The sequence below is a fragment of the Anolis sagrei genome, chromosome 1 (assembly GCF_037176765.1).
Source record: "Anolis sagrei isolate rAnoSag1 chromosome 1, rAnoSag1.mat, whole genome shotgun sequence".
NCBI lineage: Eukaryota > Metazoa > Chordata > Lepidosauria > Squamata > Dactyloidae > Anolis > Anolis sagrei.
Window position 1 is genome coordinate 61759484 of NC_090021.1, and position 253919 is coordinate 62013402.

Sequence of the window (253919 nt, forward strand, 5' to 3'; positions counted from 1 at the left end):
CTGTCTCCAAAAGTCTTTCCAGATATGCTTCTTGCAAGATTTATGCAACAATGATGCTTACACTGTTCTGCCCAGTACAAAAGACATCACACCTCTGGAGTTTAAATAAAGAGTCATCGATTCCACAGTGGAGAAGAATAGCTAAAGGCAACAAACAAATTAAAAGCCTTGTGCCATGCAGTTGTCCACAAATAAGGAGTGTCTAGAGAAAGAGAAATGCACCTTATGTAACCATTGAACTGGAATCTGTGTTGGTGGAGAAAAACAGACAGGCAGTTCTGTCAGGGATGAACAGATACACCACTAACGTCATGGGATAAATGGGATGCATTCTATGTAATCCCTACTGGTGTGTGTGTTTCAATAGATCATTCATACACAGAGAGAGATTGGCAGTGAGGAAATAGCAGTGGCGGACTGGCAATGGTGTCAGCTTGCCTGATGGGCCCCTTAAATATTATTATATTTACATTTAATATCTACTGTATGTTGCCAATAATATCTGCAACATATATACACTATAATTACTAAAATATAAAATTATTTCATAATAATTTTAATTACACATTTTTCTCCACTTACATATATTTTTTACAAAGAATGTATTATTTATAAATATTGACAGATTCATAATTGTAGATGCCCCCCACCCACTTTGTCTCCTGGCAACCAATATTTTTAGACAGGTCCAACATTGGGAAATAGTATATTGTTTGGAAGGTTTAGAGATATCGGAAGCAAAGATGCATCAACACTTGCATAACATGATCAATGGCAAAGGGGGCAATTGGGACCTGGGGCTCTTTCACACTAATCAAGTGTAACATTATTATTCCACTTTGGCTACATCCTATGGTTTTAGAGGCAAAGACTTTCCTAACATTAGTTAGAGCAAAGGAACAACCTATGGATGCAGGTGCCAGGAGACAAAATTCCTTCTAAATATCTTCCCTTCTGACTTCAAAGCCGTGTTTCCCACATGGTCAGGGCATGGAAACGTCATTTATTGGATCACAGCTCCTAAACACTCCTTTAAGCAGGTATGTGGGGGACCAAGAACTATAGACAAAAAAGAACTTGTCCATGCTCAGCACACAGTCAATCCCACTGTTATCTGAAAGCATGGTGCCTGAGATAACAGTGAAGGCCATTAGCTTCTCTATGTGGAACTTGGGAAGGAGATATGTTCTGTCCTTCTGCTCAAGCAGCAAAATGCCCCAGGCCTTCAGAAGAAATAAATGACTCAGGACATTTTCTTGTATCTTCTTTGACCCAAGGCAGTCCGGAAAGTATCTTTGATGCTGAATTTTAGGATAGAGAAGAAGCAATGTTTGTGTTATCCTTTAATATTGTGTGGCAATTCTCAGCACCACCTTTACATTTTATTACCACCATCATGTGAATTTGTTTTAAAGATATACCAGGAGAAAAAAAAAGGTTATTCTTCTTTATAAAAATATTTTTTAACATCTCAGTGCTACAATGCAGCAGTGGATAGCAGGGTTGTTTTAGGGTTTTTGGGCTGTATGGCCATGGTCTAGAAGCATTCTCTCCTGACGTTTCACCTGCATCTATGGCAGGCATGCTCAGAGGCATCCTCAGAGGTTGACCTAACAACCTCAGAGGATGCCTGCTATAGATGCAGTCAAAATGCCAGGAAAGAATGCTTCTAGTACATAGTCATACAGCCCGAAAAATCTACAACAACCCAGTGATTAGAGCCGCGAAAGCCTTCGACAATATAGTGGAATTGTACTTTTGTACCATAATGCTGTGTGTAGGGCATGTATGCACCTGCAAGTAACTTTTTGACATATGGAAACCCCATCAATTTCACAGAATTTTCTTAAACAAGGAATCTTGCATGTGGCACCAACAGTTCCTTTCTCTGAAATTTTGGCCCTATCTGAACTGCCATATAATCCAGTTCAACACAGATAATCTGGGATCCGATACTGGATAATATGGCAGTGTAGATCCAGCTATAAACTACAGTGCCTGGTATTCATTGAGTTCTCTCACAAGTACTAACTAGAACCAACCCTGCTTAGTTGTCTTTTGGGGGCTGTTGAGTCTGCTCTAGACTTCCTTCAAAGTACTCTGTTTCCTTGACTTGCAAAGCAATTTTTCTATTCCCTGTTTCCCCCCCCCCCCCTAAAATTCTTGGAGATGCAGGCAATATTTTCCCCCTTTCAAGAGCAACACTGTATCAGAGGCACTCTGACTGAATCTGGGGAGTCCTGGCCATCAGCTGCTATGGGGAGTTCTGCTGTCCTTGTTATAAATGTTAAACCAGAGATATGGGGAGGTGCATTTTTGGATTGTATCCTCCACTAGCAATGGTGAGCAATTTGAACAACATTTCTTTAAAAAGTATGTTACCTGCATTCAACAAGAGCCTTCCTATGCATCTTGCCAACTTCATGAACTTTTGCACAGTTTTTACTCACTTTCTGAAAAATCACAGAAATGACCTTCAACTTGCTATTATTAAATGGGGAAATGCATGGAATTAGGGTAGGAAGCTGTGATTTTTGATATAGAGCTAAAATCAACACTTCACCCTTGCACACAAGAAGCCATACTGCACCAAACCATTTTGGCCTCTTGTGACTGCTTCTAAAGGACTGGAAAAAATCAGGAGATGCATTCTCACAGATCATATGGGTAGCTTAACCACAAAGTGCATGTCTCCATGAAGCTCTGATTAAGCCTAACATGATGTCCTCCAGACATGTCAGTTTAGACGTACCATGGATGACACAATGACACAAAGCTGGGAGATGGCTGCACTGTGAGGATAATAGCCACTGTCTCCATTGAGGAAGCTTTCATTTTCTACACCACTGACTGCCCAGCAATTGGCAAAACATCTTTGCAGTCACCCGTTTCAAAATATCTTGCAATCATTTATTGTTCTAGGACAAGGAGTCATCATTCCTGTTTCTTTCAGCTGTAGCCGACAGCAATTCTACTTCAAAGAAGATGAAATTGCAGCCCAGTTCATCCACAATGTTTGACTCAACTTTGTTTTTGCTTGACTTGCTATATTAGACTTGTAGACTTGACCAATTTATTTAAATCACTTGCTTCAATAACCTCAGAAATATCTTTGTGGTGAAATTCAGAAATGCTAGAAATTTAGTCCTTGGTCTAGGAACATGTTAAAACTTGCATTATATTTTATTGCGGGTAGGTGAAACCAATTAATTGACATTGCTCATTACAATGGTTTTTATAGTTGCTTGTTACATTACTTTTTGTGCTTTCATTAGAAAGTTTAGAAAACTACTCTCCAAGCATGTGTTTTTAAGGAAAGAGGATAAGAAAACATTAATAGTCCAAGCAGTAAAGTCAATTCCTTTCCACATGTTACTTTTGAAATATAACTTTGTTCCTCACTTATTTTTTAAAAAGGGGGATAACTGGTTACAACTTCATTTATAAGGAGTCCCTGTTGGCACAATGGGTTAAAGCGCTGAGATGCTGAACTAGTTGACCAAAAGGTCACAGGTTTTAATTTGGGGACTGGCGTGAGCTACCACTGTTAGCCCCAGTTTCTGCCAACCTAGCAGTTCAAAAACATGCAAATGTGAGTGTACAGAAGTGTTTATAATAATATGCTTATAACTGTATTTATGTTTGAATTGGTTGCCCTAAGGCTGGAGCGGCCTAGCTGTGAGAAATGTGTTACCATGGAAACGAGGCAGAAGAGGAGGTGGGAGGAGCTTAGAGAGTAAAGGTTTTAAAAAGTGACAGTTAGAGTCAGTCAGGGGGGAAGACTCTGAGAGAGCAGCAGAGTCAGGAAAAAAGACTCTGAGAGAGCAGCAGAGTCAGTTTTAGACTCTGAGGAGTGAAGAGGTGAAGAGTCAGGTTTTAGTGTTCGTGAATAGTAGAGATTTCTTCAGCTAGGAAGCTGAAGGGGAAAACCTTGTTAGTTGCTTTAGTTAGAAAGAACTAACAGAGGCTTGCTAGGATCGCTAGTCGGAGGAAGACTGGAGATCTGAGATTTGATCAAGTATAGATCAAACAGAAAGACTATTCATTGCAGGGAACACTGGTTAATAAAGCGCTTCACCACAGCAGGAGTTCATAAGTTGTAACATCGAAAGTCTGAATTGTATCGCAACCAAGTTACATGTAACCATCAAGTATTTGCCAAGCTTAACATCTTCATACTGCAACCATACGCTTTGTTTAAAAATAAACTTGTTCTCTTTGGTTTTTAAAACTGCCTCATCTCCATTAATTTTACGTTCTGCGCACCCACTCTACCAAAATTACCTCACAACACAAACAGAGCCTTTAATACCAGAGCCTTTTACAAATCAGTGGCTCCTCTCTCCTAAACCTAGGCGCTTCCTCACTAGTTGGTAGCGTCTCTCTACAATTGGGTGGCAGCTTCATTACCAGTGGCGGAGGTTCTTTACAGTGAGACCAAGGGTACCGCTCCGGCAGGAAGGTAACAGCGCTCCATGAAGTCATGCTGGCCACATGACCTTGGAGGTGTCTATGGACAATGGCTTAGAAATGGAGATGAGCACCAACCTCCAGAGTCGGACATGACTGAACTTAATGTCAGGAGAAAGCCTTTACCTTTACCCTACTTCATTTATAAGGTTAAATTCCAAATTCTGGAAACATTTAATTCAAATATCTGACGTAGGGAAAAGAGAAGGTAGATTTTCCCTCATAGGCTGGTTCTACACTAGGCATGGCCAAACTCTGGCCCTTACACAATTCTTTAAAAAATTTTTTTATTAATAACACATGGTTAATTATACATTTCAATAAAATCAAAGATGTGGGAAAGAAGGGGTCAGGGAGTATAAGAAAAAAGATGAGAAAAAGAAAGAAAAAAAAGAAACCACTAAGGATATATTCAACTTCCATCTACTCTTTGGCAGTCATTCTATATATTTGTCATTGTATTGAAGTACAAGACTCAGTCCTGTCTTTTCTTTATCTTCTTCACTTCCCTTTTCTTTCAGTCTCTATTCTGTGAACATCTGCTTTCTTCTAAAAAAAAATTCCGCTAGATTATTGTGGATGTGAGTAGCCTATGGATGTGAGAGCTGGACCACAAAGAAGGCTGAGCGAAGGAAGATAGATGCTTTTGAACTGTGGTGCTGGAGGAAAATTCTGAAAGTGCCTTGGATCATGATAAGATCCAACCAGTCCATACTTCAGGAAATAACACCCGACTGCTCACTGGAGGGAAGGACATTAGAGGCAAAGATGAAGTACTTTGGCCTCATCATGAGAAGACAGGAAAGCTTAGAGAAGACAATGATGCTGGGGAAAATGGAAGGGAAAAGGAAGAGGGGCCGGCCAAGGGCAAGATGGTATCCTTGAAATGACTGGCTTGACCTTGAAGGAGCTGGGGGAGGTGATGGCCAACAGGGAGCTCTGGCATGGGCTGGTCCATGAGGTCACGAAGAGTCGGAGGCAACTGAATGAACAACAACTAGATTATTAGTTCCATCTTCAGTAGTTTGAAATAGTCTTTGACTGGTTGCCAGTTTCCTTCTTTTTCCATCCCAATCTCCTAACTGATCTTAAAATGGCTGCTGTGTTCTTTCTTTGGCTCTGGATTCATCTATCCCCAACTATTGAGCTTTTCCCTCCAATTTTATCAGCCACTCAGACTGCACTTCTGCCTTAGAGACTGCCTAGTTGCTCTATCCCTCAGCTTTTGCTTAACTTCAGTAAGCTGGACTTGGCTTCGGCCTTTATACCTGTCATGATGCCAGGGCACTGCCATTATTCAGGCAGAGGTGAATCGAACAATCACCCGATTTGTATCAATTTAATTAAAACAGCACTTTCTGGCTGTTTTAATAATCCAAAATGTAAAACATAAAGATTGCACTCATCCACAGAATATAAAACAAAAACAGCAAACACTGTTGCAGGTTCAAGATAACTCCATAGTCAAAAGGTCCAGTCCAGTGGTCAAACACCGAGAGTTCAATAAACCAAGTCCAAGGATCAAGAGTCTACACCGTAATCAAAAGCCAGTCCAAATATTCAAGATTCCAAAGGTTCAGGAGACAGGTCAGGACACCAAAAATCCACAAACCTGGGGGGGGGGGGGGGGGGGGACCAGCAGCATCTACCACCAAATTAACACAAATACTTTTCTCCCAAAGATCAGTCCCAAGGCTAGCTCCTTATATCCAGAAACACCCAGCGGCAGCCTATCTCTTGCATACCTCCACCCCTAATTGCTTTCACCCATGAACTCTTACTTACAGATTACTCAACCCTTTAGAACTAAGACTTACATTAACCCTTCCATCACCAACTGCTAGGCAGCCACCACCAACCACCATCAATTGCAGAACTTGATACATGACAACACTAACCCTTTACATGCCAATCCATTACACCTGTCAGTTTGTTTTTTTGGTAATCCTTGGTTTGGTCTTATCAAGTATGAAAGTTTGTCCGTGTTCATTATTTCCATTATCTTGTTCTGCCAGTCTTCAATCAAAGGTAGTTCTTTAAGCCTCCAATTCCTTGCATATACTATCATAGCTGGGGGTTTTTTCCTGTCAGGAGGGATTTGAGAAACTCCAAGTCGCTTCTGGTGTGAGAGAATTGGCTATCTGCAAGGACATTGCCTTGGGGACACTCAGATGTTTTGATGTTTTACCATCCTTGTGGGAGGCTTCTCTCATGTCCCCGCATGGGGAGCTGGAGCTGACAGAGGGAGCTCATCTGCTGTCTCCCTGGATTCGAACCTCCAACCTGTCAGTCTTTAGTCCTGTTGGCACAAGGCTTTAACCCATTGCATCACCAGGGGCTTCAGTGTAGCTGCTGTAAATAAGTAGTTAAACAGGATCTCTTTATTTATTTCCTTTTTCAAATCTAACATTCCTAGTAGGAAGAATTCAGATTCCATTTTGATATTTTTTTTGTATTTTTTCATGTATTTCCTTCTAGTATTTTTTTTTCCATTTTTTCACAGGTCCACCATGTATAGAAGAAGATGCCTATCTGATTGCTGCATTTCCAACATTTGTTTGAAATATATTTTATATGCATTTAGAAATTTTTTGTGTACCAGCTGTTAAGAATTGTGGGAGTTGAAGTCCAAAAGACCTGGAGGGCTGGAGTTTGCCTATGTCTGGTCTACACTGTAGAATTGATGCAGTTTCATTGACTTTAACTGCCATGGCTCACTGCTATGAATGGTTGAATTTGTGCTTTTGTGGGTCAGAAGCACTCTTTGGGAAAGAAGCCTGCAGACTTGTAAAATAGCAACTCTCATGAGTCTACAGCACTGATCCATGGCAGTTCAAATGGTGTCAACTGCATTAATTCTACAGATGCGCCCATAGAAGAGCACTTATATGATAATCCATAAAAAGCAATGTGCTCTTATCTCCCTAACAAATCAAGCTCAAAGAATGATATGTATAGGAAATTGCATCAGCTTGTTTCTTTATTCCACAGTGACCAGGGCCAACTAAAATAGAAATCTCCTATCAGGCAAGACTTATATTAATTTCCCTTGGCACTAAAACAGCCCTGGCAGTTCTAGAGCACATCCGCTTCCTTTACTCCATAGACCAAAAAATAAAATAAAAATAAAACCACAAGCCAAGGAGTCCTAGATGGAAATGCCAACAGGCCCATTGCCAAGCATTTTGTGAAGTAGATGATTTCAAGTTACAGCTAAACTGGAAATGCAAATCATCGGGCACACATTTTATTAATGTAAGGGGGGGAGAGAGAAAAGGGGAAAGAAAACTATAATTTTTAAACCAGGTTTCAAACATTTTTTTTACACTGCCATATAATGCAATTTCTGAATGCAGAAAGACTAGCTATATTTAGTCAGCCATTTTATTTATTTATTTATTTACTATCCCGCCTTTCTCAAGCCCGAAGGCGACTCAAGGCGGCTTACAAATTGGCAGCAATTTGATGCCATAACAATCCACAATATACAATTAAAACATTTAAAACAGCCTTATAAAATTTATATGAAATTAATACAATACAAAAACCATTAAAATGTATAATAACCAATGTCTTCCTGTTAATATCACTTTCCAATAGCCGTTCCATTTTCCCAGTTTTTTGTGGTAAAATTAGGTGCCGCAGCTTATATTTGGGTCGGCTTATACTTGAGTATATACGGTACATTTTCAGGGCCCGTCTAGCATGTTACTTCTGAAGCATTAGACAGGAATAATGTTAAAATATACATTGCATATTATAAACAGCTACAGTTTACATATCCAAACCTCTAAATAAATGTTTAAACCATTTCATGATGAGGGCATAATAACAGGATTCTGTAACATTAACTGACATCTCAAAAGCAATTTAATTTCCTTTATTAGCACAATAGATAAATATTTCTAGGGTCTGTTAAAAGGAATTGTTAGGAATTTTAGAGGCATTTCATCAAGTAGTTTTTTGCCATGATCTTATCAATTCAAATTGTTTTTAAAGCAATAAATAGTAAAAAGGAGAAACAACATAACAATTAGTACAGTGTGTTCTGCTTTGAAATGTTGTGAATAACAATGAATTGATTTAAATACTTGCAGTAATAACAAACAAGAATGATTTACTTTCAAAAGAGACGTGTCAAGTTCCAATTCAAGGCATGACAGATTATTGAAATGTTTTAGTGCAGAACGATTCCCTCTATGAAGCCAGCAATATATACTTTTCAGAATCAGTCATGTGACTCACAGTTGTCACTAAAACACAACAGCAAATTAGGTATGAAAGAAGCAGCAAATATTTTCCCCATCTTAGATTTGCTCACTGTGTTGATGAAGATTCTGTTACGAGGATTCAGAAATCTACATGCAAAAGCTGATACTCGGATAAGTGCTACTATATCCAAATGTTACTATGGCACCATCTACACTGTCATATAAAATCCACATTATCTGCTTTGGACTGGATTATATGGCAGTGTGGACTCATGTAATCCAGTTCAAATCAAATAATCTGGATTATCTGTTTTGATAATTCGGAGTATATGGCAGTGGAGATCCAGCCTAGGGCCCCTTCTACTTTCCCATAAAATTCTGATTATCAAATCAGATAATCCACATTATCTGTTTTGAATCAAATTATACCCGTCTACATTGCCATATAATCCAGTTCAAAGTAGATAATATAGATTTTATACGGCTATATAGAAGGATCCTAAGGCCCCTTCCACACTGCTCCTATATTGCAGGATCTGATCCCAGATTATCTTATCTCAGATTATCTGACAGTGGAGACTCATATAATCCAGTTTAAAGCAGATAATATGGAATCAGATCCTGGGATACTGGGCAGTGTAGAAGGAGCCTAATTCCCAGAATAATTACATCCTTAAGATATAATTGTTTATTTTATTTACATCCCATCTTTCTCCCAATATGAGACCCAAAGTGGCAAAATACAACTTGGAACAGACAAACAGATTGACATCTCCACAATAATTTTCCCCATCTCTGCTAGTTGAAAGACACACAGATAAACCTGCATGTACACACACACAATTTTTCAATGCAGGTTAGCAGTATCGTGAAGCTATCTTCTAGGGCTGGGCGGTTTCGTTTCGTTAATTCGTAATTCGTTAATAATTCGTTAATTTTTTCAATTACAAAACGATAACGAACCATTCTGGAGCAATTATTTAAAAAAACGAATTTTCAAAAACGTTTTGTAAATGCTTCGTATTTCGATATTGTATTTGTTTCGTTATTGTTTTGAGGTCGTTTCGTTATTATTTCCGCATGTCTGGGCCAGTTTTATGGTTTAATTAGTGAAAAAAAATTATAATATCACACCAACAGTCAACAACAGAGGGAGAGGGAAGCTTCAGAAGGTTTTGGAGGTTTTTTAGCGTATTTCGCGGTCGCGTCCGCCATTAACGAATCGATTCGTTATTGTTTCGGAAATCGATTCGTTAATTTTTTACCATTTACGAAATTTCGTAAATATCGAACTTTTTAAAAGGAAAATTTTGTAATTATTTTAAATATCGAAACAAAAAAAACCCCTAAATACAAATCGATTTTGGAAACAAATTTTTCCGTTGTTACCCAGGCCTACTATCTTCATCAAGAGTATTAAAATCTCAGCTGCTCCAACCACAAATACATCAAGAATGACACCATTCTCAGTGGCCAAGAGTTATTTAAAGATCTGAATCTGGTGGAAATTGGTTCCAGATATTGTGAACATCGGAGAGAAACAAAGACACTTGACAGGCAGCCATTTAAAAATTGGCATTTTGCTCAAATGTTCCTGTTGCTGGGTACTCACTGTTCTCTCATAAGGAAGCTTTCAGCATATGAAATTATACTAACAAGTGCAACTGCACATTTCTACTTGGCTAATTATCAAAAGAGATGAAAAGCCGCACTCCCAAAAAAAATACAACGGAGGTCATAGATCAGTAGGACATTTACATACGCTAGACTTCGTGTATGGATGCAATTAGAATTATTATTATTTCTAACCCGCATCTCTCTCCCCAAAGGGACTCAGGGCAGCTTCCAAACATAATACAAATACGGCAAACATTCAGTGCCATAATAATAATAATAATAATAATAATAATAATAATTTATTTGTACCCCGCTACCATCTCCCCAAGGAGATGGTACACCTCGCTGGAACACCTCAGCAAGCGAGAGTCCAAAAGTGGCAGGCTCAAACCCAGAACCACAACCAATGGCTGATACCAAATGAGAGGCTCCCTCCTGGGCACACAAAAGACTGGGCGAATTGGAAGGCGCTGAACAGACTGTGCTCTGGCACCACGAGATGCAGAGCCAACCTCAAGAAATGGGGGCACAAAGTGGAATCCACGACATGCGAGTGTGGAGAAGAGCAAACCACTGGTCACCTGCTGCAATGCATCCTGAGCCCTGCCAGATGCACAATGGAGGACCTTCTTGCAGCAACACCAGAAGCACTCCAAGTGGCCAGCTACTGGTCAAAGGACATTTAATCAACTACCAAACTCACAAATTTTGTATTTTGTCTGTTTGTTTGGTTTGTTCTGTTATAAATGTAATACAATTGACTGGTTGCCCTGACACGACAAATAAATAAATAAATCTCCCCAAGGGACTCAGTGCGGCTTACATGAGGCCGAGTCCACAATACATCAGCAAAAACAACAACAACAGTAATACAAAACAATAAAATAAAAGTCATAAACAAAAAAAATAGGCAATAAACATCAAAAATAACATAATAACATTTAATAACCTATGGCTGGGCCAAATGTAGTAATTAAAAATTTAAAAATAATGCTGAGCAAATATAAACATTTTTCTATAATCTACAAAAAGGTATCTGAATGTTTTCTGACTGGTAGATTGGCAGGATCCAGGACTAACAGCATGAGCTCACCGTGTCCCATGGATTCGAACTGCCAACTTTCAGGTCAGCAGTTCAGCAGCACAAGAGTTTAACCCATTACATCACCATGGCCCCTTTAACATCTCCACATTTCCCTTTGATTTCCAGAGTCTCAAATTTTGAAATACTCCTTCCATAATCCATTATCCAGCATGGTGTAATGATTTGAGCACTGGACTACAGCTCTGGAGATCAGGATCTGAAACTTGACTCAGCCTCAGAAAAAAGCAAAGGTAAACCCTCTGAAAAAAATCTTTCCAAGAAAATCCTATGAGAGGTTTGACTTGGAGTAGTCATAAGTCAGAGATGACTCGAAGACACACAACAACAGTCCTGTTATCATTTGCAGGCCTGTAGCGAGGGGGTGGTTTTAGGGGTTCAACCCCCCCCCGAAATGTTTTAGATTTTAGATTTTTTTTTTAAAAAACTGGTTTACTCATGAATTTTAACCAAATCCTCATGTTAAGTCTATGAGATGCAAAAAATCAAGAGTCCCTCCAGAACTGCAAGCACTATCTCAGGCAAATATTGACAATTTATTCACACTGTCATTACTTGCAGCAATAGCCGATGTAGTTGTGTGTGTGTGTGTGGGGGGGGGGGGGGTGTTGAATGCTCTCATTAAGGAGGCCAGACTTGGTGGAGGTGGTTGTCAGGGGCGGAGCTGCAGGCTATGGAAGGCTGCTCTGCCCCCTCCTGTGCTCTTTGCTTCAGCGTGACCTAGGAGACAGGTTTCAACCCCCCCCCCCCGCAAAAATTTCAACCCCCCCCCCCAAAAAAAATTTCCCGAATTTTTTTTCTGGCTACGGCCCTGATCATTTGCAATGTTGGATGGCTTCAAATGGCATCGCAGAATCAAAACATCTGTATGATGAAAGATTCCTCTTCCCTAAAGTAAGGCTTTGCTTAGATGATTAGTCTCTGTGATTGCTGTACAACAAAATAACACAGAGTTAATAGACAACATTTTATCGAGTGATTTCATGACATCCACATTTAGCTTTTGCTAGAATTCAATACTAGAAGCAACCACTGCATAAAAGCAAACAAAATAACAGAGGATTCTTATCAAAATGAAACAGCCTAATATACTATCAGATTAATAAAGGCTTTCGAGTGATATTTTATTGAATCAGGCCTAACGTGACCTATATTGGAAACTGAAGGAATTATGGTGATTATACTGAGATTATGCCGGAAAGCAGCTTGGCTGCATTATTAAAACTGGAAGGAATCTCCTTAGCAAGAAAATGCTCACATAAGTAGCAAAGGACAAAAGCAAATTATTTTAAGGAAAAGAAAAGGAGGGAAGAAGGACCTCTTGGTCAGCATGCTGTTCAGTTACAGTATATTTAACTGAAGTGATTGTAGCAAAACAGTAAAAATGTTTTGATAGTTTTTTAAAATAAATAAATACACTTTGAAAGAAGTGAGAAGCGAAGAGACATTCTCAAATTCAATAGAAATGCAATATATAAATGCAAGAAGAGGATCAATATAGTTAAGAGGAAATTAAGATAAGACTGGATAGACAAGTTTCAGATAGATGAAGATATGCAGTCCTTCGCTTCTTGTGCATGTCTCTGTGTGTGCTTTCAAGTTGCCCATTGACGAAGCATGAAAGAGACCACAAAAACCATCCAGTCCAACCCCATGCCAAGAAGCAGGACAATTGTGTTCCATAAAAGCACCCCTGACAGATGGCCATCCAGCCATGGCTTGAAGCTCTCCAGAAAGGGAGACTACATCACTATCCAAGGCAACATATTCCACTAATAAACAGCTCTGGCTGGATCTGCACTGCCTTATAATACACCTGGTATTAATTAACAATCATCTTATCTAAATACTGACCTGGACTAATCCTGCTCAGCTTCCAAGATAAGACAGGATTTGGTGCCATTAGGATATTTCAGCCTCCCAGCTGGAGAACGTGCAAGCATCTACACTACATTTAAGCTGTTTTGCCTTTCAAGCTTAAATGTGGTGGACATTTCATATTCTCTTGGTGGAATTAAAGGATAGATGCTATAGTTAGTAATCTGAAGCAGTGGGTGTGGGTGGAAAGGTGGGAAAAGCACATCAAGTCAGTTCTTCACATTTTCTGGGATGAGGACACAGAATTCCTGCAAAAGTAAACAACCATGAATTTAAGAAATCTGCTGGTTTGTCTGAGAGAACACCTTTCTAGTTTCCCCAGTGCAACTCTATGGTCATCTTTTGCTGGAAGCTGACGCTATGATCAACTTCTGACAGATATCGACTACAGGGTTGCATTGCAGGACCTAGCAGAAATATCAAGTGTATGTACATCTGGCCCGCCACATTTGCAGATTTGGCTTTTGCAGAACTGATTATTTGTGGATTTATTTAAAATTGTTCTCATTAGGAATCTATAGGAGTGCATCTACACTAAAATCGTCCTTGGTTGTACAATGATAAAAGAAAAACATTGAAATTATCCAATCATATAAGGTATGCAAGGTTTTTGTTTTATCAACAATGAGAGCAAAATAACTTACTGGAATATAAAGATAAAAGTTAGAGGAGCATGCCACTAATGGAGATCTGGGGTATTTTCACAGACCAGACAGACAATATGTGGTTGCTGGAAATTGCAAATCTTGATCCAGAAGGTTCACCATAGCTGCAGTCCAAAGATGTAATGCTTCTAAGCGATGGAGAAAGGACCTCTCCTGAAAACACTCCAAAGAGATTGGAGAGTTCCTGATTAAAAATAATTCATTCTTATGACCCATTACAATGTTTGCAAAGTAATCCATTGTTGTTTTGCATTCCCATGTTGGAAAAATACCCATTGCTTCTGGCACGGCTCAGGACTTTTCCTTTCCTGAGGCAGCTGGTTGGGGGGGGGGGGGGTAGATTGACAAGTGAAGGGTGTAAAACCTGAAAAACCCCACTGAAGTACTTGCAAAAAGGGTTGTTTACAGTTCCCTTTGGAAGTAGCCAGAAACTATGCACAGCACATCAAGACGGGCATCATGTTGCAACACTACAATTTCAACATTTCATTAATTTTTTCCCCTGGATGCATAGCATAGTAGTGACTCAATGCATTGATTATGCAATCTGACTATAAAAATCCATTTATTCTACACCTTTCCTCTACATTTCCTACTTTAAGCATTTTATTTATTTATTTATTTATTTATTTATTTATATTAAAATAGCTATACCTTCAGGTATATTTAAAAATCTACAGGTTGCATTCAATAAAATAATTTAAAACAGTAAGGTAAAGGTTTCCCCTTGACATTAAGCCTAGTCATCTCCAACTCTACGGGGTGGTGCTCATCTCTATTTCTAAACCAAAGAGCCAATGTTGTCTGTAGATGCCTCCTAGGTCATGTAGCCAGCATGACTGTATGGCGCACCACTGCCTTCCCAACAGACAGGTACCTATTGATCTATTCACAGTTGCATGTTTTTGAACTGCTAGGTTGACAGAAGCTGGGGCTAACAGCAGGAGCTCACCCCGCTACCCAAATTTGAACCACTGCCCTTTCGGTCAGCAAGTTCAGCAGCTCAGCGGTTCAAAAAAGATCAAATAAGCAAAACTCATTTTAATGTAATATGTTAAAGAAAAATGATTTCAATCAGATTAAGCTGTTTAAAACAGTTTTAAAACCATGCAGGTTGGTATGTTGGTTTTAATAAAATCAGGTCCAAACATCTAGGAAAGGGTAGCTTGCCGGCTCAATGAGTTTATAGTGTTTTAATGCTTGAAGCCATCATCTTGCTACATTACCTGTTTGCTCAAATAGATTGGATCAGGCTGTTCCTGTTAGGATGCTGGAGGATATAATGCCGAATGAGGTGAGGAGAGCAAAGAGAAACAAAAATGGAAGGAGAGACCCATAAGTAGTTTGTTGTCACCACTCAAGACATCAGAAGCAACCCTGCTTAAAGCTATATTTTGCAAGTGGAGAAAGCCCTCAAGGAAATGATATCATATCAACCCATTTCGTTTTGAACTGAAATTTAAATTTGGGTTTCTTGTCCATGATGATGTATGAAAACAAGGCTGAACAAATCAGGACAAGGAGCCTTCCAGTTAGGGTTGCCAGAAATAACAGACAAGGGACCCTTCCACACAGCCCTATATCCCAGAATATCAAAGCAGAAAATCCCACATTATCTGAGTGTTGATTCAGATAACCCAGTTCAAAGCAGATATTGTGGGATTACCTGCCTTGATATTCTGAAATATAGGGCTGTGTGGAAGGGCCCAGTATCTCCCTGCAGCCAGGGTAGCCAATTATGAGCCCTTCCACACAGCCCTATATTTCAGAATATCAAGGCAGGTAATCCCACATTATCTGCTTTGAACTGGAATATATGGCAGTGTGGACACAGATAACCCAGTTCAAAGCCGATATTGTGGGATTTCTGGGATATAGGGCTGTGTGGAAGGGCCCTAGTGAAGTGGGAGGCCCCAGCTCTCACAGCCGCCTGCATCCTCTCAACAAACAATATACTTCTAACTTCTTCTGCTATTTTAAGATGAACTGAAAAGAAAAATTAAAGTGTTGAGGGTTATTATAGAGTCTAAATTACTTGTGGGGATAGATATTCATGTTTACATGTTTGGAAGGGGACTCTCTGTGTGCTTTTGATTTTATAATTGATGCCAAACCATATTAACTTTTAAATGAAGGGTTGAGGGCCCATTGGGTATCACAAAGGTTAGGGTCCAACCTAGGGAACCCATAATGTTAATCTCTACCCCAGAGGCAATATACCTCTCTCATTCAAGTGTGCACGTTACTCTAATAGACTTGCCATGGCCCTTAGCAAAGTGTCTTGGGCTGTCTCTGCGAAATTCTTATATTCTGTGAAGAGAACATACATATGGCCAATTGCCAACATTATCTGCTTTTTGACAAGCTGCAGTGTTTCCTTTATACATTACATGGTTTCTTACTACCTCTGTAGGAGTCCCCAAAGTAATTTCACTGATTGGAAAGAGCTTTCAGAAAACAACTAGTGCTTTATGTGAGCAATCCCCTCTGCTGAGCCAGTTGTTTCTGCTTCCAACAGGGTACTATGCACATCAGGATTGAGACACACATTTCCCTAGAGATAAGGTAGATTTCCTACTGTGAACACAAAACACTAGGAGTATTTCCTTGAAAGGAGCGAGATATGCAAAGCCCAATGGAAGCAACTCTCCAGGGAAGTTTTAAGATTTGGAACTGTTAACTGTGTTGGCTTGGGGATTGTGGATGTTGGTACTCCTAAAAATAACATTTCTAAGTTCTCTCTGGAACCAATATTGTGTGAGTATGAAACAGCTCTTGGGTTTAATGATAGCTGAAACGTTTTAGCTAGCTCTTTTAGAGGACAGGGGCAGTGAAATATTATTTAAACCACATGATATCTGTTTTACATTTCACATAAACAGTTGCCCCGTAGTGAGTACTCACTGTGCTAACAGAAAAGTATATCGCATGGACCACTGTCAAAACATTAGCTTCTTATTAGCTATTAGGCAAGTTCACCAGGCTATTTGGTAGACTGCCTTGGTCTATGCTTGCTTAATTGATTGCATAGGCCTTGTTAGTTATTCTGCAACTATCAGAGTACCCTTAGATAATATTATGAAGATGATATTGCCAGATCTATGTTTCTGTTTCCACGAGATATCTCCAGGCAATAAATGAAGATGCAAATTCTCCAGTTTGGGGAGGTTCGGCACTGGGAAAGGACTGTGTGCAAATCTCCAGCTCAGCTAGTAGAACTATAGCTTGCTGTATGTGAAAGGCTTCATTTTATTTCTGCACTTTGCAAGGACTTTTCAGGGAGTTTAGGTACAGTCTGAGTGCTAATTCCAATGGAAAACCATCACTTCCAGTCATGCCAGGAGCAACACTTTAGCTGTGAGTTTCATTAGGGGTTGTGGTAGGTGATGGAAATGTCAATTACTCCTTCATGGTTGCCTATCTTTGCTTTAAACAAATGCATTCATTCATGCATAGGCTTCCATCCAGCAGTACTTTCAGCAGTAAAATTCTGTACTGTGTGCACTGCCAAAAAGATGGAATGTAAACAAGCCTGAGATGATCTAATTATATATTCTCTAACACAAAGCACTTTCTCCGTGTAAAGGTTTCAGCTGCAAGAATGCTTAACATTTTCAAAAATAAAGTGCTGCATCTTAAGACAAGAATGGGATAATCTCATCCAGAGAGTGTGGTTTAAGTGTTGGACTACCACTCTGGAGAGTAGGTTTCAATGTCCTGCTCAGCCATGGATGACAAGACCCCCAATACTCTATGATAGGGTTGTATCAGGGTTGCCAAAAGTCAGAAATGACTTCAAGCTACATAAAACCAAGTTCATCCACACACTACATTTAAGAACATAAGATGGATCACTCAAAGAATCTACCTGTGAAAAGATATGGCAAATTTTATTGGTAAAAGTAGTATTAGAAGCAAAAAGATGAGTTTGAACGATGCCAGCAAGAACTGGAAGCACTGGTAGATGAATTACTTTTTTTTTTCAATGTTAAGATTGAACATTACTCAGATCCATAGTAAAGTGACTGCTTATATGTTGTTACAAAGGAGAAAATGTATCACAGGAAAGGAGGAATATGATTCGCACAGATTTTACATGTTCCAGATACCTTGAGTTAAGAGTTTGATGTCTGAACTCTTAACTCAAATCACTCTTATCTCAAAGTGAATTTTCCCACTGACATGCTATTAATCTGTTCACCCCCCTTGAACCTCCCCCCAATTTTCATTACATGTTTTAAGTTAGAAAATGTACTTTGTGGTTTGATATATTTTTATTTATATTCACATGGAACAAGAAAAAAAAGAAACCCCAACTTTAAAGTGACAGAAGCACAAAGGTACTGCAAGCAAGCACATTTGAGGCAACAAAATGTGTGTTGGCCAATGTAACAGCAAGGCAAAAACTGCACATTCACACAGAACAATAAAAGAAAAAAAGATCAACCTTAAAATTGTAGAAGCACAAAGTTGTGGCAAAGAAGCACAAAATGAAGAGGCAGAAGCATCATTTTCTTAATGCTGTACTCATTTCAGCCTCCCTCCCTCTTGCTCTCCCTCCCTCCTTCTCTTCATGAAGCCAAACATGCCAGGAATAAAAACCACACAAAATAAACAAACTCAAAGTTCTTCAAAGTGGACAAGAGCAAAGTGGACAGCAATCTCCCAAAGCGGACAAGAGCACGAGGCACAGAGGCCGCTCCCTTGACTCCCTCAGGTGCTAGCTCTTAACCCAAAATGCTGTTCTTATGTCAAAGCAAAACCTGGGCTGAGTGACGGCTCTTAACACAAAATGCTCTTAAGTTGGGATGCTCATAAGTTGAGATTCCACTGTACTTCTCTATATATATAGGGGAAGAACCATGTAATCCCCAGAACCATTCCTGTAGCCCAAAGAACTACCCCCCCCCCCAATTTATGAATGCAGAATAATGCCCCCAGGTGTCTTCACAGGGAATAATTTCCTTCTAAATCAAAGAATGATTCCCACATTTTGTTTTAACCCAGTTTTTAAAAATCAGGATTTTACTTCAAAATTTGCCAGAAAATTTAACATGCTGTGATTCAAGGATTGTGAAAATCATCCTTCTTGCCATGTCTGGTATGCCCTGGTACAGATGCATACTTAGAAGTAATTGCCATACTGTAATTTAAATAGAAAGACAAGAAAATTTACTTTAAAAAAAGAAAGAAAGTGAGAATTGGACTTATGCACTTGCCTTTTCAGTCTTTTACCTATGTAAAAATAAGGCAGGAACACATTCGTGTGGAGGTACAGCTGCTGCAGCCAACCACAGCCTCCCTTACATCTTGACAGTGGGAGAATGTGATGGAAAATGAAGCATGATATGAGAAGTTTCTTCTCACAGTATGGGACTAATAGCATAAAATCTGCCACACGACTTGGCCAACTGGTTCATCAACAAGCCCAAGGCTCAAAGGGAGAGATAAAATGTTATATTTTGCTTTTATGCCAACCAAAGAGGAACACCATATGATTTTATGCCAAGCAAAGACAAATTGATAAGTTCACCTCTATTATGAATGAAATAGAAGTTTATCTAAATTACAGTTCCTTGAAGGAGCAAAACTCTTCCCACCTCCCAATTATAATGAACTACTAAAAAAAAACCTCAAAAATTATAACAAGTAAATAAAAAAGAAACCTCAAACACAGGGAAACTCCTGATAAGAAATAATCAGGAACAAATAAACACCTCTCAACAAAGGATTTCCCCGGGCAGGAACAATTCACACCTAAAAACTGTCAGGCCATTGAATGCTAACCAAAGTGGCCAATTGAAACATTCACACCTAGCTCCAACAGACAAGAGTTCTTTCTCCCACCCTGGACCTTCCACAGATATATAAACCCAACTTTCCTAGTTTCCAACAAACCTCACAACTCTGAGGATGTTTGCCACAGATGCAGGTGAAACGTCAGGAGAGAATGCTTCTGGAACATGGCCATACAGCCCGAAAAACCTACAACAACCCATGGAGCATCTTCCTTTTTCTCAAAAGGCAGAACAACAGGGGCGTATGCTAGAAACCATCCTGATGCGACAATGTCATTTGGTATTCTTGTTGTGTGGCTTCAAGTCATTTTCAATTTATGATGACCCTAAAGCAATTTTATCATGGGGCTTTCTGGGCAGAATTTGTCTGGAGGGGAGTTGCCCTTGCCATTCTCTGAGGTGGAGAGTGTGACTTGCCCAAGATCACCCAATGGGTTTCCATGGCCAAACAGGAATTCAGATCCCTATATTTTCCTCTCTTTCTTCCTTTCTCATACACAAGACATACATCTAACCATAAGAACCCACGAAGGAAATACAAACACTCATTCTGGTCTAAATATATAAATAGCAGTCTCCTAATAAAGGAATGATTATTCAGGAATCTGTAACTATACTTTACACATCAGAATGGTGCATCATAATATCCATCAATATGTGTGGATATGGGTGGTGAATATTACCAAGTATAAAACAAGTTACCATATACACTTGAGTATAAGCTGAGCTTTTCAGCCCCTTTTTAGGGCTGAAAAAGTCTCCCTCGGCTTTTACTCGAGTGAGGGTCCTTGTTAGTTTATATTTGGGTCGAGTATATAGGTATTCAGAGTTGGACAGTCTTATCTTAAATTACAGTTTTAATATCCAGCTATTAAATATTCAAAAACATTTAACCTACTGATGCCGCAATTAATGTACTTTTATTGATATCTATTTTTATTTTTGAAATTTACCAGTAGCTAACCATTTCTCACCCTCAGATTATACTCAATATGTTTTCCCAATTTTTTTGTGGTAAAATTAGGTGTCTTGGCTTATAGGTAGGTGCCTTTGGGTTGGCTTTTACTTGAGTATATACGGTAACAAATTGTTCTCATTTGGCCCTTTGTGAGATAACTGTAATCACTTTCTTATTCCGCTTTGATTGTGTTGAGTAACCTGCTTCTTTAAGAACATTTGCAGGAGCCACATCAACCCTTCCCTTTAATGAACTGGCATAGCTTCTAAACATAAGATTTTGTTTGGGTTTTTTCCAAAGCCAAGTCTCATATATGGAAATCTCCATCCAATAAGGCCAAGAACAACATAACTTTTTAATGAGGTAGAAATTAAGAGGATGAGGACAGTGTATATTATGAAGGAAGATAGAAAGAGAGTGGAAAATTTTTAAACTATCTTCCATGATCAAATATCCCATGCTAAAACGATGAGCTGATGTTCATTTCAGAGGAGCTATAAATAAAACTGAAGCACTTTAAATATATGATTATCACATGGTTGTGATGAAAGCTGGCTGTTTTGTAGGGAGAGCTAGGAAATATGAAGGCATAAATACTGTATAAATTTTAATGTAAATAGAAATGATATTCTTGAATGTAAAGAGAAGAGGAAGCTTTCTCATTTCCATTCAAACCCCTATCATTGGAATTCAGCTTGGAAGATCCAGGTTTTGTTCTTAATTGTAGATGTTTGGTTTGATGTGGATGCATCACAACTTCACTATGTTGATTTCTTTTTTATGTTAATTTTTAAAAGAAAAAAACTATAATACAACTATAATAAAATGAGTTACACAATTATGAACTACTGATCTACTTTCTAAATAGTACTTCTACAATATAACTAAATACTACTAATGGTGTTGTTGAAGGCTTTCATGGCCAGAATCACTGGGTTGCTGTGAGTTTTCCAGGCTATATGGCCATGTTCCAGAAGCATTCTCTCCTGACATTTCACCCACATCTATGGCAGGCATCCTCAGAAGTTGTGAGGTATGTTGGAAACTAGACAAGTGGGGTTTATATATCTGTGGAATGGGCAGAGTGGGAGAAAGAACTCTTATCTGCTAGAGGTAAATGTTGCAATCGGCCACCTTCATTAGCATTGAATAGCCTTGCAGCTTCAAAGCCTTGCTGCTTCCTGCCTGGGGGAATCATTTGTTGGGAGATGTTAGCTGGCCCATTTGCCTAGTTTGCACTGGTTCTCCTTTTGCTCTGTTCCTGCCAATAGACTCTACTGCAGCATGGTCCTGGTTTCTATGTTGTGGCCTCATCCACCCTTTCTGTGTGATGGTTGAAGAACATCATGGAAAATGAAGCATTATATGAGATGTGTTTTCACTCTGCGTGAGCAGAACTGCATGACCTCTGCTGCACTGAATGACTCTTTGAGTCAACAGCACACCCAGGCATTTACAGGCTCAGAGGGGAAGAGACATTAACGAATTGTGATTATGCCAAGCAAATAAGCATGTTACACATCAATTCTATAGAAATGATGAGAAACCACTTCTGCATTTGAGTGCTTTCATCCAGTTTCCTGAAGAAGCAAATTAGTAGCAGTAGCTCTTTTTTCATGCACATTAAAGAGTGGCTTGATGTGATGCTAATATAAGAGCTTAATCTATTTCTCCCTGTATGGGTGTATTCATCAATTTCTGGCCAATAGACAGTCAGCCTGAAGTGATTTCAGCTAGGACCACAGATAAGGATGTCTGTGCCTGTTGAGCTTAAACTACATCAGATTGACCAGAACAGAAAACAAGTACTCTGGGTAAAAGGCAAACTACAGAGTTTTCTTACAGTTTGGCCAAGAGGGATGCCAGTACCAGCCAACACTCAAAACATACAAGTACAATTCCCTAGGAGAGAAAAAACAAGACATTCTATGCAGTTCTGACAGCTATTCAGACTTCCTGTGTCTCCTCCTGATTGGCTGAGAACGAGGCCAGCTATGATCCACACAGAGATTGGCCAGAGGTTTCCCTGATGTCACTGACAGGAGGAGGAGATCCCCATAGCAGGAAGAAGAACATCTGATCATTGGTCAGTTTAAAGGTCCAGTCTGTTGCAGAGACACCTCCTGGGAGGTGCAAAACTAAAGAGGAGGATGACATGTGTATGCAGATGATTCCTTGATTGACTTAAGTGTTCCGTTTCATGGTGAAAAAGGTGCAAGACCCAGAAAACAAAAGGTGACAACCCTGGATAACCAAAGGCTTGGCTGCCTATTCAGAGGACTAATGTATTCATATTTGTTTTAGCCTTTTCTTCTGTGGGAATGCTGAGCCTCCAGTCTCAGACAAACAGGTAAACATCCTAAGCCATCTTGGTGACAAAGGGATCATCTGTCTCATATACATACACAAAAGGATCTGATATTATCAGGCCTGGGAGATTGCTGGAGGGACCTTTCTTAGTTATGTAGCGACCTCTGTTCTCAGGAACCTATGTAAATAGCAGGCATTGGGGAAGCAGATGCCTTCAGGATACATTTCACATAAGTTTATATATTTATAAATTGATACAATACACAAGCAATATAAGTTACACGAGAAATATAATTTTTATACATTTATTAAAGAGTTTAGCTTTGATATAGTTTGGGGTACGGTTGCTCCTGGGACTTCCCGGAGCCTCCAATGGCTTCAACATTGTGAAACTTGGAAAGAGAGGAAATGTTTTTAAAAATAAAGGAAAAATAATATCTCTTACTTGAAGTCTTATTGAAATCCATAAATGATTGGGGGGGGGGGGGGGGGTGCCGTGGCTCAACAACAAGCCCTTCTGCTTTAAGTCACTTTCATGCCCGGGCTTTGGTGACTTCCTGTTGATTTTGCCATACTCCTTTTCTGCCTATCTTACTCTTTTAATTTCCATCCCTCTTTTTTCTTTTAATTATCTATCTTTTCTGTTATAACGTATACCACAATAATTCTGCTAGCCTTTAAGATGCTATGGGACTCTTGTGGATTCTATAATATTTTCAAAGATGCTAGAGGATCACAAATAGATAAATTCACAATAAGACATATTGGTTAAAAGAAGAGAGCGCTGCTTTGTCCATTTCTCTTAAAGAAAGACAAGAAGTAGAAGAAATTGGTATAATGGGCATCATTCCAGTTTTCAATCAACACCTATAGAACACATGACTAACCTTTTGGCATTATAGAGTTCTTTGTAGAAATCACAAAGGTATTAAAAGTATGGAGAAAAAAGAACTGCAACCGGTTTCATTAGGAGCAAAAGCCAAATGGCTTTCAGATAACATTTCCCAGTGCAATTATTTTTCTCTTCTTCATTCTTTCTTTTGCAGAACTCATCAGTTCAAGACATATTTTTCTGTCTGCTGAAAAAAGAAATATGCTCTTTCCTTGCCTTTGTCTCACAAAAAAGTTCCCTATCTATTATAAGGAAAACCAAAGTTTTAAAAAATAAAAACTTTCTCTTTGCCCTAAAGGGGCATTTTAAACATTTCTTGGGATGCCAGACCATTTTAAGTCAAGGAAAAACCTTTTTTCCATCAGGAAATTATAGAATCATAGACTTGGAAGAGACCTTGTAGGCCATCCAGTCCAACCCCCTGCCAAGAAGCAGGAAAATTGCAAACACCCCTGACAGATGGCCATCCAGCCTCTGTTTAAAAGCCTCCAAAGAAGGAGCCTCCACAACACTCTGGGGCAGAGAGTTCCATTGCTGAAAATCCAAGTCATCTGAGCTGTCCCTGTCATCAGTCCTATTCCTATTCACTTCTTTTAAAAAAAACTTTGTAAGGAATTTTGGGGATTTTTTGTTGAAAAAATGTCTTTTTCAACATAAATTGATCCAGGGGAGGGGGGAAGGCTTTGGGGGTGGGAAACATATTACCCACTCTTTCTTATTGCTTCTCAAATAAGCATTCACTTGAAAGAAGGCAGAAGGGTTGGCTGGCAGTAGTGTTTCTTCCCAATATAAGCTGCAAAATCATATATTTGTCATGTTACTATTTAATTCTTGTTAATTTGTGGTTGCTTTTGATGTAGATGTGGCTTGTTTTGTGTTAGGGTTGGGTGGATTTATATATTTGTCGTGTCAGAGCAACCAGTCCATTATATTACATTTCAAACAGAAAGCAAACAAACAGACAAATACAAAACTTGTGAGTTTGGTAGATGGTTAAATGTCCTTTGACCAGTATCTGGCCACTTGGAGTGCTTCCGGTGTTGCTGCAAGAAGGTCCTCCATTGTGCATGTAGCAGGGCTCAGGTTGCATTGCAGCAGGTGGTCAGTGGTTTGCTCTTCTCAGGGTTGGGTGGGTTATTATGTCTCAGTCTAGTTTTTATGGCATTGAATATTTGCCAATACTTGTTAACCGCCCTGAGCCCCCTTGGGGAGATAGGGTGGGACATAAATAAATTATTATTATTATTATTATTATTATTATTATTATTATATAAGGTTTCAGGTTACTCTTCATTTCAAAATGGTATAGTTTCTGCACCTACCAATAGTCATTCTATGTGATTAATTGAATTGAGATACAACCTGTATAGCCCACTGCAACACGCTCTATGTGAGGTTGCCTTTGAAAACTGTTTGGAAGCTTGTAGATCTTCTGAATACGCACAGACAACGTTGTCATCAGCATACTGGAGTTCTATAACAGATGTTATTGTAACTTTGGTTTTGGCTTTCAGTCCGCTGAGGTTAAACAGCTTGCCATCTGTCCGATAGATGATTTCCACTCCAAGCCCCCAGGAACGAACACACAGGCTGGATCTATACTGCCATATAATGCATTGCATGGCAGTATAGGTAGAGAGAAATAGGCAGAAAGAGGGACACACCATTGCCAGGTCAGGTGTTAGTTGGTTCCCCGGCGCTTGCAGTACTCTAGGAGGCCGCGAGGGGCCGCCCGCGAGCGCAGGAGGCGCCCGCTTCCCGATCTCTTCGCAGTGGCGGACGTTGGAGGTGCTGGCGGAAGCGTGCGGCCTCGGCGCGTCCCTTTTGCGTCATCGGAGGCGCCGGGCCCGAGGCAGAGCTGGGCGCAGACGTGGCCGGAGCTGGGCGCTCTCCCTGCTTGGCAGCCATGGAGGCGCGGAGTATGAACCTGCCTCGGGGGCCCGGGCACCTCTGCTTCGATAAGGACGAGTTCCTGAAGGTGAGGAGGGGGAGGGCAGAGCCAGGAGGTGCCTCTTAGGCCCAGCCCCATGACAGGCAGCTGACACTTTGAGGGAGAGGGGGGCAGGCCTGGGCAAACTTGGGCCTTCCCTCCAGCAGTTTTGGACTTCAACTCCCACCATTCCTCACAGCCTCAGGCCCTTTCCCTTTTGCCCCTCAGCCGCGGCTGAGGGGCAAAAGGGAAAGGCCTGAGGCTGTGAGGAATAGTGGGAGTTGAAGTCCAAAACACCTGGAGGGAAGGCCCAAGTTTGCCTATGCCTGATCTCTATCATGGAATCCATTCAAGGAAACTGTTGATATATGAAATGACATCACTCTAGCTGTTCAGTATGCCATAGCTGTGTGTGTATCTATGCTTGACATACCTATACACTTTTCTGGGTGTGTGTGTTTGGTTTGCAAAATATTCCTGTGTTGCAGCTTGCTGGTTAGCTCTTCACGTTTTTCTTGCCCCGCCATGCGCCTGTCAAACGTCAAATTGGGATTTTATAGCTTAGCCCCTTGCTTGTCATATTTCCCCTCCCACACAGTGCTGTCTATCAAACCTGAAAATGGGATTTTGCAATCAGCGCTTGTTGTTCACCGCTGTCAAACTGAGTTCAACTGTGAATTAGAGATCTCCAAGTAACTCCATCCTCAAGGTTTTGCAGACTCGGAGCCATGGCTTCATTGATTGAGGACTCATCTGCACTGTAGAATTAATTCAGTTTGTTGCCACTTTAACTGCTGTGGCCCAATGCTATGGAAACGTAAGAACTGTTTGGTGTCCAAAGGCAGGGATCCTTAAACTTTTTAAACAGAGGGCCAGGCCACAGTCCCTCAAACTGTTGGAGGGCCGGATTATAATTTCAAAAAGCATGAATGAATTCCTATGCACACTGCACATATCTTACTTGTAGTGCAAAAAACACTTAAAAACAATACAATAATTAACCATAAGAAGCATTTCAAGGTCCTGGAGTGGCCCATTTCAAGGTCCTGGAGGAGCCTAGCCAGTCTCCAGATCTCAACCCTATAAAAACCTTTGGAGGGAGTTGAAAGTCCATGTTGCTTAGCGATAACCCTAAAACATCACTGCTCTTGAGATCTGCATGGAGGAATGGGCCAACATATCAGCAACAGTGTGTGCCAACCTTGTGAGGACTTACAGAAAACGTTTGACCTTTGTCATTGCCAATATATATATAATATATATAACAAAGTATTGAGATGAGTTTTTGTAATGGACCAAATACTTATTTTCCACCATAATTTGCAAATAAATTCGATAAAAATCAGACAGTGTGATTTTCTGGATGTGTTTTCTCATGTTGTCTCTCATAGTTGTGGTCTACCTATGATGTCAATTACAGGCCTCTCTCATCTTTTTAAGTGGGAGAACTTGTACAATTGGTATCTGACTAAATACTCCCCCCCCCCCCCCCCACTGTATCTGATTATGTGTGTGTATGTATATATGACGATATAACAAAATAAAAAAAATATTTCTGGAGCCAAGAATTTTGGATAAGGGATACTCAAACTGTACTGGAAATAGGTTAATATCAGGATTGTGATGCAAGTAATGCTCAATTGCAAAATCAGTCTTGCCAAGGTTAAAAAAAGAGCTTTATTTAAAGAACTAGGCAATAAAAAGGGCAATTTACACAATTGCAACAAGTCAGCATGTTGTACTTACTTTTGGAAACACAAGCTGAAGTGGTGGGAAAGTAGCTAAACAAACTGGGAAGCTGTTCTGATGTCAAAATGTACTCATTATGTAAGACTTTTGAAAAGCAGGTGTTCTTAGTCCTCATGCACCAGGAGAGGGCATTTTAGTCCACAACAGTCCAATGTTGTGAAAAATTCACACAGAACTAGATACACAATGTAAGAGTTCTATAGTATTGATACTTGAAGCTTTGTAAACAATGTCCCCAAGATTCAAAGACAACAAAAACAACAGTGAGAAAAAATTCTTAGAAATCTGTTGATTTTTGCCATTAGAGTACTTTTTGTACCTGCCAATATAAAGCCTTGGAACAAAAAGGACCCCTTGTCATCTGGGATCAATATGCTAAGAATAAGTTGTTACATACTCAGTTTGTGCATAGGCTTTCTGCATTTGTGAGCAGAGGATTCATGAAATTACCTATTAAATCTTAACCATAAGACCTAACCACTGTATTATCTCTTAGGAGAAGATGGGTGGGGCAGGGAGATGCAGTAGGTAAAAAGGAAAGCAACAGTCTTTTCATTTAATGTTGAATATGACTCTTTGAATTTATTTCTAGGAGTGCTGGGACTGTATACTGAAACTGCAGGTGTTTATTTGGTATTATTTGGTATTTAGCAATGCAAGTGTTTTAGGCCTTGCTCAAAAACAGTGCAATCCTAACCTCCTTGGATTTTCCACCATGAGGCAAATGTGCCATTTCATCAATAGGGAATATTTATATTGATGGGTAATGGGTAGGAGCACTGTAGAGGATACTAGTGCACTCATGGATAACTCAGTAAGTAAGAATATAAACAATATCAGACTTGGCCCCATTCCCCTGTGAGACTCAGGATTAGGACCTTTGCTTGAGATAATCTCAGGTTGATGTTTGTAGATACTTTGGCACCAATTAAAGGGAGAACTTTTCTTAAGTTATAGAAGGCAGATGGGAAAAAAATTTCAAGGTGGAAAGACTTTCAGAAGGTGGTCCTCCATTTCCCTCCCCTATTAATCCCATTCAGGATTGATCTACTCAGAAGTTACTTTTCATGTGGTACTTAGAATGCAAGCATTTCTGGCCAATGGGCATTGTTTGTATTTTACCACCCATCACTTTTATTCTTTGACTTCAGATACATTTGAACATTAGTTAAAGGTTTTCCCTTGACATTAAGCCCAGTCGTGTCCCACTCTGGAGATTGATGCTCATCTCCATTTCTTAGCCGAAGAGCCGCCGTTCTCCGTAGACACCTCTAAGGTCATGTGGCCGGCATGACTGCATGGAGCACCGTTACCATGCAGCTAACATTATTTGAATGTTAGATAAGCATATAACTAGTTTACTCAGAATTACAATTTAGGAGTTTGATTATTTCTTAAACCATTGTTTCTTTCATCTGTTTTTTATGCAGCCAAATTTTGATGTCGATCATTTTGTGTCGGAATGCAGAAAACGTGTTCAATTGGAAGAACTTCGCGATGATCTTGAGCTCTACTATAAGCTACTAAAAACTGCCATGGTAGAGCTCATAAACAAGGATTATGCAGACTTTGTTAATCTTTCCACCAATCTGGTAAGTTTTCAAAATGGATGCTTTATCTGTGCTTAAGCTACAGCTTTATTATCCTGTATATTGTATCTATTCCAGTATGTCCTCTATGTGCTGCAAGATTCTAAAGGGAGCACTTGATACCATACAGAAGGTTTTAGACAAGGATATGATTGGTTGCAGACTCATTTGAGCATATAAATAAACCAAATGAAATAAATGTGATGTGATAAATAAATAAAAAAAAACCTGAGCTGCTTTTTAATCCTGGTCTTTTAAAGAACCCACCAATGATCAGTAATATATTTTGCTTCCATATGATGAATTTGATTCCAACTGGGTGCTCCTTTTCTATTCTCTACTGTTCAGGATGCTCTGAAAATGTTTGCATGACACAGTAAGCCAGAGATCCATGGGAACTCTGGTCTACTCATCCTGCTTTCCAACTTAGAAAACTGACAAACCACAGAGTATGTTTTGTTGTATGAAAGCAAGTACAACTTCTACTCTTCTCTGTTTTTCTTCCAACAAACTAGAGAGAATCTACAGTGCATTTTTAGAAAGTTCATTCTTTTATTGTTCTAAATTGTTAGTGCTCTAATATTACATTGTTTAAACCCAGATTTCTTACGTAGGATATGAGATATATATTTTATATAAGAACGTTTTTAGTTGCTTAGCAACAAAATTTACACAGAAATCTAAAAGAACCTGTGATCAACTACATTAATTGTGGCTTCCCATTGGGCTTTCTGTGACAAGTAGATATAACCAGTGAATTCCTCTGACCCAATGAATTTGGTCTCCTTGGTTTAGATCCAGTTCTCTCTCTCATTAAAAGTCTAGAAATATGGTTCAATATAAATGCAAAAACAAAAAATAGTTGGTGTTTACGAAGCCTTATTCACGCATATTTTCAGGCAGGATTGTAGTCAGTTCTTGGACATTGCATGTTAGTATCTTTTGATTGCCTTTCCTATAGTTTTAGCTATGGTAGCCAATTTCTGCAAAACTTTAATATGCAAGTACAATTCCACAAATAATGATTTATCTTAGTTGTCTATTAAATATATATGTATATATTTGTGTGTGTTGGTAATTTCTTCAGGTTGGCATGGACAAGGCCCTTAATCAGCTTTCGGTACCCTTGGGACAGCTGCGAGAGGAAGTTATGGTATGTTCTGAAATAAGCTGCCTTCTAAACGTCCTACAAAATTGCTGCTGTTTACTCAATGGGTTTTGCAAAAAGGTTTATTATTCAAGCCAAAGGCTGTTGTTCAGCCTTTGGCTTAAATAATATCAGTTGGCTTCTAAAGCTGTTTACTAAATTATTCTTTTCTAGAAGAGCAAATAGCTTGTTTTTCAATAGTTTATTTATTTAATGCAGCCTGTAAACCTGTCCACATTACCAGGGAACATGGCCATGTAAATTGAGTGGTACCTTCTTTTAAATACTGCTTTTCAAGCAGATGGCTTCTCTAAAAGCTAAGCTGGAGTTTGAATAGCATCTTAGAGATTATTCTATTCAAATAGATTTTAATTTAACAGCAAAACAATAGTCCAGAAAATTGGAATGTGATAGGCAGACCAAACAGAAATTTCCTAGGCTAAAGATTTTGTAATGAGACTTCACGCCAGAAATTTGACTTTCTTATGCTTTGTCTTTTTAATTAACTATAGTATTGATTGAATGCAGTAGTATCTGTAGTATGTCTAGTTCTTGTTTTTGTTTTGAATTTTGCTTTTTTATTTGCTAATGGGTAAAAAAAAATATCCAAAAGGCGTCCATGATGTATGTATGAATGAATTGTTTATTGTACCAGCCATAGGCCATGACATCAAATAATATACAACCTTTAAAAGTACAATAAACACTTTCCAATATAAACATTAAATCTTATTACATATACTGGCTCTTTAAAGTTATAGTAGCAGTGACATAATAACTATAACAAATGTCTGATTTGTATCATCCCAAACTATCTAAATTTCCATTTCTAGCCTCCACTGTGCAGAGTTCATGATGTAGTAGTTTGGGTGTTAGACAAGGATGCTTAAAGATCAAGGTTTAAGTCCATACTTAGACATGGAATCCTTCAGAGTGGTCTTGTTCAAGTCACACACTCTTTTTCTGAGAAAAGAGGAAACATCCTCTGAATAAATCTTGCAAAGAAAATCCTAAAAGATGGTCATGATAGAGAGTCAGGCTAAATGCAAATAACAACAATTATATTAAAAATGCCAGGCATAAAGAAATATCCCTGTGGGAATACTAAATGGGCCATGAAGTTTTGCCCCATGATTTGTTTACTGTGTTGTCTTCTAGTGCACAACTTCCTTTCATTTGTTTGTTTCCTCTCAATGAATCAGCCCTGGATACTTTCTATGGCTATTGAAGGGAACAATCCAGAAAATGAAAGCTGCCACTGCCAAATAACACAATAAATTAGCCATAGAACAAAATGTCAATTTGTTGTTCATTAATGACAAATATGCCTGCTCCTGTTCATCATGGTGTGCCAATGCACTTAGATTACCTGGTCTGTATGTAGTGAGTTGTGAAACAACAATATTTTTGTTTCATCCTTCATCTGAGCAGACACCTCCATGGGGTGTTAGTGCGGATGTGTGTCTTGCTAGAAATGGATGTGTTGTTTCTACATATGTTCATAATATATGCTATACTGATGAGGAAGGCTTTTAAAAACTAAAATATCTTAAGTATTCTGAATTTTATTCTTAGGTGTGAAAAGTAATTGCTTTGCTTTTTGAGAAAGTAACTTGAAGGATACAAGAAGAACGAGCTCAAAATAAACTTTTTAATGCTTTAGGAAGAGATTAATTAAGATGATACTAAAATAGGAAGTACTATTAAGTAGTGAAAAGTCCAATATGAGGTGGATCACTTCATGAACTTGAAGTAATAAAATATGGAATTATATTCAAATAAATATGCATATTCATGCATGGAAATAACTAATGTAATTTCTAGATGTTAGGACATTTCTGACTTTGGGAAGACTCTCTAGATTACATTTGAACAGTGCATTGAAAGCTTCCTTTTTACTCATCTTTGAACTGAACTTTCTTGTATTTAATTTTTCTACAGTTTGTCACTACCTCTCTTTTCTAGTTGGTTTTTCCTAGATCTTTTATTACCAATGTACTTAGTATCCTAGGAACTAGTACTCTCTTTTCATCAGTTACATTTTGGAAATTTATAAGGGTATTTGTGCAGGTTAAATTCTGCATAACTCATGCTTTCAAGCAAAATGGCAGAGTGCACCTGCTGCCTAAAATGTCTAAAGCCTATCACTGTGCAACACACATTTTGGTGCCTCAAATATTAGATCTGTTTCTGGGTTTTATTTTATTTATTTATCGTGTCAGTATCAACCAGACAATTGTATTATTTCTGGGTATATTTTTTTCCTGCTGATTCAAAATATGACATCAGTTTTCTCTTATCAAATCTAGTTTTTGAGATACAGAACATATGTCATATACTAGTCTTCATCTGCTCGTCCATAGAAAACCATAATAGCCATATGTAAGAAACAAAAGTTGATGCAATCTCTCCAATGCAATTTTCTGAATCAGGTCCCCAAATAACCCCAGGAACAGGCCTAAAAACCAAGACATGGAGAAAAAAATGTATGCTTTTTAAAAATTAGGTTTTATATTAGGTTAGTTGTGTTGGATTATCACTATAGGACACATCAAACCCAGAGTGACATGGTAGACCATAGTATAGTTCCATCCTCTCTTTGCTATTGGCCAGCATTCTGAAATGGGTAACTTTGCATTACTTTTTTTATTTGACATAAAACATTAAGTTTTTCTGTAATGTCACTTCAGGATATATTCAGCATCTATATTGCTAAATTAATTATTGAAAAGAGCCATTGATAAATCTCATAGGCAAATAGATGTGCCAGCAGTTGATACTATCAGTTGGCCAGAGTACTCCTGACTTTGTCATCTTGAAATGGCTGGCCTCCTAGCTCTGCTCTGAAACTTCTTTTCATCTGTTCTACATTTTCGTGTATTCTTCTTTCCAATACAATCTAGGATAGATTGGATTTGCAGTTACTATGACACAACCTGCAGCTATTTGTGTAGAGGACAGAGTTTCAGCTGAGATCATACAGATGGTGTCTTCCACATTAGATTTGGCTTTAAAAATATAATTAAATACCATTGTTTTTACCCTAATTTTGGTTTTTGAAGTGATACGCAAAGACTGCATTTTATTCTCCTTGGGAAGTTTACGCTTTCAATCTTTTCCAGAGTCTTAAGTCCTGTGTCAGTGAAGGAATTAATGCAATTGATGAACGTTTGTCTAAACAGGAAGATATCAGAAGGAAAAAGGTACTAAGGACAAATGCATTACTGTTTGCATTTTCTGTACAATGAGGACAAAGGGGGCAATAAAAGTTTAATATGTATATCCTATTAAAATAAACAGTTTCAGGGTGGTGGGTGGATACCTTGGCCATTCTTTCTAGCAAAGCAAATGGAAAAGTTAGGTAGCTAATGTTCTTACTATTTGTATATTTTTTCAAGTGAGGCTTGCTTTAAACGTGGAATATATTTCAGGGTGTGTGCCATACCACACATTTTTAAACATATATACACATTCATGTATGTCTAAAATGTTTAGTAAAACTTAGCCATAAATACTGTACATTAATTCTTATCTATCTAAAAAAAAGCATTTTCTAAGTAGAGTGATAAAAGGCAAGATCTTGGCCCCTCCTGTGAAACATTGACCCCTTCCGCCTTCTACACTTTACACTGTGGCATTGCTTCTGGCCTTTTTGAATTCCCATACCAGGGGTCCTCAAACTTTTTAGACAGAGGACCAGGTCACAGTCCCTCGAACTATTGGAGGGCCAGATTATAATTTGAAAAAAACATTAATGAATTCCTATGCATACTGTACATATCTTATTTGTAGTGCAAAAACACTTTAAAACAATAATTAAGATGAATAACAATTTTAACAAATATAAACTTATTAGTATTTCAATGGGACATGTGGCCTACTTTTGGCTGATGAGCTAGGGTTGTAGTTGTGTGCTTTCAAGTCATTTCGGACTTAGGTTGACCCTGAGCGAGGGCAGGGTAAATGACCTTGAAGCGCCATATGCAGCCCCCAGACCTTAGTTTGGGGATATTCAAACACCAAGGAAGTACAGCAAGGGTCCATTTTTGATAAGAGTTAATACTTGACTTACCCACAGGTCATATGAAAATTCTTAATTTTGTCCCCCAACCTATCATTGACTTACACATGAAGTCGGGTTATGCACACTTATATATCGTCATTGTGTTGAATGGTTTCCCAAATTACCTGCAGTTGAAAATTGTTCAGGTTCAATTTTAGAAATTTTTATTTGTTTTTAAAAACAGATGTGTGTCCTGAGACTTATTCAAGTTATTAAATCAGTTGAGAAGATTGAGAAAATTCTACATTCACAAAATTCAAAAGAGTCGTCGTCACCATCATCATCATCAGAAGTAAGCAGGTATGGCACTGGAAAGTGATAATCCTGTTGAAATTGGGGTGTTTGTTGTTGTTGTTGTTGTGGCTTTTCATTTATTTATTTGTATGTTTTTTTCCCTTGGAGATTGATTCAATCAACCTGGTTAAAATAGAGACATATTGCATAATCCATGGGTCCCCTATTATAAGTATTTTAGTTGCCCTTTCTGCATCTAAAATACTGTGCTTGAGTACATTTTTGATGTCTTTGAATGTATTTGGGGGGGGGGGGGTCATTTGTTTACATCTAAAAAAAGGAGAGGCACCTGAAGGGAACACAATAACAGCATGGTCCAAATGTCTTCCATGCCATGATAACGTCAATCATTAAAATTCAAAACATACCCTTTCTAATAGCTTAGCCTTATTGTAGATTGAATTTGATGTGCATGTTCAAGTGCTAAAGGTTATGAAGTAGAATATTGGGAATGGCTTAGAGGGAGGCTGTGGAGAGATTTAGATTGACTGATGTCACTGAATATTAAAACTATATCCTCATGTTTCAATTCTTCTGCAAGTCCTCTTCTGACTGGACAAGTTTTAGAGAGAGTTGCTACAGAATTCAATCAATTACAATTTCATGCGGTACAGAGCAAAGGAATGCCACTTTTAGACAAGCTTAAACCAGTAAGTATGTTGCTTTGTTTTATTTTTATTTTGTAAACTTGCAATAATAATGTTTTCTGTTTTAGGTGGATCTTACAGTGAATTAATGTATTTAAACATGGTTTAATGGTACCAGCTGATGGTTCTCTTGAGTAAATAGTAAACAACTCTGAAACCAATTGCAGTTTGGGGATCTCTTTTGATCCAGTATGGCATTAAGCGTGCTTTCTGTTCCTAGAAATGTTTTCTATCAGCTTTGGATGATACATTACTGAAACCTTGATATCTTCCTACTTAGACTACCAAAACATAGTTTTATGTTTCTGCCTTCAAAATAGTACACAAATTGCAGCTAGTTCATAATTATGTTAGCGAGAAGATTATAAACTTGGAACCAGGAACCCAATTACCTGGACAATCTGCATCTTCTATATAGCTGGACCCTAAGAAATTTGGAGCATCAGAAGAAATTATTTGTTCCCTACCCAGGCATCTTAATTGACTTGAATTTTATATAAGCCTTGGATGATCGGTTTGATTTGGTTGCTTTATTCTAAGATGGTAATTCGTCCTGTCTCTGTATCTTTATTATTTTGGCCTAAACAACATTGTTAGCCCTACTTGAGAATAAACCTCTTTAATTGATGAGAATTTACTAAGTCAGTATTTATGTAAAATCCATTAACTCAGTGGTTCTACTCTAGTTGGAATCCATGCATTTAGACCAGGTATGGGAAAACTAAGGCCCACAGGCTGGATATATCCTCACGGGTCTTCTCCTACAGCATTCATATTTACTGTTATTTTCCAAACCAGACTGACAAATAATCCATTTTATTGAGGGTACAATTGACAGTCAAGTTTTAAACTATTCAAAATTGTTGGAATAAGCACTCCTGTTTCCATCAATATATTTCCCCCCCCCCCCCCCCGCTGTTGGTAAATGTAATAGTAACTCAGAACTATTCAATGAAGTTCAGTTACTTTAAATGCTCAAGGAATGTGATTATTTGTATAGTTATACAGTGATAGCCCATCTGGATTGATTTTGGCTATTTTTATGTTAGAATCTAACCTAACGTTGGTTATTGTGGCAAGTATTGTCATGCAGCTCTTATATAACAAATTAGTAGGCCTTCCTGACTGTAGTTCAACTAAAAATATCTTTGCTTTTTTTAAAAAAATCTATAGCGTATAGTTGGAATAACGGCAATGCTGCAGCAATCCTTAGAAGGGCTGCTTTTAGAAGGTCTTCAGAGTTCTAACATTGATATAATACGTCACTGTTTGCGGACCTATGCAACAATAGACAAAACACGGGATGCTGAGGCATTAGTTGGTGAAGTGCTTGTGAAACCTTATGTAGATGAGGTAAGTGAAACTGGTTGTAACTGATTCGAGAAAGTACATTATGCTCTGTGTTGCTTTTTCTGACTCCTCAGAAATAACTATCACAGGTAAATTAGAATAGAAACGAGGTCAGTTGATATTTACCACTAGATCTAAAGTGGCCTCTGCTTAATAATCTTTGAAGAGTGTTTATTGCACATACATTTAATATTGCATGTAAAATAATTGTAAGATTTGTGAATACAGTAATTATTGACTGGGTTGTCGATGCAAGATGGGTTTATTATTATTATTTTGCATTTCAGTTCTGTTCTTGCCTGGTGTTCTACTCTGATACTAAATTCTTTTGACAGGTGATTGTAGAACAATATGTTCAGTCTCATCCTAATGGTCTTCAGACCATGTACAATAGATTGCTGGAGTTTGTTCCTCTCCATTGCCGTCTCTTGCGTGAAGTAACAGGCGGAAGTATTCCAAGGTAACACAGCCTCCCCCACCCCAATTAAATGTTGTGAATGGTTGTTCTAGGGATGTGCTAATAACTTGAGAATGTTTCTGTTTACCATCAAAGAAGAATAGAATAGCCAGGCTTTGAAGTTGCAAGGCTATTAAATGTTTATCAAAGTGGCCAACTGCAACATTCACACTTGCCTCAAACAGTCAAGAGTTCTTTCTCCCATCCGGGCTATTCCACAGATATATAAACCTCACTTGCCTAGTTTTCAACAGGCCTCACAACCTCTGAGGATGCCTGACATAGATGTGGTCAAAACATCAGGAGATAATGCTTCTGCAACATGGTCATACACCCAGGAAAACTCACAGCAATGCAGAAAAAAATAGTCTAAATATTTCTAAATCCATTGGAACCTTGATGCCATATTTGTGCTACAACTTGTTTTGAAAAATTCTGTTGGTATTCTTGCTTGCTTCTATTAATACAAAGGAAAAAACAGCCCCAAATCTTTTATCTAAGGAATATAAAATCCACAGCTGTTCTTCTTATACATATTTGTATAGCAAATATAGCGAGTCTTCCAAGATACCCAGCTGTTGCCATAAAGGCTATCATCAGGAAAGGAAAAGTTGGAGAGGATTTAAGGAGCTATAAAGCCAATCTGAAGTTAAGATAGTAAATGTTATGGAACTCCTAGAAAGCTGTAAGCTTGACTGTGGTGCAAATAACTGTTGGATATTTTTTAGTTTATTACTATGGGGACAAAACCACATCAAAAATAGTGCACAGAAGGTTGTGGTTTCTTCCTCCCTTTTATGAACATCAAAAGTACCCAGCTTTAAGTATCAAAAGTACCCAGCTTTGTCCATATTAAATGCCAGTTACTCTTATTTACTGTTGAGGTGCTGGTGACTGATAACCCTAGTGGCAAATCTGTTGTAAGTGCCACAGACTACCAGAAGTTATAATTAATTACAATTGGTTACTCCATTAAAAATGACTCTGATATATGCACCCTCTGAGTCCCCTTAGGATCCATTTCTTTATTTATTTACCATATTTGTGTCCTGCACTTCTCAACCCTGAGCTGGACTCAGAGTGGCCTCATATATCGACAACAATTCAGTGCCTTAAAATAACATACAATTAATTAATATGTACATTAAAAACAGAGAATTAAAACATCTAAAATCATTACATCAGTTCTTAAAATCACATAATCGTCCTGATTCTAAGTATCTGTGTTCATGGTTTTAGAGCAGCGTTTCTCAACCTGAGGGTTGGGACCCCTGAGTAGGGTCATGAGGGAGTGTCAGAGGGGTCACCAAAGACCATCAGAAAACACAGTATTTTCTATTGGTCATACGGGTTCTGTGTGGGAAGTTTGGCTCAGTTCTATAGTTGGTGAGGTTCAGAATACTCTTTGATTGTAGGTGATTGATAAATCCCAGCAACTACAACTCTCAAATGTCAAGGTCTGTTTTCTTCAAATTCTGCCAGTGTTCACATTTGGGCATATTGAGTATTCGTGCCAAGTTAGGTCTAGATCCATCATTGTTTGAATCCACAGTGCTCTCTGGATGTAGGTGAACTACAACTCCAAAACTCAAGGTCAATGCCCACCAATCCCTTCCAATATTTTCTGTTGATCATGGGAGTTCTGTGTGCCAAGTTTGGTTCAATTCCATCATTGGTGGAGTTCAGAATGCTCTTTGATTGTAGGTGAACAATAAATCCCAGCAACTACAACTCCCAAATGATAAAATCAAACCCCCCCCCCCCCCAACCTCACCAGTATTCAAATTTGGGCATGTTGGGTACTTGTGCCAAATTTGGTCCAGTGAATGAAAATACATCCTGCATATCAGATACATTACAATTCATAACAGTAGCAAAATTACAGTAATGAAGTAGCAATGAAAATAATTGTATGGTTGGGGGGTCACCACAACATGAGGAACTGTATTAAGGGGTCACGGCATTAGGAAGGTTGAGAACCACTCTTTTAGAGCAAGCATAGAGAACTCCTATTTATTTTAGTTGAGAACTAAATCCGCAAAAACAGGCCCCAAATGCTAGCTGTTAGAAAATATCGTTTCCTAATTTATCTTTAAAAAAAGGAATTCTCATAAGAGATTACTGTCTCATTGAACTGTATGTCTGATTAATGCACACTTTATTTTATATTACTGTCTTCTTAAACATGTGCTTAATGCATATTGCAATAAAATTTATTCAGGCCAACTAAATTTAATTAACTGCTTTCAACTGGGTTATTAATGCTATTGCCTACTGCAAGTATTAGCATTTAGGATGTAGCTCTAGAGATTACAGAAATACTTTTCTAGTTAACCAGGAATTGTGGTGCTCTTCAACTGGCTTCATGTTTCACTAACATTTCAGTTCCCTTAATCCCTAAATGTTTATCTTTCATATTATACTGGTAAATGGGTTTCTTGTCATGTAAACTTGTCCTATCAAGGATTTCCTTTGTCATCTCTGTTTCTAAACTAACAAAAACAAAGCCTATCTATTTCTGATTCTGTTCTCTTTGTTCAAAGCATTTCTAAGAAAAATCTCCACTTAATCTTGCAGTGAAAAGGGGAATACTGTTCCTGGATATGATTTTTTGGTAAATTCTGTGTGGCCAGAGTTTGTTCGTGGTTTAGAAGTTAAATTGCCATCCCTGTTTAATCCTGGAAACCCAGATGCCTTTCATGAGGTAAGTTTTGATTAATCACATCTTTGGTATTCTAAAGCAATTGGGGCAGTTCTTTACATAAAAGATATACAGTGTTCCCTCACTTATCGCGGGTGTTATGTTCCAGGACTACCTGTGAAAATTGAAAATCTGCAAAGTAGGGATGCTATAGATGTATATTGTGTTCCAAGGGTGAGGCAGAAGTGAGGAGAGATTTATAGGCACTGCGCACCTTTTTTTTTTTTTTTTTTTTTTTGCTAGCTATCTCTGCTTTGCTTTGCAATCTCTCTTGATTGGCTGTCCCTCACCCTATGGGGAGGGTAAAACCCCCTTCCACACTCCATCATTGCCAGGAGACGGAATTAGAACGCCGCTCTGGGCAACGGCAGCCATTCATAAACTGGGAGGCAAAAACCCGCGAAACAGCAAGTCTGCGAAAAGCTAACCACTAAGTAGCGAGGGAACACTGTATTGGGAAAAGCAGGTTTAATATCAGATTCTCAACTTTAGCCACTGGCAACCTTGTCATAGTTTGCAATGTCAACAGAAAGTACAAATGAAATAAAAGTAAATATACAGGGTTAGTCAAAATGCATAGGCCAATAAGCCATTCAATTGAATGGCTTATTGGCCTATGCATTTTGACTAACCCTGTATTTAGTAACATTTAGGTTATCCTGAATAAGCATCATTTGGTCTGCCTCAAAACCAGGGTTTTTGCCTTCTAGCTAATGGAAAATCTTTACTATGACTATGTGAAAGGTTCTATAAAATTTACAAAGAGATAAACAAAAATTAAAAAGATACCCTGAAGAAAAATAATTAAAGTAGTTGAGTGAGTTAGACTAATAGTGGAAACAGAGTTACGTGCAGGTCTTTTGTCATCACTCAGTTGTCTTTGTAAACCAACATACTGATCTTAGTTAACTCCCTGGAGTTTATAGTAAAAAGGATTAATACTGGAAATAATATTTTTGGTTTTTCACTAGGAACAATGAGTTCTGGCCCAACTTACCTGTCCGAACGTATCTCCCCTGAGGACTTTAAGATCATCTGGGGAGGCCCTGCTCTCGGTCCCACCTTTGTCACAAGCACGTTTGGCGGGGACGAGAGACAGGGCCTTCTCAGTGGTGGCCCCTCGGCTATGGAACACCCTCCCTAGGGAGATTAGATGTGCTCCCTCCCTCTTGACATTTCGGAGGCAAGTTAAAACGTGGCTATTCGAGCAAGCGTTTACAAATACAGAGTAGCTAATATAGGAAATCAAATGACCTGACAATGGAATTGGACAATGCTTGAGAATAATGAGACGCTGATGATGTTGTTTTTATTGCTTTTGTGATGTCTTATACTGTTTAATGTTTCTTGTCTATATTATGTTTTATGTATACTGATTTGTTGGAATCTGCCTTGAGTCGCCAATTGGCTGAGAAAGGCGGTATACAAATACAGTAAATAAATAAAATAATAAATAACAAATGAGTTGAATGATACCAGCTCCCATTATTGTAAAGGAAGATACTAGGCAGATAGCACCGTGCTGTGCTAGTATTCTTCTTTTAATGAAATTTCTCATGTAACTTAATTTTCAGAAATACACTATAAGCATGGATTTTGTACGAAAATTTGAGCGGCAATGTGGTTCACAAGCCAGCGTGAAAAGATTGAGGTTGCATCCATCATACCAGAGTTTTAATGATAAGTGGAACTTGCCTGTTTATTTCCAAATAAGGTTGGTATTTTGAGCATAAAGTGCATATTTTATGACAATTGGAATACTTAAGAGGTGTGAGTTAAAATATTTTATTGTTTTGGAAAATACATTTTTTTTTCTGACTTCTTGCCAAAAATGGAAATGAATAAGAGGATAAATACCCATTGGGTTTATATATATATATATATATATATAGAGAGAGAGAGAGAGAGAGAGAGAGAGAGAGAACCCATTCAGATAGTTTGCCCTAAATTGGGACGATCAGAGAAGCAGACTGAGGTTTTCGGAGTTAGGGGAACGAACTTGGATTTTGCGGTCTCCGTAGATCAATCTCATATCTTGTACAGGCAGTCCCCAGGTTACAAATATCTGACTTACAAATGACTCATAGTTACAAATGGCACTGAGACATCAGGAAGGGAGAGAAATCTACCCTGGAAGATTTTTCATAAGGAAAAAATGTCTCCCCTGGAACTTCCTCACCAATCCTTGTTTCCACAACAAACCAAATTTTTCAAAATCCAATTATTACAGGGACAGAAAGTGAAGGGAAATCTCCTGAACAGGGGCACAAATAGCAAAACAAACATAACGGGGTGTTCATTCTTCCCTATGTTATCAAAAGCATGCTTGCATGAATATATCTCTATCTATATATCTCTATCTATCTTTCTATCTATCTATCTGTTGATCTATCTATATCTGGCTGGAGTTACACTTTTAAATGTATCTGTTCCAACTCACAAACAACTTAAGAATAAACTTACAGAACCTATCTTGTTCGTGACTTGGGGACTGCCTGTATATAGTTTTCTATTATGTCTGTTTTTTAATGATGGGGAATGTGGATTGAACAGAAATTGTTTCTCATAATTGGTTGCTTAATAATTTAATAGAATGAGCTGTGTTAGTCTCTTGCAACCATAAAAAGGAGGAGTAAAATGTGGTAGCCGATTTTATTTTTGCATGAGATTTCATGGCTATGAACACACTTCTTTGGGTGCAGTACCACTCCCCCTTCCTTCTTCCGTTTAATAATTTAGCAGTAATGCCATTTTATTCCTATGATACATGCTTTGAGAAAGTTGCAAACTGGTACAACCCTGGTTTTATTTTTTAATGTGACTAGTAATGCACTTTACTTAGGGTTTTCTTCCCTAGTCCTCATTAAATTATACATTTACATCCTGCCAACCTTCCATTATTGAACTCAAGTTGTCCCACATCACTTTCCAACATCACTCCCAGTCAGTCCTTTGTTGCATATTTAAAATGCCCAGGACAATAAGCACTGTTTTTTCTCTATTCTTTTTCATCTTTAGTTTTACTAAGACTACATTTCATGTTCATTGAACCTTCAGGGAAAAGAAGATTTTTTATGTACAAAAGCTTTGTGGCTATTACAGATAAAACTGTGCACTATACATTCATACCACCAACATCAAAGCACTCAGTCTATGTAGTATTTAATTTGTTTAGTAAAAGTAATCATTCAAGTTAATGTAATTTTCAGATAAGTAAAGGTAAAGGTTTCCCCTGACATTAAGTCTAGTTGTGTCTGACTCTGGGGGGGTGGTGCTCATCTAAATTTCAAAGTTGAAGAGCTGGTGTTGTCTATAGACATCTCCAAGGTCATGTAGCCAGCATGACTGCATGGAACACCATTCCCTTCCCGCCAAGGATTGATGTACTCACACTGGCATGTTTTTGAACTGCTAGGTTGGCAGAAGCTGGGGCTAACAGTGGGAGCTCACCCTGCTCCCCGGATTCAAACCACCAACCTTTCAGTCAACAAGTTCAGCAACTCAGCAGTTTAACCCACCATGCCACCAGGGGCCCCAAATCAGATACAGGTTCTTATAAAGATAGGTGGGAATTAGAAATTATAGTGTTCAGATGATGAAACATATAAAATAGATGAAGTGTTATCTTTTATCAGCAACATAAATCTTTTAACCAAATGCCAACTGGGTTGGATCACTACACAACTAGCTTGTTCTTATGTTCTTTGTTTTTAAACTGAATAAAATATTAAATAATTACAAACCAAAGCTAAATCATGAAATGCTGTGGAACAAGAGTGTGCAATGTTACCTAGAGCAGGGCTCCTTAATTTTTTCCACTCACTGCTCCCTTCTGCCTGAGAAATTTTTACGTGATTCCAGGTATATAGTTATATAAAATAGGAATACAAATCAAACATTTATTGATAATAAATCGGCATTTGCAAGGCTTGTTAATGCTGATTTATTTTCAATAAATGTTTGTAAGGCTTGTTAAACAGGCTGATTTGCCTTTTTATGGAGTATAGTAGAAGCATTTTTGAAGAGTTGTCTGTAAACTGCACTATGGATTCATGTGAATGTCTAAGTTGTGTTCGGAACCCTTTTACTGTTGTCAAATTTTCCATGATCCCAACATTTGGGCTCAGGACCCAAATTATACTGGTAAATGGATTTCTTGTCATGTAAACTTTAAGAAGCCTTGACCTAGAGCATTAAAATATAACTTTGCAACATTTATTAATATAATGTCCTCTTCAGCAATTACTTGTAAGTTCTCTTGATGGTAATGAACCATGTCAGTAAAATCACAACAGCAAAGAATATCCTAACAGCTGGGGTTTCTAGGAGCTGAAGTCCAAAACACCTGGAGGAGCAGAGTTTGAGAAACACTGTTCGAGAGAAAGGATTATATTATTCCAGTCAGAAAATACATTACAGGAAGAAGCCTGGATTATATTCCACCATGGAGCAACTGACAACATGCATCTTTGCTAAACGGAAATTATGCAGAAAAGTTCCATGTTGGGCCTGTGCTTTAAATAAGATAGCACACACTCTCACCTTTTCTCCCTAAAGTAGGCAACCATCTGGCTTGCCTTGCAACACTCTATTTTTTCCTCTGATTTACCCGATAACATATCTGTGTATCTGAAAAACAGTCTGGGCTACCTCAGCAATCTTAACTCTTCCATCATCAGTGTTTCAATCCATTACTAAATTTGAGCAAACAATATTTTACTGCTGTAAAATATTGTGTTAAATAAGTGAGCCATATTTACTATCCATTTTTGTATCCACAAAGCCCAACAAAGAACAGTTCTGTTAACATTGCAGTTGCAAAGCTTATCTTTTTTTAAACAAAAAGTTCAAGGAATCAGAAAGAACTATTGATTTATTTCCCCTAGAACTGTTTGCAGAACCTGGTGCCAAAGTACATTAGCAAACACGTTGAAACTGGTGGGTGCCACCGTCATAGGTCCCAGCCGTGGGTCATCTAAAGCAAATCTAAGAACTCAGCAGCACCTCTCCATTTCTCTTCAGTGTAAATGATAGCTTATTTGTTCAGGCAAAGAAATGCTTTAAAATGCAGTTCCTCAAATTAGTCCTTTCCATTTTCGGTGTAATATTCTATCATTATGTATTTTTACTTCAGCATTAAATTTGGTTCTGGCTCACTATTTCATCTGAAACTCACCTACTTCATCCACCCCCCGAAACTAGAGTTATTAGGAAAACCTGGCAGAACTTTTCAGGGGGTTAATAAAGGGAGAAATCCTTGTTGGGTCTTCTCTACCAGGCACATGCTGTCAACTGAGCCTAAACTTGATTCCTCAAGCCTTGCAGTCTACCAACCTCCTTTATAATCTGAGCAGGAAGAATTAACATGAACAGCCAGGATGTACAATTATGATGCACTGAATAAATGAATATGGGCCTCATAATAAAGGAAACATGACAGTTTCCTTGAGAGCTCCCAGGAAGCTGCTTTGCTATGGTTTTTTTCAGACATCCCTGCAAGTCTCTCCAAGTGACAGATTTGTTCAGCAATGAGTGACATGAGTGGTGGCTCATATCTTCTTTTTCCATTTCTCTGTTTCCTGATCTCTGCTTAAAAACTTACTGGACCCGCTATTTGGCAGAAACTTTGTTTATTTATTCATACTATTCATGTACCACCTATATCAGATTTACAAATGACTCATAGTTAAGAATTGAGTTTTGTTTTGTTTTGTTTTTTTCATGTCAGGAGTGACTTGAGAAACTGCAAGTCGCTTCTGATGTGAGAGAATTGGCCATCTGCAAGGATGTTGCCCAGGTGACACCCAGATGTTTTACCATCCTGTGCGAGGCTTCTCTCATGTCCCCTCATGAGGAACTGGAGCTGACAGACAGGAGTTCACTCCACTCCCCAGATTCGAACCTCCGACTTTTCAGTCAGCAGTCCTGCCGACAGAAGAGTTTTACCCATTACGCCAGTGGGGGCTCAGAATGAACTACAGGCAGTGCTTGAAATACAAATATCGGACTTACAAACAACTCATAGTTAAGAACAGAGGTGAGACAACAGGAAGTGAGAGGAATCTACCCCTTGGAAGGGAAATTCACTCCTGAAAGAGTTATCATGGGGGGAAAGGGTCTCCCCTGAAGCTTTCTCACCAATCCTTGTTTCCACAACAAGCCATTTAAAAAAAATAATCCATCCAGTTATCAAAGAGATAAAAAGTGAGGTGAAATCTTCTGAACAGGGGCACAGACAGCAAAACAGACAACACGGGGGTGTTAACCCTTCCCTATGCTATGTAAAGCTATGTTTGTCTGGAATTACACATTAAAACATTGCCATTCCAGCTTAAAAGCAAATTCAACTTAAGAACAAATCTACAGAATCTAACAAGTTTGTAACTTGGGTACTGCCTGTAAGGTAAAGGTAAAGGTAGCGGGGAGCGGCGTGAGCTTCCGCTGTCAGCCCTAGCTTCTGCCAACCTAGCAGTTCGAAAACATGCAAATGTGAGTAGATCAATAGGTACCGCTCCGGCGGGAAGGTAACAGTGCTCCATGCAGTCATGCCGGCCACATGACCTTGGAGGTGTCTACGGACAACGCTGGCTCTTCGGCTTAGAAATGGAGATGAGCACCACACCCCAGAGTCAGACATGACTGGACTTAATGTCAGGGGGACTACCTTTACCTTTACCTATACTACAATGAGTGGGAAGGGATCATTGATACAACTAAAGTAAAGACATTAAAATTAAAAACACTTGGGAGGATAAAAAGGTGTTCATATTTTTCTCAGTTCATCTTTGAGAACACAGTGGTGACTTTTCTCTCAGAGGATGGTGATTCACCACTGGGTTACAGTCACCAAAAAGGCCTCTTATTTGAGATGTATTACAGGTAATTTTAGCTAAAGATTTTAAGGTTAAGCTGCAAAATACAAATTTCATTGATATTTTTACTGTAGCCTTACATAATGTCATTCTGTTGACAGGTTTAGAGAAATTGCAGGAGCCTTAGAATCTGCCCTTTCTGAAGAATTAAAAGAGGCTCCAGGTAAAGCTGTTCTCTACCATTTGTGTTTTGGTTTAGACAAAGAACGAAAAGTATTTGTTTTTCATTACAATAATGGGAAAGGTTTTCATAATTATTTCTGTCATATTTATAGCAGTGGCATCTTGCTTACTTCACTTATTCCTTAAAAATGAAAGCAGCATCTTTGCTTGGACAACCTCCAAAAAGCAATGCAAGAGATTTTTTTCTCTTTTCCATCAATGAAATAAAAGTATGACAGAAATTTTGGCTGTTGTTCCAGCCAGAGGTTGGATAGTATTGATGAATTCATGTGGAACAAGAATTACTGACTTGGAACAAAGAAAACTGAGTTGTGATGGAAGTGCAGAAGACTTCCAGTGCCTTTTGGGCATAAACCTTGATGTTGGAGTAGTGTTTCTGTTAATGGAGCATGAGTTAAGAGACCATTGTCCCTTTCTGTCTCCTGTGCCTGTTTCTAATGTGCACATATAAGACTGGATAGAAAGGGTTGCTATTTGCTTTTTGTCAGGACTGAAATTTGCATAGTCAGTTTTGTTGAAATATAGAGGTTATACAAATGCTATAGATGATGGACTGGAAAGAAGAAAATAAAAGAAAACATGTTGGTTATACATATTGTCTAATATCTAGTTAATCTTGAAAACAGCATATTACATGTAGAAATGTGTATTTCCATTAGAAATCTGGATTGCGGCTAATAATGGCGGGATCGAGAGGCCCTGCTCTCGATCCCGCCTGCATCACAGGCATGGCTGGCGGGGACGAGGGACGGGGCCTTTTCTGTGGTGGCCCCTCGGCTGTGGAACGCCCTTCCCATGGACATTAGATCAGCCCCTTCGTTAATGGTGTTTCGAAGAAAACTAAAAACCTGGCTGTTCGAACAGGCGTTCGGTTAAACAATGCAATGTACACGATGAATATAGGAAACGGAATTATGGAAGACGAATTGGATCACAATTCTAGTTACGAGACGTTAATGTGTTGTTATTGATGTGTCATTTTGTATATTATGCTGTTAATGGTTTTTAAATTTTGTATGCTGTTGGATTGACTTTTGCTCTTGTTGTAAACCGCGTTGAGTCGCCTACAAGGCTGAGAAATTGCGGTATACAAGCAAAGTAAATAAATAAATAAGTAAATAAATAAATAATGCAATTATCTTTAAATGTTCTGTTTTAGGTGGCAGCCCGTATCACCTCTTGGCTACGCATATGGTGTGGGAAAGTCTACAGAAATGTTGGTCAGCTCAGATATTTTTGCCATTGCTAGCCCCTCGCCTCTGGAAGCTTTCACTGCAAATTGTAGCACGCTATTCCGTTTTTGTTAACGAAGTAAGGAAAACTACAGCCACCCCTCACTTTTGTATAGTTCTGCTTTTCTCGTACTCTTATAATGGGATGTTAGAAAAATTGCCTGGAATGACCAGATTAATGATTATGGTAATTGTTTAATTATAGGTTTGTTCAGTTGACCCATTTGAAGCAGGCATGATCTCCCATAACTACCTTTTTAGATTGAGCAAATTGAGGATTCTTGCCAATAAACAAAATGTGGCTTTTTTCTTTGCCTCCATTATCAGTTTCTAACCACCCCAAATGCTCGATTAATAATAATGGTTAAAACTGGACAAGCAGACTAACATGAATACATAATTCAAGCTTTCTTAAGTGTTGGGATAACAGCATATTTACACAGAACAATGAGTCTCTTTGGTCAACCTTTATGCTATTATAAGAGAAAAGCACACACATGTCCATGTCTGAACATTAAACTTGCATCACAAATTGCATCACATCACACATTCAGTACATTACATCATATGACCAGTAAGATGTTACAGTTTCATAAAGACTGCGTCTCGTCAACGGGTTTTTTAGTTAATGTGTAGGGGAACATCATGATCTTAAATGGAGCTCCTTGTATCATATCCATAACCACTTAACGTTGCCAATCAAGAAATTCAATTTCATCTGTTGAGGCATTACTCACCTCCAAACAGACTTGTGTAAACACACAGACATGGAAGTGTTAATTCCTTGAGCTTTGTTAAATCTTAATAGCAATTGTCACATCAATAATGCCTAATGTTCATTCATTATGTTCATAAAGGTAAAGGTTTCCCCTTGACATTGTCTAATTGTATCTGACTCTGCATGTGGTGCTCATCTCAATTTCTAAGCCGAAGAGCCAGCATTGTCCGTAGGTGCCTCCAAGGTCATGTGGCTAGCATGACAGCCTGGACCACCGTTACCTTCCCAGCAAAACGGTACCTATTGTTCTACTCACATTTACATGTTTTTGAACTGCTGGTTTGGCAGAAGCTGGGGCTAACAGCGGGAGATCACCCCGCTCCCCGGATTTGAACTGCCGACCTTTCAGTCAGCAAGTTCAGCAATTTAGCGGTTTAACCCGCTGTGCCAGTGGGGGCTCCATTTATCTTCATAATGGGACATATTTCTATTTAAGCATAGCCTAGTAAATATTTTCTCTCTTACCATCATGAACCATCTTTCAATATATTTGGGCCAAAATATCTCTGTCTATCTGGAATAGCACAGCTAGGAGGAAAGGGTTTTTCATATCTTACAGACTACAAAAGGCAGTCTACTTGGTTTATTCTGTCTTGACTTATTTTATTCTCCCTATAGCAATCAAGATAAGTACTGACAGTTCCTATGTTTATGATATCCATTCAAAACAGGGATCCTTAACCATGACTACACAAAGTGGCAGAATCCAAAGACATTGTTGTGTTAGTCTGGATTCAGTATACAAAAAGATATTACAGCATTTTTGCATTTCTACTTTTATTCATGCATATCATTTGTACAATTTGTAGCTTCCCTCCTACATCTGATGAAGTAGACTTATTTCTCTAAGTTAATCTCAAAGGTGCTTCAAAGATTCCTTTTTATCCATATCCTACCAACCTAGCAGTTGGAAATTATGCAAATGTGAGTAGCTCAATAGGTACTGCTTTGGTGGGAAGGTAATGGTGCTCCATGCAGTCATGCCGGCCACATGACCTTGGAGGTGTCTACGGACAAAGCCAGCTCTTCGAATTAGAAATAGAGATGAGCACCACCTCCCAGAGTCAGACTCGACTAAATCTTTACCTTTACATTTTTACATATGTTTCACTTTGTTTAGCAGACTGAGAGAGATATCTAGATGCTTTTCTCTTTGTCACTATATTTTAATGTTGTTTTGATGGAACAGCTATTACTCAGGCCCATCTCTAATGAAAGTACAAAGGATCATAGGAAAACATTGGCAGGCAGCACCAAGGAAACTCCATTGAACTTAGGCTCAGTTGAGGACCAAGGAAATGAATCTGCTCCAGATACCCAGCCATTGCCTTCCATATCCACCACTCAACTTGTTCTTGTCGCTGCAGATTTGGATCACCTTCAGGACTGGGTTTGTACATTTCATGTATTTGTCTGTCAACTGAAAACATGGATGTTTGAGCAAGCATTCGGCTAATCCGATGCGATGAAGTTTTTGATCAAGGACTGGCAATCATAGACAACGAAATTGGATTATGATTTTAATTAAGAGATGCATTGGTCTGTATTGATGGCCCAATACTGTGTATTGTATATGTATGTGTTTTATATTTTTAATCGGAATTATTGTTGTTTTTAAATGTTGTAAACCGCAATGAGTCGCCGTTTTAGGCTGAGATATTAGCGGTATACAAGTGTACTAAATAAATAAATAAATAAATAAATAGGGCCCCAGGTCTCTTGAGCATATGATGCACTCTTTGAGACTGGTCTTATTCAGGAAGTTTTGAAATTTAAAACTTTGTCAACCTCGGTGAGATTTAATATGTTTGTATTCCTATTTGAAACACAAACCTTCTTTAGTGTGCTGTACAATCTGTTTTGAATGGACTTTTTGATCTCTTCTCTTTAAGATTGATGCAAAGATATAGAATGGGGGATGTCTGGCTCGAGAGCAGTACATGTGAAAAAGATCTTGGAGTCCTCGTGGACAACAAGTTAAACATGAGCCAACAATGTGATGTGGCGGCAAAAAAAGCCAATGGGATTTTGGCCTGCATTAATAGGAGCATAGTGTCTAGATCTAGGGAAGTAATGCTACCCCTCTATTCTGCTCTGGTTAGACCACACTTGGAATATTGTGTCCAATTCTGAGCACCACAATTCAAGAGAGATATTGACAAGCTGGAATGTGTCCAGAGGAGGGCGACTAAAATGATCAGGAGTCTGGAGAACAAGCCCTATGAGGAGCGGCTTAAGGAGCTGGGCATGTTTAGCCTGAAGAAGAGAAGGCTGAGAGGAGATATGATAGCCATGTATAAATATGTGAGAGGAAGCCACAGGGAGGAGGGAGCAAGCTTGTTTTCTGCTTCTTTGGAGACTAGGATGCGGAACAATGGCTTCAAACTACAAGAAAGAAGATTCCATCTGAACATGAGGAAGAACTTCCTGACTGTGAGAGCTGTTCAGCAGTGAAACTCTCTGCCCCGGAGTGTGGTGGAGGCTCCTTCTTTGGAAGCTTTTAAACAGGGGCTGGATAGCCATCTGTCAGGGGTGATTTGAATGCAATATTCCTGCTTCTTGGCAGGGGGTTGGACTGGATGGCCCATGAGGTCTCTTCCAACTCTTTGATTCTATGATTCTATGATTAATTAATGACATGCTTCAAGGAGCAAATGGACTGTTTTGAATAAAGTTGTTACGTGTTTTCTTGATGTTTTGCCTGGAGCACTGTAATGGTTTTCAGTGTGAATTTGTTTTCTCTATATGGGTACTTTGGGCAGGAAGAATACAATTATATACTATACAATAAAAGACATTCTCTTTAGTATTTTGGATGTGAAAATGACAAGAAAATGGATTTAAATGTACCCTTAATTTTTCTATTCTTTCAAACAGCTGCCTGAACTGTTGGAAATTATCAAACCAAAATTTGAATCTGTTGGCTTCAAAGACATAGCCTGCATCTCAGGTAAAATGTAGGACACACACACACACACACACATGTATATTCAAAGTGAGTTCAATTTCCAGTGAACATGATCAAGCAATCTAGATTCAAGAAAATAATCGGCATTTGGTGTGTCATGTTTGCATCCTTTCCAAATTGCACTGTATTTCATTTGTGCTACCTGCTTCTGGTTTTTAACATACAACAGTTAAAAGACTGGAGATATTCATGAGCTTGCTCTTCCCTGTCCTGTTATCTTTGTCCTTTTTGTAGAGGAATGCCACCCTCCTCCAGCTTTCTTTTCAGGAACAAATTATGATGTAGTATTTTACCTACACATATTATGTTCTCACTGTCAGAGAGTTTGTGTATCTCTTTGTGGTCATGGTTTTGATGAAGAGCAGAAATGCCAAAGCAAGCATCATACTTTGGTTAATTTTATAAATGAAAAGCGGGCGGGGGGGGGGGGGAGTAGAAAGCGCTATAACACCACTGGACACTCCTGAGTGACTGACCAGTTAGGAAATCAGATAGTATTTTAAGATTGCACAGAGTGTTTTGGTATGCAACGTAGGTAATACTGTCATATAAGAACATTGCAAATGACTAAGTATAGCATAGCATCATAAGCAATACCCCTCCACCATATTTTTTTTCTGATATGTTCTGAAATGGCAAGGTTGAAAAATATGTGTAGATCTTGCAAACTCAGATTTTACCACCTTTCCCCCCTTTTACAGGAGCATTGGAAGATTCAAAAGATTCTTTATTGGGTTGCTGGCCAACTTTAAACAATAAGATAATTCAGGATTTAAGTGATTCTTGCTTCAGTTGCCTGAAAAGTGCCCTAGAAATCCCAAGACTGTATAGAAGAACCAATAAGGTAGGGAGCTTCTCATTTTAAAAGAATTGTATTATCTGTATGAACTGTCGTCTAATGGAATATAGTAGCTTCATTATCCATTTGTTCCTCACCTTTTAGTAGGACAGAAGGAGCCCCCGGTGGCGCAGTGGGTTAAACCCCTGTGCCAGCAGGACTGAAGACCGACAGGTCGCAGGTTCAAATCTGGGGAGAGCGTGGATGAGCTCCCTCTATCAGCTCCAGCTCCTCACATAGGGACATCAGAGAAGCCTCCCACAAGGATGCTAAATCACAACATCCAGGCGTCCTCTGGGCAATGTCCTTCCAGACGGCCAATTCTCTCACACCAGAAGCGACTTGCAGTTTCTCAAATCGCTCCTGCCACAACCAAAAAAAAAAAAAAGGACAGAACAAGCTGTCCACTTTTCTTTCACCTGCTATGTATTTGTTTACTAAATTTTTCTTCCGCCATCAGCGATGCTGTTAGTGAAGCTAACAATAGCATTTCAAATTTCTTTGATTTGTTGATTCTTGGAGAAAAATGTGGAGATACAGAATTCTTTTCTGTCATTATAGCTCTCTTTACCTAAAAGTAAAGTCTGTTTGAGATACCTCAAAGAAACCAAATATTGTGTTTGTTTCTCAGGAAAAGAGTCTTCATTTTTGTAGCCTCTCTTCTGAAATGTTAGGTAGCCCCTAACATGAGGAAAATCTTACTGATTTATTACAGTGTAGAGTAGTGCTGCCTTCAGAGATATAGTTCAGATCACTTATATGCTAGAAAACAAACTTTCCATCACAAATATATGTCTGTGCAACCCTGGAAATTATCCCATTAGTAGCTCATTCTTACTTGCTTTATGTTGAACAGAACTCTGCCATCTCTGTTGCTGCATTCAGCCTGCATGACTTGAGTTTGAAACATGTGCTCTAGATGCCAAAATAACACCCTTTCTGTTCTCATTTCTTAACCAGGAGGTGCCAACCAAGGCATTGCCTTATGTTGACAGTGCCCTTAAACCTTTCTATCAGCTTAAGAATGAGTACAGAGACACTTTAAAACCAGCTATAATTGACCAGTGGCTTGAAGGAGCCCTCAGTGGAAGTACACAGAAGTAAGTAAAACCTTGATGCAAGGTTACAGAACAAAGTCAACATTAAAAACTGACCCAACATTTGTTTGAGGGTTTTTACATTGTTCAATAGTGAAATAGAGGTAATGTAATGGGCTTCCTTTCACTCTTAAGAGGTGAAGAAATAAAGTTTGACTTGTAGTTACTATATCTCAGTATTGAAAGAAGCACCTTGTTTACAAAAGGTTCCAGTTTCACTCTTACAGTAGAATCCAGATACAACTGCTCAAAATTTTGACTAGCCACTGTCAATCATTGATTGATCGAATTATTAATTTATATGTATCCTATCTTTTCCTCATCCCTGGGATTCAGCATTGTAGACAATAAGTATCAATGGTGTAAATAGTTGTAAGTCAGCTTTCCCTGTCATTAACTCATTTTGGCTTTTTCACACCTTCCCAGTAGATTTTTGTGATGTTGCTTTGCTGCTCCTGTTTTCCAGTATGCATTATTTCCAAAGAACTTGATTTTGTCATTCTGTGTTGGGGATTGGAAGTCAGGGAATCATGTTGCCTTAAGGGAAACACACATCATAACTCCAATTTATTTTCAGTGTATTTTTAGTCTAATTGCAAAATTGATTAAAATCAGTACTGCCGATATCAAGGAAATGTATATTGATCATGTGCAGAAATGAATTTATATCGATTCCTATCCCTAATCTTCAAAAGTAAATTAACAAGGTGAAACATGGATCTGGCCCTGAATAAATTGCTGGGGATTTTTTTCACTGTGGACTTGTGGTCTCATCTGTAAAATCACAGTTTTGTAACAGATATTGAAAGCTGATGTCTTCTCTCTTATTTTTCAAGTTAGATGAAGGATGGGTGCAATTATAACAGTTGAATAATCTCTAGCCAGCCCCTTTATTTTCCATTGAACTTAACTGAAGAGAGGAGGGTATTGTTGCATTCATTTCGATACCTTTCATGTCTGTATGCTCACATCAGATTACAGCAGGGTATTTCTCTCTCTCTCTGCAATTAATTATTTTGTTTGCATAAGGTCCATGTTCTAATCAATTTATTAATGTCTATATTCAGATACTTTGAGACAATATCAGATATTCTGAATTCTGTAAAGAAGATGGAAGAAAGTTTGAAAAGGCTTAAACAGGCCAGAAAAACGGTGACTTCTAATAGTGCATCTCTAAATGGAGGCATGAGTGATGACAATAAAATCCGCCTGCAGTTGGCTCTGGATGTGGAGTACTACGGTACACAGGTAATCTGGATGCAAACAAAAATAGTGTTGTTGGATGGGCTAAGTTTTGTTGGATGGCCCTCCATTTCTTGATCTGTTCTTTAGGGAACAGTTTGTCTTGCCTTGATCAAGTAGATGTCTGATGGTGTCCCTCTGTAGACCAATTATTTTTTTGGATGGAAGCTTGTATGTGTGCCTTTTGACTTATGGAGACCCCATGGATTTCTTAGGTTTTTCTTAGGCAAGGAAAGCCTAAGGTCATTAACATGTTGATGACAAACAACATATCCAAACATATCTCCCTCTATAAACCACCTCGGAGGCTAAGATCTTCTGTGGAGGCCCTGCTCTCGGTCCCATCTCCTTCATAGGTGCAACTGGTGGGGACGAGGGACAGGGCCTTCTAGTGGTGGCCCTCAGCTGTGGAACTCCCCAATGAAATTAGATCAGCTCCCTCCCTCCTGAACTTTAGAAAGAAACTAAAAACCAAGCTTTCGGAGAATGGCACAGTGCATTAGGCAGCCATGAAGTGGTTGTAACACAATTGGAATGGCTCCTGGTTGGATCTTGTGTTGTTTTAACATCTTATTTTAATGTATTGATATGTCATGATTTTTTATGATTTTTTACTTATTTTAATGTATGGTATATATGGTACTTATATGTTTATGTTTGTTGTGGCATTGAATAATTGCCAACCTGGAAGCTGCTCTGAGTCCCCTTTGGGGTGAGATAGAGTGGGGTAAAAATATAGTAAATAAATAAATAGAGTGTAATTTCCTTAAATAAATTTATATATTACTTAATCAAAGGTGATACAAACAGCATTAACATTTATTCCTTCTTCCAACAGCAGTTAGATAAGAAATCTAAATCAATCATACAGGAAGCTTTAATATTTTTCTGTAGTAACTCATAAATGTTAAACTCTGTTTTTTGAGGTAATCTAAAATGAATGCCTTTTGCAAATGAAATTGTTTGTTTTGTTTAATCTGTAAAAAATGTCAAAATGCTTGTGTGTAATGAATTCCATAGAAGCTTTCTGGCTAAGGTCATCATTTTGAATTGGATTCCGCTAAATATCAAATAGAGGCATGGATTAATGTTGTTGGCATGATTAAAAGTTTGAGCGAATCCATAGATATTTATTTATTACAGGAATTATGATCTTGTTCATTCACAAAAATTCTGAGTGGGTAATAATCACAACAGCAATCAAAATCAATATGAAATTATTAGAACCAAGAGCATGAAAAACACACTTAGAACAAGTAAAATCAATCTGTTTTTAATAGCTGAAGCCCTAAAACGCCTGGAAAGAGCTAAAGAGTCATTGGACTGGCACCAGAAACACCTAGAGGTGGGAATATGCTCCATTTTCTCATTTTTCCATGTTAAATTAATTCTTGCCTCAGACTAGGAATCATTCTTATATATATGCCGCAGGACCCAACAGATGTCCCGTCTATTATCTCAATTCACTACTGTATTTATGTCCTGTTTACAAAAAGGCAGAGAATACATTAAAACAGATAAAATAAAAAAACATGGTAAATTAAGATTAAAATAGAAACAATATTAAATAGCAACATTTAAACCAATTAAAATCTCACATTGAAACAGACTAAAAACAGTACAGCACCATAAAAGCCTCTTCCCTCCCAATTTCCCAAGTTAGGAGGAATCAGAAAATGGCTCCTAAAAAATATCAGAATGCTTTGCATATTGTCATGCGGGAGAAAGTCAGCAATCTGCCATTGCTGATGAATATTATGAACTCTGTCAAAGCCACTTAGGTTTTCTAAAGCAAGGCCAGATCCAAATGGACGCCCATGCTGCTTCCTTTGGGAGGAATGCAACGTCCATTTTGTAATGTTGTGGTTGTATTCACCAATCTGAGTGCTTCTAGCATTGCTTCAGGAGTAGAATTCTTCAACATATTTATTTGAAAAGATGCAATTTTGTAACTAGTTGTTATGCAATACGACATCCATATCTATAGGGGATATGTTATTGAACTTACTGTGAAAACAGGAAATTAAAAATAGTAGTAAACCTTAGTGAAATGAATGACTTGTGTCAGGATTATCATAGAGTCACCCTGGAAGACCTAGACAATTCTTACAGAAGTGTCATGTGGTAAACTTCAGCAGGAGCATACCATAGAATCGCTTAAAGGATCTCAAAAATTCCTAGAAAGGACATATTTTGCTGGATACAAGTAGGTAAAACCACAGGTATCAGTCCAGCGGGAACTGGAATACCGTTCTTCATCTAGCACCATTTCATGCTCAGTAGAGATGTTTAATCCACTAGTAAAAATAATTATTTCTGATTTTTTACATGCCATTGGATTATACAAGCCTGAAACTAGTTTGTGAAATGGACTGAAACCAGTTGTGAGCATATGACAAAACCTTATAGATATTTGCCTTATAGATATTTTGTTTATAAAGCAATTGAGAGATTCTGGTTTTGGCTAGAAAATTTAAAAAAAACACCGTAATGTCTTTTTTTAGATGCAGAAGATGGGTCTGCAGTTGAACAACATCAAAAGTTTTTCGGGTCTTTCAGAACTCGTTCAAGCCGCCAGGGACCAGATATCAGCAGAACAAACAACATGATTTCCAGCTGCGTGATGGGCTTCCAAAGAGAACAGGGTTTACTCTTACTTTTCTCGCACCAAATAATATGTAGCAGTGAAATGCTTCCTAATGCAGCTTCAGCAGCGCTATGTCTGAAGATACAGACAAACTTGTTTCACCCAGAAGGAGAACCTTACATGAAGAAATCAATCATTCTAGTTTTCCATTATATGGAAGACCCTTTGTATATTTCTAAAACTCTACTACAGAGATGTGGAAATCTTTTTTTATTTTTATTGTAAATTTTTATCATGTAGGACTAATATGATTAAAATATATTGGGAAAAACTTGATTCATTTGTGGGCTTATTTATTCATAGTATGTTGAAAATGTTACAATATGTGCCCGGGACCACTAATTCTGTAAGCATAACAATTATCGTTTATACTGGATAGACGAAAGAAAAGGAAGCAAGTCCTTTAATATTAAAACAAAATCATCATTTTGAAACTTTTCCTTTAAGAGGCAACATGTGTTTGTTATTATTTTTTTCAAATTCATGAGTTAAGGCTGGGAAGCGGGGGGGGGGGGGGGGGGCAAGCTAATTTTGATAATGGAAATCTGTGTTTGTTGTCTTCCTCAACCACACAGGCTAGAAATATCTCCACAACAGAAACAGTGCCAGGAGTTCAGATTTTGCAATCAGTGTAAATGTGTGCAGATCTTATAACTGAGGTACAGTGGCACTCCAAACAGGTCAAGGAATATTAGCTAGGGAGACACAAAACCCACTGGAAGAATTTCTTCATTGATCTGTTTTCCTCAGCACTTTTTTTGTGTCAGGAGCGACTTGAGAAACTGCAAGCTGCTTCTGGTGTGAGAGAATTGGCTGTCTGCAAGGACGTTGCCCAGGGACACCCAGATGTTTGATGTTTTACCATTTTGTGGGATAATTCTCTCATGTCCCTGTATGGGAGGCTAGAGCTGACAAAGGGAGCTCATCCACGCTCTCCCCAGATTCGAACCTCCGAGCTGCTGGTCTTCAGTCCTGCTGGCGCAAGGGTTTAACCCATTGCACCACTGGGGGCTCCTCAGCACTTGACCCTCTAATTATATTTGGAACCCAATCCTGATATATATTGATTCGTTTTGCACAGTGAGGAGATCTCTGGTTCAGACTTCTGTCATTTGAAGGACTTCAAGTAGTTTGATCTGTTAGTCCTTGTTACCAGTCTGAGTAAAAAAGTTCTATAACTTTTGGACTCTTTGAGCAGAATAGGGTAGAAAACTATAAACAAGAGCTTTTAAAACTTTCCCACTCACAACCCCTTTTGTCCCAAGAAATGTTTAGGTGACCCTGGATGTATAGGTATCTAAAATAGGTATGAAAATGATGGACTGCTAACAAATCAGCATTTGCAAGGCTTGCTAAACAGGCTAAACAGCCTGATGTACACAAATCTGTTAGCAACAACATGCAGCGTTTTCAGTGGACTCTGCGGAAGATGGGGTCCCCTTAGCTCAATGTTGGGGTCATGGAAAATTTGACAACAGTAAAAGGTTTCTGAACCCCACTTAGACATTTACATGAATCCATAGTGCAGTTTACAGAGAACCCATCAGAAAATGCTTCTGCTGTACTCCATAAAAATGGAAATCAAGCTGTTCAGTAAAGTTTGAAAATGCTGATTTGTTATCAGTAAATGTTTAATTCTTATATCTATTTTATATACCTATATACCTGGGCTGTGTAAAAATTTCTCAGGTTGAGAGGGGTTGTGAGTGGAAAAGTTTAAGAAACTCTGTTCTAGAGAATATGTAGAGATTGTAAACGTTCCTCCCCTAAATCCTGTGTTACCAAATTGCTGCCAGTGTGCTATATTCCATAGACAGAAGAAGAGATCTGCCGTTTTCAATATTGCCTGGTAAGGCAAGGTGGAAGGGGCTGGGCCGGGAGATGCTACTTAGGTATGTATACATAAATAATTAGCTAATCTACAACATTAGCCAAGACATTTGTTTATAGTGCTGTTCTCAAACTGGGTCAGCTCAGTGTTGTGATTCCAAAAAAATTAACAAAAATTGAGAGCCCCCGGTGGTGCAGTGGGTTAAATTGCTGAGCTGCTGAACTTACTGACCAAAAGGTTGGCAGTTCATATCCGGGAAACAGAGTGAGCTCCCACTGTTAGCCCCAGCTTCTGCCAGCCTAGCAGTTCAAAAACATGCAAATGTGAGTAGATCAATAGGTACCCGGTGCTTCATGCAATCATGCCGGCCACATGACCTTGGACGCATCTACGGACAACGCTGGCTCTTCAGTTTAGAAACTGAGATGAGCACCACCCCCAGAGTCAAACATGACTAGACTTAATGTCAAGGTGAAACTTTTCCCTTTACCTAAAAAGTTTTTTGAATGTCACCTAGTGGCTGTTGTAACATTTACGCAAATCTGTTGTGCAGTGTTTACAGTGGAGTTTGCAAAAGATGCTTCAGTTGTAACCCACAAAAAGGAAAATGTGTAGGTGGCATTCAGAAACCTTTTATTGTAGCCTGATATTACGCAACCCTAATATTGAACTAAGAGGACTCTTATTTGGGGTTGGGACCAGGCCCGTAGCCAGGATTTTGTTTCGGGGGGGGGGGGGGGCTGAATTTTTTTCAGGGGGGGTTGGGGGGGGGCTGCGTCTGAGTGAAAGAGGGTCTAGCCTAGCAAACCTTTTGTATCATTACCCCAATACCCCCATGCATATGGGATATATTGAGTATGGTGATCAGATCATGATATGAATAAACATGTTTAAATAATGCACCAGTAAGGCCTTTTCGCGAACCACCATGAGAATTTCGGGGGGGGGGGGGCTGAAGCCCCTCAAGCCCCCCCCCCCCCGGCTACATGCCTGGGCGTGGCCAAGATCAATAGGTCAGCAAGCTGGAAGGCAGGACTCGCCCAGGGAGGGAAGGAGGGGGCGGGCCCTAAGGGCTTAGGGACAACAGCACAGGCCATCCAAGTCTGAACCTGGGCCGTCCCCCCTTAGCGCCAGCGGCAGTCTCCCATTCAAATCCGAGCCTGGGCCGGTCCTGCTTAGCGTCCATTCACATACTCCCATTCAAATCTGAACCTGGGATGGCCCCGCTTAGTGCCTGTGGGCTTACGGCCCTTGTTCAGAACGGATAGGAGAGCGCTCAAGACCGATAAGCAGGGACGGCCACGCTTCGGACTTGTACAGACTTGCCCATGGGTCCCAGGCTGTGTTTCCGAGAGCAAAAGCAATCCTAATTAACTGGACCCTCCGGCTCTTTTTCACATATTGTTATTGCTCTTCATGGACGGGAATGAGACATGCCGCATTATCACAGGGTGTCTGCGCCCCACACCACTGGAGAAATTACACTGTTTAGCCAGTATTGCACCACCTGACATCTGCCAGGAAGTAGCAGCCAATAGTGAAAGGACCAAGGCAGAGACATCTCCAGCTCATCCCCTGTTTGGGTATCAGCCAGCATGTCAACCACTTAAATCAAGGCATAGTTTTCTTAAATCTACAGAGACACTCGCTGGAACCCCTCAGCAAGCGAGAGTCCAAAAGTGGCAGGCCCAAACCCAGCACCTCAATTCATGGCTGATACCAGATGATAAAGACTCCCCCTGGGCACACAGATGACTGGGCGACTTGGAAGGCACTGAACAGACTGCGCTCTGGCACCACAAGATGCAGAGCCAATCTTAAGAAATGGGGCTACAGGGTGGAATCCACGGCATGCGAGTGCGGAGAAGAACAAACCACTGACAACCTGCTGCAATGCACCCTGAGCCCTGCCACATGCACAATGGAGGACCTTCTTGCGGCAACACCAGAGGCACTCCAAGTGGCCAGATACTGGTCAAAGGACATTTAACCAACTACCAAGTTTGCAAAATCTGTGTTTTTTTTTAAATCTGTGTGTTTGTTTCGTTCTGTTGGAAATGTAATACAATGGTATGGTTACTGATGACACGATAAATAAATGGACGGGAAGCTCCTGTCCAGATCGATTCCCAAAATATTATTTCTGTATTTCGTTGTTTATTTACTGTATATACTCGAGTATCAGCCAACCCGAATCTAAGCCTAGGCTCCTAATTTTTCACAAAAATCTGGGAATACTTCTTGACTCGAGTGTAAGCCAATGGTGGGAAACGCAGCAGCTACTGGTCAATTTGAAAAAGGAAAACAGATACATTCTTATTAAAATTACATTAATAGAGGGGTCGATAGGTTAAATTAATATTCATGTGAATAATATTAGTAATGATTATATTAACAACAACAACAACAACAACAATGAGAGTTGGAAGGGAGTTCTAAAGGCTCTCTAGTTCAACGCTCTTCATTCTGCCTTCATGCAGGGAAAGCAAAGTGAAGGGCCGCCTGACATATGGCCAACCAGCCTTAAATTTAATAATAATAATAATAATAATAATAATAATAATAATAATAATAAGAAGAAGAAGAAGAAGAAGAAGAAGCAGCAGCAGCAGCAGCAGCAGCAGCAGCTTTGGAAGGGAGCTGTAAAGGCTCTGTAGTCCAACTGTCTTCCTTCTGCCTTCATGCAGGGAAAGCACAGTCAAAGCACCTCCGAAAGATGGCCATTCAGCCTTGTTATTAATATTATTATTAATAACGATAGATTTGGAAGGGAGTTCATTTAGTCCAACCCCCTGCTCTCTTCATTCAGCACAAGCCAGTTCAAAGTACAGCACCTCCTGGTCCCGGAAGCCAGGCAGGCAGGCCGTTGCAAGAAGAGGTCAGCGCAGGCCTCCGTAGCATACCACAATATTCACAGGATGTGTCACTATATTGTACTCTTCCACTATACCAGAACGTTATTAGTAATTTGACATGAAATATAGAATATGTAACCAATACTCTGATTCTTAAATATTTTTCAGAATTCTTCCTTAATTCAAGGGCCATATTGCTGGCAATCTTTTTTAATAAATCAAAAGTACAGCACAACTGCAAGTCTTTGATTCAGGAAATGTTTCTTGACCATATTTGAGGTGGATATCTATCCTCATGTTTAGACAATCTTCCCATTTTGGGAAAAATCCAGAAGATGGTCCTTCTGGGGTCATTCTTTCTCAGCCTTGGTTCACCTCCTCCCTAGAAAAACCATCCAAAAGATGGTTTTTCCACACCGGAGAACGGTGCTTTCCATCCATATTTCCAATCCAGTTCTTCTTCCTAAAGGACAGGCAGCTCCTGTGAAGATCAGCTCCCAAGGCACCGTGATTTTGGAACACGATTCCCAGCGTGACATGAATGGAAGCACCTTTGTACAAGGCGACGGAGAAAGGAACCTTGTGAATATTGCAAGCACATGATGAATTGAGAAGGTGGTCAAAATGGAAATCATCAGAAATATTGGTGGTCTCAGAGAAAGCAGAGGGAACTACGAGCGGCATGGATGTTTAATTAATTGGAAAAAGAACACAATTCAATAAAATTCAAAATAAAACCAAAATTGGTTTGACATGGGTCATATTCCTATTGGTAATCTAAAAAACATGCTTTCAAGCCATTATGCGCCATCATAAAAAAGAAACAACAGACAAAAGTAGAAGGAATCATCATTATTTTTATTATCCAATAAAAACCAAAAATTCTGAGGGGACCGTCCAGTGACCGCGTCGTCCTGAGCCGGATTCGAACTCCTACCATTGAGGGCTCAATCCAGACGCTCAGCGCATGTCGCCACCTAGGCACGCCTCGAGATTCCGCCTGGAAAACAGCCTCAAGAAGCCGACAGTTAGAATGTGAAAGAGGGAGGGGGGAACTCCTAGTGATGTCATCACGCCACTCACTCACCTGGGATAGAAGGCGGGACTAGCTGCAGGAATGGGCGTGGGCCGGACGTACAATTTAAGAAACAATGTCCTACACTCAATTCTTGTGGGTTTTTTCGGGCTATATGGCCATGTTCTAGAGGCATCTAGAACATGGCCATATAGCCCGAAAAAAACCACAAGAACTGAGTGATTCCAGCCATGAAAGCCTTCGACAATACAATGTCCTACACTATTGCCGCAATTGTGAATACATCGGGCTCATTTATACACATTTTTAGAACTCTGAGGTTGCACGCTTGTGGCTGTGATTATGAATTCAGGACTTTAATGTTATACAGACTTTTGTTCTCAAATGCAATAATTTTCAATAATAGCGTATTCCCTTAATTTCTCAAGATTTGTCATTGTTGCTGTTACTGACTATCAGGAAGAGATTTTTTTGACAAATACATCTTGCTTATTTTAAAATGACTTAGTGCAATTAGCATAAAACAACTTTTTAAAAACGACCACCCTTTAAATAGTTAATTACGTGGAGTTTTTCAGTTCAATGTTTCTTGATAATGAATTTTTCTTGACTATGGCTTGTGAAATGCACTGTGCAAATTATTCTTGTATTATAATATAAATCATAATATGGTATTTATATGAATTGAAGGGATTTATGACAAATATAATAAAAAGTAAGACCCCCCCCCCCCAATCTTATTATACAATTAGATTAAATAGAGTCTATAGGAAAGGCTAAATCTTGATAAGCAGACAGGAAATTAGAAAAGGGGATAGTGAAAGAAGTCAAAGAAACCTCCTTTTCTGTACGTTCCCCTTTGATAGAAATAGTTTTATTTGGAATAAATTGATCCTACGCTGTTTTTATTAAGATAAAAGTCTTTGCTTCTCAGTCTGAGCTCAAGAAGTGCACCAGGTAATTTGCAATAGATCTACTTATTTGTTTCTATTTAACACCCAGTGGAGGGCCCAGAGCAGCAATCTGCTAAATTACTGTGTTATCAGAGCCTGGGTGCAAACAATTTTCCCCTCACAAGTACTGGATCTGACTGCTGTCTATCTGTTTAAGAAGGGGATTTTCATGGCCCATGAAATAGCCAGAAGGTTAAGTAATTCTATATTTTAATGGCCCTTCTTATTCCCCATGCCATTAGCAGACAGTTGTCCTTCTAGAGCAGGCATAGGCAAACTTTATATTTCTAGGTGCAAAGATTACTGCAGATGCAGACTGCAGCCAGGAAATCAGAAGACATTTACTTCTTGGGAGGAGGGCAATGACCAATCTCGATAAGATAGTGAAGAGTAGAGACATCACACTGGCACCAAAGATCTGCATAGTTAAAGCAATGGTATTCCCCATAGTAACCTAGTGATGTGAGAGCTGGACCATAAGGAAGGCTGAGCGAAGGAAGATAGATGTTTTTGAACTGTGGGATTGGAGGAACATTCTGAGAGTGCCTTGGACTGCAAGAAGATTCAAGTCTATACTTCAGGAAATAAAGCCTGATTGTTCATTGCAGGGAAGGATAGTAGAGGCAAAGATTAAGTACTTTGGCCACATCATGAGAAGACAGGAAAGCTTAGAGAAGACAATGATGCTGAGGAAAATGGAAGGAAAAAGGAAGAGGGGCGACCAAGGGCAAGATGGATGGATGTCATCCTTGAAGTGACTGACTTGATTCTGTGGGTGGTGACGGCCAACAGGGAGCTCTGGCGTGGGCTGGTCCATGAGGTCACGAAGAGTCGGAAGCGACTGAACGAATAAACAACAGCAGGCAAACTTAGGCCCTCCTGTTGTTTTGGACTTCAACTCCCACAATTCTAACAGCCTACCAGGCTACCAGCTATTAGGAATTGTTGGAGTTGAAGTATAAAACACCTGGAGGGCCAAAGTTTGCCTATGCCTGTACTAGAGTCAAGCTGAAATTGTAAAGCAGGGTGAATACAGACAACAGCCCGTCAAGCTGTTTTCTTCGTTGCAGAGCATCCCTACCATTACATGGCAGGCACTATATGCTCCAGAGACACCTCTTTCCTCTTTTGTTGTTGGACAGAGCAGATTGCATGCCATGTAGCCAGGTTTCTGAACTCAAGAGAGCTGCTTTCCTCACCTCTGGTGGAGAATGCTATCCTGTTTGCAACATTAAAATAAAGGTCAAGTACACCTATTTTCTATACTGAAAGGGAACTGACACCGTCCCAGCCTTAGCCACAGAAGGCAAAATGACTTGAGTCAATCCTACTTAGGCCATTTGGAAAATCAGTTAATACTGTTAAATTGTCAAGTAAAGTGCCACCCTTGGTCTTTGTGATGATAAGAGAAACTACAAGTAATAGTAAACTCTATTGAAATAAAGGGCTTCTGTCCAAGAATACAGTCGCATAGGAAAACCTTGAAAAGGCCTTGAGAGGGTGTATTTTGTTGAATGTGGATAAACGAAACTGCAGATACAAGTAGCAAGAACAACACATCATTCCCCTGATCTGATGCCAAAGTGTGGTAGAATGTTTTCATTACATATGACACTGCCAGCTTTTTGAGCTCTCTTTATCAAGCAGTTATACAGGAATTGACATGTTATGTCATAATAAAAAATAATGTGTACACAACTTATTCTACTGTAGATTCAGTGGGCTAAGTCAAGCATACTTTGAAGTTCTTTGTGTGGTGCCATTGTTGACCAGAGGTGGTGGCATAAACAGCTCTATTCCTACAACACCCACTGAATGGAACATGGTGATTTTAAGTTTTCTTAATTCTCAAAGATTTTCATGGCCAAAATCACTGGGTTATTGTGAGTTTTCGGGCCATATGGCTATGTTCCAGAAACATTCTCTCCTGATGTTTTGCCTGCATCTCAGAACCTCTGAGGATACCTGCCACAGATGCAGGCAAAACGTTAGGGGAGAATGCTTCTGGAACATGGCCATACAGCCCAAAAAACTTACAACAACCCAGTTTCTTGATTCTTCTCATCACTTTCAAATTTGAAAGCCATATCTATTTGCATTTCACAATATATAATAACAACTTGAGACCATAAAAACTTGCTAAGTCAAGGGCAGGGAAGAGGAAATCTAGGAATGCCTCTTTCTTTTCTTTTTTGTGATCTTTTATGTCCCTCTCAGAGGATTCATTACTCTGCCAAAATAAAGCAATACATCTGACTCCTTTTCATACACTGCCAAGAGGAATGGCTTGTCCAGGGTCATTTTGAGGGTCTCTGTGGCTTCATTTTCTTCAGGGGGAGCTTCGGCTTCATCAGCTCCACTGGGACTCAGCTCAAAATGTTGCTGATTTGTTACCTGCAAGCAAAGATGCATACAGTCACCCATAGTTTCGAGGCTGGCAAGAAGTCATGATATAGCAACAATGAAGGGAAAATTCAAGTAGATGAAAAAGATACAGTGATGCTAAATAATATTACTATGAAGTTGGATCCCGCTCTGAGCATTTTGGGAGAAGAGCATAAGCTAAATGGACTAAATTTGTTGCGAACTGTGTAATGGAGAGATTGCAGGGAGGGAACATGGATGGGAGTGGCTGTGAATTTGACCAGAATGACTGATGGGAAATGAAAACCACAGTCTTTTGTTGCTATTTTTTTTTTGTATTGTTGAAGGCTTTCATGGCCGGAATCACTGGGTTGCTGTAAGTTTTTCAGACAGTATGGCCATGTTCCAGAAGCATTCTCTTCTGACATTTCGACTGCATCTATGGCAGGCATCCTCAGAGGTTGTGAGGTCTCACAACCTCTGAGGATGCCTGCCATAGATGCAGGTGAAACATCAGGAGAGAATGCTTCTGAAACCTGGCAATACTGCCTGAAAAACTTACAGCAACCTTGCTATTTTTTCTTTTTTGAAACTGCTTTTTTCATTAATGTTGTTATTTCCATAATGTTATGATTCATCTAACCCCTACATATTTCCTTGTAAGGTTTGTTCACGCATTCCCCATCTTGCTGATGCATCCTTCAACTGCTCATCTCTCACACTGCAGACATTATAGTTTGCAACATTTAACTTGGTCTCCTTATTCTAGCTTACATAGAATCATAGAGCTGGAAGAGACCTCGTGGGCCATCCAGTCCAACCCCCTGCCAAAAAGCAGGCAAATCACATTCAAAGCACCCCTGACAGATGGCCATCCAGCCTCTGTTTAAAATCCTCCAAAGAAGCCCCCGCTACACTCCAGGGCAGAGAGTTCCACTGCTGAACAGCTCTCACAGTTAGGAAGTTCTTCCTCATGTTCAGGTGGAATCTCCTTTCTTGTAGTTTGAAGTCCTTGCTCCTGCTCCATAGAGACTGCTCCCTTTTCCCTATGATTTCCCCTCATATATTTATACATGGCCATCATGTCTCCTCTCAGCCTTCTCTTCTTCAGGCTAAACATGCCCAGCTCTTTAAGAAGCTTCTCATAGGGCTTGTTCTCCAGACTCTTGATGATTTTAGTCACCCTCCTCTGGATACATTCCAGCTTGGCAATTATCTCTCTTAAATTGCAGTGCCCAGGAAGAAAGAATGTGTGCACAGCTAGGAAAGAGAAAGATTAAGAAATAGTGTGCTACTGTGTACAAATTGTACCTTGCCAATTGTCATATCAGTGTTGCTTAGTAGTCTGAAAGTGGCATTCTTTCCAAGCAGATCACCCATATTCTGCTTCACAAGAAGTTCCTGAAGATTATAAATAGTTTTCAAGGATATCTGTGGCAAAGTCAGCTGGATTTGTCTGAAGAAGATGCAAGAAGAAAGAAATCATTAGGAATGATTGCTTGTAAATAAACTACATCACGTTGATTCCAGGAGCGCTTCCATATCATGAAGTTTTTAATCATGGAGTTGCCCAGCCCTTTCTCATTCACACAGTGTTGTAAATGTTTCCTTATCCTCCATTAGCAACACACTGTTTTCACACGTTTTTTATGTGCCACAAAAAATCTGCAAAGGAAGAGGAAATGGAATAGCTTCGTATATCTTTTGATTTAGTAATGCTGAGAGTCCTAGGTCTAGGAGAACTTTGGGTTTCCTTGGAGTTTTGGATGAAACACCTGAAAGGTGAAGATTGGCAAAAAAAAAGGTAAAAGGTAAAGGATTTTCCCTGCTCAACTCTGGGGGTTGGTGCTCATCCCCATTTCTAAGCTGAAGAGCTGGCATTGTCTGTAGACACCTCCAAGGTCATGTGGCCAGCATGACTACATGGAGCCTCGTTATCTTCCCGCTGGAGTGGTACCTATTTATCTACTCACATTTGCATATTTTCGAATTACTAGGTTAGCATAAGCTGAGACTGACAGCGGGTGCTTACGCTGTTTACAGATTCGAATCTGTGACCTTTCGGTCAACAAGTTCAGCAGCTCAACGGTTTAACCCACTGTGCCACCGGGGACAAGAAAACAGGTGCTCATCTACTCTTTAGGAAGCATCTACTGAGGATGCAGCCATTCCTCTTGGTTGCCCGAAGAAAAATATGTAGCAGTTATCTTGGTGGCAAATAGCTTTTCTATGTGCTTTGGGTATTTTTTTATCCAGTGTTGTTCAACTTGTAGTCATACCTGTGTGTCTTTCAAAATGTTATTACAGCCTCCACCTCAGGTGCTCCCCTTTTCCCTTTTGCCCCAATCCGCTCCATCTTATTGTCATTTTTCATGACTACTCTTTTAATATAGAAAGGCAGGAAAGCACAGTTCCACGCATGACATAGTCTAGAAGTAGTAATCTGATTGTTGTTGATTTTCATTGATGGAGAGTAGCATCAATTAAATACCATGAGGTGTATTTTTATATTGTATTTCATTTCTATTCTGTCTTTTTCCCAATTCAGAACTCACAGCTGCTAACAAGCAATTAAAATATATAGTTACAAGTTTACAGGATACAAAATTCAAAAACTGAACAATAAAAAATTACAACATAAATAGTTAAGCAAGCACACATACACCAGCAAAATGAGTAGCAAGATCAAGCACATGATTTTTGTGGGATGGACTTTTAAAGTTATTCTTAGTGAAATGTAACATCTCCCTTCTACTTAAGATAACTATTCAAAACATACCGCCTAAGGACAGTACTACCTGGCAAATGCTCCCTTTAGTCAAATTAGACATTAAAAGAAATGAATATTCCCAAGCATTAACACATTATCCTACCACAATGAGATTTCCTCAAGATACATGCCTCAACAATCAACCTTGCACAATAACCCTGTGTCAATTCTCTATGTGTGATATGCTGTTCAACACAATCACATCCCATGGGAAGTGCATCCTTTGTTATTTAAGCAAGATGATGGCAAAATCATATTGTCTTGTTTGATTACCTCTGGTCAAATATTTATCTTCGCTGCTGTGAGGATTGCAGCTAAGCTCAGATAGCTCTGGAAACACTGGGAAAGGATGGTTGACAGATAGTCTCATTATCCCTGCTAAGTCCCAGAGCTTTGGGATTTCAGGTTTCACTACAACTCTCCCTCGATCATGACATTGGTTTCATTAGAATGTCCGATCACCATCTCCCAAAGCAGTTACTATACTCCCAACTCAAGAATGGGAAATGTAATGTTGGTGGACAGGAAAAGGGATTTAAAGATGGGCTTAAAGCCAACCATAAAAACTGTGGCATAGACACCCAAAACTGGGAAGCCCTGGCCCTTGAGCACTCTAACTGGAGGTCAGCTGTGACCAGCTGTGCTGCAGAATTCGAAGAGGTATGAATGGAGGGCGAAAGGGAGGAACATGCCAAGAGGAAGGTGCATCAAACCAACCCTGACTGGGACCGCCTTCCACCTGGAAAACGATGTCCTCACTGTGGGAGACCATGCGGATCAAGAATAGGACTCTACAGTCACCTACAAACCCACCACCAAGACACTACACTTGGAGGACCATCATCCTTGGGCTATGAGGGATCGTCTAAGTAAGTAAGTAAGGTTTCATGAGATTATTATATTGTTGCAGTGATGAATAATGTATCCATTATTAATGCCTGAACCGAAATGCCACAGTTTATGTTGTAAAACTGTCTCCCACTATCTATTACCTAAAAAACAAACAAACCCAGATGCATCCAATTAGATACTATCAATCTAAATGGATTTCTACAGAGGTAGTTCCATACATATGATCTGTAATGATAAATAAATAAAGTGTACCTTGCTGATAGTTTTTGCATCCAGGTTACAGATGGTGTCAAGGAATATTGCTTTTCAACTTTGCCCAGGTCACTGCTGTTGACTGGTTGCAAAAGCAGCAGAAATATACTCTTGCTGACAGGAATCCTGACCACAGAAAGCCTGGGGTCACCATCACATTTATGTTCAAAGGTTCCAGTAATTCTCATCATAGGGACAGAGACCGCTGTGTCCGAATTCAGCCAGAAGTCTTGTGGCTCCTTCAACAGGGTGGCTCCCTTTAAAATAGCTTGGAGAGAGAAAATGCAGGAGTTGTAAGTTTAATGGTTTGACCAAGTTCATTTGGTTAGCATATGAAGCAACTTGCCAGCATCTAAATATATGACATGCATTTTAAATACTAATCTGCTGATTTTCTTAGCAGAGATCAAGGTGGCTAGCAATGACACAGTTTTGAAACAGAAATATAAAATACAGAATAAGTATGAACAAATGCAAAAAAGACCAGTAGCAGACAAAGAATGGTAAAGGTAAAGGTTTCCCTGACATTAAGTCTGATTCTGGTGCTCATCTCCCATTTCTAAGCCAAAGAGCCTGCATTGTCCGTAGACACTTCCAAGGTCATGTGGCCAGCATGACTGCATGAAGCACTGTTACCTTCCCTCCCAAGCAGTACCTATCGATCTACTCACATTTGCATGTTTTCGAACTGCTAGGTTGGCAGAAGCTGGGTCTAACAGTGAGAGCTTAGCCCACTTCCCGGATTCAAACCTGCGACCTTTTAGTTAACAAGTTCAGCAGCTTAGCAGTTTAACCTACTGCGCCACCGAGATCTGAGGCAAAGAATAAGAACAGCCCGCTTATAACTGACATTTTAGTGATCAAAATCAATGTCTCTAATTAAAAGTAGGATTTCTGCGTTCCATTTTTCCAAATCCGGGTAGCAATTAGTTCCATATTATGCACACCTGTAGAATGTGCAAAAGAAATACATTTTGCACATTTAAATATTATACAAATGAATGACATGTATTGGTATGCTGTTTCTATAGCATCCATGTTTACAGCAAGCACTGACCTGAGAGCATCAGTACAGCTTAACAGTTAAAAAATGTTCTTGTGGGTTTTTTCGGGCTATGTTTCGGGCTCAGTTAAAAAATGGTTTGTAGTAGGTTTTTTCAGGCTATATGGCCATGTTCTAGAAGCATTCTGTCCTGACATTTCACCTGCAGCTATGGCAAGCATCCTCAGAGGTAATGAGGTCTGAGGATGCTCGCCATAGATGCAGGCAAAACGTCAGGAGAGAATGCCTCTAGAACATGGCCATATAGCCTGAAAAAACCTACAACAACCAGTGATTCCAGCCATGAAAGCCTTCGACAGTTCATAGTTAAAGAATGCTAGACTTAGGACTCCTGCTGGGTCACAAAGCTGACAGCAGGAAACCCCTTGAAGATCAGAAACAGAAAACCAATCTTAGATCTGTCTTCCCATCCATGCAAAAGGATAGTTACTTTTACAATAAGAACTTTACAACATGTCCCACATTGGACCTCTAATATTGGGGAAAGAGGAGGCTCAGATTCATACAGTCTAAAGCCCTCCCAGCAATTGATCTTTGCATAAACCAAGCAGAAAAGTCAGACCAGCCCTGAAGCTATTTTAAATTTATTTTATTTTGTTGCTTAATAGAAAATGGGAGAAAATGCTTTTAAAAAACAAAGGGGAATGCAGAAACACTGTTTTCTTCTATCCTTTCCCAGAGGAGCCCAACTGGAGGTTGAGTGTGTAGATCACTCCAGAATTGGACTGGTACATCACCATCTATATCATTGCTTTCTAAAGATTTGCAGATTTTGGCAAAGTTTTTAGTGTGAAGACAAAGGACCATCAATTCGTAATTCCATAAAATAATTCAAGTAGAAATTGCTAACAGCTGGAACAATCAATAGATTAAAAGGCCAGTTTGGTGCTAAACACAACTTAAATGAATTTTGGCTTTCACTTTGGATTTAACAAACTTAACACATTGTAAGTGGTTTACAACCTTTGGAGAGGAGCCAGAACTTTTTAAAAATGGCATCAAGCCAAATGCAAGTAAAGCCTCACCTATCTCTTCTGCATTGTAAACCATAGCATTAGAGCTGAAAGGAAAACTTGAAATGATCACATCTCAGTTTTTACAATGGCCACAATAAGAGTGAAGGATCTCCCCCAATTCCCTAATCCAATTTGGATTATTTAGAAGCCACTTCCTCCACAACTAATCTTCAAAATCACACTGGATATTATAAGAATCTCAAATGGGTTCTCTGAAAGTCAGGAATCCTGTGATGGTAGCTGTTCTCCAGAAAGGTTATATTTTGGTTCAAACAAGGAGCTTTTCTGGTTTTTACTTAGATTATTTCTTATACTATTTTGGAAATATTTTGATACTAGTGATTGCATTCTGTCTGTGGGATTCTGAGATTTGTAGTCCCAAAGGGAAATCCATTATTTTGCAGGGCAATGAACTTTAAAGAGTATCCTTTCTGTCCCTAGTCGGAATTACCGTCTACCTAGAGATGGGGTCACCAAACTGGACAAACACCAGACAACTATCAAATGCATGAATTGCACCCTAGAGAATGCAGATACAGATTTATAAACACTCATTGGAAGGTGACCCTAGAATCATAGAGTTGGAAGAGACCTCGTGGGCCATCCAGTCCAATCCCTTGCCTTGAAGTAGGAAAACCTCATTCAAAGCACCTCTAACAGATGGCCATCCAGCCTCTGTTTAAAAGCTTCCAAAGAAGGAGCCTCCACCACCCTTGAAATGGACTCTCTCCCCATCCTACTGCCCAATTACCTCTGAACTGAGTGTAGGTTGCAAACAGCAGCGTGGTTTCTGGATCAATGTCTGAAAGCAAACTCTTGCTTCTGGGTGTGCTTTTATCTTCCACAAAGGCTCCAATGTATTTGGCTGCTTGAGCAGGGTTTGAAAAATCGACTGCCCTCACATGAAAGTTAGCATCAGAAAAGGCCAACTGGTGGACAAAGGACTCTGATAAACGAATGTCAGGGGCTGAGAAAAGACAGGAAACCCTGGAGAAGATTAATCCATCTGTATCCTTTGAATGGAAGGGGCAATTGATTATGAACCTCAGAGCCGTAAGGACTTTGTACCCATCAATTTTGAAGGTGCAGTTTGGGTCAATGGAAGGGGAGCTGAATTCCAACAATGTCTGCAGATAGTTAGCTGTGGTTCCAGAGGCCCCTAAGTAGAAAGCCAACAAAGACTCATATATATAAATGGGAGAAAGTAAAATATTGTCTTCTTGGTAGATTTCCCTCAACTTTTGGTAGAAGCGGGCTCCAACTGTATGAATGGGATCCCTCAAGAACTTCACTCCTAAACGTCTTTTTTCTTCCTCGCTTCGGTTCCTTAGACTCTCTTCAGATTCTGACATGAGGTGAGACTCAATTGAGATGGGAATGAAAGTCTTCATCAGCTGTTCTCTGACTTCTAGCTCTTTGCAATTGTGGCCTTTTGTGTTGTTGAAGGAAAACAGGTAGAAGGGGTGGACATACACCCGATCACAGCCAACAGTGAGAATGCATACAAAGAAACACAGGAAAACCACTTCTGGATTCATGGCTAATGGCAGCTTCAGCAATGCCTAAGTATGAAAGAAATAAGAATAAACAGAAGTTATAAGAGTTTTCTAGGCCCTTCATTTCTATATAATAATCAAGATATGCTACATCCACAGCATTCCCTGTATCTACCAAACTTTTAAGTAACAAAAAAGAGAAAAGATTAATCTGGCATGACTTGTTTTTGAGAAATCCATCCTGACTTTTAGGGATCACCTAAGTCACCTGCATCACCGTGGCATACAAACAGCCAAAAGATAAAAACCCAAACCCTAGGATCCCTCTGTATGCAGTGCAGAAGAAGCAACCTGTGGAGGTTATTGTATTATATTCTCTCCCTCATTAAAACATCTCTAAACATGGGATGCATCTTAGCATTATAGGTACTCTATCTATCTGTCTGTCTGTCTGTCTATCTGTCTATGTATCTATCCATCTATCTATCTTTTTTCTATTGGTAATACTGAAATTAGTGTGCATTTTACAATCAATGGGGAAAATGAGAAGGATGAGCAATGTATGTCTGCCAACAGTAGTTACCTAGAAGGACAAGAAGAAGAAGTGATACCTGGGTCCAGCTTTCTTTCTCCCTTTTCCCAACAACAGTTTAGGCTACTTGCTACAAGCATGCATCCCGCACAGTTTGTTTTCTATGTAAATCAAGCATATACAATTTTTGTGCAGAATAATTGTGAATAGCCTTTGGAAATTGTGGATGTCAACTACTTTCTCACAATAGGAATAAAATTGTCATAATAAAATCAATTGTTTCTTTTGAGAAGAAATTTAGCAAAGAATTACATCCCTATCAAAACAATAGTTGCCCATTTCTGTCTTCATTGCATCATATTCAGTTTTAGCTTTTTTGGTGGGAATACTATTCCAATCATCTCTTAGCCAAGGGCTGGAGGATTCTAAAAGTTACTGGTCTAAGAAAGGTTTTTTTCAAGCTCTGTGTTTAACTGATGGTGATGTTTTTGGTGGCCTTTGAAAATAGAAGCTCCTTTTCAATAAATTCCTCATAATCCAAAGATCAGGATGGGTAGAGCAAGCTATACGATGTATATGGCTTACTAGGGACCTGATTGCCACTCAGCATACAACCTTTAGCCAGGTGCAGTGAGTTGGCATAGGTTTCCTTTACACTTTCTCCCCCTTTACATGTGAACTGCCTGAAAGACCATCATGTGATTTGGGGCCCATGCCTAACACTCACATTTTAAATATTTGGCTTGAAGTAGATCCTGCCTTCCACCTTTGTCCTCTGACTACAAACATCTCCTGTTTTTGACAACTTGCTTTGGACACTCCTCTGTTTCGACAGATCTAAGTTATAGCCATTTCCTTATTCTCAACCCCTAATCTGCTCTTTTGACCATTGCTGCTGCTTCTTTGGTGCATAGGTTTTTTTTTTACCAGTTAACTTGACACCTTGTAGTGTTTAGTCTTAGATTTGAAAGCTAAAAATAAATGGTTGCCACTTTTCAATCAATCCCATTTTCTGACAGTGGCCCAGTCCTTAACTCATAAGACATGCAGGGGTTTCCTGAACTTTTAATGATCAGAAACTCAACTTGTCTCTATAGTGCCATAGCCATATACTCACCATAGCAATTTCATTACTATTCAAATACCTCCCCTACCATCAGGGGTGGCTCAACCCATTACGCAAAGTAAGCATTTGCAGAGTATAGTTGATTTTGCCCAGGGGCGCTCTTGAGGCACTCTTGAGGGAAAATAGACCTTGACATATGCGAGTTGTAGTTAGAGAGATGTATAGTTCACCTACAATCAAAGAGAATTCTGAACTCCACCAATGATGGAATTGAACCAAATATGGCACACAGAACTCCCACAATGAACAGAATATATATATCAGTGATTGGTGGGGGGACCAAAATACGGTTTGCTCACTGTTGAAAATTACCTAGGGCCGCCTCTGCCTACCATCCATCAGTATATGGGCAGTCCCTGAGTTATGAACATGATATGTTCTGTATGTTTGTTCTTAATCTGAATTTGCATGTAAAGTCTTCATCAAATGGTCTTCAGGCTGTTTCCATGTACTTAGGAAATAGCCCCATGGGAGTCCCATGGAGGGCACTTCTGGTGGGACTCTGCGGGTTTCCATTTCCTAAGCACATGGACATGGAGCCTAGCAGCCATCTTCAGGACTATAAGCTGCAGATTGTGGGAGAAAGCAGGGGAAAGGCACAGCAAGTACACAGGATGGCTGGTCATGCCAGAAGATGGGGAAAGATAAAAAGATATGGAATAAGTTGGTTCCCTCTGCTTGAGATCCTAAGTTGGAGCATGTGCATTTTAAGTGTATTTTAAAGTTTTGGATAGCTTAGGAGAGGGTTAACACCCCTGTAATGTCTGTTTTGCTGTCAGCTAAAGCTTCACCTCACCTTTTGTCCCTTTGACAACTGGATTTTGAGATGTTTGGTTTGTCCTGGAAACAAGGATTGTTGAGAAAGTGTCAGTGGAGGCACGTTTTTCTAAATGATAACTCTTCCAGGAGTGAATTTCTCTTCCTAGGGGTAGATTTCCACTCACTTCCTGTAGTCTCACACCTGTTTGCAACTAGGAGTCTTAGGTAAGACAGATGTTTGCAACTTGAGGATTGCCTGTAAATGTATATCCATAGAAGCTTCATTCCATGCAGCTGATGAGGTTGTCTGAGTTGACAAAAGCTTGTGCTACAAGCTGCTTTCTAGTTAGTTTCAAAAGTGCTACAGGAATCCTTTGTCTCTTTTCAAGTTGATACAGACCAACAACACAGATTGTTGTGTGCTACATACTTGCTACATCTCTAGGGAAAAGCCTGTTCATGTTGATTTTCCAAGCACTCTGGATAGTGCTGGATTTTAAAGCATGTGGCAATCTAATGCACATGGTTTCCTGACCAGATATCTGTGTATCCACTGGGAAGGAGCTGTGTAAGTAAATATTTCAGTTTACCAAACCATTACATCAGGCTTGATGAAAAAGAGCATATACACTTAGAGGAGCCTATGTTTTCAGGTGGCATGATGTAACTATATTAACAAAAGTGGCAATAGTCAAACAGGAGCATATGATGTTCACTTGCCTGAATTCACTGTTCCAGAAAAGCAACACAGCAAGAAAAGGAGTCTGTTAAAAGAGCCAAAACTGTGCTGTCAGTTTTATCTATCACCCCTACCCACCCATCATAATAATAATAATAATAATAATAATAATAATAATAATAATAATACAAAGTATGGATTGTCGATGTTGCAATCCCAGGTGACAGCAGGATTGAAAAGAAACAACTGGAAAAGCTGACACGATATGAGAATTTAAAGATCGAACTGCAAAGACTCTGGCGCAAACTAGTAAAGGTGGTCCCAGTGGTGATCGGCACACTGGGTGCAGTGCCTAAAGACCTTGGCCTGCACTTAAACACAATCGGCACTGACAAAATTACCATCTGCCAGCTGCAAAAGGCTACCTTACTGGGATCTGCATGCATTATTCGCCAATTCATCACACAGTCCTAGACACTTGGGAAGGATTTTTAGATGTGATCCAATGCAACAGCCAGCAGAGTGCCTGCTGTGGACTGATCTTGTTGTGTTAATAATAATAATAATAATAACAACAACAACAACAACTTTATTTTTGTATTCCATCTCCCCAAAGGGGAGGGATACAAATGCAGCTTACATGGGAACAAGCCCGAGATTCAACATAGTTAAGATATAACAACAAAATTCATAAAAACATTTCAAACAATATAAAACAACCACAGAATACAATACACAGTGAATATCTAGCAACCTTCAATAGTCTGAATAGTGCACAGTACTGAGTTTGAGCGGGTGACTGGTGCAAAAACTGCATTACACAAACACTGAACTCAATTGAGCATTCTGGACTGAGTTAAGCAAGTGTAGAACTGCACTCTTAATCTTTGTAATAATCATAATCATCATCATCATCATCATCATCTTTATTTATATCCCGCCCCTTCTCCGAAAGGACTTGGCGTGGCTTACAACAAATAAATATAAAATCAAGCAAGAATAAATACATAATACATAACATCAAAATTTTTAAAAAATCACTAACTAAACTAACAATATCATAATGACATACACATATTACATTTAACAGGATTGAAAACATATTGTGCACCAGGGCAAAACCAGTTCAGACCAGTTGATGTTTGTACAGCCTTTCCCATTCCATTTTGAAACAATGACTTGCCAAAGATTCAGGTTGACCCTGCTTCCCCGTTAGTACCCCCATTCCACCTTCTCCGCATTGGGCTTAATAATTTCACAGAAAGTGTTTATGATCCTTTCAAATTAAACAAGAATAATAATCTGGGTCCAGATTATTATTCTTGTTTAATTACCTCCTCCTCGCATATATTCACAAATGATGCAACCCAAGCACCGTTAGAACAAAACTAGGGGAATCCTTGGATAGAGTTGATTTTTTCCCCATGTATGTGTATGTTGTCAAGTCACCTGCCAACTTACAGCCACTCCATGAACTTCATAGGATTTTCTTAGTCAAGGAATACCCAAACGTTGTTTTGTCAGTTCCTTCCACTGAAATAAAGCCTACCACACTTCGTATTAATTGTGACTTTTGCAAAATGTGGATTGTACAAATGATTGTAACCGTAAATGTTGACGATTAGCACATTGCACAAAAGTACCTTCACATTTCATTACATTTTTCATTTCCAAGCAAGCTAACTAATTAACTTTGTGTCTAGATGCTGAAGATACAAAATAAATCCATGTAGAAAATGGTCACTCACCTCTCAGAGACTTAATCTTTTGAGAAGAGGATCTTGCCTTGTTTCATGTGCTCAGGAACTGATCCCAAAAGAAAATTTGGATTCCTACTTATTTGTTTCCCCTTGATTGCCAAACCCAAGTTACACATTAGCTGTCCCCTCTGCTCTCTGACTTGGGTGCACAGTGTTCTGGGCTATGTGTTTTTCCATGTATTGGCAATCATTGCTGTTTCTTTTCCCAATGAGAAAAGCAAACACTGGTCTGGGAGATCATTTCATCAGTGTTTTCTTTGCTATCTCATCCAAGCCCTTGTTCCTTCTATGTTCTCACTCCCCTAAAATGGAGTTGGAGACCTCATCTTGCAATGTAAACAGCAAATTATATACAACATCAGTACAACATATCCATTATTTCCAGTACACCATTTGTGAATGGTAAACAGCTAACTGGAGAGATGGTAGTGAAAGAGGTTAGAAAGCTTGTGTTTCCAGATTATGTGGTTCTTCAAAAATTAGCATAGTCAATTTGCCCATCTTGGCTAATTCACAGATCTTCATTGGCTGTTAGATATGATGTGTGGGATCCATTTCAGGAACAACTTTTAGTTGGAATAAGCAGTTTCTTTCTATAAAGGTGCCCGATATATTCAAAACATAAATTTTGACTGATCAAATTCTGGCTCTAGATTTTAGATATTGAGACTAGGGTAGTTTTCATGCACAGGGACAGGAAACAGGAAAATGCATAGGATTTTTTTTTGTTCCAATCAGTAGTAACATCAAATGTTGCCCACCCACCCCCACCCCTAGTAAACATAAATTAGACTTATTAGGCTCAGTTTCCCTGAAGTTATGAATTGTGGTAAATCAATGAATATAATATGCAGTGCTGAATTTGGTATATTGTATGGAGAAAAGGTGAACACATCAAACACTTTATTAAAATTAAATACTGCAAGACTGTGCTGCATGTTGGATTTTGCAAAGGGATTTCAGGCTGCAAATAAAATAGAAAGATGGGGAAGTGAGTGAAATCCCTTCCAAATACATTGAAGTAGGCTTCCAAGACTTTAGGCATCAGCAGGATTTTTAGAGAATTGCTGCACTCTGTCTTTCCAGGCAGGGAGCCAAATTTCAGGTTGATCAACATGGGAGGCAAGAAAGATTGCACATAAGGTGGCCTCAAGGACTAAACACCAACTTCCACATATTTCTAACTGAGACCAGAGCTGATTGGTTCAGGATTGTGGTGATTATGTGTGTATTGTGTTTCTACAATATCCACTCATTGAAAAGCCAGGAGCAAGAGAAGGGGACAGTGGAGAGAATTGTTGGATACATGCATTTCATCCCATCATATCATTTGAACCAAGGAAGGGGCCAGAATACCAGTACTGCACAAATGGACAGCTTTCTGAAAGCTTGATAAGAGTAATTAAACAGAAAAGTAAAAGCTATCCTACTATCCTGCGGTGGCGCAATGGTTAAACTGTTTAGTTGCTGAACTTATTTATGTATTTATTTCGGTTTCTTCTACCCCGCCCTTCTCACCCCAAAGGGGACTCAACTTGCTGACCAGGTTGGTGGTTCACATCCACAGGACAGGGTGAGCTCCCATTGTTAGCCCCAGCTTCTGCCAATCTAGCAATTTGAAAACATGCAAATGTGAGTAGATCAATAGGTACCGCCTCGGCGGGAAGGTAAACAGCACTCCATGCAGTCATGCCAGCCACATGACCTAGGAGGAATCTACAGACAACACATGCTCTTTGGCTTAGAAATGGAGATGTGCACCATCCTCCGAGCCTTTACCCTCAGATGAGCACCATCCTCAGAGCCTGAAGGGGATGCCTTTACCTTTATCTGTGTATTTGTGTTTCATTGTTTTGAGGCATTGAATGTTTGCTTTGTGTCTGTATATGCTGGAATCCGCCCTGAGTACCCTCGGGGAGATATGGCAGAATAAATATACAGTGGTCCCTTGCTCCTTCATGGTCTGCTTATCACAGACTTGCTGTTTTGTATTTTTAAAATAATAATAATAATAATAATAATAATAATTTTGCCCTCCTTACCATCTTCCTCCTCCTCCTCCTCTTCACCACCTGGGGCCTCCTGCTGCCACTTGGGTCCCATGTGGCGTCACGGCAAGAGGCCTAGGCAATGAAGAGGAGGAGGATGGTAAGGAGGACAAGGGGGGAAGGAGAGGGGGCATCCCTACATCGTGGAATTTCACTTATTACGGGTGGTCCAGAAATGTAACACCCGTGATAAGTGAGGGACCACTGCAGTGCTGTTGTTGTTGTTGTTATTATTATTATTATTATTAACATCATAATTATCATTTTCAAATGCAACTGTCAATGTTCTTCAAGAAGTGGAGGGCTAATGGGTTTTTTTAATGTTGAAAAAAAAACCCCAACAGAAATAAGACATTACATAAAGAGGAATGTGAAAACAGATGTATACAGTCTTAACAGAACTCTAGACAAAGAGACCCTGGATCATATGAAGAATGAAGTTGGCATACATACACACACACATATTGATTGATTTATTTAGAAAACAAATTTCTGTAGCTGTAGCTTCTTCCTCCTTTTCTGCCTCTTTCTGTGTGGAGCCACAAGGGATCGGAATCTTCTTCAGAAGTCAAGTTTCCTCTTCTTAGATGAGCCTGCCCTCTTGTGAAACTGAAGGGTAAAAACTGCAAATGGTTTTCTAGGTAATATTGTACCCTGCATAAAATTGGCACATGCAGGTGTCATACATTCTTTATCTGCAGCATGTTGAATGAGAGCATTTTAAAATATTTATATGGTTTCATATGGTGTTAAAATATTACTCATCTAGGTGCTATGTGATATGTAGCATATTGTATTGTCGAAGGATTTCATGGCCGGAATCACTGGGTTGCTATAAGTTTTTCAGGCTGTATGGCCATGTTCCAGAAGTATTCTGTCCTGACATTTTGCCTGCATCTATGGCAAGCATCCTCAGAGGTTGTGAGGTCTGTTGAAAACTAGGAAAATGGGGTTTATATATATATGTAATATCCAGGGTGGGACATTTAATCAAGATGCTAATCAAGGTGGCCAATTGAAACATTCACAACTACCTCCAACAGACAAGAGTTCTTTCTCCCACTCTGGACATTCCACAGATATATAAACCCAATTTTCCTAGTTTCCAACATGAGGAGCGGTCCGACGTCAGCACAGGAGACAGGCAGAAGCGTAGAATAGTCAAGACGGTCCAAGGGTTAGGGCAGGAGACGAGACTCACGGTTCCAAGCCAGGCAAAGTCGTCAGCACGATCATGGAAACACGGTTCTGGATGCAAGGACTCAAGGCAAGAGTTAACAGCAGGATACACAGGTACACGACACTTTGAACTCTGCAACATGATGGACCCAAGGCTCCTCCTTAAATCCCATCAGAATCACTAGATTCGCCTCCAGGTGCATCTAGTTCCACAGGTGAACTGCATTCTCTCCATTGTGGCCAGTCTGCACTCCGGGCTGCATCCTGAGAAGCAGTATCCGAAACCCATGGGTCTGTGAACCCTTGGAACTCATCCTGGAGGATGGAGCATTAATCACATCCAAAACCTCCTGGACCCTGGTCCAGTCCAGCTCTTCATCATCACTTTCAGACCCGTCGCTATCTGCTATCTCTTTAAGACGCTTGGAAATGGATTCCTCATCACTGTCTGAACTGCGTGCTACTCGCTTTACACCACGGTAATCCTCCACCTCCATCTCCTCACGAGTAAACCCCTGAAACTCTTCCTCATCACTAGATTCTAGGAACAAGTCCCTAATGCGCTTCAGCTGCCGTTGAGCGTCTTCCTCTTCCAAGCCTCGTTTCCTCCTACTAGCACTAGTAGATACATGAGGCACACGCTGAGTTACAACACCACCACTATCTCCTCGAAGGGACTCGGGGTGGCTTACATGGGGAAATTCATGCTAATTATAGAAGCAGTATTATTTTTTCTTACAGCAAAATAGCTTGAACCCTGCATGTTATAGTGCAGTAGGAGTGTAGATAACCCAAAGATGATGATGATGATGATGATGATGATGATGATGATGATGATAGTAGTAGTAGTAGTAGTAGTAGTAGTAATCTTTATTTATATTCCGCTTTATCTCCCTTGAGGGACTTGGAGCGGATTATAGTACACATAAAGGCAAATGTTGAATGCCTTTTTACATGAACAACGACATACAATACACAGATAAGGTAAAGGCCTTCCCCTCTTTTCTATCTCTAGCGTCTGGAGGTGATGCTCAACTTCCAGCCATGGGGAGATGCTCTTGTTCCATTTTCCATGCCAGAGCCTTGCTGCCTGTAGACATCTCCAATGTTTTTGCCAGCATGTGGGGCACCCTTTTACCTTCCCGCTGAGGTGGTACTTACTGATCTACTCGCATTGCATGCTTGCGAACTACCAAGTTGACAGAAGCCAGGACTGACAATTGGGAGCTCACCCCGACTCATGCTTTTGAATTGTTGACCCTCCGGTCAGCAGCCTTTCCGCAGCTGGCAGCTTAAATCACTGTGGTACCGCAGCCCCACCTAAAGATAGCTGTGGAGCAGAACACCTATGGTGTCCAGCATGCTTCAGAGTACACTTACACTATAGAATTAATGCAGTTTGATACCACTTTAACTGCCATAGCTCAGTGCTATGGAATCATGGAGTTGAATTTTGTTGAGGCACCAGCACTTTTGGGCAGGGAAGGCTAAAGAGCTTGTAAAACTGCAGCTGCCATGATTCCATAGTATTGAGCCACTGCAGTTAAATTGGTGTCAAACTGCATTAATTTTAGAGTGTCAACACACCCTTTGTAAAGGATTTGAGAGTGAGCGTACTATCATATTGTTACTATTTTGACCAAAAAAGACTGATAAGGTGTCTATCACACCAGAGAGTTGTTCTAGGCTCTTTTGCTTGAAAAGTGTGTTTCCTGTACTTGGAAATGTAGCGAAATGGCAAATTTGCACCAACATTGCATTTTCACTTCAGTGGTGTTAGTTCTCAAGTTTGTTTTCTTACACTTGAAATATGACAATGCCACTCACTCCTCCTTGTTTATACCACATTGTTTACTCTTTCTCTTTCTCATTTCACACCGTTGTGAAATGATGTTATTATAGACACTTTACCATTCAAAAAGATGAACAAAAATGTCCCACTTCCAGCATTGCTTCTTGTCATGAAGCAACGGTTATCCAGTTCTGCTTTTGCATATAACTCTTTAAACTTTGCTTATTTGTATTTTAAATTTTCCCTGAACTCTGTGATTTCTTTGGGCATTAATCCTTAATATATCCAAATTGCTCAACTGTGCTGCTGTAGAATGTAAAAAAAAATGAAGGGGAGCAGAGAACATATATACATATATACCATAGTTTTCTTGGGAATTTTGGGAATCCTGGGGTCCTTTTGGCTCAGCCATCAGAAATAGCTTGGGGTTTCCCCTGCTAGAGATCCCCATTAAAGAAAGGTTGTAACCACACTCATTTTGCACACACTATGTTCCCAAAATAATAATGAAACCGAATGAGACATTTGTATGCAAAGTGGGAGGAGGACATTAATAGATTATTTCCAATCAGAAAAGAATTGGTTTCTAACAACAAAACAGCTTTATTGCATAGTGCAGCCCCGGGGGAATCATCTTTCTCTTTAGCACACAATCTTTCTCTTTATTTCCAGCCCAGTATTATTGACCCTGGCAGTGATTTTTTGGAGTTTCATTAAGGATCCTCACCTATCCTTTCTCAGAGATTCCTGAGACTGAACTAAATGTTCAATCTACATGTATTAAATTACAGCTGCCTCTCCTTCCTCCTCCTCTCTCTCTCTCTCCTCTCTCTCTCTCTCTGCATGGTTTCTACATGGGAAGAGAGGCAGCTTGGCTTTTACTCAAAAAGCCTGCCCCAAGTTTTACTCCAAGCATTAAAGGTGTTATTCAAGGTATTGAATTCTATTCCCAGCTCCCCTCAATAGGTTCAGCATCTTCAACCAATGCCCCACTGACATCAAAGTTAGAAGGAACTAGTGGTGCCTGACAAAGAAAATTAAAAGTAACACAAATGTTTTCAGGTTGCAACTAAAGCTTTGCTACCACCACAGCACTCACTCCAATTGGTTCAAGTGACCAAGCAGCCAGGGAAATAATGGGAACTGTAGCAACTTTTCTTGACATGTTTTACTGTATTCTAGCAAACAATAAAAAAAAGCCAGGCCAACAACAACAAGCAAAACAAACACAAATCTAGCCTACCACAACTACCACAAAAATAAACATTTTAGTTGTTGATTTCCTATCCTCCAAACCAAAGACAAAGGTATACAAATATCTTTCACTTCCTTGTTTCATCTTAACCAGCATTCAAACTTCTGCCTTATAGTCATACAGAAAGACTCAATATTCAAAATGTGCAAGTGTTATCTTTCCTTCTTTCTTCTGTATGAAAATTAAAAACAGTTCTCAATCTTTTAACAAGTGATCCAAAGACTTCTTGCTAAGCAAATTGTAACCATAGTAAATTCTCTAAGGTCTACCCTAGATTTTAAAGTTGGCAACATAGACTTTTCCTTGTCCAAGAGAGTACATCCTCTTCCACAGAGGAACCTGTCACTCTGAGCCAGCTTTGTCTGTGTAAGACTGAGCAAGCCTGCTGTGAAATAACGTGAAAAGCAACCATAAAGTGACTCAGCAGCACACTTTACACTCAATTAAGTTTTATTGCTATGCCTCTCTCATATTTGCTTTTGGTAGGATAAGAGGTAAAGCTTCTAGCTGAAGCTATTCTGTAATACCTGGCTTAGCTATAGCTATATTGTCTAAGTTATTAGTGTAGCTGCCACAAGAATGTCCTTGTCCACCTTAGAAAACGACAAGGGATATGGGGAGTGGTGGAATTAACAGGAGGGACTGATGGTGACTCATTCTCCCTAATTCTTGGCTAGTGTATTGCACTGTAATGAATGTGTTACACCCAGATCTGAAGTGAGAAAAAAAGAAAAGAAAACAGCTCACACAGTTAATCTGGCCCCATTCCAGTCATGCCTGATAAGTAGCAAATATATGTGGCCTCCAGTATCACAACAGTTCTGATGTCTGTCTTTCAACAGGCATCTGTGGTCATAGGTTATGCCTGGCATAGTTTACACATGATAATGGCATAGGTCACACATATGGGATCGTTGCACATGCATTAAAGTGTGTGAATTTGCATTGCTTTGTGTGCATTGCAAGTGCAGACTGGGTTGTCACCCATGCTCTTCAACCATTGGGTGCTACACTGACTGGCATTCAGTATAGGCATTGCATAGCATAAACTCTGTTGGTGGATATTTATATTCTTCTTCTTAGTTGTTGTCTGAGTGTGTTGTTGTCCGAGTGTGTTGGCCTTCCAAGTGTAGTGTCTTGGCAGTGGATACGTAGGTGACTGTGGACCTCTATTCTTGACCCTCATGTTCATCCACAGTGAGAGCATTGGTTTCCAGATAGAAGGTGGTCAGGGTTGGCTTGACGCACCTTCCTCTTGGCACGTTTCTCCCTTTTGCCCACCATTTGTGACTCTTCAAATTCCACAGCACTGCTGGTCACTGCTGACCTCCAGTTAAAGTGCTTGAGGGCCAGGGCTTCCCAGCACTCAGTGTCTATGGCACAGTCTTAAGGATAACTTTAAGCCCATCTTTAAATTTCTTTTCCTGCTCACCAACATTCTGTTTTCCATTCTTGAGTTGGGATAATAAGTGCTTTGGGAGATGGAATTGTGATTGAGCATTCGGACAACATGGCCAGTCCAGAGGAGTTTATGGCATAGGAGCATCACTTCAATGCTGGTGGTCTTTGCTTCTTCCAGCACGCTGACATTTGCCTGCCTGTCTTCCCAAGAAATTTGAAGGGTTTTTTGGGGGGCAACACTTATGGAATCATTCCAGTAATTGAGTGTGACTTCTATTGACAGTCCACGTTTCACAAGTGTATAACAGGGTTGGGAGGACATGGTGATGTAGTATCTTGAACATTGATAGTCATGCATGTCTTGTTTTAAAAACAGAATGAAAGTTCTAAAAGCCACCTGGAAAAATAATTCTGCTTTAAGCTAATGCAGCAGGACAGCAGCAGAAAGTCCTCTGTTTTCTGTTGCTGTCCTGCTGATAAAATGCACACCAGCATATTTAGTAGTCACATGATGGACAGATGTGCTTCCCTATGAATTAGAAGAATAATGCTAACTCACAGCAATTTAGAAAATACCAAGCCCTGATCTATAGCCACCAGAATTAAAGAATACACAGCACTCCAGGCACTCTTGGGTTGCACCTCCTATTGATTTTAGCTAGCAAAGCCAATGGTTAGGATGATTACCATTACAGTCTAACATCTGAAGGTCTGCATGTTCTCCATTCCTGACACAGACCACATTGCTCATTTGTACATCTGACAAAAAATGTCAATCCTGATGTCTACATACACCTGAAAGCTGGGATTTTCATGTTTTGTTACATTTTTAGAGTCAACCATCAAGCAAAGGCAAGGCCACCACTCCCTCCCCTTATCACTTGACCCTGAAGGTGGAGCCATGGGAGTGCCCCTTTTCTGGGTTTGAGCATGGTGAATGCACACTACGTGGTCAAGAGTGGAGTTATCTCTCTGCCATGCACTGTGGTTTCTGAGTTAACCTGCCAGAGGGCAGGCACCCAGCAGCTGAACAAGTTTCCTTTTCTGTTTGTTCTCAGGGTGTTCCTTTCTTGTATTGTTTCCTGTGGGTGAGACTGTCCTCATGCCATTCAGTCAGGTGCAGGGAGGGCTACCTGCATAGAGGTTTGTGTTTTTTCTGCCTCCCTACTTCCCTGACGGTCTAGATCTTCTTGCTTGCTGCCTGGGGGCAATTTGATCCTATCTCTTGGTCTTTGGTTCTAGTTATTTTTGAAGGTTGGCACCTTCAGCTTTTTTCCTCTCAATTCTCCATTCCCCGCCTTCTTAGTGACTTGCTTCTAGGACAGCAATGCCATACACCTACCGGGACTCCAGCCCGCGGCCTCCTCCAGTGCCCCAAAGCGCTCGTGCCACACACTCCACTGGCCAAACATACAAAGAGCTGAAAGCTGAATGCCTTCAGAAAGGAATACTCTTTGAGGATTGTGATTTTCCAGCCAACGATGCTTCCCTTTTCTTCAGTGAGAAGCCTCCTGTCCCCTTCGTATGGAAAAGGCCTGGGGTGAGTACAAAGATTACTTTCTTTGTATCTTATCCTGTAGAATTTGATTCAGAAACAGACTTTTATTTATTGAACTGTTCAGATCCTCACACACAATATCATAGGGAGACAGTTTGGTTGTGTTCAGAAGGAGGGGAGGTGGTAATGGTTGGGATCCTGTTAGTTAGTCTGAGTTAGAATAGACCCATTCAATAAATTGTTACATGTAATTTAATTACTCAATTTCTGTTTTACATACCTTTTTCTGTTCGTTTTCATTATATATATATATGGAGCCCCCGGTGGCGCCGCGGGTTAAACCCAGCTGAGCTTCTGAACTTACTGACCAAAAGGTCAGCAGTTTGATTCCTGAGAGCCCGGTGAGCTCCTGCTGTAAGTCCAAGCTTCTGCCAACCTAGCAGTTTGAAAACATGCAAATGTGAGTAGATCAATAGGTACTGCTCCAGTGGGAAGGTAGCAGTGCTCCATGCAGTCATGCTGGCCACATGGCCTTGGAGGCATCTATGGACAATGCCAGTTCTTCAGCTTAGAAATGGAGATGAGCACCACCATCCCTCTAGAATCGGACACAACTAGACGTAATGCCAAGGGGAAACATACACAGAGACACATACATATATGTAAAATCCACTTAACTCAATGATTCTATTCCTAAATGGCAAATCACTGGATTACACAGCTGTTGCATTCTCTGCCTGTTGTATGATTTTTCTCTAGTCATTTAGGCCAATGTTCCCAATGTGACCAGTTCTTTCACTATAGGGTTCAAGTCACTTTTCCTTACCTTTCACTTTTTTACCCTTTGTCTTGGAAACATATTGGCCCTTGTCTTGTTGGTAAATGCCCCAAATTCTATATTAATATGATTGTCTTCCATAGTTATAGTGCAGAAATGATAGAAGATATATATTGTGGATGGCAAAATATAGCCTACTTAACTGGCCCGTGAGATCTCTTCCAACTCTTTGATTCTATGATTCTATAACTATGCCCCCAAATTTCTCAAAAAATGTCATTCATTTATCTATTTATTTATTTGCTGAAATATTTATTCATTGCCTGTAAGCCTTTCACTGATGCCCAGAAGATAAAAAGAGATAGAATTGTATTTTAAAATTAATCAACACAATACATTAAAAAAATAAAGCGCACAGAATTTAAAAAGCTCCCAAACTAAACTGATTTTAGGGACTCAAGTCCATACAAAAAATATAATCCTGGCTACGTAATGGGAGCTCACAAGGTATACAGCCAGTCTGACTTTTCTTGCAAGAGGCTTCCACTCTCCTGTTAGAGAAAATGGATGGCAGGAGGTGGTTGGACTAGATGGCCTCTGGGGTTTTCCATTTGAATACGGTTAAGTTTAAGTTGGTTAAAACTAGTCTTCATTTTGAATATTCTATTGTTCTTTATTTCTTTTTTGCACTACAAACAAGGTATGTGTAGCCTGCATATGAATTTGTTCAGGTTTTTTCCCCCAATTAGTTCACACAAACATTCTCCAACCATCTGCCACTGGCTCACCCTGTCAAATTTTAAAAAGCAATTTGGCCCCTGTGTCCAAAAGTTTGCCATGCCTGGTTGATACAGATAATATAGATACAGATACAATAATATAATATAATATAATATAATATAATATAATATAACATAAACATTTATTGGGGCTCCACAAGAAACTTTTCCTTCAAAAAGGGCTCTGTGACTGACATAAATTGAGAACTACTGCTCTAGACCATTCCAGAATCCATTTGCCAGCATGGTCACTGGCAGCAAGTATTTACATTGGCATTTTTGGATTTAATTCGAATTAGTACTCTTCAATATTTCAACTATGTAAATAACTTACTATTACATTAGATATTCTAGTACTCCAAGTATGCTTACATTGTGTGTCTCTGTGTGTATACACACACACTCATATGTATGTGATTAATTTTGTTATGCAAATAACTCTGGTTGTTTTTCAAAAGCTAGCCAAGAGAAGAAAAGAGGAACTCATAACACAACAACTATTCCCATCATATCCCCCTCTATCTGACCCATAACTAATTGAGGTGTGAAGGCTGAAAGACAGGCTAGCATTCTGCAGTGGATATACTGGGAATGCATAGATTTGGTTGTAGATTAAAACAGTTGGCATCTCAAGAACTTCAGCTTTCAGTTCAGTTCAAAGGTTTTCCCCCTGCATAGATTTTGTTATTCTTCTGGTGCATAGTTTTAACAACTTTTTCTCCTACCTGACTGTGAGAGCCGTTCAACAGTCAGTGTGGTGGAGGCTCCTTCTTTGGAAGCTTTTAAACAGAGGCTAGATGGCCATCTGTCAGGGGTGCTTTGAATGCAATATTCCTGCTTCTTGGCAGGGGGTTGGACTGGATGGCGCATGAGGTCTCTTCCAACTCTTTGATTCTATGATTCTATACATCTTTTAAGAGATTGCGTATGGATCCAACTTGGAGATGCAGGGCTTATTTTTGTTCCTCATACATATCGATAAAGAATTACCAAACTTAATGATCCCAAGATGACATGCAGATCTTTTGGACAGAAACCTCCATGACCACTGTCTGGAATGGTTTGTAAAGAAATATGGTTAGGTTCAGAGGTCAAGATACCTTTGGCTGAGTGGCACAACTTTCTAGTGATGGGTTATGGGAATTGTGGATCACAACTACTGGTAGGCACCAGGTTGTGGGAGGCTGTTGCAGGAATGCAAAGCACCACTGCTAATAAAATCAATTCTTTATTACAATCTTCCCACCTGACGATATCCTCAAAGCAAGCAAACAAGCACTGCCTTTACTTTGTTCAGCTTAGTTACAAGCTCCACATGACCAGTTTGTTGAACAAGCAGGTGGTGCCAATGATGCGGATGGGGTTGGCTCGCCTTGCCTTTTGTTTTCTCTCTAATCATGACATGCCCAGCATGGTCATGTTCTCCGCCAGAAAAGGCCCTGAGCAGCAGGAATGCAGCCGCTCAACCAGCTCACCTGTTCTCTGACATTTCCTTTGAAGCAGTCAAAGCTATCTGAGTCTCTTAAGATTGGGGACAGAAAATGCCAGGCATTGCCCTGTAGTCATTTCTTAGCTACCCATAGCTAATCCAGGTTCTGCAGCCTCCATTAATTGTCTTGGCTGACAGCAAACATTTCTGTTTTTTGCTGCACAGACTCAATTTCTCTCCCATTTCCAGCACAGTGAGGAAGGTGCAATGCTGTATATAGGTTCCTGCTCTACTGTTTCTTTAGGATGTAAAAGACAGATGGATGGCCATCTGTCAGGGATATTTTGATTGTACTTTTCCTGCATAGCAGAATGTTAAACTTTTTATTATTTATTTAATTTATATACTGCTTTTCTCACCCCTGCGGGGGACTCAAAGTGGTGCACAGCAAAGTAAACGGCAAAATTCAATGCCTCATATAAAATATAAAATACATCACATAATTAAAACAGCATATAACAATAGATCAAAACCAGTAAACAATAAAACATCGAAAATAGACAAACCTTAAAACATAGAACATTAGACATTGCATCAATCCCGAGGTTATCTTGACTACTTCATCTCATTCCCCAAATACTTGCTTTAAAAGCCATGTTTTAAGTTGTTTCCTAAATGCCAGGAGGGGTAGGGCCTATCTAATTTCACTGGGGAGAGAATTCCACAGCTGAGGGGCCACCAATGAGAAGGCCCTGTCTCTCATCCCCACCAGTCGCACCTGCGAGGGTAGTGGGACTGAGAGCAGGACTTCCTCAGCCGAACTTAATGCTCTAACTGGATCATGAAGGGAGATGCATTTGGATAGGTAAGCTGGATCACAATTGTTTAGGGATGTATACTCCAAAGCCAGCATTTTGAATTGTGCTCTATAGCAAACTGGCAGCCAGTAGAGCTGACTCAAGAGAGGGGTTGTATGTTCCCTGTGCACTGCCCCAGTTAGAAACCTGGTTGCAACCCACTGAACTGCTTGAAGCTTCCGAACAGTCTTCAAAGGCAATTCCACGTAGAGCACATTGCAGAAGTCTATTCAAGATGTAACAAGAGTGTGGACCACTGTGGCCTAGATGACCCATGTGGCCTCTTCCAACTCTATAATTCTATGATTCTCTCAATTTTGATATTGTGGCAATTATTCAAATGCCCACTGCAGTTTTGTCGAAGTCTTGATTCATATTAGATTGTGGGGCCTGAGAAGGCTCTCCCTCTCTCTCTCATGCTCTCACCACACAAGCCTGTATTGGCAGAGGGGCTGAGAGAAAGCCTCCCTTTGAAGATCTAAACGTTCTGGCAGGTTTGTATCAGGAGATGTGATCTTTCAAATAAAACCAAACCATATAGGGCTTTGTAGGTTCTGACCAGCACTTTGAACTGTGCCTGGGAATAAACCTGTATTAATCAGGGATATAGATGACCCTATCACTGGCCCTCTTCACATCCTGGCTGTAGCATTTTGATCCCCCCAAAGTTTCCAAAGGCAGCCTCACAAAGAATTCATTATAGTACCTCAGTGTAACCAGATAAACACAATACTGTGAAATTATGAACACGGATCGGTTAAAATGATGTAAATGAATAAGGAGTTGAACTGGAAGACATTGTTTTTTTTTTTTTATAGTTTTAATGGTTTTTATATGGATTTTATGATGTGACTTAATTTGTTTTTGAACTGATATATGTATGTATGCTGTGGTATCTAATTGTTGCCTGTCTGTACACCGCCCTGAGTCGCCTTCGGACTGAAAAGGGCGGGATAAAAGTGATGTAAATAAATAAATAGTCCAAATGGGATATAAAACGTGGGAACTGTTTTCCAGTTGCTTGTGTAAATCAGCAGCTGCATCTAGTATTTGTCAAGATACATTTTGCAGGGACGTATGCACTCAATAGGGGCCCCTGGTTGTGCAGTGGGTTAAACCACTGAGCGGCTGAACTTGCTGATGGAAAGGTCGATGGTTCGAATCCAGGAAGCAAAGTGAGCTCCTGCTGTTAGCCCAGCTTCTGCTAACCTAGCAGTTTGAAAACATGGAAATGTGAGTAGATCAATACATACTGCTTCTGTGGGAAGGTAATGGCACTCCACACAGTCATGCTGACCTAGGAGATGTCTACGGACAACGCCGGCTCATTGGCTTAGAAATAGAAATGAGCACCACCACCCATCAGAGTCGGATACAATATCTCCTCACACAATATTTTTAAAATCTTCTAGTATAAGTGATATAACTTACTAAGATTGTTTTCACCATCACCGCAATCCCCATTGCCTCCCAGTGGATCAGTGGATTTAAAAGCAAGGAGCTAGCTCCAGATTTAGATGCATACCTCTGGATATTAATAATGTAATGCTTCTATAGTATGTACAAGTGTATATTGCAAAAGAGATTCTCTGGTGTTTCCTGTTTCTATTAAAGACACATGCAAACATATAGGGATTATTTTACTGTTTGTTTTTATATGAAAAATAAGGCTTAAAACTTCAAACTACTGTTGACTCAGCTGAACAACAAGAAGAAAAAAGGGGTTCTTCATCCCACATTGCTTCTGGGTGGCAGATAGCTCATTTTACAAGTATTAACACTACATTTGCCATTGTAGAACTAAATGCACTTTGGCATTTTCAGTGGAAAATCCTGTAATTCAGAACCAGTAATTTTCCATAAGCTTTCTGAGCAGTGCCGACAACCTAAGATCTTTGTATGTCTTGGCACTATGATCACTTCAGAGTAAGAATTTGAGATGGAAAGATTATTTGGAAGTACTCAAAGAAATGTGTTTCTTGAGTACTTTCAAGTAATCTTTCCATCTCTTATTCTTACTTTGTAATGATGGGATTGCCAAGGTAAACAAAGATCTTAGGATATGTTTCTTGAGTTTCAGAAAACCTTGATGCAAAGAATTCTATCTGATACTTCTTTTTGTGCAGGAAAAAATAATAGAAAATAGGATTCTTTGTGCAGAAAACAGTATCCCCATATGCAGAAAATGCTGTCTCTTGCTCAGAAAGTGCTGTTTTCATTGCAAAAAAATACCTCCTGTGAATTTTGTACAGAAGAAATCCTGAAATGCACAGTTTCAATACTTTTCATATAAATATATACAATTTCTACTATGAAGAAAAAAATCATGAAGAATTTCATTTGTAGTATGAATGGTTTTGTAAATTGCATCATAGACAAGTTAATAAAAGATAGAGCTTTCTAGAATTGAATGTTTATTAGTGCTTACCAATCATGTCTGCCTTGGAACAGAATCAATATTAAGTTCTGTGTCACATTAAAAAAATATTCTGTTGGGATGCCTGATTTTTCCATCTGTTATATCCTTCAAGGAAATAGTTAAAGACCCAGAGTTTATTACTGGCGGCGCCACAAGGACTGACATTTGTCAAGGAGATCTTGGTGAGTGTTTTCTGTTGAAATTATCCTTGTCCTCTGCAGGGAAAGGAAACTCATAGCCTCTGAAGATAATGTTGTTCCTCATTGTGTTTATCTCTGATATTACAAATGGCTCTACTCAACTAAGCTGTCCCTAAGAACCAGGCAAAATAAAAACAGACATCAAACATAATCACAAGGCTAAAATCAGCAGCTAGTCTGTTAAATCAGTGGGAACTTGGGAAGCTGACTGCTATGCAAGTTTCATTGATTTGATGTGTCTCCTGTAAGTGGGACTGGAAATTAGATTTTTGAGTTGGGAAGTACCTTAAAAGTAATCTGGCCCAGTGCAAACACTGCTCAATGCAAGCACTGTTCAACTCCAACCTCCCTGGCATTTATTCATCTAGGAGTTTATCACACGAGACAGGCAAATTGTGAATACAGCAGGACAACAATATCTTTATCTTATTACATGATATTGTTCCTTTTCCACCGCTGTCCCCATGGTACACTGTTGGAAGATATTTTTTCTACAAAAGGATGATGTGATAATAACAGAAGAGCCCATAGAGATGATACCTAAAATAGTGGAAATTATTGAGGATTTTGGGAAAGTGGCTGGACTCACAGTTAGTAAACAAAAAACAAAAATAATGATTGGATTTGCTTTCCTATTATTGTGGTCATCACTTCCTTTTTATGAAGTACAACCGAAGCATTTTCTGCAGAGTCCACTGTAAAGACTGCACAATAGATTTGTGTAAATGTCTAATCAACTACTAGGTGATGTTCACAAAACTTTTATGGTTGCCAAATATTTCGGGACCTCAGCATTGGGGGTGTGACTCACAGTGGCAGTCATTGTGCAAATATATACATGAAAGTATGTGAGTGCCTCTGGCATAAGACCACAGAGCTTGGAAAATAAATTTCTATGGTTCTAAGTTGGCATTTGAAATGGAGTCTGAGTAGAGTACCTCCTCTTATCAATACAAAAAGCTAGAAAAGTGGCACAGTCCTATCCGGCTTTAGCACAGCAGATTAATCACCAGCTGTAGCTGCAGTAAATCTTGCCAACCGAAAGGTTGACAGTTCGAAGCCAGGTCAGGGTGAGTTCTTGACCTTCAGCCCAGCTCCCTGCCCACCTAGTGGATCAAAAATGGCAATTTGAGTAGATGAATAAGTATCACATTAAGCAGGGAGGTATTTTAGGCATGGTGTTCTGATCAGAAAAAGGAGGAAAAATTATGAACAAAGAAATTTCTTTGGCAAGGAGTTGAAGCGACAGCACCTCCCTGTGGCCAGAACCAAGCACAGCCTCCAAAGATGCCGAAAGATGGGGAAACGCCTATATAAATGCCTCTATCTGTTGTCTGTATTCTCGTTGTATAATTGGCATTGAATGCTTGCTGTATATGTGTTCTGTGATCCACCCTGAGTCCCTTTGGGGTGAGAAGGGCAGAATATAAATACTGTAAACAAATCAATAAAATAAGTTCAATTGAGTTCAACAGAACATATTCTGAGGTGAGTGAGTGGAGGGTTACAGCCTAAACCTCTCTAATAAGTCATGAATTGGCTTTTCCTTTTAAACCAGTCTGCTTCTATGTGCTTAATACACTTTTATTTTATTTTGGCAAAATGAGCTTTTAATTTGGCATGTGATTTGTTAAAATTGATATTGATTTGCAGGCAAAAGAAGAAGCATGGTCACATGGAATAACCATGAGGTTCAAACAATAAGCGTTGCCTGGAAATTAGTTGATGTGGGGTTTAATGGGAAGCTCTGGTCTGTATTTTGTACATATGAACTGGATATGGGGGGAAATAAACCTTCGATTAGCTATCTAATAAGAGTGATTTTCATAGCTCTATTTGATTTCCAGGTGATTGTTGGTTATTAGCAGCCATAGCATCACTTACGCTTAATGAAAAGACATTAGGCAGAGTTGTGCCACAGGATCAAGATTTTGGACCTGGTTATGCTGGTATATTTCATTTTCAGGTAAAAATGTCTATATCTCCTTATGATCTAGATGCAATGGTTAATTTATAATGTATAATCATTTCATAATGATCTTTCATGAAATCCTATGGCTATTTCATGCTTTATAGTGTGTTTTAACTACCAAGGCTGGGATTTGTAATTTGGTAACATTTCTAGAAGTTTCTGGTTCAGAATTCAAAACTCCTTTCCCTAAACTGCAAACCCCAGGATTTCATAGGATGAAACCATGGCAGGTAAAATGAATCCATATTGCTATAATTGTATAGAGTGCAAGGACCCTTTATCCCCCTGGGATTTCCAGCAATTAAATAGTTTGCCTCAAGCAACATATCACAAATAAAAACTGTGTTATTCCCAATGTGTCTTGAATAGTTCTGGCAACACAATGAGTGGCTGGATGTTGTTATTGATGACCGACTGCCCACTTTCAAAGACCGTCTGGTTTTTCTCCACTCTGCTGACCATAATGAGTTCTGGAGCGCCTTGCTGGAAAAAGCCTATGCCAAGTAAGCCATGCAAACCATGTGATTGACATATTGTCCTTTTCCCCCATCAACTATCATAACTTTTTCTTGGTTGCTATCTAAACTCTTCAGTCCCATGGTGATCTGTGTGGTTTTTGAAAGGCTTCTGTAAGGAGCTGAATCAAGAATAAATTAAAACCTGGTGAGGCATTTGCTGTTGGACACCAGTGGAGGGAGCTGAGGATGTGCAGAAAAACCGAACAAGTCTTTATAGATGTTTGCTGGAAAGTACTAAATATGATGTTCATAACATTAGATTCGAAAGGGGAGAAATGCAGAGTTCAAGCATACATTAAAATCAACTAATGCACATGTGTCAAACTCAACACCCGCTGGCCAAATCCAGTCTGCCATGTCATTTTATGTGACCCTCCAGATGATGGATGGTAATTCCTGTATTCATCATCACTAAACATCATAGCTCAAGCTGATTTGAGTTGTGATACAGTAACATCTGGAAGGCTGCGGTTTGTTGGCGCTCTGTATCCGTCCACTGATTCAACGGCCCTTTGAAAGCAACCATAAGGTTGATGTGGCCCTCAATTAAAAATTGACACCTTTAAATTAATGGAAAGCTCACCATACTTCCATATCTAAAATTTCTTTAAATTTAAAACTTCACTTGGTTTGGCCAAAACTGATATTTTGGGTATCTCAGACACCATTTCCTCTTCAACCAAAGGTTAGCCACCTAATCTAGGCAGTTGACAAGTTACGAACAAGATAGGTTTTGTCACTTTGTTCTTAAGTTGAATTTGTGTGTGTGCGTGCATGTCTATCTATCTATCTATCTATCTATCTATCTATCATCTATCATCTGTCTGTCTATCTATCTATCTATCTATCTATCTATCTATCAACACTCCTGTGGTGTTTGTTTTGCGGTCTGTTCCCCTGTTCAGAAGATTTCACCTCATTTTCTGTCCCTGTGATAATTGGATATTTTTTTAAATGACTTGTTTTGTTATGTTGTGGAAACAACGATTGATGATAAAGCTCCAGTTGAGACACCTTTTCCCCATGATAACTCTTCCAGGAGTTAATTTCCCTTCCGAGGGGTAGATTTCTCTCATTTCCTGTCATCTCACTCTCTAACTATGAATCATTTGTAATCAGATATTTGTAACTCAGAGACTACCTGTACTGATAATGCTACCTAGTGTCATATAAAGTGGCATGTTGAATGTTTTTGGCTGCATAAATCAGCTTTTTTATTAGAAAAATATTTAATATTTTTAGATATTTTGTTCTTTTAAATTATATCCCAAAGACTTGGGATTTTACAAATGGCCAACATAGTTGGATCATATGTGCTATTATTGTTGCATAAGGACTCCATGGCTAGAAAGATATATATTCTCTGTCTATCATTGTTCAGAAGATCTCACTTTTTTAACTATTGATAAACATGTGTTTTGCAAACACCAACTTCAAGACAATGTGCTTTTGTAAATATGGTGAGCTTATATGTTTAGACTATTTCCCATATCCTATGTATTTTCCTTCTTCCTCCTCCTTTTCATTTCTTTGTAATTATACTTTTTATAAATCTAATAAAAGAAGAATGATGTCGGATACCTCTGCAACAATTTTTTTTTTCAAAATGACTGAAGTATGTATGCTTTTGGAAACAATTCATAATTTCTCCAACAATGATAGCTAGCAGCTACCTATTCCATCAGCTATGCACTGAATTGGTGAAAAAATTGTTATTGTCACTACTCTTTTCCATGAGTTCAATAAACCATGTTTTGTGTAGATATGTGAATGCATTTTTTAAAAAACCATTCATGTTTACTGTAGGTTAAATGGAAGTTATGAAGCTCTAAAAGGTGGAAGCACAATTGAAGCCATGGAGGATTTTACAGGAGGTGTCGGAGAAATGTATGAAGTTAAAAAGGCACCAGAAAACTTCTATGAAATCTTGGAAAAAGCTCTTAACAGAGGGTCAATGGTGGGCTGTTCTATTGATGTAAGTAAAAGAATATGGCCGGGTTTCAGTTTTGGTTTTTATTTATAATATTTTTTCAAAAATGTTTGCTACATTACATTAGTGCAGAACTTGGAAAATATATGAGACAAGCCATATTGATGGGAGGATTCTAGGGAAGATAGTCCAAAAAGGAACTTTTTTGAGTTCTAGAATATATTGTGAAGGGATGATACTTTGTCAAAAAGTGTCATAAACTATTGGTGTCATAAACTTAAGTCTGTCTGCCTATCATGAAATAGGCAGACAGACTTTCAGACTTCTTGAACTTCAGGCACCTTACAAATAAATATAAAGCTAGCCTATAAAATGATCAGTTATAAAACTTAATTTTGACAGACACCTTAAATGCCTCTCCTCTTTTATCATAGATCATTTTTGCATCTTAAAGCTCACATGAATATTTCACAGTACGTAGTAGTGAGTGATGCCTCGCTTATTACTATAAATTAAAGGGAAACTGTCAGCTGTAATGATTGGTAGTCTTTTCTATGTGTTTGGGTTTCATTGTCAAGAGAACATTCAACATTTTAAGTCCACGAGACAAGGTGAGCTCTTGTCTGTCAGCTCCAGCTTCCCATGCAGGGACATTTATTTATTTATTTACAACATTTCTACCCCGCCCTTCTCAACCCCCTGAGGGGGGACTCAGAGCAGCTAACAATAGCAACAATTTGATGCCGCAAATATCACAGTAAACAACAATATAAAACCATAAATACACAATAGCTTAAAAACAATAACATTAGTTATACAATCATATAGCTTCTTTTTTTCCTTCCTCCTTTCCCCCTGGGGGATGTTTAGGGTTAGGGACAAGTTTAGGGTTAGGGACATGAGAGAAGCCTCCCACAGGATGGTAACACATCCGGGAGTCCCCTGTGCAATGTCCCTGCAGACAGCCAATTCTCTCACACCAGAAGATACTTGCAGTTTCTCAAGTCTCTTCTGACACGATAAAAAAAAATAACTTGGAATTCATTTCCTTTCCCCTCCATCCCTGAAAAAGTGGAATGGATTTTGTTGCTAGGATGTATCCACAGTACACAGTTTTAATTTTCCATGTTAGCTTATGATATGTTCTGTTATAAAATTATGGCCTAATTCTTGCTGTTAGTATGAAATTGGATAGAACCCTTGAATCCATTGGATTTACAGTTCAGTGGGCTTGCTCTAGTAGTTGGAACTAATACATTCTTATCTGGAGTATCCATCACTTAATTAAACAAGTTATTCAAGAGTTGCAATAAGGTCAAATATGTTTCCTTATTTTAGACCAGGAGTGCCGCTGAGACTGAAGCTCGAACCCCATATGGACTCATAAAGGGTCATGCATATTCAGTAACAGGTATTAACGAAGTAAGTGGGTTTTTATGGTGATTTTCCTCCCTGGGAAGAAGGGAATAAATAAATAAATGAATGAATGTGCATTTTAAAGAGAAGGGAACAAATATTGGGGGTGGAATGGGGGGACACGATGATGTCAGCGACTGAGATTTTGCTACTGTAGCTCACAACTCAAATTCCTTGATGTCTCTAATTTCTGTTATATAACCAGAGAAATCATAATATCTCATGCTTTAAAATGCTGAGGTAGAGAAGCAAGTTTTATTAAATAACTCTCAGCATATGCAATTTCTGTAAAGTGGGAGCTCAGGTCTCTTTTGCTGTAATTCTGTCAGTGCACTAAGGTAGCAATTGTACCTTTTTTCCAGATTGCTTAATGGCACCAAGGAGAGACAGATAATATCTGTCGCCTCCAAGCAGACTATTTTCCTTCAATTCTGCGGTACTCACAGGTTTTTCATTCTGCCACAAAGTGCCTCAGCCATGAACCATGGAATCAGAGTTTGAAAGAAGGGCTTTCTAGTTCAAACGCTCTGCCACGCAGAAATATACAACTAAGGTTCTATCTACACGGTCATATAATGTAGTTTGAAACTGCATTGTTGTGTCAGTGTAGGCTAATATAAGGTATTTTAACTGCATTGAATTGCATTATATGAGCGTACACTGACTCTATAATGCAGTTTCAAACTGCAATGTATGGCAGTGTAGATGGGGCCCAAATCAGTCCTGAGAGACACCATTCAACTTCTGCTTAAAAACTTTCAAAAAAGGAGATATAACTAGCCTCCAAGGATACCCATTTCTCTTTGATCTTATGGCAAAGAGGTTCATCTTATGTTTAGATGAAATCTCCTTTATGTTCATTTGAATCTGTTGTCTGTGCAGAAGAAAACAAGCTGGTTCCAAATGACTGATATTGCCTCAGACACTTAAAAATGACTATTATATTATCTCTCAGGCCTCTTCTACACTGCCATATAATACAGTTTACCAAATCATAAAATCCACATTATCTGGTTTGAACTGGATTATCTGAGTTTATACTGCCATACAATCCAGTTCAAAGCAGATAATCTGGATTTTATATGTCAGTGTAGAAGGGGTGTCAGCCTTCTGTTCTCCAAACTAAGCATATCCAGATCACTAGACCATCCCACATAAGTCTTGGTTTCCTGACCTCTTACCACCCTGGGTACCCTGCTCATTCCAGTTTGTCAATTCCCTGCTTAATCTGTGGCATTCAGGATCACTCTTTAAATCCATCTGTAAAATGCAAGGGATTGGGGTGAGCATCTGCAGATGGTCTTGTACTGTTTTTCAGCTCTGGCCAGTACAGGCAATCATGGAAATGTTGCTGGGCTGCACCTTTGTGACATCTGGACAACCACGTATTTCTCACCTCTGCAGTATATGTTGAAATTGTCGGATATGCTTCTCCACTGAGTAATTCTGCTGACTGTAATAAAAGTTCTTTAGCTGTTTGAGGAATGTAAATGTTGTCATATTCTAAAGCCATTTTCACTTTCATTCCTAGGTCAACTACCAAGGACGGAAGGTGAAGCTCATTCGTATTAGGAATCCATGGGGTCAAGTGGAGTGGAATGGTCCTTGGAGTGACAAGTTAGTATTTTAAGTGGGGTAATTAATCAATATAAGCTCTGTCTGAAATAGTCCCATTATATTGGACACAGTAGATTCTAAATTTGGCTGGGAATAATAATGGGTAGATAACCAAACCTAGGACACCTAAAATGTAATCACTAACTATAAAAAACATAATTTAATTTACCTTCAGAGGAGTAATTGTGTTAGTTGTTTGCAGAAAAAGCAACAAGCAGTCTTATAGCACCCCAAAGCCTAGCAAGTTTATCTAGTATAATTTTTGCCTCACTTAGGGAAAATGCGGGAAGAATGCAAAAGATATCAGAAAGTAATAACCTTTATGCTTCTGTTGAATAGTCATTGTGATGAAAAGGCACATCAAGCTATGTCAGTCTGGTGGGAAAAAATATGACCGCTTACAACAGTGGTTCCCAACCTATGGTCTGTGGACCACCAGTGGTCCCCAAGAACTAAAATATGGTCTGCGGCCTCACCATTACTACACCATTGCAACAAGAGCAACTGGTTTTGCGAAACCCTCTTATAGTGCTGAGGGAACAAGGATTTCAGTAGGGTAGAGGCTGACTACCCAAAAATCGCGCGACAACAAGCCTTCTGACTGATGCTTCTCCTCCCCCTCCTTCCCCTTGAGCGGAGCAGTTCTATGTAGCGCCTGGAAGTGGGAGCTCCTTGGAGTCTTTGTTTTTAGGACTGTTCCTGGGGTTATTTGGGGTGCTGATTCAGAAAATTGCATTGATAGACCAAATCTGCTCTAGATTATTGAATATGGTTTTCTGTGGGCGAGCAGATAGCAACTACGGAATGGCATATGTTCTGTATCAGAAACTAGAGCTGACGTGGTCCAGCCAAAGCAGTTTTCTGAATCAGCAACCCAAATAACCAAACCAAATCTAAAGTTGACCAAAAACTTATTCATAACCCTTTTGGTACTAATGTTGGAGAGTGGTCCCTGGTCAAAGTGGTCCTTGATCAAGTGGTACCTTGTCAAAAAAAGGTTGGGAATCACTGGTTTACAAAAGAGCTCCTTGGGTTTTGCTGGTTTCACCTTTGCATCCACTCATTTTATTTCTGGGGAATTGGATGTTTGTGGCAATATATTGGATCTGCATTACAGCGAAACTGAATGGGCATATGAGTGGACATATATAAAACTAATACAGAAATTAAATAGACTCATCTATCCATTATTAAGGTTAGTGGGCCTTCAAAATGAGATGTCCATCAACTACTGTGTCCAAATAATATGAAGTCTCCAAATTTGAGATATTACAAGTTCTGTGCAAAATGACATTTAAGTATATTTTTATTTATTTCAGTTCACATAAATGATAAATCAAGTTTGCCAAGAGAGTCTATGGCAAAGATAACTTTTATTACTAATTAATGAAAATTGTCTCTTTCTCTTTAAGTTCCCCAGAATGGAATTCTATCAGTCCATCTGAGAAAAAGCGTTTGTATCAGACAGCACTAGATGATGGAGAATTCTGGTAAATGAATATGCTGATTAAAATTATACACACATCAAAGCAAAAGCTCTCTTTTGGATCATTACTGTTTAGTTGGATCAGAGGCATGCAGAAGACATATTGAAATACTTCATTGCATTTATTACAACAAGTCACTTTAAGATCAAATCTTTGACTGACGTGGTTTTTAGTTTTGAAATATGTTTTTATGGATTTTAACTGAATTTTTAGTACCAATATATTTAATTCTTTTAAACTAATCTACAGAATCGCCTCTCTTTCCATTTTGCATAGGATGAAGTTTGAGGATTTCCTGGCACATTTTGATAAAGTTGAAATTTGCAACCTCACACCTGATGCCCTTGAGGACAACGTTGCGCACAAATGGGCAGTAACGGTCCACCAAGGCAGTTGGGTTAGAGGTGCCACTGCTGGAGGGTGCAGGAACTTTATTGGTATGCATTCAAATATTACTATGTACTTGAAATCATCGTTAAGGATCTACATGAGATCCTGGATTGGGGGATTGAGGGAAGCAGTGGTCCATATAAAAGGCAGGAGGGCTGAGGCACTCTTACAGTCCAGATGATGTTCCAGGGCAGGGATGAAGAAAATGACTGTATTTTTACATATGAGCCTGCCTTTATTTCTGTGGTTCTCAGCATCTTATGGGACTATGAAGTCCCATAAGATGCTGAGAAGGACAAGGAGAAGGAAAAGGATCTGAGATCATATTCTACCAAGTCCTATTAACAATTCTGTCAATCGGTGATTTTGAATCTTTTCAAGAATCAATGACATATTGTCAGGTAATGTGAATTGTCTCAAATGGTGACAATTTGAAATTGTGCCATTGTGATCCTAAATATTGTGATTTACTTCAGGTATTTGGTCAATATGTTTTGAATTGTTCTCATAGCAGCAATCACCACTGGAAACACAATACTTCAGGAGCAATTCCAAACAAAATGCCTAAATGCAATCACATTGCACATTTACAATTCCCATATGAGTTTATTTAAGATAATAATAAAATAATAATAGAACTTTATTTATACCCCATCTCCATCCCCCCAGGGGCACTCAGGGCGGCTAACATGAGGCCAAGGCCAACAGTTGCAACAAGGCAAAATGAATACAACATACAATCATAAAATAATACATAAAATAAAATACAATAAAAGAAATGAAATGAAAAGAAATTGATACAAAATAGACACAGGGTATAACATAAATAACAAAAACATTGAGCCGAGTAGGCAGGGCCAAGTACAACAAATAGGATTTTAAAAACCCTGGGTAAGATGGATAAGTAGGGTAGTGTATCTGGTGGGAGGTTTGGATGGGATGACCAATGGGGTTTAATTTCAACTGAAGGGTGAGATAAAGTGCATCAAAGGGCATTTTGTACTGAGTTGGTCAAGGTAAGGGAATTTGCTGTTATTTTTTCCTATGTATGGAGACTTTTGGAACCCCTTGTACATGTGGAAATCCAAGGGGGTAGTAGAATTGAAAACGAAGTGAAAGGAAAAATGGTCCAAAGTGCTATGTACACTGATGGCATTATATAAATAAATGATGATCATGATGATGATGGCTGCAATCCTGTTGGGGAGTTACAAAGGCATAAGTATCATAAATACAGTGAATTCCATCCTTACAACCCCCCCCCCCCCATCCCCATTTACTAGGCAACAGCTACTGTGATCAATTGGGGGTCTATTCCCATTCTATGAGAGATCCGATCTCTGGTGTGATAGGCAGAAGCAAGGTCTCTGTTGCAATAGTAATAATAATATATCAAGACCTGCAACTTGAGATTCAGAATCACTGAAAAAGAAAACAACTGCTGTTCCAGTGTTGGTAGGTGCTCAGAGAGCAATTCCAGATACCAAACAAATTCTTTTTTGTTGTCTTGATTCCAGAAACATTTTGGACAAATCCACAATTCAAGATCCAACTATCAGAAAAAGATGATGGAAAAGATGGCTGCACATTTCTGGCGGCTCTAATGCAAAAAGACCGCCGCAAACTAAAGAAACTTGGAGCAGAAATGCTAACAATAGGATATGCTATTTATGAGGTATTTCTTACTGTGTGAGGATCGCTTCTGCAATACTTTGGTGGAAAAAACTGTCAGGACTCTGGCAGATACCTGTCAAGCCATGGCCTTGCTGTAATGGTAGGCTCTGAGCCCCTGCCCCGAGGTCAGTGCAAGGCATTTTGCTGCCTGAGGAAAATATAGTGCTCCCACCCCTATTTTCATAGATAGAAACACTCTAGTTTGCCATTGCTTCTCCACCAATATCTGTGTCTTCAGACATGTGTTTCAGTCTGTGACAGGGCCAGCACACTTCTTCCCTTTCAGTGGGGCTTGGAGATGAGTTGTTTTATTGTGGTTTATAGCAGGCATGAACAAACTTTGGCCCTCCAGGTGTTTGGATTTCAACTCCCACAATTCCTAACAGAAGTTGAAGTCCAAAACACCTGGAGGGCCAAAGTTTGCCCATGCCTGGTTGATAGTCTCAAGTGGTACTTTTGTCATGAATTGCTTAAACTGGGTTCCTACTGAAACACTAAAGAATGGCATGCAGGACCCAAGAGGTACTGCCTCTAACTGCTTTTTACTGATAGGCAAAGTACTCTCCCAGTTTTTATAAGTAAGCCTATAAGACTCATTTGGAAGCTCTCTGGCAGAAACTCTGCAATGTCTCATGAAACTTTTAATCCCTGCATTCCTTAGGATGGAACCATGGCAATGAAAATGCTGTAATTGTGTACTATGAAACAGATATTATTTATTATCACTGAATGATTTATTTAAAAAGCTGTGTTGTCAAAAATAATATTAGCAATGAATGTTTAAAAATTGAGTTTTTATATATATCACTTTCCTACATAACGTCGAAATAGATATTTGCTATTTCTTATGCTACACTTAAAGTCAGTGTATGAGAATATAATATTCTACAGGGCAATATGTATGACCTTTTCAGGGGGAGCTTGGAGAGCATCTTTGGGAGCTGTGGCCACAGTGCGTTCTGTGGGGCGGCATGCAGTTCATAGGTTGCACCTTGCCCATCTATTGGATTACAAGAAAAAAAAAATGCCTGAAATTGGAATTTGCTTTCCAGAGCATAATAGTCAATCCTTCATAAAACAGAAGACGTAATCAACTATGTTTGCCAAGCTAACTAATGGATCTGAACATCCGATTTCAGAGCCCGGATGAAGATGAACAGTTGACAAAAGACTTTTTCCGCTACCATGCGTCCAAAGCCAGGAGCAAAACATATATAAATGTGAGAGAAGTCTCTGACCGATTTACACTACCACCTGGTGATTACATTATCATCCCTACCACATTTGAGCCACATCAAGAGGCTGATTTCTGCCTAAGAATTTTTTCTGAGAATAAAGCACTTACTAAGTAAGTATTACTAGCTCTTTTATCCAGCTACAAGAGATTTTTTTGTGTCAGGAGCAACTTGAGAAACTGCAAGTCGCTACTGGTGTGAGAGAATTGGCTGTCTGCAAGGATGTTGCCCAGGGGACGCCCGGATGTTTTACCATTCTGTGGGAGGTTCCTTTCATGTCCCTGCATGAGAAGCTAGCGCTGACAGGCGGGAGCTCACTCCACTCCCGGAATTTAAACCGCTGACCTTTTGGTCAGCAGTCCTGCCAGCACATTGAGCTACCAGGGGCTCCTAGCTACAAGATATGTTAACATACAAGTATGCATTTTGAAATTCTCCTCACTGGCAGTCTATGATTGAAATAGACACTGAAAAAGATTATTTTTTTTTACTTGTAAACATTACATGTCTAGTAGACTCCCCTTCCCCATTGTTTTTGGCCAAAAGTGATGAGCAGAATTTATATGACTTCATATATGATTTATGTGATAATTGTTTTTAATTGCCCTATACTTGTGTTGTGATATCTTGTACTGATGTTGTTCACTGCTTTGAGTCGCCTGAGGGCTGAGAAAAGTGGTATAGAAATAAAATAAAGTAAATAAATATATAGTGCTTGTACACTGGAATGTGCTGGTACAACATCTAAGGGCATTAACATTGGTCTCTGCCCTTCAGATAGTTGCTTTGTCCCCCTTAAATGTAAGAACTGGGTCTGGGGCACACTTAAATTAATCCATTTTCTATACAGTGTACATGATTCTCTCTTTTTCTCTTTCCTTCTCTCTCTCTCTTGTTGATCATCTATCTATCTCTTAGTAAGTTCAGAATACTGACCAGTAGAAAGTTTGGTTTATTTATGTATATTTTCTTAGAATCATGTTTTTTTTTTTAAATCACAGGGAAATGGATGGAAAAGTTGACATCAACCTGCCAGAGGTAGGTCATGAAACTCAAAAGAATGACTGGACAAAGAATCACAATCAAATTCACTCTTTTTTATACTGGGATGATTTGATTTCATCTGCATATGACAACCCCAATTGAAAACAAGGATTGAATCTATCACCTAATATTTTAACAATGGAAATCTTTCTGCATAATCAGTAATACTTTAATTTTGCTTAAAACATCACCTTGCTTAAAACATCACCTTGTTCTAGCTTCCAGAACCAACACCCCAAGAAGAAGAAACAGAAGAAGAGAAGCAGTTCCGAACATTATTCACACAGATTTCAGGAGAGGTAAAAATATACTAATAAAATAGAAATAAAGTCATAACCCAGGGAGGAAAACAACAATCACTGGATGACTTTCAGTGCCCAGTGGCTAGTACATGACATTCCTAATAAGACCAAGAAAAATTAAAAATCTGGAAAGCCACTCTCAGTACAAAACGAAACGAAACAAAACTGGACGCAAATGCAGGCTACTCAGTGTTCTAAAATGAGACTGCCTGGGCCCTGGATTTTAAAATGGGATATCATGAGCATGGCCACCCTTTAAGTCGGCTGAGACTGCTATGTGCTTTGCTGGAGGAGTTTTGTGACTTCAGAGAAAAATGGGCTGTTTGGTGGGCTTGGGGGAAAATCGCACCTACTGCTCATGGAGTTGTCCACCTTGAAATTGGAAAGTCCCTTGCACATCATCCAAAAAAAAAAGAAGACATATGTGTGGAGGCAGCAACACAATTGTAAGCTCTCTATCTCCTTGTATGTGTTATCAGTGAATCTCATTAACCATTTTTTCATCCCCAAAATATGGCTGGGTCTTCTTAAATGGGGAAATTCCAAGTTGTTCATTGGCAAGAGACTCTTGTGTGATGTAGCATGTGTACAATTTATTAAGGTATGTGAGACTCTTGGAGAAAAAAAATCTGATTGGGTGTCCAAACAATATGTTCTTGTCCAGGAGCCAAGATGAAAGGTTGACTTCAATGTGATTAGTTAATGGAATGTTAACTTTTGGTAATATATTAGTCTAGCCTTAGATGTTGTGACATTTGTGTCTCTACAGTTAGATACAGCTGTTCCTGACCAATAAAAGGTATTAAGCAGATCCTTGAGTTTTTGAATTGTGCAGTTCAAATGATGTCATGTTGGTCTGTGATGTTATGGGAAGAACTTTGGTTACATAATTTGCCCCAAAATTCAGATATGCTACTTTTTAGAACTATATGCCAGATCCCAAAATGTGAATGCTGCCTGCCTTTCTTCAACTGCAGGACATGGAGATCAGCCCAGAGGAACTTGAATATGTTCTGAATGCTGTATTGAAAAAAAGTAAGTCCCATCAACTACTTTTTCCCAATTGACAAGCAATTTGTTATCCCACATCATGATGCAACTCTGCTAATCCAGGAGATAATATGTTAAGCAGTAAATTACATTCAAGATGAATTACAGTTCCATCAAATTAGTTTTATTATTTGGAAATAAGTTTGGTTGAGTACATTTACTATGCTCACATGTGATCTGAAAACAATTTCCCCTACCTTGTAATGCAGTGATGCAAGCCAATCAACTTAGGACCTCATCACATTGAGGTCCTTGATGCAGGGGATAGCGGGGGGGGGGGGGGGGGAGCATAAGGAAGCGGGGCAAATCATGAGCCAGATCTGTTGCCCAATGCCTCACATCGCCTACACCAACTACATTGTCCCCGTAATTCTCCCATGGGTAGTCTCCCATGTTCAGGTTTCTCTCTCCTACCACGCTTCCTCAATGCAGCTGGCATGGAGCTCACCAGAAGTAGTTGCACCTCATGAGATGAGATCTGGCAGGCTCCATGCTGCCTACGTAGAGGAACTGTCATAGGATGCGGCATTTATTGAATGTGATGAGATTCTTTAACTCTTACCTGAAGCCTTGAGACTGAACCATAGAAAGATGAATGCAACAAAGAGTGATGCTTTTTGCTTTGGGATGCATTTCCTTTTATCTGTTATGATCATGATTCTCTTGCAGCAAACAACATCAAATTCAAGAAAATAAGTCTTCTTTCATGTAAAAATATAATTTCCCTAATGGATGTATCCTTTTGTGCTTTTGTGCTTGTGCTTTTGTATTTGTTGTCTCAAATACAAAAGAAATGAGGATTATTGGTATGCTTTAGCAGAAAATCTAAGCAAGAAGTGACATAAAGACCTAGAAAAGCTTTCTGGGGAAAAATGTTTGTGTTTGTTATGCCTCCAAAACTGAAACTTTAGATCCATTCAGATTAATTAAAAAGATGTAAAAGTCCCAGAATCGGTTCTGTTCTTTCTGATTTTATCTAGGAGAAATGCTGTTTACCTCAGAACATTTTCTCTTGGCTCCCAGTACAACTCTATATAACATATCCCGAGTCAGTTTGTTTTAACCAAGTACATAAGATAAGAAAAAAAATCAACAAAATCCAGTATTTTGAAAATCAATCTGGATGTGCCCCTAAATGCCTGCACTTTGATGCATGCACTTTGGGAGTTCTGAAGGCATGAATCCTATTTTGATGTAAAATTGGTTAATGCATCTGAAATAATTTAAAACTCTTTGTAGCCTACATTAAGTGTGCCAGTAGATGGTCTCTTGGATATTCCACAAGTATAAAGATTTCCTTAAAAGCAGGGAATCGCAACAACTTTTCCAAACATTTGGACCTAGAGCCAGAATACTTAAAATTTGCGCTCAGCATTTGATATCTCAATGTATGGTATTCCAAGTGCTGCCAGAGCCAAGGTATTATCTGTATGTAACCCAGTTAGCTACTGAAACCTTTCTATTCTTGCCTCCATGAGTGTGTGAAAGTCAGAATTTTTAATATTTATTTGTTGGGCAGCTCCTAAAATCCCCCATGGCCAGATTCCAGGTTTCTGGAGAGATCATTCAAGAAGTACTGTTTTTAAATTTGGGGTATAGCTTCCTGGATTTGAGCTTTAATCTGCTTAACACAGAAATGTGGCTACCTGTATTTGAGGAATTAGAATACTGCACCTCAGGGAGATAAATGGAGGAGATGAGAAATCAACTGTACCCTAAATACAGGCAGTTCCCAAGTTATGAACAAGATAGGTTCTGTAGGCTTGTTCTTAAGCTAAATTTGTATGTAAGTTTTTAACAGGTATATCTTTCAAATGTAACTCCAGCCCCAAATATGTCTCTCTGTGTGCGTGTGTGTGTGTGTTGGATAGCATAGGGGAGGGTTAACACCCCTTTGGTGATTGTTTTGCTGTCTGTGTCCCTGTTTAGATGATTTCACCTCACTTTCTGTCCCTGTGAGAATTGGATTTTGAAAAATCTGGCTCGTTGTGGAAACAAGGATTGGTGGTAAAGCTTCAGTGGAGCCACCTTTTCCTCATGATAACTCTTTCAGGAGTGGGTTTCCCTTCTGAGGGGTAGATTTCCCTCACTTCTTGTTGTCTCAACCACATTTCTATGAGTTGTTTGTAAGTCAGATGTTTTTAACTTGGTAACATTCTGCATATAGCAAAGGGTTTGGAAATGGAAAGGCAGGGTAAAGACCAGGGCTGATAGGGAAGGAAAACCACACACAAAAAGGTGGAGGTGAGGAGAAAAAGAAATGTCTCATCTCTTCATTATTTTTCAAGAAATAGCATGAGCAAACTTTAGCAGCAGGATGACACATGATACTGTTAGTATAGAGTACAGTAGAAGAATTGTGCAATTGTTGATGCCAATTGCACATGTTTCTGAACATCTAGTTCTGGCCTATGACCTGCTATGCTCTCTCAAGCAGTGGAGAAATAACTTTTTAGGACCACATTTCTCAAAATTCACAAATTGCAATGGCTTGGAGTCATAGCCTTAAAAGTAACTGCCAACTTCTGGCTATGGTGCTCTGTTATGTGATAGAGTTGCAGCACCACAACCATTCCTTATTCTCAAGGTTGATTACTTATGGGACAGCATCCCTATCAGAGTGGTGCAAGAGGCACTAAGAGGATTTGGATAAAAAAGAGCTGTAACAGGAATATCCCAAATGGCCTTTACTGTCAGAGCATCCTCTTATTTTGTGACACTATTCTGCTCCACAAAGATACCGATTTTTGCCAAATGGGGTGGAGTAAGATTATCCTACCTAACCAGGGACAGCGTGTGGTCCTTCCAGAGGCCAACCCTCTCCAGCATTTTGGGATTTCAATCACAGGTTATCACAGTACCTAGATCTATATAGAATATGACTTTTTGTAGGAGCAATCAACATTAATCAATAGGAGTCACCAATGTAAACTGTAATGTAAGTTGGACATGTCATTTTACATATGCAATGCCTGTTTTTCTTAATATGAACTACATCAGTCCAGTGGAAATGGAAAACTGGATTTCAGTGAGTTCAAAATTTTCTGGGATAAACTGAAAAAGTGGATTGTAAGTATATTCATTTTTTCTTAGTAGAATTCTGAGAATAATTGTTAAACTGAGAATAAAACAGAAAGAGTTTGTATTTATTTTAGCTTTGCCTTTCGTCAGCCCTTCTAGGGCCTATCCAGACAGTACCTTTATTGCAGTAACTCCCGCAATAAAGGAGGGGCTGTCCAAACAACGTTCTGGACAGTCCCAAATTAATTTGCTACAAACCAGGAAAACCCTGGTTTGTAGCGAATTAATTTGATAATGGATTTATTCCACGTCTTCTTGGAAGGCACTGGATAAATCCACTATTTCCAGTGTCTGGACTGCAGTCCAGACACCATTCCCACAGTTTCCCAGATTAAATTAGTCCAGAAAACTGTGGGAATACCCATCCCTCCCCCACAGCCCCCAAACCCCTTCGAAAAGTAAAATAAACTTACCTGGCCTCCAGTGCACTCTCGATGCAGCTCCCCCAGTGCATAGAAATGATGCGCCAGGAGAGGGGGGGAAGAAAATCGCTCCCCCCCCACACACACACATACACACCGCTCTCCTGGCATGTCATTTCTACTTTTCTAAGAGGTCTGGAGGCTTTGGGGAGTGGTGTAGGGCCTCTAGATGTTCTTGTGGGCCAGTCCTGCAAGAGCATCTGGACACCCGCCCGAGAAAGCGCACGCTTTCTGGGGTGGGTGTGGACAGGCCCACAGGAAAATCTGCGTTTTTAAAATGTGGACCCTCCTGGGATAAAGACCTGACTGGATCTGCCCCTAGAAGCAGTTATAGTGCAGACTTTTTTTGAGGCTTACCATTTTGATTCAACGTGAATACTGTTAAAAGTTATTCCTAGGAAACATGCTTGGTTTTCTATACTGCAAATTGTAATAGTGTACAGGAAACATTAACAGTACTTTCATTCTATTTTTTTTTTTAAAAAAAAGCATTATTGAGATAATTAATGTCAGAAATGTTCCTTAGGATAAAGCCAAGTAAAATAAATTGTGAATATAATACATTACTATTGGTACAACCAAGAAGAAATTGCTGATTCACGATTAGAAGAAAACATACTTAAATCCTTGAGGAGTGGCTAAGTTTCCATTCCTTATTTCTGTTTCAAAGAGAAAGCCATGTTAAATTGCTTCCATATAAAAAAGAAAAGGTAGTTATGGTGCACTTTTAAGGCAATTAATTTCAGCATGAGTTTTTTGTGGAATACATCCCAAATTAATTACTCTTAAAGATGCCAATATGATTTTTTTTTCCTTTGGAAATCTGAAATGGACTGTTAGAATACACATTGGGCAGACAATAAATAATCCTCATGTTTCAACTACATGATAGTCATGGTGTTCCACTAATACTGAAGGAACTACAATGTCAACAGTGTTTACAATGGACCCATTATTTTATGGTAGTCAACATTTCAGGGCACCCTGAGTCCAGTGAAAACCCTTTATGAAGCCATGGTGGTGCAATGGGTTAAACCCTTGTGCTGCTGAACTGCTGACCTGAAGGTTGGCTGAACTGCTGACCTGAAGGCCGGGAGTTCAAATCCATGAGATAGGGTGAGCTCTCATTTGTCAGCTATAGCTCTTGCCAACCTAGCAATTTGAAGTCATGCAAATGTGAGTAGATAAATAGGTACCACTTTGGCGGGAAAAGGCAAAGAGACACTCCAAACAATCTTGCTGGCCGCACGTCCAGGAGGTTACAACATAGGCTCCTCACCTTGAAAATGGAGGAAAGCACCTCCCCAGAGCAAGAGATGAGCTCCAGAAGCTGAAAATGAAAGGAGAACCCTCAGCCTTTGTATGTGTTTGTGTGTCTCATTGTATATGATTGGAAAGGCATTGAATGTTTGCCTATGTAAATGCTGTAATCCGCTCTGAGTCTCCTAGCGGAGAAGGGCATAATATAAATAAAGACTATTATTATTATTATTATTATTATTATTATTATTATTATTGGGCAGGGAAGTTCTTAACTCAGATGAAATAGACAGTGGTTGACTTTTTTCATCCATTCTATACAGGGCTGTTGGATTTAAAGAATGCTTTAACTGTATACTTGAAAATGCAACATTTGATCAATATGTAAGTAAAGGTAAAGTTTTCCCCTGACATTAAGTCTAGTCGTGTCTGACTCTGGGAGGTGATGCTCGTCTCCATTTCTAAGCCAAAGAGCTGGCGTTGTCTGTAGCCACCTCCAAGGTCATATGGCCAGCATGACTACATGGAGCATTGTTAACTTCCCGCAGAAGCGGTACCTATTGATATATTCACATTTGCATGTTTTCGAACTGCTAGGTTGGCGGAAGCTGGGGCTAACAGCAGGAGCTCACCCCGCTTTCTGAATCCAAACCGCCAACCTTTCGGTTGGCAAGTTCAGCAGCTCAGCAGTTTAACCTGCTGCACCACCATGGGTTCCTGATCAATATGTAGGGACAACCATTCTGTTAATATCATTAGCTCCCTGTTAAGTATATGCTCAAAAGCAGAATTGGCATGGCATATAATGCATAATGCTTCCAGATATAGAGATAAAGAAATGGTTTGTCTATCTGCTGTCCTTTACACAAACAAGACAATTCCCAACTTGGACTTAGTGAGTGGTTTTCCCGTTCTAATCCAGCATTAACCTAGTAAAAGGTAGAACTTGGGTTGTCACATTTTGTAATGCTCAGCCTGATGAATTTACAAGTCTGTTACCCCTGAAAAGGTAGATGATGTGAAAATGCTACAACTGAAAAAAAATCACCCAGAAAATAAAAATGTCTTTTTTCTTCTTCTCACTAACATGCTTACATTTGCAGCAATGTGTTCTTTCTCTCTCTCTCTTTTTTTGTTTTTGTTTAGGGTATCTACCTCCATTTTGATGCAGATCACTCCGGCACCATGTCTGCCTATGAACTTCGTCTTGCTTTAAAAGCAGCAGGTAACATTTTTGTTAAAATGTGGTCATGGCAGGATGTAAACCCCCCTGTCCAGTCAGGTGTGGGAACCATCTACTTTTGAATATGTTAATTCCTGTAATACTAGCCAGTGGTGAGGAAAGGTCATATGACCCTAGGCTACTGTTGTTGGTGGCGTATTGTAGAAGGCAAGGGAAGAGTAGGAAGAACAGGTACACTAGCTTGGAATTCTGGAGACCCAATGATAAATCTGTAGGTAGCTTTTTCAAAATGGCCCACACTAAAAGATGAGCTCTATATATGATCTAAGAAATCGATCAATTGCTCATCCATGCCTTTCACTTCTAAATTGAGAAGAGTTTATGCCACCAGGGGTAGGGGTTAATCTTTTCCCCTTGCTACTTCCATCATGGAATATTAACCATGGAAAAGTTGAATAAAATACAAAGGGTCATCAGGATGTGGACAAATCATCAGGAGAGAAGGCTTCTGGAACATGGCCATACAGCCTGGAAAACTCACAGCAACCCGGTCTTCAGTATGTGTTGTAGTTTGGTTCCAGGATCCTCTTTAGATACCAAAAATACATGGAAGTTCAAGTCTCATTATATGCAATGGCATAGTAAAATGGTATCCCTTGTTTAAAATGGTGGAACACTCATATGAGTTGTCGAAGACTTTCATGGCTGGAATCACTGAGTTGTTGTAGGTTTTTTGGACTATATGGCCATGTTCTAGAAGCATTCTCTCCTGAGGTTTCACCTGCATCTATGGCAGGCATCTTCAGAGGTTGTGAGATCTAGAGGAAGTCCAGACCTCACAACCTCATAACCTCAGAGGTTGTGAGGTCAAATGAGGACTGGAAAGAAGCCAAGGATCTGTGAAATGGTGGGAAACAATATCAAAGTATGCCTATACTTATATCAAGGTATGCATGATAGGATGTTGGACTAGATAGACCATATAGTCTCTTCCAACTCGATTTTATAAGTAAAGGACATTAAGTCCAGTCATGCCTGACTCTGGGGGTTGGTGCTCATCTCCATTTCTAAGCTGAAGAGCCATTGTTGTCCGTAGGCACCTCCAAGGTCATGCAGCCAGCATGACTGCATGGAGCGTAGTTACCTTCCCGCTGGAACGGTACCTATTGATCTATTGACATTTGCATGTTTTCAAACTGCTAGGTTGGCAGAAGCTGGGGCTAACAGCAGGAGCTCAACCTGCTCCCCGAATTTGAACCAGAGACCTTTTGGTCAGCAAGTTCAGCAGCTCAGCGGTTTAACCCACTGTGCCACCGGGCAGTGATTCTATACATCAAAGTAATATTCATCACATGGCAAAATAAAGGTTTGCCTTTCCCCCAAAATATTATTGGGCTGTGATTGGCTAAATCCACAGGTACAGAACTTCATGGGCATAAGAGAGCTTGTTTTAGGAGGTAAAGGTACACAGGAGAAAATCTTAAGCATCCTTCATTCTTGAAATCAGAGCTTGAAAGACAAAGCTTGGAATGGCTTTTTAAATCACAGTTTCCCTTATCCTGCAGCCAACATGCCCTCCGGTCTGCTCTCTGTGGTTCTTCTTACGTTCCTACACAGCAGCATAAGCACGTTTCTCATGAAACAGACTTATTTTCAGAACGAGAACCAAGGTTATTGGGATGCTGGATGGTGCATTGATAGCAGACCCAAAATTTAACTGGGAATATGTTAAAACTGCTTCCTGGGAGAGTGGCAGTTGCAGTAGCTTGTTAAAGAAACCTGAATTTCTCTTTCTTTAAGGGTTTCAGCTTAATAATTATCTGCTTCAGCTCATTGTTCTCCGATATGCTGATGATCAGTACCAGATTGAATTTGATGATTTCTTAAACTGCCTAATTCGCCTAGAAAATGCCAGCAGTGAGTATTCTTTAATGTTATCTTTATTAGTTCCTTTGAAAGCCTTTTAATTTTCATTAATATGTGTTGCATGATGAGCAATAGAGGTCATTCTAACTCCCTTGGTTTTTGTAGGACTTCATCACCTACTAAATATTCTTAAATTATGGGCAATGAGTTTTGCCGTGTTTACCTTTGACATTCTGATTCTATGATCTTTATCTTTCAGTGTCATTGTTTCTTCAACATTATTGTCTTTTAATACTTATATTTAAACTGAACAGCTATATATGGAGTCACTGCAGATAAAACATTTGACAAATGCTGACGTTTGTGTAATTCTTAAGATTTAAAGTCTCAGCAGCAAGTGCTAGGAAAGTGTTGATATTCGCAAGCTCAAAGTAATGCTCAAAGCCAAATAGGCACTTTCAGAAAGTGTCCAAATGTCTCCTTCATTCAGTCATTTATTGGGGCAGAACATTCTTTATGTCATGAATACATATCATCAACAAACCTCCATGGCACAAATATTTCTGACATATTCCCCTAGGAGTCCTGAACTCTCCCTGGTAAATATTAACATTCACCATGTTTGTCGCAATTATGGAAACAAGAGTTCAACAAAAACGGTATTATGTAGTAATACTGATTACTATCTAGATAAATAAAAATGTAGTGTTTGTTTGTGGGATTAACATAACTCAAAAACCACTGGACAAAATGACACCAAATTTGGACACAATACACTTATCAAACCAACGAGAGACCATCACTCATAAAAACACTGAAAAACACAGCAGAAGGGACTTAAAAGCCAAAAAAAGCAAAAAGATGCTATAGCGCATGCACAAAATGATTCCCCTGGCAAACAAAACACACAGTAGCATATACACTCTCTCTTCTGGACTACAGCTCCCAGCTTCCCCTAGACCAGGCCCTTTAGGAGAGGAGGATGATCCAAATGCACTACTTCCAAAATGCAAGCTTTCTTCTCCTTGGATTTCTTTGAGAGCATCCCAATCCCTGCATATTTCCATTTTCCTATTCCTGGACTGCAACTCCCAGCAATCCTCCAGATAAATAAGTTAGAGATAAGTAGGTAGATAGATAGATCAATAAGGAGGACTGCTGGGAGTTGCAGTCCAAGAATAGGTAGAGAAGAACGGGGAGAAAGAGGAAGGGAAAGAAAAGGTTGGGGGGGAAGAAAAGGAAGGAAGGAGAGAAGGAAAGAGAAAAAAAAGGGAAGGAGAGAAAGAAAGGAGAGAAGGAAGGTTGGCCACAGCAATGCATGGTGGGTACAGATAGTATTGAATAATATACTGAATAATATCTACTTTCACATTCTCATTATTATTTTAGGAGTGTTCCAGGCATTAAGTGTGAAAAATAGAGACTTCATTAACCTGAATATAGGCGAGGTAAGCATCTTAAAGTGTAAAATACTTTGATTTTTTTGGAGTATATTATTTTCACTTTGATGCTTTGCTTTTTCAGTTCCCTTTTCCCTCTTCTACTTCTCCCATTTCACTTTTTTATGGGATCATTTTGCTGTCAACACAAATGATCGTAACCAATAGTAGTAGGATCCAGGACCAATGACTTGACTTGTGGGCGAAGCTTCTTACACTATTTTTGCTAAACAACTTAGAGGAGATAAGGAAGGCTTATGATTTAACATCTTTTTTCTTCTACTACTAAAACCAAGGTATATTCTATAATTATAATGTCTCCTTGCACTTCCAAACCATCCCATATTAAGGCAGAACATGTAGAAGCCAAAATCTTTGCACCAAAACTGTGAAAAATTGACACCATCACTTTAACAGTTGTCCTGTCTCTTTCTTTTTTTAGTTTATCAACTTGACAATGAACATTTGAAGACCTCCAAACTGTTTTTCAGCCAAACAACAAGGAGCCTCTCAAATTAAATCTGGAATTTTTCCAAGAACTCTTGAAGATGACTTTGAACTTTTTATTTTCATATCGTCCACCCTTTCTTATATTCACCTTGTTCCCGCTGCTATTTAAATTATGCTTATGTTAAAAATATATATGGATAAGTACTTAATTGGGAGATAATGTTTACTACACAGTGATATATATTAAAATGTATTGCACCTATAGTTCCAATCACACAGAATGAGAACAATTACTGCCATTTTACAAAATACAATTATCTCAGTTCCCAGTAAAATTGCCAGACAGATGAATGATTTTGTGTCATCCTTTCATTTCTCCTTTTTGTGCAGGTGTTGAACAGAAAAGTGAAATACAATAGGTGGGGGCGGTCCCATGAGGAGTATTACATTGACCTTGTCACTAGGGGCTAGTGGATTTTAATGCCAATAAGGAAAATGACCAGAGATGCAACAATATGATTTTAGGGTGCACCCAGTCACTCAAATGTAATGCATTTTGGTCTCTTTAGGCAAGCCCTTAAAAAAAAATGGAAATTCCCAATCCATTTGGTCAATGTTCTCATGACATATGTTATATAAAACCTGTGGGCAACTTGTTGCCCTCCAGATAGGGTTGGTTGGGCTGCAATCCTCATAATCCTTAGTCTTTGGTTTGCTGGCATGCCAACATCTGGAAGTTCTGTGCACTTTTTGTTGTTGTTTATTCGTTCAGTTGTTTCCAACTCTTCATGATCTCATGGACCAGCCCACGCCAGTGGTCCCTGTCGGCCATCACCAACCCCAGCTCCTTCAAGGTCAATCCAGTCACTTCAAGGATAACATCCATCCATCTTGCCCTTGGTCAGCCCCTCTTCCAATTTCCTTCCATTTTCCCCAGCATCATTATCTTCTCCCAGCTTTCCTGTCTTCTCATTGTGTGACTAAAGTACTTCATCTTTGCCTTTAATATCCTTCCCTCCAGTGAGCAGTTGGGTATTATTTCCTGGAGTATGGATTGGTTTGATCTTCTTGTGGTCCAAGGTGCTCTGTTATAGAGATACAAGTATTAAGTGGGCCTTAACCCCTTAATACCATATCAGAAAGCACTTATTTACATGCAGCTAAAACATTTCAGCTCTTCTATTCTTCCTTGTGACCTCATGTCCTACATGTTCTGCATATTCTCTTGTTCCTCTTCCTAATGTGCTTAACAGTTTCCAGCTGACTTCATTAATTGCATTGTACTTTTCCACAGACAGGACCAGCAGAGCAGCCAAACACAACTTTTCTAACTTTCCTAGGTGGGTGGCAGGAGCACTGGAAGCTTAGCACTATCATTTGGCATGCCACAACACCTGTCAAGCTATGGAGGAAGAGATCACTTGCACATTAAAAACATGTAAGGAATGAATGACCTCCCATCATTTTCTAGATTCCAGCTGCTTATCCTTGCCAACATCCTGTTGTTACTGTTCTAGTTGCCCAACGTCTTTGTATTTGTGGGTCCAGAGAGGATTTAACACACTTATATTGCACACACTTTCTGGGTGGATGTCCAGATGTTCTCCCAGAACTTACTGGGAGAACACTGGAACCCCCTCCCCAAGAAAGTGAAAATTAAATTTTCTCATAATCAAAATCTGTGCCAAGTCTTACTCAAGAGGGGTCTCAAGGTGCTAGTTCAGAATTTAGTAATGTATGATTAGCTGACAAATATGGATCCCTTTTTGTTAAAAAATATTAGAGGTGTTGGCCATCCAATCTACATCACTATGGAGAAGGAAAAGAGAGTTCTTCTTCATGTATTAGAGTTCTTATCTCAGGCAGAGGCCTTTGTTAATTCTTTGAATGAAAAGAAGAAGGCAATGCTTCTAGCTATGTTTTTAATGTCAAGTTTTGCCATCAGTTTGAAGATTATTGCAATCTGCATTTTTAGTTTATTTGTCCCAGTAGCAATATAAAGTAAAGGTAAAGTTTTCCCCTTGTCATTAAGTCTAGTCATTTCCGACTCTTGGGAGTGGTGCTCATCTCTATTTCTAAACCAAAGAGCCAGTGTTGTCCATAGATGCCTCCAAGGTCAGGTGGATGGCATGACTGCATGGAGTGCTGTTACCTTCCTGCAGAAGTAGTACCTATTGATCTACTCACATTTGCATGTTTTTGAACTGCTAGGTTGGCTGAAGCTGGGGCTAACAGTGGGAACTTACCCCGCTCTCCGGATTCGAACCACTGATCTTTCTGTCAGCAAGTTCAGCGGTTTAACCCGCTGCACCACTGGGGGCTCCTAGTAGCAACATATGAACTCCATAATTAGGGATGCAATGGTCTTCTAGGTTGGTTATAAAATTAAATTCCAAAGTTCAACGACAATATCTCACTAGTTCTTTGTGCTTTGAGTAATGGACTTTCAAATAGAGATTACAAAAATATATCCAGGTTGAAAACAGATTGCCTTGTGTCCTAAATATGTGGATTTGTAACACTGATCTGATTCATTTCCTAGAGAACACATGTGACTGAAGGGCAGATTAACAGGTCATGTCAGAAACATAACTTTCTTGTGTTGATATTCCTGGAGGGCAGGAGCACATATTTTTCCAGGGAAAAAAAATGACTGAAAGTTACAGAGAACATGTGAAATGTGGCAAAAACATATCTGTGTGTCGTTTGAGCATTAACATTTGTTAAAAAGAACTGTTTCTAGCTTTGTCAAGATTTCATCAGAATTATTAACTACATGTAATCCCAGCAGGCAAATTCAGACTGGCTTTAACTGTATCATACTCTCTCATTTACCTGTCCCAGTACCACATTTACAGGTTTTGTGCTGGATGAAAGTGTAGCATCATTGAATGCTGACTTTTGTGCTATGCATTCTCAGCTCAGGCATTTGGCCAATCTATTTAAGAAACAAATGGTACATAATATGGAAGGAGAACTCATTTATGGCACGAATGGTCAATTTCCTAGAATAGAAGTCTCATGGACTGACCAACCTGGGACTACACCACTGCCAATATCATTTAGCAGTTTCTGCTGCCAAAATTGCAAAAAACAATGACATCTACAATTTCCAGTTCTGGATTGTCCCAGGCTCTGAGATTTCAAGGGCAAAATCCAAGATGCCCCTGAAGATGCACTAAATATGAACCAGTTTGACTTATAGCTTGTCATTCAAACTCACAACATATTGATTCCATTTCAGAAATTAAAATAGAAATCTTACCTAATGGGTTTGTTCCCAGATCAAGGTGAAATGATAAGGTTATTCCTTCTCATTACTTAGGGAGTTGGGATAGAGAATATTTCATCTAGTCAGCTTCCTTCTTTCTAGACAGTTAATAGATGCAGAGTGGAGGGTGAAGCTTGGCATCATAACAACTGAGAGGGAAGGAAGAAGCTAAGTAGTTATATTTATATAAAACAACAAACAAACAAACAAACAACAAAACTTTATTTATATCCCACCACCTCTCCCTAAGGGGACTCAAGGCGGCTCACAGACATAATAAGACAAATATTCAATGCCATGTATTGTAATAAATAATACAATTTAAATAAAATACAATTTAAATAGTATAAAACAAATAGTTATAAAAGCAATAATAACCATCCTAAGAAACACATTCAAACAACATTAGTAAAGGGAAAATTTAAAAGCCCTGGAGTGACTTTGCAAGTTGGGGCAAGAAATCTATTAAGCTTTGTGAACTTGTAGCAAGCTTTTGCTCTACTAGCTGAGCTGGAGATTTGTGCATAGCCCTTTCTTCTGGAGATTTTCACCATATCCCACCTGGAGATGAGGGTGCAAATTCCCACCTGGAGATGACCCATGAAAATTCCAGGGCAATGCAATTGGTAACAGCAGCAGTTCTTTATACCACAAGGGCTTCCTTCTGAAAGGGAAGAGGGAATTTCCAGCCCTTGAATGCTACTAGAACTGATTTTCAACTGTGTTCATACAAAGGCAACCTGGGAGTCAGTAAGTGTTTCAAAAGGAGGTGAAAGCACAGCTTTGTATTGCCCATTCCTGATGCCTTCCACACAGCACAACTAGAACTGTATGATTTCACTTTAACTGCCAGTAGCAACATCTTATGGAAACTTGGGATTTGCATAGGGAGGATGACTTTGAATCCTCATGCCTCACCAAACCACAGGATTTCATAGGATGCATTCATGACAGTTAATGTGGAATTCACTGTGCTATAATTGTGCAGAGTGAAGGGTCCCTGATTAAGAAGGGTTGTGGCCAAAGCCAGAACATCAACAGTTTCTGCTCACAGTGGTCCTTTGCCACAGAGGTAAACAAGTTACAGGCGTAGCAGCTGATTTCATCCACAGTAAGTGCTTAGACTCTTCCCTTGAAGGCTCTGCACAATAGGAGCATCAATCCATGCAAGATATGAGATGTTATCCAAAATACACAATATTCCTAACGTAAGTATTTTAAAATAAATGTTTTCCATTTACAGTCCTACTAGTATCATCTGGCTCCTCCCATTTAAAATATCAATATAAAACTGCATTTGCATTTCTTTGTCATATGTCTACACTTCTCCACCCCCTTCCAAGGGTTTATCCAAAGTAGACTGTGACTCATTTGTTAAGGGAAGTGGGTTTTACACCTGTTTTTGATGAAGCAGTTTAAATTCAGCTCCCTTTGGCTCAGAAAGAAGCATTTTGATGTGTTTGAAATGTCCTATATCTGGAAGACATAAAAATTGTCCTACATCTGGAAGACATAAAAACTGGGGAGGATAACTGTGTTTGCCCTCACAGAAAGACCATTTGAGATGGCAAGAATTCATTTAAAACACTTTTGGATACAATTTCTGGTAATAGTATCTTGCAGGTATGGGAATTACTGGCTTCCTGGACTGCAACTACCACCAGCCCTTGCTAACATGACTTATAGTGAGGTATTATAGGAGGCATATCCCAACAGCATCTGGAAGGCTGGATTATGCCATCCCCAGGCTGCAAAATAATCTTTGTCCCATTGTTTGACATAATAAAATTTGGTGGCAGGATTCATTGCAGACCCAAAACATCCAATGCTTCATTAAGTGACCATATTTTTGCTTCTTTTCATATAACACAAGCACCAAAGATCCCCTCATACTTTTTTTTCAATTGGATTCCCAAAAACATCTGTAATGAAAATAACCCTATGAATATGGGAGCTGTGGAAAGTTTGAAGATTTTTATGTAGGGACTGCAAGGAAATGGGCAACTACTACAGAGACAAGAGGAGATGCTTCCAAACGAACCCGAGATTTTAATGTGAATTTATCCGAGGCATTAAACCCTATTCCCAAAATGGGTTTATTACTTCATCACACACAATAAAATCAGCATTTCTACACATTTCAGAAATTGCAACCCCCCGTGCCCTTCCTATGAAGCAAGCTTCAACTGTGGGGTGAGATATTTTGCCATTTCTAAAGTGTTGGTTTTTCCAACTATTCCTGAGTTGATTGGAAGTGCCTGATTCAGCGGATATTCTTAAAATCCTATTACTATTCAAAGATAAATAAATTTAAGACTTGGCAGAAATACTTGTTTATAAGTAGCATTTGTTCTGCTCTAAATGACTAGAAACATCTGGGTGCAGGTGGAAGACAAATCTGGTTAGTGCTTGGATGGAGGACCACCAGAAGACCTATGATGGACCTTCAAATAGGACAAAAGAAACAATCCTAATTGAGAGCTCACAAAGTTCCTGCCATAGACCCACAGTCAGATTCAGTATGAGTTGGCTGCTTATGTTCATTTACTAATCACTAGATCTGGTCTGATGTCTGATAACGTATTTTCTAGAGCAGAATGAAACTGCTGAGCTATTTAGTCCTTTCTCGTGATCTTTCCAGTCTGGTACTTGTTTTACCATGAATTTCTTTTCTTCATTTCAGTAGGTTTTTTTAAAAAGCGGACATAACAATAACAAAATCAACTGAACATTAGATCATCAAATAAAACCTTGCAAAAAAACCACCCCATTTATCTTGCATTGTCTCTGAATTGTTGGCACTGAATATGAACAACTAACTCTGCATAAGGATGGCTCCTCATCTATAATTCATTTGCTATGACTCTTGATGGCTGGATTTCTCATAGTGAAAAAAAATCCTTAGATCAAACCCGCATTTTGGACTTTAGGAGAGCTGATTTCCAAAAAATGAAGGAAACACTGAGCAGCATTCCGTGGACACAGATACTAAAAGACAAGGGAGTTACGGATGGATGGGAGTTTCTCAAGAGTGAAATACTCAAGGCGCAGTTGCAAACCGTGTCAACAAAAAGAAAAAATAGGAAAAGTGCAAAGAAGCCAGAATGGATGTCCAAAGAACTTCTAGCTGTGCTGAGACACAAAAGAGACATGCACAAGAACTGGAAAAAGGAAGAAATCACCAAAGAAAAATTCAAACAAATAGCCAACACCTGCAGGGAAAAGGTCCGCAAGGCTAAAGCACAAAATGAGCTCAGGCTTGCCAGGGACATTAAAAACAATAAAAAGGGATTCTTTTCTTATGTCAGTAGAAAAAAAAAAACAAGGAGGCGATAGGGCCTCTTCGAGGAGATGATGGGGCAATGCTGACAGGGGATAGGGAAAAGGCAGAACTACTAAATACCTTCTTTGCCTCAATCTTCTCACAAAAAGAAAATCATCTTCAACCTCAGCAAGACGGAGTGGATGAGGGATTTGAGGACATCCAACTCCAAATTGGGAAACAAGTCGTACAGGAATACCTGGCCGCTCTAAATGAGTTCAAGTTCCCAGGGCCAGATCAACTACACCCAAGAGTATTGAAGGAACTAGCGGAAGTCATTTTGGAACCATTAGCAACCATCTTTGAGAGTTCTTGGAGAACAGAAGAAGTTCCAGCAGATTGGAGGAGGGCCAATGTGGTCCCAATCTTCAAGAAGGGAAAAAAGGATGACCCAAACAACTACCGTCCGGTCAGCCTCACGTCGATACCAGGCAAGATTCTGGAAAGAGATTGTTAAGGAAGTGGTCTGCAAACACTTAGAAACAAATGCGGTCATTGCTAATAGTCAACATGGATTTATCAAAAACAAGTCATGGCAGACTAATCTGATCTCTTTTTTCGATAGAGTTACAAGCTGGGTAGATGCGGAGAATGCCATGGATGTAGCGTACCTGGATTTCAGTAAGGCCTTCGACAAGGTCCCCCATGACCTTCTGGCAAGGAAACTAGTCCAATGTGGGCGAGGCAAAACTACGGTGAGGTGGATCTGTAATTGGTTAAGTGGACGAACCCAGAGGGTTCTCACCAATGCTTCCTCTTCATCCTGGAAAGAAGTGACGAGCGGAGTGCCGCAGGGTTCCGTCCTGGGCCCGGTCCTGTTCAACATCTTTATTAATGACTTAGATGAAGGGTTAGAAGGCAGGATCATCAAGTTTGCAGACGACACCAAATTGGGAGGGATAGCCAATACTCCAGAGGACAGGAGCAGGATTCAAAACGATCTTGACAGATTAGAGAGATGGGCCAAAATTAACAAAATGAAGTTCAGCGGTGACAAATGCAAGCTACTCCACTTTGGCAGGAAAAACGAAATGCAAAGATACAGAATGGGGGACGCCTGGCTCGAGAGCAGTACGTGTGAAAAAGATCTTGGAGTTCTCGTGGACAACAAGTTAAACATGAGCCAACAATGTGATGTGGCGGCAAAAAAAGCCAATGGGATTTTGGCCTGCATCAATAGGAGCATAGTGTCTAGATCTAGGGAAGTCATGCTACCCCTCTATTCTGCTTTGGTTAGACCACACCTGGAATATTGTGTCCAATTCTGGGCACCACAATTCAAGAGAGATATTGACAAGCTGGAATGTGTCCAGAGGAGAGCGACTAAAATGATAAAAGGTCTGGAGAATAAGCCCCATGAGGAGTGGCTAAAGGAGCTGGGCATGTTTAGCCTGAAGAAGAGAAGGCTGAGAGGGGATATGATAGCCATGTATAAATATGTGAGAGGAAGCCACAGGGAGGAGGGAGCAAGCTTGTTTTCTGCTTCCCTGGAGACTAGGACGCGGAACAACGGCTTCAAACTACAAGAGAGGAGATTCCATCTGAACATGAGGAAGAACTTCCTGACTGTGAGAGCCGTTCAGCAGTGGAACTCTCTGCCCCGGAGTGTGGTGGAGGCTCCTTCTTTGGAAGCTTTTAAACAGAGGCTGGATGGCCATCTGTCAGGGGTGATTTGAATGCAATATTCCTGCTTCTTGGCAGGGGGTTGGACTGGATGGCCCATGAGGTCTCTTCCAACTCTTTGATTCTATGATTCTGTGATTCTATGATCTCCCAGCTGAGTTTGAATATTAAAGGACACTGACTAAAAACTGTGCTGAAGTGAATGCTACATAGCATACATACTCAAGAATATTTAAATAAAATTCAAAACCATTCAGCAGTCTCCTTGGATAAGGAGATGGCAGATGAACCACTATAATCTCTCAAAGTCCTTCTATAAGTGTAATAGGCATTATTTATATTGTATTAAGTGTTGATAAAAACAGAATGCCTTTTTCCATTTTAAATTCAGCTTTTCTAGATCCTTTCCTTTTTCTTTCATTAAAAAAATATTTTAGGGTTGGTGCTTGCCTTCCCTGAAAGCTGATGCAAATGTGTTTGATTTGGAAAAAAGCTTCTAAATTTGTATGCTGTAGGCTAGTCAGGACTTAAATTATCCCTTCTGTGCTGTAATTTATTATTATTAAAATAGCGAACTGGAATTGAAAGTTCAACATCAGTTATAATTTAAATCTGCCAAAAGAGCAAGTTGTCAGAAAGTGAGATGTTGAAAGGCAAGGAAAGCCTGTAAACATGCGCACATTCAGAAATCTAGAGATTGGGCACCCAAACATGTGAGATGGAATCATGATAGACCACTGCAACTTCATCTCCCCAGGTGAAAAAAACTGTGAACAGGTCTCAGTTAAACATCCAAGTTGCTTGTTTATGGAAAATAAATACTGAATAGTATTTATTTTCCATTCACCAACCCACCATTCAACAGCAGCATTTTCAACTCAGGTGGACTGTCACCAAACCTATCCAGGCTATTTGACATTGGGCGTAATGAGCACCTTACTTCTCATTTTTCATACTATATTTAAGTCCCCTCTCTGTATCTCACTGTGGCTTGTAGGATTCCAATGGCTGCTTACTGAATTTGTGTATTCTTTTCTTCTTCTAGAAAACACATCCTCTCTGCATCAGAAGACAAAGCAGGAACTACTAAAAACAACCTTTTGGTGCCATCCCATTTAGCAGCAGCCTCAGCAGCAGCCGGTCCACCTGTGCATGTTTCTTGCTTTTATGCCTCAGATGGTTAAGGTAGTTGTAATGAATGCTGCACATTACTTGCTGTGCCAGGGCCTCAGTCCTGCAAACAGGGGTCCAAGCCAGGGGTCCAAGCCAGAAGCAAATAGACCACATCCTGACTTCGTCCTCCAGATGGTTTCTGCTATTGAATAGGAGTAATGCTTGACCTTTAGCATAATGGTTCCATTAGGTAATTAAGTTTTTTTAATTGTATCAGAAGCGACTTGAGAACGTACTGCAAGTCACTTCTGGTGTGAGAGGATTAGCTGTCTATAGAGGTTGCCCAGGGGATACCCAGATGTGTTACAATCCTGCTGGGAGGCTTCTCTCGTGTCCCCCGCAAGCTAGAGCTGACAAACGGGAGGCCAACCCATCTCATGGATTTGAACCAGCAACCTTCAGGTCAGCAACCCGACCTTCAGGTCAGCAGACCAGCTGGCTCAAGGGTTTAACCCATTGTGCCACTGCGGCTCAGGTAATTAAGTAACAATAACAAAAACTGGAGAAACGCAGTGTGGATGGGGTGCCGTTGGATATAGTATTTTCTTCATCCAAAGAATCAGAGTAATTAAACGCAGGCTCAGCATTGAGTTGCTTTTTTGACTACAGTATTGTCCTATGATATTCTGGAAGTTGCCATCCAAAAGGCAACATTTCCAAGGTCAAATCCCATGTCAGACTATTTTCCTACATAGTATCATACTTTTATTCTGACTGACGTTGGTTATCTGTGGTTTCAAGATTGTTCTGTAGTTAAAGCAGCTGTATTAAATCTAAATGCTTTGGAGATTCTGTTCTTATGATCATTACACTATAAAATGCCAGCAAATTTAAACTGACAAATAAAACTCTGCACTGTCTCCTCCTAATGTAAGCAGACCACTGTCTGTGTTTCGTTTCCTAAAATTTATAGAGTAGTTTGATAATTTTGGCCAGGGATGTTATTGTTGCTGGAAAGAAAGGAGATTGATGAAGAGATGTGCATTTGTTCAACCATCTAGGAAAATGACCCTTTTCTATTTATAGAGATTTAAAAAAATCATGCTTGCTTTAAAATTCGCCTATTCCATTAAACTTACGTGGCCTTTTAAAAAAACCATTCAAAGGATTGGCCTTATTTGTTCAGATGAGCATTTTTTGTGACAATCTACTGCCGAACCTTCTGGTGCAACATATGGTATGTCCAAATGTGGTTTGGTTAAATAATACAATAAAGCAATGGTTCTGGCATCTATAGTGACTATTAACTTCTGGATGCAATTCAGTCTTGAAAATGTTTCATTTGCAGTGCTTTACATAACTTAGTCTTCCCCTTTTCAGAGACTGCCTTATTTTCTCATAGGCTTTAAATTCAGCTAAAGCACTCTCTTGATTGTATCTTCTATGTAACAAGCCCAATGAGAAAGCAATGGTTTGAAGGCTAGAAAGAAAAAGACCATGGGACTACAGTTTTTCTTTTTTTTTTCATCAGGAGCAATTTGAGAAACTGCAAGTCACTTCTGGTGTGAGAGAATTGGCCGTCTGCAAGGACGTTGCCCAGGGGACGCCCGGATGTTTAATGTTTTACCATCCTTGTGGGAGGCTTCTTTCATGTCCCCGCATGGGGAGCTGGAGCTGACAGAGGGAGCTCATCCGCACTCTCTCTGGATTTGAACCTCCAACCTTTCAGTCTTCAGTCCTGCCGGCACAAGAGTTTAACCCATTGTGCCACCGGGGGCTTCTAGAGACTACAGCTGGGATAAAATTAAACAAATAATTGCTGTAGTCACAGGTGATTTGCTAAATTTAAGACCCAAGATGATAAATAATAGGCTCAGTAGATATAAAAAAATATAAGCAGAAAGCTGTATTTGATACAAATAGATACAAAGCGGAAAGCTCTATTTGAGGATGTGTATGCATGTTATTGAGAGTGTAGCAACTGAATGCTGAAACAAGCATAAACAAGATATGGAAATATAAACAATGCCTGACCAATACTGAATTCAAATTAGGTGCAACGACAGCTGACGCAACCAGCTAAGAGCTCGTTGAATCTGGTGTGTTAATGTTATATCCAAGAATCTAATTAGAGGAAGAACAATGTTATGTCACCTTCAGGGAGGAGACTGATTGCTCTATAAATAACAAAGTCATTCATTTCAATCGGCTCTCCAGTTAGTCGCTCTTTTTTTCTCTCAGCAAGTTTAGGACCATAACCCTGCAGGGAGTATGTTCAACTAAACCCAGTAGGGATTACTCCTGGGTAAATTATGCCAACACACTGCAGTTCCAATAGTAACAGTTTGAACAAATATTAAAGCTATGGCCTTCTAGAAGTTACTGAACACCAAAACCTCCAGAAATAGCACCCCATGAGAGGATACTGGGAATTGTAGTTCAATAGCTTTTATAGGGACACAGCTTCCCCACTGCTGATCTAAAGGTTTATTCTGGATACTCTTAAGTGCATGCATGTCCTTGGCAGCTCTGCATCTTAGGACCACAAACTTATTTTGTAGTGTCCGAATAACAGTATTTCCAGCCCTCATTCATCCTTATTTCTCAATGGTTGGAAATATGCTGCATTTGGTAGAACTGATCAAATACTTTGCATAGCATTACAGATTTGTCACATAGCAAGAAATCAGAAGTTGCAATGTTTACTTTGAATTTACTTCCTGCTTCTTCTAAAACAGACAATCCCAGCTGGTCCTGCCAAATCATTTGTCATCTTTCTCTTCCTGATCCCATGCAAGGAAGATCTAGGAATCCTTTTATCATAGTGCATGTTACAGAACTTTAGTGTCCCTGCATAGCAGAGACAATAAAACACCCCATTAATGAATTGAAAAGATGCATGACATAGTATCTAGATCAGTGGTTCCCAAACTTTTTTTTAACCAGGGACCACTTTGACCAGGGACCACTCTCCAACGTCAGTACCAAAAGGGTTACGAATCAAGTTTTTGGTCAAATTTACATTCGATTTGGTTGTTTAGGGTGCCGATTCAGAAAATAGCACTGGATAGACCACATCAGGACTAGTTTCTGATACAGAACATATGCAATCCAGTAATCATCATCAGCTTGTCCACAGAAAACCGTATTTAATAAGCGTTGGCATGATAAGAGGGTTTCGCGACAGTAGTCACTCTCATTGCAACAGTGTAATAATGGTGAGGCCAAGGACCATATTTTAGTTCCACAGACCACAGGTTGGGAACCACTGATCTAGATCAAGGGAAGTAATGATGCCTCTCTGCTCCGCTTTGGTCAGATCTCACCTGAAATCCTGTGTCCCAATTCCAGGCACTACAATTCAAGAGAGAAATTGAGAAACTGGAACATGTCCAGAGGGCAACTAAAATGATTAAATGTCTGGAGACTATGCCCTATGAGCAGCAGCATAAAGAGCTGGATATGTTTAGCCTCTAGAGGAAAGTTGAGACATGATAGATAGCCATGTATAAATATTTGAAAAAATGTTGTAAGGAAGAGGAGCAGACTTGTTTTTTACTGCCCTGGAAACTAGGACTCAGAGCAATGGGTTCACATTACAGAAAAGGAGATTCCACCTGAACATTAGGAAGAACTTCCTGATTTTAAGAGCTGTTCAGCAGTGGAACCCTTTGCCTCAGAGTTGGATGAAAGCTTCTTCCTTGGAGGCTTTTAAACAGAGTCTGGATGACAATCTGGCAGGGGTACCTTGATTGTGCTTTTCCTGCATGGCAGGGGCTTGGGCTAGATGGTCCATGTGGTCTTTTCCAACTCTATGATTCTGTAATAGGTGCACATTTCCCTATTGTTGGAATGCGCATTGGCCCTATTATGTACCTGTCCTTTTGCTAGCTTCCCTATGTGGTAATGGTAATGTAACAGCAGTCTTTTGGTGGATACAGATATTAGGAAACTGTCCAATTTCTACAGACATAAGTCTACTTATAAAGATACAAGTCCTCAAAAATTCTGACCCTTATATCTGAACTATTTACCCATCATAAACATAAGAAGAGTTATATTGGATCAGAATAAAAAGTAATCTTGTCCAGCGTTCTCTTTACTCAGTGACCAATCTGTTGCCCAAAGAACCTTCACAAGCTTCTTAACTCTACTAGTTTGATAATATTCTGGAACCAGAGGGAATATATAGTCATCATGCCTGGCAGATCTTATTTTCAGTCTTATGCCCATGAATCTGACAGTTAAAAATAAGATAAAATTCAATCTTCATCTGGAATTTGCTATGGGTAACTGGTAAACAAACAACATCCAAAAGTCCACAGGACAATGAATAATAAGGCAGCAGAGACAACGCGAGACAGACAGTGACATTGGTCTATGTCAGTTGACTTTAATTAAGAATCATATATAAAATGTGACCAAGTACAAGTAAGAATAAGAACAACAGTAAAAACACATTAAAGAAAGGGAGAAGCATCAGATTTTAAGTTGAAGCAGAGTAAGGGCTAGAATGAGCGCAGGTTCTGTAGCATACAGCTGGCTTCTTTCAATGCATACAATCCACCAAGACATTCTCCTGTACAGCCTCATTTTAATGCAGAGGACTACATACAGACATAATAGCAACAGGAAGATGTTCTAACCATATAAGATGAAATACAGAGAGCAAATACTGATACCATCCATTGATCAATTTTCCATGTGTAAAGTAAAGAACTTTAAGACGCTCCTCTTAACCTTAGGACATTCTTTTCTGTAAGTAAACAAATATAGACAGTTTACTGTAGTGTTTGTCAAAACTGCAACTATCTCATTCTTGCATTTGTCCACACAGAAAAGAGTACCCGAGGTGGAGCATTTATGCTTTTATATTTCTGAACTTTTGATAAGTTTGTTTAAAAAATGCTTCCTTCCATACTCTAAAAGTGCTTTCCATAAGAATTTGTGCTCAACTTCAACTTTTTAAAAAAGACAGATTTGTTGCTTTTTTAAAAAACAGTATTTATATATTTAAAAACCTGTTTTAATGTCTACAGTGACTTGGAAATAAAACCCTGTAGCATTAAACTATGTTATCCAAGTTCCACTGACTCTACAGGTTTCCTCGTGATTAAAATTGCTTCAAACTTTTGCTGTTTGGAACAGTCATTTATACATGTCAGGTAACCTTGAAAATGTGACACTGTCACGGTACTTGCAACCACTTCATATTTACACACCCCCCCCCCCCCCAAGTTGTGTGGCATTGGAGATGTCACTATAGAATTCACAGGATGGACTGAAAAGTAAACACACTTAGATAAAAACCCAATGAAAACAACGGGACTTCAATCAAGGTGGATTAACAACAACACAAAACCTGTGTAATCATACCCAAGAAGGAAAAAAGTTTAGAAATGATTTCATGCTGGATCCAATAGCAAGATGAAGGTTTACATCTGGACTTAAGTTCAATTGATTTCAAGATGTTTACACTAAGTGTGATTAAAAGTGCATCTACACTGCAGAATTAGTACAGGTTGGACTGCACTTGAACTGCCATGGGGCAATGATTTGAAATCCTGAAAGTTGTAGTTTTGCAGGATTTTAAGTGTTCTCTGCCAAAGAGTGCTGGTGTCTCACCAAACTACAATTCCCAGGATCCCAATCCACTGAAACATGGCAGTCCAAGAGGTGTCAAACTGCTTTCATTCTACAATATAGATGCGTTATAAGTTTTGGTCCATTCCACTGTGAGAGTGAGCTCCATCTTCAAACATGCCACATGGGGCTTTAGTTCCAAACTAAGTGTCCACCATAGATAGGAAAGGTTGGAAGGGGCACACAAATCCCACCCTTCCCTTCTACTACAGTCACTTCAGTGTGCACATGAGTGAGAGAGACAACATATAAAAATATGATTCAGTCTTGAAAACCATATTTGTTCATGTTTGTGTTGTTCCCACACTTATCTTCTGTTAAAACAGAAGGAATAAAGTTAACTCTTAATTCACTGGGGATACTTGAAGAACATACCATATATTGCTTGACTACAAAATACAATAAAGGGAGTAGCAGTCAGAATAGCAAGTGGACTGAAATGAGAAAGAACACCAAATTTATGCAGATGTAACCTGAATCTTCAGGATTTGGTTGCACTAGTCAACGGTCTAGGAAATGGAAACCTTTTAAGATTACTATGGCCTTATCTCATCATAGCTATTGTGGAGATAACCAGTAATTAACTTTAGGAAGAGAAGGTGCTTTGCTTTTTGACATACAGCACCATTCTTCAACTATGTACCCTCCAGCTATGTTGAACCCCAACTCCCATCATCATTCTAAACCGGATGTTGACATCTGCATCCCAATGCAAACATTGGAAGATCTCCATATGGCATCGGAAATCATGCACAAGGAGCCACCACAGCTGGTCACTGCACTGGAAACTGCATTCTGAAGATTAAAAGTTCAGAAGGCTAGTCACCTTTGGCGTTGGATAGGACAGAATAACATTTGTGCGTAAAGGGAAATTAAGGCGTGAAGGTGTGGGGGATCGGGTCAGGATGGAAGGCTACAGGGCGCTTCTCAAGATACACTTTCAACTGACATAGCTGTTCTACTTGTATATATCTTAAAACATTAGACAAGAAAGAAGCCTGGCCTACAATGCAGCAGAAAGAAGGTGGTAGTAACCTGAGTGGTAGGTTGGTAGTTTTTTTTTCAAGCTACAGCTGGGAGGCACCATTTTTGCATGTTCCCCCTCATGTAAAGAGCGCCCTATATGTAACATCAATAACAAAAACAGCACACCAAGGCGCATGTGACAAGCTGGAGTTCTGCTCCTAGAAATAGCACCAGAAATTACTCATTTCTTTAAAAGATGCCATTTAAAAACATTTAAAAGCAATAAACAAACCATCTCACAATGCTTTGCAATAGGGTGGATGACAATATATATTCTTGAAAGGGAGAAGAGGAACAAAACAATCCACTCCCTTAAGGGATTATGGTACACTTTTCTAATGGCACTTTTATAGGAATGCCAACAAGCACCAAGACTATCAGTTGCCCTCTGAGACTACATTCCTCACTGCACGGTTTTGTTTTGCAGTGGTCTTCTAAATCTATACAAAGAAAGGAGCTTCTTTGTTCTATATATTTTATTTTATTATATTTTAATTTTTCATATCCTGATTCTTTTTGCCATCCATTACTTTATTTCTGGCAAATTATTGTCTCAAATACACATATGCCTATTTTAAACATTCCCCCTTAGTTATGCCATATCCACATCAAAATTATTTCTCAATACAGTATCAGGTAACTCTGCTCAGTTGTGTTTTGCATACCACTAAACACCAACAGAAATAAGCCAGGTCAAACTATATAAAGGTAAAGGTTTGTCCTTGACATGAAGTTTAGTCGTGTTCGATTCTGGGGTGGGGGTGGGGGGTGGGGTGTTGCTCATCTCCATTTCTAAGCTGAAGAGTCAGCGTTGTCTGTAGATGCCTCCAAGGTTATGTGGCCACCATGACTGCATGGAATGCCGTTATCGTCCCACCGACATAGTAACTATTGATCTACTCACATTTGCATGTTTTCGAACTGCTAGGTTGGCAAAACCTGGGGCGAACAGTGAGAGCTCCCCCCTTTCCCCCGATTCAAACTGCCAACTTTTTGGTCAGCAACTTCAGCAGCTCAGCAATTTAACCTGCTGCACCTATAAATGCCTATAGCATTTTTAATAAGTAAAAAGATGTAGTGCCTTATTTACTGTATAATTTATTTTAAACAGACATAATATATTTTGGTTTTTAAGCATTGTGCTTTAATAAATCTAATTCCCCATCCCACCAATATTTATGGTTCTTCTCTTCATTGCACTTTGTTAGCATTTCCCATGAGTGTGCAGAACAAAACTGTGTGCCCCTGTAAGGCACCTTCACACTTTCTCTGTTTCCTCACCTTGCTGTTAATAGACATATACCAGTAAAGAAATACATCCAGGCCATCCTCATCATGGCTAGTCATTGAATAGAGTAATAATAATAATAATAATAATAATAATAATAATAATAATATAATTAAAAACACTTCTAACACTTCACCATTCCAAAATACAAATACCATCTGGTTTTACAAAAAAGTGTTAGTACAAAGGCAACATTTAAAAAGAGCTGGAAAAAAATACTATTTTTAAAAGAAAAATTTAAAAAGCCAAGAACAAAACAATGAGAGAGAATAGAAACAGAAAAGATGCTCCTCTTCTTTCTCCAAAAGTGAGCAGATGCTACTTCAGTGTCTCTTTACCAGTTGTCCAGAAAATCAAATCCCGTCTTCAAGATAACATTACTTGAATTGCTCTGCAGGGACACAAAATTTGGACAAATTGAATACATAAAAGTCAGAAAAGATTATGGTAAACTGAAAAATAACCAGTGTAATAGACACTCCAATATCTGTATACATTGTCAAAATATGCAGCTCCCATATCCAGAGAGCACTGTGAATCCAACAGACAATGGATCTGGACCAAACTTTATATACATACCTAACATGACCAACTTTAAATACTAGCAGGGCTGTGAAGGAAATATTTATGGGCTTTGGGGGATTGACCCAGGATGATGTGGGTTTAGTCCACCGAGATCCAGAGAGAACTGTTAAGCACACCAATGATAGATCTGGCCAGACTTGCTACACAAACCCATCACGACCAACTTAAAAATATTGGAGGGTTGGGGGTGGGTGTTGACAGAGTATGATGGGAGTTGTAGTCCACCCACAAACGAATAGGAGTGGGAATCCCACCAACACTGATCTGAACAAAATTTGGCACAGATACCCATCCGGAACAACTTAAAATACTTTTAGGGATTCTGTGGGAGGACAAAGGATGATGGGAGCTGTAGTCCACCCACACCCAAAGTTCCATGTATCCTACATCCAAAGAGTCACGTGGATTTCTAATGGGACCATTCATAATGGTCCCATAATGGAAAGTGAAGCTCAGAGGGAGAAAACACTTTCTGATACTTCTTGCAGGAAGAAATAAACAACATATGTGCTTCTATTGCTAAGAAGAACTAAATATTGATTTAGATAGTATTGATATAACTATTCTACATTTCAATAAAACAAGAAAAAATAGAAACAAGAGTATCTGTATAAGTATACAATTGCATTTGCTGACAGTTAAAAAGCTTTTGACTTAACAGAATGGAGCTTTATGTTGTAATCTCTGAAAGAATTTGCCTTCAACTTATAGTTCCCTCTTATCTGGCACAGTTCATATATGCAACCCTGGTTAGTCAAAATCTCAATTCTGATATAATCTATGATTTGGCTGAAAAGGAGAGTTTGATAAAAGGCTGCACTATCCCTGTTGTTGTTTCACCTATATTTTGAAACTTCCACCTAAAGCACAAGGATACAGACATGAGTATGGGGCGGGGTCAACATAATATGCCGCATGCCCTTAATACCCTCCTTGTTCAGAATCTATTAACATGAAATGTTGGTGGTATTCAGCAGAGCTTCAGAGTAAAAATAACCTGCAATAATGCTGAAAGCTGGTAAAAGGTTGACAGTCCGAAAACCACGAGTAATCTAATAGGAAAGAAAACTACAGACAACTATGTTTATGAAAATAATCATTTGTTGAATAGTTAATTAATTCAACATGTGGTTTCTTAAGCATTTTTAAAATTAATTCACAAACTTGGGTATCATCATCCAAAACGTATAGTCCAGTATCCAATTTTTAAAAGTCATCCAGGATTGTCACACAAAGTATGGGTTCCATTTTTAAAATGAGTGGGTGAGAGCTTTGAATACCACAGCAACAGGCTGCAGTCCTACAGAGAACACTTCTACAGGCATTGCTAGGTCCTCCAGAGTGATTCAAGTCCCCTGCTTTAATCCGAAAGACATTAGTTGAAGTCATGTTCATATAACAGGTTAAAGAATATCATGCAATCCAAATGTCAGCAAATTCATGGATGTAGCCAAGTATTTATTTATACAGCAGGTGGGAATGGTATCCTTTCAGATGTTGTTGGCCTGTCACTTTGAGCATTCCTCGCCATTAACTGCAACATCCTAGAGGTGAAACAAAAGCATCTTTGCCTGCCCTGATCTATAACTGTATATATAAATAGATATCTCACCCCCACACTCTGGAAATGACAGTACATTAATAATAATGCTAGAATTACAGGTTGGGTATTTCTAATCCAGATTCTAAAATCCAAAATACTCCAAAAGTGTCCAGGGTCCCCAATACAAAATATCTCATTTCCCATAATAAAACGAAAAAAGTAATCCATAATTTAAAAAAATCCAAAATCTGGAACACCTCTGTTCCTAAGTAGTATGGATAAGGGATACCCAAACAGTACTTTGCTTTTCTAATCTATGGGCAAAAAAGAGAGAAAGAAAAAGAGAGAGAAGGAAGGAAGCTGTTTGGAAAGAAAAACAAGATCAGATAGTTTATAATGTCAAAGAATACCTAATCTCTTTGAGCATTTGGGAACGGATGTGTTTTTGTTGGTTGTTTTACAAAGCACTCTAATAAATAAGACAAGGGATTAAATATTTACCTGACCAAGCGTATGCAGATCTGAAAGAAAGCCACTATCACTGTCTTCACTTTTGGTCCCAGTAGCTGGTGACTCTTCTAATGATTCAGGAGGATTAAGGGCATTAAACGAAGGTGGAGCAGGCTGATTTTTTTCCCATTCTATTGATGTTGCAGCAAGAACTGGGGTGACCTCCTTCTCAGGCTTAGCACTACTCAGCTTCTCTGTTTTAGTTGCCTCTTTTGGACCAGATTCTTGCCTGTAGTAGGGCTGAAGGACCTTCTCGCCTTTCTCCATGGATTTGATCTGGCTTGGGGTAAGAGAATAGAACGGAGACTGTTCACCCTCACACTTGGAGCGCTCCGCATTTATCTTCCAGAAAGAGGCTTCCTCTTCTTTCCTGGGTGGTATAAGCCCATCTGAGCCAGGCGTTTTGCCAACTTGTGAAGATTTTGGGGGTGGAGGGGCTGGAGCAGTTTTGACAGGTTGTTTCTGTTCATTCTGTGCTGTCACTCCATTTGGTTCTTGTATGGATAGAGAAGCAATGCTGAATTCCATCTGACTCTGTTTGGAGATTAAAACAAATCAGTAATGAATTTCCAAATCGTTTTATGTGACAAAAACACTTGGGAGGATAAGATCTGAAAGGTCAAGTGAGGGAATTGTGGGGGTCACGGAGAAGGGGAATACATCTGTTCGACTGAGGCTTGGTGCCTGATATAGGACAGCCGTGGGCAGAATTCAAAATCTGACAAATATTACAGTTTTTAAGGTAAGCGGAAATTGAACATTGAATATAAAGAAGCACACACACACTTTTAAACATAAGATGCTAATAACACAGATGTGCGCAGCACATTTGAGTACTAATATGATGATTTTTCATGCTTCTTTTATGGACATGACGTGGGAAACCAAACAAAACTTAATCAGAGAAGAGGTATAAAATCCTAGTTAACATTGATGTATCATCCAAACAAACATTCTTTATAAAACACTAATTTACTAGAAGCAAATACACTACAATGGGAAACGGGTATATCCCACATAAAACATATACTTTTTTCCAGTAGTGAAGTTCTTTACTCTCAAGCCTAACTGATCAAATGTCCCCATGTTCAATCAAACCCTTAGACTAATTGAACATCTAGACACACTTCACAAGGCCTGCAGCTATGACAATTCCCTGTACAAACTTTCATATGGGATCCTATCTTGCCTCCTTTGACACCTCCATGAAAACTGCTGAATTTGTTAATCAAGGAATTTGGGGTATGGTGTACACTCAATCATGAAAACTCATCAGGTGACCTTGGGAAAATCGGACACTCTTAGCCTCGGAAAATCCCATGATAGGGTCACCGGAAGCACCTTGAAGGCACACCCCTAATAATAACAACCCATCAAAATGCTCCTGAAACCTAGTACTCTTTTCTCTCTTGAGTCTTATTCCCATCTTCAGAATCCCAGCCTACATTTTTATTCTTATTCTTCATTTATGGAGCAGAACCAAAAGGCTCATTGGACCAACTCACTTGGACTGAAGTAGTTCAAAGCTATAGAAGAAGCCCTTAGGCTTTGGAGCTATTATGGAAAAGCTAAGTGACTTCTGCCATTGAGAAAACTAGGGTGAACCTTTCTGTCTATTAGGACAGATTGAATCCTTCTATGTGGAATACTGTACACATTCATCCATCTCCAAGTGTTACTGCTAATGATTTATATGGTGTGGGATTTAGTTGGGGTATGAATTAGGATGTTTTATATGAATTTACATAAAATGAAACTGAATCAGAATTTAATTCTGTAAAATATTTCAAAAATTAACAAAATTAAAATATTTCACAAAGTGGGAAAAAATGAAGTGCACTTAATGTGGCTCAAGACATACTCAAAACATATTGCTCAGACTCAAAATCTATAATGAGAGGCTAAATACTTGGAGAATATCTAAAGACACACACAAAAAAACCTCAACAGCAAAAACCTCTTGACATTGGAATAGGCAATTAAGACTGTCACTGTGTTGGTGGCCAAAGCAATGGCCATATTGACTAAGAACACAAAGGAAGGTCACTTCTATCCATCTTGGCTTTGTTGTTGCTGTAAGACTTCAAATTATTTTCAACCCTACAGTGAATCTATCATGGGGCTTTCTGGGTCCAGAAGTGTATGGCTTGCCCAAAGTCACCCAGTGAGTTTCCATGGCCAAGTGAGGAATCGAACCCTGGTCTCCAGAATCATAGTGCAACACTCAGTTCATTGCACCAGCTGCCTCTCCTGGCTTACATGGTATAAAAAATAGGAAGATTGAACACATATCTGTTTTGAACACACGGTTCTTTGGAAATGGTAAAACTTGTGCTTCTAGGAACAGTCACCTAAAGGCTTTACATGATAATTTTAAAACTGCTGCACTGAAGTAGTGTGCTCTCCTGAAGTAAGTGCCAGTATTTTCTGCAGAAACATATATCAATGAAAAAAAAATAAAGTTAACGTAATGTCAGTGAGTAAAGCCCAGACAGAGTTGAGCTGGGACAAGTTGACTTTGGACATGTTAGAATGGGATAGATTGCCAGGAACTGCCTTAGACACAGAGAGAAATGGCTACCAGTAGCTTTCTGGGAGAGTGGGAGCCAGTCATCCAGGGGTCATCCATATCTTCGGAGAAAGGACACTGAGAAAACATTCCTGAGGCAAGGTAAAGCGGCCAACGAAGCCCTTAAGAGTGCTCTTCCAGACAAAAGTGTACTGAAACTAATGAGGGGAGAGTGGTTGAATGCTTTCAGCCTAGAATACCTGGAAGCGGTTTGTGTTTCAAGCAAATTGCATGCCCTGTTTTTCTCTGTATGTTTAGGCAGTAGGCGGTAATGTACCACTTAAGACATGAACCTTCCGACCTACTAAGGATTTTTTCAAAATAAAGTTACTGGTAAAAATGGAATTCTGTCATACAGTGATAACCTGGGTTTTTGCCCAGACTGGGAACTAAAGATAGGACACACCATCTAACCCAGAATTATGAGATTTAAGCTCATTGGCTGGAATCCAATGCGGGTTTTCACAGATGTCCCAGTTTAAGAAGTGGAATAGGAAGGGAATATATGTCATTTCTGCTTTCCTTCAGCATCCTCAAACATTGCTTCAGATAACTGTGGGGGAGGCCACAGTTCTGAGGGGCTTCAGTGGGGAGGAGAGGAGAAAAAAAGGCTGCTGGGAGTGGAAATGTTTACTTAGTCAACCTCAGGTTGCAACCACTGTTCTGCTCTTCCTCAAAAAAAAAATCTGCCTGAAACATTTCTTTTTCATTCAGGATGTAATTGCTTCCTCTTATATTTTAGGTTATGACTTTTTCAATGTAAACACATTCTGTCTTATCACAACCCTACTTCGAATGTTACACAGACAACTTTCACAATCACATTCACTAACTCTAGGCCAGGTATGGGCACAATTCCTACTGGCTGTTAGGAATTGTGGAAGTTAAAGTCCAAAACACCTGGAGGGTCTAAGTCTATCCATGCCTGTTTTAGGCCCTCTCAGTCCTGTGCACTAGCTGCCTGGGACAGTTCAGCTCTATATAGTACATCCTCCGTTTTTTAAAAAGCTTCTTATTTCTGGCCAGATATATAGCAGAAGAACTTGTTGGGCACATGAGGTCACCTGACAGCATACATTTGTCCCCCAGCTATAGATTTCCCATCCCTGTTTTTAGGATTTACTCAAGAAGTAGGCATGAAAGTCCTGGCTTTCCCAAAAGTGCCCCTTGAGGGTGATGTGCCCTGCTTCTGCCACCACAGTCAAGAGGTGGCAAAAGCCATATGAAACCAGGCAAGTATTAAACTGACGTGGCTCAGTCCCCACATCACAAGGAAACCAACTAAATCTGAACGGACAAATACTTGACTCTGCACTAAAAACAGACAGGACCTTAAGAATTTGCTGAGTTATTTTTGTATCTTATTCACTTGTTGGGAATGCGGAGTATGTTGTTAAGCAGATAGCACACATAGCCAAAACAAACTGTTTGGCTTGGCAGTCGCAAAACCCAGAAAAGTGGGGAGAGGGGTTTAAATAAAGAAGTAGGGCTTCTAGGATTCATTTACCAGAGAGAAATGGAAGACAAGAAAAACAGAATATAAATGGCTAAATTCGACTAAAACTAAGTGTTTCAAGAAGCAAAAGCCTTAGTTAATTCAAACCAGAATTAATAGCTAGGTGCTAGCAGACCATGGAACAATCACTGAGGTCTAAGAAAGGTAAAGAAAATGCTAAAGCAGAGTCTCTTTGACTTTTTAAAACAAATCCTTAAAAGGGAAAAACAACCGAAACCAATCCTGCAATCTTAGAAGTTCACAAGAAATCAAGTTTTCAAACATCATTAAAACAGGACTTGTGCTTGGATTTCCTTTTATACACATGGCTTGTCACAGCAATTAAGAACAGCATATCCCAACTTTACACAATCAGGCGCCCTACAAATGTATTGGCCATACTTGTGGAATGATGGGCGGTACAGTCAAATCAAGGAATATATAGATTCCTTGCAGAAATTAGACTTCCGGAATGATGAGAATGAAGCTCCAGAAACTGCTTGCATTTAGATCTCCAGATATCAGAGTCCTATACTCTACCTGTGCAAATGCAAGCTTGGAGATTATGCAATGAAATGAGACCAGGATTTGGGTCCACAGCTATGGAACCTTATATGCACATAAAACCAAGAACTACTTCTGACAATGTAGTGGGCTACTGAGACCACATCAAACCACTTCTAGAGACGGTGAATTGATTTCATATTTCACTTCATTAGATTGGATACTACCATGTAGTTAGTCTCCATATTGCAACTTTCAAACTGATTAGAAAAGTCTGAGCAAAATTCAAATTTCATGACAAATATTGAAAAGAGAGATGGTTTCCATACACAGCTGTATATAAATTCATCTCATTCCTTAAATCTCCAGAGTTGCTGTCAGGGGTTTTTCTCATTACCAGCTTCAATGCCCTTTTAACTGGAGACAACAGAAACCGAACCTTCTCCAAGAATAGGTGCCGTCACTGAGCTACAGCCAAAAAAAGGTCCCAATGATTCTATTTTATACCCAACATGGCAGTCACCTCCTCTTTTAAAACCCTCTATTACTGCCATACAGTCCACCCAAACTGTCAATGTCACAATGTCATCTATAACATTTATAGACACTTCCTATCAATCAGGCAGGTCAAGCATTGTATTTTGAGATCAGTGGTTAAGAAAAGCACAACTGCCTAAAAGCAGAATGTTTTCTTAGCCATTGAATAAAAAATTCTATCTTAAGCCAAACCCTATTTTGAAAATGTTGGTTTGTCAACATGACTATGTTCCAAAAATATGAACTGCTAGAAGTATGGTAATTATGGTTTTGGGTTCATGACTTTGTTACCTCCCGAGTATGCTCCAGAATAAAGGTAAATCTGGCCTTCCCTCTTGTTGCTTCTCTGTTGCCAATCTCAGTTGCTGCTTCACAAAGAACTGTCACCTCATAAGAAAAGCAATAAGCAGCTGTTTGCAGTATTCAGCTCAGATCTAGAATTTCAGATATTGCATGTCATTCTCCTATTCAAGCAAACTTCATTCAGGTTAAGAAAATTCAAAAAGGGACCGCTATAAGTACAAAAGTACATATACACACATTGAGGAGTAGAAAAAAAGAGAAGAGAAGAATCATAGAGTTGGAAGTGACCACCAGAGCCATCCAATTCAACCCCTGCTATGAAGGGGGACAGAATCATAGCACTCTCCACAGTAGGTCACCCGGCCTCTATTTGAAAGCTTCCAAAAAAAATAGGACTCCACCACACTTTGAAGCAGCATATTTAGTTGTCAAACAATGCATATCATCAAAAGTTTCTTCCTAATGCTTAGGTGAGAAATGAAATATGACAGGAAAAGTGAGACACAAAAAGCCCAGATGCTCAAAGACCATACAAAGATGAGAGATGAGTCAAGAGTGAAAAAAGAATTAAAATCTCACTGAAATACAGAGCATACAGGTTTTCACACTGAGTGGCCTTTTAGGTTTTTCTAAGACCATAATTATTACAATACTGCATAAAATGTTCAAACAACATGGGTTGGGACAGGGCAACTGCAGCGTTAACACATCCCAATGTGGTAGGGAAAGGGGTGAACATGGCTCATCCCATTTTTTCTTCTCCCAAGATCATTTCCTCCATCACGATTATCTTGTCCAGGTGAAGTGCTGCTCTTATAGCAAGTTGACTCTCTCTCTCTCTCTCTCTCTCTCTGGACTAAAAATGATCCAGGGAAGGAGGTACAGCAGAGAGAGGAAGTGGCCCAACCCCTTCTCTTGCAGGAAAGTCAAAGCCCTTCAACAAAGGTTAATAACTTCAAAACATTTAGAAATTTAGATTGGACATATTTTCTAATCAATGCACCCATTTCCTGCCAGAATTAAACCCACTGGAGTGAGTTGCTGACTAGACCACTGACATTCTAGACACTGTGTTTCCAAATTGGTTCCAGATCCTTCTTGCAACTGGAAGAAAATGTCATAGAAAAGACTAGCACTAGAGCTATTCAGTTTGTCCACTTTTAAAACCTCACCACTACAATACTATTATCACACTTTTGATTACTGGGAAAATAATGAAACATGTTTATAATCATGAGCTACAACTTCCTCAAAACCCTGGCCATGATGGCTGAGGGATTTTGGAAAATATAGACAAAACTTGTAATATGAGTCTTTTTTTTATAGAGAAATAATGAGTGGAATAATAATATTCTTGATCTGCAATTATATTTAGGTAATCCTGTTAAAGAGAACTTTTTTAAAAGACGCAACATTTTCCCCCCACACCCTCAGCTCTAAACTGCTGTGACTGAGAACAGGTGTTATATTAAAATAATCAACTTTGCATTTATATAATGTTTTGTCCTCTTTATAGCCTTTACAAAAGTCCTGTATCGCACAGCAGCATTACTGTAAATGAGGAGATTATGCTGCAAAAGGTGGAGAGATGACAAATTGGGCACGGCAGGTTGCCTCTGTTACAGTTTGAATCAGGGACTTGTTGACTCAAGAGCTCACAGCTTTAACTGCTATGCTACACCAGCTTTAGCTGCAAATAAGGGGAGGATAGTCACTGATTATTCATTGGAGCTACATGTAGCTGGAGCATGTTTTGAGTGTGCATTCGGGAAGGGATACAGGGTGACCCTGAACCAGTCATTGCCATCATTTCACCTAATCTAGTTTTAAGTGTGGCTGGGAGGCTCATGAAGCAATGGATCTCTGTGCTTCCCTGATCCTTCAAGGACAAAGCAATGATAAAAAAGCAACACTAAATTTCAATAATTATTACACTGGCCAACACTTTGGTGCCTCACATTTCAGCCCTGTGCTGGGGTATATTTGACCTGCTGAGTCCAATAATGGCACTTATTTCCCCCCACTGGCTCTAGATTTTGAGATATAAAACATATGGGCATCTACTAGTCGCCATCTGCTTGTCCATAGAAAACTGAAAGTAAAAATAAAAATAACATACCCTAACAATTTTTTTCTGGATGTCTTGTTTTTTAGGCTTGTTCCTGGGGTTATTTGGGGTGCTGGTTCATCTAAAACTCATACAGCCTATCCAATGCAACTTTCTGAACCAGCACCCCAAATAACCCCAGGAACAAGCCTAAAAAACAAGACACCAAGAAAAAAAATCTTTTTCTTGGACGATGTTATTTTTATTCACACTCATTTCAAGAACACAATGTCCATTTTATACAGTGTTGGCAGAAGATATATTCAGTGAAGTCATGTGCAATGACCTGTACCCTATCTGTTAAAAACCAAATCCGCATTCATTTTGAACAACTGATCCAACCAGACCATGGTGTCAAAAGCACTTAAGACTGCTAGAAGGTGAAGCAAATTCATAGAGGTAGAAAACAGCTTAGCAAACTTACTTTCGTTTCCCATGAGAAAGGAGCTGAATGCTCATCTTGCCAGGTGATATCCTGAAATAAAAATAAAGTATCATTATGCACTAACAAGCACAATGTTGTAAAGACCAGAGGGAACTGTACAATGGCCTGAAAGACAGAAGGATTTTTCCAGAACAAAGCATGTTTTGCATAACGCCCAGAGTCGGAAAACACAAAATGGAATAAAATTCTGTAGTGCAGAGTATTTCTTGATCCCAATGAACCCCCAAATCCACTCAATAAAAAGTCCTGTAAATGGGGAACTTATTGGCAGAATATGTGAGGTATTTTTGCTCCAATATATAAAATAGGCTAGAATAAAAAAGTACTCCAATGGCACCGTGCAACAGATTTTCCTGTCCCAGTCACCTTTTGTTTGTAGAAAAAAAAAGAAATACATGTACAGTACATACAGCTTTAATTTGTAACAGTTCACATTAAAAAAGCTTCAGAATGCTAAAATGATTAAGTCTACTCCTGTGTGTATGCTGAAATATAATTTCATGCTTGCCTTGTCTTAGTGGACAAAATTTAATTAATTAAGATGGAGCTTCTCAAACCAGAAGATCCCCTTAACCGGCAAAATTTAGGACTTGGCTACTACCTTGATAAATAAATCCAGAATTTGATGTGGCCTGAAATCCCTGAAATACCTCTGTTTTAGAACAGTATATCCACTTTGTTCTGATTTTTTTTTTTTTTTGGTCGTGTCAGGAGTGAGAGAATTGGCCGTCTGCAAGGACGTTGCCCAGGGGACGCCCGGATGATGTTTTTATCACCCTTGTGGGAGGCTTCTCTCATGTCCCTGCATGAGGAGCTGGAGCCAATAGAGGGAGCTCACCCGCCTCTCCCCGGATTTGAACCTGTGACCTGTCGGTCTTCAGTCCTGCCGGCACAGGGGTTTAACCCACTGCGCCACCGGGGGCTCATGTTCTGATGCTGATGATATAGAAGAAGACAGTTGCCATCTCATTCTATATCAAATAACCAATATACTGTCAAAGTATAGGATTTATAGACATGGACATTAGTGTGGTCATCAGTTATTATTTCGTATGCCTTTCAGAGTTTGCTCAGTAAGTGAAAAGGTTCTTTGCTTTTGGCCTCTTCAAGCCGCATCCTTCAGAGGTCAGCCACAGGTGAGCTAAGTCAGAACTGCTGCTGATAAATGAAAACAGACTGAATCCTCTCCTGCTCTGTGCAAAAGGATGAAAGCCATTTCAGATTTATGTTTCGACTGCTTGAAATGTTGGAATGCTCTGGGTCGTGCAAACTCTGTCTCTTGTGTTAACATGCAGAAACTTGCTAGTTGTCACAGAACTACAGTACATGGTTGTGAAAAACTAGAATTGCTAAAGAACACTTTCATTGGGTCCAATACACAGCAGGATTTCTCTGTTGGATATTGTGAAGTCTGTTTTTCTCCATTCCACCGCATTATATGATAGTTAAGGTATCTAAGGCTGCATCTACAATGCCATATAATGCAGTTTCAGGATGCAGTTCACTGCATTGAACTTGATTGTTGTTGTTGTTTATTTGTTTAGTTGTTTCTGAGTCTTCATGACCTCATAGACCAGCCCATGCCAGAACTTCCTGTCGGCTGTTGCCACCCTAAGCTCCTTCAAGGTCAAGCCAGTGAATTTGATTACTTGAGTCTATAATGTCATATAATGCACTCTAATGCAGTTAAACTGCATTATTTGGCAATGTAGATGGGATCCAAGTGACACTTTTGAAATATATGAACAATTGCATTTATATAGGAGATATAGGCCACAATAAAAGGCTAAAACCTTTCCTCTGAAGCAGGCTTTGAAAGAAGAGAGTTTTAAAGACCAAGCCAGGAGGTGCTGTGTTTTATGTACCATAGTTTAAAATATTTTTAAATAGTTTTATTGGTTTAAACTATGTATTTTTAAATAACTCCTGTGTTTAATTCTATCCTAACATTTGTATGCTTTAGGTTTTAACTTACATATTGTATGATTTTTAGTGTTAGCTGCTTTGAGTCTCCTTTTGGAGAGAAGAAGCAGGATATCTATTTTCTATCTGCATAATAAAAGTGAAAATACATATGTGTGTATGTGGCAGCGTGTCCACTTACACAAACAGCTATAGCTCACACTATGCAGGAGACGGCAATGGCCCTCCCTCCAGTGACATTGCAGGTTATAGTGAACGCCATATCCCAGTGTTCCTTTCTCTCTCCATTGGTATGGAATTTGCATGACACTGCCCACTGCCTATCCCTTAACTCTTTCCTACTCTTTTCAACTCTGTCTGCATAACAAACAGAGCAGAACTAAGCAGCAACTGAACATACGGAAGGGGTTTGGGGGACTGACTCTACATCACAAAAGTTGTAGCTCACCCTGCATCAAGACACAGCACTGTGACCGCCTCCGACAATGGACCTGGACCACATTTGGCACACAGAACCTTCATGACCAATGAACCCACTGAAGGGGTTTGAGGGAAACTAACCTTCATTTCAGGGAGTTCTAGTTCACCTACATCCATAGACACAGTGACCACCACCAACAATAGACCAGGACCAAACCTAGCATATAGAACCACCATGACCAATTGAACCTACTGGAGGGGGTTGAGGAAAACTGACCTACCATGATGGGAGCTACAGTTCATACTGCAGCCACAGAGCACACTGCACCCCACCAATGATGCATCTATAGAGCAAACTTGCCCAACATGACAAACTTTAACCACTGATGGAGTTTCAGGGGGGTTAACCTGGCATGATGCGAGTTTTAGTTCACCCCAATCTTATGCATTTTGTAAAATAAATAAATGATTTTTTTCAAATAACCTGGGCAATGCCAGGTACCCAAGCCAACAAGTAAGTATAATAACAACAAGTGAATGCTCATTTCCTTGGAGGGCAATTTCATGAGGTACGTCTCTCTGCTGGACCCCAATTTCACCAAAAACAAAAATATAAAGAGGAAAGAGAAGGAAGAACAGAGTATGAATAGAGAGAGGTACCCAAACAAGGTAAGAAAAACCAGAGAAAAAGTGCATCACTCAAAAAAAAAATGGAAGGAGAAAAAGCAAAAAGAAAGAAGAGCACCAGGATTGAGGACCATGGGGTTTCTAACCCTTCTTGAAGCTGTGCACTTTAGAATAAATCCCTTAGGATATTTAAATCATAAAAATGGGTTTTTCTCTCATCCCCAACAAACCAGACATGGAGCCAAGGAATTTGGCTTTTGTTCCCCAAGTAGTGTATTTAAAGAGCTGGAGCCTCTCTGTTGGCTTCTGTGCGTTTGAGTTCATGACAAAAATCCCATACACAAACAAGAATTTGGTCACAGTGCTAACCTCAGCAGCCAGCTGCAAAACATCAAAATACAGAGAAGTATGCAATTTAGCAGTAACATCCAGGCAGCTTTGGGAGGGGGGAGGCACTGGAATTTTAAGCTGAGGGAAGACACTGGTATCTTTCTTTCTTGATAGCAGATGACATAAACTAAAATCGGATCATCCATCACCGTGCCGAAGAGCCAAATAACTGCACTGTTATCCAAGTCGGCACAAAAGATTTCTCTGTTGGAAACGCCACAAATCTTACAGTAGCAGAGCTATCATGAAACGGGATTTTGGATATTGGAGAAACACAAAGAAAAGCCAAAAGTTTAGGGGGGGGAAGCTCTTCAGTATCTCCCTCTTCCTGTGTGTGTGTGTGGAAGCACCTTCAATATTTACTTCAAAATGTTGAAATGAACTTGGATCTTTCCTAAAAAGAAGAATGGAAGAAGAATACAAAATAAAGACATGTAGCAGCCTCTTTAAGACTGTTTTTTTTAAATTTTTGTATGAGTTTCTGTGGCTATAAGCCCACTTCTTTGGATAGTGTATCAAGTGTCTGCATTTAAAAGAGTAGGTTTATAGCAAGCCAGAGCAAACTTAATCCCTCCAGGTGTTTTGGACTCCAACTCCCACAATTCCTAACAGCCTCAGGTCCCTTCCTTTTCCCCCTCAGCCGCTTAAGCGGCTGAGGGGGAAAAGGAAAGGGCCTGAGGCTGTTAGGAATTGTGGGAGTTGGAGTCCAAAACACCTGGAGGGACGAAGTTTGCCAATGCCTGATTTATATTGACGAAAGCTCATACAAACATAAAACCCAGTTAGTCTTAAAGATGCTGCTACATTTTTTTCTCCTCCTTCTTTCCTTTTATTGTTGCAAAAGACAAAGAGGCTCCTTCTGTGAAAATTGCCTCAATGTTTCTCTTATTAATTAGGGATTGTTACATATGCAATTTTTAATACAAATGGAAAGTGAAAAAACATAGCTCATGCATGATTTATGTAACATGTTATGCAAGTGCTTATTGGCCAGGAATATGCCTATTAGAGGATAATGTGCGGTAAACATGCTAGCCTGCCTTGTCCCTTCCATTTATCTTTCCCTAGCAGTCCCACACATGTTGGAAGACAAATGTACAAAGCAAATTCAGATTGCTGAATATGCAGAGGAGACAACCACCCACTGAGAGCTCCCTGCTGCGAGTGTCTGCCTTCCAACACATGGGGCATGGCACATAGAAGACACAGAAATAAGTGCCAAGTTGCCCAAGATGAGTAAGAGGTTTTAATTAGTGCTTGGTTATTAGATCCTCCCAAAAAGTATATTGATACTCTCCTTGCAACAGCGTGATCTTCAATCTGTGTATGTAAGCTTTAGAGCAGAGCTTTCCAAACTTCTCATATTGTTGACTCGCTTTTTAGACATGCATCGTTTCGCAACACAGTAATTCAGTTTTACTGGCACACCGGAGGTTAAACCAATCTCTTATAAGAGTTTCATACTCTCTCTATATATATGAGTGTGTGTGTGTGTGTGTGTGTAAAGGTAAAGGCTTTCCCCTGACATGAAGTCCAGTCGTGTCTGACTCTGGGGTGTGGTGTTCATCTCCATTTCTAAGCCGAAGAGCTGGCGTTGTCCGTAGACACCTCCAAGGTCATGTGGCCAGCATGACTGCATGGAGTGCCGTTACCTTCCCGCTGGAGCAGTACCTATTGATCCACTCAAATTTGCATGTTGTGGAACTGCTAGGTTGGCAGAAGCTGGGGTTAACAGCAGAAGCTCACGCCGCTCCCAGGATTCGAATCTGCGACCTTTCAGTCCACAAGCTCAGCAGCTCAGCGCTTTAATCCACTGTGCCACCAGGGGCTCTTATATATATACATACATACATACATACATACAACCTGCCCTGAGTCGTCATGTCTCATATGTATGTGTATTTATGTATGTATGTATATATATGTGTATATGTATGTATGTATGTGTGTGTGTGTGTGTGTGTGTGTATATATATATATATATATAAGTTCTATATAAACCTTTAATGTATCAATGTTGTTTGGATTTTCTTTCTTTATACTTATATACTACAGTTTAGTCTTTTTCTACTTTCATCTACGGCTGCTCCACGTGGTTCATCACAAAAATCATTATCAACAGATTTTCTTTTCTTTAATTAGAAACTTTTGCTGCAAGTCAATTAACAAATTTCATACTTCTCTATATTTTTTCACGCAACACACCTAGGGATTACAGGCAATACACCAGTGTGTCCTGACACACAGTTTGGAAAGCTCTTCCTTAGAGTATTCCATCCATCTTGGTCAAGAGTTACCCTATATACTTATGCATAAGTCTAGAAATTTTAGTCAGAAAAATTAATCCCAAAACCTGAGTTGTCTTATCCAAGGATCAACGAGAGTACTGTACCCCAACTCTTGTAAAACACAACAAATCATCTCTTTATACAAAAAGAATAGTGAAAGATGAATCTAAAAGAAGCACCAATCCCCTTTACTCTCTCCACCATGGTTGCCACTTTTGGCTTTTTGAATGTCTATTGAGGAAGCAGCAGCACTGGCAACTGGCCTTTGAAGGTGGCACTGATTCATCGTCCTCTCTGTGGAATGACCTTCAACTTATCCATAGGTCATATCAGCATGCCTAACTTTGACCCCAAAACTTGTTCTCAAAGTATACATGAGTATGCACTGTATTCTTAATCAGAATAACCACATGAGCAGCAGTACTAGGCACTTCTCGTATTCCAAAATGCACCCCTTCAAGTCCCCTGTCAACATATGGCCCTTGTGGTCTCTTCCAACTTTGTAATTCTATTATTTGGTTTTCTAAGAATACTCAAATATTTGTAGAATCAGAAGGATACTCCTAAAAAACCGCATTGAGTCGCCTGTTTGGGCTGAAAAATGCAGTATAGAAATAAAGCAAATAAATAAATAAAAAAAAGTAACAGTAAACAGGAATATCATTCAACATATTGACAGCATGGGAAAGGGAAGATACAACCTGACCTTACCATATGGATCAGAAGCGGCACTTCCTATATGCTTAAATCTATCTAGAGATAATTCAATGTCCCACTTCTTTCAAATTGAATGCAATTCAATTTGAGTCTCCGGTCACCGTGTGACTGGAGACTCAGGAAAGCTGCTTTGACAGTCATTGCCTTAGAGGAGTGAAAACCCATCACAACAATGCTGCATAACATTAGTTTAATCACACATGAACTTTCCTCCCAAGCTCTGCTTAAATGTAATTTTTAAGCAGGGTTTGTCAATCTCACTTGCCTGTTTCATGAAAAAGTGGCCAAACTATGAGAGAGATGAGCCCAAAGTTTTCTCCCAATACTTGGAATTACAGAGGATTGTGGGAAGAGCTGCTCTGGAAAGACTACAATTCCCAGAATCCTGCTTCCAAGCTCTGAGAAGTGACCCCCCCCCCCCCGGCTTCCTCAGCCTTGTGATTGGCCTTAGGTCTCTGTCTGCTGGATACTAACAGTGCCAAATCACAGCTCTACTTTCTTTTTCTGGCTCCAGCAATGAGGGGCAGGCATAGACTTGTTTCAGCACCTGCCAAGCAGGTGGAGTTCAGACTGCTGTGACAAAGGCAAGGTTTTGTGCCTCAGTCATTCTGCATTGGCTCTGAACTGGAGGTGATAAAGGTGGCTTGGCTTGTTCTTCCACCTGTCAGGTTCTTGGAACTTCAACCACCTGGTGAAGGCAGACGCACCGCCATCCACCTCATAGCTCAGATGGAATGGAAAGATTAGAACACATGCACCTGTTTCCAACCTCCTGGTATGAGGCAGCTGTGTGTCCTGGGGCCCTTTCACACTATACAATTCTTACACTATGGTTCTACTTCAACTGTCATGGCAACATCACAGGGAATCTAAGAGTTTGAAGGTTGATGAGGCACTACAGCTCTCTGAGAAATGCAAGTATGTCTATGTGTGTGTCTTCAAGTCATCTGTCAACTTATGGTGACCCCATGAATTTTATAAGACCTTTTAAACAAGAAATACTCAGAGGTGTTTTTCTCAGCTCCTTCCTCTGAAAATATAGCATACAGCATTTTTTATGTATTGGTGTACTGGAAGCTAACCAGGGCTGACCGTGGTTAGCGTCCAAGATCAGGTGGAATCTGGTGCCTTTAGGGTATTTTATCAGATGAGAATTGCAAGCAATTCTTCCTAAACTGCAAATCCCAATATTCCTTAGAATGTCCCCTTGATAGTTAAATGGAATCACAGCACTACATAGTTTGGGTCCAGGCTTAGCATTACAGGCAGTCCCCAAGCTATAAACATCCGACTTACATACTACTCATAGTTAAGAACGGGGGTGATACAACAGGAAGTGAGAGAAATTTACCCATTGGAAGGGAAATTCACTCCTGAAAGAGTGAATTATCATGGGGAAAAGAGTTCTAGACTGAAGCTTTATCACTAATCCTTATTTCCACAAGAAGCCAATTTTTCAAAATCCAATTATGACAGGGACAGAAAGGGATGAGAAATCTTCCAACAGGGACATAGATAGTAAAACAAGCACCACAGGGATGTTAAGCCTATCTATTTATCTATCTATTTGACTGGAGTTTCACTTTAAAACGTATTTGTTCCAACTTACATAAAAATTCAACTTAAGAACAAATCCACAGAACTTATCTTGTTCATTACTTGGGGGCATGGTTTGGGCCCAGGTTCCCTGCAGGATCACTTCTTCCTGTACAGTTTGCCCCATATATTGTGGTCATTCAAGGGATGTTTACTTTAACCTTCCAGGACAAGACTAGTAATTGTCACCTAGAGGAACTTTTCATCAGTCACCCCTATACTGTGGAATGACCTGGCAGAAGAGATTTGACAGCTAAACATGCCATTTGAATTTTCAAAAAGTATTAAACACATATCTCTTCGGGCAGCCTCACCCAGTCAATTTTAAATTGACATGTTAATGTTTATATATGATTTTAATGTGCAATAGATTGTGTTTTAATCTTATATGTTGTTGAAGACTTTCATGGCGGGAATCACTGGGTTGCTGTGAGTTTCCCTAGCTGTATAGCCATGTTCCAGAAGCATTCTCTCCTGATGTTTCACCCACATCTATGGCAGGCATCCTCAGAGGTTGTGAGGTCTGTTGGAAACTAGGCAAGTGGGGTTTATATATCTGTGGAATGTCCAGAGTGGGAGAAAGAACTCTTGTCTGTTGGAGGCAATTGTGAATGTTGCAAATTAGGAAGAACTTCCTGACTGTGAGAGCCGTTCAGCAGTGGAACTCTCTGCCCCGGAGTGTGGTGGAGGCTCCTTCTTTGGAAGCTTTTAAGCAGAGGCTGGATGGCCATCTGTCAGGGGTGATTTGAATGCAATATTCCTGCTTCTTGGCAGGGGGTTGGACTGGATGGCCCATGAGGTCTCTTCCAACTCTTTGATTCTATGATTCTATGAAATGGCCACCTTGATTAGCACTGATTAGCCTTGCAGCTATTCCTATTCTTATGTTTATGTGTTTTAAGTGGATTTTAGGTGTATGTAGTTATATATGTTATTTTAATCTATGTAACCCACCTTGAGTCTAATAACAACTGTGTACTGTGAAAGGGCCCCAAAACAGTAGTCTTAAAAAAAGCCAAAATCTGGTCTGACGAATACAGTAATGACAGGAATACTACACACTCCATTCTGAAATACAATAACGCGAATGCAGTAATTAAACAGTGAAGACAAATCTTATTTCTAGCCACTATTACATGCCATGTACTGTTTTGCTCATCTTTTAATCCCTGCTTTCAAAATTGTGCTCTTTTTTAGGGAAGCAAATATTTCATTCTGCTCCAATACCAAATTTTGTTAATCAGGAGCATGGTTTTGAATCATTTCATTATTCACTTGGCAGAGAAAGGATTACAAAAGCATGGCAGAAGTAATTACGAAAATTCCCTCCATCCAGCTGTTTTACAGGGATTGTGAGGAGATTCTTACCACCCAGCCTCATAATAATAGGCTTTAAGATAAGGTTGAGGATCTAAAGTCAGGATGTTTATAGCTTAGTGAATATGGAAAAGTGCACAATTCCAATTTTATTTCCAAATCCCTACAAACCTAGAACAGATTCATTTTAGTTTTATTCGGCAGAGAGGGTTTTATTTGTGTAACACCCACACTCTGTGGCAGAAGAAGCAAGCATGATTAAATCATAGCATAGTACTATTCCCTAAATTACAAGGTCATTTGCAGAGCATGACAGACAGAGAAAAAGCAAGACATTAACAACAAATGCCCAGTGTGCATAGATCATGTTAAAGGTGCTGCGATGCTCCCAGTAAGAAGTATTGGACTTCTAGTTTACAGAAAGCACATCACACATGTAGAGAAGCATATTAATATTTCTAAAATTCTGGAGAAAACGGCAAGAGAGAACACATGCTGAGCATATGTAAGTTCATATTGTGAAATCTAGAGGATTGCACACTTTCAGCCATAGACAACTCTATGACCGCTTCACCTTTGGGTGGTCATAGGTTGGAAATGACTTAAAGGAACAGATCAACACAAAGCACCAAAGTAAAAAAGTTATGCTGCAAGATATACAGCTTCTTTTACAAAAGAAGTGGACAAGAAGTGGAGCAATTAAATTAAGTAGCCAACTGTGGGAAACTGCATGGTTTTTCATGGTGGTGGAAATGCAATATGAAAAGTATTTCTAAACAGGTGCATGACACTGTCTGCTTATTCCCTGAGATGAGAAATATTTCCCAAATTTTCCAGCACTAACTCAAAAATTCTTTTCAACGTTTGAAAATGCAGTTTAGACATCCAAAGAAAAAGACTAGGTAAAATTACCAAGGAAAGGTGAACCCAGATAAATATAAAAGTCCGAGATGTCTGTGATTTTTAACATTTCATCTCAGCAATGTAAGAAATCTGAAGAATTAACCAAAGTTTTGTTTGGAGAAAGGGAATTTCTATTTGAGGGGCAAATTCTTCTCTCTGTGTAGCTAGAATCCTGAATCTTTCAATCTACCATCTCCCCTAAGAGCCAGAATGGGGATACACAAGATCTGGAGGGCTATTTTTATTATCTAGACTCTAGACCTTAGCAGACCACAATCGTACCCAGAAGTGATATTTCAAAGCAGACAAAAATCCCATTTGTTGTTGTTTATTCGTTCAGCTTCCAACTCTTTGTGACCTCATGGACCATATTTAGAGCTTTTTAAAATGCGGAGGAGATAGTTTCAAGGAGTGAGCAACCTCCTCGGTCCATGTCCAGCTGAACGCTGGCTTTCCTTGAGTCAAGGAGCCCCTGTGGCAAAAAAATGTACAGACTCTATGACAAAACGTTGTCATATATGTGACCTATAGGCTCACATCTTTAAGATCTGGAATAAAAGATTCTGTGTATGACACAGCTTGAGTATCCCTTATTCAATGTGCTTCAGACCGTTTTGGAATACAAGCAGTTCCCAAGTTACGAACAAGATAGGTTATGTAGGGTTGTTCTTAAGTTGAATTTGTATGTATTAAACACATATCCCTTCTGGCAGCCTCACAACAGGTGCATTTTAATGTAACTCCTGGCAAATATATATATATATATATATATATATAGAGAGAGAGAGAGAGAGAGAGAGAGAGAGCGCTTTGGATAGCATAGGGAAGGGCCAACACCCCTGTGGTGTTTATTTTACTATCAGTGCCCCTGTTCAGAAAATTTCGCCTCACTTTCTGTTCTGGATTTTGAAAAATGTGGCTTGTTTTGGAAATAAGGATTTGTGAGAAAGCTTCAGTGGAGATCCCTTCCCCCCAATAACTTGTAGTGAATTTCCCTTCCTAGGGTAGATTTTTCTCCCTTTCTGTTGTCTTACCTGTTCTTAACTAGGAGTCATTTGTAAGTTGGATGTTTGTAACTCAAGGACTGCCTGTACCTATGTGAATATACATAATAGAATGAATTTTCTTTTTGGTTTCATATAAACTGAAAGTAATTGTATAAGTATTGTAAATAATTTTATAAATGAAACCAAGTTTGCATACTCCAAACCAGGATAAAGCATGGTTCACTATCGCAGCTTTCCATGCGAACAATTTCAGATTTGGGAGTAATTCGGATTATGAAATTCCACATAAGCAATTCTCAACCTGGACCACATCACAGTCTATGGTGCAACAGCATCCATGATCTATTATTACTTCCAGAGTTAGAAAGACTACTCCAAGTGTAACATTTTGTTACATCAGATCTTATACTCTGAATAAGACTAGCCAGTCTAAAACACACATGCCAAAGGCAAGGCCCACAGGCCCACGAAGCTTTCAATGCCAGGGCAACATAGTTACATTCATGCAGTCTTACAACTGCAAACAGTCCTTTGAATGTAACCATAAGGCTGATGTGGCCCTCGGTGAAAATGGGTTTGACACCCCTGGTCTAAAACATTCACTTTATGCAGCCAGAGCTGGGATTGAGGAGGACACACAACTGGTTTCTCATACCTAGCAAGCCTTCATCCCTGCATTTCTCAAGGAGTTCCTCAGCTCCTTTGCTGCCATGCTATACAGCAAACTACCTTTGTGGCCAAAGCAGCTTATGATGTAACATAGCAAGTCTTCCATTCAGTCCTCAAAACTGAAAATCCCTCTAGAAATCTTGCCCCACTTTCTAGATCTGCCTGGATCTTAGCCAAGGTTTTGACATTTAGGCCACAACGAAGATAAACGTGTACTCAGGGGATCTAATGAAAAACACCATAGCAATGAACTTTTTTTTTTCACACACTTAGCAGCAAAGCTTAGCAATTCAATGTAAGTCAGACTGTTTAAAAAGTGGCCACCCAAAGAAACAGATACAGAGTTTAATACAAGAGATTTTAAAATCCAAAATGTAACTTTATTTTTATTGGGGCTTTCAAATGAACAAAGAATTTTAAATTATTATACAATATGATTCTATATAATGTTGATATATTGTATTTTATATGTTGTGTGGCACAATTGTGTGCAATTTGTAAGTCGCCCGAGTCCCTATGGGAGATGGTGGTGGAGTATAAATTATTATTATTATTATTATTATTATTATTTGCCAGAATACTCTATGTGCAAAAATGGTGTAACAAAGAATTGGATTATGACAATTCTAGAAATGACAGAGATGGGTATACTATCCTGCCTAATAATAGAGAAGTCAATAGACAGGGGGTTTTTTGGGGGGTTTTTTTTAAAGAAAAGAACGGGAACTATTTGTGCTATTCATAAAAGAAAAAAATGCAAAAATGCAAAGATTAGGTATACACAATTATATGATAGGTGTTTAAGGTAAGAAGTTAAGGGGATGAAAATATATTCATCATATTGTCAAAGTAAGGAACTGGAAAGTCTATCTTAATTGGGGGGGGGGTTCAGCTTTTGGTGTTATATGGGGTATACTTGGGCTATAAGCAATGTTTAACACAACAACTGATATTATACATTCTTTCGAGTTCTTATATCACTGGAATAAAAAAATAATTTTGGGGAAAAGAGGCCACCAGTCCATTCTCAAGCTCCAGTTCAGTTCCCATAAGATGTGCATTTAAACTACACAAGCTACATGGGTAGCATCCATCATGAGAGCACAAGGAGTTGTTATGTAAATATAGTTGTTACACCAATACCATCAAAACACCTAACCTAGTAAAGTTATCATAAGTTGTGTAACAGCTTATAAACAGAACTGAAGTCCTAGACATGAGACCTGCACAAAAATGAAAACGGGGGTTCTGCATGCACTAAAACTGAAATGACGCCAGCGAGATGTTATAATATTTACAAAGGATACAAAACGCAACACAAAACACAAGGCCCAATTAAACGTTAAGGGAGAGGAAACAGGCCCACTGGCAGTCATTTTACATGAAAGCCACCAATCTAGTACATTTTCAGCAAGAGCCATGTGCTCCATTTTCTAATGGTTTTGCCATAAGAGCACAGGAAAACATTTTTGAAAAACCACTTACATATAGGTCTGTTACATTTCACTTTCCATGCTCTTGTTTTTCCTGGCTCCGGAACATCAGTGGAAAATGTGACTTATTTTTTTTTCTTTAGAAAGTGTCTTAAAAAACATCGGAACCTGGAATGCTCACCCTGATTAAGCCACCAGGCTTTGGTGGAGAAACACAGAAAAGGGATGCCAGATTTCTTCAGGGAAATGTAAACATTTCCTCAAATCTAAATTTAGCAATAATTTCCTCCTGCCTGCTAAATAGGTTTACTGCCAACAAACCCTCTTTATTAGTTGCTCTTGTAGGCAAATGATTTGGATAATTAGACTGGGGGTAAATCTACACTGTATAATTAACACAGTTTGACCCCGCTTGAATTGTCAGACTTCGCTACTATGGGACCATGGGATTTGTAGTTTGGTAAGGCGGAGCAGGCTAAAACAGTTGTTCCCAATCTTTGGTCCTCTAGGTGCTTTGGACTTTAGTTCCCACAATTTATAACAAGCTGGCAAACTGGTGTGGATTTCTGGGAGTTGAAGTCCAAAAAACCTGAAGGACCAAAGGTTGGGAACTACTGATGTAAAACGACAACTGCCAAGATTACACAGTATTGAGCCATGGCAGTTCAAGTGGATCAATTCAACAGTGTAGATCAGTGTGTCTCAGCCTGGGGGTTGCAAGGGGGGCTTCAGAGGGTCTCCAAAGACCATCAGAAAACACATATGTCTGATGGTCTTAGGAACCCGTTTGGCAGAGAAGGCTGAAAATGTCTTATCTTCCTTTAATGTCATTCAAATCATTGAATCTGAAACCACATAGGTTGTCTTTCAGAGGACCTCTGGCTTCTCTGTGTAGTCCGACATTGAATGACGTTAAAACAGCTTTAAAATCAAGGGTCACAAAGCAAAACTCTGAATTTTTCCAAAGTGGTTTTGATGTCTGGGTTAAACAATGGTGAAATTTGTACAAATTGATGGTGACTATGTTGAACGGTAGTTTTGTATAGAGGATTGTTCAGGCTATGATTGGTGGCAACTTCTGTTGTTATATGCTTGTTTATAATGTTTTTATAAATAAAAATATAAATAATAATACAAATATAAAAATATAATATAATAATAAATATAAAATATATAAATAATAAAAAGAATATAAATGTTCATTTCTAACATTTTTAAAAAGTACAACAGGAGGCAAAACTTTTTGACCCACCCTCGTACATCCTTTAAATCAGATATTTACATTACGATTCATAACAGTAGCAAAATTACAGTTATAGGGTAGCAACAAAAATAATTTTATGGTTGGGGGTCACCACAACATGAGAAACCCCCCAGTAATTCACACAGGCCAGATTATTTTACATTAAGCACACTGTAACTGGGCCACCAATTTTAGAACTGGTAGTGCTGACTTAAAATTATATATTCTATACCAGAGGTCCTCAAACCTTTTGAACAGAGGGCCAGGTCATCGTCCCACAAACTGTTGGAGGGCTGTATTATAATTTGGGGGGGGGGGGGGGGGAGACATGAATGAATTCCTATGCACACTGCATATATCTTATTTGTAGTGCAAAAAAAAAACCCCACTTAAGAACAAAACAATAATTAAAATGAAGAACAATTTTAACAAATATAAACTTATTAGTATTTCAATGGGAAATGTGGGCCTGCTTTTGGCTGATGAAATAGGATTGTTGTTGTTGTTGTTGTTGTGTACTTTCAAGTAGTTTCAGACTTAGGTTGACCCTGAGGGAGGGGTGGGTAAACGACCTTGGAGGGCCGTATCCCACCCTCGGGCCTTAGATTGAGGACCCCTGCTCTATACCACAATAGAAGAATATCTTATTAAATCAGCTGTTTCAAACAGTGGTGTTCATTGGAGATGTATCAGCAACAAGATCCATTTGATGGTGTGGACCCAATTCCTCAAAAGGTAGCTTGCTCCAGCAGCCCACATTCAAGGCAGAGCACTGGAGGTGTTTATTTCATGCTCATCCAAAAAAGTAAGTCAAACCAGACAGCCAACATTGTAAAGAGACTGACTGTAACAGTGTCAACATACTGGGAAATTTGAACTATGCGGTACTGGGCAATTAGAAGTGTTAAGAGGTTACTCATGCACACAATGCAGGTGGCTATATTTACATTTACATTTCTAAATTGTTTTTATCTGCCTTACCTGGACTTAAAAGCTAGGGTTTTAAAAAATTAAGGGCGGAGGACAGGTGTCTTTACATCCAAAGGAAAGAGCATTACAATGTTTATATCCCATCTCCTATTAGCCATGTCTTTCTATAGTCCAAAGCACATGGTTTTACTTGGGGTGCATAAAAGTTTAGGGAAATTATTTGGAAAAATGAGAGTGGGTGTGACAATTTTTATGTATATATTTTGTTTTATTAATCGTATGGTTATGCTGTTTTTTACTTTGTATGTTTTGTGATGTTACCTGGGATCCGCTCTGAGTCCTCTCGGCGAGATGGAGCGGTATATAAATAAAGTATTATTATTATTATTATTATTATTATGCCCCTTTTCAGAAAGTAAACATATGCACAATGTCTCTGCATTATATGTCATTTGCTCCCTCTGTTCTCATCATGACCTCCTTCAAACACAGCTCTTTTGTACAAATGAGTAAAAAAATAACTTTCACAGAAGTTTATCAGCAGGAACAGTCAAAGCAACAGCTGAAAAGAGATTCCATGAGAAAAAAGCAAGTAGATCACAACAACAATAAAGAAAGAAAACAGTACAGTAAAACGTAAAACGTGTCAGAAATATTAAAAATTAATTTGAAATTTTTGATTGTGTGAGCCAAGCACTGAGTGAGTAGACCAAAGCCTGTTAAGAGTCAGTGGGCCAAAGCTAGTGTCGTTCTGAGGAGTGTGAGGTAAACCTCTGTGTGAGAGAAGCCTCGTGTGAGAAAGCTCCAGTGTATGAAGGCTGCTGTGTGTAAAGCTACTGTATATTTGTTTATTTGTGTTGTGGAAACCTTGTTATTGTAAATAGTGCAATTATATATCATTTTACTACAAAGAAAAGCCTCCTATGGAAGAGATAACATTGGTCTGCGTGTTTTTGTTCTTATTACTTTGGGCTACTGATGTTGGGTCAGGCTGCTGCTGCTAAGTTTCTCTGCTATACATTCATGAGAAGGGCCTGTTTTTAATAAGCCCACTTGCCCAACAAAACTACTTTATAGGTTCTGGAACAACCAAGATTATAATGCCTACATTTGCCATCTTTGGGGGCATCTGCATAGCAGAATGAATTCTGATATTGTCTCAATGCTATGGGATCCTGGGAGTTCTGGTTTGTTGAGGCCCCGGCCCTCTTTGGCAGAAGCTAAAGACCTTGTAAAAACTACAATCCCCAGGAGTCCATAACACTGAACTGTGGCAGTTCAGGTGAGGCCCAACTGCATTCATTCTACAGTGTAGAGATGCACCCCTTGTTTCTTTCAAGGGTAGTTTTTTTTGTTTCTAATTCTTGGTTTTCTATTGAACCTGTTGTGCTTCTGTACAGATGGGAACAGCACACTGGATGTTTACAGCCTCGATGTGGTGTCAAACTGCATTCCCTCCACAGTGCAGATGCACCCATAGGCCCTTCTCTGTCTCCCCATCCCAATTTGATTGCCGCCCTTGATCTCATCAAAATTTCATCTCCCTCAATCCTGATCCCAAAGGAGATGAAGCCTGGCCTTAAAGCAGGACCCCATGGGTAAAGAAGCACACCCCTGAGCATGTGCAGAGCGCCCTTTCACTCTCCTGCTCCTCTTCAGGTCTCCTTTCCATTCCTCAACCTCAATCCCACTGTGTTCTTGAAGGAAAACCTCAGATGTGAAGAAGCGTGCCCCTGAGCATGTGCAGAGTGTCCTTTCGTCCTCCTGGTCCTCTTTCAGGACTGATTTCCCCCCAATAATGCCCTTTCCACAACCTCAATCCCACTGTGGCTGAAGCCTGGACTGAAAACATAAGCTTATGACAAATGAAACGTGCCCTTGAGCATGTGCAGAGCCCCCTTTCGTCCTCTTGGTCCTTTTTCAGGACTGATTTCCTCCCAGTGCTGCCCCTTCCTCAACCTCAGTCCCATTGTGGCTGAAGCCTGGACTGAAAACATAACCTAGTGACAAATGAAGCTTGCCCCTGAGCATATGCAGAGGGGGGCCTTTCATCATTCTGGTGCTCTTTCAGGACTCATTTGAAGTGTGCCCCTGAGCATGTGCAGAGCGCCCTTTTGTCCTCCTGGTCCTCTTTCAGGACTGATTTCGTCCAGTGCTGCCCCTTCCTCACCCTCAACCCGACTGTGGCTGCAGCCTAGCCTTAAGGGGAAGCCCCGGGGCGGAGAAGCGTGCCCCTGAGCGTGTGCAGAGCGCGGCCCCGGCTCACCTCCTCCCCGAAGTGCACCACCTTCTGGCCGGTGTTGAGGCGGAGATTGGGCAGGGCCTGGGCCTGGGCCTGGGGCTGGGCCGTCCTGGGGCCCCCGCGGTGGGCGGCGTAGCGGGCCTGGACGTGGGGCTGGACGAGGCTGGCGTCGATGATCTCGTCCTGGCGCCGCGGCGGGAGGCGCTCCCAGTCGGGCCCGTAGCGCTCCCGGATGCGCGCCTTCTCCGCCATGATCTTCCGCGCCATCGGGCTCAGCGAGGAGAAGTAGCTGAAGCGCTTCCGCTCACGGTCGTCCAGCGGGCGGTTCCCCGACAGGGACGCCGTGCGAGACGCCGCGATCGCCGCCGCCATCGAAGCCATCGCCCCGGCCAAAAACAAGAGGCGGCAGCAGCAGCAGGAGGGACGCCGCCGCCAACAGGCCCCGCCCCCTCCACTCCCGACCCCGCCCCTCACAAGCCCCGCCCACTACCGGCCCTGGCCACGCCCCCTCCTTCTAGAGCATCATCACATCAACCAAAATATAGGAACAGATCCCGAGCTGCCTCCTTTCTTTTAATTCTTCTTGATATTGAAAAGCGTATTACACATAATAATAATACTAATAATAATAATAATAATAATAATAATAATAATAATAATAATTTTTATTGGTGAAAACAGGGAACAAATTCCGAATGTTTTCCTTTTCTTCCTCTTGATATTGAATTCTTCATCCTTCTTCCTTTTTCTTCTTGTAATAATAACAAGCCAGTAAAGGTAGTCCCGGTGGTAATCAGCACACTGGGTGCACTGCCTAAACTACAAGAAAGGAGATTCCACCTGAACATGAGGAAGAACTTCCTGACTGTGAGAGCCGTTCAGCAGTGGAACTCTCTGCCCCGGAGTGTGGTGGAGGCTCCTTCTTTGGAAGCTTTTAAACAGAGGCTGGATGGCCATCTGTCAGGGGTGATTTGAATGCAATATTCCTGCTTCTTGGCAGGGGGTTGGACTGGATGGCCCATGAGGTCTCTTCCAACTCTTTGATTCTATGATTTTATGGCCTTGGCATACACTTAAACTCAATTGGCACTGACAAAATTACCATCTGTCAGCTGCAAAAGGCCACCCTACTAGGATCTGCACACATTATTCACCAATACATCACACAGTCCTAGACACTTGGGAAGGGTCCAACCTGTGATCCAAGAGAACAACCAGCATACTGATCTTGTTTGCTGTGTACTAATGTTATTGTGTTTCAAATAGTAATAATAATAATAATAATAATAATAATAATAATAATAATTATTATTATTATAGCCATAAAATGCAATCAGTCTGAAGCCTATAAATATCTGGGCATACTACAGTTGGACAATATCAAGCATGAGCAAGGACACTGCTTGGGAAACCTCAATGTATCACAACCCCAAAGCCTGATTTTACATAGATTGGCTGCAACGACTTTCTATAGAGTTGGGCTGTTAACATTTTAAGTGCATCTGTTACTAGGAACTAGTTCATATACAGAAGAAATCAGGTTACTCTCCACTCTTCAACAATTCTTTATTATTGAAAATATTTCCCTTTTCTATTTAATTTGTAAAAAGAATTGATTCAAGAACTTGGCTTCTGGGGAAAATCAGACATAATGTGAAAAGCTGTCATAAGGACGAAGGAGCAGGCTTGTTTTCTGCTGCTCTGCAAACCAAAGTTCGGAACAATGACTTCAGACTACAGGAGATTCCACTTGAACATTAGAAAGAACTTCCTGACTGTAAGAGCTGTTCAGCAGTGGAACTCTCTGCCTCAAAGTGTGGTGGAAGCTCCTTCCTTGGAGGCTTTTAAACAGAGGTTGGATTGCCATCTGTCTTGGTGCTTTGATTGTGCTTTTCCGGCATTGCAGGGGGTTGGACTAGATGGCCCATGTGGTCTCTTCCAACTCTATGATTCTAAGATACTGTTTCATTATTATGTTAGAAATAACAACAGCATACAAATGAAGGGATCACTGCTCTTTATTGTAAGAAGTCACATAGCAACTAAAGCCTTTTCAGGCAATGAGATGAATCTGTACTTAGCACTTCAATCATGGTTCGTAACGTTGGAAAGGATTCTGATATCAGTGGAAGACTCTTGTAGGAAAGTGAAATGCTGAAAAAGAAAAATACAAATATTATAGATCAACATTTTGCATTTTTTATTCACTCCAAGAACATTTGATATATCACTATTCATATTCAGAATCAATGCTGGTTTAGAGACAAGATGATCCAGAAGATCTAGAAAAACCTCCTTGAAAAACTGGGGGAAAATTCTATCATTGCTTACAAATTGCTGAAAATGTTTGACTACAAAATGGTTTTGTTTTCAGAAAAACATAAAGGTCGAGCATTCTTAACCCAAAATGCACCAAAGTTCTAAAACATTTTCAAGTGCCAACATAACACTCAAGTGGATAATTCCACACCTGCCCTTGGAATGTGTTTTTAAAAAAGGACCTTCAGGATATGTGTAAAAGGTGGGTATGAAATATAAATAATTTAATATTTAGATTTGGGTCTCATCTACCTATTTATATATTTATCTAAAGATCAAAGTATGTCTCCCTGCCCCCCTATTTGTACCACAAAGGCTGTTGCTAGGTGAAGTGGCCTTTGTGATGTTACTGGGAAAGAAAAGTGGTGTGTATGAGGGAAGACGAGAAAAAAAATAAAAAGAAGGGCAAGGAGGGAGGGAAAGAAAGAAAAAGGAGGGAAGGCAGGAAAGAGCCATGTTGCCATGGAGACATTAGCCTTCTCAGAGCTGGAGAAGGGAGAAGGAATGAATGAATGAATGGAAAGGAAAGGAGTAGGAAGGGAATGGGAGAATAAAGAAAAAAGAGGGACGGAAGAAAGGAAGAGAAAGAGGTAAAGGTATGGGGGAGGGAAAGAGAAAGAAGGGATAAAACCAGTGTGTAATGGCTGCTCTGACACCCTGGCAATGCCAGGTATATACACTATATGCTAGTCTGTAGATAAAAGTTTTGTATGTATATATGTACCAGAACTCCTGGTGGCGCAGTGGGTTAAAGCGCTGAGCTGCTGAACTTGCTAACCAAAAGGTTGCAGGTTCAAATTCAGGGAACAGCGTTAGCTCCCGCTGTTAGCCCTCGCTTCTGTCAATGTAGCAGTTCGAAAACATGCAAATGTGAGTAGAGCGATAGGTACCTCTCTGGCGGGAAGGTAACGGTGCTCCATGCAGTCATGCTGGCCACATGACCTTGGAGGTGTCTGCGCTCTTTGGCTTAGAAATGGATATGAACACCAACCCCCAGAGTTGGACACGACTAGACTTATTGTCAGGGAAAAACCTTTGCCTTTATGTATGTATGTATGTATGTATGTGTGAACTACAAAGGCTTCTACATGGCTTGATGGATCTGTATAAAATACTGGCAGGGTTGGAAGTTCAGTAACCCAACCATTTTGCTTGCTCACAAACATTTAAAACAATCTATACTGCCAACAAATGAGTCTGAGGTGTTTAGAACTAACTGCAAGAGGGCAGTAGAGAGTTGCCAGGGATACATTTTAAGACAGGCCTTTTCAGGAGGCCTAGACACTGATATCAGCAGGAAGAGCCTTTAGATCAGGCATGGGCAAACTTTGGCCCTCCAGGTGTTTTAGACTTCAACTCCCACAATTCCTAACAACATACCGACTGCTAAGCATTGTGGGAATTGAAGTCCAAAACACTTGAAGGGAGGGACGAAGTTTGCCCATGCCTGCTTTATAGGGTAATTATATAGATAGACAGGGTTAGCTGCTGGTTTTCCACTGAAATCCAGACTGGGTCCAAAGCTGCTTAGCTATGAGGCAAAAGCACAGCTCTAAAGGTCATAGCAGGGATGTCCACCCCAGATGAGTAAAAAAGTAATTTCATGAGGATTTCTATTTTAAAGTGGGTATGCCTGCACTGTGTTCTGGGATTGAGAGTGTGTGACTGTTTAGCTTCCAATAATGTGTTCCCTTTTAGGTGGTTGAGCCATCAACCTGAGCAAATAAAACCTGATGAGCCCTCACAAAAACAGTGGAGATGCTTCAGAGCCTCTCAGGGGGGAAAAGCATCACCATTGAAGTGTTTTGAGAGAAGGGGGGAGTGTATGAGGGATAAGAAGAGAGGAAAGAAATAAAGAGAAAAGGAGGAAGGAATAAAGCAAAGAAGGGAAAAGGACAGGAAAAAGAAAGGGATGGATAGGAAGGAAGGAAAGAAGGAACGAAGGAACGAACGAAAGAAAAGAAAAAAAAGAGGCAGTAAGAGGAGAAAGAAGGAAAGAAAGAAAAAGGGAAGAGAAAGGACGGGAAAAATGGACAAAGGAGGAAGGGAAGAAAAAAAGGTAGAGAAAGAAAATAAATAAGAAAGTGAAAGGTATGAGGGAAGATGGATGGATGGATGAATGGAAGGAAGGAAGGGAAGGAAGGAAGAAAGGAGGGGAAAAAAGAGAAGGAGGGAAAAGTATGACAGGAATGGATGAAGGAAAGAAAAAGCCACAAAGAAAATGCTACTTATGGACAACGCTACTTATATATAAGTCAAAATTTCCAAAATCTGAAAATACCAGAAACCTGAAACACTTCTGTTTTTTGGATAAGGGATACTCAACCTGTGCTGGCACCTTCAATTCTTAGGACATAGCAACTTGCAAAAATATAACGTATTAGTACAGTATTGAATGGTGTTAAAAACACTGCTGTTATGTTGTTTTAACATTCTACTTCATTTGAGTGATCTCACAAGAAGACTATAGATTGAAAAGGAAGAACTGCAATGCAAAGCAGTTTCCTAGGACACACGATAGCATAAATCACACAATGGAGATGGAGGTGGGATACAGATAATTTATATATATAAAAGCATAATGAATAAGAGTTTATTTTTTACCTTTTTAGATTCAGCCAATCTTTTGCGACTTTACTGAAGGCCTCTGAGCCAGGTGCAATCATGGCTTCAAAATCCACCAGCTAGAACACATAAACAGTTACTTTAAACCCCTATTCTCTCACACCAGAAGTGACTTGTCGCTCCTGACATGAAAAAAAACCCCAACTTTAAACCCCTATTTTAAAATGTAACTCCCTGAGCTACCTAAGCATACTGACACATATAGCACTATCAAAGATATATAATGGTGTGAGTTGAAAAAACAGTGCGGCTCATGTGTACCTTCTGTCTGTCTCACCCTGGGTGCTACTTTAACAAATTGCAGGATAATAGTGCAGAGTCAAATCTTCTAATATAATTGTGGAAGGAAATGCATTTTAATTGTAAGCAATTAACTAACTTCTGTTTCAAGGTACCAACACCATTTGGTTTAAAACTGGACATGTCAACTGATAGTAAAAACAAAATAGTGTCATACTGTACTCACAGGAGCTTCTGTGCTCATTTAAACATAGGGCATGTTCTATTTATTAATTTATTTACAACATTTGTATTCCGCCCATATCAGCCTGAAGGTGACATACAAGTTGGCAACAATTAGATGCCATATATAAAAATACATACATCAATAAAAAGCAAAAACATCACAATACATTTAAAAACCATAAAAGCAATGAATAATAGAAATTATAAAAACTATGTCTTCTTGTTCAAAACCTCAACCGTTCCATCGTCTTAGTCATTCCTAGTTCATTTTCCAAAATGATTTTACATCATTTCTAGCAAAAGGTGAAATATTACTGAGGCATTCCCAAGTGCTTACAGCATGACATGCTATGCCATTAAATACTGCAGAAGGACTGACGGGGGACGGCCGCAATGCAATCCTATATATATTTACTTGCAAGTACATCTCAAAGAGTTCTAGGGGATTTAATTCTATGTAAATGCAAATAAGTCTGTAGACTCATTCAGCTATTTTGCTAGGGCTTTCCAATCTGTTTCAGAGAAAAAACATGCCTCCCAAGAAACTTACAGGAACTTTGCTTTACTTCCATCTTAATCAGTCTCATGTTATACTTTGTGAAGCATTATGTGAGATGCATAATAACTTGGATGTTATCTAATGCCAGAACCTGCTTTCACCTACATTTCTATGTATTTTATGCAGATCATACCTTTCCTTTGGGAATTTTTCCAGAAACTTCTTTTCCACTTGCCATCAGTGCCCCCATGATGACTGAATAAGCCACTACACTAGAAAGCAAGAAGAACAAAAGCAGAATCACTACAAAGCATCCTGTGATGTTCTGAAGCATCAACATACATTTTATAGATACAAACACAAAAGTGAAGGGAATTGCCAATGGAAGAACTTATCACTGTTGTCCTCCACTACCCATTCCTGTGCCAAATATAAAAACGTAGCATGCTGAAAGTGCAAAAAGAGTGCAGCCTGCTTTGGCACTGCCAGCTAACCCTACTAGTTATGCACTGCCGTTCTAAAAAAGGGCATGCTATGAAATAAGAAGAGTAAGATTATTGAAATGGGAAAGAGAAATGAGGGAAGAAAGAGAGATTTGACTCCTAAGAAATCCATGACATGAAGAACAAAAGTCAACACATCTCCCCGCCCCCCCCCCCCACCTCACCTTTTTTCAGTAACAGATCCTTTCGCTTGGAACAATTGGGAACAAAATAAGTTCTGACATCTTGGGCAGAATAACTGTTATTCAACCACATACAGGGTTTTTTCTTTGCACTTTTCATTAATTATACCATCTATTCCTTGCCCATACTTGACTTCTGCTATGCACATTTGGGCTGATGTGAAAAGATTGCAGACCAAAACAAAGCTTTACCATCTCAGACAGGAAACAGTATTCTGTTGTTCAACCATTTTCTCATAAAAATTATAACCACAATAAATATGACAAGCAGTTTTTGAGTTGAATGTTAAGAAATGGGAAGAAGGGGAAAACAAGCTAGCTCACAGTTACAGATAACTACCATGTGCAGAATGTAAACAGACACAAAATTACCTATGAAGAAAGATACTAACCTTGATCCCCTGGACAGAGGCATTAAATTATAGAAGTAGTATGCAAGTGAGAGGATTAGACTGCACACAGCATCAGATTCCTAAGTCGAATAAAAGCACAGATGTAACATCTAAAAAAGGAAATATTCATACAAACTGCACACATCTATCTTATGAGGTCTGATAGGTGGAATTAATGTAAATGTTTACATGATTTTTATCAAATAACATTCTGGTACCTCTAATTTTCTTCATTAAACATGAAAAAGCATAAAGGTGCTATTAGCATTAAGATAAACCATAAAAAGCCCTTTTCCATCCAGTTTTTTAAGACTATACTTTATCTAAATTATATGCTATTTCTTGTCATAATGCAAATACTTTTTGTCATGAAGAATAGAGGTTCTATAAGTTCTCTAACTTACAATACTGTTGTATGTTTAAGCTGCCATTAATTTTTGTGGGAGATTTGGAACTTATAGTTCCAATATTATATTTACATTTAGCTAGGCTTTAGACTGCTACACACATACCTAGAAAAAAAAAAACCTGTTTTTTATAATGAGCTGGATCCAAAGTTCCCACAAATAGAAGTTTGCTTATGGGATCCAACTATTTTTATAATCTTAATTAATGTATTTAATAATATGCAAGTTATGGCAGAAACAAAAAAAACTGCTTAGTAGTTGACCCAATTCAATATTATCACGAGCCTTTGACTTTCTTGTTTCAAACAGTTTGACAAGCTGAATAGGGAATAGATTTTAGGGGGAAACAGAGCCTAAAGTCCTTTTGAGTTTCTGGAACAGATTGCACGTTATTTCTGTTTTGGTTTTTAAAATAATAAATACACAAACCTCTGCTCCAGGTTCTGTAGATGACACAAGTATTTTCCCTTTGGCAGTTAAGTCTTTATAAAGAGCATCAATTTCTGCATGATATTGTTGTGTTCTTTCCTCTGTTGTCTGTGTTTCAACTGAAAACAAAATGTTCCCAATCCTGAAAAAATAATAAGCATATAGTTATGCAAAACAGACAACAAGTAGAGTAAATGATACCAACAACTGCTACTTCAATCGGCAATGGATTCAGCATAACTAATTATTTCTCTTTAGAATCGAAACACCAAGATTCAAAAATAATATTCAAAACATATTTAACAGAGCTATTAATAGTAGATAAAGTCGGTTACTTGCACACTCACATATATCTTTAAAAAGAGATAGATGTATAAATGGCTGGTAAGCATCTCTTTTTTGCCTACAGGTAGATGACATAGAATGAAAGCTCAACATACTTATCTCCTGTTATGGTAATAGTAAATCCGTCATATTCTTTTCCTGGATCTTCGAGGCTTGGGACTTTGGTGTTGACAGTGAATCCATCTCTTGTTTTGCTGCTAAGCTGCTTTCAAATCACCAACAAATGGACAAGAATATTGACCTTTAACATATATTACAAGTACATTTAAAACCATTTCAGCATTCCTTATACAGCTGAGATGACAACATTCTAGAAACCATGCAGTTTATTTTCTTCAGGTGAGATCTGGTTATGGTAATATTACATGGGTATATTTTTCTTTTCACTGCTGGGCTTCAAAAGAACAGAGAAACTGCCACATTTAGATAGAATCACTCCAAAAAAGGGATTAGCACCTTGTGGTTATAGGGTTGAATGCAGCCTTAGATCGAATTTCCAAAGTTCTCCACATAGAAAAGTCTTCCATGATATTTATAACTAGGCCATGCCATGCTTCCTCCAGTCAGTAATTTACACAGAAAAATCTCTTTCTCCCTCTCTTTCTCTCTCTATACATACGGTATATGTGTGTCTGTGTATATACACACACACTATGCATTTATACAGGGGAGATAGATAGATAGATAGATAGATAGATAGATAGAGGAAGTCCCCAAGTTACAAACATTCAACTTACAAATGACTCATAGTTAAGAATGGAGTGAGACAACAGGAAGTGAGAGAAGTCTATCCCTAGATATGGTAATTCACTCCTAACAGGGAAAAAAAGTGAAGGGAAATCTTCTGAACAAGGGCACAGAGAGCAAAACAAACACCACAGGTTGCTGACCCTTCCCTATGCTATCCAAAGGTGGCTGGAGTTACACTTTAAAATTTATCTGTTCCAACTTACATATAAATTCAACTTAAAAATAAACCTAGAGAACCTTTTCTTTTCATAATGTGGGAGCTGCCTGTATATTTTGCTAACTACCACCCACAAATTGCAACAGCACTCAATAAGTGCTATACTAGGGAATGGGAATATAGAGTTCTCCCTTATCTTAACACTACAATTCATTCTAAGAAAACCAAAATTATCAAAATTATGTTTTGTAACCCCCTTGATCCCACACTAATTATACATTTGATTTTATGCAATATAATTAAAGAAAGGGTTCTTGGTTATGAGGAATAGATAAACTAGACCAATGTATAAAGCCCAGAAAAATTTATTGCTACTCTTTATAAAATAGATCGCAACACCTGACATCTAAAAATCTTTAAGTCTGGTGAGATGCTGATGTCTTTGTTTTCTGATAGGTCCCCTGTACACAAATTTTCCTTCATGGACAAAATTAATTTTATAAATGTTGTATAAAATCACCTTCAGGCTATGTGTATAAGATGTATATGAAACATAAATGAATTTCATGTTTAAACTTGGGTCACATCTCCAAAATATTTTACATATATGCAAAAACAGGAATTCCAAAATCCAAAAAACTTTTCGTCCCAAGCATTTTGGAAATCAGTACATCACTCATGCCTTCTATTCTGGTTTAAAATAGTAACTTTAAATCTATCCCCCCCCCCCCCCCCTTCACATTTCATTTATTACATTTGAAAATCTCCCCCTATATTATTTAGAGGGCTACTTATAACAACAGCAAATGTTCCACCATATAAATGTTCATTTACTAACTTTAGAAGTAGTTTTTGTAACTGAGAAGTTACCTGAAGAACAAGAATTATACCTCACCTTTCCCTTCACTAAAATTGATGCTGCATTCCAGTATACAGTTTTTGAGGAATAAACCCTGTTAAACTCAGTATGGCTATCCTCTGTGTTTATATGCACAGAGTCTACTTTAAAAATACATATGTTCTTAGAAGACTTAGGAAAATCAATGCATATGCTTATATTTGTGCTTTGTCACATTTGGCATGTTGGACTTCTGATTGCCATTTTGGTTAATTTTGAACTAGGGTGGTTCTTCTTTTCTTTTCTTTTGAGAGGTTCTGTATGCATGGGAAAAGTAGACCATCACATTTGTAGCTGGTTTTAGGTATTTGGGGCCAATCCTGAAGCACAAAATCCACTAAAATTGATGGTTTGTTGTTTTTTTTAACTTTGAGTCTGGAGACCTTGGGAAGTTTCTGCTGCATTTCAGAGGTTGCACTTGTCGTCACAAGGACTGCACTTTGCCCACCCCCACGCCCCCATTATATAACACCAGAGGCCCTAAGTGGCAAACACATACTCCAGTGAGATGTGAAAGATCCTATTCTCCAATCTGGTACCATCAAAATGCTCTGGAGGTAAACCAGATGCTTCTCACTTTAAGCATTACACAGGAAATGGGTGCAGCAGGATATGTATCTTCTTTTTCTTCTGTCTTGTAAACTACCGTAATGTCCAAGCATAACCCTTTGTTATGATGCTGGAAAGGGTTTTTATAAAGGGTATTAATGCCTGGTAAAATCTTATAGACTGCTTCGCATCTCCAGTTTTTTCACCACTATGCTTTCACAATTTTGCCTCTGATGCTACTAAACATGATTTGGAGCTGAAATAAGGCACAGAATATTACCTTCATGATGGGGAGAAGATCTTCCACTTTATGAACTTGTTCCAGTGCTTCTCGAACTTCCAACAGTTCTTTGTGGTTATTTGCACTAAAATAAGTTAAAACCACTTACATACAATATCTTTACTTGGTCCTACTTTTACATTAACAACATACAAAGGTTATTATTTTTAAATGAAGCATATATTCTTTAGCCGACATAAGCTACATAATTTATTTAATGTCTGCATTCAGGTGCAATACTGAATCTTAGCTTAGTTCTACAATGACCAGTCTACATGACCCTTGTTCTTAGGCTCATGCCCTCTAACCTCCCTTCAACTCCTGTGCATTTCTGAAAAGATACAATTACTTTGTTTTCAGCAAACACACCTTGAATTTTCTGATTGACAAAGAGGAACAAACAACTTTTTAGCTTCCAACGGGGCTTTTAATTGGTTCATACAAAAACTGTAGCTAAAATCTGATTGCAGATTATTCTGATCCACACATAATGTTTACTGTGATAAGTCTCTATTTGTAGAGTTGTATTTAACAAAAAAAGTATCAAAACTGCTGAAGGCAGCAGACATAATTCCTGCTACATCCATTTTGCACCAGCTACTTTGGCTGCTTATTCTTTTCTAGATCCTCTGAAATTAGGCTTTAACGTTTATTTAAAGAATGACCTGTACAAGCACATTTAGAGCTGAAAATAGTATGAAGTTTTACCACCTGAAAGACCTGTGAGATTCTTAGTTAACAACTAATATGATTTTGGCTTTTCTTGTTTTTGTGTGGTGGGGATGTTGCAACCTAACCTCTGGGTGTTTAGGTAAACTTGCCTTCAGCTTATTTAGATTATAAAAAGTTGTAGACACAATTTGTAACATTAGCTGACAGTTCTTGGGATGGCATATAAATATTTAAACATTCCATATGAACAATACAAGGAATAGTTTTTTACCTGTGATAAACAAGGATTCTTTCTTTGACAAAATGAAGCATCTTTTCAAAATATTCAATGTATCTCATGTTAATCACCTGCCCCCTGTAAAGATGAACGTTTTAAAAATGGGATAGTGAATACTGTGATAACATTTGAACATTTCCAATGTAAGGACATCTACAACACTGGAGGACACACTTTGCTCAACACACATCTGCTTCATACAGAGCATTCCAACTATAGTTCAATGTACAGATTTACTTTGAATTTAGCATAATCACATACGGATTAGGCCTGTACTTGTGGACACAGTCCCTTGCACTTGTAATTACTGATTGTGACGAACACTGATAATGGCTATGAATGTTCACTACAACTAATCACCTTGAAAAGTCTGTACTAAGCCTCCAGTCTGAACACTATTTTGAGGCTCTTTTGTTGTTCATTAGTTCAGTTGTTTCCGACTCTTCATGACTTCATGGACCAGCCCACACCAGAGCTCCCTGTCGGCCGTCACCACCTGCTTCAAGGTCAATCCAGTCACTTCAATGATGCCATCGGTCCATCTTGGATGGATGGTCGGCCCTTCTTCCTTTTTCCTTCCATTTTCCCCAGTATAATTGTCTTCTCTAAGCTTTCTTTTCTTCTCATGATGTGGGCAAAGTACTTCATCTTTGCCTCTACTATCCTTCGCTCCAATGAGCAGTCGGACTTTAGTTCCTGGAGGATGGACTGGTTGGGTCTTCTCGCGGTCCAAGTCACTCTCAGAACTTTCCTCCAACACCACAGTTCAAAAGCCTCTATTTTGAGACTTATTATTTGACATTTTCTGGAGGGGTGTGTGCTTTGACTATGTTGCTGCATAGCAGGGACTTGGATGGGATGGCCCTTGTGGTCTCTTTCAGCTCTATGATTCTATACTCCATGACAAAAGGAGGCTATAATTTGTTTACAATGTGCAAAGCAGGCATTATTCAATGCTAGAAGAAAATGTTACAGGCCAAGATTTACAAAAAACATAAACAGATTCTTTGACACAAATGTTGCAATTTCAAAATATACAATTCTGGCACAACCTCTAATGAAAACCAGTGTTACTACAGAGCCATACCTGATTAGATTGATGTGATTATTAAAGCCTCTGCTACGACTTTGAGCTGGCATTTGGTCTAACCATAGTACTGGCTGATCTGGGTCAGCTATCCTGCAAAAGAGACACCATTAATTGTATAAATGCAGATTCCTTTCCCATCCATCATGCTGCATTGCGTGACTCAGGATTCTAGTATTCATAACAAAGAGCGAAATATTTCTCCTTATCCATTTTCCCTGTGCTGTTTTCTAAATCTCTGTCACATCCATCTTGACTTATATCTTTTCCCTAAGGTAAAATGTTCTAGATGTTGTAAACTTTCTTAACAGAGAATTTGCTCAGTTCTCTTAATTATGTTCTTTTTCAACCCTACAATGCCTTTTGTAAAATGCAATAAACAGAAATACTGAGGGACCACAGGGATGTATATTCCTAATCCCCTCAATCTATGATGGCTGTGCTTTAATTAGGCAACAGTTGAAGCCTTTCAATACTGTAATACATAATCCACAGTTTATCCCTCACACTACTGATAATTGACAAAATTCATTCAACAAATTGCCTTCTTTATTACCTTCTCCATTTCACAGCAATGTCAAACATGTCTCTCCACTGCATCAGCCTGGTTTTCCCATTCATCCGTACTTTTGAGTTCACCCATGTTCGCTGTAGAGCTTGCATTACTTCTAGCACAGCCAGACCCATTGCTAAAAAAAAAACACAGCAGGTTACCACCAAAGACTATTCATATTTATACTTCATGTTTTAAAACACACCAGATTTCCCCTAAGATAACTTTATTCTAAACTCCCTAAAAGACTAAATTTCTCCAATGAAGTGTGCAAGGACGGCGATCTATATTAAAAGATGCAATGAAGTGAATGACAACATAAAATATGGCTATTTAATATTATCAGGGTGGTTGCTGTCTCATGAAGTTTGTGCACACTGTGATAAATGAAAGCTTGTGAAAATAAGGATTTTTGCTTAATTAATTAAGGAGTTGAACTACAAGTCTAAAGCAAGCATGTCTTGCAGCTTTGCTTAAAATATCCATGTTTAGTCAGAGCAACAGTACAGTTTTCCTCATTATTAAGATAAACTTTTCCCAGCATACCTACCTCTATGTATTCTCTTGTTTGGAAGAAATCCAGGCATCTCATATTGTGTTAGCGACCCCAGGTGATCAGCTATACAGATCATCTCTTGCATTTCAGGTTTATAGTTTTCAAATTTCTGAAGCACCACATCCCTTTAAAACATGAACAAAACTCTGATGTTAAATAATAAGGGAATTTGTTGTTTTATGCCTTTGAATCATTGCTGTCTTTGGCAAATCTATCATGGAGTTTTCTTGGCAAGATTTATTTAGAGGGAGATTTGCCTTTGCCTTCCTCTGAGGCTGAGATAGTATTACTTGCCCACTATATATACCATAAAACTCTAATTTACCACAAAGAAAAGCCAAGAACAGTTGCATTCAATAGTCAGGCTAGATGTACATTTGAAATACTTTTTCCAAACTTTTAGACAGTAAAAATATGAATCTGCTTACATGGCTAGCCAAAACAGATGGTTTCAAGACTATTCTTTTAAACTCAGTTCTTGTGGGTTTTTTCGGGCTATATGGCCATGTTCTAGAGGCATTTCTCCTGACGTTTCGCCTGCATCTATGGCAAGCATCCTCAGAGGTGAGGTCTGCTGGAAACTGGGAAAAAAGGGGTTTATATATCTGTGGAATGACCAGGGTGAGACAAAGGGCTTTTGTAAGTTGGGCTAGGTGTGAATCTTTCAACTGACCACCTTGATTAGCATACAATGGGCTGACTGTGCCTGGAGCAAACTCTTCTTGAAAGGTGATTAGATGTCCCTGCCTGTTTTTCTCTCTGCTGTTTTTGCTGTTGCAATTTTAGAATTTTTTAATACTGGTAGCCAGATTTTGTTCATTTTCATGGTTTCTTCTTTTATTCTTTTAAACATTCTCAGCACAGAAGACTCAAATACTTGTATTTTACTCACTTTATATGAGGTTGCAGTCCTGGCTGTTCTTCATAATCTTCTATAAGAAATGGAAGATTTTTTGCCCAGTGATCCTTAAACTTTCCAGGAAGATCCATGTCTATATTGTATTCTGTAAGTGGGGTATCAAGGTGTGCATGCAAATAGCGAGAATACTCTGCGAAGGAAACAAAAATAAGTGTTTTTTTCTATACACCAACACTCAAGGTCCCCAACAAAATGTTATATGTAAGTATAATTAACAGTATCCATATATTTCACCATTTATGTATCACTTCTAGATATTCCTATCCAGCAAATGATTTACAGTTGCACAATGTGTTACACAACAAACAAGTTTATGTCTTCCTGAGTACATTCCAATCATTTCCCTCAATATTTGATCCTACTTGCACCACTGCAGCCATTGAAATTTCCTGTTTCCCCAAGACTACAGCAATACCTTCCTTTCCTAAATCATACTTTTCTCATTGTCAAAATATAAAAGATCTATCAGGGTATATATGGACAACCGCATAAATTCAATTTTTATTAAGGAAAAAAAATACATCAAGCCTAAAACAAAAGGTAGAAGGGTATATTCAGGGGAAATGCAGTATGCAGCAACAAAAAATGAGTAGTGATGGCTCATTATCTTTACCCCTAAAATAATTTTACTAATATAAGGAGAATTCATACATTGCTATATACTTATTCTTAAAAACAAACACACAGAAAATAGTCCAATTATCTATCTATCTATCTATCTATCTATCTATCTAATTGTTGGCATTAAAAATTAACATGATTAACAAGTCTAAAAAGCTGTCCATGTTTAATGTATTGTCGAAGGCTTTTATGGCTGGAATCACTAGGTTCTTGTAGGTTTTTTCGGGCTATAGGGCCATGTTCCAGAGGCATTTCTCCTGACGTTTCGCCTGCATCTATGGCAAGCATCCTCAGAGGTAGTGAGGATGCTTGCCATAGATGCAGGCGAAACGTCAGGAGAAATGCCTCTGGAACATGGTCCTATAGCCTGAAAAAACCTACAAGAACCTACTGTCCATGTTTGTTTAAGAAATCTCAAGTTATTTTTCGGCTTATACTTCGAGATGATATATACCAAACTTCAGAGGCAAAAGCAAAAGGCATAAGCTTTTTTTAAAAAAGATGTTCACAATCATGGTGCCTAACTGTATGCAACTGAACATAAGTCAAGGAATATTTAGTTAGCTGCAACTTACCTCGGAGGTATTTTACTTTTAAGTATTCTGTACTAGCTTTCTGACCAGGCAAAGGGTCATTTAGCATAGCCTTAGTTTGAGCTTTGATTCCTTCATAAAACTGCCCCATAGCAACATGACTGAGGCCTTTCATATACTGACACACTTCATTATATGGCTCAAGTTGCAGACATCTCTAGAAAATATTGGGGGGTAGGGTGTGGAGAGAGATAACAAAAGAGATTGAATGTCTTAAGGAGGCAATAATGTGGCACTCCAAATGTTGCCAAACAACCACTCCCATCCTTTCTCAACACTATACTGACAATAAGGTCACATTATTCCCACTTCCATAATACTTGTTTAAATATCAGATTTTTTTAAAAAAACACAGAGACAACCAAGAGAAATGGAGCTGTTTCCTAAAACCTATTTTAAACAGCTTTCTGTCCACCTAGTAAGCAAAAGCCAATCTTTTACAAATAATTCAGGATTATGACTTCTACAAACGAAAGACAGGCTTGCTCAGACAATTTTCATCTCAATAGCATAAATACAATCCTGATTGTTTCAACCAGGTGTCCATTTACCGCTTTGAGTCTCCTTTGTGGAGAGAAAAAGCAGGGTATAAATAAACAAAAGAAGAAATAGAGGAGGAGGAGGAGGAGGAGGAGTATGCTGTTCCTAGCTTTGGGGAGGCAGGTCTTTTGGAACGCCCCATAGAGGGGCAGGACAGCAATAGCTCATTCTGGTACTGCCTTGGGACACAGGGACACCATTAAGTTATAATAAAATAAAAAAAATAAACTTGTTCCATCATGAATTGGTCTAATTCCCCTCTAAAACTAGAGATTGAAAGCTAAAGCAGTGTGGTATTCACCACAGAATGGCACTGAATAATAAAAAATTACACACCTCCTGGAGAATTTTTTTCTAAAAATACCAAAGAATTTCATTGAACAATCTTGCATTTCATGATTAATCAGCAGAATTGTGTTGACTAAACACAATTTACTAAACAGAGGTCTCAAGTCTCATTTAGACAATGTTTCAATTGTTTGTTTGTTTCTGCTCCTTCAAAAATCTATAATATTAACCTTTTTTTTTTTGAGACAGAACAAAAAGAAGTGAATAACCCTACCATTTAACACAAAGACATAATTATACTGGCAATGTTGTATTGAATCCTTTTCTGCTTCAGAATATGCTATTTCATCACCAAAAATAATATTTCATGCACCTAATAAAGTGAAGTCTGGTCCATTAAAGCTTATGCTACAATACATTTCTTAGTATTTCCTATAAAAGAGTGTTTTCATTAGCAATGAACAGTAAGGTCGCCTTCTGCAGCTGGCAAATGGTAATTTTGTCAGTGCCGATTGTGTTTAAGTGCAGGCCAAGGTCTTTAGGTACTGCACCCAGTGTGCCAATCACCACTGGGACCACCTTTACTGGCTTGTGCCAGAGTCTTTGCAGTTCCAGCTTTAAATCCTTATATCATGTCAGCTTTTCCAGTTGTTTCTCTTCAATCCTGCTGTCGCCTGGGATTGCAACATCAACGATCCATACTTTGTTTTTTAACACAATTGTGAGGTCAGGAATATTATGCTTCAAAACTCTTGTCAGTCTGAATTCAGACGTACCAGAGTAGTTTGACATTTTCATTTTCTATAACATTTTCAGGTTTGTGATTCTACCAGTTCTTTGTCACAGGCAGATGGTATCTGTGGCACAAGTTGCAATGAATCATCTGAGCAACGGTGTTATGCCTCTGCTTGTAGTCTGTCTGCGTGATCTTCTTGCAGCAGCTGAGAATGTGATCTGTCATTTTGTCTGCTTCCTTGCAGAGTCCACATTTGGGATCTGTCAACTTTTCAATTCTGGCTTTGATGGCATTTATTCTAATTGCCTGTTCTTGAGCTGCAAGAATCAGGCCCTCTGTCTCCTTTTTAAAAATGTCATTTATGAGCCACAGCCATGTTTTTTCTTTGTCAATTTTGCTCTCAATTTTCCCCAGGAACTGTCCGTGGAGAGTTTTGCCAGTTTTTTTTGCCAGTTCTTTTGCCAGTTTCCTCTTCTGCTCCGCATTGTATTTTTACGGGATTCACTTTTTGTCGTTTGCACTTTAAGCAGTTTTCTATTCACTACCATCAATGTTGGTTCTTGACTGGTTATAATTTATTATTATTATATTTATTGATACTTTATCTCTCCCAAAGGAGACTCAATACATAAAAACTATTTGAAAATAAATATTAAACGATACAATATAAAGGTTGGAGTGGACCCCAAATGCACCAGTGCTCACCTTAAAGTTCTTAAGAGCTTCATCTGGGCTTCCATGATGATAAAGCATCATTCCCCCAAGCTGTATGGTCTGAACATGGTTCTGATTTAGCATCAATGCCTTCTGGAAGTTTTCTGTAGCAGCTTCAAAGTTACCGAGCTCTCTAACATCAAACACAAGTGTCAAATGAACAGCAAAAAGCAACAAGTAAGTTACATAGGTGCTAAAATTCATTATTGTATAAACCAATCAGTACATTTTCAGTTTTTTCAACTGGAATCATGTATATTAAATGAGATCTACTTATTTCAGTGGAGCTTACTCCAGATGCATTATCAATTAAAAAACTCAAGATGTTCATAATGGGGGAGAACCTATCAGGTGACAAAGAATATTTCTACAATACAATAATCTTAAACCATAACTCCACATTAAACTATTGAAAGTAAGTTGTAAATTCATGATATAAAAGTTTTAAACATAAACTGATACGTTATCTGAGAAACTGATCAGGTCAGTGTAATGCAGTGTGGTTGAAAACCACATTCTATATATATCTCAACTTGTGAACTGACTTTGCAAATTCATACTGAATTAAAGAATTTTGAAGTTACTTACCGATAGGCCTGCCCCAGACTTTTATATGCATCTACAAAATCTGCTTTCTGCTTCAGGGCTTCTTTGAATGACTCAATAGCCTCCTGTTTGAAGCACAATTGGTAATTATTGTTAGTTTATTGAGATCAAATACTTCTCGTGAGATTTAAGAAGAATCCGGTAAATTTTTCATGGAAAACCTGCATCATGTCTTGGTTAGTCAAGCAGTGGGCACCAGAAATGAAAAAGGTTTGTGAAACTCACTGGGTGACCTCTGATAAGTCACACTCTCTCAGCCTCAGAGAAGGCAATAGCAAACCACTTCTAAACAAATCTTGCCTAGAAAAACCTGTGAGAATTTTGCCTTATTATTGCTGTAAGTCAGAAGCAACTTGAAGGCACACAACAATCAAGCCAGTGACAAACATTTATCAGGGGACACGGTTCAATAATATAGCATGTGCTTTCTACACAAAAAAGCAAGGCCTGAAATTCAATCCATCATATCATTAGTGAAAATAATTCTGAGTCACTGGAAAAATACTGGTCTGGCAAAGCAAAATAGGTTCATGAAGCAGACTCTACTATCCCAGCATTAAGCATTGTATAAACATGGAATTCCACAATCATTCGAAAATAATTACCTTTAGAAGCCCTCTGTGAAAAAATGTTAAACCTTTGTAGAGCATGGCTATAGGCTGGTTTCTGTTCAATTCAAGTGAGTTCTGAAAATCTTCCTGAGCTGTTGTATAGTCCTATTTCACACACAAAAAAACTTTTATTACACAAAAGTGTTAGATCTGACTCACAAAGACAAGACAAATTCTTTGCACGCAAATCATACTGTCTCTTCCACAAACATTTCATAAATTAAAAAAGAAAGAAGAACAGTCTAATTACATGTTAATTTCAGATTTAAGTACACATTCAATTCTATAGGGCTTATGTCTGAGTATGCACAAGGCCACTCTGCAGTAGACAATGTGTTCAGTCTATTCTTATGCATGATGAAAAAAGTTAATGCCTATAAGAAAATGGGCCAGTGAGTCATAAAGCACCACAGGTGAAAGCTGGTTTAAACAGAAGGTACCAGTTATTGTGATCCACCCTGAGTCCCCTGCGGGGTGAGAAGGGCAGAATATAAATACTGTAAAATAAATAAATAAATAAATAACTCCCAAACAATTCTATTTAAAAGGACATGTACATTAACTCTCAGCAGAATTGTGGTAGGTTTCAATTGGACCATTGAGAATGAACCAAGCAAAAAAAAAAACTGGCACCAATCAAAGAAAGAAAGGAGATGCACAGAAAAAAAAATGCAGTGTCTCAACACAGAGATTTAAAAATAGCATGAAAATTGGCTTTCATGAATGCTCCTTGAAGAAACACTCTGGTCCTGGATAAACCTTTTCCCAATACATCTAGACCAGTGATCCCCAAATTTTGTACTCCGACTCCTAGAAAACTCAGCCACTTTAAACAATGATTAGCGATTCTGAGAGGTGAAGTCCCAAACATTTGGAGTACGGCAGTCTAGGAATTACTGATCTTGATGTTTCATCCCTCCTTTTCTTTGAAAACTCCCCTAGCTCTATGACTAGATGTGTCTAATTGGAAACTAACCTCAGATATGAAGTAAAGAGTACCTCTATGCCGGTAAAGTCGTGCTGATGGCTTTAGCTGAATAGCTTTAGTGAGGTCAGCCAGTGCTTCACCAATCCGACCCAGAGGGGACAATATCTGTGCATTCAAGATAATACTTTAGCCTAATAAGAACATGAAAGCAATGTTTCCTTTTTCTAGACTATTCAAAATCACAATATGTAAGATTTATGTACAAATCTTTAAATTTTAATTGAAGCCCCAAATAATGTAATAAATGCATCACTCTGTACAGAAGCTGCTGTACATTAATATTCAGGAATTAATTATACCTCTTTAATCTTTAAATAACACACCAACACCAATTAATGCTTTCAAACATTTAGTGACTGAAGAAATAAAGGAGGTTTTGAAATAGAATTTCTGGAATTTCTTTCAAGTCTCTTTGTGTTTCTTCTAATAAGCACGTGATGTTATAACAGCCCAAAACATCTGCATTCTCTTTGAAGACTGGGAACTACAAGCACAGGTTTAATTATGCTGTTTAGTTCCTTCACAAAACATTTTAATTAAATGTGACTTAAATCTTTTGCAAAGATCACTACAGCCTACTGAAAACAACCATGTTTTTCCTTAATGCATTAAGAACTGGGTATTCAACTTTAATTGAAATTAACTTCAAACTACATTTAGTTCCCCAGAACTTGTAAATGTGTACAAGTGACACATTTACAAGCACATTCGGAAGGTGTTTAGAGAATAGGGTATTACAGAATTTGACCAAACAGTCTGAATAATTACTATGGATTAATTAATAAGTATGAAATCAAGACTCGGCACTATATGTTTTTAATCTGTTTTATTGTTCTATGTGTTTCAGTTTCTCATATGTTTTAACTGTTTTATAATCTGATAGGGTACATTTTTATTGTTATGTCTATATGCAGCACTGAATTTTTGCCTGAGTTTGTAAGCTGCCTTGAGTTCTTTGCAGGTAGAGAAAGGCGGGGTATAAATGAAGTAAATAAATAAGTAAGTGGTAACACATAACAACAACAACAACAACAACAATAAAAACTTTATTTATACCCCGCCACCATCTCTCCAAGGGGACTCGGGGCGGCTTACATGAGGCCAAGCCCAACAACACATCAGTAAAAACAAAACAGCAAGCAAATAAAACAGTACAATTAATATAACTCACATATAAACAATAACACAGAGAATTTAAACCCTTATGGCCAGGCCAGATGTAATAAATTAATTTTTTTTAAATAAACACTCGGCATGTTTATCTGGCAATCAATTTGGACAGTGTTTTTAAAAGGGATTGATGTTGGGGGTGCTCTGGGAAGTAATAACAAACTGCTGTGTTTGCAGCAACTTGGCATGATTTTCAAGCAAAAAGGGGGGGAAATCCAACTGTAGCACAATGGGGGCCACAAAGGTCAGTAGCCACATGTGACACTTGAGCCATGCTTTTCCTGCCCCTGTTTTAAAAGTACTTTCAAGAAAGAAAAAAACAGGTAATAACTGGGAAACTACTAGCAAACAAAAACAGATAACTTAATTAATTATAGATAACAGAAGGTCATCTAAAAGACTCAAAAAAGTTACCTCTGCTCGCTGTTCAAACACTTCAGGGTGATCTGGAGCCAGACTAATTACTCTGCTTAGCTCAAACAATGCTAGTTCTGCATTTTTTCTATCCTTAAAAATAGAAAATAATGTATGTAATCAACAGCACAAGCTTAATCAGAGTAGCACTACAATTTAAATGGAACAGTTTCAAGTGAATAAAATTGCTTTGACCATGATATTTATGCCTACTAAATATAATGAGCTTTTGATTCTTCAAATACAGCTCAAAACACATTTTCAAATATGCGGACATATGACATAGATTTTACAGTACAGTATATCAAAATATAGTAACAGTGGTTTATATATCAGCCTCAGTCACAAATATGCATCACCAAAGTTCATAGCAAAATGTTTCAGTTAGTCCAAACATATCTTGAACCAATTGGTGCCCTTCAGTTCTGGCTATTCAAATATTAAAATTTTATTGTAATATGACACAAATATGATACTCACATGCAGCCCTTTCCTTCCATATGCTATCCCTCGTCCATAAATTGCACTAACAAGCTCCGGTTGTTCCTATTTGGAGAAAAATAAAAGTTATCTTAGAAGGTTCTGTTTTAATAGCAAATGTTACATCTTGAAAAGCCATCATCCCCAGTCCATATTTACACAAACTATTTTACACAAATAAATTTACGCAAACTATTCAGACAGGGGGCTATGGCGTGGGCTGGTCCATGAGGTCACGAAGAGTTGGAAGCAACTGAATGAATAAACAACAACAAAATTCAGAAGTGTGCTTAGGTGTTCTACACGTAGTGTGTCTGCACAAGTCTAAAGAGCAATTTATTCAACAATTTGACAGAGACATTGTTTATAGGGGAAACTGCTCTGGTTTGCCAGTTTGCCTGGATATGGTTTGCCTGGATATGTGCGCATTCATACATCCCTTAGTTGTTTGCACTGTTATTTTCCAACTCTTTATTCTTATTAACTGCAGCCTATTTCCTACCTCATGGTGACTGTTTATTTCGGTCTACTTCTTTGTTACGCTGTAGGCTCAGACCTCATGTATTTAAAATATAGGTATATACAGGAAGTCCCCAAGTAACAAACATCCAAATTACAAATGACTTGTAGTGAAACAACACGAAGTGAGAGGAAATCTACCCCTTGGAAGGGAAATTCACTCCTGAAAGAGTTCTCATGAGGGAAAGGTGTCTCCACTGAAGCTTTATCATCAATCCTTGTTTCTACAACAAACCAAATTCTTCAAAATCCAATTCTCACAGGGACAGAAAGTGAACTGAAATCTTCTGAACAGGGGCATAGGGCACACAATAAACGACACAGGCTTTGAGTAAACCACAGATAAGGGAATACCTATAAAAGAATACTGTGTCAAGTTCTGGGTACCTCAACTGAAAAAGGATATTGATAAGCTAAAAAGTGTTCAGGGAAGAGTGACCAAAACTATCAACGATCTGGAAACCAAGCCCTATCAGAAAGGCTTAGGGAGATAGATAGGTTTCGCTTGGAAAAAAAGAAGGGCGAGAAGGGGACAAAAGTCATGTTTAAATATTTGAAGGAATGTCACGTTGAGGGGAAAAGCTTACTTTCTGTTGCTCTGGAGACAAGGACACAGAGCAATTCAAATTGCAGGGAAACAGATTCCTCTGAACACTAGAAAGAACTTCCTGATGGCACGAAATGTTCAACAGTGGAATATGCCAGCTTGAAACATGGTGGAGTTGTCTTCTCTAGAGATTTTTAAGCCAAGGCTGGATGGCCATCTGTTGGGAGTGCTTTGTGCTTTTGCTGCATTGCAGGGGGGTTGGACTGGATGGCTCTTGTGGTCTATTACAACTCTATGATTCTATGATCTGCATGCCTAAGGACACTTCTGCATGGAGAGGTCTCTAACAGAATTATGCCCAGATACTTTCTTTCCTGTGCTTAAGTCACTGAAAATAAGCTGAGAAGTTTGCCCCTTCCATCATTCTTTCCAAGAAAGGCAGGTGTCCTGTTTAGGGAAATTCAATCATGGAAATATAAAATGCCAATGGTGCAAAGGAGTGAAAGATTACCTGGAGCATTGTTGAGAACTGCTGTATTGCTTCATCATAAAGGCCACTGCTGATTAACACATAGGCGATAGCTGCCAAAATAGTGCTACAAGTTACTAAAACAAGCTTCCATGAATTTCAGTTTTATCACATATATAAAAATATTCTTAATAAAACTAAACAGGGATGCCAGAGCACTGACAATCAAATTTCAAGACCTAATTTCCTAACTAGTCAAACTTTACTATCACAAGTCTCTTTCCAGCTTCTCTAGGACAAGTTTATCAGAAAATATACAAGAAAAAATGAAAGTGGGGTGGAGAAATGCAGATCAAGTATTGCCCATTCCTGATCAATAATCACTACTCAACTTACCTAATTCTTCATTTGTACTGTCATCATCAGTAGCAAATGGAAATCTTTTTTGTTCTGCAAGTGATTTCGCTTGACTCTGGAAAAACATTTAATAATATAAACTGACATTACCAAAATAAAAATCAAAGGAGCAACCCCATCTAACCACTCCAGGTGTATCAATTTCAATGCAAAAGAGCTTAAGCATTCGTGTGTCTCCACAACTGAAACCAACATGTCTGAAAACTTAACTTTCATTGGATTTTGTCCAACATTCATGGCTTGTCAAAATTTAGTGCTAGACAAGATAAGGCTTGATCTTCCATAATATGTGTGAAGTCGCGCTTAGTTTTAGGAAACAAGTTTGTACAGTTTCAGTGACATTCAAGGTGCTGGTTTCTGTTCAGTATTGCAATGTATATGCTCTTCAAATAATTGGAGTAATCAAATAAGTTGAGATTTGCATAATGCTGATGATCTATAATTTAAGAATTAGGTTATGGGGATAAACAATACACTAGTTTTCTAACTGGAGCCATATTGTGAGAGGATGACTCCCATGCTGCAACAACTCCACTGGTTGCCGGTCAGATTCTGGGCTAAATACAAAGTGCTGGTCATTACCTGTAAATTCCTAAATTGTTTGGGTCCAAGCTATTTGTGTAATCACATCTCTCTGTATAAACCATCACATGCACTTCGGTCCACAGAGGAGGCCCTCCTCTCAGTCTCATCCCCATCACAAGCTTGGCTGGTGGAAACAAAAGAGGGGGCCTTCTCTGTAATCGCTCCCCATCTCTAGAACACCCTCCCTAAAGAAATAAAAAGAGTCCCCACCCTCTTCTCCTTTAAGAAACTTCTAAAAATGTACCTATGCACTTTAGCATATTGAAAGGAGGATTAGGGCTGCTGGCTAATCTACGTGTATTAGATGGCTGTAATGGTATGTCTTAAATGTAGCACCATTGTCAGCGATTTTTAATGTAACGCCTCATAATTTGTTTTTAGGGTGTACATTGTAATGTTTATTTATGATTTAGCTTTTATGTCTTGTTTTTGATTTTGTTTTATTTTGATGCTTACTTTTGTTGTAAATTTTCTGTTGTTACTCTTCATTATTTTGTACTATACATGTAAACTGCCCTGAGTCCCTCCGGGGAGAGAGGATGGTCTAGAAATAAAGTTTTATTATTATTATATTATAGAGCAGCCATATCATTAGGCAGTGAGACATCAGCCAATGTGCTTTGGGGTATCCTTGAAAGAAGTTTTCTATTCCTAACAGGCAGGGGCACCAGCGGACTAACTCGCCTAAGATGCCAAAACAGACTATCCTTGGATACAACAAAAGAGTGGAGAATACCATCTGCTGCTCTGATTCAGGCAGCAAAAATGGTTCGGCCCAGCCTTCTTGGGAAACTGCATCTCCTCCTACCAGCCTACACAAGCTCATCAGGAGAGGTCCTTCTCTCGGTTCCACCACCATCACAAGCCCGGTTGGTGGGAACGTGAGGGTCTTCTTGGTGGTAGCACCTTCCCAAAGAGATGTGATCGCCCCCCTCTCTACTGGCATTTTGTGCACAGTTCAAAACCTTCCTGTGGAAGCAAGACTTTCCCAATAGCCTATATGAAATGATCAGGCTGTGACAGATAAGGCAGATCAATGAACACTATCTCAGACTTGACAACATATATACAGCCTTAACAGACAGAGCTTTAGGATTTTTAACATAATTTTTTATGGATGACCTCAGTAGCCTGAGGCCTAGAGAATTCTAGTGGTACATGTTGTCTTTATTAACTTTGTTGTCTATGGTTTATGCAATTGTGTTATCTGTTTATCAGTTTTAGCTTGCTTTGTGTCATGTAATTTCTGCCGTTTTAATAACTGTTTGCTGCTTTGAGTCCCACCCATGGGAGAAAGGTGGGATAAAAATAAATATTTTAATGGCCATGCCACCCATCGTCCAGATATTGGAACACCTGTGCAAGTGCTCATTTTCGCTGTTCCCTCGCCTGTTGCCTGCTGCTTCTGGCCACTTATTCCAACAATCCACTTTGGTTGGGATTAAATGTTTACTTTTAAGATGTTTTGTTGTATTTTTATTGAGTTGCTTCATTGATTGTGTAATTGATATGTCATCAACCCACTTCGGCTGGGATTGAATGTTTACTTTTAAGCTTTTTATTGTATTTATATTTGAATTGTTCAATTGATATGTCATGTTTTTTACCGTATGTTTAAATTGATGTGCTAATTGTTTAAATTGATATATCATGTTTATTATTATATGTGTAGTGTGGCATTATATGCCATGGTCTGTAAGCAGCCCTGAGTCCCCCCCTGGGGTGAGAAGGGCAGGGTATAAATGTAGAATAATAATAATAATAATAATAATAATAATAATGACCCAAAATGCAGACTTTGCAAAGAAGCTGATGAAACCATGGACCATATCCTAAGCTGTTGCAAGAAAATCGCACAGACGGACTACAAACAGAGGCACAACTCTGTGGCCCAAATGATTCATTGGAACTTATGTCATAAGTACCACCTGCCAGGAGTAAAGAACTGGTGGGATCATAAACCCACAAAGGTCGTGGAAAATGTAACATGCAAAAATCCTGTGGGACTTTTGAATCCAGACTGACAAAGTTTTGGAACACAATACACCAGACATCACGATTGTGGAAAAGAAAAAAAGTTTGGATTATTGATGTCGCCATACCAGGTAACAGTCGCATTGAGGAAAAACAACAGGAAAAACTCAGCCGCTATAAGGACCTCAAAATCAAACTGAAAAAGGCTCTGGCATAAACCAGTACAGGTGGTCCCAGTAGTATTGTTGAAGGCTTTCATGGCAGGAATCACTGGGTTGTAGGTTTTTTTCAGGCTATATGGCCATGTTCTAGAGGCATTCTCTCCTAACGTTTCACCTGCATCTATGGCAAACATCCTCAGAGGTAGTGAGGTCTATTGGAACTAGGAAAATGGGTTTTATATATCTGTGGAATGACCAGGGTGGGACAAAGAACTCTTGTCTGTTGGAGCTAGGTATGAATGTTTCTATTGATCACCTTGATTACCATTTGATGGCCTGATTACCATTTGATGGCAGTTGTTTGGTGTGGCTTTTTGGTGCTTGGGGCAATCTTTTGTTGAGAGGTGATTAGTTGTCCCTGACTGTTTCCTGTCTGTTGTTTTGCTGTTGTAATTTTAGACATTGACAAAATCACAGTCTGTTACTTGAAAAGGTCACCTTACTTGGATCTGCGCGCATCATTCAAAAATACATCACACAGCCCTAGACCCCTGGGAAGTGTTCAACTTGTGACTTTGTGATACGAAATCCAGCATATAGATCTCATTTGCTGTGACATACTGTGTTTTCATCATCATCATCATTTAATAACTTATTAATCGCCCTCCATCCGAGAATGCTCTAGGCGACTTACAGCTAAATTATAAAAGATAAAATAGATACATACAAAAATTAAAAATTAACAAGAGATCAAATGCTCTAGTAAAAAGCCAGGTCTTAAGTGCGAGAGTAAAAGGCCCTAAGTCACGCATGGCTCTCATGTAGGGCGGCAAGGAATTCCACAAGGCAGGGGCAGAAATAGAAAAAGCCCTGCGCCTGGTCCTTTCCAAGTGCACTTCTCTAGGACCCGGTATATGGAGTAAGTCACGTTGGGCTGGTCGTTGCGACCTCCGATGATGGGAGAAGGAGAGGCGGTCCCCTAAGGTTCGATGGACCCTGGCCGTAAAGAGTTTTAAAGGTCAGAACTAGCAACTTATACAGGCCACGGTACTCAGTTGGAAGCCAATGTAAATTTTGCAGCACTGGTGTTATATAGCATTTCATGGGCGTTCTTGTGAGTAACTTGGCTGCTGCATTCTGAACAATACGAACAATAGGTTCTTGTGGGTTTTTTCGGGCTATATGGCCATGTTCTAGAGGCATTTCTCCTGATGTTTCGCCTGCATCTATGGCAAGCATCCTCAGAGGTGAGGTCTGTTGGAACTGGGAAAGGGGTTTATATATCTGTGGAATGACCAGGGTGAGACAAAGGACTTTTGTCAGTTGGGCTAGGTGTGAATATTTCAACTGACCACCTTGATTAGCATACAATGGGCTAAGTGTGCCTGGAGCAAACTCTTCTTGAAAGGTAATTAGATGTCCCTGCCTGTTTCCTCTCTGCTGTTTTTGCTGTTGCAATTTTAGAATTTTTTAATACTGGTAGCCAGATCTTGTTCATTTTCATGGTTTCCTCCTTTCTGTTGAAATTGTCCACATGTTTGTGTGTTTCACAAGAGGATGCTTGCCATAGATGCAGGCGAAACGTCAGGAGAAATGCCTCTAGAACATGGCCATATAGCCCGAAAAAAACCCACAAGAACCTAGTGATTCCAGCCATGAAAGCCTTCGACAATATGAACAATACGTTTTGTGTAAGTAAAATAATAATAATAATAATAATAATATATTTGGGGTTGGCCTTGAATGTTAACACCAAATTCTGTTATCATCAATAAAATTCATTGGCTAAGAAAAACAGCAAAATTGGTATTCTTTCCGTTTACGGCAAGAGGTAAACATACCAAAAGTTTTTCAGTATTGAGAGAAAGAAGGGATTCACAGGACAGAGATCCGTGTAGATCGCAGTCTGGCTCGTGGAAGCGTAAAAAAGAAGAGTCTGAAATGGAAATATTTTCATTGTCAGGCAAACTAAAACCCCAAAGTGTTTTTTATGGGTTAGATCAAGCATGGGCAAACTTGGGCCTTCTCTCCAGGTGTTTTGGACTTCAGGTCCCACCATTCCTATGGGTTAGATCAAGCATGGGCAAACTTGGGCCTTCTCTCCAGGTGTTTTTGGACTTCAGGTCCCACCATTCCTGAGGCTGTTAGGAATGGTGGGACCTGAAGTCCAAAACACCTGGAGAGAAGGCCCAAGTTTGCCCAGGCCTGGGCTCCATGCTCTTTCCCCCTTCCCCTCCCTTCCTGACTCACTCACCACATCCTCCTCCTGCTCCTCCTCCTTCCCCGGCGTGCCTCCTCCCTCCCCACTCGGCGGCCAGGAGCTGAGAGAGCGGAGGGTACCGCTCCGTCAGGGCCAGGGCCACCCGGCCCACCGTGGCCGCCACGACCCACCAGAACACCCAAGAGCTTGGCCGGCGGCGCCCGGAGCCGGCTGCAGGTGCCATCTTCCCAACGCGCATGCGCACTGTCATGCCCTTCTCCTTGTGGGGTCCGCGCTCCCCCGCCCTCAGAGAGCGGAGGCGCGCGTTGCTTTCTGGGAAATGCAGTCCCAATGCCGGAGACGTTCCCAAGCGCTTCTGAGTCGCGGAACTACAAATACCAAGACGCTCCGCGGCTCGTCTTTCGTTCCCGCTCCTCCTCTGTGTGAAGGAACCCGGAAGGGAACGAGGCAAGGCTCCAGGCAGGGGGGAAACTTGCCGTTTCCTTGGTAACAGGATTGTGGCCTGCTTCCCGGCATCTGAGATGGAAGAGCCTCGTGTGTACAGGTGCATTGAGTGCAACCGGAAGGCGGCGGAGCTGTACAAGGACTACCAGCGCGGGGTGGTGCGGATCTCCATCTGCGTGAGTTTTGGGAGAAGAAGGGGAGGCGAAGGAAGGAAGGAAGAATGTGTTGCCGAAAGTAGATTCCATCTGAACATGAGGAAGAACTTCCTGACTGTGAAAGCTGTTCAGCAGTGGAACTCTCTGCCCCGGAGTGTGGTGGAGGCTCCTTCTTTGGAAGCTTTTAAACAGAGGCTGGATGGCCATCTGTCAGGGGTGATTTGAATGCAATATTCCTGCTTCTTGGCAGGGGGTTGGACTGGATGGCCCATGAGGTCTCTTCCAAATCTTTGATTCTATGAAGGCTTTTGTGAGTTGCTGTGAGTTTTCCGGGCTGTATGGCCATATTCCGGAAGCATTCTCTCCTGACATTTCGCCCACATCTATGGCAGGCATCCTCAAAGGTTGAGGGTCTGTTGGAAACTAGGCAAATGAGTATTATATATCTGTGAAATGTCCAGGGTGGGAGAAAGAACTGTCTACTCCCAACAAAGGATTCCCCCAGGCAAGAAGCAGCCAGGCTTTCTAGCTGCAAGGCCATGCAATGCTAGTCAAGGTGGCCAATTGCAACATTCACACCTGCCTCCGACAGACAAGAGTTCTTTCTCCCACCCTGGGCATTCCACAGATATAGAAATCTCCCTTGCCTAGTTTCCAACAGACCTCACAACCTCTAAGGATGCCTGCCAGGCAAAAAGTATGATAGCTGGGACCCAGTGCTGGTAGCGCTACTCTGGTTGCACAATGCAGCTCTGAATTAGAGAAGGGAACACGTGCGCCAGACAGCGCACCGAGTGAGAGACGCAGCTGTGGCAGGATAACAGTGAAGTAATGCAACGCAGGTGGGACAGGATAACAGTGAAGTAATGTAAGAGTGACTGGATTTGATTCATTTTTCACCACTGCTGGTATTTCTCCCCTTCTTCCAATGCAACAACGTTTTTTAACGTGTTTGCATGCGATCTCTGGATAGCCTACATCAGTATGTTTTGTTGTTTCTCCTCCCCCTTTCTACCTTGCAAAGGATCTCTGGATAGCCTACATCAATATGCTTGGCTGTCCCCCCTTCTTTCTACCGAACTACCTTGTCGACTCTGTCGTAGCAGTGTCTTTCACTGCATGCAGTTTCTCATGCACATGGTGCTGTGTCTGGCGCACGTGTTCCCTTCTCTAATTCAGAGCCACATTACGCAATCAGCGTAGCGCTACCAGTACTGAGTCCCAGCTATCATACTTTTGCCATCTGCCATAGATGTGGATGAAATGTCAGGAGAGAATGCTTCTAGAACATGGCCAGACAGCCCAGAAAACTCACAGCAACTCAAGGAAGGAAGCATCCTAACGAAGGATGCAGTTTATAGGCTTGACTTGCTTTTCCTGGTTTATACTTCTAGTGCAACATCGTGGAGTTGCAGATGTGTGTGAGAATTTCATGGGGTTTTCTTAAGCAAGGTGTGTGTTCTGGGGGTGTTTCAAGTCAGTTCAAGTCAAGACAAAAAGTGTAAATTGTTGCTACACATTTAAGAAAACAGAAATAATAACCACAGATTATTTACATAACTTGAAGATAGGTAGATATCAAAGGCACTGAAATAGTTTCAAAACTTTTCATACTTTGGCTCAGTTGTTACTCAGTATGGAGGCTGCAGTCAACGGCCCTTCCAGACAGGCCCAATATCCTAGGATCTGATCCCAGGTTCTTCTGCTGTAAACTAGATTATATGAGTCTGCACTGGCAGATAATCTGGAATAAACAGAAATCCTGGGATTTAGGACCTGTCTGAAAAGGCCCCAAGAAATCTGAAGAATAGGGGTGTGTTTACATTGTAGAATTAATGCAGTTTGACACCATTTTCACTGTCATAGCTTAATGCTGTGGAATCATGGGATTTGTAGTTTCATAAGGCCTTTAGCCTTGTCTGCTAAATAGTGGTGGTGCTTCAGCAAGCCACAACCATAGGACCATGGCAGTCAAAGCAATGTCAAATAACATTAATTCTACAATGTAGGTGCACCCTAGACTTTGGAGGGGCAGTTACAAAGGAACTAAACAATTTCTGTCACCAAGTATTGAAATTAGAATTGTCTGAGCCATTGTATTTGCTGCTGTATTTCTATGTATATCTGTCATAACTGGACGGTGAAGAATGCTGGTAGGAATAAAATCAACTCTTTTGAAAGATTGATGCTTGAGGAGAGTTCTTAAAACACAAATAAGTGTGTCCTACTGCAAATCAGGCTTGAGCAATCCCTAGAAGCCAAGATGACCATATCATGAGAACTCACGACTCATTAGAAAAGACAGTGATTTTTTTAAAGGAAGAAGGCAGTAGGAAAAAAGGAAGACTGCATTTCCAGATGGATGCTCAATCAGGAAAGCAGTAGTATGGACTCTGCAAGACCTGAGCAGGGCTTTGGTGGCCGGGGTGACTTGGAGGTCTCTCCTTCGTGGGGTCACTATAAATCAAAGTCAACTTGAAGGCAGTTAGCAACAATGACAAAGTTGGTATTCATTGGCGATCTCCCATCCAAGTTCTAATAAGGACTGACCCTGCTTAGGTTCCAAGATCCGGTGGGAACTGATGCCTCCAGGGCAAACTTTCCAAACACATGCTGGTGGAACACTTTTTAGACATGCATCATTTCACAACACAGTTGTTCAGTTTTATTAGCAAACTGGTAGTTAAGCCAACCCCTTATAAGAGGTAATAAAGATTAAGGAAATGTACAGGGACACGACATATCTCATGAAAATCTTTCATTTATATTTTTTTAATATATGTTCTATAAAATAATAACATACATTTCCAAGATTTTTGTCATCATTTCTTTTTGCATTCACCTACATACTGCAGCTGACAAACACATGTGTTGCGATACACAGTTTAGAAAGCTCTGCTCTATGGTATTTAGGGTACTGGGAAGGTGTGTGGAGGGGTGCTAGGTAAGGGATTTTGCAAGGTGCCTAAAGGGATAAGGGGCAGGGTGCAGTTTAACAGGGAGGAAGTGAGAATGATATAAAGAACATGCAGATTATGTCAGGGAAGGCTAGTCTAGACTTTACTTGGTAGAATAACATGCCCAGGAGGCAGAAGGTTTGCAGTGTTATGAATGGATGTTATTAGTTAGTTTGTTGATGTATTGCCATGGATAAGGAGGAGTGATTGTAGCTTTCTCACCTGCTTATCCTATGCACAGTGATCTACGAGAGGGAAGTGCTTCCATTTGCTGCTCTGCCTCAAGCAGCAAACTGGTGATAGCCCTGATGCTATAATGGTCCATAGTGCATATACAACTGATGTAAAGTTTTAAAGTAATTAGATCTGGAATATCTTAAGTGCCCAGTAAAGTTGTCAGCAAATTGAAACCAATTTTCTTTGATTTCAGAATTTAAGAGCTAGAAAATGTGCTTGGTATGGCAACTAAGGGGAATATCCCTCAATACAGCCCTACTTCTGCATCTGTTTCCAGAGCAAGTTACTGCCAGAAGCCTAATAACCTTCTATGCACTTCTATTCAATCAGTTGTGTCGATGTTGAGTACTATTTATTTATTTATTTATTTATTTACTTCGCTTGTATACCGCTCTTCTCAGCCCTACTATGGGTTTTCTGGGCTGTATGGCCATGTTCCAGAAGCATTTTCTCCTGACATTTCACCCACATCTATGGCAGGCATCCTTAGAGGTTGAGGGGGCATTCCACAGATATATAAACCTCAATTGCCTACTTTCCAACAGACCACACAACATCTGAGGATGCCTGCCATAAATGTGGGTGAAATGTCAGGAGAGAATGCTTCTGGAACATGGCCATGCAGCCTGGAAAACTCTCAGCAACCCAATGATTCCGGCCATGAAAGCCTTCAATAACACAATGAGGACTATGTTTGTGTACGTGAAAGAGAATATTCTGTGATGATGAGAGCTGCTCTGATGGGAACTTCTTCCTCTTTCCCCATCCCCAGTATAGAAGTGATCTGGATAATCTGAAAACATTGAAATAACTATAATTCTGTCTGTATAGGATTAAGTTCATATGTGACTTAGTAAGAATAGATAAAAAAGAATGTGATAATTAATTTTGATAAATGAAGGGTTTGATAAGTGAGCTTTAGATAACATTATCTGATATTAAAGTTCCAGATTACTGTACACTTACATATTAAAAGATTTGGTTCAGTTCAGTATAAATGATTGCATTTGCTGTGAAGATAAAATGTGATATGCGTCACCCTTAGGTTTTATGGTTGCAATTGATCGCTGTTTTTCAACACAAGCCTTCTAACTTCGAAAGGGCTGATTTCACACTATATTTAACAGATCTTTTGCTTATCTCTGTGATTCTACTTTGATGCTGTACAAACTATTGGCTTACTTACTTTTTTCTTTTAATTTTGTTTTAACCTTTTTTCATAATTCAACTTTTTCTTTATGTTGTTGTTCATTCGTTCAGTCATCTCCGACTCTTCGTGACCTCATGGACCAGCCCACGCCAGAGCTCCCTGTCAGCCGTCACCACCCCCAGCTCCTTCAAGGTCAGTCCAGTCACTTCAAGGATGCCATCCATCCATCTTGCCCTTGGTCGGCCCCTCTTCCTTTTCTTTATAACCCCAGTGTATTGCTTGAACCTGTAACTTCAGTGGAGTATTTATTTAATTGAAATATTTATATTCCACTCTATGAATGTTTAAGCTTTTTGAGTCTACCATTACTGTGATCAAAATGTTCCAGTTCTAACCAGCATCATTGGTTCAGACAATAATGTTCGTGTCAAGCTACTCTCTTGACCACCTAGAGCAGTGGTTCTCAACCTTCCTAATGCCACAACCCTTAATACATTTCCTGATATTATTATTTTCATTGCTACTTCATAACAATAATTTTGCTACTGTTATAAATTGTAATGCAAATATCTGCTGTGCAGGGTGTATTTTCATACTGGAAGGGTTTGGTGGGCATTGACTTTGAGTTTTGGAGTTGTAGTTCACCTACATCCAGAGAGCACTGTGGACTCAAACAATGATAGATCAGGACCAAACTTGGCACAAATACTCAATATGCCCAAATGTAGACATTGGTGGAATTTGGGGAAAATAGACCTTGACATTTGGGGGATGTAGTTGCTGGGATTTATAGTTAACATACAATCAAAGAGCATTCTGAACCCCAGCAACAATAGAATTGGGCCAAACTTCCCACACAGAACCTCCATGCCTTGAAGGAACTCGCTGGCGCGAGCCTCCCTCCCACCTCACACACTCACCCTGCGCACCATGCTTTCCTGTGCTGAGCATACCTGCTCTTCCCTCCTCGCATGGAGTCTTAGAAATGGCCCTCCCCTTGGCTGAGAGGCTGGCTGAGAGGCCGGCTGAGAGGCTAGCCAATCACAGCAGAGGAGGGCTTTTGATGGGAGGTTTTGCCTCTGTTTCCAAAAAGGAAGAGAAGGACAGACGGAGAGATCTTCAGCCTTCTCTGCCAAAGGGGTTCCTAAGACCATCAAAAATATATGTTTTCTGCGGATCTTTGGCGACCACTCTGAAACTCTTTCACAACCCCTCCCCCCAGGGATCCTGACCCCCAGGTTGAAAAATGCTGACCTAGAGAGTAGGAATGGAAGCAGAAAGAGGAAGAGAACAAGTGGTTGGCTGAACATCTTCCTGCTTCCCCCACCATAGAATTCAACTGTGTATGTGCTTAAAACATCAGCGAGAAAGTTCACTTTAATAACTGTAACACTCATAGTAGTTGATAAAAGAGCTAGATGGGGCTGCAGTGGGAATAGAACAAGTATAAGTGCTGTCACATCTCTTCATCTTCAAACTATTTTCCCACAGCATTTTATTGTCCTCTAGCCAATATATCTTCCCAACATAAAAAAACAAAATGAAGGTGATATTTTATAGCCTTTGCTATCTGTACTACTGAACAAAAATATTTTTTTCACCAATTGTGGTCAAATACTGCATTTAGTTTTTACTTGTGTTTAGAAATAACTGGAAGTTGAAATACATGAATGAATGCTAGGGTATGCTTGAGTGATCACCCTTTTTGTGCACATGGTTTTAATTCTCTAATTAAAAGCAGCCATTTTCTGACTTTTTTGTGGATTGTTGAATACAGTGCCAAGATCACAGCCGAATAATTGCATTAGGAAGTATAAACAACAACAACAAAAGGTTTTAATTCCATTCAATATGAACTAAAGAGTGATTATGCAATGTGACAACTATGCAATTAAGCACCGGTCATGGAATGAACTGTTCATAGCACTACAATTTCTGATTAGTACAGACAGTCCCCAAGTTATGAACAAGATAGGTTTTGTAGGTTTGTTCTTAAGCTGAATTTGTATGTTAGTCGGAACAAGTACATTTTAAAGTGTAACTCCTATCTATCTATCTATCTATCTATCTATCTATCTATATTCATTCTTTAGCTTTGGATAACATAGGGAAAAGTTAATACCCTTGTGGTGTTTGTTTTGCAGTCTGTGCCCCTGTTCAGAATATTTCACCTCACTTCTGTCCCTGTGATCATAGGATTTTGAAAAATTTGACTTGTTGTGGAACCAGGGATTGCTGAGAAAGCTTCAGTGGAGACTCCTTTTCCCCCATGATAACTCTTCCAGGAGTGAATTTCCCTTCTCTTTCTCTCACTTCCCATTGTCTCACCCCAATTTGTAACTATGAGTCATTTGTAAATTGGATGTTTGTAACTCGGGGACTGCCTGTACTTAGAAAATGTAGATTAGAGTTCTTTTTGATCCGTATTTGCCTTATGTTTTTCCTTACTATTTCATGATTGAGTTCATGAATTTTCTGTCACATTTAGTCACTCCTCATTTCTTTAAAAAAAACAACCAGGAAAACAAGAAGGATTATATCTAAATTGCAATTTACAGTACCTAGGAGTACATTGTCATTTACAAGACAATTTGTTGAGGATTTGAAGGGGTTGTGGCCCTCTAAGGTCCAGAAAAGGTAAAAAATGACTCTTGGACTTTCTGTTACAATTAACTAATTTGGCTATTATCCCCATATTGTTGATACTCACATCCTGATGTCCACTATACATCCACACTTCAGAGATACAATATGTAGTAATTACTGGGCAAAGTGTTTTACATCAGCTTGCAACAACAATAATACACCCTGACCCATAGGTTGCCATGAAAGAGCTGTTCAACATGAAAGAGCTATTACCTGGTCCCCTGTCTTGCTAATGACTTTTTACAGATATATTACTCTTGAAATGAAATATCCTAGAAACTTACTCTGCAGATAACTAGAATTAAATTTTCGGACATGACTAGCAACGTGGTTGCTGTATTTGTGGATTTCAAGCAATTGGTTTCATGAACTATTACACTAGTCCATAAATGGGTGTGCCATCGACCCATATAAGGGCAACAGCAGACTTGTGGATTAATTTTATAAGATCCTTTCCTAAACAAGTAATGGAAACAGAATTGAAAGAGATTACAAATGCCATCCAGTTCAATCCCCTGCCATACAGGAATGTTCAGTCAAAGCACTTCTTACAGATAGCCATCCAGCCTCCACTTTAAAACCTCCATAGAAGGAGACTCCACTACTCTCCAAGGTTGTGTAGTCTACTGTCGAACAGCTCTTACCATCAGGAAATTCTTCCTAATGTTTAGGTGGAATTTCTTCCACTAAATAATAACACTCAATACCATATTCAAACACGGAATTTTCCTTTCCATTGCTGCATCGTAGCCTCCTGATGAGCTGTGACTGGTATAAGTCTGGAATCCATCTACACTTACTGCTCCCTGCTGTTGGAGAGCCTGATCATATTTTCATGGGCCTTTTGGATTATCTTGTAAACCACATGGCTCCGTTCCTATTTAATGTATAGTATGCAGTTAATTCTAAAATACCAGTCTTCTGCTAATATATGATGAAATATTGAAATTTAAATGCAAGTTCTTTTATGAATAAAAATGTACAATCATAACAGTAAGACTTTGTAAGGTTTCGGCACATTCCCTGAAGTCAGGCTTTTCACTGTGTATATGTTGTTATTGTCTGCAGAAACTCTGAGTGAAACTTGAAACTTGTTTGCTGTATAGGCAAGCAGTGAGAATTAAATAAGATGTCGAACGGACAATTTGAGGCTATTTTTAGGGCATTATGGTTGTCTCAAGAACTTTAATGAATATTTTAAATGTTACAATGGGGTCTGTTAAAAAAGAAAACACCTTTGCTTTTGCTTTCTTATTTTCAGAAATCATGCCAGAAGCCAGTGGACAAATATATAGAATACGATCCTGTTATCATCTTAATTAATGCTATCTTATGCAAAGCACAAGCTTACAGGCATATTTTATTCAATACAGAGATAAGTGTAAGTTCCATTTTTTTTCCTTGTCCTCATTTACTGAATGTACTTAGATCTTGTCACAAGCTGACAAGGCAAAATGAAAATACTGAGTTTGGAGTTGTTTTTTATTATTTCTTTTCCATATTTCTGCTTCTTCTTTCCAATATATTCTTTACTTGTTTTCCTGTTCTAATGACTATGTCTTGTTCATTTCAGAAAACGAGGAATCTTACATCCCTGCTGTGCTTATACTGTATTACATACTAATTGAATGAATAATAATTGAGTTTGCTCTTGAATTAGACAGGAAGCAGGAGTGTTTTTGAAAATAGTGCCGTGTTTAAAAAGCTTCCTTATCTAATTCTCGTTGTCTTGCATCAATAGTTATTTTCATATAATAATAATAATAATAATAATAATAATAATAGAGGTGGGAAAGAGGTGGGGCATTTTATACACAGAGTTAGCTCCTCATCTCCAAGTTTTATATTCTTCTATTTGTATTTCTTCATGTTGGGAGAAGAAAATGAGCTTCTTGCATAATGTCAAGTGCAGCTTTTTTTTTTAAAGGGTTGGGTTTTTTTGTTTTTTGTTTTTTTAGTGTTGCATATACCATCCTTCAGTGTGGTCATATTTCAGTATAGCTTCTACTTTGTGAATGAGAGTGTTATGGCTATTATGCTCACAGGCTTGTATAGATGCATCAGCTAAGAGTGCTTATTGTCAGCTTTGGCTGTTATGCCAGCTGTGCCCCTTCCTAAAGCTGGAGGATCTCAAGATGGCAGTGTATACACTAGTAACCTCAAGACTGGACTTCTGCAATGTGATCTACATTGGATTGTCTCTGTTTCAAGTATAGGAACTTCAGCTACTTCAAAACATGGCAGCCAGTTTGGTAACTGGATCATTTAGGAGTGATCATTTTTGTTGTTTATTCATTCAGTTGCTTCTGACTCTTCATGACCTCATGGACCAGCCTATGAGGAGTGATCATATTTTATCAATACCTACTGACTGTCAGTTACTTTCCAGGCAAGGTGCAAAGTGAAGGTTGTTAATTTAAAGCCCTGTATGAGTTGGATTCAGAAAACCTACAGGACCCCCTTTCGTGTATATTCTGCCCCATATGCTCAGGTGCTCTGGAAGACACTTAATGTAAGTCAGTCACAACTAGACTGACAACTGTTCTTCAGGGACTTTTCTTCAGCTGTCCCCCAGACAATGAAATCACCTGCTGGAAGAGATTTGACAGCATGATATGCTGCTCAAGCTCAAAACAGCTCTTAAAACAAATCTCTTCTAGCAGGCTTATCCAGATTATTATAAAATTACACATTTTAGAAATTTGGATTAAATGGTTTTATTATTATTTGATTCTATATGCTTTTTATAGATTTATATTATCTTTTAATTATGTTACATGTTTTATACATTGGAGAGGTGGTTAAAAAAAGAATTTTTGTTGTTGTCATTGATGATAAAAGATTTTGAATGACTTGCCTCCTTCTGATGCTAGCTGTTTTTCATACTGCAGATTCATGGCAAGCTCTGCATATTTTGTTTGCTCTGTGAAGCTTATATCCGGTGGTTGCAACTACAGGGTTCAAGCCAAAGTCCTGATCCTGATGATTTAATTAGATATGCCAAAGAATGGGATTTTTATCGAATGTTTGCAATAGCATCTATGGGTAAGATTAAATAGTTGCTAGATATTCTTTCTAGTATTTTAAAAGTCAAGATAAAACGGGCATTGCAATTTTTAGTAGAAAACAAATGTATTGTTATATCTATTTTATCTCATTGAATTAGTTTGTGTGATGCAAAGCTGTCAAAACATCACAGGCGTTTGTTGTCTGAATGGGCACACTAGTAGAAATAGTTTTGCATGACTTTAATTTTCCAGTGAAGTATATTGCTATGAACATTTTCTAGCACTGTATTTTGAACCTAGGCCCATTTCAAATTATTGGCAAGTTATAAGCCTCATGGTCACCTTCACAAAAAGACTTATCAAAACGTTATATTTTATAATTTACTGGAACCCTGAATTTCGCCAATCAGTTCCAGATGTGAAATTTTGACTTGAGCTGAAGGTATGCAAATAGCCATATCTATAACTATATCTATATTAGTATAGTTCAAAGATTCACAGACAAACGCAAAACAATTGAAGCCCACAGTTAAATTATTTTAGAGATGACTAAAATTTGAAAGAGAAATAATAGCAAATCCAACTGGATATATGCTAGAACCCATTGAGTAGTAGAGAACCTTCTTTTCTGTAAACATTATGCTCATACAGAACAGACCATTTTTGGCTTTTCCAAGCAGTGAGAGGCATTTTGTGTTAGAGATCTACCAGTCAGTAACTATTATTTCAGTCTTGGGAAAGATATTTTGCTCCTTAGCTTCCAAATTTCTTGGATGAAATTGATTGTAGACCATTTTTGGTTTAGTTTGAGCATAGTTTGAGAACTGAAACACTCTTGGTCCTTATGGTGGATGCTTGATGTTAAAGAACTAGACTGGAGGAGTGACTTAACTAGATAACTGATAGGAATAGATAATGTAGAACGAAATATGGACTCTGAGTTGGCAAACGCTGAGCTTGAGATTGGTTTATTGACTGTGATATATACTGATTTTTTTAACTGTCTTAACTGTTTTAATTGCTGTTTTACATGTTTATTTGTATTATTGTGCAGGCATCGAATTGTGCCTTTTTGTAAGCCATCCTGAGTCCCCCCTCGGGGGTTGAGAAGGGCGGGGTAGAAGTACACGAAATAAATAAATAAGAAATAGACAAAGTAGTTGAAAATCACTCCAGAGAAGAAAAGTGCCAGTGGGTAAAAAACCTATCAAATAAGTGATAAGGTAGTAGATGCTTTTTTGGATGGGATGTACTTCCATTAATCAGATTTGCAATATGAGAGTGCTCCAGAGGACAGTTTAGCATCTCAAGTATTCATGTGGTAATTATATTTTTGCATTAGCTTTGTCTGATATTCTGACTATTTATTTATTTACTTTGCTTATATACCGCTGTATCTCAAGCCCGAGATACTATTGGACCTAGCTATGGACATGCATACCAGGCCATTCCCTGGCATAACTAAAATTTTGGTTGCTGCCTTTAATGTGTTTAATAGCTTAAGAATTGACTTCACCTTTATGAGTTTGCCTACAGCCAGAATGCTAGTTTTCACATTTAATTCAATCCATCATCTACTCCATTCCATGAAACCTCTTGAAATACTCTTTGGGAGTGTACGTAGTAAAATGCCAGAAAGACACCTTGTTTATTATTTATTTATTAAAGAGCCCCTTTTGGGTGTCCATTGTTTCTCAAAAATGGCTGATTTTTACCTATTTCCATCTCTTTCAGAACAAGCTGCCTTTTTAACTGGCATCTTCAGTACTCTGTGGTTAGCAAAATCAGTAGCTCTGAGAACCAAAGAAGATCTCACCTTTCTTCTGAAAGCATTGCTATTATCTAGCTATGGAAAACTTCTACTGATTCCAGCTGTTATTTGGGAACATGACTATACTCATTTGAGCCTCAAGCTCATTAAAGTTTTCGTCCTGACATCAAACTCTCAAGCAATTAGAGGTATTTTTCTAATTGTATTCTGCTAATGTAATAAAGCTGTTAAGTAGGTCATGGTTGCATATATTCATTTAGACCTAGTGCACAGCTGCCAACGGTTTCAGGGCTTTACCTGTGTGAAACAGTGATAGGCTTTCCATCATTAAGGTATAAAATATTACAGAAGGAATGTTTAAATTGCTGTAATACATTTTTATCTTTATAACTGCACTTTATTCTTTTTATAAATTGTTTTTTTGAGTTATTTTAATACTGTGAATTCTTTAATCTTATTTTAATGTCTGCTTTTGTTGTCTTTGGGTGAACTGTTCTTTTTAAATTATAAGCTGCCTTGAGTCCAAATTTGGGCAGAAAGGTGGGATAAAGGTAAATGTAACACACAAAAAACTTGATTTAGTGAGTTGAAACTTTCATACAGAGAGATGAAATGCCTGCCATTAATAGATGTAAAATGTATACAGTACACCAAAATAGCAAAGACTAAAAGTATAATCTGGTAGAATTTACATTGAGGGTCAAACACAGAGTTGTGAAAATATAAACATTGTGATGCCTTGAGGATTTTTTTTTTAGTTTTGTTACTGAAAAAAGAATGGAAATTTGGAAAAATTAGAAATACTGTATATGCAACATGTGCAACACACATTATACTCAAATATATCCTTCTGAATTACCACCATAAACATTTTCATAGCTTTGCATGTAAACTTCTATTTATTTATTTCTTGCATACGGATGCACTGAGTCCTATTTAAGTATGTATATCTTAAATGCTGACATCTGAGAACTAAGGAAAGAATAAAAACAGAAGTTTGGTAGTGAACAACAATATTTGTACATAACCAGTCACTTTTTTACCAGTCACTTTCTTAAGAAGTAAACATGTTGAATATTTGAATATAAAGTTGAACTCAAGTGTTGAAAAGTCTGAACTCTTCAACATACAAGTAATGAAGCACTCTCACAATATCATTAAGATGCAGAAATGAATCTGAGTCTTTTTTTTTTTTTTACATGTCTGATGTATCTGTGTTTTCTGATTCTGTAAATAAACTTACATCAAAAACTTTTTACTATGTAATTTCTGGCATTTCAAGTGAGGGAAGTCTTACTTTAAAAAGCATTTCATTTACTCCTAAATATAAAATACTTCATTTTCCCTCTGCTTCACAGTACTTCCAGTTTTTTGTTTGGGATTTGTTTATTTTTGCTTTTGGAATGTTAATAAATTCCAGATCTGGCCTTGATGCTCTCTGTTTAAACTTAAAGACCCTCTACTGAGTCTTTAAGAAAGTCAGAGAAAATCACTTTTGGTCCCAGTGGAATCCACTTGTCTTAATATTTCTTTGCATATTTTCTGCTAATGTCTTTGCATGCTTATTGTGTGAGACATTTGTGTTTCCTCACATACATTCAGATGTCAGTGCTACTTATATATCCAATATTTTCAAGGTTTTTCTGACTTCTTATAAGATTTTGTAAGCCTTCATTTTAAAATAGCATAAACTACCTTAAAATGGATTTTAAAACTATCGTTAGTTATTTAAAAGTATCGTTAGCCTTGTTATCACTTGTCTTACAAACAAAAAGGTCTGATAGTATAAATAACTGCTTGTGAACATCAGTCTTAGTTGTGCTGAATTAAGAAAAACTTCCTACATGTGTCATCTGTGGCTCCAACCATACTGCCATATAAAATCCAGATTACCTTATTTAAACTGGATTATATGGCAGTGTAAACTAATATAATCTAGTTCAAAGCAGATAATCTGGATTTTATATGGCTGTGTAGGTGGGGTCTGTGATTTTATGATTAGGGGTAACAAACGGTTGAGGAGTTTAATGCTGATTTTAGCTACCTTTTTAACTCATGAGTTCATTAAATGTAAAGCTTCTTTTTAAAAGAAGTTAATACATGTGCCTTTTCCAATAAAGCAACTCCAATATCTAAAGCCCTGCTATTTCGCTCCTTCGAGGTGGGGAAAATTTCTGTCATTTTGTTGCCAGCAGTTTCACAAATCCTTCTCAACACAATAGGAGGGTGTTGACAAAGCTACCTGCAGAGCCCGTTTGGTGACATATTAGAGCGGGGTGTCAAATTCATTTTCATTGAGGGCCACTCAGCCTAATGGTTGCCTTCAAGGAGCCATTGGATGAAAAATCTGTGAATACATTAAGCCATTATTTAAAAACTTACATAGTAGTCAGTGCTCTTTAATTTTCACCCAGTTTGGGTTCCCAGATGTTATTGAACAACAACTCCCATCTCTTTTGATTATCTGCCATGCTGACTGGGGATTATGGGAATTGCAGCCCAACCAGTACTTGTGGTGGGAAGCTTAAAGGACATTTTAAAGTTAAACATCATGCCCACAAGCCTTATATCTAAATTCAAACCCCATTTTCCTGACTGAACTGAAGCCTTCCAGATGTTACTGTATTTCAACTCCAGTAAACACTAGTCATGATGTCTAATGATGAGGAATACAGGTATTGTAATTCGGCTTATGGAGGGCCACAGAAAATGACAAGGCAGGCCAGATTTGGCCCTCGGGTCTTGAGTTTGACACCTGCGTATTAGAGCAGCACCAGAAATTAGGATCTTGCAGATTCACTGAATGCCTGCACTAGTACATTCATTGAGACAGCATTTTCCACTTCTGCCTCTGAGGGAAAATTAGTGAGCCACCTGCTGATCTCTCAGTAGCCTCTCTCTCCATTGGAGGAACATCCATTTCTACTGCGTTCAGTGATTGTTTGGTCTCCTTTCTAGGGATTGTGCAATACTTCCTTAATTTGATTCATAAAAGCTATTGCTCACAATTAAAAGGAGAGGCCACCTTGAATCATGCATCCAAATAAAAATAATATTGAAAAATAAACAAAAAATCTGAACTTTTTTGCTTTGTTAATAGATGCTGATTTGGTGGTTTAATATCACATTGTTTAACATTGTCTATTGTTTACAATTGTGTAAGTGTTATTCATAGCCTTCAATTACTAACTGCAAGTACATATTTGTTATCCTTGTGGAAACTTATTTGGAATACCACCCACCTTTTTTTCTTTCTTTTGCAGTTACTTTGAATACAAGCCGAAAACTTTGCCTGATAGCCATATTGAATGGATTAATTTTGGAAAATGGTTTCAGCTATTTGATCCAGAGGATAGGATGGAATGTTTGAGATGCTCCTGTCGTATTACACTAATGGCAGAAATGCTTGATAATGCAAAGAAAAACAGACTTTCTCACAGTTTACTACATACTGATTACAAATGCACTGACAACATAATACTGAATATAAATAAGATTTTTCATACTGAATAGAATATGAGAAGAATTGAAAAACCCAGGAAATGTAGGTATGAATCACCGATATTTATTTTTTATAACATTCTTTGATACCCTTGGTTTGTCAAAATGGTCAGAATGGTGCTACTGGTCTCCAAGGCATCTAAGAACCATTTTTATGCATTGCCGTTTTGTACTTTTCATTAAAAAGAAAAAAAGAAACTTGGTTACCTGTGTCATTGTGATGAAAAAGGAAAAAATTCATACACCGAGGGAATACAAAATGTTATTCTTATCAAACGCTGAAACATAATTAAGTATTATTGTTACATTTATATCCTACTTTTACAATGATTGAGACACAAAATGGCTCATAACATTTAAAATCCCCAACATACAAATATTAAAATAGAATTAAACAAATTTGTCAAATCTTGTCAAGAAAACCCCATGATACTTTTAGGAAACAACTTGAAGGCACCCAATTAAAAGCTACCTTAAATGTGATCTTGTACCAAATCCATGTTGACAGAAAAAGTATTAAGAAGGGATCAAGGTGGCGATGGTGTAGAAAATATGTGGACGCTCCAGATTGTCACAGGTGACTGTGGCTTTTCCTAAGCTTTTGTGAAGTTCATTCCATTTAGTCCACACGCACACACACAAAACCATCATAAATCTGTGAGTCTTGAAAGGGTGCAATGGACCGTTTTTCTGAATGAAGCAAACATTGCCTCTGTTTGTTTTCTTCCGGAAAACAAACTGGCAACTCCTATGAAAGCGGAGAAAAAACACCTGTTTTTAACCTTCCTCTACTGGGGTGCATCTGCACTAAAGAATTAATGCAGTTTGACTCCTCTTTAACTGTCCTGGCTCAATGCTATGGAATCCTAGGATGTGCAGTTTGGTGAGGCACCAGGACCTTTTAGTGGAAAAAGCTAAAGACCTCACAAAACAACGACTCCCAGGATTTCATAGCATTGAGCCAGGGCAGTTTAAGTGTTGTCAAACTGCATTATTTCTATTGTAGATGCGCCCTGGGATTTGTACTTTGTGGCACAATTTCCCTTTCTTTGTAAGAGAATAAACTGTCAACTTCAGGGTTGCAAACTGCTACAATTCCGCCATATGGATGCACCCAAGGTTTTATCTGAAAATACAATACACCAAATAATAATACTAAAAAACAGTAGAATAAGGTGGCATTATCTATCCTCTCAACATCATTCGTTATATCATTACAGGCAGTCCCCAAGTTACGAACAAGATAGTTCTGTAGATTCTTAAATTTTGTGTATGTATGTGTGTGTGTGTGTATACACACACACACACACGTACAGATATGATAGCTTTGGATAGCATAGGGAAGCGTAAACATTCCTGTGGTGTTTGTTTTGCTGTCTGTGTCCCTGTTCAGAAGATTTCATCTCTCTTTCTGTCACCGTGATAATTGAATTTTGAAAAATGTGGCTTGCTGTGGAAACAAGGATTGGTGATAAAGCTTCAGTGGAGATGCTTTTCCCCATGATTACACCATCAGGAGTGATTACGGAACGGCCTCAGACTTCAATTTTTGGATGGCATGAATAATTCAATGGATTTTAAGCTCAATGTTGTATGTTTTTAAGGCATTGAATAATTGCCATATATAAGCCACCTTGAGTTCCCCTTGGGGTAGAGAAAGGCGAGAATAGGGCAAATAAATAAATAAATAAATAAATAAAATTTCCCTACCTAGAGGTAGATTTCTCACTTCCTGTTGTCTCACCCCAATTCTTAACTTTGAGTTGTTTGTAAGATGGATGTTTGTAACCTGGGAACTGCCAGTATATCAGTGGCATTCTTCAATGTGTGACTGTATCCATCTTTAGGCTACAACTTACACCTATTGTATGTACTTGATTAGAGGTTGATCTGATGGATAAAACAAGGGCAAGTTTTGGACCCCAGATTACAGAATGGATTATGACCTGTAGATAAGGTGGGGGTTAAACCTAGGAGTACGTAACAAAGGAAATAAAGGATGAAATAAAGGAAATGATGCCAATAACTTAAAAAATTACTTTGGGATGGATTAAGAGAGAACAAATTTATGTCCGTTCAGTGTGTGGGAACCTTGCTTTGGACTGCTTGCACATGTTTGTGCCTCTTGCATTGAAGATTGAAATAGGGGAAAGATACCTACCTAAGCTGGGAGAAGAAAGAAAGAGGAACTGGAAGGTGCCAAAAAAAAAAAAAAAAAAAAAGGATCATGAACCACTGTTCTAAAAACCCAGCTCCCAGGAAGCAGAGGATCACAAAACACAGTCCAAAAATCAATTTGTGAATATAGAATTCAATAACTGTTGTCCCTTGAATCTTCCCTTTTTGGACATTGCTTCACACACACGCACACCCCCCCCCCCCCCCAACTGCCTCCCACATACACACTTCTGGGGAACAGAGTTAGTAACTTGCATGTGCACAGTGTTTCTGAAAACTGGGAAGGAAGCCCTGGAATTTCATTCTTGCTCAAGAATGAAAAGTCTTGGCATGGTTGATAATTTTTTGGATGAAGTTTCTTCTCAATGTGGATAAGAGAACTTACAAATAATCTTTAGATTCCTATTAGTATTGCAGCCAGAACAAATTGTACAGGAGACAGAACAACAACTGACAGTTCAGACTTGCTGCTGCTTTTTAAAAAAAATTGAACTGCAAAACCTTGGTTGTGATTTGTATGGCCTAATTTCCTTCGGCAGGAGCAAACTACCGGTAGCATAAAACAAGGTATGAATCCTTCTCCCTCTTTAAAACTTGGTGCTCAAGTATTTGCTTTTAGTTTCATTACAGACTGGCCAGTTCAATAAAAAGCCATGAATCATCCTGTAGCTTAGCTTGTTACAAGGGAAGCTTCTAGTATATAGCTGCTCCAGTTATGCCTTGTTCTAAATAATTCAAAAGACTTTTCTGTTGAAGCAATTGAGGCAATGGTTGGCACAATTCAGAAAGACATAATTACTGCTTGTGTTGGAGCTGGGCTTTGAAAACCTAGAATGAAATCTTAGAATATTAGACAAATCTCTCCCTAAAATGGGAAAATGCCTTGATTATTAATACAGTGGCTTCCAAATATCTCTATTCAGATTGTGGAATCATATTGCCTCCTTAGTACACTGAAGAGTGGAGAGTCATGAATTTACCAATGGTGTGAATACAACCAAACAGAAGTACCCTATATGCTCATATAGAGTATATAAATGGGTCAGTGTGAGTACTGTACCTCAACTCTTATCAAAATAGGAACTGTGCTTTCTCTTCATAGAATGGTGAGAGACAAAAACTTAGTCCATCATGAAAGAACCTCAAAGAAACACTAACCCTTGCCACTCTCTTCTAGCATTTTTGAATGCCTGCATGGAAAAATTGTGATGCTTGGGCCATGAGATGGCATTGGTGCCTTCCCTTGTTCACAGAAGGACCCTCGACTTATCCATGAGTCATATCAAAATTGATAATTGCAGCCCCCAAACCTGCTTTCAACCTATACATGAGGCTGACTTATTCATGAGTATATATGGTATTCTCAGACAGGGACTGGAAAGAAAACCCCAGTCTTTTCTGTTATGCCACTAACTTAGGAAAAGCGCGGTGGCTGAAAAGCATTATTTTCCACCATGTCACTTACCTGTCTGTTAGGCAAAGTGATGTAGCTGAAAAAAATTTTTCTGCCATGTCACTAACATGTTTTTTAAGACAGAGTGAGATGGTCACTAGGAGCAGCAAACTGTTGTTTATTTCCTTCAGGATCCTTCATTGTGCTCTTCCGAACACTCCAGGTCCAAAAGACTAGTTTAGATGGATTCTTATTCTTCAGATTAATCAATCTCGACTCAAATGCTAGTCTTTGAAAGGGCTCCTCAGTCATGAGCAGCATGCCCTTGGAAGTTGCTTGTTTGAGACATCAATGTGTATGTGGTACCTACCATTTTGCAGCTCCACACCCCACATTAACTGCATTTCATTCCTATGATACCAACATGACTTGAAAGATGCCACATTTCTCACAGGCTCTTGTATTCATTTGAGAAAGGAAGATAAAATGATTGGGACTTTTTCTTCAAACTAGCCTTTGGGAAAAGTTAGAATAGAAAACATTTCACTGAACTCCCCCCACCCCTTTGCAAATATGAAATGGGCAACTTTGTGGCACTCCCCGTGCTCCATCCAGATCCTGGTATTTCCCTTCACTTTATCATTTGCCTTAACTCTTTTTTCCTTCTCTTTTGCTTGTCAACTACTTAATAGAGAATTCATGTATATGCTACTCAGAAGTAAGCTCTTCTATTCTTAATTGATTTTATTCATTATATATAGGATTGTAACATGGCAGGGCACGTTTCTTTATTGTCTTAAAAACTAGGTCACAAGGCCATTAAATGCTAATCAAGGTGACCAATTGCAACATTCACACTTGCCTCCAATAGACAAGAGTTCTTTCTCCCACCCTGGACATTCCGCAGATATATAAACCCAACTTGCCTACTTACCAACAGTCTTACAACCTCTAAGGATGCCTGCCATAGATGTGGGTGAAACATCAGGAGAGACTGCTTCTGGAACATGGCCATGCAGTCTGGAAAACTCACAGTAGCCCAAAGGATTCTTTGTTTCTTATGTTGCAAAGTTTTTTCATAGGTCGCTACAGAAGACAGATAAATGTTGTTTGTCCCACTGAACTCTTTAAAGCTTGAAAGAAATATAGACTGTTTTTTCAAATATTGATATAAGAAGCATTGGCATTTTTGGAGAACAGAGGGAAATCCACAGCAGGAAGCCATTTCCTTTGCTTTCTTGAGATCCTTCTGAACCTGAAAAGAATGCCAGATGAATGTGGAAACAGACCAAGACAACTAGTTGAGCAATCTGAACTTTATGTAGTTTTCTAGGAATGTGTTCCCAATAACAGGATTTACATTTTACAGATAAGTTGGTATGCCATTAAGAAGGATAATTCCCTTGTTTTCTTTGGCAGTACAGGCTACTGGGTCGTTCAAGACTCTGCTGAGGAAGGTTTCATAACTAAACCCTGAAACGTTTAATCTGGATAGAAAAAATAATGTCTCCCTAGTTCTCTATAAGTTTATTGAATCCACAGATCTAACGTAAAACATATTCACTGTTTGCAATCCACCTGAATTTGAAAAAGAAAAAAAAGGGGGGAATCACTTTTGGATTGGAAATCATTTTTGAGATAGATAGAAAGGTACAAGCAGCCATAAAGTCCTCTCAGGTGGCCACTGAATGTCCAGAAAACACTGCATATCAACCCAGTTTCTTCAATGTGTGTATTTTATTAATTCATATCAGGAATTGAGAAATACAATTCCCATACTCTGTAACGCTAGTAGATACACACTGGAGAGTGAGGACCGGGACATCTGTAAGGATACCAAGGTGCTTGCTTATAAAGCTATTGTCCTCCCAACCCTGCTATACACCTGTGAAACGTGGACAAACGTCACATTCAACTCCTGGAACAATTCCATCAGCGCTGCCTCAGAAAAATCCTGCAAATCTCTTGGGAAGACAGGCAGACAAATGTCAGCGTGCTGCAAGAAGCAAAGACCACCAGCATTGAAGCGATGCGCCAAATAATATTTATTATTTGTTGTTGCACTTATTGCATTTATATGTTTTAATTGTTTTATAATTTGATACGTTATATTTATTATTTGTTGTATGATGTGGCATTGAATGTTGCCATAATCTGTAAGCCTCTCTGAGTCCCCTTCGGGGTTGAGAAGAGCGGGGTATAAATACAGTAAGTAAGTAAATAAATAAATAAATAAATATGCCATCAACTCCTCTGGACTGGCCATGTTTCCGAATGCCCAATCGCCATCTCCCAAAGCAGAATTTAAAGAGGCATGAATGGAGTGCAAAAGGGAGAAATGTGCCAAGAGGAAGGCGCATCAAGACAACCCTTATCGGAACTGCCTTCCTCCTGGAAACCAATGTCCTCACTGCAGGAGAACATGCAGGTCAAGAATAGGGCTGCACAGCCACCTATGGACTCACTGCCAAGACACTGCACTTAGAGGATGATCATCCTTGGGCTACAAGGGATCGCCTAAATAAGTAAGTACTCATTGGAGCTCCACATACGGAGCCAAACAACTTCAAAATATGTATTGGCTTTATAGGGCTTATTGCTGCATGTATTAATATTTTATGTTTGGGGATACTCATATATTTTTATTGGTGGGGCAGTATATAAATGTTCAGTTGTCATAGTAGAAGCCTTATAAAACAGCAAAAAGGAAATACACATTGATGAATTATATTTTCCATCAAGCACTGGATAAAAATCAACAAGTACATGAGACTACTACAAATTTCAATGAGACTTGAAGAAGCATTCTGTTCATGTTTACACAGGAATGTGTTCCCACTGCATCAGTTTAGGCTAACTTCTGTGTAAATGTGAATTATATTGTAACTTCTCTTCTCCAGACTAAACACACCCAGCTCCCAAGGATTTTATTTATTTATTTATTTATTTAGGGTATTTTTACCCTGCCTTTCTCAACCCCCTGGGGGGACACAGGGTGGCTCATATAGCATGGTTTCCAGGTCTTTTTCCATTTTGATCACCCTCCTTTGGGCATGTTCCAGCTTGAATTGTGTCTGGAACTGTAGAGTGTTTCAGGTGGGATCTGACCAAGGCAGAATACTTCCCTTGATCTAGACATTATTATTGAAGCATCCTAGAATTGCATTTGTTTTTTTTAAGCTGCAGCATGACACTTCAAGAGCATTTTAATGTAATGTAGTAGTCCAGGAAGCATAGATGAAGAAAGGTAGCCCTTCAGGTATTTTGCTTTTAATCCACCTAGAAGTAGTATATTGGTATTTTAAGCATGTTGGAGCTGCACGGGTCACTTTTTAAGTTGGGCAAAACTGGTGGGTTTTTTTTTTTAAAAAAAACTGCATTTCTTTTTTTACATTCTTCAGCTCTTAGTGGCTTGTAGCAGGCTTAGTTCTGTTCTGTTTTGCCAAACCAGATCCACCAACCAGAACCTGATGCAAAAGCATATACACTGAATTAAAGACATCTGAGTGCAGGACATTACTTTGAACACTAGTATTAAACTGAGAATATGTACAGTACTTTCTTCACAACAGTTCACTCCTGGCTCACTGTGGAATACACAAGTTTTGCAGGAACTGTCTCTTAATTTATGGAAACACAAAAAGTTGTCCTTTCGTTTCTAGTGTGTGACCTGCTGCCTTACCATTAGTTTCATTCTACACATGACTGCTCTGAATTCAGTAGACTGCACTGCATCATACTTGCTGCAATTGATGTGTACCACATAGCTGCAGCTGTTTCTGGTGTGAAAGAGAAATTACCATTTGAAGAGTTAAATTGAAAAGGCTTGTCTCAGTTTGCAAACGATGTATCATGAACTTCCCACAACATGCAAGCAATATGGTTTGGATTTAAATCCCCTGCTGGGTTAGCTTCTAGTTTCAATATTGTTAAAGAAGCAAGAGGGCTTTTGGGGGAGGGGGGTATTCAGGGATAGGGTTTCCTTCTTAGCCTGCAAAACCACAGAATGCAATAATCTTAACGCTCATATGTGGTCCTTTGAAGTTTGCCTTCTGATGTTTTCATTTACTGGAATTTTTAGAGCTCAGAGAAGTGCCATTTTTAGATAATCCCCAGCTACATGACTACTAGCATTTCTCTCTCTCCCTGTGTGTGTGCTTGTTTGTTTTGTTTTTGCATTATATGCTATGTCAACCAACCTCCAGGTCAACATTGCATTATGACTACACATCCTTTGATGCAATCCATGCCCTCTTTTGGCATAATTGAAGGGCTGAACTTGGACACAACAAAATAAAGTGAAACCACAGAATATTGCTGCGCTACTCTGCCAGATCTAAACCACGCAACATTAAATCTGATATTCTCTTAAATTTCTGCTGCATATACCCTTTAGTTTAAGGACATCGTTGAATAACCCCACATTTCTTCTGTGTTATTTTAAAAAATGCAGTCATCCTCAGCATTTTTTGTTTCACTCCCAGTTATTGTAACTAGAAGAGTTTGCTGCTTCATGACTCCAGGCTGTCCCTACACCACATGCTCTGCCCAGTAACTTGGATCCAGTCAAAGTCAACTGAACTTAATTCCCTTTGAAATTATTAGGACTCAAACAATGACTAACTTGTTTCACTGATTTTGCTACAACACAGGCTCAGCAAATTTATGGAAGCAGTTGTATATATTGGCCTAAATCCAGTTGTTTGATATACAAAGATATTCTTGTAGCTTGACCAAAACAGAGCAAAGTATCAGATACAGCAGATTGGTGGGCTCAGGGCTAGTGGCTCCATTTCCTCTGCTCATTTGGGTTCTTTGGCCTTTGAAATTTCAGAAATCTCGCCATGTAGATGTTTGATGGAGAACTGGTAAAGTGTGTGAAATGTAAAATGATACAGAGGGGGAAATCAGACTTGCTGTGATGGTATTCAGAATTGGCATATTAGGTAACAAAAAAGCAGGAATTGGTTCAGAAAAACCAGAGTCACGGTATTTGTCTTTGCAGCTCTCTTCCTAACAGGTTCAGTTGGGCTCTAAATTCATATCTCTTGCTTCCCAATCCTATTGAGCTGTGTGTTAGTTCTGTTGATTTACTTTCTAATCCTTTAGTAATTTTTTCAACTGGCAATTGCCCAGACTTAGCATACTTACTCAGTTATCTAGCTTTAACAGAATAGCAAGAACTTCCTGATTCCAAACTAAATGTTCCTAGAATTTTAACAGTAAGAACCAGCAGAATATTCTTCACAGATAGCCACATATTTGCATAGAAAACAAGCACATTCTTGCTGTGCACACATTTTGTGTAGGTATGCTGTAGGTATGCAATCCCTTCAGATCTACTGATAAAAGAAGCACTTTCCTTTGAAAAGATTTCCCAAACATTTTGATGTGGAAGCAGAAATTTCTTAATGTGAGTTTGCCTGTGGCATTGGTTTTTTCCCTTCACACTGCAAGGCAGGCAAGTTGGTTCGTGTCCTTAGCTACTTTGAAGCAACAATTCACACATACGTATGCATTATATTTATTTAAAAGTTTAATAAATTACAGTTCAAGGTTGACCTTTCAATTATAGTATAAAAACTAAGTTGTATATAATACCAAAGGAATCATTTGTGTACATGCGTCTGATTTGTACAAAACAAACTCACAGCTTACTTTCCAAACATTTTAAAGAGTATCAAAAATTCTCAGTTTATATGAAAATTCCTCGTGTTTTTATCTACTGAACAATCAGCAAAAAAAAAAAAACAACTTGTGTAAGCTTGTAATACTGCAAGCCACACAGTGAGGCAGGCTGATTTGCTTTTTCTGCATTTGAATACAGTGGGGCCTCCAGATACTCAGGGTCACTGTTCCGGGATGCCCCCCCCCTCCATGGCTGCCAGAAAAAGCAAATGATTGCATCTCATATTATTAAATGGCAACAACAAGTGCACCAATGCTTCAGTGCATCCATATTCACATCACTAGCATTTTAATTATAAGATATGATGATCCATGTATTGGTGGAAATTGTAGACTCAGAGCCCACAGATCCAAAGGGTCCACTGTAAAAATATAAATGTTTCAAAACACTTTTATTACATTGGTTTAAATAGTTAAAATTCTTACTAAACATGTAATAAAAAGGAAGGTGAGTTGGATCATTGTGGGAAAGGCTAAACTCACAAGTGTCAATTTGGGGCCAGAAAAAGGTGATAAAAGATGCTTTTAAGGTGATGTCTATTCAAAACAGTATTGGAGTAGATACAGACCAGTTCAACTGATCTGGGTTTTAAACGTATCTTTTTTTAAAAAAGCCGGCACACTTGTTCAAAAGATCCACAGTGTTTACAACTACATGGCCTCTAATTATAGCTACTGGTGTATGTATTATTACACTCCGGGGGTGGCATTGTTTTCTTGTAAGATCCCAAGTTACAGCTTTCGGAAAGTTATTTGCCAACATGTGCAGGCCCAGAAACACCCAGTGCACAAATTATACTGACACGGCCTGTTGAACAAGCTTGAGAGTGCTCCAGAAAGTTGTCGCATGTTGCTTTCCTAAAGCAGGATTCACAGAGTGTGTAACTTGATTTGACAGCATGCCTGAAATAAATGGGTTGCAAAGGAGCAGAGCGTCTTTTCTTAAGCACAAGACAGGACTGCGCTCAGAGCTCCGATTAAGTGCGGATGTTCTCACAATTGCAAGTCCCTTCCACATGCTGCTCTTGGGACTGGCTCTCTTCCTAGAAGTACTCCTCCTCTTCATCAAAAAAGCCATTTTCCAGGGCATATGCACAGTCTGCACTTGATACAGCTTGGCAGGCACCTTTATATTCTTGAATTGACTCATAAAGGGAGTATAGTTGACAAAGTAATGACATATCTAGTTGCCGAAGGCCAACCTTGGAGAAGAGAGAAAACACACATGTTAGTATATATGTTTTAATTTTACTCCTAAAATGTTTGTCCTTGCACATTTTTTCTCCCTGTGGTGACTTAATGTAAAAGATTAGAGTTGTACCTGTCAATTACTCAATGTAGCAAGAAGATTAAATTACTTGGGAGTTTCCATCCTGCTGAATTAGACAACTGTAGGAGTGTGCTGCTCTGTGAAGGATGTAAGGTGGCAAAGCATTCCTGATGCCCCAGTCATGGCACATGTCCCTTTTAATAGCAAAGGTTTCATATAATCTCAGGCTAATAAACTGAACCCCATAGAAACAAAGCTTCCTTACACAGAACTGTGTCAGAACTGGGTCATTGTTGAGATTCTATAAATATTCTTTAAAGGGAACATCAGCCAAGAGAAAAGGTGTGTGGAATCTCTCTCCTCCATTCCTTGCTGGTGGGAAAGTTGATCAAAGAGTACCCCAGGAGAGAAGTAGATAATGAGAGGGAACACATAAGCAAGGGGGAAAAAATTCCACATTCCCGCTCCATCCTTACTTCAATTCAATTTCCCTGTGGAATCCAAGTTGAAGAGGCCACAAGGGCCATCCAATCCAATCCCTGTTATGGATAAATATACATTTGTTATGCAACCTTTTTTTAAAGGTCGCCCACCACAGCCCAAGAACCTCATCGCACAAAGGCAGGGAGGTGAAAAAATCTTAGTGTGGCGTTTGGTGGCATTCTGTTTTCAAGGAAACAGAGAATTACATAACAGTTCCCATACCATCCTAAAATACTTGGTTTTAGCCGCTTCTATGCACAGGGAAAGCAGTGGAGCCGATTCCTCCCTGACTTCACAATCCTCTTGTTCCTATATATTTTAAGGATGGAGCACCACGGCCAACCCATGGAATGGCTCTTGTGTCGTTTGATGGACTCCATGGTACTCTATCTTTGAAGTGTATAGAAACATAACGGGACCCTGCATCTGTTGAGGTCCCAAGTCAGCATTTTCCACTATTCAACAGCTCAGATAATCAGGAAGTTCTTTCTATTATTAAAGTGGAATCCCCTTTCTTATAGTTTGAACCACTGCTCCATGTCCTAATCCCTGGTCCCATCTTAATATATCATCCTATCAAATACTTGAACGTGACTACCATGTCACCTCTCAACCTGCTCTTCTCCAAGCTAGACTCCAAAATTTCCCTTTGTAGGTAACTGTTTTCAGCCCTGTTACCACTTCCATTGCCCTTCTCTGAACATCGGTAATCATGATATGGAATATCAGCACATTCTATTCATCGTGTTTTGCTGTCCTTTTGGAAAGCATTCTGAGAGTCAAGCATTTGCTGAAATGGCTGTGGAAACGGCCACAACAGTTTTGTTCCTTTCACACCATTCCTTTTTCATAGTGTTTTACCATGTTGAGCTATGACAGTGTCCTGAACACTTGTTCTTGAACGGAACTAAAACCGAACTGAACTAAAACCAAACTGTCTGATGCATGTGCAAAGGCTATTAGCCTGTTACAGCTTTAAAAGCTGCTTCATATATTAACACAGTCCCTTCCTTCCCATGCAGGGAAGGTACATACATAAAGCAATGTGAGGATAGAACTGGAATGAATTAAAAGATGGTCAAAAACACCACACCAACTTCTGCATAACTCTTTCCAAAGCCAGGCTTTTCTTGCTCGCTTTTTTCAACTACTAGAAGCAAAAAAGAAAGGGGGGGGGGGAGCTGGGCAAGTCTCCTCTCTTGAAATGTAAACCTTTACTTCCGGCACTCAAGGTCACAGCACGTTATTTGATTTCACCTTGCAAAATATGAGACATTTCTACCAGACATTAAGTCTGCTTTTCCCACCTTCAGGTGGTTCTAGTGATGATTTTATTTGCCCATCAAAACAAATTGCTTCCTTCCTGCTCATGGGCAAAATTAATGTTTGGGTTGGTCCTATTATAGAATTACATTAAGAATGGAAATGGAAATTACTGAATCAGAGGTGAACAATTAGTATAGCTTTTATATGTAGGGTAGTGGCTTAATTGGAAAAGAGGTGGATGTGGGGTAAGAGACAACCTACATAGGAAGGGATGCTGAACAAACTCTGTGTCTAAAACATAACACTTCTGTAAACAACCAAATAATTAAAATATGAAATGTTTAAAATGTTTTCTTTTACTCTTTTTTCTTTTTGAGGGACTATACCTATGGGATCAATACTTACAGTTTTACTTACCCACATCCAACAAAATGTTTTTTCTATGAATTTTCTAGTAAGACACATCTTAAACCAAGAACCCCCCCCCCCCCCACATCTTTGTCTACCACATTGGAGTCTAAATTGAAGACTTTCCTATACTCTGAAATTGTTGCTTGTTCTAGAAGACGTTTTCCTCCAAGATGAATAATCTTGTCAATCTTACGTGTGCCCTGAAGACATGCTCATGCACACATTGAACCTGCTGTGATTATAGCTTGGAGTCACTCAAGACAAACCCCACCAGCAGTACAGAAACATATTGTAGGTAAGGGCTGCACTGACTACAAGCCTATGCCTTGTGTTATTTTTAATTCATTTCTCTGAATGTAACACTTTTAATCAAGATTTTGATTGAACAAGATCCAGTCTTGTGAGCCTACTTGTGAGTAGCTTTTATTAATAAAGGTGTATCATAAATTAAAGAAAGGAATAACAGACTGTATGGCACCAGGCTTTGTACTTTCAGCCTCTTGTCTGGGGAATTCAGAGTAGTGCTATTCAAATTAATGGTCTCAGAAATGGAGCCAGGGCCCTGGTCCCTATTGAGTTTCCAGGAAAAATCAGAAACCCTACAGATAAATTGAGATTTCAAGGGGGAAAAAACATTTAAGAGAGTATCAACTCCACACATCTCACAGAAGCAAAAGGGTTTTTTTTGGGGGGGGGGGGGGGGTCAAATTGTATTGGAATGCTTTTAATATAAGCTGCTTTGAGTCTCCTTTGTAGAAGGAAAAAACAGGATATAAACAAACAAACATAATAAACAATAATAATATACAGAAGTAAACATGGCGGGGGTGATTTTGTACCTCTCCACTATGAGCGTTGTGTGTCTGTCCTATTTTCTCTCTTGCACTGTATCTGAATACCCCTTCCTTTTGCAACAACTGTTAGATCAGGAAAAGACAACTGTGGCCCTCTAGAGAAGTGGTTCTCAGCCTGTGGGTCCCCAGATGTTTTGGCCTTCAACTCCCAGAAATCCTAATAGCTGGTAAACTGGCTGGGATTCCTGGGAGTTGTAGACCAAAACTCCTGGGGACCCACAGATTAAGAACCACTGCTCTAGATGGCGAACTGCTGCTCCCAGCATTCCTCACCACCAGCTTTGCTAGCAATGCCAGGTAGGACAACTGGGAGTTGCTGGCCAACATTATTTTTATTTATTAGTTTAATACGCTGCCTTTCTCCCAAAGTGGAACCCAAGGTGGCTCATAGATAACACCTAATGGACCACATAATTCCCACTCCTGTAATTAGATATATATCCTAGAGGAGATATACTGCTGCTAGTATGATAGGACTCACTACTGAACCACAGGAAGTGCTGCATGTGAGATGGAATGGGAGGAAAGCATGTAACAAGAGCCACTGGAACAATAAGCAAACAGTTCCAGAAAATCAAATGAGTGTGGAATATGACTGGGCAGTAGCAAGAAGGCTAGACAAATCATCATGGAAACGTCAGACAAAATTGTATATTTGATCCCTCTACCATCCATTTTAGAGTTGCTTTACCTCCCACTAACCTTTCTTGCTGGTGACTAAAGCAGTGATGTTATATCTATCACTGCTCCCGTTTACTTAACCTATAGAATTCACCAGACTACATCACCTCCTTCAGCCCCTCCAGGCTTCTAGAAATGGTTGGCTCTGCAACTTGGGTCTCTGGTGCATTAGAGATGTCCCATTACGCACCCTTCTTAGTCTGTGTCTTTGTGGTTGTGAGCTGGATAATGTAGGATAAGTGATTCCCAGTCGTTGCTCTTCCAGATGTTTTGGGACTTCAGCTCCCAGAGCTCTTGATAGTTGGCCAAAGTAGTTGGAGTTTCTGGGAGTAGAAGTCCCAAACATATGTAGGACCACTTCCTTGGCTTTTCACTGATCCCACCACCCATCCCAAAGATGAGTCTTGACATTAATTTCCCCATGATGGGATGCAGATGTCCTGTTTTATTTTTCCCCAGCTGAACTACTGAAGTGCTCAGAGAGGTATTTCTTGCACTTCCATTGCTGTAGTCCCACCCAGCATCTTCTCATGTCCATGATTTGTTTCCTCTAAAATGTACTTCTTGTTCAAATGACTTCATGGGGTCATCATCCACACTGTCTCCCAAGTAAGGCTGTATTGTAGCCACGAATGCCCCTCCTCCCTGACCTGTCAAAAGGTTGTTTGTGAGAGATGCCCCATGATGCACCCTAATTCTGGCCCAGTTTACCTGTCCGAACATATCTCCCTCTATCAACCACCAAGGACATTAAGATCATCCGGGGAGGCCCTGCTCTCGGTCCCATCTCTTTCGCAGTCGCGACTGGTGGGGATGAGAGACAGGGCCTTCCCTGTGGTGGCTCCTCGGCTGTGGAACTCCCTCTCCAATGAGATTAAATCTGCCATCTCCCTCCTGACCTTTCATAAAAAACTCAAAACCTGGCTGTGGAGTCAAGCATTTGAACAATAGATGAATCAACTGGAAAGAGAATATTTTTAGTGACTGCAATGAATTGATCTGGACTATGATTTTGAACCAGCAAACTGTTTTTAAATTGAATGTTTATAATCTGTTTTAACTGTGTTAATTGTAACTAAGATTTTTAATTGTGTTGGCATCTAATGGCTGCCGGTTATACGCCGCCCTGAGTCCGTCTTCAGAGGTGAGAAGGACGGGATATAAATGCTCAAAATAAATAAATAAACAATGTTGTTTGAAGGCTATATGCAACATTTGAAGACTTTGAAGGCCCACTATATTGGGATCCTCTAAGCCAGTAGTTCCCAAGCTGTGGGTCCCCAGGTGTTTTGGCCGACAGCTTCCAGAAATCCCAGCCAATTTATCAATTGTTAGGATTTCTGGGAATTGAAATCTAAAACATCAGGGGACCAATAGGTTGAGAACTACTGCTTTAAGCACATGTACCAGGTTGCCTTGTATCTGTGTAGTAACGCAGAGTGATCTCAGAGCTACTTTTCACCACAATAGACAGAACAGTTTCTTCTGGGTATGACTAATCTGAAGGCATCAACAGCATGCTGTAATGTGGGTACTTTGTATTAGTAATCATTTCACGAACATTTGTGTTCGGAGAGAGAAAAATGTTACAGTTTTCCCTGTATTTCGAAGTCACATCATGTTCTGTCTGTTTAGATTCTGGGAGCACATTGGACCTATTTACACCTACAACCCTCACATAAGGCTATGATGCTTTCCTATTCTCTAAGGTTCATGTTTGACAGTAATAGGAGAAACACAACTCTTCAGATGATGTTCAACTGCATCTCCCATAATTCCACATCACTGGCAATACTAACTAAAGCTGGTGGGATAATACACCGATGTATTTCATCTGCAAGGCCCCACATTCTCCACTCCTGTTGCATAAACCAGCAGCACCATTCCACAAACACTAGATAAAGATCAAGCACTTTTTAATCACATCCTGAAATAGCCAGATTGAGTGTGATCCCATGCTGCTCACATTCGGGAACAGACACTGATTGGAAGGAAACTTATTAGTCACTACTACTTCCTTTAACGAAAAGAATAAGGGGAAAACGACTATGCAGAGCGCTTAATCTGGGACGAGGCCAAACAGATTTAATTCATTGTTCCGCCTTAAATTTCATATGACAGAAGAAATGTCATCAGTGCTTGCATACCTAATGAAGTCATATTTCCTCACGGGCAAAATAGCTTGTTTACCTTGAGGAGTCTCTCATTTAAAAACACATGTGCCACTTCAAAACAGGAAAGCCTTTTGGATGATGGGATATTCAAAAGCTTTTGAGGGACATTGGAGGTTGTTTAAGATGAATTAAAGCCATGCTTGATATTCAAAATGGGTTTAGATCAGGCATGGGCAAACTTCGGCCCTCCGGGTGTTTTGGACTTCAACTCCCATCATTCCTTACATTCCTAAGCCCTTTCCTTGTCCCCCTCAGCCACTTAAACAATGCAAATACATTAAGGTACTAATAATATAAAATTCAACAAGCAATTCAACTATTCATTATATCAAAACCATTATACATTAAAATATTATAATATATTAAAGCTTTATTCCCACCTTTAAATGCCAATCGCATCAACTTTAAAAGCCCTGCCCTTGTTCTGGTTTAGAGAAGGGAATGTGACTTGTGGCAGGCAGGCTGTTTCCCACATGTGATTTCTCTGAAAAGTAGGTTAATTGGCTTAATCGGCATTTGCATTGCATAGGAGTCTTTCATGGGCTCTACACTGGACAGCTTAGAGCAGTGGATTTACATTGGTTTTTTGGGTTTTTTTTTTTAGAAATTTGACTGAAAATTGAGCTGCTAAGAATCCAGCAATATAAGCAATAGGTAAAGGTTTTCCCCTGATATTAAGTCCAGTCGTGTCCAACTCTGGAGGTTGGTGCTCATCTCCATTTCTAAGCCGAAGAGCTGGCATTGTCCATAGACACCTCCAAGGTCATTATTTATTTTGGACATATATATCCCATCCTATCTTGACCTCCCCACAGGGACTCAGGGTAGCTGACAACAAAAGCATAAATATACATCTTAGGTAAAAGCAGTAAAAATTTTTTTATAAAAACATCATAAAAACAGTAAAAGAAATACAACACAATACAATACTACTAATAATTATATATAATATAATAATACTAACAGTAAAACAATATACCGTAATACAATATAATACTAGTTTGTTGTTCATTCGTTCAGTCGTCTCCGACTCTTCGTGACCTCATGGACCAGCCAACGCCAGAGCTCCCTGTCAGCCGTCACCACCCCCAGCTCCTTCAAGCTCAGTCCATTCACTTCAAGGATGCCATCCATCCATCTTGCCCTTGGTCTGCCCCTCTTCCTTTTACCTTCCACTTTCCCCAGCATAATTGTCTTCTCTAGGCTTTGCTGTCTCCTCATAATACTAGTAATATATTATAATTATATATTTTTATATTACATGTAATATTACTAATAGTATTACAATATAATGGTATAGTAGGAATATATAATACTGATATTATACTATGCTAATAATATAATATATTATGTATATATATCTTGTAATCCCCTCTGAGCCCCCTTCGGAGTGAGAAGGGCGGCATATAAATGTTGTAAATAAATAAATAAAAACATTAGAACAATTGCCAGAATTAAATCATCATTCTACACACAGTCCATTTGAGTCCATCAGAGTCCATAGCTCTGTTATCACATCGGTCTAGTCTGTCATGTGGCCATGAGCGGTACCTATTGATCTACTCACATTTGCATGTTTTTGAACTGCTAGCTTGGCAGAAGCTGGGGCTAACAGTGGGAGCTCATGCCGCTCACCAGATTCGAATCTGTGACCTTTCGGTCAGCAAGTTCAACAGCTGAGTGCTTAGAGAAAAAACTGAAAACTTGGCTCTTCCGATGTGCCTTCGGAGAGTGACCATTTGTCCCAGTTCTGTTTGTTCCATCTACAGTGTTGCATTTTCTCCCGTCCAAAACTGAAAGTCCAACCCCACTGTTCATCCTTTTTGGGCTCCTCTCAATTACACTTTTTCTATTCCTACCTCAACCTGGGTTTTATCATTTAATCATCCATTTGGCCTGGTCATTGTGTTTGATTTTATATATGTCGATCTCCTTTGTGTATTTTATTTTGCTTCTTTATATATTTTATTCTGATGAAATTTTGTTGCCTGCCTTTTGTATTTTATTTTGCTATACTGTATCTTTGGCCTTGGCCTCATGTTAGCCTTTGGGGAGATGGTGGCAGGGTACAAATAAATTTGTTTATTATTATTATTATTAACCCACTGCGCCACCATATCCAGAAAACTTTGCCTAAAAACTTCTCAAGTGGTTTTCGCAACACCTCTTGTAAAAGGAAGAGCAATACAAAGGCTCCATTAGTGCAAATGGAAGCTTGATGCTTACAGATTGGAAGCAGTTTGCCTATAGATAGGTGCCTGTTCATTCATAATAGACTTGGGTGCATCTACTCCTGAATAAATTCAGTCTGGCACCACTTATGCATGATGTGGAACCACAGGAATTGTAGTTTGGTGAGACACAAGCACTCTTTGCAGAAAAAGCAACAAAATAGGGCATTCATTTTAGAGTGTAGATAAGCCTGGGCAAACTTGGTCCCTCCAGGGGTTTTGGACTCCAACTCCCACCATTCCTCACAGCCTCAGGCCCCTTCCTTTTCGCTTAAGCGGCTGAGGGGGGAAAGGAAAGGGCCCGAGGCTGTGAGGAATGGTGGGAGTTGGAGTCCAAAACCCCTGGAGGGACCAAGTTTGCCCAGGCCTGTATTAACCAGTGTTGTGATCCGCTCACCATCTCTTTCCGGAGCAGGGCCAAAGCGGCGTCCAGGTTGGGGGGCTTGGGCGGCCTTGGCGAGCCCCGCCCGCCCCCTCCGCTGCGGCTCAGCTCGTCCTGGATGCGGGACTTCTGGGCGTAGAGCCGCTCCAAGTCCCGCCAACGGCCCCCGCCTCCGCTGGACGAGGAGTTGAGCAGCCCGCTCAGGCTCTTGGGCAGCGGCGGCAAGCCGGACCCCGCTCCGCCCCCTCCTCCTCCAACGCCGCCGCCTCCTCCCCCGGGAAGCCCCGGCGCCGCGCTCATCCCGCCTCCGCCCAGCCAGCCGCGCCGACGCGGAGCAACACCGCAAACAACCCGCCCTGCCCGCCTTCCTCCGCCTTCTGCCCAAAGAAAGGCTCTTTCTCTTCGGATAGGCTGTGGCTCCGCCCCCTCGGATAACCACGCCCTCTTCTATTCGCCACGCCCTCCTCCAACCCTCTCGAAAGAACACAGAAGAGGCGGGGCGAGGAAAGATTGACAGGAGAAAAGGCTCTTTCTGTCACCGCCCCCTCGGATAACCACGCCCTCTTCTATTCGCCACGCCCTCCTCCAACCCTCTCGCAAGAACACAGAAGAGGCGGGGCGAGGAAAGATTGAAAGGAGAAAAGGCTCATTCTGGGTTGTTGTAGGTTTTTTCGGGCTATATGGCCATGTTCTAGAGGCATTTTCTCCTGACGTTTCGCCTGCATCTATGGCAAGCATCCTCAGATGTTGTGAGGTCTGTTGGAAGTAGGAAAAAAGGGGTTTATATATCTGTGGAATGACCAGGGTGGGACAAAGGACTCTTGTCTGTTGGAGCTAGGTGTGAATGTTTCAACTGACCACCTTGATTAGCATTTGATTGCCTGGCAGTGCCTGGAGCAATCTTTTGTTGAGAGGTGATTATTAGATGTCCTTGTTTGTTTCCTCTCTGTTGTTGTGCAGTTGCAATTTTAGAGTTTTTTAATACTGGTAGCCAGATTTTGTTCAATTTCATGGTTTCCTCCTTTCTGTTGAAATTGTCCACATGTTTGTGGATTTCAATGGCTTCTCTGTGTAGTCTGACATGGTGGTTGTTGGTGTGGTCCAGCATTTCTATGTTCTCAAATAAAATGCTGTGTCCAGGTTGGTTCATCGGGTGCTCTGCTATGGCTGACTTCTCTGGTTGAAGTAGTCTGCAGTGCCTTTCATGTTCCTTGATTCTTGTTTGGGCGCTGCGTTTGGTGGTCCCTATGTAGACTTGTCCACAGCTGCATGGAATATGGTAGACTCCTGCTGAAGTGAGAGGATCCCTCTTGTCCTTTGTCCTTTAAAAAACTCTAAAATTAGAACAGAACAACAAGAGAGAGGAAACAAACAAGGACACCTAATCACCTCTCAACAAAAGATTGCTCTAGGCACTTCCAAGCCATTAAATGCTAATGAAGGTGGTCAGTTGAAACATTCACACCTAGCTCCAGAAGACAAGAGTCCTTTGTCCCACCCTGATCATTCCACAGATATATAAAGCCCCTTTTTCCTAGTTCCAACAAACCTCACTACCTCTGAGGATGCTTGCCATAAATGCAGGCGAAACGTCAGGAGAAAATGCCTCTAAAACATGGCCATATAGCCCGAAAAAACCTACAACAACCCAGTGATTCCGGCCATCAAAGCTTTCGACAATTCAAGGCTCATTCTGTCCGTTTGGGCTCTGGTCCCGCCCCTTCGGATAACCACGCCCTCTTCTATTCGCCACGCCCCCTCCGGCCCTCTCAGAAAGAACACAGAATCTCTATTGCCCATTTTCTACCCAGTGTATTCAGCTTATAAAATAGATTATTTTCTATGTGGACTGTGGGGAAAAAAAAGAACACAGAGGAGGCGGGGCGAGGAAAGATTGACAGTAGAAAAGGCTATTTCTGTCAGCTTGGGCTCTGGCTCCGCCCCCTCAAACAACCACGCCCTCTCCTATTCGCCACTCCGCTTGGTTCCACCTCCTCCGATTAGCCGCGCCCTATCTATTGGCCACGCCCGCTCTCCAGCTGCAGCTCCGGTTGGGCTCCGGACCACGTCCACAACCCCCATTGAGGAAGATTGACAGGAAGAAGGCGCTACCTATCTGGCTGGGGTCTTCCGATTAGCCCCGCCCCTTCAATCGGCCCCGCCCACTCTAACTGTGCCTCAGAGTATATAGAAAGATTCTTTTGTATTCAGCTGGGCTCTGGCTTCGTCTCCTCCGAATAGCCCCGCCCCTTGAGTTGGCCCCGCCCACTCTAGCTGTCGCTCAGAGTACAGAGAATGGCTCTTTTATGTCCAGCTGGGTCCTGGCTCCGCCTCCTCTGATTAGCCACGCCCCTTCAGTTGCCCCGCCCACTCTAGCTGTCGCTCAGAGTATAAAGACTTTTTTATGTCCTCCGCATAGCCACGCCCACTTCAATTGGCTCCTGACTTCCCAACCAATTAAAGCATATGGAGGGGAAGGAGAAAAGAGCGGCGGATGGAGGAAGATTGACAAGAAAGGCTCTCTCAGTCTGTCGGGTTTGTCTCTGGCCTCCCCCTCCCCACGAACGCTCTCGCCCAATCCGGTTGCTGCTCAGTTTTCAGAGAAAGGCTTTACGTGAGGTTCGGCTCTGGCCCTGCCCACTCCGAATGGCCCCGCCCGCTCAGCCTCCCCTAGAAGAGTGACAGGAAAGGCTAACTGTTGTTGGGCTGGGCTCTGTCCCCGCCCTCTCGGATAGGCCACGCCCACTCATATGCCGTCGGACTTGGTCCCGCCCTTCGCCCGTTCCAGGCGAGGGGGGTGTTCTCTGTGTTGCCCCATTAATATATGTGAAGAAGGAGAGCTGTATATCTAAAAAACCTCTTAGCCCCAGACTCACATCTGTCAGTCATAGCCACATATGTACAAAATACTTGAACAAATTCAAGTATTTTAGTTATATAAGATGGACAACAAATAATATCAAATTACTAGCCGTCCCCTGCCACGCGTTGCTGTGGCCCACATGGGGGTTCTGTGTGGGAGGTTTGGCCCAATTCTATCATTGGTGGAGTTCAGAATGCTCTGTGATTGAAGGTGAACTATAAATCCCAGCAACTACAACTCCCAAGTGTCAAGATTCTGTTTTCCCCAAACTCCACCAGTGTTCACATTTGGGCATATTGAGTATTTGTGTAGAGTTTGCCCCAGATCCATCATTGTTTGAGTCCACAGTGATCCTTGGAGGTAGGTGAACTACAACTCCAAAACCAAAGGACACTGCCCACCAAACCCTTTGAGTATTTTCTGTTGGCCATGGGAGAACTGTGCGCCAATTTTGGTTCAATTCCAATGTTGGTGGGGTTCAGAATGCTCTTTGATTTTAGGTTAACTATTAATCCTAGCAACTACAACTCCCAGGTGACAAAATCAATTTTTTTGAGTGAAGGACATACATTGGGTTGTTAGGTGTCTTGTGTCCACATTTGGTGTCAATTCATCCAGTGGTTTTTGAGTTCTGATAATCCCACAAACGAACATTACATTTTTATTTATATAGATTCTTTGTCAAGTCATACCAGACTAATCTTATCTGTATCTAATCCTGGTAGATGCAGGGAATGCTGTGAATGTAGCATATCTTGATTTCAGGAAGGCCTTCGACAAAGTCCCTCCATTACCTTCTTGCAAGCAAACTAGTCCAATGTGAGCTAGTCAAATGACACCAATTTGGGAGGGATAGCTAATACTCCAGAGGACAAAATTAATTTCAACAAGGAATATATGTAAGATACTATGCTTAGGCAGAAAAAAATGAAATGCAAAGATACAGAATGGGTGATACCTGGCTCGATAGCAGTTCACATGAGCCAACAGTGTGATGCAGCAGCTAAAAAAAATCAGTGGAATTTTGGGATGCATCAAAAGGAATATAGTGTCTAGATCGAGAGAAGTCATGGTGCCTTTGTATTCTGCTTTGGTTAGACCTCACCTGGAATACTATGTCCAATTCTGGGCCCCAGAGTTCAAAAGAGATATTGATAAGCTGGAAGGTCACCAGGGGAGGGCGGCTAAAATGATCAAAGGCCTGGAGACCATGCCCTACGAGGAGCATCTTAAAGAACTGGGCATGTTTAGCCTTCAGAAGAGAAGGCTGAGAGGAGACATAATAGCCATGTATGAATATGTGAAAGGGTGTCACAAGGAAAAGGGAGCAGATTTGTTTTCTGCTGCCCTTGAAACTAGGACTAGGAGCAATGGGTTCAAATGACAAGAAAGGAGATTCCACCTGAACATTAAAAATAACTTCCTGACTGTACAAACTGTTCAACAGTGGAACTCTCTGCCTCAGAGTGTGGTGGAAGCTCCTTCCTTGGAAACTTTTAAACAGAGGCTAGATGGCCATCAGTCAGGGATACTTTGATTGTGGTTTTCCTATATGGGAGGGGATTGGACTAGATGGCCCATGTAGTCTCTTCCAACTCAAATTTTTTATTACTCTATGATTATGGAGGGGAGAGATGAAAGTAAAACCTGCTCTCTCTACACAGCTTTCAAGCTGCGGGTATGTCCGGGAACTGGTTTGAGGACAGTGTATAAGAATGATCCAGGCCTTGAAATAGTTCTAGGACTTCCCATCTATTCATCCACACACTGAAACAAACCACTTCCTTCTCTGCTCATTTCCTATTGACCTAAGTGATCAGGGTAGATGTGCCTAAAGTCTCTTTAATTTTTCTAAATCCCAACTAGTATTTTAAAATGGATTCCTATTTCTTAGAAAGGAATGGTCTGTCTCAGGGCCCTTCCACACAGCCTTATATTCTATATCAAGGCAAAAAATACCACCTTATCTGCTTTGAACTGGGTTATCTGAGTCCACACTGCCATATATTCCAGTTCAAAGCAGATAATGTGGGATTTTCTGCCTTGATGTACTGGGATATATGGCTCTGTGAAAGGGCCCTCAGACCATCAAATCTTAGGGCAAATTGTTATCGGTTTTGTGTACTTCCTCATTTATAACTTCTTGCATCCTGACCACGCTCTATGTTGCATGGTCTCCAGGCTTTGGTTTATTAAAAGTTCAGGAGTGCTTTATTTCATCTGTAGACTATCCAAGGCACCATATAAGAAAGGTTCTTCTGATATGAATGTTTGATCTCTTGGAGTGTGAATTGCCTATTGATATAAAGTGAGACTTAGCTGAAGTACAGCATATTTATAGCAATAGTGTCAAAGCTTTTCAGCCACAAGTCAAGGACAGGGTATGAGATGTCAGTGCTCCTCAGGTGAACAAACCTTGGCTTTCCTTGTAGTTTGATGAACCAAAGAGTAATGCAGTTGTGGAAAGGCAGGCAGCAATATAACTGTGCCTGAGGCCAGGCCTCTAGGCTCTCCTGCTCTTATTTACATCAGTTACAAACTGTCACTGCTTGTTCTGTTTTTGGCTTCTCTGTTGCAAGTTGGCCATCCACATGGGCTGCTCTGATGGCAATATAAAGTCTTGTTTGTTCTGGCTAATCAAACATAGTTGTGAAAACAACTTTGAAAAGGGAAAATATTTTTTCTGCACACAGAACAGCTAAATTCTTCCCTTTCCTCCATAAGCTCTTGTACAATGTGCCTCATGTTGAATATTCCTTATCTGAAATGCTTGGGGCCAGAAGTGTTTCGGATTTTAAATTAACTGTACTTGCATATTTGTACATAAGATGGGGCCCAAATCTCAAAACCAAATTTGTGTGTGTGTCATATGTACCTTATGTACTGTACAAAGGTTGAATGTAATTTTATGATTATATTTAAATCATTTTGTGCATGGAACAACATGTGGAACTCTCTCCCCAATGAGGTTAGGGCTGCCCCCTCCCTCCTGACCTTCACGAAACAACTGAAATCCTGGCTATGGAATCAGGCATTCATAGATTAGAGGGATTGTATCAGTAAAGACAAAGATTTTATTGGACCACAATTTTGGATTGAGTTTGATGATGTTTTAACTTGGCAAACTGTTTTTATATGTATGTATTTTATAATCATTTATTATGTAATCAATATATTATGTGATTATATTGTATGGTACTGAATCTTTGCTGTTGGAACCCATTCTGAGTCCCTCTGCGGAGGTCGAGAAGGACCAGATAGAAATGTTTTAAATAAATAAAAAATAAAACATGTGTTATTTTGAACCATCAGAAAGCAAAAGTATCACTATCTCAGTTACCCATATGGACAATTTTGAAGAATTTTGGATTTCAGAATTCCAGATAAGAGGTGCTCAACCTGTATTACAAAGTGTGTTTTCCTACTCCATGTCCACAAGGTAAGAGTGTTCAAAGGTAAGGATGGCAGGAAATACAGTCAGTTGATTATTGTAACATAGGGTTTCTGCATAGTTGTCCTTTTTTAGAAGCAGCCCTCTGCTGCCTTTACGTGCCATCCTTCTCTGAGATTGTTTACATGCACAGTGAAAACACAACGTTTTATGATTTAGCTCACTCTGGATAGAACAGGTGACATCACTGCGGCAATGCAGGAAATTGGGGGGGGGGGGGGCTAAAAGCATACCTCCTTCAATGTTTCAAATATGCAAAACAGGACATAGCTGGCCAAGCAGTATCTGATTGTGGTTAAGGTTGTAAAAATTAAGTTGCAGAAGCTTCGTTTTGCCAGAGCCTACTGGGAAAGGCAAGTTTCTGCACCTCTCCTCTCCTCTCCCCCTTGCTGAGTTGAAAATAAACTACTTCTGACCATTTAATGCAGTTCAAAGCTAGCTTCCAACTGTAGTGACCAGAAAACAAACTCCTAGAAAAGTGTGTACTCTTAATGCAGGTCAGTGCTCTGTGGTTTTTGTAATCACCATCTGTGCCTCAAACTGGTTCCAGGATTTCTTATGTAATCATCTGTGAAACCACTTTCTTCAGTACTACCACTTCATAACACTAGAGGAATGATCCACTTAAAATCCAGTTTCTGCCTCCTGCAAAATTCAGGGGCTTGTAGTTTAGTGAGGCTGCTAAAATTCTGCCTCCTGCAGAATTCTGCAGGAGGCAGAAACTGGATTTTAAGTGGATTTTTCCCCTCTAGTCTGAAATTGCATTAAATGGTCAGTGTAGATGTGCCTCAGCAACAACTCAAAGTAAGCTAAGAAGGAACAGGGAAATGACTCTGCATCCATAGGTGCTATCGTCCAGAGCCTGATAATATTTCCCCTAAAGGCCAAAAAGCACATCTTGATTTCACTCTTCTATATATGGGATAGGATTTTTGTACACAATTGTAATGGAACTTAGGCATCCAGGGATTTTGGTATTATGGGGATGCATGGTGAGGTTTTGGAGCCAAACCCCAGTTGATACCAAGGGCCCATTGTATTTTAAAAGCAACTAAAAAGTAAGATTAAATTGGGTTTGTTGGTAGGAATGAGGAAAGTGTTCTGGGAACAAGGATCTAGAGATGTTCAGTAGATTTCGCTTTTTCTGTAGGTTCAACATTGTGTGTTAACTCTGTTTCAAAAGGGCTGCTGAATCTTAAGCAGCTTTTAATTGCAAGTTATCATTGTTTTACTTGTAATTTTGCTGCTTTCTCACCTGGCAAAGCATAGCATTGTTAAAAACTTGTGTCTGCAGAGCCAGCCAGATGATGTTTGGATGCTTGTTTGTGGCAGCCGAGAGTCAAAAGGAAACAGAGCTTTGTTTTAAACAGGATTGTTACAGCAGAGAGGAAGGAATTACCAGTACTCCCAGGGGATGTTATCAAATCTGTATCCTTCCTGCCTTTCCCCTATCACTTCCTTCCTCTCCATCTGTCCTTGGACAGCACAACTGACTTGGGTAAGGCCAAGTCATACAAAGTGGAGGCGAGGTGGATTTAAAGTGCAAACATGAGCAGACAGGAAGACTTGTATCCTCCTGCTTATCTCTGCATCTTCCTGAAATCATTTCTTTCATGCTCTGACAGTGTTCTGCCATATAAATGGTTAACTAGTAGGGTGCATTTGTTCTTTTATTTTTAACTAATGCTGAAATCTGTGCCAGGACGCTTGTTTAATGATTAAACTAAGTTGTTCTTTGAAGTATTGTTTCCTTGCTTTGATCACGTTTTCTAGCCTGTTTCCACTTTCCCCAGTTCACTTCAAACGTTAAAAACGCTGCTTACCAGTCACATAGTACTAATGTAATCAATACTCTTTATAAGTACAGTTTGAAGAGTTAAAACCGGTGGCACAGTGGGTTAAAGCGCTGAGATACTGAACTTGTAGACCAAAAGGTTGCAGGTTTGAATCCGGGGAGCAGCATGGGCTCCTGCTGTTAGCCCCAGCTTCTGCCAACTTAGCCGTTCGAAAACATGCAAATATGAGTAGATCAATAGGTACTGCTCCAGCGGGAATATAATAGTGCTCCATGCAGTCATGCCGGCCACAAGACCTTGGAACGCCGGATCATCGGCTTAGAAATGGAGATGAGCGCCGACCCTCAGAGTATGTCAGGAGAAAACCTTTACCTTGAAGAGTTTAATACTTTAAAAGAAGAAGAAGCCATAACCCCAACACCAGTAATGATGGAAATTCTACACTTTAAACTGAAATTTTGGTTCTTTCCTGTTTTAATAGTAAATGAGCAGGAAATCTGAATGGGTTTAATCCCTGTGCAATCTGTGGTTTCAGCCATCCAGGATATATCAGGAAAGGAGGGAACAAAACTGAGAAAATGAGCAAAAAGATAGAAGAACACACAAAGCAACAATCTTGTACTCTATAGGTAAACCTCACTTACCAAAGCCTCTGATAAAGAAAGTCTTTTTTTACAAAGTCTTTTTCTATCCATCCACCCCTCCTCATTTTCTCTTTGTCTTCCAGCTCAAACATTTTTAACAGCATTGGCATTTGGAAGGTGGTCAAGAAATGGAGAAACACAGCTGAATAAAACCCCACATTACCTACTTTGACCTGGGATATATGGCAGTGTGGACTCAGATAACCCAGGACCCAGGCCCGTAGCCAGGATTTCGTTTCGGGGGGGGGGGGGGGGCTGAATTTTTTTCAGGGTTTTTTTTGGGGGGGGTGAGTTTCGGGGGGGGGGGGGCTGAGTCTGAGTGAAAGAGGGTCTAACCTAGCAAACCTTTTGTATCATTACCCCAATACCCCCATGCATATGGGATATATTTTTTTTTATTGATATTTTTGTGTGGTTTTCCATTTACAATGAAAGAGGGGGAACAATCATTGTGATAGAAAGTTTAGACAGATTGTGAGGTATAGCATAAGAGGTGGGTATGGATAGGAGGTGGAGGGAAGGGTTGGGAAAGATAGGGGGAGGGGTTAATGGGGATGGGGTAAACACACATACATATACAACTTCCGTTCAGTCCACAGAGAGTCGCTGTTTTTCTTCATTCATTCTTTTGCTTTTCTTTGTAATTCTTATTTCCTTTCCCCGTAGAAATTTATATGTCTAGCTTGATTTTCTCTTTTAGATATTCTTTTAAATATTTCCAATTTATTTGTTTATGCTTACTTTGCTCCTCTATTAGGCAGGATAGGCTGTCACAGTCCTTATAGTCTATTATCTTTTTTAACCAATCTTCCCTGGAGGGGATCTCTTTACTTTTCCATTTTTGCGCTATTAATATTCTAGCAGCAGATGATAAATAGAAAAAGATTTTCTCTTCATTTTTTCCCAGTCCGATCTCCATTACATTTAATAAATAATATTCAGGTTTAATGTCAAATTTTGTTTTGATAATACTCTGTGTATGCTCATGTATCATTCTCCAGAAAGTTTTTATTTTTTTGCAACTCCAATACATATGGAAGTAAGTGCCAACTTCTTTTCCGCACCTCCAGCATCGGTTGTTGGGATTTTTATTAAACTTGGCTAGTTGGTCCGGGGTCAGATGCCATCTATAGAAAACCTTCAACCAATTCTCGACGATGTTAATGGATTTGGTGTACTTTAGTTTGGTTTTCCATATTTGCTCCCATTCAGTTAATAAAATGGAGTGCCCGACATCCCTAGCCCACTTGACCATGTTTTCTTTTACCACCTCTTTCTCAGTGTTCCACTTAAGTAAGTTTTTGTATAATATTCTAATCAATTTTTTCTCTTTTTTCATGATTATGTCCCAGCAGCTTTCTATTTCACTGAATCCAACCTTGAGGTTAATAGGCACTCCACCCCGCCTACTCACTAACCTACTTACTACTAAGCTTTCGGGAAGAGTAGAGGGCGGAAGGTGAAACGGTGGGCTAACCTTGATGAAGACAGAAGAGAAGAGAAGAAAGCAGCAGCAAAGGTAAACAACCGAATCCAATACATAGATTTAAAATTAACATTTAGATTTAAATTTATTAAGATTGAAATTGCTTTATATATTTAATTATTCAATATATATATTCAATTAAATTAAATTTATAATATATAATATCAAATTATATGGAGTAAAGTGACTTTTCCTGATATATAAGATATTTCATAGGTAGGCTGTGTAATTAAGATATGCAATTGTGATACCACATAATAGGAAATAGTGTAATTTAATAATTGGAATAATTGGAACAAGCACTCTAAAGCACTTTAAAGTATAGTAGCATTTGATAAAATTGTTGATGATTGTAATTATGGGAAATAGATTACTGTAAAAGTAGTTGGAGGAACACACTCTGGTCGTAAAGAAAGAAGAAAGAAGAGAAGCAGGACCAGACAGAAAACAAATTATATAAAGTAACAGAGCTAGAAGGCGAAACAGAAGGTCTGGAAACCAGGATAACCGAATAAGAGGAACATAAGCATGACGAAGATTGGAAGGAATAGTTAACCAATTAAATAATTAAGAAATAAATAAGGAAGTAAGGATTGACAATAAAAACTGACTTGGAAGATATTATTGATCACTAAGGACTTGGAAAATAAAGAAGGAAAAAAGATGGAACAAATACCGACAATGAAAGGCAATAAATTGCCACAGGGAAGAAGACACTCCCTACAGGGAGACAGACCACAGAAAATAGTAGGTGAAAAAATCGAAAAAACCCAAGAAGACTCTCCCACTGCAGCCATAATGGCAGAGCTAGCTAAAATACAAGAGGCACAAGGGAAACTACAAGAGACACAAGAAAAAATACAAGCAACCCAAAAGAAGATGGAATCCAAATTTGAGAAGATGATAAAAGACGAAATGGGAAAGCTTGGGGAGGAAATTAAAGAGGAAATACAGGCTGTTAAAACAGAGATGAATGTAATGCAAAAAGAAATCAATGACATAAAAAAGGAGAATGTGGTCCAGAAGAAATGTGTGGAAAAAACTAATAAAAGAGTAGATAAACTGGAAGAGCTAACTGAAAGAATAAATAAGGTGCAAGAAAGAACAAACAGGAACGAAGCAGAATATCAAATTAGAATTAGGAATATCGAAGAAAATGAACAAGATAATTTAAGAAATACAGTAATTGAAATTACAGCAAAGATTCTAGATGTGCCAACTCAAGAGATGGATAAAAACATAGACAGAGTGTACAGAGTACAAACAATGTATGCAAAAAAGAAAGGGACGGCAAGAGACATAGTGGCCCATCTAGCAAGGAAACACTTAAGAGACCAAATTATTAAAAGCAGCACCAGAGAACCTATAAACTATAAGGGCAAGAAAGTGATTATCTTGAAGGAGGTATCTCCCTCAGATTTGAGTAAAAGAAAACAATATTACTTTTTAACAGATGAGTTAAAAAAGTTACACATTAAATTTAGATGGGAAAAGATGGAGGGTATAATGGCTACCTATAATGATGAAAGACATTGGATAACATCGGTAGAAAAAGCCAAAATCTTTTACCAAAAAATTAAGGAAGATCAGGAAGAAAAAAAAAAGAAAGCGGGGAGATACCCAGCTAGGGAAGAAGAGAGAGAATCAGACAGAGAAGAGATGGAAACAACAAATACACTGGATCCAACTAAAAGAAACAAAGGGGAAAAGAGGGCCAGAGAAACCTCCCCAGAGGACTATGGAATGAAGGATATAGCAACAAAGGACTTGTTAGATATAAAATTGATTGATGGCGTTTAAAATCATATCGAACAATGTTAACGGGCTGAACAGCCCGAATAAAAGGAAATTGATAAGCAATATGTTTAAGAGTTTAAAATGTGATGTAGTGGCGATGCAAGAAACGCACATTATGCAAAAACACTCTGCTCACTTACAAAATAAATATTTAGGAAAACTATTCCACTCATCAGCACCCCAAAAAAAGAGAGGGGTAGCATTATACATTAAAGAGAGTTTGGAACCTGAATTGGCTTTTAAAGACGACGATGGGAGGATGGTAGGTGTGAACTGCAAAGCAAATGGGTTAAACGTACTTATATGTAATATCTACGCCCCCAACGGAGCTAAATCCAACTTTGTTAAAGCCCTTAAGAAAGAGCTAACAGAACATAGGATGGAAAATATCATAATCATAGGGGACTTTAATGGAGTATTGGACAACAACATAGACAAATCCGGAAAGAGAACGAGAGGGGGGGACCCGAAAGGAGGGAGATTACCGGTGGCCTTCACACAGTTACAAGAAGAGTTCCATCTCCAAGATATATGGCGAACATTAAACCCAGATGTAAGGGACTATACTTTTTTTTCCAACAGACATGAGACATGGTCTCGTATAGACATGTGCTGGGTAACAAAATCCTTAGTTATAAAAACTAAAAAAATAACAATAATGCCCAGAACGCTTACGGACCACTGTCCATTAAAATTAGAAATGGTAATCAGCCATAAAGAGAAAAGATGGAGACTAAATGACTGGTCAATAAAGTCAGAGGAAGATATCAAATATAATAAAAACATACTAAAAGAATATTTTGAGAATAACACAGGCAAAGGAACAAAGTTAGGAATAGTGTGGGATGCCAGTAAGGCGGTTATCCGGGGACATCTAATCCAACAAGGAGCCATCAAAAACAAAAAAAGGAAAGAGGAACAGGAAAAATTGATAGAGAAATTAAAAGCTAAGGAAGACATGTTGAAGAAAAGAGCAGGAAATAAAAAACTCCAATTAGAAATAGAACTGCTGAGGAAGGAAGTGAACGAGGCACAAATATCTCAAATGGCTAGAAAATTGAAATATCTAAAAGCCCAGTTTTTTGTTCAGGCCAACAAGCCGGGTAAATTCCTGGCAAGTAAGCTGGCGAAGAGAAGACAACAAAATGTCATAACAAAAATAATGGAAGAAGGCAAGATCTACACGAAAGAAAGAGATATAGCAAACCAATTTAGGGAATACTATCAAAAATTATACAAAAGAGATGAAGTAACAAAAGAGGATATTATGGAGTATATATTAGATCAAAAAGTCTCCAAAATATCAGATATAGAAAGAGAATCACTAAACAGGCCTATAGAAGAGGACGAAATAGTAAGAGCAATAAAGAAGATGGCCAATAACAAGGCCCCGGGCCCGGATGGGCTGACAGCTTTGTATTACAAAACATTTAGAGAAGAGCTAATTAACTGCTTAAAAGACATAATGAATGGCATCCTGAGTGGGGAAGAAACACCAGAGACCTGGCACGAAGGCTATATATCGATAATACACAAAGAAAATACAGAGGCAACCCAACTTAAAAATTACAGACCCATCACTCTGCTGAATTGCGATTGTAAACTATTCACGAGTATATTAGCTGATAGATTTAAGCTATTACTAAACGAGAAAATTAAAGAAGACCAGCGAGGTTTCCTACCGGGTAGATTAATGAGAGACAACGCAAGGATAATACTCAATATCATAGAGTATTATGAGAAAAATCACCAAGAGGAAGTCGGACTGCTTTTTCTTGATGCAGAAAAAGCTTTCGACCAAACAAATTGGGACTTCTTACATCTAATGTTAAAGGAGATGGACATTGGCCACTTGATATTAAGTGCAGTAAAAGCAATCTACTCAAGACAAACAGCAAAAGCACTAGTAAATGGTTTACGTACGGAAGACATCGAAATAGAAAGAGGGGTGCGACAGGGGTGTCCCCTGTCCCCCCTATTGTTTATCCTAGTGCTAGAAGTCCTGTTAGAAGACCTAAGAAACAACAAAGAGCTAAAGGGCCTTACTATTAGGACAGAAGAATATAAAACCTTAGCTTTCGCAGATGACATGGTCTGTATCATGGAAAATCCGGCGGAATCTATTCAAAAATGGATACTAAAGATCGAAAAATTTGGGAAAGTGGCTGGATTGAAGATAAATAGGAATAAAACAAAAATTATTACAAAAAACGTCAAATTAGAGAAAAAAGAGGAAATCTTTAAGATCTCAGGGATAGAAGTTGTAAATAAAGTCAGGTACCTGGGCATTATAATTTCGTCCTCCAATATACATCTGTTTAGGGATAACTATGATAGGGTATGGAGTAGCGTACAAAAGAAGTTCAAAAACTGGAAATACCTAAATTTGTCAACACTTGGAAAGATCGCAGCCATTAAGATGAGCATACTGCCTCAGATGCTATATCTTTTCCAGATGATCCCAGTCATCAAAACGAACTCTTGCTTCCAAAAATGGAATAAAGACATTCGGAGTTTCATATGGGATGGAAGAAAGGCTAGGGTGAAATTAAAAAACCTTACGGATGTTAAAGACAGGGGAGGATGGGGACTGCCAGATATACAGTTATACTTTGAAGCCTGCGCATTATCGTGGGTCAAAATTTGGGCCACCTTAGAGCAAAAGAAAATACTGACGTTAGAAGGCCACGATATAAGAAGAGGGTGGCACGCTTACCTCTGCTATGGAAAAGCTAGAATAGAATATAACTTCACTAATCATTACGTCAGAGGTGCCCTGTTAAAAGTCTGGAACAAATATAAAACTGTTATGTATCCCCAAATGCCCATGTGGGCATCGCCAGTGGAGGCCCACCACAAAAGAGAAATACCCAAAAGCAGATGGCTCAGTTATAGACAATTGTTGACAAAAACTAATAACGAATGGCAGCTGAGACCAATGGAAGAACTAAAGGGAGATGATAAAGAAATAAATTGGTTACAATATATGCAAATTAAACAATGTTTCATATGGGATATATTGAGTATGGTGATCAGATCATGATATGAATAAACATAACAGTTTAAATAATGCACCAGTAAGGCCTTTTCGCGAACCACCATGAGAATTTCGGGGGGAGGGGGCTGAAGCCCCTCAAGCCCCCCCCCCCCCCCCCGGCTACATGCCTGCCAGGACCCTTCCAGACAGGTCCTATATCCCGAGATTTGATCTCAGGTTTTCTGGTTATCCCACATTATCTGGCAGTAGGGACTCACATAATCCAGTTTAAACAGAAAATCTGGGATGAGATCCTGGGATATAGGGCCTGCCTGGAAGGGCTCCCAATTCAAAGCAGGATATTGTGTGATTTTCTGCCTTGATATTCTGTGTAATATGGCTGTGTGGAAGGGCCCACAGACATTCAGTTGCTAAGTAGCAGTAGCATTTATTACAAAAGTGTAATAAATCTTGGGCTAGGAAAGTGTGGGATACTCTCAGAGCATCCACAACAAGCAAAGTTTGCTTCTAGAATGACTTACATTTTCTAGCCCAGAATTAATGGAAGGGAAAATGCTTTTAGCATGCCTCATCATCTACCCACAACATACTTTGTGAAACATACTTTGGCCATCAAAACCATAAGAAATGAGGAAGCTGGTAAAAGAAAAAGTCATCCCTGAATACATTTGCGGGGGGGGGGGGGGGGGGGGAGGGCTTTCAAGTGGCCTGTAGCAGATTCAAAATATTTTTGGGTTTCTGTGAGTTTTCTGAGCTATATGACCATGTTCCAGAAGCATTCTCTCCTGACGTTTCACCCACATATATGGCAGGCATCTTCAGAAGTTGTGAGGTCTGTTGGAAACTAGACAAGTGAGGTTTCGATATCTGTGGAATGTCCAGGGTGGGAAAAAGAGCTCTTGTCTGCTTGAAGCAGGTGTGAATGTTGCAATTGGCTGTTTATATGAATGTTGCAATTGGGAACCCATTGTTTATATTGCTAGCCACCTTGAGACCTACATTCGGAGAAAGGAGGGATGCAAATAAAGTACAAATAATAACAGGAAAGCACTACTAATCCAAATTCAGAGGATTTAATCTGCTGCACGCACTCAGCATATACCTAAGTGTTAGGCGAGATGGGAGTCAGGATGAAAAATGTATTCTGGGGTTTATACATCTGTGGAATGACCAGGGTGGGAAGAAGAACTCTTGCCTGTTTGAGGCAAGTGTGAATGTTGCAATTGACAACCTTGATTAGCAATTGATTAGCCAATTGCAGCATTCACACCTGTTCTTTCTCCCAACCTGGACATTCCACAGATATATACATCCCACTTGCCTAGTTTACAACAGACCTCACAACTTCTGAGGATGCCTGCCACAGATGTGGATGAAACATCAGGAGAGAATGCTTCTGAAACATGGCCATACAGCCCAGAAAACTCACAGCAACCCAATTATTCCAGCCATGAAAGTCTTCGACCACACATCAAAATATTTTGTTTGATTTTATGTGTACATACTGTTAGTTTTGTATGAAAACTTTGGTGAAACATATTGAGCTTCTGTTCCTTTTTTGTGGTATAGGAGCCTATCCCTATTCTTTCCATGGTACCATTTTTTTTTTGCTAAAGAAGCCCTTTCCAAGGACATATCTACATGGGCCCCACCTAAACTGCCAAGGTGTAGACTCATAGAATGCAGTTTCAAACTGTATTATATGTCAGTGTGGACTGTAGTATACCTGTACTCTGTGACTCCTGAACAGGAAATCCTAAGGCCCCTCAGTACATGTATGCATCAGTTTAAGAAGTTGGTGCATTCCTGGGCATTACTTCTTTAAAAAGAAAGTTGGTCTAGAAGCAGAAATAACACAAAAACAATAATGTTAGGTTCCTAAAACCCAAGAAAGAAGAGCAACATTTCTCAGAAAGCTTTCTCTTCAGAACTAACTATATGCATATGTGAAATGAAACAACTGGAGCAGTCAGGAAGAAAACAGGTCATGTCACTATATAATTACAGGAAACCAAAGTAGCACTGACTTTTAACAACATCTAAACAGAATTTAAAGAGCAAGCTTAACCCACCCTATGTACCATAACTAGTTTAGTTTTAGCATGACAATGTGTTTAGATTTTCTGAAGTCTTCTTGGACGGATTTCACTGTGTCTCATTTCACAGTTTGGGAACTGCCGTACCAAGTAACATTTTAGATCTTGAGATTGGTTCTCCGTTGAAGGAAAACTACCAATTTGCTTTCTTAAAAGGACACCAGAAACTTAGTTGGGTTTAGAGTTATTGCAATGTGGGCTCTAATTTCTTTTCTGTCTGCAAGGTAGTTGGCCTTACAGTAGCAGGCCTGGAGAGTGAAGCTGATTACTGAAAGCAGATAAGCAAATGGAGCCGCAGGATTTAAAAAGGTATTTGTCTCATTATCCCAGTGACACTGAACAGACCTTTCTCATCAGGGGGTCTGTAGAAAGGGCCTCTGGACTCTGGAGAGGTTATCTGAGGTAGAAACTTAATCTCTAAATCTGTCAATAAATTACAGTCCAGAAATTAAATTCTACCATAACAGCTGACCCATAAGGAATGGGATAATGATTGGTGCCACAAATATAAGTTCCTACCCACAATCCAGGTACACTAGACCACACTTGATTATCATAGAATCATAGAGTTGGAAGAGACCTCTTAGGCCATCCAGTCGAACTCCCTGCCAAGAAGCAGGAAAATCACATTCAAAGCACCCCCAACAGATGGCCATCCAGTCTCTGCTTAAAAGCCTCCAAAGAAGGAGCCTCCATCACACATTTCAGTTGGTTTGTACCCGTTGTCCATTTTAGTTGGTTTGTAACTGTTGTCCCCTGTAAAATGAATACCATGATGTTAATTTTCCTAGAACGGACAGTGCAAACAATTCTTCCTAATATTAATAAAGCAGAGCCCTTACAACCAAGGAATCTGGCTCTTTTAAACCTAAACAATTTCAGTCAAGTGAGATTTCTGTAGGTACTTAACATAGCCATTAAAAAGCAGGTGAGACCTAAAATGCCTCTAATTTGATTGAACTATGCTCTGATTACTGAATGGTTAATTCATAAACAGAGTGACTACTTGACTTGAAAATATAAATTGAGTATTCCTTATTTGGAAATCTGAGTATCCCTTATCTGGAAATGCTTCAAAACTGTCCACATGGGTGGCTGAGATAGTGTAAAAATGTTGTTTTATGCAGATAATTTAAATATTGTGTATAAAACTATCTTAATGCTAGGGGTATCTGGATCATAAATGAATTTTGTGTTTAGAGCTGGGCCTGATTTCCAAGATCTCTTGTTATGTACAGGCAATCCCCAAGTTGCAAACATCCAACTTACAAATAACTCATAATTAAGAATAGGGGTGAGACAACAGGAAATGAGAGAAATCTACCCCTTGGAAGAGAAATTCACTCCTGAAAGAGTTATCAAGGGGAAAAGGTGTCTCCACTGAAGCTTTATCACAAATTTTTATTTTCAGAAGCCACTTTTTTCAAAATCCAATTTTACAGGGACAGAAAGTGTGGTAAAATCTTCTGAATGGGGACACAGACAGCAAAAATTATTGGAAATTCCATGACCTATACTGAAAATAAGTATACCATAACCTTACTGAAAAGATAAATATGATGTCACATCCGTCTGACAAATGTGAAGCTCCATGGAGACCACCTTTTGAAAACCACTAGTCAAGAAAAGTATTATCTTGTTAGAAGCCTGAAGAAGAGAAGGCCGAGAGGGGATATGATAGCCATGTATAAATATGTGAGAGGAAGGCACAGGGAGGAGGGAGCAAGCTTGTTTTCTCCTTCCCTGGAGACTAGGACGCGGAACAATGGCTTCAAACTACAAGAGAGGAGATTCCATCTGAACATGAGGAAAAACTTCCTGACTGTGAGAGCCGTTCAGCAGTGGAACTCTCTGCCCCGGAGTGTGGTGGAGGCTCCTTCTTTGGAAGCTTTTAAACAGAGGCTGGATGGCCATCTGTCAGGGGTGATTTGAATGCAATATTCCTGCTTCTTGGCAGGGGGTTGGACTGGATGACCCATGAGGTCTCTTCTAACTCTTTGATTCTATGATTCTATGATTCTAAGTCAACCCTTTGAACAAGTGATACCCGGCTACATGCCTGCCAGGACCCTTCCAGACAGGCCCTATATCCCGAGATTTGATCTCAGGTTTTCTGGTTATCCCACATTATCTGGCAGTAGGGACTCACATAATCCGGTTTAAACAGAAAATCTGGGATGAGATCCTGGGATATAGGGCCTGCCTGGAAGGGCTCCCAATTCAAAGCAGATATTGTGTGATCTCAGGTCTTAATGTAACGGCACACAGATAACTCCGCTGTTAAACTGAAGAACCATGTCTTTAAACTGCCAGGGATAAAGACATGTCACTACAAATATATATTGGGTTACAGAGGATGGTTGTTTCTTTAAAGTTGATTTTGCAGTTGTAATTGCCCGAAAAGTTACACTCTCTTAAAACCTCATAGTTAAAATATGCACTCAATAGACAAAAACAAAGTAGTCTTCTTTAAAAATAACATATTTTGTTTACTCATAAACAACTTGTATATATTCAGCATACTAGTCCATAGTCCAATGTCTATAAGCATAGTTGTAGTCCAAACTGTATAACTGCACTCACTGAAGTCTGAAAGGAGACAAACTGCATCCACCTCCACTGAGGTCCAAAAGCATACTTTATAACAAAAATGGCGTGCCCTGTCTGAAGCTCCTCCTACGTCAAAGAGGTATAGTCAAACTGGCAAACCAAAATGTACCTACAATATAGGTTAACAATTATAAACATTTACAAACAGTTAGTGGAGGCTTAGAAGGTTGCTATTTCCAACAAAAAAGACACCACAGGCGTGTTCACTCTTTCCTATGCTATCCAAAGATAGATAGATAGATAGGTAGATAGATAGATAGAAGATAGAGTAACTGAGTTTTGGCTGGAATTACATTTAAGAAAAGTACTTGTTCCAACTTACATACAAATTCAACTTAAGAACAAACCTACAGGACCTATCTAGTTCATAACTTGGGGACTGCCTGTATATGCAAATATATTCCAAAATCTAAATTCCAAAGCATTTCTGTTTCCAAGCTTTTTACATAAAGGATAGTCAACCTGTACATTTCCTCTCCAACATGGTATCCAGATGTATTTGACTACAATACCCATCATCCCCCAAGCACACAAGGTAAGCTTATTTGTTTATGGGAGTTTTGCTGCTTTATGCAGAGCTATATGCTCCTGAGGAGACAACCTACACTCCTCTGAGTGTCAACAAATTGAAGAGAAATTTCTCCTTTAAAAATTGCCCCTTTAATAACTAAATATTTTTAGCAATTTGTGTATATTATTCACTGATACGTAGATTTAAAATATATTTTATATTGGGGGAGGGGAGAGAAAGGAGAGATCTAAAACCTATTCATTTTACCACCCCTCCTGCAAGGAAATCCCAGTTCATTTGGGGTCAGATCTTTCTCTCAGCGCACAGTCTTGGTCGTTGTTAGTGAGCTTAGGAAACATACCAGCTTTGGGATCCTGTCACAGCTGCTGAGCTTTTTCCTCCACAGGGGAAGCCAGCTAAAGTATTTGCACAGGCAGTCTTTGAATATATTATGCACTAATGGCTATATTTGTCCCAAAAAACAAGCAGCACAGAACAAGTAAAGGATTGTTAACTCATGACTTGTTTATGTGTACACATATGCACACAACATTTTCCATTTCAACATTAACAAGTAAAGAAAGCCTCACTACAACTTCTGCTTAACAGAAAGCATTTCTGCTTCTGAGTAATAATAGTAATAATAATTAGTCATCCACATTACACATTAAAGTGTTAAATTCTTGCACTTTAACTGGCATGGATTGCAGCAATTCTGTGGAATCAGTAGAATTGTAGTTTTACATTTCATAGATAAAAGCTGGGAGCCCCCGGTGGCACTGAGCGGATGAACTTGCTGACTGAAACGGCACTCTCTGACTTGACACTTTCCAAAAGTCTTGAGCAAATGCCCTCTTACTAGGGCGTCCAGAACTAAAATAGTGCCTGCACCTCTTTTCTTTTCTTTGCAGAAGGACATTTTGGTTTCTGTGGTTTTCATGATAATGTATGTACTCTTTGGCATCTGGACATCCTCAGACTAGCCAGATTTCCCCAGGGAGGCAGCTCTGTAATGCTGCATTAAGACCACACTGCTATGTAAACGTGCAATGAACCCAAAGGGACATCTGAGAGAAGTGACTTGGGATTGCCCAGCATAACACAACTGGGTGACAGCAGTTTCATTGTTAGTATAAGATACCTTGTATTCACACCAGACAAGATCCTACGTCAGGGTTGTGTAGCACATGTTTCCATATGTGGAGTTACACATTGATTGTGCCATGCGACTCTTGTATTGAACAGCAATGTTGGTGGAGCAACTAAATTCATAACCAAATGAACATGTGTAATATCACTTCCAGTGTGCATGCTGTTGCATAGTGTGAAATTAAACTGGAATTGAACTGACTTGAAACTGAAAAATGACTAACTGCGTGCATAAAATACCAGGAGGATTCCAGCTCTTATATCTTACTGAAGGAATAATTGCTCATAATATTTGCAACTTGTGCAACTGGCACAAAGTATGATGAGAGTCTGCAATGAGTGGATATGTTCACTCTAATGCATGTTCTTTGGGAGAGTTCTTTAGGTGTTTATTTATGTGCCAGTGGCTAAACAAATCTTGCCAAGAAAACCCTGTGATAAGTTCACCATAGGGTCACTATAAATCAGAAGTGATTTGAAGGCACACAGCAACAAGAAATTAACTAACACAGAATAGCCACCTTGAGCCCCAACATCAGGAGAAAGATGGGATAAAAATAAAGTAAATAAAAATAAATCACATTTGCAATAAGTGCAGCTGTCCCTGGATCATTCAATCTGATAAAGCTTTTTAATGTCTCTGGACTCCTTTGGCATGATAAACTTTTCATCTTATATCCATTAGCATTATGGTTTAAATTCAGTTGCTAGTTCCAGCTAGAACAGGGACCTTATCACATAGGGTGGGAAGGTGGAGGGAAGTATGGAAAAGCAGAGGAACCATCTTGTTTCATTCTCTACCATGCCTTTCTGACTTCAGGGATGGTAGCCATCCCACGTCCCTTTCTCATCTTTGCCTGCTTCCCTCTGGCTTCTGACACTGGGAGTCTTCCCTTCGATTCCCTGCAGTGCCACAACAGAGTCCCACAGGCAACCACCAGAAGTGGCCTTGCGTCATGTAATGGCCTCCATTGGACTCTGTTTCAACAGCACAAAGAAATAGAGAGAAGGCTGCATGGGACAAAGTCCTAAATCAGTTGCTGACTAGTAAAGTCAACATATATGTGAATCCCATCAATTCAATCAATCTGCTTTAGTTGGGACTAGCAGGAAGTTTTGAGAGCCAGGGTGGTATAGTGCTTTGAGAATTATCCTACAATTATGCTTCCCTGGTTCTTAGGATTCATTGCACTTAGTAATTATGAACTGAACCCAACCCTTTTTTTGCTCAACCATGATAATTTTAATCGTTTTTATAATGATGTCTGATTTTCTGTTCATTGATGTTTTATATTGCTTGTTTTTCAATGTTTATTTTAACCTGTTTTGTTGGGCATGTCCCTTTGTAAGCCGCCCTGAGTTCCTTCGGGGAGATGAAGACAGGGATAAAAATAAAGTTATTATAAAGTTATTATAACTCTGGAGACCAGGGTCCAATTCCCTACTTGGCCATGGAAGCCCACTAGAAATCCAGGAGGGACTCATCATCACCCTCCTCCAAGCTGCTGCGACTCCAGTTGATTTGTTGTTGCTTTGTTTGTTCGTTGCGGCAATGAATGTTTGCCACTTTGCTCTTTTCTCTGTAAACCACCATAGTCCCTTTGGGGAGATAGGGCGGGTTATAAATAAAGTATTATTATTATTATTTGAAACACAAAAAAATAGTACACAGCAAACAAGGTTACTCTGCTGGCTGTTGTACTGGATTACATGCCGGGTCGTCGTCGTCATCATCATCATCATCATCAGATGGCCTTGGGTGAGTCACATGCTCTCAGCCCCAGAAAACCCTGTCATAGGTGATAGGGTCACCTTAGGGTCATGATATGTTGGAAACAACTTGCAGGCACATTAACAAAGCAGATACATTTTGGTCTATGTTCTTCATATTCTATAAGTTTTCAGTACCATCAATAACTATACAGTACGTTTTAAGGAAATGTATCAACAAATTCATTCAGAAACCACTATTTTGAGACATGCATCAAATGACATTCAGCAACTATTGCTATTGGTTTAAAGAGATGTCTGATCTTTAAAGAGCAGCATTAGTTATTGTGCTACATGAGATCAGCATGTAAATGACTGACACATTTTATAAGCTGAGAGAAGAATAGGAAAGCTATTGTAAAAGTCCTAAAATAATTACATACAATTAAATCCAACATTTTAATATTATTTTGGACAGTTCTGCCAAAACATTTAAATGGACCTTGCCACAGTAGATTCCTTTTAGGGAAATGCAGACATCATAAGCATTACTCTGTGAAGTATGTTCAAAATCCAAACTTAAAATCTAAATTACTTGACCAGCCAAAAGGCACAAGAGGAAAAGAGAATGAAGGCATTCCTCTACATCAGTGGTTCGCAATCAGTGGTCTGTGGACCACCAGTGGTTCCCAAGAATGAAAATATGGTCCATTGCCTCATCATTACACCGTTGCCTCGAAGCCACGCGGCAACGAGAGTGACTGGTTTCGTGAAACTCTCTTATTGTGATGAGACAATGGGGATGTCAGGAGGGGAGAGGCCGACTACCCACAAAAGATTACTACTACTACCACATCAGCTCTAGATGATTAAATATGGTTTTCTGTAGGTGCCCAGATGGCAATTCCTTGATGGCATATGTTCTGTATCAGAAACTAGATCTAATGTGGTCTATCCAATGCAATTTTCTGAATCAGTACCCCAAATAACCAAATCAAATCTAAAGTTGACCAAAAACGGATTCTTAACCCTTTTGGTACTAATGTTGGAGAGTGGTCCCTGGTCAAAAAAAGATTGGGAACCACTGCTCTACATTGAATGAAGTTAGGGGCACACACACACACACCCCCCCCCCCCCCAACACACAAAGTGTAAAAAGACAAAAAAAATCCCTGGAAGCTGATCCTAGAATGACATTGGAGGACCTAGAGATTCCTAGAGAGTACAATTTAAAACAAATCCAGGAATAATCAAATTCACAAAAGTCAAAACAGCAAATGCAGAGGGACAAATGTATGGTACACATACTTGCACACACACTACCTGCTTGTGGGATTTTAGTTCTTTTGTATTTTCTCTTCCCTTTCCTCTCCTCCTGCTGTTGTTTAGCCATCTGCACTAATGTAACATGAGGGGGGACAGCTTGGGCCAGAAAAGCCATCGGTCCCTCTGGCAGTCCTTTTAAGCCGGCTGTGTTGGTTTGCATTGGCACACATTCCCTTTCATCCCTTCCCAGGCCTTTGTCAATGGCAGCAACAGAATGCCTTGGCTAATTTCAATTCCCTTTAGGCAGCATCTCTCATCTCAATTTGCAATAGCGTTATGGAACGATAGCTTTAGCCCAGGCACCATGTGCTAACTCTCCCAGTAGGAATGAGGCATCTTTGTGCCTTTTGTTACTGAAGTCAGAAACAATCAGGGGAGAAAAACAAATGACTAATCAGAGAAGGGAAAACTAGATTTTAATCTTAGTGATGAAACAATATGGGGAGAGAAAGAGAATGATGTGTGAGTGTGCTAAAAGTCATATTCTTTATAATC

General features: G+C 39.5%; 7 protein-coding genes across 9 annotated transcripts; 3 read left to right on the forward strand and 4 right to left on the reverse strand.

The window, feature by feature from the left end:
- The first annotated feature begins 25723 nt into the window (after window positions 1-25723).
- Window positions 25724-57961, forward strand: COG2 (component of oligomeric golgi complex 2). The gene is made up of 18 exons (XM_060753799.2): window positions 25724-25879; window positions 29011-29172; window positions 30257-30322; window positions 33439-33519; window positions 34564-34679; window positions 35215-35323; window positions 36494-36673; window positions 37006-37130; window positions 39705-39831; window positions 41403-41542; window positions 46802-46863; window positions 48043-48194; window positions 50083-50283; window positions 51771-51843; window positions 52563-52705; window positions 53660-53799; window positions 54864-55044; window positions 57543-57961. Exons 1-18 carry the CDS (start codon window positions 25808-25810, stop codon window positions 57645-57647), a joined length of 2235 nt encoding a protein of 744 aa, XP_060609782.2. The 5' UTR covers window positions 25724-25807; the 3' UTR covers window positions 57648-57961.
- Window positions 57962-65982: 8021 nt separating this feature from the next.
- AGT (angiotensinogen) lies at window positions 65983-79162 on the reverse strand. Of its 2 annotated transcripts, XM_060753798.2 has the most exons (6): window positions 79018-79088; window positions 77311-77354; window positions 73429-74239; window positions 70599-70866; window positions 68036-68180; window positions 65983-66754 (listed from the first exon to the last, which is right to left on the reverse strand). In XM_060753798.2, the coding sequence occupies exons 3-6, from the start codon at window positions 74213-74215 to the stop codon at window positions 66563-66565; spliced, it is 1392 nt and encodes a 463-aa protein (XP_060609781.2). In that variant the 5' UTR covers window positions 74216-74239; window positions 77311-77354; window positions 79018-79088; the 3' UTR covers window positions 65983-66562. The 2 variants fall into 2 exon arrangements, with proteins under 2 accessions (XP_060609781.2, XP_060609780.2); XM_060753797.2 differs by lacking the exon at window positions 77311-77354 and having other exon boundaries at window positions 79018-79162.
- Window positions 79163-87832: 8670 nt separating this feature from the next.
- CAPN9 (calpain 9) lies at window positions 87833-119351 on the forward strand. The gene is made up of 20 exons (XM_060753795.2): window positions 87833-88244; window positions 94577-94646; window positions 96512-96630; window positions 97006-97139; window positions 98961-99129; window positions 100423-100506; window positions 102032-102117; window positions 103530-103607; window positions 103881-104041; window positions 105512-105669; window positions 106808-107016; window positions 107905-107941; window positions 108166-108246; window positions 109227-109284; window positions 109969-110033; window positions 112300-112368; window positions 115209-115287; window positions 117046-117162; window positions 118501-118559; window positions 118993-119351. Exons 1-20 carry the CDS (start codon window positions 88032-88034, stop codon window positions 119017-119019), a joined length of 2073 nt encoding a protein of 690 aa, XP_060609778.2. The 5' UTR covers window positions 87833-88031; the 3' UTR covers window positions 119020-119351.
- Window positions 119352-132702: 13351 nt separating this feature from the next.
- On the reverse strand, window positions 132703-165035 carry C1H1orf198 (chromosome 1 C1orf198 homolog). The gene is made up of 4 exons (XM_060753794.2): window positions 164614-165035; window positions 146864-146914; window positions 138916-139458; window positions 132703-136677 (listed from the first exon to the last, which is right to left on the reverse strand). The coding sequence occupies exons 1-4, from the start codon at window positions 164968-164970 to the stop codon at window positions 136621-136623; spliced, it is 1008 nt and encodes a 335-aa protein (XP_060609777.2). The 5' UTR covers window positions 164971-165035; the 3' UTR covers window positions 132703-136620.
- Window positions 165036-166589: 1554 nt separating this feature from the next.
- Window positions 166590-194379, reverse strand: TTC13 (tetratricopeptide repeat domain 13). 2 transcript variants are annotated; one of them, XM_060753793.2, is made up of 23 exons: window positions 194141-194379; window positions 193728-193822; window positions 189146-189221; window positions 188792-188862; window positions 187215-187280; window positions 186735-186827; window positions 185139-185255; window positions 184157-184267; window positions 183534-183616; window positions 182937-183078; window positions 180650-180824; window positions 179427-179583; window positions 178529-178659; window positions 177982-178114; window positions 177426-177518; window positions 176333-176416; window positions 175390-175474; window positions 172851-172957; window positions 172411-172552; window positions 171575-171654; window positions 170691-170769; window positions 169513-169592; window positions 166590-166743 (listed from the first exon to the last, which is right to left on the reverse strand). In XM_060753793.2, the coding sequence occupies exons 1-23, from the start codon at window positions 194355-194357 to the stop codon at window positions 166632-166634; spliced, it is 2529 nt and encodes an 842-aa protein (XP_060609776.2). In that variant the 5' UTR covers window positions 194358-194379; the 3' UTR covers window positions 166590-166631. The 2 variants fall into 2 exon arrangements, with proteins under 2 accessions (XP_060609776.2, XP_060609775.2); XM_060753792.2 differs by having other exon boundaries at window positions 172851-172960.
- A 64-nt stretch (window positions 194380-194443) lies between these two features.
- Window positions 194444-210178, forward strand: ARV1 (ARV1 homolog, fatty acid homeostasis modulator). The gene is made up of 5 exons (XM_060753791.2): window positions 194444-194727; window positions 202958-203077; window positions 204588-204741; window positions 206439-206663; window positions 209739-210178. The coding sequence occupies exons 1-5, from the start codon at window positions 194629-194631 to the stop codon at window positions 209843-209845; spliced, it is 705 nt and encodes a 234-aa protein (XP_060609774.1). The 5' UTR covers window positions 194444-194628; the 3' UTR covers window positions 209846-210178.
- Window positions 210179-219055: 8877 nt separating this feature from the next.
- On the reverse strand, window positions 219056-229413 carry FAM89A (family with sequence similarity 89 member A). The gene is made up of 2 exons (XM_060753790.2): window positions 229003-229413; window positions 219056-220437 (listed from the first exon to the last, which is right to left on the reverse strand). The coding sequence occupies exons 1-2, from the start codon at window positions 229285-229287 to the stop codon at window positions 220279-220281; spliced, it is 444 nt and encodes a 147-aa protein (XP_060609773.2). The 5' UTR covers window positions 229288-229413; the 3' UTR covers window positions 219056-220278.
- Window positions 229414-253919: the final 24506 nt, after the last annotated feature.

Excerpts from the sequence above, each read along its gene's own strand:
- COG2 (XM_060753799.2), top strand. The coding sequence starts at position 25,808 with ATGGAGGCGCGGAGTATGAACCTGCCTCGGGGGCCCGGGCACCTCTGC. Across the intron at positions 34,680-35,214 it reads TCATCATCAGAAGTAAGCAG|TCCTCTTCTGACTGGACAAG; the intron begins GTATGGCACTGG and ends TTCTTCTGCAAG. Across the intron at positions 50,284-51,770 it reads TGGATCACCTTCAGGACTGG|CTGCCTGAACTGTTGGAAAT; the intron begins GTTTGTACATTT and ends TCTTTCAAACAG.
- AGT (XM_060753797.2), bottom strand. The coding sequence starts at position 74,215 with ATGAATCCAGAAGTGGTTTTCCTGTGTTTCTTTGTATGCATTCTCACT. Across the intron at positions 68,181-70,598 it reads ATGCAAAAACTATCAGCAAG|ACAAATCCAGCTGACTTTGC; the intron begins GTACACTTTATT and ends CATCTTCTTCAG. Across the intron at positions 66,755-68,035 it reads CTGATATGACAATTGGCAAG|GTAACAAATCAGCAACATTT; the intron begins GTACAATTTGTA and ends CTTTGCTTGCAG.
- CAPN9 (XM_060753795.2), top strand. The coding sequence starts at position 88,032 with ATGCCATACACCTACCGGGACTCCAGCCCGCGGCCTCCTCCAGTGCCC. Across the intron at positions 94,647-96,511 it reads CATTTGTCAAGGAGATCTTG|GTGATTGTTGGTTATTAGCA; the intron begins GTGAGTGTTTTC and ends TTTGATTTCCAG. Across the intron at positions 102,118-103,529 it reads AATGGTCCTTGGAGTGACAA|TTCCCCAGAATGGAATTCTA; the intron begins GTTAGTATTTTA and ends TTTCTCTTTAAG.
- C1H1orf198 (XM_060753794.2), bottom strand. The coding sequence starts at position 164,970 with ATGGCTTCGATGGCGGCGGCGATCGCGGCGTCTCGCACGGCGTCCCTG. Across the intron at positions 146,915-164,613 it reads TGGTGCACTTCGGGGAGGAG|GATATCACCTGGCAAGATGA; the intron begins GTGAGCCGGGGC and ends TTTTTATTTCAG. Across the intron at positions 139,459-146,863 it reads CTTTCTCATGGGAAACGAAA|AGTCAGATGGAATTCAGCAT; the intron begins GTAAGTTTGCTA and ends ATCTCCAAACAG.
- TTC13 (XM_060753792.2), bottom strand. The coding sequence starts at position 194,357 with ATGACAGTGCGCATGCGCGTTGGGAAGATGGCACCTGCAGCCGGCTCC. Across the intron at positions 185,256-186,734 it reads TGTTTGAACAGCGAGCAGAG|ATATTGTCCCCTCTGGGTCG; the intron begins GTAACTTTTTTG and ends TTGAATGCACAG. Across the intron at positions 172,553-172,850 it reads ATTACCATAACAGGAGATAA|GATTGGGAACATTTTGTTTT; the intron begins GTATGTTGAGCT and ends TTATTTTTTCAG.
- ARV1 (XM_060753791.2), top strand. The coding sequence starts at position 194,629 with ATGGAAGAGCCTCGTGTGTACAGGTGCATTGAGTGCAACCGGAAGGCG. Across the intron at positions 203,078-204,587 it reads TATTCAATACAGAGATAAGT|ATTCATGGCAAGCTCTGCAT; the intron begins GTAAGTTCCATT and ends TTCATACTGCAG. Across the intron at positions 206,664-209,738 it reads AAACTCTCAAGCAATTAGAG|TTACTTTGAATACAAGCCGA; the intron begins GTATTTTTCTAA and ends TTTCTTTTGCAG.
- FAM89A (XM_060753790.2), bottom strand. The coding sequence starts at position 229,287 with ATGAGCGCGGCGCCGGGGCTTCCCGGGGGAGGAGGCGGCGGCGTTGGA. Across the intron at positions 220,438-229,002 it reads CCCTGCTCCGGAAAGAGATG|GTTGGCCTTCGGCAACTAGA; the intron begins GTGAGCGGATCA and ends CTCTTCTCCAAG.